General features: G+C 36.9%; 12 protein-coding genes and 2 long non-coding RNA genes across 15 annotated transcripts in view; 5 read left to right on the top strand and 9 right to left on the bottom strand.

Annotated features, from left to right (window-relative positions):
• The window catches only part of LOC106052667 (SH3 domain-binding protein 2-like), a 16,998-nt gene extending 647 nt beyond the window's left edge, over positions 1 to 16,351 (bottom strand). The window contains exons 1-13 of one of the 2 annotated variants that reach the window (XM_056031239.1): positions 16,015 to 16,351; positions 14,576 to 14,640; positions 14,363 to 14,458; positions 13,289 to 13,391; positions 12,967 to 13,084; positions 12,810 to 12,865; positions 11,413 to 11,597; positions 9,307 to 9,399; positions 5,321 to 5,364; positions 3,809 to 3,876; positions 2,522 to 2,582; positions 2,327 to 2,383; positions 1 to 2,012 (exon numbers count right to left, since the gene is read on the bottom strand). The exon at positions 1 to 2,012 is cut by the window's left edge and continues 647 nt beyond it. In XM_056031239.1, coding sequence (XP_055887214.1) covers positions 1,860 to 2,012; positions 2,327 to 2,383; positions 2,522 to 2,582; positions 3,809 to 3,876; positions 5,321 to 5,364; positions 9,307 to 9,399; positions 11,413 to 11,597; positions 12,810 to 12,865; positions 12,967 to 13,084; positions 13,289 to 13,391; positions 14,363 to 14,458; positions 14,576 to 14,633 — 1,092 coding nt within the window. In that variant the 5' untranslated portion in view covers positions 14,634 to 14,640; positions 16,015 to 16,351 and the 3' untranslated portion in view covers positions 1 to 1,859. Of the gene's footprint in view, positions 2,013 to 2,326; positions 2,384 to 2,521; positions 2,583 to 3,808; positions 3,877 to 5,320; positions 5,365 to 9,306; positions 9,400 to 11,412; positions 11,598 to 12,809; positions 12,866 to 12,966; positions 13,085 to 13,288; positions 13,392 to 14,362; positions 14,459 to 14,575; positions 14,641 to 15,451; positions 15,703 to 16,014 lie in introns of those variants that run through there. The other variant, XM_013208093.2, reaches the window with a different exon arrangement.
• A 41,883-nt stretch (positions 16,352 to 58,234) lies between these two features.
• LOC106066121 (DNA-directed RNA polymerase II subunit RPB2) lies at positions 58,235 to 81,681 on the top strand. The gene is made up of 24 exons (XM_013225085.2): positions 58,235 to 58,393; positions 65,772 to 65,998; positions 68,719 to 68,831; positions 68,922 to 69,178; positions 71,188 to 71,309; positions 71,415 to 71,579; positions 71,805 to 72,001; positions 72,263 to 72,382; positions 72,509 to 72,695; positions 72,784 to 72,927; positions 73,231 to 73,370; positions 73,749 to 73,860; positions 74,050 to 74,204; positions 74,720 to 74,924; positions 76,093 to 76,261; positions 76,399 to 76,495; positions 76,628 to 76,722; positions 76,859 to 76,980; positions 77,100 to 77,180; positions 77,312 to 77,449; positions 77,570 to 77,791; positions 79,077 to 79,237; positions 79,547 to 79,742; positions 80,490 to 81,681. The coding sequence occupies exons 1-24, from the start codon at positions 58,375 to 58,377 to the stop codon at positions 80,580 to 80,582; spliced, it is 3,537 nt and encodes a 1,178-aa protein (XP_013080539.1). The 5' UTR covers positions 58,235 to 58,374; the 3' UTR covers positions 80,583 to 81,681.
• Positions 59,090 to 61,345, top strand: LOC129926525 (uncharacterized). The gene is made up of 2 exons (XR_008778228.1): positions 59,090 to 59,407; positions 60,213 to 61,345. It is a non-coding gene; the product is annotated as an uncharacterized LOC129926525 (long non-coding RNA).
• A 2,565-nt stretch (positions 81,682 to 84,246) lies between the features above and the next one.
• LOC106066120 (SCO-spondin-like) lies at positions 84,247 to 103,642 on the bottom strand. Its single transcript, XM_013225084.2, has 16 exons — positions 103,272 to 103,642; positions 101,477 to 101,724; positions 99,874 to 100,021; positions 95,144 to 95,303; positions 93,098 to 93,276; positions 92,256 to 92,408; positions 91,535 to 91,700; positions 90,580 to 90,693; positions 90,210 to 90,253; positions 89,927 to 90,002; positions 89,083 to 89,220; positions 88,824 to 88,870; positions 87,976 to 88,100; positions 86,636 to 86,788; positions 85,505 to 85,715; positions 84,247 to 84,342 (listed from the first exon to the last, which is right to left on the bottom strand). Coding segments are annotated over exons 1-16 (2,079 nt in total). The 5' UTR covers positions 103,387 to 103,642; the 3' UTR covers positions 84,247 to 84,340.
• Positions 103,643 to 115,588: 11,946 nt separating this feature from the next.
• On the bottom strand, positions 115,589 to 173,756 carry LOC106059342 (serine-rich adhesin for platelets-like). Its single transcript, XM_056010991.1, has 53 exons — positions 173,562 to 173,756; positions 169,291 to 169,461; positions 168,773 to 168,834; positions 166,331 to 166,456; positions 165,640 to 165,798; positions 165,341 to 165,534; positions 163,806 to 163,950; positions 161,634 to 161,810; positions 161,455 to 161,525; positions 160,206 to 160,307; positions 159,453 to 159,624; positions 158,152 to 158,407; positions 157,649 to 157,799; positions 157,332 to 157,504; positions 157,055 to 157,169; positions 156,728 to 156,877; positions 156,429 to 156,612; positions 155,712 to 155,943; positions 155,149 to 155,365; positions 154,878 to 154,966; positions 154,135 to 154,190; positions 153,876 to 154,031; positions 153,301 to 153,501; positions 152,959 to 153,164; positions 152,538 to 152,668; positions 152,042 to 152,151; positions 151,625 to 151,774; positions 151,215 to 151,329; positions 150,343 to 150,503; positions 147,939 to 148,043; positions 147,630 to 147,749; positions 146,898 to 147,005; positions 146,525 to 146,551; positions 145,671 to 145,924; positions 140,574 to 140,706; positions 138,278 to 138,331; positions 137,755 to 137,975; positions 137,510 to 137,654; positions 136,844 to 136,933; positions 136,414 to 136,640; positions 136,249 to 136,294; positions 130,048 to 130,086; positions 129,771 to 129,889; positions 128,822 to 128,912; positions 122,890 to 128,409; positions 122,237 to 122,424; positions 121,462 to 121,510; positions 121,310 to 121,351; positions 120,976 to 121,103; positions 118,380 to 118,473; positions 117,320 to 117,977; positions 115,814 to 116,047; positions 115,589 to 115,700 (listed from the first exon to the last, which is right to left on the bottom strand). Exons 1-53 carry the CDS (start codon positions 173,639 to 173,641, stop codon positions 115,589 to 115,591), a joined length of 13,116 nt encoding a protein of 4,371 aa, XP_055866966.1. The 5' UTR covers positions 173,642 to 173,756.
• LOC129926521 (uncharacterized) lies at positions 144,017 to 145,282 on the top strand. Its single transcript, XM_056031179.1, has 2 exons — positions 144,017 to 144,582; positions 144,643 to 145,282. Exons 1-2 carry the CDS (start codon positions 144,017 to 144,019, stop codon positions 145,265 to 145,267), a joined length of 1,191 nt encoding a protein of 396 aa, XP_055887154.1. The 3' UTR covers positions 145,268 to 145,282.
• A 14,708-nt stretch (positions 173,757 to 188,464) lies between the features above and the next one.
• On the bottom strand, positions 188,465 to 234,203 carry LOC106059343 (uncharacterized). Its single transcript, XM_056031170.1, has 21 exons — positions 233,244 to 234,203; positions 230,640 to 230,854; positions 229,983 to 230,028; positions 229,821 to 229,859; positions 229,388 to 229,509; positions 228,824 to 228,920; positions 208,031 to 208,302; positions 207,039 to 207,201; positions 196,969 to 197,119; positions 195,894 to 196,072; positions 195,336 to 195,488; positions 194,831 to 195,002; positions 193,707 to 193,820; positions 193,150 to 193,193; positions 192,946 to 193,021; positions 192,654 to 192,791; positions 191,031 to 191,077; positions 190,780 to 190,904; positions 190,332 to 190,487; positions 188,712 to 188,919; positions 188,465 to 188,560 (listed from the first exon to the last, which is right to left on the bottom strand). Coding segments are annotated over exons 1-21 (2,829 nt in total). The 5' UTR covers positions 233,554 to 234,203; the 3' UTR covers positions 188,465 to 188,558.
• Positions 234,204 to 240,275: 6,072 nt separating this feature from the next.
• On the bottom strand, positions 240,276 to 241,365 carry LOC129922687 (endoglucanase A-like; the record flags this gene model as incomplete). Its single annotated transcript, XM_056009840.1, has 2 exons — positions 240,276 to 240,374; positions 240,769 to 241,365. Coding segments are annotated over 2 exons (696 nt in total), but the record flags the coding sequence as incomplete, so codon positions are not given.
• A 404-nt stretch (positions 241,366 to 241,769) lies between these two features.
• LOC129922440 (cell surface glycoprotein 1-like) lies at positions 241,770 to 247,335 on the bottom strand (the record flags this gene model as incomplete). Its single annotated transcript, XM_056008840.1, has 7 exons — positions 241,770 to 241,859; positions 242,653 to 242,819; positions 243,429 to 243,827; positions 244,633 to 244,649; positions 244,739 to 244,979; positions 245,087 to 245,111; positions 246,790 to 247,335. Coding segments are annotated over 7 exons (1,485 nt in total), but the record flags the coding sequence as incomplete, so codon positions are not given.
• A 2,408-nt stretch (positions 247,336 to 249,743) lies between these two features.
• Positions 249,744 to 251,202, top strand: LOC129926522 (uncharacterized). Its single transcript, XR_008778226.1, has 4 exons — positions 249,744 to 249,860; positions 250,125 to 250,250; positions 250,755 to 250,862; positions 251,127 to 251,202. It is a non-coding gene; the product is annotated as an uncharacterized LOC129926522 (long non-coding RNA).
• A 76-nt stretch (positions 251,203 to 251,278) lies between these two features.
• Positions 251,279 to 252,135, bottom strand: LOC129922266 (anti-sigma-I factor RsgI2-like; the record flags this gene model as incomplete). The annotated part of the gene is made up of 2 exons (XM_056007802.1): positions 251,279 to 251,363; positions 251,627 to 252,135. Coding segments are annotated over 2 exons (594 nt in total), but the record flags the coding sequence as incomplete, so codon positions are not given.
• A 323-nt stretch (positions 252,136 to 252,458) lies between these two features.
• Positions 252,459 to 254,064, top strand: LOC129922077 (uncharacterized). The gene is made up of 3 exons (XM_056006811.1): positions 252,459 to 252,496; positions 252,946 to 253,174; positions 253,993 to 254,064. The coding sequence occupies exons 1-3, from the start codon at positions 252,459 to 252,461 to the stop codon at positions 254,062 to 254,064; spliced, it is 339 nt and encodes a 112-aa protein (XP_055862786.1).
• Positions 254,065 to 269,490: 15,426 nt separating this feature from the next.
• LOC129921976 (anti-sigma-I factor RsgI2-like) lies at positions 269,491 to 273,272 on the bottom strand (the record flags this gene model as incomplete). Its single annotated transcript, XM_056005823.1, has 3 exons — positions 269,491 to 269,600; positions 272,066 to 272,099; positions 272,766 to 273,272. Coding segments are annotated over 3 exons (651 nt in total), but the record flags the coding sequence as incomplete, so codon positions are not given.
• Positions 273,273 to 273,753: 481 nt separating this feature from the next.
• LOC129921760 (mucin-2-like) overlaps positions 273,754 to 288,358 on the bottom strand; it is a 26,784-nt gene continuing 12,179 nt past the window's right edge. Inside the window, exons 8-16 of the mRNA XM_056004805.1 lie at positions 287,500 to 287,544; positions 285,165 to 285,394; positions 284,615 to 284,768; positions 282,764 to 282,853; positions 281,784 to 282,652; positions 280,966 to 280,978; positions 278,266 to 280,624; positions 273,946 to 274,389; positions 273,754 to 273,838 (exon numbers count right to left, since the gene is read on the bottom strand). Coding sequence (XP_055860780.1) covers positions 273,754 to 273,838; positions 273,946 to 274,389; positions 278,266 to 280,624; positions 280,966 to 280,978; positions 281,784 to 282,652; positions 282,764 to 282,853; positions 284,615 to 284,768; positions 285,165 to 285,394; positions 287,500 to 287,544 — 4,289 coding nt within the window. The remainder of the gene's footprint in view (positions 273,839 to 273,945; positions 274,390 to 278,265; positions 280,625 to 280,965; positions 280,979 to 281,783; positions 282,653 to 282,763; positions 282,854 to 284,614; positions 284,769 to 285,164; positions 285,395 to 287,499; positions 287,545 to 288,358) is intronic.

Genomic DNA, 288,358 nt, shown 5'->3' with positions numbered 1-288,358 from the left:
TTTTGTGTGGAAACACCCGTACAAAAGTTGAAAATAATTGTTTTATAAAATTTTTTTCTTTATAACTGTAATTTAATGCTTATCATTTAGCTTAGTAAGGCAGGAGTTATAAAATGTATATATAAGCTAAATAAATATTATTTTTAAATTTCTGCACAATTGTATATTCACATAAAATCTGCCAATTAAAAAAAATGTTATGTCAGATGTAAGTTATATCAGTAAAGTAATTTTAAAAAACACATACGGTGGAATGTATGATGTATATTTATGTATAAATGAATACATATATTTGAAAAGCTTTCATGGATCAATGTAGTGTAATACAACTGCTCAGTTTACTATTTCATAAAATGGAAATCCACAAACAATTGCTAAAACAACAAAGTGAACTTTATTTCAATGTGATCAAACATTTTAATACTTGTCTTTGTTTCAGCTACATGATGATAAGGACAACAACAACAAATAACAACATTATTTCACAGCTCTGCTGCAATCACCAGCACAAAAGTGCAACTACGTGTTCACAAAGAGATATCAGTAGGAATGGCTTAGCTCTCTTAAAAAAGAGAAAATATTTGACATGGAATAAAATTTGGAATCTTAATGAACTTTAATAAAAAGTCGTTAAAAAATAATACACAAAAAAAAAAAAAAACAGTGATCTTAGGTGTCATAAAATAAACAATTTTGGTAGAAAATAGATTTCTAAAAAAAAAAAAATCAAAACATTAAATTACATAAAACACTCAGGGTGGAGGTATAGCATTACTGTAGTAAGCAATCTGAATCTTTCAAAGTGCTTATACAAGGTTTTAGAATTTCATGGCATCAAAACAAATACAGCATAAGTGTAAATTGTTTAACATGACTTACCCCAACTCAATGGATAGATAGATATGTTCAACATGACTTACCCCAACTCAATGGATTGATAGATATGTTCAACATGACTTACCCCAACTCAATGGATTGATAGATATGTTCAACATGACTTACCACAACTCAATGGATTGATAGATATGTTCAACATGACTTACCACAACTCAATGGATTGATAGATATGTTCAACATGACTTACCACAACTCAATGGATAGATAGATATGTTCAACAATAAATTACATAAAAAAAGGAATTTTTAGACTTTTTTTTTTTTAAACTTAATAAATGAAACTTCTATTTCTAGTAGAAAAAAAAATTATTGAGTGAAGTATAATGTTAGAATGATCTCAAAACAAGATAGCATGTAATTAGTCAGAGCGTGAATAAGAGCATGTTCTATACTGATACAAAGCAAAAAAAATAAAAAAATGAATATAAGAACTATTTTGGCAATACACTTACCAGCATAGACATTTACAACATTAACACTTGAAGATGGAACATAATGCCTAAAGTTATATAAATAATGTATACAAAATATGTGGAATGGCTTTTTGAGGGCAGATGACTCAAATAATTGTTTCCTGTGCGATTTTCTTACATTCAAGTGGATAATAATTCAATGAACCACCAGTCAATTAAATATCATGTTATGGCCTTTAAGTAAATTGTTGCAAAAATAGTTACAAATGTTTTCCCTTTTTTTTTTCTTATAACAAAAGCATTTTGACAAAACCAACTGATTAGTGCAAAGCACATGTTTCAAAAAGAAATACTTTGAACTGTAATAAAAACTAAATTTAAACTGAAAACAAAAGATTGACAATCAAAAGCATAATAATATTTAATTCTACATTTCACAATATAAAAAAGTTAATTCGAAGAGTATAACAATTAGTAAATGGCTTTCAACAAAAAAAAAATGGTCAAAAGAAATTTGTAAACATAATTAGTAGAAATAAAACTAAGTGTTTTATTTCTCCTTATAAAGTGGATGAAGCTTGTAAGGTGTTGTGAGTGTTTCTTCAAGCCCAGGTAATTTGTTATAATAATAGTGATATAAAAGATCTTCTACATTTTGAAAAGACGGTCCACTACTTGAGGATAATGTTAGCTGTCCATTGTCCTGAAAAATTAAATATCAACAACTTTTAAGTAATTCTTTTTTTTTTTTTTAATTCTCATGATTATTTTTCTAAAATGCTCTGCATGTTTACTTCTGTAAATAGCAGATAACATAAGAGACCAAAATTATAATGATAATATAAAGGAACTACAACAATTCACATAATTCATGTGTTGTCATTGACAATGAATAATTGTGCAGTTTCAACTGATCTGAGAATGGGAAGTGTACAAGATTCCACCCACACAAAGTTGATATAAACTTTGTATAAACAAACTATTCGTATCAACAATGTATTTTTATATGATACAAACCTTTTCAATGATTTTGAATTTCCTAGGAGCAGTTTTTGAGTAGAACACTAACACATTCTGGAATGATTGAATGCAAACAAAAATGAAATACAATAAATCCTTATATAATATTACCCTTAAAAATATCAAGAAGACAAAATAAATGTGTAAAAATTAATGTTATCTTGTGTAGTTGTTTTTTTTTTAGCCACTTACAGAGTCATCTTCACTTTTCCGAACAAGGTAAACACCATTTTCACCAATGGAATTAATAATTCTGTAGAAAAAAACTTTTGATTTTAAAACTATAAATTAAACATTGATAAAATGTTAGTCAGCAATCACAAAGAGGAGTGGCTCAACCAATGGGCATCAGGAAACACAGGCAGAGCCATGTACAGAGAAATGACTACGCCTAACAAGCTGGACAGTATTAACTTCCTCCCCCGCAAAGAACAATCTACAATCTTCCAACTAAGAACAGGACACACACCACTATTAAATTACCACCTGAACAAAATAAACTCCACACAACTACCCCTTTGCAGACACTGCGCCCACCCCTTTGAAACCGTAAACCATATCCTCTTTGAATGCCCCTCCCTAATCCACCTTAGGCAGACCCTACTTCCACTGCAGCCCAACATAACCAACACCCTGTACGGCAGAACTGAACCACTGAAGAAAACAGCACACTTATTTTCCTTGGCACAGTCTGCAAAAGAGCTCTCAGCTCAGCAGCAATAAAGCTGGCTAGAAGAAGAAGAAGAAGAAACATTGATAACTATAAAGTAAAGTGTATAAATTAGAAATATTGCCTAGGTTTTTGTATGTGTCAACAAAATAAAAATATCTATGAAATTTATCTCTCTAGCAGTAATCCACATAATAAAGTCTTTAACGTCATAAAAAAAACAAAACTGAATGCATTAAAACTGTTTATCTCAGTAAAATGTCTAAGAACATTTTTTAAAAATTATTAAATACCTATATGAAATTTAAAAAAAAAAATTAATAGGAAACTCTAACAAACAATTAAGTTTACCATTTACTAAAATGTTTTCAGATATTATTAACAATGCTATAGTAATGATTTAGAAAAAAAAAATTCAAACATTTTTTCTCATTATTTACTTTTTTATAGCTACAAATCAGTTTCCCAATTTGTAGATATAATAATAATTAGGTCTGTCTTCGAGTCTGAAGATTTGCAAATGTTACAATTTTGTTTTTGTCTCAACATTAAACTAGGAATGGAATGTCTTGAATAGAAATTAAGTGCATCACACTTTTGTTTATTTTATATGATTTATTTTCCACTTTTAAGTGCATTCAAATAATAGTGTATTTTTTTTTTTAGAAATATATTTTTTATACATTTTTTTTATATTAATCAATAATGGAGAATAACTAAGTTTAATCCCATAACAGCTTTTTAATATTATCATTTCTAAATAAATTTAATCTTTCTAAATGAATGAATTAAATTTTAAATAAACTTACTGTGCTGCTTTGATTTTGTCTCCTTGAAAATAAACATTTGGCCAGTAACTATCAGTTTTCTGTTTTGTCTGCCAAAATTACAATAACATTTAAGTATCAGTGTTCAGTTTTAGTCAGAAAAGTTTTTAAGAAAAAATATTGCAATAGTTCAGTAATGGTGCAACAGTTGCTTGGGACAAATAACTACTTTTGTAAATGTATGGTTTATCTTTACTGAATTGAATGAATAGAGAGACGTCAAGGAATAAGAACTAAGAATCATTCAGAACTAATGTTTTTATAAATCTAACAAAAACATAAAACTGAACAGTTTAAAATCATATTAATACAAAACAAAATTTTGAAAACAAGAAAAATATTTATAAAATACTTAAAAAAACAACAACAACAAAGCTTATATTAAGTGTAGTTGTATCAGTTTGGATCAGTTATGTGATTACATTTGTAATAGATCTAGACTAGCAATAATAAATCTGTGCCATTACAAATATTTTTACCAATTGTTTTTGTTTAGCACTATTTCTCAATACTCTATGATCCAACACTTGTGTCCCAGGCCAAAGCAAAGAAAAGGTACAAGCACTTAATTATGCATTCACCATTGGAAAATGGCTTCATATCTCTTTGTGAGCAACTCTGTAGCAAGCCTTACAGCTGACCCATTTACTTATCTTTTTTTGGTAAACATTCTCATCCAGCCTCCATTCTAGGTGTAATTTAACAATTGCGTCTAAATCCAAGAATACAGCCTTATTTGTTTATGTTTTTGATAACATAAAGCTTTTTAATGTTATGTTCTTTATAAAATAAATATTTTTTTTTGTTTATCGGAAGCAAAGCAAAGCAAAAAAAAAAAAAAAAAGTGAGAGCCTTAACATAGGGAAAGATTTTTTTTGTTCAAGCTTCTTATTTTTCTTTTTGTGTGGAGAGGGGATTTTCTACACTTTTTTGTGCTGACTTTTCAGCGGGCAGGATAGAACCAAATCACAGGTCATATTTTTGGGCATCACTGTTATAGAAGGGTTTTGCCTGTGCTTGATGTTGCAAAATAGGTAGGTTGCAGGTGGGACTAGTAGCCATGTGAAATACTGGACTCTTCCTTATTTTTTGGACTTGAGGACAATGCGTATTATAATAAAAAGCAATACCATTTAAGTCTCTGAGACCCTCCCTAACCTATATTTTATCTCTCTCTTTTGATTTTTCATAGTTCTCACTGGTTATAGATAATCAATTTATGATATTCTGATGTAATGTTTTTATTTGTTTGTTAAAAAACATTAAGCAACTATTGAAATATTAATTGAATTAAAGAACACTAGGTAACAAAAAGTAATTTCATCCATTTCAATTCAGGAGATAAAAAATAAGATTTAAAAAAACTTTTTCCTTTTCTGGGGAAACAAAAGGAATTTGTTTCCTTTTTAAGGTTAGTTATTTTTCTTTTTGATGTTAATTATATTTTAGCAGACATCAGAAGTCACTAAAATGTAAAGTACTCTCTACACTTACACTAACTATTGGTGTCTTTTGAAGACTGTACACTGGTGCTGAAGCTGAAGACAAAATGTAAGCATGACAATAAAGTAAAGAACTAAAATACTTCTGTTAACCCACTAGTTCCAATTTCTGGTATGAAAAATCCTCAACATACTTTAAGCAAAGAGGAGTAGCTCTGAATAAAAGATCCTAAAAACAATTATACAATTTTAAAAGGGAAACTCTGATGGTTTTGACAATTTTTGATATAATATGTGTTTTGATTTACAGATAATGAATATATTCTTCTTTTTTTTTATTTGCAATAATAACTTAGTAATTGATGTTTTTCCGACGTAATTTTCCTGCGCATCCAAAACAGTCAGACTTTCACCGGGTTTCTATGTGACGTCACAAAGGTGTTTTAATCTATTGACTTATTGTATAACAAGAGACCATACAGCAAAGTTTACATTCTCGTAAAAGAAATATATCTTTGTCTATGCAGTTAGATCTAGGATCTTGTAAGCAAAGAAAAAATGTGTATTAAAAGTAGATTTACATGCTTGACTAATCATGGCAGTGTGTATTTTCTCGCCAGACCACTCAACACACCACAAACACTATCGCTTGGTTTTCTTGTCATGACCGACTACACATAGTCTCGACTAGCCTTACACTGACCAGCTTGTTCGAATCATTCAGACACACAATCTATTTACTTCTTGGGATAGGGAGAGGCTTAGATGAAAATGTTACTTTTTTTTCTCGAGTTGGTTATCCTAATGCTTTTGGACCTATCTATACCGGTACATGTTTATATATATAACTGTATCATAGCTCTGGACTAGGCTGTCACTAAGCCTAACAGCTACTGTAAGAATGAAGCGATACGATTGGTTAAATCAAGTTTCTCTTTCGGTATTGTTTAGGGAAGTGACGCATGAAATAACTTAAAACAAAATCTCAAGGAATTCCGTTTTTTTGAGATGTCAAGAATTTACTGACTAATTTATTAAATATAAAATTTTCTAAGCATTTAAATAAAAAATGAAATAATGTTTACTATTACAACTTTTTACGCAGAATTTAAATATGTCAATAACTCAAATTTGAAAAACTATAGGAGTTTCCCATTAAGATCTAATACTAATAAATAAATAAAAAAACTTAGAAAAATAGAACAATAGGTTTAGTTTTAAGAAAATAATACTTTTAAAACCTTTAGAATATAAAATAGCTTTAAAAAATGCTCAATTTCCCAGATGAGGTGCTTATACACCTGGGGTAGGGGCCACTAGCAGATGCAGAACTTTGGAGTTGGGGGGGGGGGGGGGCGCGATTTTTTTCCCAACCCTAACCCTAACGCCAAGTAAACCCTAACCCTTTGCATAAACGTGCGTACAGCACACACACACACATATATATATATATTAATGAGAATAAAAAAAGCAGCATTTCTCAACCTTCGGCGAAACACAAAACAACTGGGGCAGCGCTATAAGGTTCCCTATTGGGGTTCGGGGCAAAGCCCCGACGACAAAAAGCATTTTATTGCTTTTTTTCACTGCTGCATCGCATTCTCCAGACAAGTACAGGTCATTATTCATCAGTGGAGTTCGGGGCGAAGCCAAAAGCATTTTCTTGCATTCTTCATTGCAGAAACGCATTCTCCTGACATCTACAGCTCATTATACACCAATGGAGTTCGGGGCGAAGCCCCGACGACAAAAGCGTTTTCTTGCATTCTTCACTGCAGAAACGCATTCTCCTGACATGTACAGCTCATTATTTATCAGTGGATTCGCCCCGAAGCTAAAAGCGTTTCCTTGCATTTTTCACTACAGAACCGCATTTTCCTGAGAAGTACAGCTAATTATTTATCATGGAGTTCGGGGCGAAGCCCCGACGCCACATTCTTCATTGGAGAAACGCATTCTCCTGACATCTACAGCTCAATATACACCAATGGAGTTCAGGGCGAAGCCCCGACGACAAAAGCGTTTTCTTGCATTCTTCAATGCAGAAGGGCCTTGTCCTGACTTCTACAGCTCATTATTCATACTATTAAAAAAGGACCTTTTGAATAATGTTGTACTTGAAAAATATTCTAATATGAATTTATAGGCCCTAAATACATTGCAAATAAAACCGATTTGTTCCTTGAAAAGATATAAGATACCCCACATAGTTAGATTTTGGCTTTGAGGATCGCCGCCGAAAAAAAAATTATTCGATTAATAGTATAAATTGTGAGTTATAGTCCCAAATTTATTTAACTAGAAAAATATCAGATTGAGTAAAGTTTGGGAAAAGGCGATTCTGAAAATATTATTTGAGTTTAGAACTCATCTCAATCATGACTCTTATACTGAAAAATTTCGTTTGAATTCTAACTTTTCCAATGCAAAGTCTTTCTTAAAATAATTATGATAAATTCATGTGAAATTACATAAACTCTGTCTGGAAATGGGAGGGGCGGTAGAGTGAAAATGATTAATCCTCGCTCCTTTAATAATTTCTGCTATAGATTGCATTTAGCATTAAAGAATAGGGGTGGGGCAACTCGATATAAGAATTTAATTTATAGTATATATAAATTATATTAGTGACAGATTTTTTTCAATTTTGTAATTTCTTAACTATAATACAAAAACAAAAAGTATTGATTTGTTCAATGGGGGAAATGCGATTGCATGTATCGCCCCTCCCACCTGGTACAACCCTTTTTTATTTAAATTTACTAATGATACAATTTGAGATTAGAGTGTGGTACGTCATAATATACAATGGGTCACATATCAATACGTAGTTTATATTATATATATATTTATATTTAACTAATTTTGTTCACAAACTATGATTCTCCACAAAAATAGGACCCCCCCTTCCCCCAGCACTCAGAGAGCTAGAGTGGGGAGAGAGTACATGCAATCGCCCTCCCCCCAACCCCACCGAATCGGCCAAAATACCAGAAAGGGAGCGACATAATATAAAATTTATATATTAATTCAACTAATTTTGTTCACAAATTATGATTTCTCCATAAAAAACGGACCCCCCCCCCCCCCCACGCAAAGGGTTTAGGAACTTTAGGTGGGAAGGGCAGTAGAGGTATTCGCCCCCCCCCCCCCAACGCAAAGGGTTTTGTGAACTTTAGGTGGGAAGGGCAGTAGAGGTATTCACCCCCCCCCCCAGCAATCGGCAAACAGGGAACGGCATAATATAAAGAGCGATTAAAATATCAATAACAAGTTTTAGTCATATGGATATTTAATTGATTCTGTTAGCAAGCTGTGATTTCTACAAATAAATTGGACCGCCCCCCCCCCCCACTCGAAAGTGTATGTGGGGGCGGCAATGATACAATCGCCCCCTCCCGACCCCACCAAATCAGCCAACATACTAGAGGGGGTGGCGAAATAATCTAAAAATATGTTGAAATATAAATAATTTGTATATATTTTTAACATAAGTAATAAATTCGTATACAAATTGTGTGAATTCTATAATAAAATTTGTCCGTCCCCCCCTTCCGCCAGTGGTAGGGGCATAGTCTAAAATTGTAAGAATAAAATAAAAAAGCAATACACATATGATTCTCTCTAATAAAGAGTCACCACGCTCTCATTCTCACTCTAAACAGACATGATGAGCTCTCCTTATAGGAAAAGTTTAAAAATAGATGCTAGCGCCCCTACGCAACCTAAGCACTAGGGCTTACCTGTCGACACTGCATCCTACAAATTAAGGAGCTAATGGGTAAAAGTATTTCTATGACATATTACTGCTTACACTGTTATGTCATCATTACATTAAATTTTGATGATACTATCTGAACAAGCAAAATTTTTTTAAATATCATGTAAAAAATTTGAAAAATTAGAAACACTAAAAAAAAAAAAAAAATAAAAAAAAAATAGATGAAAATGGTAAAGCTTAAAAAACATTAATAATAATAAACAAATGGTGCTGTCAGAATTATATATTAAAGAAAAAAACAACAACAACACTAGTACCTTTGCTGAAAGCCGGTCTCTTTGGTAATGCCGGAGCTATATCTTTGTCCCGCTGGCTAGATGGAGACTGTTCACCATCATCAATATACTCATCTAATGGTATTCAATAAATAAGCATTCTAAATATTGTTTGCAAGGTAAAAATAAAATAGATCAGAGAAAACAAAATTATGTTTCACAGTGCCATTGAATACAGTAGTTTCAGTGCAGAGGTCTTTAAATAATTTATTTCATTGAGTAGACTTGTATAAAAAAAATAATACAGTCACAGTTGGAAAGCATTACATTCAAAAGGGTGCAGACAAAGAAGTTGGGGAACCATTGGGCTACTATTTTTGGCACATGACATACGAAATTAATCTGAAGCAAACAAAATTATATCTCAAGGTTTTAGAAGTCTCACATGTTTAACTCTTTGGCTCCGGAACAACGTACAGGACGTTGATTTTAAAAAAGGGGAGAAAAGTCAGACCAACGCATCGGCTATTTAAAATTTACTTTTTCGTTTCTATTTCTCCAATTTATGTTTTTTATTGCTTAATTTTTTATCTAGAATAGTTTCCTTTTGCTAAACATCCAGAATTTCCTTCATTTAACGTGTTTTTATTTTGTACGAAGTTTGTAAAGGGATTACATTTATTTTTTTCTGTGTGCATGTTTTTTAACTTGGAGCTTCAACCAGGGTCATATAATCTTTGTAGATCTAAATATTTCTTTGAGGAGGAAGTATAATAATTCAGATGACAGTGATTTTGTTTCATCTGATGGTGATATTGATAAATCTAATTATATAGATCTAGTTAATTAATTTATAGATCTAGACCTAGGGCTAAGTCTAGTAATAATGAAGTTTATCAGCTGATGAAGCAGCTCCACCCCCAGCTAATGTTCAATGTAGATCTAGAACTTGATTAGCTGTCTTTACATCATCTAGATCTAAATCTAATCAGATAAAGGTAGATCTCTAGATCTATCATCTAGGCACTGAAACAGAACAATTTCAGATTTGTTACACCAAGAAATTTGGGTGTCAACCTAGACTTAGTCAGCACTGCATCTAATGAGCTGGAATGTTTTTGTTTTTTTTCATTGACAATGACATTGTTGATAGTCTTGTTAGCAAAATAAATACCTATGCTGACCATATGATTAAATTGAACACCCCTGCTAGAATAAGATCCATGTTCAGAGAATGGAGACCTATAAGTATAAAGAAAGACAGAGTATGTAAACACTGTAGGTCAGGGAGAACGGTTTATGTTTGCGCTGGATGGGAGTCCAACCCACACATTCATATTGACTGCTTTCATGATAATCGCAACTAGAAGGAATATTTATATACTAAGTACATGATGAACATACTATAAATATATATATGCTGTATAGTTGGACTAGTTTTAGGGTAAAAGTTTTTTGTTCCAAGAGTGTTGCTTTTTTTATGGGCTTATTCGTTAAAGTAGTGACATTGGATTATTAGTTCCAGTTTATTATTTTTTGTGTCTATTGCTGTTTCTTCTATGGTGTTCTGTAAACAAATGGATAAAAATTAGAAAAAAAGATCTTTGGATTAAATTTGAACAGTAAATTTCTTATAACATGCACTTGGATATTTTCAATGTCAGTTGGTGAGTTTTTCATTTTTAATTTTTATATTCAAAACCCAAAATTACAACAACAACATGATTTGCAAACTAGAAAACATAAGAAATGGAAAGAGCATCCATTTCTCTTTAATTCTATATCAAATTTATTATTTTCCAATAATAAATAAAAAAAAGTTATATAAGTTATATCGAAGCAGAGTAGCGCACTCTAAAATGGCATAAAATTTAATTCCGTCCAAAGGTGGAAAATGATTCGGAGTCAAAGAATTAAATTGTCCATACTGTCTCTATTTATTTAAAAAAAATAAATCTTAAATTCGGAAAAGGTGCTCAAAGGAATGATGAAATATAATCTTTGCACTACTATTTGTAATTAAAATCAAATATAAATCTTTTCTTTGTTACTTTAAACAATAGATAATAATAGTAATGAAACAATCTGGCAACCATTAACAATAAATTTAGGTAGCATTTTTAGACCTATGAAAAAAAATCAACAAACCTTCAAATTGGTGTATGGGTACAGCATCGGAATAGAATGATTGCCGATTTTGACATCCTGCAGCATCTTTGTATATACCTTCCTCTAAATCATTGTAATCTGAAGAACTCCAAGAAAAATCTGAAGCCATGGAAACTGTATCTGATAAGGATTTGGAGACTTGTTGCATGTTAAAGTTGCTCATACTGTAACATTTATTTCATACGCTTTAAAGCATGATTTTTTTTTCTATATAAGAGGTGAGCAAACATTTTAAAATAGACAACTTAACATGCTATCAGGTAAACATGCAGATACATAAATTTTTAATAATAAAATAACAATTTGCTACATATACAAATTACATTTCACAATAGAACAAATCCTACTATGAACCCAAAATCATAGTAAAAAATTTTTAATTTTAATAATTTATTTTGACAACTTTTTAAAAATCCTATTCTCACATAAACTTGTACTGCATGACATAATATTTTACAAAATTTCTGGGCGATCAGTTCATTAATAATGATAATTAATTAAAACAATTTTATTTACTGTTAAAGTCCAGTGTTCCATCAATGGGACTCAGTGGAACTATCAGTTATATTGTATTTTTCTTATTGTATTTATAGTATCCCTATGACAGCCTCCATTAAACGGTAAGACACAATCTTTCTTTTATTGAGTGTCTAAAGTATGTGGTTAATGAATAGGTATATGATTTTGTTATCTATTTAGTGCTAATTACACTTGAAAGTAATTGAGTCATGGGTGACCAAACTTTTATTTTCCAATGCATACATTTTTTTTCCATCTTCTAATTTACACATATTCCTTGTCATAGAATTGTTAGAAAATAAAAAAAAAAAAATAAAATGAATGTTTAGTTTACTATATTATTTCTACATAGATTTTAAATTAATAAAAAAAAAACCTTACAGACCTTCCTAACTAAAAAAAAGTCCAAATGTTTAGCATCGATAGTCATTATGTGTATTTTGGCACCAGAAGGTTGAACACTTGTGCCATCAGCTAATTTGTCAAATGTAATATATATCTAGACTAAATCTTCTATCAAGGACCAATCAAGGTAAAGATCTGGGCATAATGTTTTCATCCCCATCTTTTGTTTATTTTCCCCCATAGAACTGCTTAGCATGACTTCTGTGACCATTTATAAGCTAGAGAGGGAAAAAAAAAAGGACACAAAATGTGCAATGCGACAGGCTAAATTTGTATTTGCATACTGGTCTATGGCAGGTCCATGCATTTACTTGTTTAAGTTTAGTTACGGTTTTTAATTTTGAATTGCATGAACTAGAGAGTATTGTCTACTATGATAATAGTTTTTTTCTTTTTCCCTTTTTTGTGTTCAAAACATATATGAGAGTATTTCAAACTGCAACACTACAAACCCAGAACTTATATTGTTGGCCTTCAGCATTTCACTTTTGATCATCTTCATCCATGACTAAAAGATTAAAAAAAAAAAACAAAAAAAAAAATTACAAAAACAATTATGCTTAATATGAACAAATACAAATAAATAAAAAATATTTTCCTGTTACTTACCACCATCTCTGCTTCTGATGATGCAGCAAAGTAAAGTGATCTTACATCAGGTTGAATATGTTCTATTTTAAAAGCCCATGGCACTTCTTTTATTTTTATTTCACTTGCTCGTATTATTCTGAAACAAAAATCAAATTTTTTAATTAATGAAATAAATTAGGAACAGATATACACATTTTCTTCAATTCTAAAGATAAATATTTTAAAAACACATCTGAATCTCATGTTCTGGCTAAAAGATCTTTTTTTTTTAGAAAAAATAAAATGTGTTCAAAAAGGGGGGTTCAATACATGATGAATTAAATACTGCTAACTAACTAACCTGTTGTATCCATATAATGAAATTGATCCAGCAGGTTTTTTAGACAGTTCATTTTTAAAATAATAAAGACAGCATTCAACTAAAACCACATAAAGCTGTGGCCCTGTAGATTATATAAAAAATTTAGTCAACCATAAAGTCATGAAAGGATAAGTTATTTTTTAAATTTAGAAAATAGCATTAAATTCTTGAAAATATTTAACTTTTTAAATAAATGTTATGTTTAAGATGTAAAATTGTATAAAATATATTATAAAATTCTGCTATGCAATACTAGACCCCCTACACACACATTTAAAACTGCATATAAATCTAATGACAAAAAAAAAAAAAAAAAGAAATTTTGTAAAAATATGTTTTTTAAAAAAGTTTATCATAAAAATTAAAGCTAAACTGATTCTCTACTGAAATTCATTATTAATTGAATTTATTCTAAGAAGTAAGTAAATACTAATATAAGTAACAATGATATAATCACATCCTTGCACTTCATATGTGAATTGAAGCTACTAGCATATCGGTAGTTTAAAAATTCTGACTATTACAGTAGGTCTTGCTAAAGTTTTACCATTAAAGTCTTGAGTTTGAATCTCTGTGAAGACTGGGATTTTGAGGATACCCCTGTGTCCACCCAAGTCTTACTGGCCCTTGTTAGATGTTGACCAAAGAAACAGAGGAACTCTATATCTTTTGCTCTATAAATCATAAGGTCTGAAAGGGGTATTTTCTCACTCATTGGCCTCCTTCAGTCGTGAAATGACTATGGTTCATCTCAAACAATTTTTCATATGGCTGTGGAGCCCTATTTTGGAGAGACACTTTCGTCCACATGTATTGCATATCAAGGTGGCTTTCGCTTTGGTGGTAGAGGAGCTTTACTTACTACTTAAATATATAAAGGGTGCACACAAAAAGAGAGAGCAATATATTTGGATATAAGTAGGGCACCATGACATTCTAAAGAAAGTGTTACTTCTAGGATATAATGTCCCAAATTTCAGTTTGTACTGTTTATGGAATACTGATAACAAATGAAATGTGGAGATTTTTAATATTGATGAATTTAAGACTTACAATTAAAGAAATTTATTTGAAGCTTGTTTCTTAAACATCGTTTCCGAAGCCAACCATAATGAACCAAATTTTGTTTAGCCAACAGCTCTTGACAACCTGCAAAATTCAAGCATTTTAACAACGAAATGCAGTGACTATGTAATGATACTATGTTGTTTTTAACAAAATATAATTCAGTTCAAAGACAGCTGTATTAGTTATAGTAAGGCTTACCACAATTTTCAGGTTTCCTGACACCAAGTACTCCTGGATCATAGACAGCAGATGCCATTATCAGGCTGAAAGAAAAATAAAAGATATTTAATTTATCATAATTTTCAAGTTTTAGTTTTAATAGTATACACTAATAGATCTAGATTTACTTGATCTATACTGTAGATCTATAATCTATCATCTAGATAAGTTAATAACTTTGGTCTTAGAATTTAATAAAGTGTTAATAATTTAGACTGTCCCTGACACTGTCATTTAGCCTTTAGGCTTTACTTTACACTTTACCTCTACTACATTCTACAACTAGACTAGATCGTCACTAGCTAGATTCTTTCTAGAATTAGATCTATTATTAATATTATATATCATAATATATAAAATATTATAATGATTATAATAAAATATAATAATATTAAATATATATTTTTTTATAGACTCTAGACCTATATAATATATTAATATTAATTATAAAATATTATATTTAGATCTAGGTTATATTTAATATATTATATATATTTATATCTATAACTATAACTATATAATTATAGGAAGTATATTGACTATATAACAGACTATAATACTATATTTAACTATATTATTATTATCAATTATTTTATAAAATTAAAAATATCAATTAATATTTTATTATTTAATCTTAGAGAGTCTTAGTAATTAGATCTATAATAATCTATATTATTACTAATTTACTATACTATGTAAACTATGTTACACTATGTAAACTATGTAACTATATTACTAAGTCGTCTAAGTATATTAAATTAATATTAGAGTCTAGCTAGTAATTAGAATTACAATTAGAGTTCAAGATCTAGATCTAGTCTACATCTAATGGCAAATCTAATCTAGAATCCTTACCGAATCTAGACCTAATCCTATTAAAGGCTATTAGTTCTTTGACTTTTAGTTTTTAGGTAGAAAGGTTCCCAAGGCCGGATAAGCCTGATTAGCTGGAAAATTAAACTAGACTATCCAAGACTAGAGCTCTTCCGGTTGTGTTGAAAATAAAATCAACATGACCTAGATCTAGATAATTTGACCTATTTATTAATCGGACGGTGATGTGATGTTTATAGATTATAGATCTATATAATATATGTATAATTCAATATAGATCTAGATCTATATATTTTGTTGTATACAATGTCAAGTCACTTTGCTTGGACGTTTCGGGCGCATTCTATAGAATGCCGTATTTCGCACATTGCCGGTAACATATAAAATGATAAGCCTAGACTCTAGACCTAGACTGCCCTAGCTGGGCCTAGCTAGACTATGGCCTGCTACGACCATTGAATATTTGATGAATAAAAAAATAGTATAGATCCAGATCTAGAGTCTAAGTGTTGGATATTTAATTAAATTAAACACTGTTGATCTCATTAAATTTAAATATTCACATCTGAAATATTTTTTATTACCATAAAGTAAGGTTACCAGACGTTACGCATGTCCTCCTTTTTGGATCGTGTCCTGCATCACATTGGCCGACTGACTAGTACTAGTAGCCTACATGATTTACTGATATGCTTCATCAATATTAAAAGCCTAGTTTCTCAAGCTTACTTAGTCATGTACTTTTTGTAGTCCTCTTTTTCAAAATGTTTTACATATTTCGGATGCTCCTTCAGAGTTGAAGATAGTTTACTTTCTAGTCCAAACCTCCCGCAGGACGACGGGTGATGGGAAGGGTGTCGACTGGGTGTGTCCTCCTTTTTGTAAATTTTGTTCTCCGGCTGCGTAAGTGTCAAGTAACCAAGGGCGGAGGGGCTATATGGGCATCCCGGCTAATGCCCGGTGGGCCGGTATCCAATTGGGCCGGTAGGGCCATCAAAAGGGCTGCATGAATGCCAGTAAATTGTTTTAAGATTTTATAATATTCTCTGTAAAAGTAACATTTTGAGCGTCGCGATTAAAAAAGGAATCACTTTTACACTTTAAAGTCTAATACTAATTTAAAACATTGTCTTAAATACCATACTTCTAGTAGACGGCAGTTCCTTATATACAATAAACAAGAGACTTAAAGCCAGTGGCGTCACTAGGGTCGGTGTCACCTGGTGGCGCCTAGTGCGGTAAACTCTGGGTGTCACCCCCCCCCCCCCAAGAAAAAATAACTATTAATAATTGTTTATTATGTTTCTTTATGTTGAACAACATAACCGAAAGTTAATTCTCTGATGGTTAGACCCGAAAATGGTTTTCGATTCTATATTATATTTTATAATGTTGTTTTTCTTTTAAAATACTTTTTATCAATAGTCATAACTTGGATAAAAAATGTAACATTAGTGAATTTAGAAACATTAAGTTGAACATATTTTCATTATAGATTATTGAAGAGCTCCTTACGGAAACAGTTTTATATTGTACTTGTGTTTCTCAACTACTTCACAAAATTCAGCAAAAACTGGAAAAACAACAAAGGATGTCTATCAGTTTTTTAAATAGCGTTTGATAGCGTCCATCAGAATCACGCTGGAAAATAGCAAGAAATCTTGGAACAATTTGTCCAGATAAAGTGACATCTCTAAAGCAAATCAAGCTGTTGTGTCACAACAGACGGTGGAATAACGGAATTCTTCAGAATCGAGACGTGTGAGATCATATCCTCATTTATCTTTCTTCTAGCCATAGATGATGTCATAAAAAAAAAACCAACATAAAGTAGGCTGCAATCGGATCGTAAAAAAAACAACAACAACAACATTAAGTAGGCTGCAATTGGATCGTAAACCAAACTGATTTGAATTTGGCAGAAATATAGCATTACTTTGAAATACAATTAAATGTAGGCCTCTACACGACATGACGGATAAAGACACACACATATTGGGTGCAGGTCAACGAGTAGCCCCCCCCCCCGTCCCCGTCCCCGTCAACATTAGTGGTACAGTTTTTGTACAAATAGAAAAGTTATCCTATTTTGGCAGCGATGGAGATGCATATCACGATGTTCCATGTCGGAGCCGTCTTTCAAAAAGTACGGTCTTTCTGAACAAACAAATCCATTAGCCCGGAGATTAAAATCCATCTCCTCGATATAGTCATTTTCACAACGGCCACCTGCGCTTCGAGACGTGCAAGGTTGAAATGATGCTAAACGTGGCAGAGCAGTGATGACTGAGAAGGATCCCATGAATAACAGACCGATATAATGTTACCAACAGAGACATCTTTTCACCCCACAGATATTCGTCATCGAAGAAAAGTGGCAACTGAACTTAGATTGAGATTTGTGAGACATATCAACAAAACGAAACACATTAACCAAAGTCAACCTTAACACGAAAGCCGAAAAGATGAAATTAAAAACAAAGCCGTCCACGTCTATCATGGCGTCGCACCTTTTTAGAAGTCCTGAATTTCGTGGGCACCAGCCATGGGCGCCCGCAGGGGAATCCAAGGGGTTCACTTGCACCCTCCTGGATTCTGAGTAGCCAAATTCTAGCCATTTTTTTTTTTCGCACCATCAAATCTTCTAAGTAGCAACTTTCTGTCCGATAAGTCTAGTTTTGTGACGTTACGCATGTAGGCCTACTGCCCTCCCTACTCTAGCCCTCTGAGTGCTGGGGGGCGGTCCTATTTTTGTGGAGAATCATAGTTTGTGAACAAAATTAGTTGAATATCTATATAATATAAACTACGTATTGATATGTGATCCATTGTATATTATGTCGTACCATACTCTAATCTCTTATCTTATCTTATATAATACAGACGTTACTTCAAAAAAGAAGATGATTACGTCCTAAGCGTCATGCATTTAGTCATGCATATTAACCAATGACTTAAATTCTGCCAAGTCACTGGTTTTCCTGGCTAGCTCAGGCAACCCATTCCATGCTCTAATAGCACTAGGGAAGAAGGAGTATTTGTACAAATTTGTCCTAGCATATGGGACGAGGAATGTGCCTTTATCTTTGTGTCTTTCAGTCATCCTTCTCAGTCATCACTGCTCTGCCACGTTTAGCATCATTTCAACCTTGCACGTCTCAAAGTGTATCATTAGTAAATTTAAATGAAAAAGGGTTGTACCAGGTGGGAGGGGCGATACATGCAATCGCATTTCCCACATTGGACAAATCAATACTTTTTGTTTTTGTATTATAGTTAAGAAATTACAAAATAAAAAAAAAATTTACACTAATATAATTTATATACACTATAAATTAAATTCTTATATCGAGTCGCCCCACCCCTATTCTTTAATGCCAAATGCAATCTTTAGGAGCGAAGATTAATCGTTTTCACTCTACCGCCCCTCCCATTTCCAGACAGAGTTTATGTAATTTCACATGAATTTATCATAATTATTTTAAGAAAGACTTTGCATCGGTAAAGCTAGAATTCAAACGAAATCAGTTTTATTTGCAATGTATTATGGGCCTATAAATTTATATTAGAATATTTTTCAAGTACAACATTATTCGAAAGGTCCTTTTTTAATAGTATGAATAATCAGCTTTAATTCAGGAGAATGGGTTTCTGCAGTGAAGAATGCAAGAAAACGCTTTTGGCGTTGGGGCTACGCCCGAACTCCATTGATGAATAATGAGCTGTACTTGTCAGGAGAATGCGTTTCTGCAGTGAAGAATGCAAGAAAACGCTTTTGGCGTCGGGCTACGCCCGAACTCCATTGATGAATAATGAGCTGTACTTGTCAGGAGAATGCGTTTCTGAAGTGAAGAATGCAAGAAAACGCTTTTGGCGTCGGCCGAACTCCATATATATATATATATATCATGGGCGTAGCCAGGATTTTTTTTCGGGGGATTTGATTTTTTTCTCCCCCCCCCCGACCCCCCCCCCCTCCCGCGAAAAAAAATTATATGTATTTATGTGTGTGTGTACATAATCTTTATTACATTCTGACCCTTCATTCTTTCGGAAGACGTTTATTGTGCCCTACAATAGGTTCTTCCATGAGTTAGTGGAAAAATTCCCCGCCATTACTAGCAAGGGGGTCTGGGGGAGCGCTAGGAGCTCCCCCAGCGCGCGCCGCCAAGCGCTATTTCTGGTATTGAAAGCCAACAAAATGCATATTCTGAGGTATCTACACTGTATTTTCCTGCTATTAAAAAGTTTTATTTCAAAAACCTAATGTGCTGTTCTTACTGACTTAGATCCTCCCGCGCCGTTCGGAGCATTTGACGTCAAGCTGTTTCCATAAAAATCTGTCACTGGTAATGTCTGAAGCCTCTTCCCACCTGCCATGAGGACCTCCATGAATGAGTGGCGTCAAGTTGTACTAGGATATCATTGCAACTCTTCTTATGCGTAATTCATTTTGTCGGAGAACATGTCCGCAAACCTCATGCGTCGCTCTCTCACAATCTTACTAAGGGGTCAACTCCCAATTCGGCATAGGATTTCCTTGATTTAGACTCGATCTCTATAACTGACTCCTAAAATCTGTCTTTGCCATCTTTGTTGAGCCATATTTAGTGTTTTTCAATTTCGGCAGATGACTATTCACTGCAGTTTATTAATAGAGCCCTGCCACTGGTAAAAATGTGCAACCTCTCTTGAATACGCTCTTGGAATTAAGTGAATGTAGTTTGCTTTAGATTTTATATCGAAAAGAGAAGTTTTATCGTCAAAATCATCTGTTGGGGGTTTTCCACCTCAAAACGCTCTGTAGGGGGATCTCAAACTCGAAACCATCTGGAGGGGTTTTAAACTTTAAAAAAAGGCCATCTGTAGAAGAGGGGTTTAAACTCAAAATCCCCGATTGGATTGGCTACGCTCAAATAATTTTAGTGTGTAATTTGCTTTTTTTTTATATTGAAGAGGTATTTTTAGCATCTAACCCATCTGAACGGTGGCTTACACTCAAAACCCCTTTTGGCAATGCTCAAAACATTTTGAGTGCGTAATTTGTTTTTTTTCTTACACTGAAGATGTATTTTTTATATTGTATATTTATATTTTTTTGGAATTAAGTGAATGTAGTTTGCTTTAGATTTTATATCGAAAAGAGAAGTTTTATCGTCAAAATCATCTGTTGGGGGTTTTCCACCTCAAAACGCTCTGTAGGGGGATCTCAAACTCGAAACCATCTGGAGGGGTTTTAAACTTTAAAAAAAGGTCATCTGTAGAAGAGGGATTTAAACTCAAAATCCCCGATTGGATTGGCTACGCTCAAATAATTTTAGTGTGTAATTTGCTTTTTTAGCGGCCCCCGTAAGGGGAAAAAGCCGCTATTAGGTTTGTGCAAAATGTCCGTCTGTCCGTCTGTCACACTCAGATCTCGAAAACTAGAAGAGATATGAAAAATATTATTTCATCATTAAATCCGGCTTGAAAAGTTTAGGTGCAACGGCTACTTTTGGTTTCTAAAAGCAAACCGTTTAATCTATAAAATTAATTATGCAAGCGATTTTTTCATAAAAATACACCAATTCTAAAACAATTACGTAAATGTAAGGGAGGCAATGTTACAATATGCTAACAAAGATGGACAATTTTTGTGTATTTTCAGTATCACTAAGTCAAATATATTTTAAAAATGTACAGGAAATGTTTACAACAAATATAAATAATAGTTAAAGACGTTTTTTCTGGTCAACTAGCTGCTAAAATTAAAAGAAAACATTTCTGTTTGTTTATAAAGGCTAATAATGCACTTTGTATGTAAATATCACGCACATTTTTTTAAATGGACTTTTTATGCAGCGATTTTCGTGCAGTAGCGTAACGTCGCAACATGATCAGGTGCTAAACCAATTCCTTAAACTTTTTTTAAAAATCAGATTTTATTTATTTTTTGTTTAGTGCCCCCATCCGAATAAAAGAAGCTTATTTTTGTGCGTTTTGTCTGTTGGTCGGTCTGTCCGTCACGATTAGATTTAAAAAACTAGAACTCTAAAAGCTATTGAAAATCTGATTTACCCTTTAATGTTCCTCCCATAACATCTCAATAGTTTTAAGTATCTAAAATTGATTGTTCCGGATTTTTTTTTTTGCAAAACTAATCAACGCCAACAAATGTTTGTTTGCTCTTCTAACTTATATTACATTCAATTTCCATGCTTAAACGTTGCAAAAACACATTATCAATAATATGTTGTTCCGTTTTTTATGTAAATAGCATATTAATGCTAAATCAAAATCTCTATACTGACTTATATTTCATTAAGTGTAAAAATGTTCCGGATATTGTTTTATAAAACATGAATTATGCCTAATGATTGTTTGAAATCGCATAAGGCTTTAAAAAAAAGTAATTTACTAGAATTGATTACTGAAAATTACTTTTTAGACATTTAATTTTCTTGTAAAACATAACATAGAAGTTTTGTAATCGATAAAGAAAGTTCAGTATTTTGTTTCTTACAAATCGTCGCCAGAAATTTCCGAATTATTTAAAAATCTACTAACGCCAAATAATTGTTTGAACTCCCTCTTCTAATTAATAAACAAATAATCTTCTCATTTACGAAATAATGTTTTTACGGATTTTTATGAAAAATATTTTAACTCACTACTCTCTTACAGTACATTTAACTTTCTACCTAAAACATTAAAAAATCTAATTATCGTTAATATTATGTTCCGATTTTTAAGGAAAACAGAATCCAAACACCAAAGTAAGGTATGAAAATCTCTCCACGTGGCTGTACATCTAATTTTTATACGAGACCATCCAAAAAATTTAATTAACGGTATTACATTTATCTGAAATTCTCTTTTTCTTTTACTATTTATACAAACATCCGGGACAATCTATTATATAAACTTTTCAATTGTGTTCATACCTAAAATTATTGCGATGTTTTGAAACGTAAAATAAAGGTTAATCAATTTTTAATAACTTTTAGTTGTTTTTTTTATATCAAGATGACGGACAGACCGACTGACAGACAAAACGCAAAAACAATGCGGCTTTGATCCTTTTTAAATAAATTCTATTAGAACTCAGTGCACCAATGATTAGAAACCCTCGTTAAATATCTCGTGTAAATAAAGACATTTTTTTTTTATGGTACCGGTACTAGCCTATTGTGAGGTAATGGAATTTTTTTTCTTTGACGTCATATGAATGGACTCTTTAAATGTAATGTTAAAAGAACGCACTCGGTGCACCAATGTCTATTAACCCTCGAAAAAATTGCTTGTATTAATGAAAACATATTTTAGTCTAACTAAGCCGTGTGACGTAGTGTTTTTTTTTTCCTTTGACGTCACATGGAATGAATTCTTTAAATGAAATGCTAAAAGAACGCACTCGGTGCACCAGTGTCTATGAACACTCGAGAAATGGCTCGTTGTTACAAATGAAATGAGGTTGCTTGTAAGAGTACCCCATGTTGCATATTAATGGGGATTGATTCAAAAGAGCACCCCACTCAATATAACAAAATTTTGATCAATTAATTTACCTATTAGCGGGTATAGCTAAAAATATTCAATTAGAATTATAGCTAGATTTAGGTATTTAGATCAACAGATCAGTGTTAAGTGTGCTGGCACGTTCGTCCAGAGGTGTACTGGTCCCTTCTTGTACTGCCTAGGTTATTAAGTATAACCTCCAGGTATACAATTCAACTAATGTATGCAACAAAAGACTTTACAAAGTCGCAGGTAAACATATTTACATGGTTTATGTACATGAATAAAATAAAGGTGTAAATACATGGCCATTAACTCACAGGCCGACACAACAAAAAGTAAACAAAAGATACTCAAAAATAATATGGCACACAGCCCTAGTCATATGTTACATTATCGTCACATTCTGGTTATCAAAAATAAAGATCACAGGCCTCAGGTCAACACATGACCACTTTTGACCATTGGGTAACAAACTTCCGGCTTACACAGCCAACTGAAGGTCACAGGCCTCAGGTCGAAACACGACCACTTTTGGCTACACTATGGTTACAGGCTTCAGGCTTACACTAGCCACTTTTAGCCAAAAAAAAACAAAATGGTCATGATGAACTATAGGCTTCAGGGAAACCTATGAGCCTACAAGCTTCATAGAATCCCACCTATAGCCATCCGTTTGGTAAAGCCCATCTGATGATTCAATACAGGTTGAATCCCTCAGAGACAAGGCTATAAAAATATGTAAAGTCCATCTGATGATTCAATACAGGTTGAATCCCTCAGAAAAAGGTTACAAAAATATGTCACGTTTGGGAGTACCCCAGGATGCAGAACATCAGGGTAAAAAAAATATACTGCCTGGAAATCATTTGGGGCTATATCTATTAATAAATACATTATATAAAATACAATAATACTAAAGACATACTTAGCCCAAAGATCTCCAGAGCAGGGCACACTTCTCCGAGTACCCCATGACACACGACCACTAACAGAAAAAATACTATACACAACACAGGTCAAGTGGTCAAGCTGGTAACTCAGGAGCAAGTGGCAACTAAACACAGTTTGCAAGGCCTTTTATAAACTACATAAGGGGAATCACTCCTAACTATACAAGTAATCAAAAATAGTTATTTCCCCATTATGTCACACCCCCACCTTAAAAATGCCCTTGTGAGGAAAACATGACGCACAAGGCATTAAACTTAAACCAATGGGGAAAATGACAGTATCAAACAAAATAATTACAAGTTAACATCTCTATTTAGTTAACATTTCAACATTTCCCCATTAAATCCTGTTTACAAAATCATCAAAATTCTCTACAACATTAGTCCACTATTATAGGTGAAAAAAAATCGCAAAATTTACATCATCAGCTTAAACTAATCAAAATCTGGTCAAGTTTTCATGTACAATACAAATATGAGGAGACTTGCTTTACTACTTTGTGAATTTATACAAAAAGAAAATACAATTTCAACTCTAAATACACTTAATATCCTAAACTTCATCAGAAGTCAACAAGCTTGTCAACAGGACTGGTGACTGGTTGGTTTAGTGCTCTTTGCTGTCATCCGGTCTCTCTTGACATCACAGCCGTGACACGGTCAACAAGATTCTTCTAAGTACTGTCATTCAGACAAATACGACAGGTACGAGCAAACGAGCCAGATGTAGGAACTTCTGGTAGTCTCTCGCGGCCTCTGGTAGTCTCCTGCGGCCTCGGATAGTTTCTTGTGCCTCTGGTAGTCTCTAGTACCTTCTGGTTACCTGAAAAGTTTAGTTGTCTACAACAAAGCTAACAAAATGTAGACACAACTATATATTACATCTTAAATATAAATCTCGTCACAACTGGCAAAACTTGAAAACTTACAGTAAATAAACAATATCAATAGTACAATCATGTTTACTGCAATACATAACATCAGTAGGGTTCTAGGGTTTAACACTGATAAAATTATTTTTACGAGCCTCCATGTGACCTAAAGAGGATTCATGAACCAATATGAGTTCACATTACCTAGTAGCGGGTATAGCTAAAAATATTCAATTAGAATTATAGCTAGATTTAGGTATTTAGATCAACAGATCAGTGTTAAGTGTGCTGGCACGTTCGTCCAGAGGTGTACTGGTCCCTTCTTGTACTGCCTAGGTTATTAAGTATAACCTCCAGGTATACAATTCAACTAATGTATGCAACAAAAGACTTTACAAAGTCGCAGGTAAACATATTTACATGGTTTATGTACATGAATAAAATAAAGGTGTAAATACATGGCCATTAACTCACAGGCCGACACAACAAAAAGTAAACAAAAGATACTCAAAAATAATATGGCACACAGCCCTAGTCATATGTTACATTATCGTCACATTCTGGTTATCAAAAATAAAGATCACAGGCCTCAGGTCAACACATGACCACTTTTGACCATTGGGTTACAAACTTCCGGCTTACACAGCCAACTGAAGGTCACAGGCCTCAGGTCGAAACACGACCACTTTTGGCTACACTATGGTTACAGGCTTCAGGCTTACACTAGCCACTTTTAGCCAAAAAAAAAACAAAATGGTCATGATGAACTATAGGCTTCAGGGAAACCTATGAGCCTACAAGCTTCATAGAATCCCACATATAGCCATCCGTTTGGTAAAGCCCATCTGATGATTCAATACAGGTTGAATCCCTCAGAGACAAGTCTATAAAAATATGTAAAGTCCATCTGATGATTCAATACAGGTTGAATCCCTCAGAAAAAGGTTACAAAAATATGTCACGTTTGGGAGTACCCCAGGATGCAGAACATCAGGGTAAAAAAAATATACTGCCTGGAAATCATTTGGGGCTATATCTATTAATAAATACATTATATAAAATACAATAATACTAAAGACATACTTAGCCCAAAGATCTCCAGAGCAGGGCACACTTCTCCGAGTACCCCATGACACACGACCACTAACAGAAAAAATACTGTTACGTATTTCTGATTTTCTGGCTAAATGTACTAGGCACACAAATAAAAGAAACACTGCAAAGAACTTGACGACTCAACTTTCAACTTTAAATAACTTTATTGAATTATAACTATAACAATTCGTCACTGTAACATGTAGCGTATACGTCTTACATCGACTGTGTCGACTGTAACGGCTCAAGTCCACTCTCTTCTACTGTCTCGCACAGTAGAGAACAGTATCGACGACTGTACTGACTCTTTTCACATGAACATCTCTGGTTTATAAAGAGTCCCTAATCGCTTGTCTATTGTTGCAAAAACACTGCTAGTACCCTCTGGAACAACATGGGAGGAAACATCACATCCTGTTGTTGTTTATACATGTCGATTCCAGAGGATGCCTGCTGCAGTGTCATCTCGCCGAGGTCACACGTAGTGACCTCTAACTGTCACTGTTCATTTGTCACAATGCCCCCCCTTCGTAAATCTGTTCGTCCTCTGGAACAACACGTGAGGCACGTCCCATCCTGTCTTTGTTTACATGCATAGATTCCAGATAACACTCGGTGCTGTGTCATCTCGCCGGGGTCACACATAGTGACCTCTACCTGTCACTGTTCATTCGTAACACTGCCCCCTTCTTAGATCTGTTCGTCCCGAACAGATTCTATTTCACCACGGTACTGATGGAGTCGGTCAACGTGGACAACCTTCAGCTTGGACCGTGGACTTTTCTGTATCCGGTAGACCACGTCGTTTATTCTTTTTACGACACGGTATGGACCTTCCCAGTCTCTTTGGAGTTTCGGGGATCTGCCTTTTCGTCTCTGTGGGTTATAGAGCCACACTAGATCATTCTCATGGAACCCCGACGTATTGGCCCGTTTGTCATACCTCGTTTTCATCAGGTCACTGTTGGTCTTGATGTTTCTGCGGGCCAATACATGAGCATTCTCCAATCGTCTTCGGAGATTGGTGACATATTCAGTTGAAGACACTGGCGTATCTCTCGGAATCCCAAATAACAGGTCACATGGTAGACGAAGCTCACGACCAAATAACATCTTCGCTGGGGTATATCCTGTGGTGCTATGAACGGATCCTCTGTATGACATGAGGAACATGGGGATATGGCTGTCCCAGTCGTCTTGTCGGTCATCAGTAACCTTAGACAGATGTTGTTCTAGGGTTCTGTTGAATCGCTCCACCATCCCATCAGATTGCGGATGGAGAGCTGTCGTGTGAGTCTTTTCGATGCCAAGTGTCTTGCACATCTCCTGGAAAACTTTGGACTCGAAGTTCCTGCCCTGGTCAGAGTGCAACTCATTAGGTACACCAAAGCGACTGATCCAGTTATCCACGAGTGTTTCGGCCACTGTGATAGCTTCTTGATTTGGTATGGCATAAGCTTCTGGCCATTTGCTGAAATAGTCCATGACTACCAAGATGTATTTGTTTCCTTTCTTGGTTTCAGGAAATGGGTCTGCTACATCTATTGCGATCCTCTCGAATGGAACACCAACATTATACTGTTGCAAAAGACCCCTAGTTTTGCGTCGAGGGCCTTTTGCTGCCGCACATATGTCGCACCTTCGACACCATTCCTCTACATCCTCTCTATATCTGAACCAGTAGAACCGCTGACGAACCTTTTCCAGAGTCTTATCGACACCAAGATGAGATCCGCTAGCGCCATTATGCATCTCTTTCAGTACTTCAGCAACTCTCACCTTCGGTAACATCAGCTGAAGGCGATTGGATGTTCCATCAGCAGATTCCCAAACTCTTTTGATGACACCATTGACTAACGTCAGCGAGTCCCACTGAGCCCAGTACGCCTTGGTGGCTACCCCCTTCTCAGAGATGTCTTTCCAATCTGGCCGTTGTCCATCTTCTTTCCATAGAAGAATGGGAGCCAGATCTTCATCTTGCATTTGGTCCTCTCGAATCCTTTTATCACACCAGGGTCCGGAAACATCTACTCCGAGCCGAAGACAATTGACAGCTACCTCCTTTTCTTCAGCCCTCTTGCAGTGCTTACATTCTGCTTTGCAGGGTCGTCGAGACAGTGCATCAGCATTTTGGTGAATTTGCCCTTTTCGGTGCTTAGTTTCAAATTCATAGGTTTGAAGACGTTCGATCCACCTTGCCACCTGACCTTCAGGGCTCCTAAACGAAAGCAACCATTGCAGAGCTGCGTGATCTGACCTTAAGATAAATTTCTGCCCGTATAGGTACTTGTGGAAATGTTTTATTGCATCCACAGCAGCCAGCAATTCACGTCTCGTCACACAGTAGTTCCTTTCAGCTCTCGATAGGCTTCGACTGAAGTATGCGATGACTCGTTCAGTTTCATCCACCTTTTGGGACAAGACTGCGCCTATTCCAGTGTTGCTTGCATCTGTGTCGAGTATGAATGTCTTCCCTGGAATGGGGTAGGCCAATACTGGTGATGAGGATAGTGTGTTTTTCAGCCTCTCAAAAGCTTCTTGACATTCAGATGTCCAAATAAATGGCCTCTTTTGCTCTGTCAGTTGATGAAGGACCTTACAGATGTTTGAGAAATTTGGCACGAAACGTCGGTAGTATGTACAGAGTCCCAAGAAACTTCTCAGCTCATGGATATTACTTGGCGTAGGCCATCGTTTCACTGCCTCAACTTTGTCAGGGTCAGTGCTGACTCCGTCATTTGACACAATGTGACCAAGATACTTAACGTTTTTCCTGAATAAGGAACACTTCTTTGGGCTGAGTCTCATTCCCGCACTTCTTATCCGTTGAAATACTTCCTTCAGATTTGCAAGGTGCTCTTCAAACGTTTTGCCAATGACAATAATGTCATCAAGGTAAACAAGGCATGTAGTCCAATGAAGTCCTCGTAAAACCCTCTCCATCAATCGTTCAAAGGTGGCTGGTGCGTTGCAGAGACCGAATGGCATCACAGTAAATTGCCAGAGGCCATTGCCAGCAGAGAAGGCGGTTTTCTCTCTATCATTGGGATGCATTTCAACTTGCCAATACCCACTCTTTAGGTCGAGAGTAGAAAATACCTGGGACCCTGCAAGCGTGTCCAAAGTATCGTCGATTCTAGGAAGTGGATAACTATCTTTATGTGTGACTTCATTCAGAGCTCTGTAATCTACACAAAATCGCATAGATCCATCCTTCTTCTTTACTAAGACAATAGGCGAACACCAAGGACTATTTGAGGGCTCAATGATTCCTTGCTGCGTCATGCCCTCTATCATGTCCATAGCTTCTTGTTGCTTTGCTAGCGGCAAGCGACGTGGTGGCTGTCGAATCGGTCTGGTGTTTCCAGTGTCTATTCGATGTTGTACCATGTTTGTCCGTCCGCAGTCTGTTTCATCAGATGGCAGAATATCTTCAAACTCAATGATCAACTGTTCCGCTTTGCTGAACTGCTCATCTGATAAATTCACTTTCATTTCTGTCAGGAGCTTGGTAATTTGTGGATTGAAAGGTTTGGTGGAATTAACGATCGTGATATCATTATTACAGTTTCTTATCAGGTCAAGAGTATTACATATTGCGATGGGGCTGTCTTTCTCTAGATGTCTCTCCTGTAGGCCGAGGTTCATGATTCTGACGGGCACCTTTTGATCTTTTCCGACAAGGACCAATGTTTTTCCTACTGCCATTCCGCTGTTGTCATTTTCAATGCCTTCCACTATCGCCGTCATCGTTGCAGTTTGACCATGCTCTAACTTTCCCCAGATAATTGCTTCAGACTGAGCTGGCAAATTTGTATCTTCTGTTAAAAGGATTCTTCTTATTTGACCATTCTCTTCATCTTCATCCCCGAGCAAGGGAATCTCAACATCACCACATTTCAAAGTACCACCTCCGATGTTCAGAGAGAATTCACATTTCTGCATAAAATCGAGCCCAATAATACAGTCATCCGTAATGTTAGCGATCAGAAATTCATGTATAAATGACTGATGCCCGAGCTCAAAGTTTATATTTGTCAGTCCATGTATAGGCATCATCTCTCCACTGGCCGTCTTCAAGGAGTAAGAGTTCACTCTCTTGATTTCGTTCTTTTTGACAATGTCTGGACGAATGACTGAACGTGAGGCACCAGTATCTAGAAGAAAACGGTAATTTCGAGATCCAATTCTACCATTGATGTACAGACTTTTATTCTTCCCTAACACAGCGACTGGAATTATAGTTGCAGGGGCTGTCATGTTCTTGATCGCCGATTTTTGCCCCATAAAACCGGCGAAAGTTAGTTTCCCTGGTAGACATGAGCACCTGACCTTGCATCTGTCTCCGGTCAGTGCTGATACTCTGTTTGTCGGGGAAATCTTCTCGTGCAGTTCCTTTGTAGATGGCCAGGTTCTCCACAATTCCAACAACGTACACTGGTTCTATTCTGTCCTTCTTGCTTCTTATTTGGTCTGCGTTCTTCTAGCACTTCAGTTACCCTTCTGAGAAGTTGTGTAAGATCTTCTTCTTGGACTTCCAGCATACGCCCATGATGGATATTCTTAGAGGCGTCTTTGGCGGCTTCATAGGAGAGGGCGTAGACCAGAGCTTCGCTGGATTTGCGCTTACCACTGATTCTTATTGCCTTCTTCAGTTCTGGATCTCGAATAGCATCAATGAATGCATCAGTGATAATGACGTCCAGAAAGTCTTGTGCTGCTGTTGGATATGCCAAATGAGCAAGACGTTCTATGTCTGCCTCTAGCTCTTGCAAGGTTTCACCGGAGCGTTGTTGTCGGGTTTTCAACTGAACTCTATAAACTTCTTGTAAATGTTCGTCTCCGTAACGGAGCTCCATAGCCTTAACAATGGCAGCGTAATCTTGTTGATTTGTTATTGACTGAAGCAGTTCTGCTGCCTTCCCTCTTAAAGCTAACACCAGAGCAGTCGCTTTCTCTTCTTCAGTGTTCCAGTTATTAACCTTGGCCGCTGCCTCAAACTGTCTTTTGTAAACAGTCCATGAGATGGATCCATCAAACACAGGCGGCTTTATCTTCCCAGAGATTTCGGGCACTAATGTTTTTGTTCTAGTACCCCGTTCCTTACTCAGTTGTTCTTGGACATGAGTCCTTATCTCTTCCATTTCTTTTTCCACAGTGTTGACTCTCTGGTCAATCTTCTCGTTCATAGAGCTCATCTGTTCATTTACTTTTTCATTCATGTCGTTTATTTTCTTGAGGCTCTCCTTCATTAAGTCCATCTGGCCCTGCATGTTACTCAGGATCTCTGTCATATCTGGGTTTAATTCAAATATGTATTCATCTGGATCTTGATCTTCCTCAATAAGGGCCTGTCTTAGGCGTTCTGTTAGTGTTTCTTTGTTACCATTGAGCTGCAGACCTCTCTCACGAAGTTCTTGCCTTAATTCTTTGACCAACAGCTGGTTAAGTAGTTTCCTCGAAGACATTTCAGCCAGAAAACATCCCACTTCTGACACCAATTGTTACGTATTTCTGATTTTCTGGCTAAATGTACTAGGCACACAAATAAAAGAAACACTGCAAAGAACTTGACGACTCAACTTTCAACTTTAAATAACTTTATTGAATTATAACTATAACAATTCGTCACTGTAACATGTAGCGTATACGTCTTACATCGACTGTATCGACTGTAACGGCTCAAGTCCACTCTCTTCTACTGTCTCGCACAGTAGAGAACAGTATCGACGACTGTACTGACTCTTTTCACATGAACATCTCTGGTTTATAAAGAGTCCCTAATCGCTTGTCTATTGTTGCAAAAACACTGCTAGTACCCTCTGGAACAACATGGGAGGAAACATCACATCCTGTTGTTGTTTATACATGTCGATTCCAGAGGATGCCTGCTGCAGTGTCATCTCGCCGAGGTCACACGTAGTGACCTCTAACTGTCACTGTTCATTTGTCACAATGCCCCCCCTTCGTAAATCTGTTCGTCCTCTGGAACAACACGTGAGGCACGTCCCATCCTGTCTTTGTTTACATGCATAGATTCCAGATAACACTCGGTGCTGTGTCATCTCGCCGGGGTCACACATAGTGACCTCTACCTGTCACTGTTCATTCGTAACAATACTATACACAACACAGGTCAAGTGGTCAAGCTGGTAACTCAGGAGCAAGTGGCAACTAAACACAGTTTGCAAGGCCTTTTATAAACTACATAAGGGGAATCACTCCTAACTATACAAGTAATCAAAAATAGTTATTTCCCCATTATGTCACACTCGTGTTGATGAAGGTGATTTTTAATCTAGCTAGGCCTTGTGACGTAGTGTTTTTTTTTTCCTTTGACGTCATATGGAATGAATTCTTTAAAAGAAATGCTAAAAGAACGCACTCGGTGCACCAATGTCTATGAACACTCGATAAAAGGCTCGCAATGATGAAGGCGATTTTTATTCTAGCTAGGCCGTGTGACGTAGTGTTTTTTTTCCTTTGACGTCATATGGAATGAATTCTTTAAATGAAATGCTTAAAGAACGCACTCGGTGCACCAAAGTCTATGAACACTCGATAAATGGCTCTTATAGATGAAGGCGATTTTTAGTCTAGCTAGGCCGTGTGACGTAGTGTTTTTTTTTCCCTCTTACGTTATATGGAATAAATTCTTCAAACGAAATGAAAAAAGAACTCGGCATAGTAATGTTTATTAGCCTCGTTATGTGACTCGCGTTTAAAAAAGGAATGATATCTTGATTTAGATCTAATCTAGATTTTTTAAACTAGATCTAGATTTTTATTACAGTATATCTAGATCTGGATTTATATTCTAATTAAAATTATTTTAGAGTCTAGATCTAGTTTAGACTAAAATAGACTAGATTAAGATGTAGAATTTCAATTTCTAAACTTAAAGTGTAAAAAAAAGTGTAGATTTTTATTTCCAAACGTTTTGATCAATATTGTAATGTTTTAATATACAAAAACTAATCTACTATTTTTTATTAAATTTAAATTTACGGCAAATGAATCTTTGAAACATTATTACTTTTGACCATCGGATGGCTGCCTGGTCGTGCGGTTTGCGCGCTGGACTTTCGTTCAGATTTATGGATGGCCCAGGGTTCAAACCCTGCCCGCTCCCATCCCCCGTCGTCCTGCGGGAGGTTTGGACTAGGAAGTAATTATCTTCAACTCTGAAGGAACATCCGAAACGTGTAAAACATTTTACATCAAAATTAAATCACCTCTTGAATATTATTTGCGAATATGCAGATCCGACAGGGATCCGACTTCGACGGGGGCCGCCTCTGAGTTTGTGTAACACAAACTCTCTTTGTAATCTTGTTTTTTATATTGAAGAGGTATTTTTAGCATCTAACCCCTCTGAACGGTGGCTTACACTCAAAACCCCTTTGGCTACGCTCATAGATTTTAGAGTGAGTAATTTGCTTTTATTTATATTGAAGAGGTACTTTTTAGATTCAAACTCCACTGGAGGGGAGTTAAAACTCAAAACCCCTTTGACTAAACTCATAACATTTTGAGTGTATAATTTGCTTTGTTTTTATTATTAAAGAGGTATTTTTTTACCTTCAAACCCCGCTGAAGTGGTTTATCGTAAATTTTAGAGGGGGTTTTAAAATCAAACTCTTCCTTAACAGTGCTCTTGGAATTAGGGTATTTTCGTTTGCATTTTTTTTTTGTTTTGTTTTATAGTAGAGGGGGAGTTAACTGCAAAAACCCGAGGTAGAGGGTTTAAAACTCAAAACCCCTGGTAGGGGTTTTTAAACTCGAACCCCTCTGGTAGGGGTTTTAAACTCGAACCCCCCTGGTAGGGGTTTTTAAACTCGAACCCCCCTGGTAGGGGGTTTTAAACTCAAAACCCCTTTGGTTGTGCTGTGGCAAGAGATGGTTTAGTATTAAAATCTCAACTAAAATAAACACAATCAAAGCAAAAAATCAGTCACTAAATTCGTGGGGGGGGGGGGGGTATTTCATTTCGGGGGGGGGGTTGAACCCCAAAACCCCCTTTGGCTACGCCCATGATATATATATATATATATATATATATATATATATATATATATATATATATATATATATATATATATATATATATATATATATATATATATATATATATATATATACATATTGTAGTTACTACAGTGGCGGACCGAAAGGGTTAATGCGTGTGCGGCCTACTGATACACACGACTAAGGCCAATCACACAGGTCAACGGGTCAACGGCTGTCGATAGACAATGGACATTACTGCTAATAACCGCAAGTATGACCTGTGTTGTGGTCATGTGATCAAGAGCCTTCACGGTCGAGAGACACGGTGTGTAACGAGGGACAGTTGAGTCGGCGCCTTCGACATAGGGTCACGGAGGTCACGGTTGAGTCCAGAACAGCAAGGCATAAGGACTGTGGTACCTTTGGTACCTTCGAAAATATAGCTGTACGAGCTAGAGAGACTTGTTAAGTTAGGCAGATCTATTGTGTTAAAGCATTTGAATTTGATGTAGCCAATTGTGTTGAATTGGCTATTGATGTAATTGTCATTAAACCGCCACTTGAAGCTCTTGTTGTCAAGTTCTTGTGTTAGATGTGCAGTTGTGTTGTTGTTAAGCAGTGTTTGCAGAAGGCCTGATTAAGAAGATCGTAACAATATATATATATATATATATATATATATATATATATATATATATATATATATATATATATATATCATGGGCGTAGCCAGGATTTTTTTTCGGGGAGGGTTTTGGGCCCCCCCTCCGGGAAAAAAATTATATATTTATATATGTGTGTGTCTGTGTGTGTGTGTACATAATTAATCTTTATTACATTTTGGCCCTTTCGGAAGACGTTTATTGTTTATTGTAGACTCCCCGCCCTTGCTAGCAAGGGGGTCTGGGGGAGTTCGCAGCGCTTCCCCAGCGCGGGGCGAAGCCCCCCCGCCGAGCACTATTTCTGGTATTGAAAGCCAACAAAATGCATATTCTGAGGTATCTACAGTGCATTATCTTGCTATTAAAAAGTTTTATTTCAAAAACCTAATGTGCTATTCTTACTGACTTAGACCCTCTCGCGCCGTTCGGCGCATTTTCCGGCAAGCTGTTTCCGAAACTCTTATTTAGCATAATTAATTTTGTGTGAGAACATGTCCCGCAAAACCTCATGCGACGCTCTGTCACAACCTTACTAAGGATTCGACTCCCAGTTCGGCATATGATTTCTTTGATTTAGACCCGATCTCTATGACTGACTCCTAAAATCTGTCTTAGCCATCTTTGTTGAGACACAATTAATGATTTTCAATTTCGGCAGAAGACTATTCACACTTTATTAATGGAGCCCAAGCCACTGGTAGAAATTTGTAACCTTTCTTGACTACGCTCTTGGAATTACATGCCTGTATTTCGCTTTAGATTTTATATCGAAAAGGAAAGTTTTTTCGTCAAATCATCTGTTGGGGGTTTTAAACTAAGAAATCTCTGGAGTTTTTTTGTTTTGTTTTTAATTCAAAACCCCATTTAGCTACGATCTTAGAATTTGGTGACTGTAGTTTGCTTTAAAATAATATTGAAGAGAGAGGTTTTCAACTCTAAACGCTCTGTATGGGAATTTTAAACTCAAAACCATCTGGAGGGGTTTTAAACTTTAAAGAAAAAGCCATCTGGAGGAGGGAGATTTAAACTCAAAACCCCTTTGGCTACGCTCATAGATTTTATAGTGTGTAATTTGCTTTTTTTTTTATATATTGAAGAGGTACTTTTTAGCTTCAAACCCCAACTGGAGGGGGTGGGGGGTTTAAACTGAAAACCCCTTTGGCTACGCTCATAGAATTTTGAGTGTGTAATTGCTTTTTGGCGGGGGGGGGGGGTTAAAATCAAAATCTTCCTTAACTGTGCTGTTGGATTTTGGGGATTGTTGTTTGCATTTTTTTTTGTTTTGTTTTATAGAAGAGGGGGATTTAATTAACTGCAAAAACCTCTGGTAGGGGGTTTAAAATTCAAAACCCTCTGTAGGGATTTTTTAAACTCAAAGCCCCCTGGTAGAGGGATTTGTATCTCAAAACCCCCTGATAGGGTTTTTTAAAATCTCAAAACCCCCTGGTAGGGGGATTTAAACTCAAAACCCCCTGGTAGAGGGTTTTTAACTCAAAACTGCCTCGGCTGTGCTGTGGTAAGTGATGATTTAGTATTAAAATCTCACCTAAAATAAACAAAATGAAAGCAAAAATCAGTCACTTAATTCCGTCCCCCCCCCAGGGTGGATTTCATTTCGGGGGGGGGGTTGAACCCCATGAACCCCCCCCCTGGGCTGCGCCCATGATATATATATATATATGTGTGTGTGTGTGCGCTCGCGCGCCCGCTGTACGCACGTTTATGCATAGGGTTACGGTTTACTGGGCGTTAGGGTTAGGGTTTGGAAAAAAATCGCCCCCCCCCACTCCAAAGTTCTGAATCCGCTAGTGCCGCCAAGTCCAGACTTCACATGTTAGGTTTGACAGAACCTCATGCAGTATACTGAGTGCAATGGACACGTCAGATACCCTCTACCTGGTTTAGCCTGCCAGTCAAAGCCGTTTCCGGGGTGTGGCCGCTGCGCATGCTACAGCTTCTGGGAGCAACAGATGAGAGTTGGGTACCGAGTGGGGACCAAGAATGAGCCAAGCTACCCTCAAAAAGAGGGTACGACTGCCTGTGTCCACTAGAGGTGCTACCTAGATACCCCATACACCGGAACAACTGAACAAGTAGTGCTTCCACTGGTTAGTGTAGTAGTAGATTAGACTAGGCGTATCAGGAATTGATGACCAACCATGTAGGCCTATGTGCACGCCTCTGAATTCGAAGTAGCCACATTTTAGCCATTTTTTTATATTTTATAATGAAGTAAATCTTCCAGATCTGTTTTGTTTTTATTACGTAGATGTAGATTTAGTCAGAATCCAGGGGGGGGGGGTGCAAGTGCATCCCCATGTAGGCCCCTACCCCCTTACGGGTGCCCATGCATTATTGATTCAAGAGTTTAATAAATTAATGTTCAAATTAATGTCAATATCTATATGTGACAACAGAACATGGTGTCAGATTTGGTTTCAGATCTGGTGTCAGATCTAATGTCAGATTGCTTTAAAGTGCTGGTAACAGGTAGATCTAGTGGTTTCTAAATTGCTTAAAGTACGTGTTTAGTTGTATCAAGTGGTGTCGTTAGTTCATTTTGTTTTAGATCTAGATCTAGATATAGAATCTAGAATCTATATGAATAATGGAATTATTCGATTATCCTAAACCGGCCGTTAATTGTCATTAGACGGTAATCTATCTGAAAGATGGAAAAAATGGAGACAAAGTTTTGAACTGTTTATGGTCGCCACTGAAAAGAATACGAAGCCCGAGCCAATGAAGAAAGCTTTAGTTACTCCTGATCGGTGAACCCGCTCGAGACATCGACAATACTTTTCAAGTATGTGAAGATGAGACTGTAGACAAAGCAATGGAAAGGTTTGAGAAATATTTTTTTTTGAAAAATTACACCATGTTTTTCCATAATTGTCATTATGTAATAAATTTTAAGAAATAAATAAGTTAATCTTTTTAGAGTGAGACACTAACTTGAAAATCTTTTTAAAAAATTAAATAAAAAATTATATAACCTCCCCCCAATGTTCTGTTGTCACAGATAAATATTAACATTAACATACTGTAGACATTAATAACAGATACTGTGACTCACTGGCGGATCCAGGGGGCGGGGGCGGTAGGGGCGATCGCCCCCCCCCATTCGGCCGACCCCCCTCCCGGAGGGGGGCGGGCGAATTTTATTATAGAATTCACACAATTTGTATACGAATTTATTACTTATGTTAAAAATATATACTAATTATTTATATTTCAACCTATTTTTAGATTATTTCGCCCCCTCCCTCTAGTATGTTGGCCGATTGGGAGGGGGCGATGGTATCAATCCCGCCCGTCCATACACTTTCGAGTGGGGGGGGGCGGTCCAATTTTTTTTATAGAAATCACAGCTTGCTAATAGAATCAATTTAATATCTGTATAATCCAATCTTGTTATTGATTTTTTAACCGATCTTTATATTATGTCGTTCCCTGTTTGCCAATTGGTTGGGGGGGGGGGCGAATACCTCTACTGCCCTTCCCACCTAAACCCTTTGAGTGGGGGGGGGGGGCGGTCCGTTTTTATGGAGAAATCATAGTTTGTGAACAAAATTGAATTTTATATTATTCGCTCCCTTTCTGGTATTTTGGCCCATTCGGTGGGGTGAGTGGGGGGCGATTGCATGTACTGCCCTCCCCACTCTAGCCCTTTGAGTGCTGGGGGGGCGGTCCTATTTTTTTGGAGAATCATAGTTTGTGAACAAAATTAATTGAATATCTATATAATATAAACTATGTATTGATATGTGACCCTTTGTATATTATGTCGTACCACAATCTAATCTCCAATTGTATCATTCGTAAATTTAAATGTAAAAGGGTTGTACCAGGTGGGAGGGGCGATACATGCAATCGCATTTCCCTCATCGGACAAATCAATACTTTTTCTTTTTGTATTATAGTTAAGAAATTACAAAATTTAAAAAATCGGTCACTAATATAATTTATATATACTATAAATTAAATTCTTATATTGAGGCGCCCCACCCCTATTCTTTAATGCCAAATGCAATCTTTAGAAGAAATTATTAAAGGAGCGAGGATTAATCGTTTTCACTCTACCGCCCCTCACATTTCCAGACAGAGTTTATTTCACATGAATTTATCATAATTATTTTAAGAAAGACTTTGCATTGGAAAAGTTAGAATTCAAACACAATTTTTCAGTATAAGAGCCAGGATTGAGATGAGTTATAAACTCAAATAATGTTATCATAGTCGCCTTTTACCAACCTTTACTCAATCTGATAAATTTTCTAGTTAAATAAATTTGGGACTATAACTCACAGTTTATACTTCAATTTTATTGAATACTATTTATTGAATTTTTTTTTTCGACGGCGATCCCCAAAGCCAAAATCTAAATATGTGGGGTATCTTATCTTTTCAAGGAACAAATCGGTTTTTATTTGTAATGTATTAAAGGCCTATAAATTCATATTAAAATTATTTTCAAGTACATTATTCAAAAGGTCCTTTTTAATAGTATGAATAATGAGCTTCGAACTCCATTGATGAATAATGAGCTGTAGAAGTCAGGACAAGGCCCTTCTGAAATGAAGAATGCAAGAAAACGCTTTTGGCGTCGGGACTTCGCCCCGAACTCCATTGATGAATAAAGAGCTGTACTTATTAGGAGAATGCGTTTCTACAGTGAAGAATGCATGAAAACGCTTTTGGCTTCGGGGCTTCGCCCCGAACTCCATTGATGAACAAAGAGCTGTACATGTCAGGAGAATGCGTTTCTGCAGTGAAGAATGCATGAAAATGCTTTTGGCGTCGGGGCTTCGCCCCGAACTCCATTGATGAACAAAGAGCTGTACTTATCAGGAGAATGCGTTTCTGCAGTGAAGAATGCAAGAAAAAGCTTTTGGTTTCGGGGCTAGGCCCCGAACTCCATTGATGAATAAAGAGCTGTACTTGTCAGGAGAATGCGTTTCTGCTGTGAAAAAAAGCAAGAAAACCCCAAAAAAGAACCTGCCCAGTTGTTTTGTTTTTCCCCGAAGGTTGAGAAATGCTGCTTTTTTAAATTCTCATATATATATATGTGTGTGTGTGTGTGTGTGTGTACTGTACGCACGTTTATGCATAGGGTTAAGGTTTACTGGGCGTTAGGGTTAGGGTTTGGAAAAAAATCGCCCCCCCCCACTTCAAAGTTCTGGATCCGCTAGTGCTGTGACTATCAAAGTAGACATAAAGAATGGGCGTGGCCAGGATTTTTTCGGGGGGGGGGTTTAGGGGGATATTTTCTCTCCCCCTGACCCCCCCCCCGCGCGGAAAAAATATTTATATGTATGTGTGTGTGTGTACATAATCTTTATAACATTCTGACCTTTCATTCTTTTGGAAGACGTTTATTGTGCCCTAGAATAGGTTCTTCCTGGAGTTAGTGGAAAAATTTTTGACTCTCTCCCATAGCTAGGAAGGAGGTCTGGGGGAGCGTTAGCCCCGCCGCCAAACACTATTTCTGGTATTAAAAGCCAACAAAATGCATATTCTGAGGTATCTACAGTGCATTTTCCTGCTATTAGAAACTTTTATTGCAAAAACTTAATGTGCTATTCTTACTGACTTAGACCCTCCCGCGCCGTTCGGCGCATTTGCCGTCAAGCTTTCTCCATAAAAATCTGTCACTGGTAATGTCTGAAGCCTCTTCCCACCTGCTCTGAGGACCTCCATGAATGTGTGGAGCCAAGTTGTACTAGGCTGTCATCGCAACTCTTCTTATGCGTAATTCATTTTGTCGGAGAACAAGTCCCGCAAACCTCATGCGACGCTCTGTCACAATCTTACCATGGGGGTCGACTACCAGTTCGCCAACATTTAGTGTTTTTCAATTTCGGCAGATGACTATTAACTGCAGTTTATTAATGGAGCCCCGCCACTGATAGAAATGTGTAACCTCTCTTGAATACACTCTTGGAATTAGGTGACTGTATTTTTTTTTAGATTTTATATCGAAAAGAGATGTTTTATCGTCAAAATCATCTGTTGGGGGTTTTCCGACTCAAAACGTCCTGTAAGGGGATTTTAAACTCAAAACCGTCTGGAGGGGTTTTAAACTTAAAAAAAAACACATCTATTGGATAGGGGTTTAAACTTAAAACCCCCAGTTGGCTTGGCTGCGCTCAAATAATTTTAGTGTGTAATTATCTTTTTTTTTTATATTGAAGAGGTATTTTTTAGCATCAAACCCCTCTGAAGGGGGTTTAAACTCAAAACCCCTTTTGGGAACGCTCATAGCATTTTGAGTGCGTAGTTTGCTTTTTTTTTTACACTGAAGGTGTATTTTTTAGCTTCAAACCCGCTGGCGGGTGGTTTAAACTCAAAACCCCTTTGGCTACGCTCATAGATTTTAGAGTGTGTAATTGGCTTTTCTTTATATTGAAAAGGTATTTTTTAGCTTCAAACTCCGCTGGAGAGGAGTTTAAACTCAAAACACCCATATTAAAGAGGTATTTTTTTACCTTCTAACCCCGCTGAAAGGGGGTTTAAACTCAAAACTGAGTCAAAACCCATTTAGCTACGCTCATAACATTTTGAGTGCGTAATTTGCGTTTTGATATCAAAGAAGGGGTTTATCGTAATTTTTGGAAGGGGGTTTAAAATCAAAATCTTCCTTAACTGTTCTCTTGGAATTTGGGGATTGTCGTTTGCATTTTTTTGGTTTTGTTTTATAGAAGAGGGGGATTTAACTGCAAAAACCCCTGGTAGGGGGTTTCAAACTCAAAACCCCCTGGTAGGGGGTTTTAAACTCAAAAACCATTGGCTGTGCTGGGGCAAGTGATGGTTTAATATTAAAATCTCACCTAAAATAAACAAAATCAAAGGAAAAAATCAGTCACTTAATTCCGATCACCCCACCTTCCTGCGGGGGGGGGGGGGGGTATTTCATTTCGTGGGGGGGGGGGAGGTTGAACCCCACCCCCCCTGGCTACGCCCATGAAAGAAGACTATCTTTTTTATTTCCGTCCAATCCTGTTGCTTTCACACAAAACATAAACAACAAACAATGACGTAATATCAACTATTAAATATCGAGTGAGAGAAAGAGAGAGACTTCTGAGAGATGTAGACTTAAGGCCTAGCAGCAAGCATAATTCGTGCTGACGAGCATACCCAGAACCAAAGGATAAATATGAAAGGACTACATATAGATGCTGCTAATAAATTAAAGAAGACAGAAGATAGAAAGCCAGTCAAAAGCTCACAGGAAGCATTCGGACAGACATGCCGAAAATGTAAAAGAGAAATCATTTCGCTGCAAAATGGCGTTCGAAACATTTCAAGGCTGTTGATTACTGGAAGATATAAGTCAAGCAAGCCAAGTAAATGAGCTGTGGTTTGAGGCAATTGGTACTGACATCAATGTCAGAGTTTGGATGATTGATGTCGATATTATGGGAAAAATAGTCAAAATGAAAATTGACACAGGAGCACAAGCTAATGTGATATCAGAGTCAACTTGGAACACTTTAGAAACTGATAGTCAGTTAAAACATTCAACCACTACCCTAAGAGCATTAGGGGATGAAGCATTAGAACTGAAGGGAGTTGCATCGGTCACATTTAAAGTCGGCGACGTAGAAGTTAAAGATGATCTGTACGTGATCAAGAAAAGTATAAATCCTATAGGCCTACTAGGTATGAAGACATCTATTGCTTTAAACTAATTGAAGCGAAGAAAAATGTCGAAGTACACGACGTCAAGCAACAGAATGAAGTTTCACAAGTGTTGATGAAAAAATATAGGCAAGTATTCGAAGGGCTAGGAACATACATAATGAAGTATCACATTAAACTGACGTCGGATGCAAAACCAGTTATTCAATGTGCGCGCAGAGTTGCACCATCACTCTATGAAGAATTGAAAAGAAAACTCACACACATGCAACAAGATGGAGTGATCACAGAAGTTGATGAACCAACAGAATGGGTTCATAACTTTGTTTTTAGCAAAGAAAAAAGATAATTCTTTGAGGTTGTGTTTAGAACCCCGAGAACTGAACAAATATATAAATAGAGAACATTTCACTATACCAACAATTGATTAAATCAATAGTTCATTGGGAGCAGCAAAAGTGTTTAGTATTCTTGATCAAAAGGATGCATATTGGCAGGTTGAGTTGGATGAACCAAGCTCTTATTTATGTACATTCAATACTCCGTTTGGAAGATACAGATTCTTGAGAATGCTTTTTGGTATATCCTCAGCTAGTGAAGTACTACAGAAACGTGCTTATCAAGTATTCGGAGACATCCCAGGTGTACATATCATGTTAGATGGCTTGTTGATTGCAGCAAAAGATGAAAAAGGACATTATCAAATTTTTGAAAATGTTCTGGAGAGAGCTAGAAAGAACAATATAAAGTTTAACAAGAACAAGATACAATATAAACTTTCTGGTGTTAATTATCTCGGAAGACAAATTGGAGCAGATGGTATTCGTAGAGATCCAGCTAAAATCAAAGCAATAATGGAGATTCCAGCACCAACAGATCGCACAGGAATTCAAACCGTGACTGTACAATCAGATCACAAAACTTTGCAAACTATTGTGAGAAGCCTTTACACAAGATTTCACCAAGACTTCAGTTGATCATGTTAAGACTGTTGAGATATCAATTAACAGTAACTTACACTCCAGGTTCAAAAACGCAAGTAGCTGATACGTTATCGCATGCGTACATCAGCGGTCAAGAACAATCAAATTCAAATGATGACATGGTTATGAGAATTCATAGCGCAACATCACAGTTTCCAGGAAGTGATCAGAAGATTATTGAAATTAGACAGAAACTGAATCTGATGCTAAATTGAAACTAGTAATTAATTATGTCAGAGAAGGTTGGCCAAAGTAAAAAAACTCAAGTTCATGAAATAGTAAAAGTGTATTGGTCATTTAATACAGTATTCACGAAGAGAATGGAATATTGTTTAATGAGAACAGAATTATAATTCCTTCAAGTATGAGAAATGAAATTCTCGACAAGTTGCACATAGGTCATTTTGGTCTTGAGAAAGCCAGATCGAAGGCAAGACAGAGTGTGTTTTGGCCAGGATTGTCCAGAGATATTTTCGACACTAACGAAATGCTCAGCATGTGCAACATTCAAAAGAAATGTGAAGGAAAAATTGCTACCTCATGTACCAGACAGATCATGTAATAAAAGTTGCGACAGATTTGTTTGAATGTCGAAACAACGACTATTTGCTAGTTGTGGACTATTTCTCCTAATACCCTGAAATAAAACGACTGGAGAACAAAACAGCAGAATGTGTTATCAGGGCACTAAAAGGTATTTTTGCTAGACATAGCATACCAGAAGAAATAGTGAGCGACAATATTGTTATCGAGATTTGGGGTGGGGGCGCTGGGAGCCAAAGGGGACGGTAAGGGGGCGCTGGGAGCCAAAGGGGACGGTAAGGGGGCGCTGGGAGCCAAAGGGGACGGTAAGGGGGCGCTGGGAGCCAAAGGGGACGGTAAGGGGGCGCTGGGCATAAAGGGGGAAAGAAGAAACTTAAGGTGCACTGAAACAAAAGAAATTCTTTAAACAATTCTTCAAAATTAAAGCTGGCAAACTGCATATAGGCAATTAAAGTTATAGTTAGCTTGCTTCTAATTTAAGAACAGAAACAACGTTAGAAATTAAGTTCGGATATCCCATTTTCTATTTTTAGATTCTTACTCTTTTGCTGTAATTGTGGGGCATCTAGTGTTCTTAGATCTTGCGAGCATAAACGTTTATGATTTAATAAACAAACTAGGTAATACGCGTTTTAGTTTACAGTTTATTTTTTCCCTACATGTGTTATTATATTGATATATAAATGTTAATTTAAAAAAAAAACGTTAAAGCTAAACATTTATGTGTATGTATGTTGTGTGTAGATCTACGGGGCTTGCAAAGACCTTCCTTCAGGGAACAGTGCCTGGGGAAAGAAGAAGAGGCAGACAGAAAAAGCGATGGGAGGACAACATTAAAGAATGGACGGGCCTGCCATTGAGAGAGGTTCTAAACAAGGCAAAAAAAAAAAAAAAGGAGGAATGGAGAAAGACGGTCGACAAGTCTTGCCTGGTGCCCCAACGGTCCAACAGACTAAGGGATAGGTAAAGGGATAGGTAAAGGTAAAATGTTGTGTGTGTGTGTGTTTGTTTGTTTACTTGTTGTCTCCCTTGTCCTACTGTTCAGTATGTTCATGTGCTCCCATGTTTTTCTCAAGTATGTTATTTGTGTGGAATGTGACATTGTAAAGAATTTTGGTGAATTGCCACTAGATAAAAAGTATTCCAATGTTCTACTTTGACTAACGGCATTTTCAGATGAGGTTATGAAACCAAGTAGGCTTCACGAACATAGCAATTTCCAAAAATAATTTAAGAATATTCATGAACAATTATAAAAATCTACAATTAAAACAATATAAAAAAAAAACAAGGTTACAAAAGACAGTTTGTGTGGAAACACAAACTCAAAATCGGCCCCCGAAGAGGCTTCAATATTTTCAGAAAGAACATCCAAATAAAATTATATCAAAGACAAATGAGAGATAAGAATGGAGAAAGAAGGTTAACAGATCTTGTGTAGTGCCCCAACGGTCCCGCAGATTAAAGGATAGGTGTAAGTGAATGTAAAGTTAGATGTGAACCTGGCCTAACTAGTTCCCCTCTTAGACCTTATGGTCTATAGGGCAGATGATCTGTTTTTGTGGCCTACGGTTAGCGAGGGTGTCATGTAGCCAGCACAACTACCAGCTGCCTATACTTTTCCCCAACTAATGTCAGGTACCCATTAGAGCTGAGTGGACTCAGAGGCGCCCAAAGATTCCAAAGTTGAAAATTCCAGTCTTCACCAGGATTCGAACCCGGGACCCCCGGTTCGGAAGCCAAGCGCTTTACCGCTCAGCCACAGCGCCTCCCCTGGACTAACTGATGTCTTATAATTGATCTAATTGTTTTGCAAAGGCTCAATCTCTTATTCGAATCCTCAAAAAAAAAAAAAAAATAATAATGTCCGCAATAAAAAAAAATGTTCAGTAAAATGGAGTTTATAAGATTACTATTCAATTTAAATTAGGTCTAACTTATAATGCATACTAATTAGCTTTTTCTCTTTTAAAAAACTGCTTGCATAACTGATTTTAAAAATTAGATTTTTCGCTTTAAGAAAAAAAAAAGTAGCCGTTGCTTCAGAACTTTGAATGGTCTAAAATATTGTGATGTCGGATTTTCAATATCTTTTCTAGTTTACGAGATCTAAACGGGACAGACGGACAGACATTTCGCACAAAACTAATAGCGTCTTTTCCCCTTTCGGGGGCCGCTAAAAAGGACAAAGCAGGATATGTTTTAGTGGCTTCATATAAAAATGCATAGCTTTTTTTAAAGTCTTGTGATATTGTCTGAAAATTGATTGAAACAAATAATGAAAAAGATGTTGTAAACTGAAGTTTGCTGAATTTCGAAAGAGGTTTGTTATTGCTCGTTTTGTTCAACGGTTGGCTGTGAGTTAAAGCAGGCTAAAAAATGGTTTTACATGGTAGGCACATAACGCAAATGAATGAAACCAACCTCCGACTGGAAGGAAAGAAATGTACTTTCATTGATTATATCATTTTCTTTTTTATCGAGATATTACATCTATTTTAAAGAGTTTTACTATCATGAATGTGAGCGTCAAAAATTATTTTTCGCGACATTCCTTGTTGTCTCTTCCTGGCCAAAAACAAATCCAGATTTGTTTATCAAAATAGTTTTGGCATCATTAAGTGCTGCCAACTAGAAATGAGAAACACCCATTATGTACAGATGTATTAATGTTAGACAAAATAATTTAGACCACAATAAAATAGTTTGTTTTTTTTAAAGATTTATTGCAATCAATTTGTGTGTGTGTGCTAAATAGATGTTACTTTTCATTGTCACTGAATTATGAATTATTACATTCTCTGAGTAAATACTTTTTTTTTGTGAAGTACCGGTACCTACGTCTGTATGTTATAAGACAAGATCTGGATTGAGATTTTTAAAAAATATATAGCTTTTATGAATTGCTAGACCAGATTCCATATTATTTTAAATAGTTTTTATTTTCATAAAGAGCTTTTTTGTGCTTATAGCATGCTCAGAGCACTATGGTCCAATCTGTTTTCAGGATCACTGGGGGGGGGGGTATCCAGGGAAAATGTTTTCAGTAATGCTTTTAGTTGCTCAGTAAGACCAACTCTGATTGAGTCCGATGTTGAGAACATCGAGCCTCTTTATATGTAGCTATCACAAGCCCAAGCGTTTTATGTCTCTCACGCTTGTCATATAGCGATTTCTATTTATTTATTTCTCTTCCTGTATTTTGAAAGTACGGTAAACGATGTTAAAAAGGGTAATTAATTTATGTAAAAAAAAAAAGCTTATTATTATACAGTGAGTAGCATACGCCGATATTTTTCAGAGCCTGCCTTAGGTCACTGCAACCTATGCGACCGCAGTGAGCCACGCACTGTCATAGAACCCACTCTAATCCTAAGTGTAAATTATTAAAATGAAACCATTTATAACTTATAACAGATTTTCCGTGGTCTTCTGGTTTACAAGAAGCTCCTGGAAGGTGACTTCTCACAATTTATGGAAAAAAAGATATGTGCGTGTGTAGGCCTACTGTAATAGTCCTGCCTTGTATTTGTTGATGGATGTCGGACTTCGACACTCTGGAGGCCTCAGACAGGACAGGGGTGAAGAGCCCCATGTCCAGGCCTGGTGGTTGGATAAAAGCCTTTCTAACCATCAACGGGATAATGGCGCCTACGCCCTACTGGACTTCACTGAAGGAGGCATGGGCAGAGGCGGCCTTAGCAGTGCGCGGGGCCCTAAGCCGTAAGTGTAGGCTATATATCCATACCACATCACATCACGCTAATGTCTCGTCCGCCTCTAATGCTTTAGGTCTTATTTTTGCTACAAAAAATAGTACCTTACGTATGTACTGTACTATTGGCAGTAAGAATACATTACATAATGTACTTTATGAAAGATTTTGCCTTAAAGTTTAATCAACGTAACTAATGATTAAGACATTTGTTCATGAACAATCAACAAACTACATAATAATATTTCTGCTAAACACTCTGAAGGTTAAGATTATGGCCGCCGCAAGAAGAGCGCAAAAGGTCGATTGTTGATGCGATTAATGTGTGCTTGGACTCCTTGGTGCTTTCCCTTCAAGTTTACACCATTGTATTTGTATCCCTGGACACGACAATCGGCGATGTCCTGACCAACGTTTACCAGCGCAGCAAGAAGTGTCATGACAAACCCTTTCCTGTTAAGTTGTCAACATTAGGATACGTCCAAAAAACTCAAATATAATGGACATCAGCTCTTTGTGGCTAACATCAGGTGTGTAGTCAAGAATGACGGGAAAATATTTTGCAAGTTTGATTTTATCAATAATGTTCCCTTTTACTTCTGATGCCATAATGTTCATATGCTCGTTTTGAATCCTATGCCCGATGTAATGGCCGTGAGCCTCGGCGTTCTTAATTCTTCGAAGATGTACTTGCATGGTTGGGTCGACTTCGGCTATCACCGTTGTTCGTTTGTTTCTCTGTTCTCCCATAATATGCGATGTTGTTTTCTTAAAGGTGCTGTACAATCGCTAGAATTTTTGTTAAGACTGCGCGCTACTGCAGTTTTACTTTTCTAATTTTTCTTGCATCACGTTATTCGTTGTGCTACCATTTGACATTCTCAGAGCTAAATCCAACCACAAAATCACACACTTAACGGGATGTACAGAAACCTCGTGCTGCTGAAGTTTATGTCATGTTAAGAGCTAACATAGAAATAGTATCTGGTATTATAAAGATGCCTGGAAAGATTTCCAAAGATATTGAGTATATATGAGAACTGTTCTGGTTTTCGAAGCTGACAGTGTCAAGGGAATCTCCAAACGCGGGGCCTGGGGAGGTTGTCCCACTTGCCACCCTCTAAGGCCGCTACCGGGCATAGGCGTAGCCAGGGGGGGTTGGGGTTCAATAATGTTCCCTTTTTCTTCTGATTACATCAGGTCTATAAGCTGTTTCGAAATTGTCATATCTTTGACATATGCTGATAACGCGAATGTTTATTTGTATAGCATTAGGGCCTCTTCTGGCGTTATAATTTTATAATGTTCTTTGTGCAAACATTAAATAACTTTATCCTGATCAATTTTGTTGTTGCGTAGTGCCACTATGTTCACTGAGTAATTTGACCACAACACATATATTTAGAAGCAAGAATCGTCTCAACGAACAAAACGTTTAATAATCATAATAAAATAGTGCATAATAACTTGGCAACTCCAGCCATGGAAATACATCACTTAGAACCCATTTATATTACATCTCGTATCTCTTATACAATACATACATACATCTCCTTACTCTCAGAAGTCCAAAAGGTAACTGAGGTTTTCACCCCGTGGTCAAATACAGACCAATTATTTCTTCGTAAACAAGGCACGAGATAGTCAAATGACTATTAACTCACCCCATGTCACATTGAATCTCAAACGAGTATGTGACAGAAACCTATGCCAGATGTTATGTTCTGGTGTCTGGGCTGTAAATTGTTTGATAGTTAATATCGAGCCTTTCCTGTTTCGTGCAATCTTTAAGCGCGCGAGAGAGTTGTCATGTTTTTTACACCTTCAAATCAATTAACTTCTAATACGAAGCAACTTAGCATATATATCTAGTGATTTCACTGAAATAAAGTTTATGAGGATAAGCTATATAATTGTAATAAACTGGAATAAGCTAATCTGTAATTCATGTCTGACCATGTACGCTTTATTAAGGGCTTGCAATTCAAAATTCTGTAGCACGTAGTCGTGACGATTTTTTTTTTCATTTGCACATAATTATAGCTATCATTATATTTAGTAAAGGCCTAGAATATGATAAAATGTTATTTTCTTTTTGTCTTGGAGGAAAAATTCTAGTCAGCTGCTAATTTGAGAAGATCTGGATGGCTGCCTGGTCGTGCGGTTCGCGCGCTGGATTGTCGTTCAGATTTATCGATGGTCAAGGGTTCAAACCCTGCACACTCCCATCCCCCGTCGTCCTGCGGGAGGTTTGGACTAGGAAGTAATTATCTTCAACTTTAAAGGAACATCCGAAACATGTAAAACATTTTACGAACAAACAAAACAACATGTTTGGTGCATTTTAAAATAGTTAGGCCTACTATAAGTGAAACCAGACCTACTGCGTTGTGTGTAATCAGTACCTGCTTCTCGTGTGTGTTTTAATTGTAATCAATTATTCATCTGTTCTTGAACCAGTTTCCGTGTTGTACGTTGCAGTCTGTCCATCTTAGCATAAGTGGCCGCTCAAAAGCACACCAGCAGTCACATTAATTACATAATCAAAAACCAAACTGACCATGGTTAGGAACACTTCAGGGATGGCATCTTGAGGAAGGCGAGACTATTGGCAGAAAAACTAGATAATGAATTAGTGCTGCCGATAATTTGTAGTCGACAGACACACCAAGCAAAAAACATTTGTTTGGATTTTGGAATTATTAAAGAACACTGCTTTACAGTCTGTATCTGGATTCGTTATTTTCTTCGTTAATGTATCTCTTTTCAAGCAATACTAATGCTCAGTTCAACCTGTTTTGTTAACATCCTAAAACGATGCAAGAGCATGAAACAAGTAGGCCTATTTATCTATTTATCTTATATCATACAGACGTTACTTCAAAAAAGAAGATGATTACGTCCTACGCGTCATGCATTTACAGTAAAATTAATATCGTATAGGTGAGGGGGGAGGGCGAGGGGGCACCAGTTCTTTCCTTTAATATGCTCGGGGAAAAAAATTGAAGCTACGACTTTGAGCCATAGGTGGCAACTTGCATCCCCCTGCAAAAAATCCTGCGGGCGCCCATGAACACCCGAAATATCATGTCTATGAAATATGTCTTGATGTGAAATGAAATCAACATGTTCTTAGCAGCTTGTTGCCCAGATACTTAACTACCGGTACTATTAAAGACGAGCACATTAATTTCAACACATAAAACTAGTCAATTACTTCATACAGACTTTTATAATTGCTTAAATTCTCACTTGACTTCTACTGTGACCTAATCACTTCTCTTTACAACGCTACTTTTCTAAAATCTTCTAACTCTCAGGTCGACCGACTACTAGCCTACTTAGTTACTAGACTTGGATTTCCTTCTACGTTTGTTTTTTTACATGGCTACTACAGCTTGACTTTCTTCTTAAATGGCTTATAGCCTTGCCGATTCTTTTATCCGTGGTTCAATAGAAGCGGGTCACAATGTCATCCTTTCACGCTCTATATTAGCCAAAATCACCTAAATATTAGAAACTGCCACATGATTACTATTTTACCAATGACTCAAATACAACAGAACAAAACATATTATATAATATTCATCTTATATTTAGATCTAAGTATATAGACTTAACAAAAAAAAAGCAAATCAACACAAAAAAAAAGCAAGTTCAGCATATATTTGTGTTATTGCAACTTTATTAATATAATTGTTAGAAAAAGGAAAGAGTTTATATAGTTAATTATATAATTTATGCCTACAAACAAGCGTGCAGCACCGGTTTAAGCATGTGTAACAAAAGAAAATCTCAGAATACAAAGTTGGCAACACCTCTGTGACATCATTGTAAACAAAATGGCAGCGTGCTGAGCAACCTTGACGTCGCTAATGCTTTTTGTTGATGTCATATAAATATAAAAGTTCTCTTTTTTACAAGCAAATCTTTTAAAAACACTATTTATATTTATTAATTGTATTTAAAAAAATTTTTTTGAATTTTCGGTGAATCAATAATTTTTGACGCTCATCTTCATGATTACCACTTGTTTGTTGACAAATGAATTACTGCCTAAGGACATCGATATCAATGCAATTCACATAACATGATGCTCTATGAAGAAATGATGATTCGCTTCTAGGATGTAAATAAATAAAAACATTAAATATAAATGACATATATTTAAACATCTATTACCGATGTTCAAATAGAGTTGCAAGAAAAAATAGATTTACAGAATTATGTCTTCAGTAAAAAAGAATGTAAACATAGGAGACACAACAGAGATGTGGCTGTATTTAAATGTTTCAGTAAAATTCTAAAACTTTGGTCGAAAATTGAATTATGTTTTAGCTTTTCCTTCAACATACATGGTAAACCCAGATTTGGTGCGTAACAAACTTAATGAATAAGCAAAGAAATAGACTGGATGTAGCCACCAGAAGAGACCTTCGACGCCTTGCTTTGGCTAATTTAAAGCTTAAAATTTCTTATATTGTCAGACTGTAGGAGGCACAAGGTTCCCATTAGCTTAATTTCATTTTGTAGTGAATTCTGCAATAATAATGTTTATATTAAAAATAAAACTAAATTTACAAATAAACCTAAAAACAGTAGGCCCTAATATTTCCAAAATTTAAAAGGGGACTATTCTTAAAATTGAAAGAAAGTCATGAAATCAGAATAATTTTTGTGTGTAACCACAGCAAATTATTTGACAAAATCTTTGCTATTAGAGCATGGAATGGGTTGCCTTGAGCTAGCCTGGAGAACCAGTGACTTGGCAGAATTTAAGTCATTGGTTAACATGCATAACTCGTAGGACGTAATCATATTCTTTTTTGAAGTAACGTATGTATTATATAAGAATTATAAGATAAGATAAGAAGATAATGATAATACTGGTAATGACTTCGATTCCGAAGAATACGACTGAGTGCAGTGGTTCACAAAACTACGCAAACCCAGTTGCGACCTGCATATTTTCCCTAATTTTGTGTAGACAAAGCCGTTGTCTGCTGGCGGTCTTTTAAAATTTTCTTTCCGTCTTTTGCGCCTGTCTGCAATAATGGCTTTTCTTTGAGTCTCAAATGTTTGTCCCACAGCTTTTGTGAGAGATTTCCAACTGTCTCTCTCAGCGGCCATCTGCTGCCAGAGAATGCTGACAGTTACTTTCCTCTATGCCAGTGAGGGCATCTTTATAGTGCTTAAAAATTAATAAATAAATGACATTTTGTTCAAATTTGCATTCTCACGCTTCTTTATAAGTGTTTTTCTTAGAGGGGGCGCTGGTGAATTTTTTTTTCAAGAAAAAATACGAAAAGGGGGCGGTAGGCCAAAAAAGGTTGAAGACCACTGGTTTAGGACAAACATGGCAGAAAGTAGTTGTCGTCAAAAACATTCATCACCCAGATCTTACGTCATAAAGACAAATGAGGTAAAAATCTACAGAAGAAGTCAACGTTTTTTTGAACAAGAGTTTCAATGAAGATATCTCTGGGTACCATGACACCGATGAAGACAGTGAACAGCAAACTGTTGGAACAAACGAAACAGACAGTTATAGACCAATGTCTAGAGAACTTATTGTGCCGGTCAAGACAACCAGAAGTGGTTGAGTGGTTAAAATTCCTTCTAGAAATCAGTATTAAGAACTTTAAAAGGAAGGATGTGTTAATATTAGGCCCTATATGATATTACGTCATTGTTTGTTGTTTATGTTTTGTGCGAAAGCAAAAGGATTGGACGGAAATAAAAAAGATGGTTATATATGTCTACTTTGATAATCACAGTCTCCGTTATTATATCATTATTATTTATTAATGTCTACAGTATGTTATGTTAATATCTATCTGTGACAACAGAACACAAAGACTAAATATAAAGGCCTACCATTTGAATATTATAAAGTGTAGTTACTTAACAAGAAGTGCTTTCACTGAAGTACAGTTGTAAAGATATGCTATTATTGTAACTAGAATGGGCAAATCTATAGTTCATGTCAAATATTCTATATCAGGATATTCGTGACGATTTGTTTTCATTTGCACATAGATTTAGTTATTATGATTTAACAGAAGACAGGAGATCAACTGCTAAGGCATACTGATGTATGCAAACGCGACATAAAGCTCTTCAAAATCGACACTAACAGCTGGGTAGAAAGTGGCACTGAATTGTTCCATATGAAGAGCGAGCATTAAAGGATAGGTCCTGCATTGCAGCTGCCATACACAACCGTTGTAGAAAGAAGGGTGAAAATGCAAAGGATTATGGCCTCTTTAGTCACACAAGAAGTTGCAAAGGAAGAAAATCGACTCATTTAATGCCACAATTACTTTTTACAATATTTAGTTAAGGTCTAGAATATTTTTTTTTTTTGGCCTCGGAGGAGAAATTCTTGCCAATTATCTTTCGATGTGATAAATGCTCTAGTTTCTTTGAACAAAAGTAAAGGGTGTAAATGTATTAACGTCTTGCGGTCGGTGTCAGCGCTCGAAAAAAAAAATAGCAGGTGAAACACGTCCATCAGTTTACAAAAGAAAAGATACAAGAAAATGCCAACGTCCAAGTCAAAACGTTCATTTGGATCAACGGAGCACAGAAAGCAGCAAGAAACCAAAAGATGCATCATGAATTAACTACATTTGCTGGGCATTTTAGTGAAGAAATTGTAGATATCTCAGGCACTGAGCAGATGTCTTTAAGTGTTCGTTTTGTTGATTGTGACTGTATTCGACTTTATTGGTATAGGTCAGAGGCGGACTGGTTGTCAAAATCGGACCTGGCATTTTCCATATAACCCGGCCCACAAATGGCATATCATACTATATGTGTATAATGTATGTAGATAAAGTTTGATAATGCATCGGACTCTGGTTGTATGTTGACGTACTACGTAGGATTATTTACTGTATCTTATCTATACATGTATGTAGTCTGAAAACTACTAACAGTACGATAGCAGCCTTAATGAGTTTGAAATGAATATATTGTATATGGGCGTAGCCAGGGGGTGGGTGGGGTTTAACCCCCCTCCCCCCGAAATGAAATCGGGGGGGGGGGGATCGGAATTCAGGGACTGATTTTTTTTAATTTCAGGTAAGATTTTAATACTAAACCATCCATTTCCCCAGCACAGCCAAGGGGGTTTTGTGTTTAAAACCCCCTACCAGGGGTTTTAGCAGTTAAATCCCCCTGTTCTATAAATCAAAACACACACACACAAAATGCAAAAGACAATCCACAAATTCCAAAAGCACAGTTAAGGAAGCTTTTATTTTAAAATCCCCTCCAAAATTTACGATAAACCCCCTCATCAACATTAAAAAAGCAAATTACACACTCAAAATTCTATGAGCGTAGCCAAGGGGTTTTGAGTTTACCCTCCCCCCTCTTCAGTAGGGTTTGAAGCTAAAAAATACCTCTTCAATATAAAAAAAAAGCAACTTACGCACTCAAAATGTTATGAGCGTAGCTAAATGGATTTTGACTCAGTTTGGAGTTTAACCCCCCCCCCTTCAGCGGGGGTATGAAGGTAAAAAAACAACCTCTTTAATATTAAAAACAAAGCAAACTATACACTCAAAATTCTATGAGTGTAGTCAAAGGGTTTTTTAGTTTAAAGCTAAAAAATACCTCTTCAATATAAAAAAAAGCAAATTACACACTCTAAAATCTATGAGCGTAGTCAATGGGGTTTTAACTCTTCAATATAAAAAAAGCAACTACACGCTAAAATTATCGTAGCCATGCCAATTGGGGGTTTTGAGTTTAAACCCCTCTCCTACAGAAGGCTTTTTTTTTAAGTTTAAAACCCCCATACAGAGCGTTTTAAGTTGGAACACCTCTATCTTCAATATTGTTATAAACTTGGTGGTGGCACAGAGAGGGGTAGTGGTGTGTGTGTAGTCAGCCGACGCAAATCGCCCCAGGCCAGCGCTAGACGAGCGGTCAACCGTGACGAGTTACGACGGTCAGCCGAGACGAGTGTCAACACGGCGGTTCGGGAAGGATCGACGGCGGTCCGGGAAGGATCGACGTCGTGAGCAGAGCTCAGGAGCGTCACGAGAGTTGTAGTCATCTGACCACCTTGAAACGTCGAGCGGCGTTCTGTCCGGTTCGAGAAGGCCTGTAGGGACCCTATATAAGAGCGGAGGTGTCGCAGTCAAGACGGTTCACGGCAGGGGTTCAGAGCCCGGTTCACTACAGTCCGGTCGACTACAGCACAGTTCAGCGGTGTGGTTCTGTACGGAGCATTACGACGGTTCAGTGCGGAGTACTGTCAAGTACAGTTGAGACGACTGGCTTCTTGATCTTGGTCTGCGATCGAGTCCGACGCAACGAGCCTAGTGTGTGAAGTCAGTCCTGAAATGTTGAACCCAGTGCAAGCCCGGAACGAGACGGAGAGGCCAGTGCAAGAGTTGATACGGCGGAACGGTGTTAGCGGAGAGATATTTGTACAGTGTACATGTTGCCAATTGTACAGTATTGGCTATTATTTATTCAACTATTAAAGTGTTACGTTACCTTGGAGCCCTGAGTTGTCAAGTTCTTTAAGTTGGTGGTGTAAGGTGCAGTTTGCAGAGAGCCTTGATAGTGAGATTCGTAACAACTGGTGTCAGAAGTGGGATCGGATCGGAATCGGATTGGGTCGGATCTACTATGGCTCGTCTGAAACTGCTGTACGAACTTGAATTTAGAGAACTGAAGCAAGAACTCCGTGGACGAAGGCTGAAAGCATGTGGAAACAAGGAAACTTTACAAGCACGCCTCCGAGAAGACATGTTGGAAGAAAAAGAAGATCCGGACACATATCTTTTTGAAGTCGAACCGGACTTGCTGGAACAGCTCACCAGTATCATGCAGGAACAGATGGCAGCTATGCAGGGACAGATCGCCAGTAGCAAACAGGAGCAGATGGCAGCTATGAACTCGGGGCTGGAAAACACCAATTCCAAGATAGATGCCATGAACACCAAGATAGCCGCCATGAACCAACGCATACCTGCTGTGGACGAGAGAATCATCAACTCAGACGTTCGTTCAGATGCTAAAGCCAGAGAGAGGAGCCTTGGTGGTGATCATGAGGACCCATTGAAACCTGACGAAGCCGTTGAGAGGCTTCAGACATTACCAGTGACAGATTTTTGTGGAGAAAGCTTGACGGCAAATGCACCGAACGGCACTTGGGGGGGGGATGTCTAAGTCAGTAAGAATAGCACATTAGGTTTTTAAAAACTTTTTAATAGCAGGAAAATGCACTGTAGATAACTCAGAATATGCATTTTGTTGGCTTTCAATACCAGAAATAGTGCTTGGCGGCGGGGCTGTGCCCCGCGCTGAGGGAGCTCTTAGCGCTCCCCCGAATCAGAAACCCCATTAGTAACAACCATGCTGAGATTACTCCCTTAGAGCACGGAAGAGGAAGCGGGCAGTGATTTGTAAGGTCGTTTTATCCCCGTACAAGGACAGACCTTTTGCCGCACTTGGACCAGTACTCTCTCTCTCTCAATTCCTTTTCCCGATCGTCCCTCATGCAGAGCTCGGTATTCATAAAGAATGTACTCTATTATCTCGTCGTCCTCGACGCAGTGGCGGCACCGTGTGTCGTAGTTGTCCTTCAACCGTCCAAAGTACGTGCCTATTGGACAGTGTCCGACTCGGAACTGGGCTAGGACTGCCTGTTCCGCTTCCTCAGACCCCCTTGCTGGCAATGGCGGGAGTCTACAATTTTTCCACTAACTCCAGAAATAACCCATTCTATGACACAATATTCCGAAATAATGAAGGGTCAGAATGTAATAAAGATTATGTTCACACACACACACACACACAGGCCTACATATAATTTATTTTTTTGCGCGCGGGGAGGGGGGCGGAAAAAAATCCCCCCCCCCCGAAAAAAAAATCCTGGCTACGCCCATGATATTGTTATATCTCCGCTCCTATATTGAAGCATACGGTGCGCACCAGGGCACTGTCAAAGACGAGTGAGTGGGTAGAAACAAGTTGGTGGACTGTTGATTCCGGATTCGTAGATAGAGAAACAGAACTAAAGATAGGTTAGAAGTTTAGAGCAGCCTGAGATGTAGAGGGGATCATAGCCAGTGCGGGTGAGAAGCAATGTAGGTTGGCTGGTCAGGAAGAAGTCTTGTGAGGAAACTGGAAAGGGTCGTTCCTGTTAGTGGAAGACATTCCTTTTAGTGTATTTAGGCATATACTATCGTTCCTAGGACACGTAATGTGACCTGTGTTAGTGGCAAGATAGAGAACCCTGTTGGAACGTTAAGAAATAGGCGGCAACAGTGAACGGTGTATGTTAGTGGAAGGCAGTAGTGGAGACATAGTCATGCAGCTAAATTAATACATAGACAACATAACAAATTTATGTTAATGGACCTCATTCACCAATCGTAAACAAACACCATTTAGCCACGCGATTCTCTATCGCTTCTATACAAATTACGTAATACACTAAGGCTGTTACGTGATACGTTTTTTTTTCCGTTGTTTTATCAATATTATCACGTGGCTAAATGCTGTTTGTTTACGATTGGTGAATGAGGTCCATTCTGATCGTCTATCTTGTAAAAAAATATCTTGCAGATAAACATATCTCATTTCTTCACCTTTATTCTTCGTTGAGTGTTTACCCTTGATTCGTTACAATAGTATTAAATGTTTTGGAAACTTTTTGGTTTTACCATAGACTATATCTAGACCTCTATATTACATTTTGCTTCCATGAATGAAAATCTCCTATTTTAACTATAGCTACGTATTTCTGATCTAGTACCAGGGACTCATATTTGAGTTGACAGCATTGCACTAAACCATATAATTAGATCATGAAAGGAAGTTTGATTATTTTTTTTGTTGACACTAATAATAAATAGGTCTAGAATAAATATAGATCTAGAGATCTATGTTGATATTACCCTTAATTTTACCAATACTGCTGTAATATCACTTTATAAGTCATCATGTATGGCCAAGACGAAGGTAGATCTAAATTTTCAATATTATAATTAGACTGCACTTAGATCTAGATCTAATAAAATAATTTACTGTCAGTTAACAACAATTACCATTTTTCGATAATCATAATAATTACAAAATTACATTACTTATTCATTGGAATTAATATCTAGATTCTAAGATTGGATTCATAAAAAATGAATATAATATTACATTTGACTAGTATAACACCTTTAGTAAAATCACTAAATTTAGAAAGCCTTCAGGACAGAATACTTTTATAATAAGTAAAGTAAAAGTTATTAAAAGTAGCAATTTTTATGTAGAATTTTTTGTAGATCTAGAATCTAGATCATAGATCTACATAAAAAAACTAAAACACTTTTTTTTAGTAGTGTTTGACTGAACCATAATTGATTGGCATAATCTTCAAATACAAAAACAAAATTTAATACAATACTCAGAAAGACACAAAGATAAAGTTAAAGACACATTCCTCATCCCATGAGGTCCCATGTAACATATGCTAGGACTAGGACAAATTAGATCTAGTACAAATACTACAATACTACACTAGCTAGTGCTAGTACTAGTCACTTACTAGTGCTATTAGTAATTAGTTATTACTATATTAGTATTAGAGCATGCAATGGGTTGCCTGAGGCTGAGCTCGTCAGGAAAACCATGCCCATGGACTTGGCAGAATTCAAGTCAATTAGAGATCTAGAATCTAGATAGATTTTATCTGTTCCTATTCTAGAAATAGGTATGGGCATGGGAAAATATATATTAGATACTTCGATTTTCCGGTCGCGCGAGATTTTTTTTGGTTACCGGAACCGGTAGTATTCGTGCGGCAGTATTTAAGCCGATAACAATAGAGATTTCGTTCCAGTCTGGTTTTGTCTTCAAAATCAGACACAAAAGGATAGTCAGAGCCCTTTGTTTGTTCAAGGATCGGATATCAGTTAATTCTTTGGATTTATATCAGTGCTTTTCTATCGTCTTCATTGGAGTTCCAGCGTGTTGAGCATAGGGGTAAGTTGACCATCCATAATTTTTTTATTATTCTGAAAAGCATATTTTTTAAAGTCAATCCGTGTACCTTAATATCTAATCTAACTATTTTTGTTCATATTATCGCAATAAGTGTTCCACTTTATTAGTAAAAACGGACCCAGTGCATCAGGTATCTTGGCTAGAAAACGAAACCAGCCGCCATTACTAACCGGAAATGATAGATTCAATGGTTATCAATGGCTGCATAGCTTTTTTGTTAGATCGATTTTTTTTTAATCCATCATCAAGAACAGTTTTATTTAGTCATCCGTGATTTTGAATGCAATTTTTAAAATTTTTAGAATGATTTTAAACTAGTTCAATTATTATTTTTCGTTTTTAGTTAAATTTCTTGCAATGGCTGGTAATATAATTGGGATAATTATAAAATAATTTATAAATACAAAATTTTAAGTGATAGTTACCATAATAATCACTACTAAATATAAGTTATAAACAAAATATAACACAAATCAATTGAAATATCATTTTATTTCAATGAAAATACTTTTTCAGATATTAATCTATAGATCTACTTAAATCTACTATATATTCTCTATATGATTTAGGATAATTGTAGAAATTTATTTTAAAGTAAAGGCTTGGCTGGACTTGGACTTATGAAGTTGAGCCTTCTATTTTACATTAAATGTCTTATATCCTTTTATAAATAAAATCTTTAAACTGCATTTTATTAAAATTGTACATATGTGTAATTTTGTTTGAAACATTTTTTTTTTCACAATTAAATAAAACTAACTTTTTTTTGTTACATTTTCCCCAGATAATGTGGGCGTGGCAGGCCTTGATGTCGATGTTGTTGACAATAAGTTTCGAAGGCATATGACTGATGTGAAGAACTTTTGCAGGAAGATTACCCGCAGCTGGCACCTAGTTGCACCCTACTTGGATAAAAAAATTTCTATTGATGCTGCTGGCAAAAAGACACCTATCCAAGTCCCAAGACAGCACTGAACGACCTAGTATGGTGAAGAAGTTGCGACCTGAAGGTGATGTTGAGGCTACTGAAAGGCCAGGTAACACAGAACAACACTGTGCTTGTTGCAGAAAAGCGGTTAGTCTTTTAAGGTAATAACTTTTACATTTTCTTTTGTAAATTCATTTTTATAGTTTCAAAACAATTCCTTTTTAGGTGTCTCAACCCTTTTGACATTATTATATTTATTAACAGGGCTTTTTGGCAAGATGTTAACTGGACCGTGGATGACACTGATCTACAAAATGAAAGATGAAACATTTTAAAGATACCATTTATGCAGCTATTATATTTATTCTCTTGTTTTCTAGATCTCTCATGTGAAGGTCTGCATTGACAAACTAAAGCCACTAAAGGCCCTTGTGGATTCTCCAGAGAATCTCCTTTCAATACTAAGTGATTGCTTTGGCCAGACTCTGGATACTGAAGATCTCGTTCTGAAAACCCTGAGAAATGTGACTGTTGATGAAGTATTTATCGAGATCACTAAAAAACTTGCTGAAGGTTTTTGTAAGGTGCTACAGAGACAGTACTTCAATTGATAATTTCCAACAACAAACAAATCCATTATGTGCTTACCCATCAAATAGTTAGATATATTTTATTTTAAGGGAACATGTTGCATATCTGGGATATTTATTTAATGTGAAAAATATAATTTCACAATACAGCTGATAATTGTGCTATGAACCATTTATATTAAGTCTTGATAATTTTACCTTTTCAGCAAGCCTATATTGGTATGCATTAAAAGTATTTATTCTATTTCAGCAAAACAGATAGGGTACACCCAAACAATGTTCATCTTCAAACAATCATGCATGATCCTCGCAAGCTTTGGATACTGACGTACATTTGCAAACGCACTCAGACTGATGACATCAAGAAATCTATATTTGTTATTTACATTATATGTAAATTTAAATACTCTTTTTTTTTTAAATTTTTTTTTAATTTTGTAAGTCTTGTATAATTATCTCTAAAGTCTAGATTAAAATGTTACAGCTCTCAAAGTATGAAATAAAAATTTTTGGTTTTTATTTTTGTGTTGTTTTTCCAACATGTTATTCATCCAAAGTTTATTATAAGTATCAGCAAAAAGTTGTTCATTTCAGTTAAAAGCCTAAAAAGTAATTTACGGCTAAAAAAGTTGCAACATTTTAAGTGTCAACATAATGAAAACTTCTATCTCAGATTATAATAAAATAAACAAATAACACATAATCATGCATGCATTCCTGTAGAAAACTTCATTTAAATTTCTCAATTAGTTAAAAATTTATAACCAACATAAATTTTGGTTGTTATAACCATAAGTGTCAACATAATATTTTGTCGAAAAAAACTCAAACTTGTCATTCCACATTTATCAAAAATCAAATTTTCAAAAAAATTCTTATCTCAGTGTTAAAATAGAATAAACAAATAACACATAATCATGCATTTCTGTTCAAAATTTCATTTAAATATCTCAATTGGTTAAAGAGTTATGACCAACATAAATTTTGGTCGTTCCACGTTAACAAAGAAAAATTTTTTTTCTTAAAGTCTTTCTCAGCGTTATAATAGAATAAATAAATAACACATATTCATGCATTTCTGTTGAAAATTTCATTTGCATATCTCTATTGGTTAAAAAGTTATAACCATTTAAGTGTCAACATTTTTTTTTTTTTTTTGTCGTTTTCGAAATGTCGACCCACATTTAAGAAATTAAAAAAAAAAGTTTCAACTTCTATCTCAGAATTATAAAAAAGAAATAAATAACACATAAACATGCATTTCTGTTGAAAATTTCATTCAATTATCTCTAATGGTTTAAAAGTTATGACCATTTATGTGTGACTATGTATTCTGTTTCTGTCGTTTTTCAACACCTACCCCTACATCAAGGGCTTAACACAAAAAAGTGTTAATAGATATCCCAGATTTAAAATTGTCATAATTATCAGAACATAATTGCGCATTTCTATGGAAAATTTCATTACATTATCTTTAAGCGTTAAAAAGTTATAGCAGTTTAAATGTATAAGCTCCTCCTTTCGGTCACAATTTTTTGGGTATTTTAATAGGCTAATTCTCCGACACTAAAATGGTCATAACTTATGTTCTAATTAACCTAGAAGCATAAATGAGGTATCAATGAACTCCATTCAAAAAGATCTATCTAACTATACTAGTTTCATTTAGATTCTTTAAAGTAGAATTTTTTATCAAAGTACCTAATATATATGTACCTTTATGCAACACCCATGAGTTAATTAACACACAAGTTATATTATGACCTTTTTAATAGAGAAAATATTATATAGCTTTATTTAAGTGTCCTTTTTAAAAAAAAATTTTGACTGGAAAGAAAAGAGCTTTTAACATTCAATAATTTCATGAATTTTCCAATAATTATTACAATTTTAAACTAACAACATGCATACATACACTCAGGGCAGGATTTAAATAAGTGGAAGCCACCTATACTTTTTAAAAAATCTTTTATAAAATATCCACTTACAGAAGATATTAATTATATCTAAAAGCATGCCATATTTTAAAAGAAAGAAATAGAGTGATTGTAAATTTAATCTCATATTCCTATAATATCTTCGAGTCTGAAGATTATTGAAGAATGCAGTATTTCCTGTGGCTATGCAGCCTCAGCTGTGACCTACATATTTTGACACACCCAGAGCTAGCATAACCGTTGTCTGCCAGTAGTCATTAAGATTTTAAAGATTTTTTTTTGCACTTGTCCTCGGCAGCAGATTCTCTTTTGGTCTCAAATGTATTTAAGATAAAAACTGCCTTTTCTGAAAAGGGTTTCACTCCCTTTCTAACATATAAGACTTAATTAATTAAGTAGTAGTTATTTACTAACTAATTGGTTAATTTTTGGATTGATTTGTGCATTGTCATCAACTATGAACAATCATGCAAAATTTCAACTTGATCCGAAAATAGGAAGTGGGAGAAAAAATATATCAAAACGGAATGAGAGAATTAAATCCATATAACATCTCAAACAAAATAATTAATCAACAATAATTAATTAACTAATTGGTTAATTTTTTTTATTCATTCATGTTGTGTCAGGTTCAATGAATAATTGTGCAAAGTTTCATCTTGATCTGGGAGAAAAAATATTTTCAAACTTTTTTCCAGAGAGACATACAGAGTGAGTTGATACAAGCTTTGTAAAAATAGAGTGTATTATAAATATATATTTACAAAAAAATTTTTACTTAAAAAAAATTGAAACGCTGAGTTACATCTGTAAAACTTAAATCTAGATTCCTAAAAAAAAATAATTTTAAAAGTGAAAACACGTCAAAAAAATATATTTTCTTCTAATTATTGGACCTCTTAAAATAATTTTATATCATTGAGAAAAGGAGAACTAATTCTTTGCTGATTTACTATCAAAAATTTGTTTTCAACAAAATAAAATAAACTTTTATTACAAAAATTAAAGGTAATAATGTCATGTTAAGTAAAGTAAAAAAAAAAAAAATTATGTAAAGAAATTGTATTAAACAATAGCATTCTCTTATTAAGCACATCCTAAGCTTTCATTCGATATATTATTTTTAACTGTATGATAAAAATTAGCGAAATGGTACGCATTTAAAATAAATTAAAATTTTCAGAAAATTCAACCTCATGTTGTCCTATGACTTCAATGTTAAGCGAAGACGCGTTAAAAAAAATGTATTTTTTTCATGGATAGTCCTATAACAATAATTTATATATCATTGGAAAGCTCAGATAGAGTGCTTTTAATAGTTTGGTATCAACAATTTTTTTTTATAAAGAAAAAAAATTGTCACATATGCTACTAGAAAATAGAAATTAATAGATCTAGGCCTAGTCCTAAGTCCTAAGTATTAGACCTTGATCTACACTCTAGTCTATGATTAAAACAATTTAATTTAATTTTTCTACATTATCTCTTGCATCTCTAGATTTAATATCTACTAAATCTAGATCTACAATTAATACAAGTTTTTTGCTTCATTATTTATATTAATAAACAAAGAAACTTCGTCTTAACAATATTTTATAACTATATTATTACTACTTCTGGTATAATTGATAACAAAATAGCTACTTTCGATTTGGTGGTCATTTTGGCATTCATATACCAAGAGCGCCGTCCAAAGTAGCCTACTAATCACACGTGATTCTTATGTAGATATGGGTACTACAAATTACTAACCAATATAAATAATTACGGAACAAAAATTTAAAAGTTGTCACAGCTGGAACACACCCTAATTTTGGAAATAAAAAAAAAAAATCCTAGTTAACCAATCCCATCAAATTTGGTATTTAAAAAAATGCCATTTTCTTCCCAACAAAATGATACTCTAACATAGAAGATTGGATGAAAAATAATGACGTTTTACGCACTTTTCCCGACGGTAACCGGGGACGCGCCCGAAATCATGAGGACCAGTTTTTATGCACACATCTGGTAGCGGTGTTGGAGTACCTAGCAGAATTTAAGTCATTGGTTAATATGCATGACTGAATGCATGACCTGTAGGACATAATCATCTTCTTTTTTGAAGTAACGTCTGTATTATATTTAATAAGTAAGAAGAAAGATTCTATCTGGATCTAGATCTATATATAATCATCTGCTTAACTCTTAATTTCCGAGTCTCTGGGAAATAGATTAGATTTAATATGAAAGATGTAGAGTCTATGAGTATTTGGCTTTAAAAAAAAATTTAATTCCCTATTTTTAAATTTAAAGCAATTTATTTCTTTTACTCTGAAAAAGTAAATCTAGATCTATTGTCATTTCACTACATTCAAATGGGGTCAGATAAAGATTACAATTAATAAAACTAAATTGATTTTTCTTTTTATTTAGAGAACAAAATACCTCTAGAGAAAAATGTAGATATGGGAACAAGAATGTGTACGAAGGACTTACTAAACTTTTTGTTGAAGGGGGTAGGGGGGTGGATAAGCAAAAGTGCTACTAAAATTAAGGGCCCAAAATATGAGAGCATGAATGTGTCAGGGAAGCATTATGAAACAGGTCTTTGCAAATCAAGTCAAAAATCTAAGTGGGAGAAATTACGATGTGCAGGTAAAAAAAAAAAGGGGGGGGGGTCCACGGAGCGAAAGAGGCCGAGAAGGAAATAGAAATTTTATTGTAACAGAGAAACAGTTACACTAATTCACAGTCTAAAAAAGTTTGTTAGGTTAATCCTTAAAATGTGGCCCCTTTCTTAAAATTCAACAAACAAAATAAAAGAAGGGGTGTTCCAGCCATAATAAACTTTATAAAGCTTTTAGGAATAAATCAACGGGTGTTGACAATTACAATGACAATTACAGATATGTATGACCAAGATGATGAAAGTGATGAAATTACCATGGACCTGTGGCAAGAAGCCTGCTGGATTGTCATTAATTCATACTTTGATGAAAAAGGTCTTGTTAGACAACAGCTTGATTCATTTGATGAATTCATTCAAATGTCTGTTCAAAGAATAGTGGAAGATGCTCCTCCTATTGATCTTCAAGCAGAGGCTCAGCACACATCTGGTACTATTGAAACACCAGTAAGTGAGATTTTATCTTTGACTTTCTAGCTTTCTTTTGAGTCTTAAAGGTTGCAAACAGCATTTTTTATAGTGAGTCTTGGTTGAAAAGTATCTTACAAGTACAGTAACTTTTAAAGCACTACATAAAGGCCAAACTGGCAAACAACTGGTATGAGCTATTTTCTGATTTTTCTCTCTCCAACTATCAAGCTTAAAAAACGAATCAATTATATACATCTTAATTACTATATATTCAATATGATTTATATAATGCAAGAGAAAAGTTTTAATTAGAAAATTAGATACTGGATATACTGAACCCATTTTGAAATTACCAAAATATTCTGTTACATTTTGTGTAGAGTACAGTGTTTACTAAGCAAAAACAAGACCAAAAAAAAATAGCAGTGAAACATATAAACTTTATAATAGCAGTGAAAATTCTAAACTTTTTACTAGCTTTAAAGCATTCAAACTTTTAAAATAGCAGTAAAACACTCAATCTTTATAATAGCACTGAAACCTTCTTACCAATTAACAGTAGGGAAATATTCAATCTATACAGTCGCAGTGAAACATTCAAGCCAGTTAACAGGAATAAAACATTGACACTTTTTAATAGAAGTGAAACATTTAAACTTTATAAAAGTAATGAAACATTGAAACTTCAATCATTGAAACATGAAAACTTTATAACAATTGTGAAACGTTCAACTTTTATAACAGAGATGAAACATTGAACTTTTATGATAGCAGTGAAACATTCAAATTGATTAACAGCAGTGAAACATTCAAGCTTTATTATAGCAGTAAAACATAAAAACTTTTTATAATAGTTTTAAAACATTCAAACTGATTAACAGTTGTAAAATATTCAAATTTTATAATTGTGGTAAAACATTGAAACTTTATGACATTGAAACTTTATAATAGAAGTGAAACATTCAAATTGATTAACAGCAGTAAAACATTCAAAATTCTCACTGATTATTGGACAAAGTATTACAAAGATCTGTAGTGAAATCCCAACTACAGTCTAATCAACAAAACTTGGCACAACTGAAAACTTTGTGAAGCTCCAATTATAGAGTAAGAAGTAGAAAAAGTGAGAAAAGCTGAGGAGATCCTTTCCAAAGAACAGACTGCGAATAGCTCAGTGCTTTTGAACAACGAAACTGGAGAAAGTTTTAGAATTTCCATAGCATGGTAGGAGTGCGGCAAGGATGCATTCTCTCTCCAGCTCTTTTTTAACATATTTATGGAGCATATTATGATGGAAACCCAAGAAGGATTTACAAGTAGCACGACCATAAATTTCCCATCTCAGGTTTGCAGATAACTAAGGCCTCTGGAGAAAATGTAGACCAGGTACAAGATATATTTCAAAACTGCATGCTGCAGCAAGAGCAGTTGGCATGGAAATCAGTGCTGAAAAAGAGCAAAATACTAGTTTATGGTGGTGATAGTATGAGATGTTGCATACTGTTGAATGGGCAAACATAAGAAGAAGTTGACTCTTAAATACCAAAGGTCAAACATAACAAGAGATGGAGACTCAATGAAAGAGATAAAAACATGTGTAAACTTGGCATCTGCTGCCATGAACAAACTGTGGAAAATTCAGAACAGTAACATCATCTTCCCAGCAAAATTAAAATATTTTTCTTCACAAATGGTCTCTTTACTCCTACATGGTCATGAAAGTTGGACACTGAATGCTGAGAATGAAAGAAGAATTCAAGCCTTTGAGAGTAAATGCTACAGAAAAATGCTGGGTTTCAGATACCAGGAAGACAAATTAGTTTGTACTTATACAAGTCAACACTCTGACTGGCAAAAAGGAAGAACTCAATACTGTGAAAAGACAAAAGCTGAGTTGGTTTGGTCATATTGTAAGACATGATTCACTATCATTCTTCAAGGTACAGTGGAGGGAGCATGAAGAAAGGGTTGTCCAAAGAAAATTTGGCTGGACAACGTTAAACAATGGACCAGTCTCTCTATTGATATCCTGCTAAGAACAGCTGCTGACTGGGAAAAGTGGAGGGATTTGGTTATTAAATGCGAACTGTCAGCACTACGGCGAAAGTCAAAGGACAGGTGAGATGATCATGATGCTAGATAGAGTTATTCTATTTCTAATTTATCATTATGCTAGAGTCTTTTTAGAATTAGATCTATAATAACATAATAATCTACTTGTCCAGGCTCAAGACCCAAGACTAGACCATCACTAGACTAATAAATAATCTAATTAAGTAGTATAACTCAATTAAAAAAACAACACATCTAGACTAGATTTAGTAAATACAATCTAAGCTACTATTAGTTAGAAGATACTTCAGCTTTCTCCTAGTTAACTAGATCTAGTTAATTTATTAAAAACAGAGCTAACTTTTAACATAGTTACAACAAAATTTGATTTATAATTGAAACTCTAAATAAATGTAACAGCAATATACATAATAATGAATACTGTAGATAGGAAATTTTTAGGCTTCATGTTTGCTAATTAATTTAGGAATAGGCTTGCATGGTGATTAGAATAGACCTAAAGAAATCATTTTATCCTTTCTTGTAGAAGTCTATTATTTCTTTTCTTCTTGTCACATCTCTCAAAATTTCATGTGAAATAACTGAATAGCTAAAATAAATAATTTCAAATAAATCATTGCACTTCAAAAACATGCTAAGATAATAGACATTGTAATTGTGAATGAAAACATTTTTGTTTCTAGCCTCGCTATCTGCTGAAGTTTGAACAGATTTATTTATCTAAGCCAACACATTGGGAAAAGGATGGTGCCCCTAGTCCTATGATGCCAAATGAAGCAAGATTGAGAAATCTTACGTGAGTTTAAGAAGAAAACAATTATATTCATATGTATGTATGTTTTGCCTATTGCAAAATCAACATTATTTTAATTATTTTTACCTGTAGTTATTCTGCACCACTATACGTGGACATTACAAAAACAGTTATCAAAGAAGGAGAAGATCCAGTGGAGACTACTCATCAAAAGACCTACATTGGTAAAATACCAATCATGTTACGCTCTACTTATTGTCTTCTGAGTGGTCTAGCTGATCGTGATTTGACAGAGTTAAATGAATGTCCATTAGATCCTGGTGGATACTTTATTATCAATGGGTCAGAAAAAGTGCTGATTGCTCAAGAAAAGATGGCAACTAATACAGGTAAAGAAAAAAAAAAGTTTGTTTGATTTATTTACACAGAGTAACACATTAACAATCTTACAACAAGAAACATAATTTGTATTTATCTTGAAGAAAATTAAGAACACCTCTTTTAACTTTTTCTCTGTGAAATAATTTTCCATGTTCTGATAGAATTATTCATTTTGACAATTGTAGTACACTACAATGATGATGACCACTTTGTCATCCAGGGGGCTGAGGGCTTTGCACTGGGGTTTTATGCCTCCTCATGTGGTTGGTGAGACCTATGTGAGCCCGGAATGTTCGGCTGCACACTGGGCAGGTTATTCCAGCTGGAGCTAGTGTCGTGGGCCTTGCTTTTCTTCTCTGGCGTTTTTCTTCTGCCAGCGTGGTTCTCTTTTCCTCAGCAACCTGTGCACCAGTTTTCACAACACGATGTCATGATGCTCTGTCATGTGCCTCTGTCTCCCAGGTGGCTGGGTCTATGCTAAATGCCTTCAGAGAAGCTTTGAGGGTGTCCCTGAAGTGCTTTCTTTGACCACCTTGCGAGTACTTTCCATCGTTTAGTTGGCCATACAAGAGTCATTTAGGGATGCGGGTCGTCTTCCATTCTGCAGCGTGTCCTGCCCATCTCAGCTGAGACTGCATCAGGGTTGTATGGATGCTTTGCTGACCCCCTCTTCGAAGGACTTCAGTATCTGGTATTTTGTCTTGCCATTTGACATTCAGTATTTTTCTTAGACATGTCATGTGGAAGTGATTCAGTTTCTTTGCATGTTTTCTGTACACTGTCCACATTTCTGAGGCATAGAGCAATGTAGGAAGGATGACAGCACGATAGATCCCTAGCTTTGTATTTGTAGTGATACCACGTTTGTTCCAGACATTTTTAGTCAGCCTGCCATAGGATGCACTGGCCTAGGCGATACGCAGGTCGATTTCATTATCAATCTTTCCGTTTCTGGAGAGTGTGCTGCCAAGATATGTGAGTCTGTCCACTGTGTTTATATCATGTCCATTTATCTTGATGCATGGATCCGAGTAGGCTTTCCCAGGAGCAGGTAAATATAAGACTTCAGTCTTATTTGTGTTAATGGTAAGGCCAAAGTCTGAGCATGCTCCTGAGAAGTCACTGACCATGCTCTGCAGATCATTTTCAGAACAGGCATTTAGGGCACAGTCATCAGCAAATAACAAGTCCCTGATTACTGCCGAATTTGTTTTGATTTTGCTTTGAGCTGCCTTGGGTTGAATAGGCCACCATCAAATCTGTATGTTGTATTTATCCTGATGTTTTCTCTATCAGAATGCATCTGTCAGCATACCATTCATAACTTTTTTTGTGTTTGTATTTAGAAATTGTTTCAATTGGTATAGAATTATTGGTTAATGCATGACCTTTTTATTAGAGATGTTTATCTTTGCTTGAAAAACTGTGGATTTAAAAAAAAATATTTTTTTATAACTTTTTTAATTAAAATTTTTTTTAGCACTGCATAATCAAATTTTCTAAGCTCTTTCCTTTTGTAGCTAAATTTAAAAAAAATTTGTTGGCAATATATTGAATCTCAATTTTGCCTCCTTGACATTGTTAAGTTTATTGTGAAAATTCCCAATTTTTATAGAACAAAAAAATGTTTTAATTTTAGATTATGCAAATTAAAAATCAAATCTGACTGGGCAAGTCATCTAGATCTAGGAAATATTTTATAATCCAAATGAATAAAAATAATGTTTAAAATATATATCCATATTTTTTACAAAACTTTACAGCACATTTAAAAATACCTTTGGAGAAATGAGCAGGAAGAAAGAAAAGGACACATGAGTTTTAAAACATTAACTATGGAAGTGTCTATCCAACAGGGGGGGGGGGGATCACATTGAAGATGCGAATGTCCTTTTGAGGAAAGAAAATTAAAATCATAGAGATTCAAACTACTTTGTTGTTTTTTTTATTTCTCTTGAAACCATTCAGTGGAACTTCATTTGTGTAATAAAGTAAATCTTTTTTTTTTATATTTCAGTATATGTTTTTCAACAAAAAGACTCCAAGTATGCCTTTAAAACTGAGATACGTTCATGTCTTGAGCATTCCTCTCGTCCGACAAGTACACTTTGGGTTAACATGATGGCCAGAGGAGGGCAGGTAGTCTACTCTTATGTACTATCAAACGGATGTAATAAACATTTCAGATTTCTTGCTGGTTCAGTAGACAATAGTTAAGACAGTGTGGTATCATTTATTTTTCAGGGCTCTAAAAAAAGTGCCATTGGTCAAAGAATAATCTCTATTTTGCCTTACATCAAGCAAGAAATTCCTATCATCATAGTTTTCAGAGCTCTTGGATTTGTAGCTGATCGTGACATTTTGGAGCACATCATTTATGATTTTGATGATCCTGAGTTGATGGAAATGGTAATTATATCAATGCTATTTATTATGCACAACATTTACTTATAAATACTTAAAGATATGGCACATGGTGGCTATGACGTAAACCTAGATATCTCAGTGAAGACTGTTGACATTTATTGAGAGACATAAAAGTAATTGATTTTTGTTTTTCAAGAAAAACATAATTCTTCAATTATTTCTGTTTCAGTTGTATGGATGTTTAAAAAAATTATTATTTTTATCCAGGTGAAGCCCTCTTTGGATGAAGCTTTTGTTATACAAGAACAAAATGTTGCACTTAATTTTATTGGTTCTAGAGGTGCAAGACCAGGTGTTACAAAAGAAAAAAGAATCAAATATGCCAGAGAAATCTTACAGAAGGAAATGTTACCTCATGTTGGTGTTAGTGAGTTTTGTGAAACCAAGAAAGCATATTTCCTTGGGTAACGTATTAAAAAAATTTGTTAATGTTTAGTGACAATTCTTTCTAGGGACTAAGAATTTCTGAATCCATCTCTAGTGGATAAAAGACATATGCTTAGGAAAGTCTAGTGGTTGGTCATTGAACTAGCATTGTAATTCTTTGGAATTTTTTCATCTACTCTATAAAGGTGATAAGAATTTCTTTAATGTTTGGTTGTTTTTATTTATTCTTTGCTGATAACATTGCCTAAGATGGAATTTTTTTTTTCTCTTGCATTCAGTTATATGGTTCATAGGCTGCTGTTGGCTGCACTTGGTAGAAGAGAAGTGGATGACAGGGATCATTATGGAAATAAACGACTTGACTTGGCTGGACCACTCTTAGCCTTTTTATTTAGAGGGTAATGCAACTGAAATTATAAACTTTTGTTACTATGGGCATCAATTGTTGATGACAAAAAATTCTAATTGAACATAGTATTTTTATAAGAGTTTCTAAAAATGTGTTTTTATATCTTTTTTTATAGACTGTTTCGAAATTTAATGAAAGAAGTTCGCATGTATGCTCAAAAGTTTATTGATCGCGGTAAAGAGTTCAACATGGAATTGGCAATAAAAACCAGAATTATTACTGATGGTCTTAAATATTCCTTAGCTACTGGAAACTGGGGTGATCAAAAGAAGGCTCATCAAGCTAGAGCAGGTGTATCTCAGGTAAATCTTTTTTTTTCAAACTTAGTAAAAGGAAGACTGTAGTTGAATATAGTCTGGATGGTAACTAGAATCTCTTTTTTTTCGACAGGTGTTGAATAGACTTACCTTTGCTTCAACCTTATCTCATTTGCGCCGGCTCAATTCACCTATTGGTAGAGATGGCAAGCTTGCAAGACCTAGGCAGTTACATAACACACATTGGGGAATGATATGTCCTGCTGAGACACCAGAGGTAAGCTGTTAAAGATTCAACTCAGAAGATTTTTTAATGCTAGTTATTGACTATAGAACTTTCATGTTTGCTATATAAGCATTTGGCTACAATGATAAATGTTTTGACATTAAAATGTTTTAGGATGTCCACTTAGCTTTGATGTGTAATTATTGAAAAATTGGTTGTTGTGTTGGCTATTTATGTAAACAAACGGAGATAGAAATAGAGGAACTCTATTTTACCTGCACATTAGCTTTAATGCCTTGTAGATAGATTTGTGATATGATGATTAAAAGTAAATACTTTCTTTTTCTTGAAAAGGGTGCAGCTGTTGGTCTTGTGAAAAACTTGGCTCTGATGGCATACATCTCTGTAGGCTCTCAGCCATCTCCTATCTTAGAGTTTTTGGAAGAGTGGAGCATGGAAAATTTAGAAGAAATTGCACCTTCAGCCATTCAAGAGTATGATTTTTTTTTACAAGTGATATGATCTATAATAACTGTATAAATCTTTGCGATTAGACATATTTTTACCAATTGTTTTTGTTTAGCACAATATCATGCTTTTAGCTTTCCCAGTGGGCCATGATCCTATCACTTGTCTGAATCAGTTTGATAAAATAGCATTATAAGAATGAACAATTTCTTGGCTTTATTCAACAAGATCCATCTAACAGTAAACACATACGTCATCAATGACGGATTGTACTATGAACACACAATGGACATGACCTTCTGACTCTCTGGACATACAGAAAATATACAACTCTGTTACAGTACAGGAAGTAATTTTGAATTTGATTTAAAACTGTTGCATTAATTTATATTAATTTTTGTCAGAGCTACCAAGATCTTTGTCAATGGCTGTTGGGTTGGTATTCATAGAGATCCTGAGCATTTGATGACAACATTAAGAAAACTTAGACGAGAAATGGATGTTATTGTCTCAGAGGTAAACATTATTTGTTTCAAAAATATATGTATTATCTTAGACAATCAATTAAGCTTAGTATTCAATAGAAACTCACTTGAAATAGTTCTGTAAATACTGAGTTATGCTATAACTCATTTTATTTTACACATTTTGAATAGCTACAATGGTAAAAGAATTTGTTATTAGCTATAAGAATTCCTTTTCCAGGTTTCTATGATCCGTGATTTTGCTGACAGAGAAATTAGGATATATACTGATGCTGGTAGAATCTGTCGGCCCTTGCTTATTGTAGAAAATCAGAAAATGCTTTTGAAACAGTCTCACATTAAGCAGTTAAAACAAAGAGAATTTAACAATTACAGGTAAATTATCGTGCAATATGACTAAAGAGGACAATCCTTGATACACACCTATGTTCACAGGTTAGGCATTCGTAATCATTAGATAATGCATTTTTTTCCCTACTTCTGGTGTGCTCATCTGTGATCCAGGACCCCTCCATGTGGGCCTGTCCTGTGCTTTATTTTTCTCCCAACTTTCTATGGATCTTGAAGAGACGTGTATCTTAGAAGTAGATATCCTGCAGCTCTCCTGCTCTCTATTAGATCAGCATACAATGCATCTTTTTCTGTTTTGATATGAGCCTATCTTCTTTGAGAAAATGAAAATCTTTGTAGTATAAGTGAGTGTTAGCTGTTATCAAAACAATGATTGTATATATTTTTTATAATCAACACCATATTTGCAAATCTCTTTATATTACAAGCTACTAATAGTAATAGTAATGTATGATTTTGAAAAAACAATTAAATATCTAAAAGTTTAAAAAAAAGAAGTAGTACTTTAATCACACAGTTTAATTCAATTATTTCTGTAGTTGGCAAGATCTGGTTGCCAGTGGTGTGGTGGAGTACATTGACCCACTAGAAGAAGAAACTGTAATGCTGGCAATGACCCCTGCTGACTTCATGCAAGAAGGAAAAGATGTCTCTTACTGTTCTACATATACACATTGTGAGATTCACCCAGCCATGATTCTTGGTGTTTGTGCTTCTATCATACCTTTCCCTGATCATAACCAGGTAAATAAATTCCTTGCCTTGCAAAGTGTGTATGCAGTATCTGTGCAGCAATAGATTTCTAGTCTAGAGTGTGCACATTTTCTTCTTAATTTTATTTGAACAGGCTCTATATACATTGTAACTTAACAATATGATTATTGGATTCTTGTTAACTGTGTACATCTGCTTTTGCAAGAACGAAACATATACCTTTTCAAAATATTGAAGTTTAAGTTCATCTATGGAACAACCAGATAGACCTGTTAACTACCTCACCCTAAGGTCAATGTTAGTCAACAATCACAAAGAGGAGTGGCTCAACCAATGGGCATCAGGAAACACAGGCAGAGCCATGTACAGAGAAATGACTACGCCTAACAAACTGGACAGTATTAACTTCCTCCCCCGCAAAGAACAATCTACAATCTTCCAACTAAGAACAGGACACACACCACTATTAAATTACCACCTGAACAAAATAAACTCCACACAACTACCCCTTTGCAGACATTGCGCCCACCCCTTTGAAACCGTAAACCATATCCTCTTTGAATGCCCCTCCCTAATCCACCTTAGGCAGACCCTACTTCCACTACAGCCCAACATAACCAACACCCTGTATGGCAGTGCTGAACAACTGAAGAAAACAGCACACTTTTTTTCCTTGGCTCAGTCTGCAAAAGAGCTCACAGCTCAGCAGCAATAAAGCTGGCTAGAAGAAGAAGAAGAAGTTTAAGTTATATAAAATTGATTGAAATAGAAAAATGAGCTGAAATATTTTTACAAACTAGAGAGTGAGACTATTTAACAAGACTTTTTTTGAGAAGCAATACAGTACAGATGATTTTGTGCCATTTTTAGTTGGAAGGTTAAATTTAAACTTTAAAGAGAACAATACAATCTTTTTATTACTATTATTGTTACTTGTAAATAGAGCATATTCATTGCTCCTTTAGCTTGCCCAGTCTTCATCGGGATTTGAACTCAATTTCCCTAAGTTAGGTCGCAAAACCTTTTATGCCAGACATCTTACAATTTTCATTAACTTTTCTCTCATGAAATGACTCTTCTTTACTAACACATGCTATTGATATCCATGAAATAGTTGCTAAAAGATTTTGAACCTAGATTTGTAATTCAGTGTTAATGATTGTGAATGTTTCATCAGTTGTATTTATATTTATTTCAGTCACCCCGTAATACATACCAATCTGCTATGGGTAAACAAGCTATGGGTGTTTACATTACAAATTACCATGTTCGAATGGATACCCTGGCCCATGGATTGTTTTATCCTCAGAAACCTTTAGTGGCAACTCGATCCATGGAATACTTGCGCTTCAGAGAACTACCAGCAGGTTAGTAGGTTTTGAAGAACTGGGACGGTGACCATTTTTCAGATTAAAAAAATATATTTTTATTTAGGAGCGTGTGGGTGTGGGTGATTTGTGTGTTTGCCATAGATACATTTTACAATCCTATTTTTATATTGAAGGTATAAATTCTGTTGTGGCCATTGCTTCATACACTGGATACAATCAAGAAGATTCTGTCATTCTCAATGCATCAGCCATTGAAAGAGGCTACTTTAGGTGGGGACTTTACCATATATTAGTACTATAACAATTTCTTTTATCTTTTTGAGTTCAACTTGTAATTTATAACAAACCTTTTGGATAACAAAACTTTAAACTCTAACCATAGTGTAACATTTTTTTGTCCAGATCATTCTTCTTCCGATCGTACAAGGATGCTGAGTCTAAAAAAGGTCTTGATCAGGAAGAAGTATTTGAAAAACCAAACAGAGAAACCTGTCAAGGTAATTATTTTTAAATTTAGAGATGCTTGGATGTTTGTTTAATATTTTTTGTGGTAGAAATTGATGAGAATTTATATTTATAATGCAAACATTAGTCAGTTAAAACATGCCTGTAAATAGATCTGCTTTGTTGTAGGCATGAGAATAGCTATTTATGACAAGTTGGATGATGATGGTATCATAGCACCAGGTACTCGTGTCTCAGGTGATGATGTTCTTATTGGTAAAACCTTGACATTACCGGCTAATGATGATGAGGTAATTGATCATTGTATGGTTATGAAATCTAACACTTTATTAGAATAATAATTGAACGAAAAATTATCTAAATTATCATGATTTAGGCATTTTTATTTGAATCATTCATTTTCCTTTAGTTGGATAGTACAGCTCGTCGTTTCAGCAAAAGAGATGCAAGTGTGTTCATGAGACGCAGTGAGACTGGCATTGTTGACCAGGTCAGAACGTAAACATAGCAGCATATTAATTTAGGATAGGCATAACTAGTATCCATTTTCAATGTTAGAAACTGCTGATTGCTGAAGCGTACCATTTATTTTCTTCTGAACTGAGTGTTGTGTAATTGCAGGTGATGGTTACTATTAATAATGAAGGATATAAGTTTTGTAAGATTCGTGTCCGTACTGTCAAAACTCCCCAAATTGGTGATAAGTTTGCCAGTCGTCACGGTCAGAAAGGAACTTGTGGAATTACTTATAGACAAGAGGTTAGTTCTTGTAAATTACTACCCATGTAATTATAATTCTGCTTGCTGTCATAAATAGTTTCATCTATGTAGTAAACAATTTCTTTATAATTAATTGAATTGTGAAAATCTTTTTTTCAGGACATGCCATTTACATGTGAAGGAATCACACCTGACATCATTATCAATCCTCATGCTATTCCATCTCGAATGACCATTGGTCACTTGATTGAGTGTTTGCAAGGGAAAGTAGCTGCCAATAAAGGAGAGATAGGTGATGCTACTCCTTTCAATGATACTGTCAATGTACAGAAAATTTCAAAACTGTTACAAAAATACAACTACAATCTGAGAGGCAATGAGGTAAGAATTTTTAGACTATTGTTTTCTTCAGTCTATATGGAAGGTTTGTGTGAAGCTTACAGCACAATAGAAAGGAGTATGAACAAATATGTAATTTCAAGGATTCTCAACAAAAAAAATAAATCCCTTTCTATCTAGACTATTACTGCCACTGGATGATTGAGATTCATTCCATTGAAACTGAATTCATTGTAGTTCTTTCAATTGTCCACTCAAGAATTTTCAGAGTTTTGTAGAACTTCCTGTGATTGGTTACATGAATCTTCTTAAGAGATCCATAGATCTTGTTTGTTTTTTATACTGAACAGTATATTGTTAATTTATACTAAGTTATAAAATCCCTTTATCTCAAGTTGTAAGCTTTCAGTTATTTTTAATGGTTAACAAATTTTCTTCTTTTTTTTTTGTTAAAAACTAGACCTTGTACAATTAAATCTGTGCCATTAAAAAAAGGTAATTGTTAGACTTGGTCCATTGAAATCTATCCCATTAGAGGAGGTAGTTGCTACACTTAATACATCCTGTTGCAAGTATTATTTGTACAAAGGGGGTGAATTTTTCTTTATGCTGATGGATAAGTTGCACAACTAGTTATACACCGATCCTAAAAAGCTGGACATCCTGCCATAACGTGTTTTAGTTATACACCGATCCTAAAAAGCTGGACATCCTGCCATAACGTGTTTAATGGACACATCTATATTTCTACACTTTCTAAATTTTTTAATAATATCAAGCTTAAGAATATGCATTTCATAATTTTTTAGCCCTGATAAATGTATACTATGGGTGACAAATATTTGCGTTGCAGGATATTGGTGTTGCAGGATATTGGTGGCTCCCATTTCTCCATGTTAAAAATGAAGCTTTGTTGTTCCTGTCACCATATAACAATGCTAAAATATTTCCTTGCAATACCTTTTCTTATTATTGGCAAATCTTAGGGTTCATGTCATATGAACCAATATTAATATCCTTATTTTATAGATTCAATGGTAAGCAATGCATTATGCAATAGAAACAAAGATTTTAAAAATTATTATTACTATTATAATTACAAAGAATTATAAGCTTTCTAAATTTTCCCAAGCAATAGTAGAAGGTCGGCTATTGAGCAAGCAGATTTAGATTAAGGATGTACATTTATCCAGAGTCAATTCTAGTTTCATGCATATTGTAGAGGTCTACTGTTGTCTCTTTTAATAGTGCTTTGAATAGTGCTGCTATAATAAAGTTGAGATGTTTCAAGGAAACAATTAAACTTTAAACATTTCACTTTCCACAGGTTTTATATAATGGATTTACTGGACGTAAACTGAATGCCCAGGTATTTTTGGGACCTACATATTACCAGCGTTTGAAACACATGGTGGATGACAAAATTCATTCCAGAGCAAGAGGTCCAGTTCAAATTCTGAACAGGCAGCCTATGGAAGGAAGATCTCGGTAGGACAGATTCTCTGATTCCATGTCATTCTTTCAAACCAAGAGATTTTTGTCAAGCAAGATAGCTTTGTTTTTTTGTTGTTGTTATTTTTTTACAAAATATAAGCTTGATTGACTAAAGATTTATATTGGACTTTTACATTTCAAAATTTGAACTAAATTTCTGTTCCTAGACTGACAATTTACTTTATATATCCACAAATATGAAAATTATAATTTCCAGTTAGTTGAAATAATAATAATGAGCTAATAATAATAATTAAAAAATTAACTACAAACAATTTTACTACATTTACTCTTCACCATCAGCGATGGTGGCCTCAGATTTGGTGAAATGGAGCGTGACTGTCAGATTGCACATGGTGCTGCACAGTTTTTACGTGAGAGACTATTTGAAGCCTCAGATCCATATCGAGTTCATGTGTGCAATCTCTGTGGCATCATTGCCATTGCAAACCTTCGCAACCAAACCTTTGAGTGTAGATCATGCAAGAATAAAACTCAGGTGAGTGGTTTATTTTAGTTTGAATCATCTTTTATAAAAAGTGGCGAAACTGTATCAGCTAGTTTAGTCTGAAATAACTGAAATATTGAAAATCACTTCTAAGTAGATTGTTAGCTGCTTATTGTATATTTGATAGTCTGGTAAAATAATTGATTTGCTATTGTAAGTTTTTAAAAATTAATTGACTAATTGGTTGATGAAAATTTTGGAAAAGTATTTCTCTAAGCTTATAAATGAAACAGAAGGAAAAACGTTTTTTTTTTAACAATGACCTTATTTCAAAGAGGGATATTCAAACTAATTTCATTGCTTTTTATAATGCAAAATAAAGTATGTGTAGTAGAGCATGAGAAAAGTGTTTTAAGAAAATGAAAATATGGTAACATTAACTTAAAAAATCAAATTAATATTCTCTCTTAGTTAACTCCTGGAAATATATATATATATACATCTTATAGATCTTTATCTGTGTGTTTGAGATAAACACTTAAAAAAGAAACAAATTCTTTTATGTTTTAACTTGAAAAGTATTTAAGATGTATTAACATAAATATATAGATAATCCTATTATATCATCAAATCTAAAAGTATCAGTTTGGATAAAAAAGCAACATGACTTTTTATAAGTTGCTTTCAAATATTTTTTTGTTTTATAAATTAAACTAGAACTGTATGCATCTATTTGCAGATTTCAAAACATTTTTTTGTTTTATAAATTAAACTAGAACTGAATGTAACTTTTTACAGATTTCTCAAATTCGCATACCCTATGCCTGCAAACTTTTGTTCCAAGAACTGATGGCTATGAGTATTGTGCCACGCATGATGGTGACAGCTTAAGACAAACCTTGGACAAAAAAAGAGAGAGAAAAACTTCTTAAGGGACAGTACATTTGTTGTGTAAATATTACATCCCTTTTTCTAATTTAATAGGATTGTGAATGTAAGAAATAATTTAAAAAAATAATTTTTTTTTTTCAAAAGAAGGATTTTAATGACCTAGAAACTAGTCTTTAAAATTGAACAAAAACATTACTTAGAATGACTTTAAATATGTCACCCAAAATTCAGGGAATTTTTTTGATTTAAAAAATACCATCTTTTTCAAGTCATGGAATAGCTGGTGGTGAAGAAAAACTATTGCAATGATTAATATACACATATACACATGATTTTTTTCTCTGATTTTATATTTGGGAATTAGTACCAAATCTTGAACTTTAACATTTTTTGACTTACTGGAGATTATAGAGTTACATTTACACTTTAAACATTAATTTTCATTTAGTATTCTAAATCAAGATCTCAACTTTGCTATGATTGCAAAATTTATATATATATATATATATATATATTTATATATATATATATATATATATATATATATATATATATATATATATATATATATATATATATATATATATATATATATATATATATATATATATATATATATATATATTAGTAGAAGAAGGCTCAATAGATAAATCATTCTAAATTTCTGATGCAGTTTGTTTTATGATTGGGAAAGATATTGCAAAATAAAATGAATGGGATAGTCATAGATTTGTAAGATAAGGCATTTTAACTAATTAGAATCTGTAACAATAAAAATATGTATTAGTCATTGCTGTCACTGAATGGTAATGGATCAATTGTTAAACTAGATTCAAGAGCTCTCTTACACTGACATACCTATAGATACTTATTGATATTTGTCATTTTGTTATTGTAAATTTTTTTTTTAAACGATTGATTGTTCAAGGCTGTTGTATATTGCAAGTTATCTTCGTTGCTTTTGCTAAAAACACAGAAGTAATGTTCCCATATTTTTCTTACAAAAATGAAAACATGTATTTTGCAGTTTACAAATAAATGTAATAATACATTCTCATTTGTGTTCAAAATGTGAAATAAAAAATTTGTTGCAACTGGATCAGTGGTTTTATCATTTACTTCCAATTAGTTTAATGTGAAATGAAGCCACTCAGGAGATAAGGGCTTCATGGGAAGACCATATTGAAAAGAAAGTCAAACAGAAACATTTTTTAATGTATAAACTTATTAGTTCTAAATTATAAAAGAACATCTTGACTATTTATTTTGTCAGCTTACATATCCAAGGTAACATATCATCCAAACTGTTGCACTACTTTGACAGTCTTATAAAAAGGTTGTCAAATACCCCATGCACAACCCTACATTATCTAGATTATTGAAAAATATTTTTTTCAACAATAATGTCTATGTCAATTTTGTTAAATTTTAGCAGACAACTGCCATCCTTTGTTGATACAGTATGCAGCTTTGAAGGACATGGTCAACATTCTATGATATGAGACCAAGAAATCAACATGCATTTTGCATTAGGATCACTAAAGCAGACTTAGCTTTAGTCAATTAGGGAAGAGCTAGTGTCTAAATGGGTTTCCCCTAAAAGTCTTGCAAAGTATATAATTTGCAATTTTACCAAGCTTGTCGTTCTGTTCAATAGTTTTTGTGCCCTATGTTGAATTAAGTGGTTAGCCTGTTTTAAAATGTATGAGTACATCATTCATCTTCTATGTAATGAAGCTTGAACAAGGAAAAAAAAATCATGTAATTAAAACTTATCTGCCAATTTATTTTCTTTAGCTCTTCCAATTGGAGGGTCATTTCCCTTTTGATTGGCCAACCCAGTTCTAAATCATTTTTTATTTCTCCTTAAAGCCATTAGATAATTGAATAAATAGAAGATCAAACAACAGCATTTGTGTTAATAGCATGATGCTCTAACCAACTGAACTAACCTTCCATACAGTCAATCATAAATATATAGATCTAGATCTATAAATAACATCTAATAAATAACAAATTTTCACAACTTCTTTCCACTTAATGTAAAAAAAAAATAATTCAATAATTAATGAAGTGATCTTTGAAATTTTAATATTATGGATGAAATTTCAGCTCAATAGGATAATCAAAAGTAGTCGAAATAAAAGATTCACATTTTTTACTATAACCAGAAAAAATTATGAGCTAATTGTAGCAATTGAAAAAAATACCCATTAATTAGAAAATAGAAGGCCCAATTATGTACAGAAACAATCAAAAACAACTCTTCCCTTCATATCGAAATAAAAAACTAATTTCTGTATATTTCACTTTGGTTTGACAATGATTAGTCAATCAATGTAGGACCACATTGTATTTAAAAAATTTGTATAGTTAACAACATAGATTTTTTTGAGGATTCCAGAATTGTTTGTGATACCAGAATTGTGTTAACTGCCCAACTTTATAATAAAAAACAAGCAAAATAAAAAAAAAATACTTCAAAAAAAAACAACAACCCCAAAGCTTATATTAAGTGTAGTATAGATGCATCATTAGTTTGCATCAGTCATGTAATTAAATTTGTAATAGAGCTCGACTAACAATAATAAATCTGCAATTAGAAATATTTTTACCAATTGTTTTTGTTTAGAGCAATTTCATGCTTTTAGCTTTCTCAATACGCTATGATCCTATCACTGGTCTGGACCATTTGGAAGGGTTAGGGGGAGAAACAAGGGGGTATCTTGGGGATCGCTTTTTAAATGCATTTGTGAAAGATGGTGCCAGAAGCTTTGGCTGTTTTAATCGCAGTCTTTCTTTCATTTTACTTAAACGCTTAAGCGCCCACTTCATGGCACGTCATTGTAATTGACAATATCGACAAATCGTAAGATCTATCTAGTTGCTATTATTTTACACAAATTGTCTTTAACTAGATGCTATTCACATATATTGGCGCCATATTTTATTTAGAGTCTCGACCTAGATCTAGCTATAATAGGCTCTAATTTGGCGATGCATCCGAACTAAATCAACAATTCGGCCATTCGGCCAATGGGCTCTATAGCTTTGGTCGGCAGCCAGTCTAGAAGACGGAAACTCCGATATAAAACCTAAGGCTATCTGTTGTTCACAGCCATCTTAGACTTCTGTGCTACTGTGGACTGCATTTAGTTTAAAGAGTGGTATTGGTCAGCGCGAGCCTATTATCACTTTAAAAATACTGGAGGCAATGCAGTAATTTACATAATTAGCCCACAAATTATTAGTATTATTTAAAAAAAGTGAGCAACCTGAATTTAGACTCGAGGGTTAAGGTCTTCTTAAGCCAACATGGTAACCACTGGGCCAGGGAGCTGCTTATGAAAATAGGTTTTATAGTTATTTACAAACTTTTCTTCCTACCAACAATAAAGGGACTATTTCAACTTATACCACCTTATCAGTGGAGTAAATTATTTCTCTTGTTAAGTAACTAATTGGTTAATTTTTTATTATTTATTCTTGTCTTGGCATGAAAAAGAAATAATTGTGCAAAATGTCAGCTTGATCCAACATTGGGTGTGGGAGAAATAATGTACTAACTTTCTACCAGACAGAGTTGATATAAGCTTTGTAAAAACATCAACTAGTGTATTATTACTATTCATAAAGTCTTTGAAGAAATTACTCAAGATTGCAATATTATTGTTATAATTATTTATTTATTTTTCTCAAAATAGATTGTACATTGTTTTATACTTTCTTTCCAAAAGTGAGATCATCAGTTTTGAAAGCTCTGAAAAGAAACAAAGGTGACAGAATAGAACATGCATTATACTTTCAAAGAAAATCATTTGAAAGAACTATTTATCTAGCCATTATCAATTTTTCTAGCTTTACACTTGAATTCCCCTGCTGAAAACATAAGTATCAATAGTAGACTCTAAAGGCTTTTTTTTAAAAATTGCTTTTCTATAGGGCATCTTTAATACTTATAGCACGACCAGTGCACTTTGGTCCAATCGCTTTGGTGGACATGTAGGGAATGGGGTATGAAGGAGAAGGTTTCCATGTTTCTTTTAGGCTCTTAACAAACACAACTCTAGCTGAGTCAAAAATCAGGTAGAAAGTTGGCATAGTTTAAAAAAAAAGGGCACATTTTTTCAAATGTGCTTGTTATGTTTAACTACACATTTGATCCAGAAGGCAGATTAAAGTAGGTCACAAAGAAAAAAAAGTTTTTGAAGACAAGCAAATGCGATGACCTTTGTTTTGTAAACAAATACACTAGCTGGCAAGAAATAAAATTCATAGAATGGGTCAAGAGTTAATGTGGTTTCTAGAAAGGTCTTTTTAAGTTCTAAAAAAGATTGGGTTCAGTTGAGCTACATTATTGTCAGTAAATGGTAGGAATATCCATAAAGTTATGCTGTATTTACCACTGATTTCAAATTCTTTTCAATCTAGGATTTATTTTCTTTTGCTGTAGATTGAGTTTGAAAGACTAGACTTCAATCAAAGTAACACTGATATGTGTCATCACAGTATATTATTAGGTGAAAATATTAAAGCAATCAATTTTTAAGATTAAAACTAAGAAAGAATAAAGCTAATTAAATAAATGATTCAGCCACTCTTCCATTATCCATTTGGGTTGTAATGAAAATGTATATCATCAATCAATGTCAATCAACTATTAATAGATTTAAAATCTAAGCCAAATTCTAACATTTGAGTGTCCCTATCCATGACAATCATTTGCAGTTACTGCAAATAGATTCAAATTTTAAATATGGGCTCAGGCATTAAGTTTTAGTGTGAATGCTAGTATTACAACATAAAATGCAGACGGTCACCAAAAATTATTTTGGTTGAGGCAAGATCAATTTATAAATATTTAGGTGTCAATAAAAAAAATCACTTAATGTTTGAAAAAGATAAAGTGATGTATAACTTACACTGGCAGCGATCACAGCTGCAGCCAGAGATGTAGCTAACTTTGTAGTTAACTATGAATTTATCTTTCTCGCACAGGAAAGGAACAACTTTCTTGTCAATGCTGGCTTTACAACAAGAGCAGTTTTGTTCTGTGAAGAGCTCAAATGTGTCATTGACAAGTTGTGTATTGACAATGTTGTCCGAGCTAAAATCACATGATCCAAAACATGACTGGAGAGGAAGACAAACAAAAATTAGACACAAAATTAATTGGTGATGACATTTATGAGCAATTTCAACTTGCATGTTGAAGTTTAAATATGATAATGGATTGACAAACAAAATAGAAAAATACCTTTTTAAAAACAAAGCTTATGTTGAGTGATGGGAGAACACTGTCCCTTTGCTGCAATATATCTCAATATTGCAAGCTTACATACCCTTTTTCAATATACAATAAAATTACCACTAATTGATTAACTGATTAATTTTTTATTGATTTATGTGTTGTCATGGACAATGAATAAAAGTTCCCCTTTCAGGCCATGTGGTCTATAAAGGTAATCTCTGTGGCCCATGGTTAATGAGGGTGTTATGTGGCAAGCACAACAACCAACCACCTTAACTTTTCCCCAACTAATTAGAGCTGGGTTGATTCAGAGGTGCCCTAAGGATCCCGAAATATAAAATATCAGTCTTCACCAGAATTGGAACACAGGCACGTTGGTTCAGAAGCCAAGTGCTTTACCACTCAGCCGCCGCACCTTCCTCTACAATGAATAATTGGGCCAAATTTCAACTAGATCCAAGAATGGAATGTGGGACCAAAAAAAAATGTGTAAAAGACAGACAGAATGAGTTAACATAACTTTTTGTTAAAAAAAAAGACTTTTGTCACAAAAGTGTCAATTTTTATTGTTCAGCTAATTTTGTCCAAGAAATAAAATTCCTATCTGGAGAGAATACAGACTGAGTATAGCCTGTGTGGTATGATCATCAATCTAGTCACAGTGGTATCCAGTTCATCTCATGCTCTGCAGTCATGACAGAGGTTTTGTAAGACAAAAGTATTTACATCTGAAACTTAAAAGAAATAATAAAAAATAAATACTAGCTCAGTTTAGAACAATATTATCCTTCATAGTACTTACACCAACTTCTAGTTCTGGAGATACACAGAGCCCATGACCTTCCACTGTAACATTTAATATAGTCGTAGTTTCAACTTTGTAGGAGCATGGGATCATCTTAGGCACACACTTCTTGCAGCATGAATCCTCAGTATCTTCAAGAACATGTGTAGTCTGTATAACAAGAAAGAAAACTATACATAATTTTGAACAGGTTAAGCATAGTATGAAGCAAGGTAATTTCAAAGAAGGCTTCAAAGTTGTTGTTATATAACAACTAAATTAATAAATAATTACTTGAAACAAAATTTCTCACAAGGCTATTTCTTGTAAGACATTGTCTTTATTTTGGAGTTTAATGGATGAGAGTAGTATTTCAAGTGACTACAAAAACCTAGTTTGTCACCTACATATTTTGCCACATTTGATGTAGACAAAGCCTTTGTCTGTCAGGGGTCTTATTAAGTTTTCTTTTTGTCATCTAAGCCTATTTTTTCGGCAAGTGTTTTTCTTGGAGTCTCCATTGTGTGTCCTATAATCATTGTGGGAACTCTCCAGCTGCCTCTTTCAGTGGTCAACTGCTTTCCTCTAAGCTAGTGAGGGAAAAACAGTGCCAGAGTTTGGCACTTCTGGGGGTACATCTGTGAATCTCTTTTAAGCTTACCCAAAAAGTATCTAGAAAAGGTGTCTGACCAAAGCCCATCTGTAAAATGGTAAGTAGTACCACTACACTGTCCACACCAGCTTCCAGCAGAACGTGGTTATTTCTAAGGCAGTCATGCAAGTGTATGCCCATTGTGAAGTTTTTGATGGTAGCTTTTGAGGTGCCTTAGGTCACAGAACCATACTTGTTGATAACAATTTTATTGTAGAATAAATGTAAATGTCAGTTAAGTAGAAATCACCAGCACTTATAGGCCCTACTTTCCTGAAATGGATCTAGCCAGTGCTTTTTTTTTTGTAAAAAAAAAATAGGGGCTGATACTCAGTGATGGTTTGCCTAACTTTTAACTACTAATAAATTAATAATAAACATTAAAATACAAGAAAAGCAATAATTTTTTCCCACATTGAAAAAGGTGCTAGTAATCCGTAATGATGCATACCGTCACAAAAAAGCACTGGATCTAGATATAGGTGTAATATTAAAAACTAAATGTCTTCTAAATATATTTAGACAACAATTCTTGAAAATAGTCATTTATAGACAATTTATTGACAAAAAAACAAACCAAAAAACAAATAAAAATAAAAAGGCTATAATTTCTTTTTAAAAAAGGAAGAATGTGTTATAATTGTATAAAATATATTATCTTAAAAATTCAGTTTTGAATAATGAAATGAGTGCAACGAATATCTACCTGGTTACATTGTTTTATAACTTCTTGACATTTTTGAAGCTTATCACTGTGTTTACATTCTTCAGTGTTGTTCTCATTACAGAAACATATTTGATCACATTCAGGATTAGACCAGGTCTGATTACCTAAGTTGAAAGAAAACAGACAATCATATGAGAGAATTTCCTCTTCCACAACAAAATGTGGGGAGAAAAAAAACATGAAACAAAACAAGTAAAATATTTTTAAAAATACATTGAGTGAAATTGCATCAATTATTTTGAATCAATTATGTAATTAACATTTAGTAGATCTATACTAACAAAAATAATATTGTGCAATTGGAAGTATTTTTATTGTTTTTGTTTTATGCAATTTCATGCTTACAGCATGCTCAATGCACTATGGTCCAATCACTTTTGCCTGACCAGTGTTGTGGGGGTTGGGGAAAATATGTATCTGGAAGAAGGTTTCCATGCTGCCTTTTAAAAAACAGTTTAAAAAAAAGATGCTTGTGCCTCCATGATGGAAAGCTGACTTGTTAATAACTAAGCTATCCAAGTAGGCTACCTATAAAAGTCGAAGGTTTTATGGTCTATTCTAAGTTAAATACTTAATTCTATACACAAAGCTTATCTCCCCTTAGCTTAGTAGTCCCTACTGTCTCTATATAAATTAATTAATTATGACTAATTGATTAAATAATTGGTTGATTTTTCCATTGACTCATGTGTTGTCCTTGATAATGATTAATTGTGCAAAGTTTCAACTTGATCAGAAATTGGGAAGGGAAAGAAATAAGATATACAATATTCAACCTAGACAAACAGACAATTTGAACTGATATAAGCTTTGCAAAAATTACATACCAATATTGTCAAATTTATTACATGTGACAACCCCATCATGGCACGAACTGTAAAAAGAAAAAAAGGTGATTAAAATAATTATTGTAGAAAAGTTGTATATGAAAGTGTATTATGATTTTTAAAAAAAATTAACATACAGCATAAGAGTTTTCTTAATTCAGTATTTTCTCTTGCTTTATTAAGACCACATAGCAACAATAAGAGGTTCTCCTCAGAGTGCATTTGTACTGAACACACAGACACAAAATGAGGGATTTACCATTCTTCACATCTGTTTCTAACAACTTTTCCTGGTTCCCACACCTCTCCATTGTAAATACAAGGACACTCTGAGAGTTGGCATTCTTGTGTTTCAGTCTTTGCTTCAACATCTGGGCAGCCATTGCCATAAATTTGTCTAAATGATTTCAATGAAATAAGTAATGAAATGTGAAATTATTTAGTAAAGTAAACATTTCTAATAGACTTCTGCTAGACCAATAGTAAAAAAAAGTAAAGTTCCCCTTTCAGACCTTGTGATATAAAGGTCATCCATTTCTGTGGCCTACAGTTAATAAGGGTGTCCTGTGGCCAGTACAACACCCAACTGCCTTTACTTTACCCCAACTAGTGTCAGGTACCCATTAGAGCTGAGAGGACTCAGAGGCACCCTAAAAATCCTGAAAGTAAAACTCTTAGTCTTTACCAGGATTCAAACCTGGGACCTTCAGTTCAGAAGCAAAGCACTTTACCACTCAGCTACCGTGCCTCCTCTGCTAGACCAATGATTTTACATTACCATTTTAAAAATAGGCATAAAGCGATCGGCACAAAATTGTACTAAAAATACTAGCATTTAATCTTTGGATTCTTTATCATTTTTTTTTCCTTCTTGTTGAAACCAATAAAAAGAAATTAAGCACAATGAATATTGAGAGTTTCTAATGGCAAAGAATAAACACAAGCCTAGCTCTATCTCTTATTTCTAATCAGATGAAAAATGATACAACATTAATTAAAGAAAATATTTAAAACCAATCTGATAATTAACAGTCTGTTGAGCACTTAGTGTCAAAAGGTTATTATCATTATGATTATAATAATAATTACTAATTAAAAGATACCTCTGTCTTGTTCTTTTCCCTTCACCACATGTAGTAGAGCACTCAGACCAATCAGACCATTCTTTTAACTCACAACCTATTAGAAATATATACTGTGTTATATAAAGAAATTTGCTTTTGATTGGCTTTCAGAGTCAGAAAGTGATATACAATCTAGTGAACTAGGCCTATATACATAAATGTTACAAAAATGTAAATTCTTTTATAAGCAGCAAAATAAAAAAAAAAAAAAAAACTGGTACAAAAAAAAAGATACAATAAATATTATTTTGTGTTAACTTACAATCATCCACTTCTGTACATGTGTATCCGTCAGAGAAACATTCACTAAAGAAAGAAATAATTTATTTATTTCTATCAGGTGGTTCAGTTTAAAGATGTATTTCCCTAATTAGATTTTCAAAGCAATGGATATGAAACAGAGATTACATTTAGTAAATTATACTCTGGAGTTAATTTTTTAAAACTCACAGCCACCAAAGCTCAATGTCAAGAGAAACACCTCAGTGTTATTAGGATACTTTTTGGAAGATGGAGATTGAGTACCTTAGTGTTAAGATAACTAACCAATATGCAATAGATAAAGCATGAAGATAGAGCTTCAATTTTTTTTGTAGCAAGTACAAACAAGCACCATGCTATGAAGAACTCACCACTTCACACATTTAGAAATGTTGATGTTGACAGAGGGTGGTATTGGTGTGGAACTCTGTGAGCTTTCATAGCACTCGCATTCTGCTTGGAGCACACATTCACCAAAAGCATTTCTGTACAGCCATAAATAAAACCATTTATGAAGAATAAAATTGATATTAACAATCATACAAAATAGCATAAATATAATTTATTTCTACAAAAATCACAGTAAACTGAATGGAATATAGTTTTAAAAGTACATATTCATACCATGTTAGTGTTTGTAGCAGCATATAGATTAAGAGGGTTTTGGTTAGTTGTTGGGTTCAGTAGTAGTGGTTAGTGTTCATATATTATTATATTTTATTAATGATTTATTTTTGCTATATGTAAATAAAGTTTCATTTTAGTATTTATTTTCAATTAAAGTTTGTCTCTTGCCTTCTTTTAGTTGGGTTAGTTAGTTTAGTTTAGTTTAGTTGTCTGGTTGCTTAGGAGACTCTAGCCCCTTGGTCACAGACTGAGGTGTCACAGATGAAACCCACCCAGTAGCGTTACCATCTAGCTACTGTTATAAATTCTGTTTAGCTCGAGGCCTAGACCTGACCTAGAGCCCCCACCTGCTAACATTTAGTAATTGTACTAGTGATGTAACTCTAGTTAAATGTCAATAATCCTTTTTGTATAAATCTAACAGCTCTATTTTGTATCTTTTCTAGTTTTTAAAAAAATATTTTCATGAGTTCACTGAGAAATACCCATTATAAATAAGATATGCATAAGCTTATGAAAAAATATTTTAGTTTTTAAGTGACATACTTTATGCCAAACATATATTAATTTAATCTGCATATGTATGTATAAATATTAGTATCAATTTCAACATTTTATATTTCAATAAATGTTTGTAATCTTTATTTTTAAACATACAATGTTAGTCTAGTAATATTTTATCAACATCCCTATCATCACCTGAAGTAACCATCTTTGCATTCACATTTATCAACACAACTTTCATCATCCTTAAGGGCATCACAAGTGGAATTTTTCCTGTACACAGCACAAGATTTGATGCATTCATCATAATTTGTGACACATTTGAGCTCCTCTGTTTCCTCACAAATTGGAGAAGTAGTAACTGTAACACAAAAATAAAGCTGGCAACACTTATATATCTTTAGAAATTATCTCATAGATTCTATAAAGTATAATGTCAACAAGAGTTGTGAATTTTACTTTGTTTATATGTGACATAATGCATGGGTTTCACCCTCTAGATTGAACTAATTGATTTAACATTTCCATTGGTTAAGTTGTGCAGAGTGGTGCATTCATAAACATGGTGGAAGTAAAAGGCCAGTCACCATTGTTTTTTTTATGTGTATTTTAGTTTTATAGAAGTGGTTTATAAATGCTTTATAATTTCTAAGAATAATTGAATGTGTGTGGCTCATGGGATATTATAATAATATAGATCATCACAATAAAAAAAAGTCACAAAAACCTATACATTAATGCAAAAAATCCTTTGAAAAGTTATGTAAAGAAAACCATAATGTAATTTTGCAAAATACAAAGAATAATTTTATGATAGAAAAAAAAAACACCCCAGCAGGCAAGTGCTAAAACACTAAGCCATATCAGTTCTATTTTTATTAAGATTGATTAAAAGAACAAAACATATTAAATGAACCTTGTACACATTGATCACATGTCTGGGTCTCAGTTAAATTGAAATTGTTGCATTCGTCCTGACACTCAGGTCCACATGTACGTGTTCGGAACTGTTGGCAGTTAGTTGTGCATGGTGACCATGGGCTCCAAGGATCAGGACAGATATGTGTAGCTGTAAGAGCAAATAAAATATTATACAACAGGTTCCATACTAGTATGGTAAAATTCTGAAATGCTAAGGGTGTCAAAAATTCTAGGTTAAAAAGTTTTTACTACATATTTATTAAATATGAAAATCTACATGATGTTTATAAATGTTGTAAAATATTATCTAGCAATGTTTTTTCATTATTATTCCCTTGTGTTGTATGCAGTAAGACTTTGTTTATTGTAAATTTTAGCTGTATTTATCATTTGACTAAATTCTTTTTTTTTTTTTGCTTAGTGCATCAATTCACTCTAGTTATGTTTCTGTCATTCTTATACTTTAATCTTTATGTAATTCTATGAATTAATTTCATATATAGAGAATAAAATTAACCTTTCTGGCTGTGTGACATGACCAGTAGAAAGGAAATTTATTTTGAATTTTTATGAAAGACACAGCTTAAAAAAAAATGCAGCAAATTTTTTATTATTCAGTTTACAATAATGAAGAATAGTTACTGTTATATTTAAAAAAAATAGTTACACTCTACACTCATCTGGCGTTCTATGTCAATAATGATCTACACACATTTATTCTGTTATTGTATGTGTATGTACATTTATGGCTAAGTGTATTGTCTTTATTTAAGAACAGATTGAAGAGACACATTTGTTTTTGTATTAAAGTCAGTCACCAAAAAATTTTCAACTTACTGGAACATTCATCAGGAACACAAGGTTTAGAACTATTTAGGCAATGATCAGGAACACCAACTTCAGAAAATATCTTCACTTCAAAAGCACTGTAGCAATCTCCTTGGCATTCTGTTATGGCATTAGGACACTCAGTGCAGTTTTCTACAGTACATACCAATTTTCGGTTTGAACAAATGCTACAAACAAAAGACAAAAAATGTTAAAGCACATAGAGAAAGGAAATAAGTTCAACAATGGGTGAAAATGTCACTTAGTAAGAGGAAATTAGTACAAAAAAAAAAGGATTAAAATCAACAACAAAATGAAGAAGGTGAAGGTGAATGTAAGTTGTCAAAATATTTTTCAACAGACAATAAATTGATTTCCTATCTTTGTTAACAATAACTATATAGATTGTATTGATTAAATAACTGAAATACAAAAATAAAACATAAATAAAGTTTATGCTGACTACTGATCTATTGCCATCTTGCCTTTTTTTTTAGTGTCTTCAGATTCTTCAACACTTTTTGTATTATGTAGGTCATATTTGTATAAATAAATAAAATTATATATATATATATATATATATATATATATATATATATATATATATTAGTCGACCCGCGGGCATAATGGCCATGATCCAAAGGATGGCTAAATAGCAGGGATATGGAGAGACGTTTACCCAGATTGTAAACTTGAGGAGGGTCATGCGGATGTTCTTGGAAGTGAATAGTGATAGTAGCGGGAAGTATTTGAGACATCACCACAATTTCAGCCTCACCACCATTAACGCCGGAAGTATTCATGTAGGCAGCATATTGTCGAGCAGAGTGTATGACTGTGCTTCTGTGAGTAAGAACAACAGACAGGGCATCACCATGTCAGAGGGAGGTATGGCGAGTGAATATGTTACTTTGTTGATATTTTGGTATGATAGTTATATCCTTTTGACCTTTGTTTATGTACTCTCAGGCCCAGGTTATGAATGTGAACAGTCTGCATGTGTTATGAACTGAATGTTTAGTCTTCCTTGAATGTTCGAAAGAGCGTGTTAGTCAGTGAGGTCTTGTTCTCTGTCCAGAAAGGTTATATGTATAAAATACTTCCTCTTTTATGAATCTGCCAAAGGTATGCCAATATTCTAATTCTGATGAGACTAACTTTACTAAGGAAACCAACAAGGAAAAATGTTGAGACGCTGTAAGAATATGGGTTGCCTTTTAGGTTCTTCTTCTTCTTCTAGCCAGCTTTATTGCTGCTGAGCTGTGAGCTCTTTTGAAGACTGTGCCAAGGAAAAAAAGTGCTGTTTTCTTCAGTTGTTCAGCACTGCCGTACAGGGTGTTGGTTATGTTGGGCTGTAGTGGAAGTAGGGTCTGCCTAAGGTGGATTAGGGAGGGGCATTCAAAGAGGATATGGTTTACAGTTTCAAAGGGGTGGGCGCAGTGTCTGCAAAGGGGGAGTTGTGTGGAGTTTATTTTGTTCAGGTGGTAATTTAATAGTGGTGTGTGTCCTGTTCTTAGTTGAAAAATTGTAGATTGTTCTTTGCGGGGGAGGAAGTTAATACTGTCCAGTTTGTTAGGCGTAGTCATTTCTTTGTACATGGCTCTGCCTGTGTTTCCTGATGCCCATTGGTTGAGCCACTCCTCTTTGTGATTGTTGACTAACATTGACCTTAGGGTGAGGCAGTTAACAGGTCTATCTGGTTGTTCCATAGGCCTTTTAGGTTACTTTCTATACATTTCTGGCATGATCTAAAGGAATTCTTGACATTTGGTACCAACTCAGTTGCAGGAACAGCCTAAAAGAAATCCTAAAGTACCCCTCATCTAGTTGAAATGGCCAATGGAGTTACTATAATTTTCTGGTTTTAAAGGCCCCATATATTCGTGTTCACCTTTAACTATAAGAATCATTTTGCCTGACTTAATTCACAAGTTGCTACATTGCTTAAAATTGAAAAAAAAAAAACAACAACAACCTTGTTTAAAAAATTAGCAGTTATAATATAAACCATAAGTTTTGCTGAAAAAAACTAGACAGATTAAAATTGGTCCTAACCAAGAATAACAGGTTCCTGTTACAACAACACCTTGTTCAATATAATCTCCATTATAGCCATAATAAATGGTGACATTTTGATCTGTTAAACCAAGGGTGTAATTCAATGGTAAAAATGATAGTGCATCCAAAATTTCTTCAGTTCCCAAATAGCAGAAATCTGAAAAAAAAAAGGTTTTAAATCATGATTCGTGTCAAGTTAGAACATATGCTACAGTAATTCATATATAAATGGTTATTATCCAATGTAAGTTAATAAGTAGTCTAAAAAGATTTCAACAATCTTATAAATAATAATTACAAACAACCTTAGATAACTTTAAAAATACAGATTTTTCTATAACGAAGATAATTATGTCCACAGAAAAAATCAGTGATGGTCTAGGGCAGGGGTGGGCAAACATTTTTGTATCGAGGGCCGCATAAAAAGAAATTTGGGAATGGCGGGCCGCATATATATATATATAAGCTTGCTGTGTAGGATGTCTTTTAATTCATATTTACACTGTATTACTTTTTTTTTAATTGCTGTTGTCTTTTTATATCACAACAATATCCCCACAAATATACAGTTATATTTAAGGTGCAGTATTTTACTTTTTACACTAGTGCATAATGTTTCTTAACTGTGAAACTATCTTACTAGTTGTTACCCCTGTGTGTGACTACTGTCAAATTACAGTCAGTCAACATTGACAAGTGATTATACTTATTTAGTTTCCACAAAAAAATACTTGCTCACTGAATGAGACAATTTATGTTCGGAAGTTAAATGTCGGGACGAGCGAAGCCTGCCCTTGTGGAGCATCACCAGAGAATGCTGACCATGTCCTTCAATGGTGCATACTAAATCAAGGGACCCGAACAAGACTCTCCAAAGACTATTCGGAGAACTGCCTGATCTGGGAGCCACTACGCGGTTCATCTCAGATATAGGACTGCTGATCAGAACCCTTCAACATGTAAAATGAGAACGAAGAAAAAGAACTGATGTATGTGTACCCAAATAGTGTGAACAGCAGCAAATTTTTTTTAAGTGTGTCAGTTTCTGGCACCCATAAATCTCCCGTGGTGGTGCTGACTGGAACTTCTCTTTGCTTTCAGTTATGTCCTCTGGAGCTGAATCGGCTTCTCTTAATAAGTGTTGTACTTTTAATAATTTCACTTAAGATAGTTTCCCCTTTCAGCAAAGGAAAATGACAAAAACTTTTTTTTGTTTGCTTGCCTGAAGAAATGGTAAAGCCTTGTTTGAAAAGATTTAACATGCATTTACATTTCATATGTAAGCAATCAATTGTAATAGATATTATAATATATACATGAAATTTTGTCTTCCACTCTTCATTAGAAATATTGGTTACAAAGTCACAGTCAATGTCCTTCAAGTTACATAACAATTTCATCCTTGAGATTTTATATTCTTCTCTTTTGCCTTAGTGGATACATTGGATTATTTATTCATAAATCAGAACTACCCGTGGTTAACTCCCCTAGTTCTAGTATGTTTTATTACTTATAAATTCTCAATTATAATATATTAATTAATGCAGTATTGTGCAAACTTTCATGTTTCAAGTTTATGGTTCTCAGTCAAAGATCATTTTTATATCTATATACTGTGGTCACACCTGATTTCTGTAGGTGTCGGCGGGCCGCATAAAACTCTTCGGCGGGCCGCATGTGGCCCGCGGGCCGTAATTTGCCCACCCCTGGTCTAGGGTAATTGATATATATAATTAAATGCCAGTGTGACAGGTTGGGGAGAGTGACGTGAGTTTGGCGCGTTTAATGTCTAGGGGATGATTATTTTTAAAGCTATCACACAACAACCCGTCAGCATATAAATCGGGAGCAGGCACGCAACGAGACAATCACTGAAAGAAAGATACAAAGTTAAAAATGAAGAATATTTATTTACATAAATATTTACATATAAGAATAAAAAGGGGGAGGGTTTGCATCTATCTCTAATTGATACTAAGTTTGATCATCACTCTTGCACTTAATAGGAGAGTATGTCACTTTGTCCTCTGACTTAGCTGGTTTTCCTGTTGATGTTGCAGCTGGCTGTGTCCTGGCTTGAGGTTCTGCAGCTGGAGGTGGCGCTCTAGCGGATAGAGGGACGCCGGTGATTCAGTTCTTGTGGAGTCTCAATCCAAAGTTCTGATATCTGTAGTGGGCACAGTAGGGCGGGTGGCCGGCTACTGTGGGCACAAGGTTACTGCGGGCAGAGCTGATCTGCCGTGGGCAGCGTAGTTAACAGGATAAGTCTAGTGAGTTGCAGAGGGTTTGGCGTAGCTATGACGTCTCGCACAGATCTGAGTCTATAGGGACGTCGCACCTAATAAGTTGACAGGTGGGCTGTTGAATAGGCGGGCAAGGCCGATAGCGCCAAGTAGTAGAGTTGAGAAAATCCACATAGGCGGGAGGTGATACTCATCAGCAGATAGGCAGTTGACTAGGCAGACAATGCCAAATAAATAGGCAGGTGAGTGATCCGATAAATAGGCAAGTGTAGTGTTGAGTAGCACTGAGCACAAAGGCAATAGGTGATTCTCGATAGCAAATACAGTGCAGAATAGCACTAAGCACATAGGCAGACACCTGAGGGAGGCTGCGGATAAATAAAGACAAGTTACGACATGTCTCTCATGCATCTTATTGATGCCCTCGACTGAGGTGCATTCGTCAGATTGGTAAAATTGCTTTAGAGCACAATAGGGAGATGATGACAAATAGGATTTGGAAAATAGATGGCTGATAGTAGCAATATAAAAATGTACGTAAAAGGGAAAGTAATAATATAAAAACGTACATATAAGGGGAAATAATAACCTCAAATAAACAACACAAGTTGGAAGAGAGAAAAGGGGGGGGGGATGGGCGATGGTCAGCGACCATGACGGTTTGTTTACATATAACCGTCGGCTGAGAACAATGGAGCGCGCTTGAATGGAGAGGGTGTCCATTCAAGGGGCGCAACTCTCAGTAGAGTAAAATGACTACAGGGGAGATAATTCATATCTCTTCTCTAAGCGCAGTATTAGTGCGATAGTAAAATTATCAAGGCGGCCAACCGAGATAAAGGAAATAAAATAAGATGTACAAATATATACATGGTTGCATCAACGATCAATTGAGAAACGTAGCATTAATAGATTAATGCAATACTTAAATACATACATAAGACATGTTTATTCTTTCTACTTACGACAGTGAGAAATACACAATGCACTAATTAATGTAAATAAAATAATAGAATACACATGATAATCTCCAGTGAGAAATATGCACAAAGTAACTAAGATGGAGCTTGTGATTAAGTTCGGCTTACCACCAGGTATTCCTCTAGGAGTGAGAATAAATGAAGTAGTCCAGACTCGATTGCTCAGCGACAATGAGAAATAAGAGGGTCTGATTTGATTTGGATCTACTTTAAATAGGCCTGGAAAATGCAGGTGGAAACAGGAAATGTCCTAGGCTTAGAATTATCTTACACGTGGGTGAATTAGACTTGAGATGGGAGTCGCACCTTGGAGCGTCGAGAGGCGTTTTGAATAGAGTAATCTCCTAGATCAAAGAGAGACGTGGAAGAAAGGGGGGAGGAGTGAATTGCATTCCACACCCAACATGGTGTCAACAGCGATTGTAACAGACATCCGGCCGGTCAGATCAAAGAGATTGTGTGTTTACCTTTATACGATCAAGGGCAGATAAATCGAAAGACGCGGTCTAGCTATCTCCAATGTGGTCAACTAAGTCTAGCCTGGAGAGGAAAAGGTGGTGCGGGTGAAGGAATTGGGGGTAGGATGGGGAAATAATTAAAATAAAATAAATAAATAATGAATAATAATAATTAATGCCGTGATAAATTTGAGTGACTCTGACAGCGAGTTTTTGACTTGTCACAGCCAGCAGGAACAAATTAAAAGTTACCATATAAATTTAAGACAGTTAAATATGTATATATATATATATATATCATTGGCCTCCTTCAGTCGTGAAACGACTTTTTATATGGCCCTATTTTGGAGAGACACTCCCGTCCACATATATTGCAAGTCAAGGTGGCTTTCGCTTTGGTGGTAGAGGAGCTGGCCATTTTCCGAGTGGCACGCTTTTCTTCAAGAATCGAGGCCCATGTTTTCTCACTGTTTATAGCTTTCTTGGTCAACGTCTCTCTCCGACTAGTGCGGTCTAAGGCTATGTCTTCCCAATGGTCAGTATCAATCACATCATTGTAACGGAGGTGGGGGCGACCAGTTTTTCTTGAGCCAGATGCAAATTGCCTGTACAGAATGATTTTCGGGATGCGATTGTCCTCCATCCGTCGAACATGTCTGTGTCAGTGCAGGCAGCATTGCCTGAGGACCGTACAGATGCTGGGAAGGCCTGTTCTTGCGACGATCTCAGTATTACACACTCTTTCTTTCCATGTTATTTTTAAGATCCTTCGAAGGCAGCGCAAGTGGAATGAGTTTAGTTTTCTCTCTTGTTTTGTGTAGGTTGTCCACGTTTCGCTGCCATATAGTAGTGTGCTAAGGACGAACAGGTGAAGAAGATGTAAAGAAAACTTAAATAGACCCCAGCTGACAACAGCTTTGTCTGCATCAGATGTAGAAAAAATGTGCAGGCTGCATCTGGCTTTGTATAGTCATCCTTAATCTTTGAAATCCAAGACATTGTTATTATTATTATTATTTATAACAAAGTAAAAGTAAAATACTTACCAATATCTGGGGGACAGATATTAAATTCAGTTATATTGACACTAAATCCTTCATTTGGTCCGGCAATGGTAATCATTAAATAGTTTTGGTTTCCTACATAAGCATTAAAATGATTTTGTCCATTGAATACATCTTTGCCTATAGTGTTCTAGACACAAAAAGTAGAAAAAAAGTGTTGTTGAAACAAATAAGGTGCACATTACAGTTCCTCAGTACAAAGTTAATTTGATCTTAGAGAAAATCTTTCTAGTTTTTACTTTATATTTTTACATTTAAAAAAAATGCAAAGATGCCATTTTGAATCAAATCCTTAAAATGAAATTTCGGAAATTTAGCAATTATGTAACCCCAACATGTCTAAAATGTTTTGACTGGTTCTATTGGATTGCATTATGGGGTCTAGATCTCAATTTATCTAATGCACTAAACATTGTAAAAATATTTTAGGGAATTTAAGGCATCAAGTGTGAGATTCAAAAATATTTTTTAGACTTTGCCTATTGAGAGAAATGTTATTCTTATATCTATATTGATCAAATGATGTTGAATAACACCTTAGACAACTTGTTTTTTTGAATCTATAATAAGTAGATAAATATAATAAAAATAAATCTAAACACCTTTAAGCAAAGTTTTATTGATATTAATCAAACAGGTTAAACTTTATGAATCCTCCACTTTTTCAAAAACTTTGTTTCATACAACAGCCTTTATATTGTAGGATAAATTTAAACACTTTAAAAAAATATTTTTCAAATGTTTGTAAATATTTTTGGCAGCAAGTCTATAATTTTAATTAACTTAATTAAGATAGGCTGACATTGATTAAATCAACAAATTTTAATTTGAAATATACATATACAATAAAATTGACTGAAAATAAAATGTAATAATTTCCATTTAATATTAATCTATTTAATTCAATCTATAATTAGAATATCTAATATAGAACTAAGAAAAAATAAATATTTCAAATTATTTATAGGACTTAATTAATGAATAGACAAACTATGATTAATAGACTCAAAATCTAAAAGAATTATTTTTAATGTAAATTTAAGTAATACAAAAATCCAATACAGAATTTAAATTCTGTATAATAATTTCTTTTTTTTTTTTCCTTCTGTTTTTTTTCCAAAATTCATAGTTTTTAGCAACCCTAGTGGAAATTAATAGAAAAAGTAAACACACAGCAACACTACCAGATGGACTACAACTATAACTCAGTTGCAGAGATATACTGTGTCAGCTTAATGAATAGCATAGATCACTTTCCAAAGAAAATGACAGGAATCCATCCGAAACTTATTAAAATTTTACATTTGACACTTTTTGAATGTTTAAAAAACTTTTAAGAAAGAAAAAAACGTATCTCCTTTTAGTTAGATACATAGTTATAATTATGCAAATGAATGTTAGCTAATAAAAATAAATCAAATTAAAAAAAAAAAAAAGTTTAATTGTGAGGGCCATTTTCAATGACAAATAATGTTAATTTGAACAGAACTTCAAAACTAAAATACTAATACACATTGCCTTACTTCCAGAACTCCATTTCTGTTGGGAGTGTTGGTCACAATCAACTATTAAAAAATATACTTACCAAGACAGGTGTAGACTGAACTCCGTCTTTGTCAACTGTAAAGACTTGGTAAGATATGTAAGTACCTATCAGGTTCAGTGACATCAAGGTACCCCCTAAAGGAAGTTGTACTTGGATACTGACAACACCAATACCACTTGGTACAGAGAAATCAAAATTTCCCCCAGTAACTTCAGGGTGAATGTTGTAGGTGCCAATGAATGGTTTGATCAACCCACTTGTGGTTAATTCCACCAACTCTTTACAGACTGATGACAAGAGAATGTTAAAATACTAAACAACCAACTAAACTTAACTATTCTTTTTTTTAAATAACAAACAAGATAGCAAAGATATCTGTGTTAGTTGTAGGTCAGTCATAGTCACAAATTATGTTAGAAACAAAATAGCTCTTGATTACATTCAGAAAAGTGACTTTAATTTAGCAATTCAAGGGTATAATTATCATTAGCATAACTTTGTAGTAAGAAAAATAAAGATCTATGTTCACTTGTAATGTAATTTTTTTAAAATAGCAGATTATCAATATTGATCTTTGACAACTTCAAAACTATTGCTTTTAAAATCTTTTTTCTGAAAAAATAGTTTATAATTTTAAAAATGTTTAGTAAATAAGCATATAAAACGTGTATACTTTATTTAAAAAACAAAAGTCTATGTTTTATGGTGTTTTAGAGCACCATAAATAGTCTTTGCATTTTTTTCAAAAAAGCTAAGATAATAAAGAAAATTTTTTATAGCACACTTAGGTTTTTTTTCTTAAGAAGTATCAAAAGAGTATTAAAAACAGAAGTGGCATTTCATTAGCTATAATTTTTTAATATTCAATCCAATAAAAACTAACATTTCCCTATAATAATTTACTGTCATGTCATATGTTGATATGATGAGTATATATAAGTGTAGTATCTTCTGATGTGCATTGATTATTTAAAAGAACCTTATTATTCTTAGAATGAAATAGAAATAAATCCAAATACGAAATAAATTCAAACTGAGTGTATAATAAATCCAGAAAAAAACATGGAAAATAACATACAAAAAGAGTAAAAAGAGGTATTTAAAAAAAATTTATTAAAAAAAATAAGCTTTTATTAATGAGTATCAATTAGTTTGAATCAGTCATGTAATTACATTTGTAATAGATTTAGACAAACAATAATAAATAATAATGCGATTAGAAATATTTTTTGTACCAATTTTTTTTTTAAACGCAATTTCATGCTTTAAGCGTTCTTATACGCTATGATCCTATCACTTGTCTAGACCAGTTGGAAAGGGACAGAAAAAATGGGTGATCAAATTTTAAATGTATTTTTCTTTTAATTTATGGGATAAAGCCTTCTCATACTTCTCAAGCCAACCGGTAACCACTCTGTAATTAAAGAGTCTATGAACATGGAAGATAGTATAGTTATCTATTGTTTCTATTTCATGTTTGTGTTCACTAAGCCTTAGATGGAAGCCTAATATAAAGGGGACTAATTCAGCGTATACCACCCATTCAGTCAATTACCAAACAAAGAAATTTATTACTAAAATAATTTGTTAATTTTTTAAATTGATTCTTATATTATCAGGTAAAAGAAATAATTGTGCAAATTTCAGCTTGAACCTAGATTGGTAGTCAGAGAAATAACATGTACAAACTTTAGGCCAGACAGAAAGACAAACAGAGTTGATATAAGCCAACAATAAAATGTAAAATAAAGCAATAAAAAAGCATGAAAGGTATAATATTTAAAATTTTTAAAAAATTAAGTTGTAAATAAAATAAGAGACAAACTTCTCTCACCTGAGATTGGAGTAGTGAGAATAGAAGTTGTGAAATCCGGTACTGAAGAGCTAATACTTGCAGATGATGTGACAATAATAGATTCTGGGATGCTTACTGATTCAGAATAACCCATAGAAGGTGTTAACCAGGTGGTTACTGCTGTGAAAGATGATACTGGTGGAGTTGATCCTGATCCAGAACTAGATGGTGGTTGTGAAGAGGATGCTGAGACTGGTGCTGAAGAACCAAAAGATTCTGGAGTGCTAGGTGTTGTAGTTGTTGTTACACTTTCAGGTGTGGTGGTGGTAGCAGTAGACTCTGTAATAGAAGGTACTGTTGTGAATGATGACACTGGTGGAGGTGATCGTGATGGTGGCTGTGGAGAGGATGCTGAGACTGGTGCTGAAGAACCAAAGGATTCTGGAGTGCTAGGTGTTGTAGTTGTTGTTACACTTTCAGGTGTGGTGGTGGTAGCAGTAGACTCTGTAATAGAAGGTACTGTTGTGAATGATGACACTGGTGGAGGTGATCGTGATGGTGGCTGTGGAGAGGATGCTGAGACTGGTGCTGAAGAACCAAAGGATTCTGGAGTGCTAGGTGTTGTAGTTGTTATTACACTTTCAGGTGTGGTGGTGGTAGCAGTAGACTCTGTAATAGAAGGTACTGTTGTGAATGATGACACTGGTGGAGGTGATCGTGATGGTGGCTGTGGAGAGGATGCTGAGACTGGTGCTGAAGAACCAAAGGATTCTGGAGTGCTAGGTGTTGTAGTTGTTGTTACACTTTCAGGTGTGGTGGTGGTAGCAGTAGACTCTGTAATAGAAGGTACTGTTGTGAATGATGACACTGGTGGAGGTGATCGTGATGGTGGCTGTGGAGAGGATGCTGAGACTGGTGCTGAAGAACCAAAGGATTCTGGAGTGCTAGGTGTTGTAGTTGTTGTTACACTTTCAGGTGTGGTGGTGGTAGCAGTAGACTCTGTAATAGAAGGTACTGTTGTGAATGATGACACTGGTGGAGGTGATCGTGATGGTGGCTGTGGAGAGGATGCTGAGACTGGTGCTGAAGAACCAAAGGATTCTGGAGTGCTAGGTGTTGTAGTTGTTGTTACACTTTCAGGTGTGGTGGTGGTAGCAGTAGACTCTGTAATAGAAGGTACTGTTGTGAATGATGACACTGGTGGAGGTGATCGTGATGGTGGCTGTGGAGAGGATGCTGAGACTGGTGCTGAAGAACCAAAGGATTCTGGAGTGCTAGGTGTTGTAGTTGTTGTTACACTTTCAGGTGTGGTGGTGGTAGCAGTAGACTCTGTAATAGAAGGTACTGTTGTGAATGATGACACTGGTGGAGGTGATCGTGATGGTGGCTGTGGAGAGGATGCTGAGACTGGTGCTGAAGAACCAAAGGATTCTGGAGTGCTAGGTGTTGTAGTTGTTGTTACACTTTCAGGTGTGGTGGTGGTAGCAGTAGACTCTGTAATAGAAGGTACTGTTGTGAATGATGACACTGGTGGAGGTGATCGTGATGGTGGCTGTGGAGAGGATGCTGAGACTGGTGCTGAAGAACCAAAGGATTCTGGAGTGCTAGGTGTTGTAGTTGTTGTTACACTTTCAGGTGTGGTGGTGGTAGCAGTAGACTCTGTAATAGAAGGTACTGTTGTGAATGATGACACTGGTGGAGGTGATCGTGATGGTGGCTGTGGAGAGGATGCTGAGACTGGTGCTGAAGAACCAAAGGATTCTGGAGTGCTAGGTGTTGTAGTTGTTGTTACACTTTCAGGTGTGGTGGTGGTAGCAGTAGACTCTGTAATAGAAGGTACTGTTGTGAATGATGACACTGGTGGAGGTGATCGTGATGGTGGCTGTGGAGAGGATGCTGAGACTGGTGCTGAAGAACCAAAGGATTCTGGAGTGCTAGGTGTTGTAGTTGTTGTTACACTTTCAGGTGTGGTGGTGGTAGCAGTAGACTCTGTAATAGAAGGTACTGTTGTGAATGATGACACTGGTGGAGGTGATCGTGATGGTGGCTGTGGAGAGGATGCTGAGACTGGTGCTGAAGAACCAAAGGATTCTGGAGTGCTAGGTGTTGTAGTTGTTGTTACACTTTCAGGTGTGGTGGTGGTAGCAGTAGACTCTGTAATAGAAGGTACTGTTGTGAATGATGACACTGGTGGAGGTGATCGTGATGGTGGCTGTGGAGAGGATGCTGAGACTGGTGCTGAAGAACCAAAGGATTCTGGAGTGCTAGGTGTTGTAGTTGTTGTTACACTTTCAGGTGTGGTGGTGGTAGCAGTAGACTCTGTAATAGAAGGTACTGTTGTGAATGATGACACTGGTGGAGGTGATCGTGATGGTGGCTGTGGAGAGGATGCTGAGACTGGTGCTGAAGAACCAAAGGATTCTGGAGTGCTAGGTGTTGTAGTTGTTGTTACACTTTCAGGTGTGGTGGTGGTAGCAGTAGACTCTGTAATAGAAGGTACTGTTGTGAATGATGACACTGGTGGAGGTGATCGTGATGGTGGCTGTGGAGAGGATGCTGAGACTGGTGCTGAAGAACCAAAGGATTCTGGAGTGCTAGGTGTTGTAGTTGTTGTTACACTTTCAGGTGTGGTGGTGGTAGCAGTAGACTCTGTAATAGAAGGTACTGTTGTGAATGATGACACTGGTGGAGGTGATCGTGATGGTGGCTGTGGAGAGGATGCTGAGACTGGTGCTGAAGAACCAAAGGATTCTGGAGTGCTAGGTGTTGTAGTTGTTGTTACACTTTCAGGTGTGGTGGTGGTAGCAGTAGACTCTGTAATAGAAGGTACTGTTGTGAATGATGACACTGGTGGAGGTGATCGTGATGGTGGCTGTGGAGAGGATGCTGAGACTGGTGCTGAAGAACCAAAGGATTCTGGAGTGCTAGGTGTTGTAGTTGTTGTTACACTTTCAGGTGTGGTGGTGGTAGCAGTAGACTCTGTAATAGAAGGTACTGTTGTGAATGATGACACTGGTGGAGGTGATCGTGATGGTGGCTGTGGAGAGGATGCTGAGACTGGTGCTGAAGAACCAAAGGATTCTGGAGTGCTAGGTGTTGTAGTTGTTGTTACACTTTCAGGTGTGGTGGTGGTAGCAGTAGACTCTGTAATAGAAGGTACTGTTGTGAATGATGACACTGGTGGAGGTGATCGTGATGGTGGCTGTGGAGAGGATGCTGAGACTGGTGCTGAAGAACCAAAGGATTCTGGAGTGCTAGGTGTTGTAGTTGTTGTTACACTTTCAGGTGTGGTGGTGGTAGCAGTAGACTCTGTAATAGAAGGTACTGTTGTGAATGATGACACTGGTGGAGGTGATCGTGATGGTGGCTGTGGAGAGGATGCTGAGACTGGTGCTGAAGAACCAAAGGATTCTGGAGTGCTAGGTGTTGTAGTTGTTGTTACACTTTCAGGTGTGGTGGTGGTAGCAGTAGACTCTGTAATAGAAGGTACTGTTGTGAATGATGACACTGGTGGAGGTGATCGTGATGGTGGCTGTGGAGAGGATGCTGAGACTGGTGCTGAAGAACCAAAGGATTCTGGAGTGCTAGGTGTTGTAGTTGTTGTTACACTTTCAGGTGTGGTGGTGGTAGCAGTAGACTCTGTAATAGAAGGTACTGTTGTGAATGATGACACTGGTGGAGGTGATCGTGATGGTGGCTGTGGAGAGGATGCTGAGACTGGTGCTGAAGAACCAAAGGATTCTGGAGTGCTAGGTGTTGTAGTTGTTGTTACACTTTCAGGTGTGGTGGTGGTAGCAGTAGACTCTGTAATAGAAGGTACTGTTGTGAATGACGACACTGGTGGAGGTGATCGTGATGGTGGCTGTGGAGAGGATGCTGAGACTGGTGCTGAAGAACCAAAGGATTCTGGAGTGCTAGGTGTTGTAGTTGTTGTTACACTTTCAGGTGTGGTGGTGGTAGCAGTAGACTCTGTAATAGAAGGTACTGTTGTGAATGATGACACTGGTGGAGGTGATCGTGATGGTGGCTGTGGAGAGGATGCTGAGACTGGTGCTGAAGAACCAAAGGATTCTGGAGTGCTAGGTGTTGTAGTTTTTGTTACACTTTTAGGTGTGGTGGTGGTAGCAGTAGACTCTGTAATAGAAGGTACTGTTGTGAATGACGACACTGGTGGAGGTGATCGTGATGGTGGCTGTGGAGAGGATGCTGAGACTGGTGCTGAAGAACCAAAGGATTCTGGAGTGCTAGGTGTTGTAGTTGTTGTTACACTTTCAGGTGTGGTGGTGGTAGCAGTAGACTCTGTAATAGAAGGTACTGTTGTGAATGATGACACTGGTGGAGGTGATCGTGATGGTGGCTGTGGAGAGGATGCTGAGACTGGTGCTGAAGAACCAAAGGATTCTGGAGTGCTAGGTGTTGTAGTTGTTGTTACACTTTCAGGTGTGGTGGTGGTAGCAGTAGACTCTGTAATAGAAGGTACTGTTGTGAATGATGACACTGGTGGAGGTGATCGTGATGGTGGCTGTGGAGAGGATGCTGAGACTGGTGCTGAAGAACCAAAGGATTCTGGAGTGCTAGGTGTTGTAGTTGTTGTTACACTTTCAGGTGTGGTGGTGGTAGCAGTAGACTCTGTAATAGAAGGTACTGTTGTGAATGATGACACTGGTGGAGGTGATCGTGATGGTGGCTGTGGAGAGGATGCTGAGACTGGTGCTGAAGAACCAAAGGATTCTGGAGTGCTAGGTGTTGTAGTTGTTGTTACACTTTCAGGTGTGGTGGTGGTAGCAGTAGACTCTGTAATAGAAGGTACTGTTGTGAATGATGACACTGGTGGAGGTGATCGTGATGGTGGCTGTGGAGAGGATGCTGAGACTGGTGCTGAAGAACCAAAGGATTCTGGAGTGCTAGGTGTTGTAGTTGTTGTTACACTTTCAGGTGTGGTGGTGGTAGCAGTAGACTCTGTAATAGAAGGTACTGTTGTGAATGATGACACTGGTGGAGGTGATCGTGATGGTGGCTGTGGAGAGGATGCTGAGACTGGTGCTGAAGAACCAAAGGATTCTGGAGTGCTAGGTGTTGTAGTTGTTGTTACACTTTCAGGTGTGGTGGTGGTAGCAGTAGACTCTGTAATAGAAGGTACTGTTGTGAATGATGACACTGGTGGAGGTGATCGTGATGGTGGCTGTGGAGAGGATGCTGAGACTGGTGCTGAAGAACCAAAGGATTCTGGAGTGCTAGGTGTTGTAGTTGTTGTTACACTTTCAGGTGTGGTGGTGGTAGCAGTAGACTCTGTAATAGAAGGTACTGTTGTGAATGATGACACTGGTGGAGGTGATCGTGATGGTGGCTGTGGAGAGGATGCTGAGACTGGTGCTGAAGAACCAAAGGATTCTGGAGTGCTAGGTGTTGTAGTTGTTGTTACACTTTCAGGTGTGGTGGTGGTAGCAGTAGACTCTGTAATAGAAGGTACTGTTGTGAATGATGACACTGGTGGAGGTGATCGTGATGGTGGCTGTGGAGAGGATGCTGAGACTGGTGCTGAAGAACCAAAGGATTCTGGAGTGCTAGGTGTTGTAGTTGTTGTTACACTTTCAGGTGTGGTGGTGGTAGCAGTAGACTCTGTAATAGAAGGTACTGTTGTGAATGATGACACTGGTGGAGGTGATCGTGATGGTGGCTGTGGAGAGGATGCTGAGACTGGTGCTGAAGAACCAAAGGATTCTGGAGTGCTAGGTGTTGTAGTTGTTGTTACACTTTCAGGTGTGGTGGTGGTAGCAGTAGACTCTGTAATAGAAGGTACTGTTGTGAATGATGACACTGGTGGAGGTGATCGTGATGGTGGCTGTGGAGAGGATGCTGAGACTGGTGCTGAAGAACCAAAGGATTCTGGAGTGCTAGGTGTTGTAGTTGTTGTTACACTTTCAGGTGTGGTGGTGGTAGCAGTAGACTCTGTAATAGAAGGTACTGTTGTGAATGATGACACTGGTGGAGGTGATCGTGATGGTGGCTGTGGAGAGGATGCTGAGACTGGTGCTGAAGAACCAAAGGATTCTGGAGTGCTAGGTGTTGTAGTTGTTGTTACACTTTCAGGTGTGGTGGTGGTAGCAGTAGACTCTGTAATAGAAGGTACTGTTGTGAATGATGACACTGGTGGAGGTGATCGTGATGGTGGCTGTGGAGAGGATGCTGAGACTGGTGCTGAAGAACCAAAGGATTCTGGAGTGCTAGGTGTTGTAGTTGTTGTTACACTTTCAGGTGTGGTGGTGGTAGCAGTAGACTCTGTAATAGAAGGTACTGTTGTGAATGATGACACTGGTGGAGGTGATCGTGATGGTGGCTGTGGAGAGGATGCTGAGACTGGTGCTGAAGAACCAAAGGATTCTGGAGTGCTAGGTGTTGTAGTTGTTGTTACACTTTCAGGTGTGGTGGTGGTAGCAGTAGACTCTGTAATAGAAGGTACTGTTGTGAATGATGACACTGGTGGAGGTGATCGTGATGGTGGCTGTGGAGAGGATGCTGAGACTGGTGCTGAAGAACCAAAGGATTCTGGAGTGCTAGGTGTTGTAGTTGTTGTTACACTTTCAGGTGTGGTGGTGGTAGCAGTAGACTCTGTAATAGAAGGTACTGTTGTGAATGATGACACTGGTGGAGGTGATCGTGATGGTGGCTGTGGAGAGGATGCTGAGACTGGTGCTGAAGAACCAAAGGATTCTGGAGTGCTAGGTGTTGTAGTTGTTGTTACACTTTCAGGTGTGGTGGTGGTAGCAGTAGACTCTGTAATAGAAGGTACTGTTGTGAATGATGACACTGGTGGAGGTGATCGTGATGGTGGCTGTGGAGAGGATGCTGAGACTGGTGCTGAAGAACCAAAGGATTCTGGAGTGCTAGGTGTTGTAGTTGTTGTTACACTTTCAGGTGTGGTGGTGGTAGCAGTAGACTCTGTAATAGAAGGTACTGTTGTGAATGATGACACTGGTGGAGGTGATCGTGATGGTGGCTGTGGAGAGGATGCTGAGACTGGTGCTGAAGAACCAAAGGATTCTGGAGTGCTAGGTGTTGTAGTTGTTGTTACACTTTCAGGTGTGGTGGTGGTAGCAGTAGACTCTGTAATAGAAGGTACTGTTGTGAATGATGACACTGGTGGAGGTGATCGTGATGGTGGCTGTGGAGAGGATGCTGAGACTGGTGCTGAAGAACCAAAGGATTCTGGAGTGCTAGGTGTTGTAGTTGTTGTTACACTTTCAGGTGTGGTGGTGGTAGCAGTAGACTCTGTAATAGAAGGTACTGTTGTGAATGATGACACTGGTGGAGGTGATCGTGATGGTGGCTGTGGAGAGGATGCTGAGACTGGTGCTGAAGAACCAAAGGATTCTGGAGTGCTAGGTGTTGTAGTTGTTGTTACACTTTCAGGTGTGGTGGTGGTAGCAGTAGACTCTGTAATAGAAGGTACTGTTGTGAATGATGACACTGGTGGAGGTGATCGTGATGGTGGCTGTGGAGAGGATGCTGAGACTGGTGCTGAAGAACCAAAGGATTCTGGAGTGCTAGGTGTTGTAGTTGTTGTTACACTTTCAGGTGTGGTGGTGGTAGCAGTAGACTCTGTAATAGAAGGTACTGTTGTGAATGATGACACTGGTGGAGGTGATCGTGATGGTGGCTGTGGAGAGGATGCTGAGACTGGTGCTGAAGAACCAAAGGATTCTGGAGTGCTAGGTGTTGTAGTTGTTGTTACACTTTCAGGTGTGGTGGTGGTAGCAGTAGACTCTGTAATAGAAGGTACTGTTGTGAATGATGACACTGGTGGAGGTGATCGTGATGGTGGCTGTGGAGAGGATGCTGAGACTGGTGCTGAAGAACCAAAGGATTCTGGAGTGCTAGGTGTTGTAGTTGTTGTTACACTTTCAGGTGTGGTGGTGGTAGCAGTAGACTCTGTAATAGAAGGTACTGTTGTGAATGATGACACTGGTGGAGGTGATCGTGATGGTGGCTGTGGAGAGGATGCTGAGACTGGTGCTGAAGAACCAAAGGATTCTGGAGTGCTAGGTGTTGTAGTTGTTGTTACACTTTCAGGTGTGGTGGTGGTAGCAGTAGACTCTGTAATAGAAGGTACTGTTGTGAATGATGACACTGGTGGAGGTGATCGTGATGGTGGCTGTGGAGAGGATGCTGAGACTGGTGCTGAAGAACCAAAGGATTCTGGAGTGCTAGGTGTTGTAGTTGTTGTTACACTTTCAGGTGTGGTGGTGGTAGCAGTAGACTCTGTAATAGAAGGTACTGTTGTGAATGATGACACTGGTGGAGGTGATCGTGATGGTGGCTGTGGAGAGGATGCTGAGACTGGTGCTGAAGAACCAAAGGATTCTGGAGTGCTAGGTGTTGTAGTTGTTGTTACACTTTCAGGTGTGGTGGTGGTAGCAGTAGACTCTGTAATAGAAGGTACTGTTGTGAATGATGACACTGGTGGAGGTGATCGTGATGGTGGCTGTGGAGAGGATGCTGAGACTGGTGCTGAAGAACCAAAGGATTCTGGAGTGCTAGGTGTTGTAGTTGTTGTTACACTTTCAGGTGTGGTGGTGGTAGCAGTAGACTCTGTAATAGAAGGTACTGTTGTGAATGATGACACTGGTGGAGGTGATCGTGATGGTGGCTGTGGAGAGGATGCTGAGACTGGTGCTGAAGAACCAAAGGATTCTGGAGTGCTAGGTGTTGTAGTTGTTGTTACACTTTCAGGTGTGGTGGTGGTAGCAGTAGACTCTGTAATAGAAGGTACTGTTGTGAATGATGACACTGGTGGAGGTGATCGTGATGGTGGCTGTGGAGAGGATGCTGAGACTGGTGCTGAAGAACCAAAGGATTCTGGAGTGCTAGGTGTTGTAGTTGTTGTTACACTTTCAGGTGTGGTGGTGGTAGCAGTAGACTCTGTAATAGAAGGTACTGTTGTGAATGATGACACTGGTGGAGGTGATCGTGATGGTGGCTGTGGAGAGGATGCTGAGACTGGTGCTGAAGAACCAAAGGATTCTGGAGTGCTAGGTGTTGTAGTTGTTGTTACACTTTCAGGTGTGGTGGTGGTAGCAGTAGACTCTGTAATAGAAGGTACTGTTGTGAATGATGACACTGGTGGAGGTGATCGTGATGGTGGCTGTGGAGAGGATGCTGAGACTGGTGCTGAAGAACCAAAGGATTCTGGAGTGCTAGGTGTTGTAGTTGTTGTTACACTTTCAGGTGTGGTGGTGGTAGCAGTAGACTCTGTAATAGAAGGTACTGTTGTGAATGATGACACTGGTGGAGGTGATCGTGATGGTGGCTGTGGAGAGGATGCTGAGACTGGTGCTGAAGAACCAAAGGATTCTGGAGTGCTAGGTGTTGTAGTTGTTGTTACACTTTCAGGTGTGGTGGTGGTAGCAGTAGACTCTGTAATAGAAGGTACTGTTGTGAATGATGACACTGGTGGAGGTGATCGTGATGGTGGCTGTGGAGAGGATGCTGAGACTGGTGCTGAAGAACCAAAGGATTCTGGAGTGCTAGGTGTTGTAGTTGTTGTTACACTTTCAGGTGTGGTGGTGGTAGCAGTAGACTCTGTAATAGAAGGTACTGTTGTGAATGATGACACTGGTGGAGGTGATCGTGATGGTGGCTGTGGAGAGGATGCTGAGACTGGTGCTGAAGAACCAAAGGATTCTGGAGTGCTAGGTGTTGTAGTTGTTGTTACACTTTCAGGTGTGGTGGTGGTAGCAGTAGACTCTGTAATAGAAGGTACTGTTGTGAATGATGACACTGGTGGAGGTGATCGTGATGGTGGCTGTGGAGAGGATGCTGAGACTGGTGCTGAAGAACCAAAGGATTCTGGAGTGCTAGGTGTTGTAGTTGTTGTTACACTTTCAGGTGTGGTGGTGGTAGCAGTAGACTCTGTAATAGAAGGTACTGTTGTGAATGATGACACTGGTGGAGGTGATCGTGATGGTGGCTGTGGAGAGGATGCTGAGACTGGTGCTGAAGAACCAAAGGATTCTGGAGTGCTAGGTGTTGTAGTTGTTGTTACACTTTCAGGTGTGGTGGTGGTAGCAGTAGACTCTGTAATAGAAGGTACTGTTGTGAATGATGACACTGGTGGAGGTGATCGTGATGGTGGCTGTGGAGAGGATGCTGAGACTGGTGCTGAAGAACCAAAGGATTCTGGAGTGCTAGGTGTTGTAGTTGTTGTTACACTTTCAGGTGTGGTGGTGGTAGCAGTAGACTCTGTAATAGAAGGTACTGTTGTGAATGATGACACTGGTGGAGGTGATCGTGATGGTGGCTGTGGAGAGGATGCTGAGACTGGTGCTGAAGAACCAAAGGATTCTGGAGTGCTAGGTGTTGTAGTTGTTGTTACACTTTCAGGTGTGGTGGTGGTAGCAGTAGACTCTGTAATAGAAGGTACTGTTGTGAATGATGACACTGGTGGAGGTGATCGTGATGGTGGCTGTGGAGAGGATGCTGAGACTGGTGCTGAAGAACCAAAGGATTCTGGAGTGCTAGGTGTTGTAGTTGTTGTTACACTTTCAGGTGTGGTGGTGGTAGCAGTAGACTCTGTAATAGAAGGTACTGTTGTGAATGATGACACTGGTGGAGGTGATCGTGATGGTGGCTGTGGAGAGGATGCTGAGACTGGTGCTGAAGAACCAAAGGATTCTGGAGTGCTAGGTGTTGTAGTTGTTGTTACACTTTCAGGTGTGGTGGTGGTAGCAGTAGACTCTGTAATAGAAGGTACTGTTGTGAATGATGACACTGGTGGAGGTGATCGTGATGGTGGCTGTGGAGAGGATGCTGAGACTGGTGCTGAAGAACCAAAGGATTCTGGAGTGCTAGGTGTTGTAGTTGTTGTTACACTTTCAGGTGTGGTGGTGGTAGCAGTAGACTCTGTAATAGAAGGTACTGTTGTGAATGATGACACTGGTGGAGGTGATCGTGATGGTGGCTGTGGAGAGGATGCTGAGACTGGTGCTGAAGAACCAAAGGATTCTGGAGTGCTAGGTGTTGTAGTTGTTGTTACACTTTCAGGTGTGGTGGTGGTAGCAGTAGACTCTGTAATAGAAGGTACTGTTGTGAATGATGACACTGGTGGAGGTGATCGTGATGGTGGCTGTGGAGAGGATGCTGAGACTGGTGCTGAAGAACCAAAGGATTCTGGAGTGCTAGGTGTTGTAGTTGTTGTTACACTTTCAGGTGTGGTGGTGGTAGCAGTAGACTCTGTAATAGAAGGTACTGTTGTGAATGATGACACTGGTGGAGGTGATCGTGATGGTGGCTGTGGAGAGGATGCTGAGACTGGTGCTGAAGAACCAAAGGATTCTGGAGTGCTAGGTGTTGTAGTTGTTGTTACACTTTCAGGTGTGGTGGTGGTAGCAGTAGACTCTGTAATAGAAGGTACTGTTGTGAATGATGACACTGGTGGAGGTGATCGTGATGGTGGCTGTGGAGAGGATGCTGAGACTGGTGCTGAAGAACCAAAGGATTCTGGAGTGCTAGGTGTTGTAGTTGTTGTTACACTTTCAGGTGTGGTGGTGGTAGCAGTAGACTCTGTAATAGAAGGTACTGTTGTGAATGATGACACTGGTGGAGGTGATCGTGATGGTGGCTGTGGAGAGGATGCTGAGACTGGTGCTGAAGAACCAAAGGATTCTGGAGTGCTAGGTGTTGTAGTTGTTGTTACACTTTCAGGTGTGGTGGTGGTAGCAGTAGACTCTGTAATAGAAGGTACTGTTGTGAATGATGACACTGGTGGAGGTGATCGTGATGGTGGCTGTGGAGAGGATGCTGAGACTGGTGCTGAAGAACCAAAGGATTCTGGAGTGCTAGGTGTTGTAGTTGTTGTTACACTTTCAGGTGTGGTGGTGGTAGCAGTAGACTCTGTAATAGAAGGTACTGTTGTGAATGATGACACTGGTGGAGGTGATCGTGATGGTGGCTGTGGAGAGGATGCTGAGACTGGTGCTGAAGAACCAAAGGATTCTGGAGTGCTAGGTGTTGTAGTTGTTGTTACACTTTCAGGTGTGGTGGTGGTAGCAGTAGACTCTGTAATAGAAGGTACTGTTGTGAATGATGACACTGGTGGAGGTGATCGTGATGGTGGCTGTGGAGAGGATGCTGAGACTGGTGCTGAAGAACCAAAGGATTCTGGAGTGCTAGGTGTTGTAGTTGTTGTTACACTTTCAGGTGTGGTGGTGGTAGCAGTAGACTCTGTAATAGAAGGTACTGTTGTGAATGATGACACTGGTGGAGGTGATCGTGATGGTGGCTGTGGAGAGGATGCTGAGACTGGTGCTGAAGAACCAAAGGATTCTGGAGTGCTAGGTGTTGTAGTTGTTGTTACACTTTCAGGTGTGGTGGTTGTAGCAGTAGACTCTGTAATAGAAGGTACTGTTGTGAATGATGACACTGGTGGAGGTGATCGTGATGGTGGCTGTGGAGAGGATGCTGAGACTGGTGCTGAAGAACCAAAGGATTCTGGAGTGCTAGGTGTTGTAGTTGTTGTTACACTTTCAGGTGTGGTGGTGGTAGCTGTAGACTCTGTAATAGAAGGTACTGTTGTGAATAATGACACTGGTGGAGGTGATCGTGATGGTGGCTGTGGAGAGGATGCTGAGACTGGTGCAGAAGAACCAAAGGATTCTGGAGTGCTAGGTGTTGTTACACTTTCAGGTGTGGTGGTGGTAGCAGTAGACTCTGTAATAGAAGGTACTGTTGTGAATGATGACACTGGTGGAGGTGATCGTGATGGTGGCTGTGGAGAGGATGCTGCGACTGGTGCTGAAGAACCAAAGGATTCTGGAGTGCTAGGTGTTGTAGTTGTTGTTACACTTTCAGGTGTGGTGGTGGTAGCAGTAGACTCTGTAATAGAAGGTACTGTTGTGAATGATGACACTGGTGGAGGTGATCGTGATGGTGGCTGTGGAGAGGATGCTGAGACTGGTGCTGAAGAACCAAAGGATTCTGGAGTGCTAGGTGTTGTAGTTGTTGTTACACTTTCAGGTGTGGTGGTGGTAGCAGTAGACTCTGTAATAGAAGGTACTGTTGTGAATGATGACACTGGTGGAGGTGATCGTGATGGTGGCTGTGGAGAGGATGCTGAGACTGGTGCTGAAGAACCAAAGGATTCTGGAGTGCTAGGTGTTGTAGTTGTTGTTACACTTTCAGGTGTGGTGGTGGTAGCAGTAGACTCTGTAATAGAAGGTACTGTTGTGAATGATGACACTGGTGGAGGTGATCGTGATGGTGGCTGTGGAGAGGATGCTGAGACTGGTGCTGAAGAACCAAAGGATTCTGGAGTGCTAGGTGTTGTAGTTGTTGTTACACTTTCAGGTGTGGTGGTGGTAGCAGTAGACTCTGTAATAGAAGGTACTGTTGTGAATGATGACACTGGTGGAGGTGATCGTGATGGTGGCTGTGGAGAGGATGCTGAGACTGGTGCTGAAGAACCAAAGGATTCTGGAGTGCTAGGTGTTGTAGTTGTTGTTACACTTTCAGGTGTGGTGGTGGTAGCAGTAGACTCTGTAATAGAAGGTACTGTTGTGAATGATGACACTGGTGGAGGTGATCGTGATGGTGGCTGTGGAGAGGATGCTGAGACTGGTGCTGAAGAACCAAAGGATTCTGGAGTGCTAGGTGTTGTAGTTGTTGTTACACTTTCAGGTGTGGTGGTGGTAGCAGTAGACTCTGTAATAGAAGGTACTGTTGTGAATGATGACACTGGTGGAGGTGATCGTGATGGTGGCTGTGGAGAGGATGCTGAGACTGGTGCTGAAGAACCAAAGGATTCTGGAGTGCTAGGTGTTGTAGTTGTTGTTACACTTTCAGGTGTGGTGGTGGTAGCAGTAGACTCTGTAATAGAAGGTACTGTTGTGAATGATGACACTGGTGGAGGTGATCGTGATGGTGGCTGTGGAGAGGATGCTGAGACTGGTGCTGAAGAACCAAAGGATTCTGGAGTGCTAGGTGTTGTAGTTGTTGTTACACTTTCAGGTGTGGTGGTGGTAGCAGTAGACTCTGTAATAGAAGGTACTGTTGTGAATGATGACACTGGTGGAGGTGATCGTGATGGTGGCTGTGGAGAGGATGCTGAGACTGGTGCTGAAGAACCAAAGGATTCTGGAGTGCTAGGTGTTGTAGTTGTTGTTACACTTTCAGGTGTGGTGGTGGTAGCAGTAGACTCTGTAATAGAAGGTACTGTTGTGAATGATGACACTGGTGGAGGTGATCGTGATGGTGGCTGTGGAGAGGATGCTGAGACTGGTGCTGAAGAACCAAAGGATTTTGGAGTGCTAGGTGTTGTAGTTGTTGTTACACTTTCAAGTGTGGTGGTGGTAGCAGTAGACTCTGTAATAGAAGGTACTGTTGTGAATGATGACACTGGTGGAGGTGATCGTGATGGTGGCTGTGGAGAGGATGCTGAGACTGGTGCAGAAGAACCAAAGGATTCTGGAGTGCTAGGTGTTGTTACACTTTCAGGTGTGGTGGTGGTAGCAGTAGACTCTGTAATAGAAGGTACTGTTGTGAATGATGACACTGGTGGAGTTGATCCAGTAATAGTTGACTCTGTTGTAGAAAGTGAAGCACTTAATGATTCTGTGATTGTTGAGCTTGTTAGTGGTGTAGTAATTGTAGTAAATTCTGTTGTTGATTGTACTGTCGAATATGATTGCACTAATGATGATGAAATTGATTCTGTGCTAACTGGAATAGTAGTTGCTTTCGAAGTTGTATATTCTGGTGTAGAATTAAAATTATATGTATTATATATATCATTCACATTGAAAAGCATTTTAAAAAATCATATGAAAATGTACTTAGCGAATTATACACATAAACACATAATAGATATATATTTATGACATGATTTTTTAAATTTTTTAAAATTAATGTATGAATAAAGATTATATAAATAAGTCAAATAAATTCCTTTATTCTTTAAAGTAACCTTTCCATTTATAAAAACTATAAATATTAATAGGTTTAAAAAATGCAGTATTTTTAAATGGAACAAGAGCAAAGACTATGTATATATTTGACATAGACATGTGACATTTTTATGATACATAGATTTTCAAGTAACTATGCAGCAAAATAAAAAAATTGAATTATCGAACAATAAAAAAAAAAGTGTAGTACCTTCACATTTTTCAATGTTGACTATTGAGCCTGGTGGTGCCCAAACATACACAGGGCTTACATACTCTCTATATAATTTATCTTCTGTAATATCCTGCAAAGTGATTTTAAATAGTAAGTATCTGATTTTAACTAAAAATTATTACTATTAATTAATTTACTAATTGATTAATTTTTTAAACTGATTTATGTTTTGTTAGGTACAATAAATAATTGTTTAAAAGTTTCAATTTGATCTAAGAATGGGTGTGAGAGAAATAACATGTTCAATTATCTAGTTAGCCATATCTGTGAATACTGAAGGATTACCTTCCCTTGTTGGTATCAAATAAAATAATTAATTACTAGTAATTAATTGACAAAAAAGTTAATTTTTTTTATTGATTCAAGTCTTGTTATTGCCAATGAAAATTGTGCAAAGTTTCAACTTGATCCAAGAATATGTGTGAGAGAAATAACATGTACAAACTTTTTACCAGTATTATCTTTGTAAAAAAAAATAATCTTTCAGCATTTTGAGGAACATTTTGTTTAGCTCATTTATTTCTGTAGCCAATGATAACCTACAGTGTTATTTGAGCAGCATTATGGCCAAAGAGGTTGAAATTATGTAATGTATGTAGAGTTCTGTTCAACAAGCATAGTAATTTGTGTATACAAGAAACATTATTGTGTCTTTTTGTTAGCAAACATTTTTTCTCTTTTTTTTTCATTTACAAATAATTTAAGTGTACCACATGGCCTAAATTGTGCCCATGTGCAAAAAAATCATAAATGACATTTGACTATGGCAATATATTTTCATGAATTTTAAGGTCCTTATATACAAGTTACTCTCATGTAAACATGTGAAAGTTAGCCAGATTGTTCTTTATAAATAACTATGCCTTCACTGATTAAGTTATCTTCAATTAAAGAAATGTGTGGAATATCTCTATATATAATTCTCTTCATGGCTCAAGAGTTTGGACATGCAAGCAAGAAGTAAAAGAAAGATCACTCTTTTATTTCTGCAAGTCGGATGAACAAGAGTTACACCAGGAAAAAAAAAGAGGGGGTAGGGGAGAACAAGTAGTATTCACCCATCACTAACTAGGGCCTGACTGTTGTGACTAAGAAAAATCACTCTTTTTTTTATTTCTACCTCACGTAGCAGTGGAAAAAGAAGGGGGGGGGGGAGAACAAGTAATTTTCTCTGTATTCACCCATCACTAAAAAGCAGGACAAGACTCAACTGTTGTGGGGCCCAATGCGAAATGGATTTCGCGGGGCCAAGTTTGGGTAGGAATACGGATAATAAGTGAAATTTAAGAGCTTTTATTAGAAAATAAATTTGTCTTTGCATTTTATTCATTCTTTACTATGTACAGAACTACTTTACGAGCCTTGCGTGTAGCGAAGTCATACAATATATCATAAAAATTTTATTTCCTAGGATTGGCATTTTCCATATTGAAAGACGCCCCAAAATGAAAATTTTAGTCTATATATTTCATGAGATTTGTATGAGTTTTCAAAAGATTTTAATAATTTCCAGAGATTTCTATGACTTTTTCATATATTTTGCAATTTCAGGAAATTTCCAGGAGCTCCTCATAAGTCAGGCAGCCATGGGAAATGTTATAAGTTATAAAATGGTTTAATTTTATAATTTATACCTAGAAATAGCTCGGGACCTATGAAGTGTGGGGCCCGTTGCAGTGGCCTATGGGGGCCATTCAAAGTAGCAGCGTATCTTATGCCGTGGGTTGACTATATATATATATAACAAGTAATCTACTCTGTATTCACCAATCACTAAATAGCAGGGCCGGACTTAAACATTGTGGGGCCCTATGCAAAGCGGAATTCGCGGGGCCCAGTTTGGGTAGGGATACGGATTATAAGTGAAAATTAAGAGCTTATATTAGAAAATACATTCGTCTTTGCATTTTATTCATCCTTTACTACGTACAGAATTACTTTATGAGCCTTGCGTGTGGCGAAGTCATACAGTATATCATAAAAATTCTATTTCCTACATAGATCACGCTAAATAGCAAGAATTACCAAATGTTTCAATATATCTATGAGAATTGTTGAACTAAAGTAATTCTTCATTAGTTTGAGGCACAAGAAGCTTCTTTCACCAGATTCCAAAATTACAGGATAATGCTGTTTTTTATTATCAAGCATAGGATTGGCATTTTCCATAATGAATGACACTTTAAAATGACAATTTTTTCTATATATTTCAGGAGATTTGTATGGGTTTTCTAAAGATTTTAATAATTTCCGGATATTTCCAGGACTTTTTCGTATATTTTGCGATTTCAGTAGATTTCCAGGAGCTCCTGGTAAATCGACATGAGGCAGCGGGAAATCTGTTATAAGTTATACAATGGTTTAATTTAATAATTTATAGGCCTACACCTAGAATTAGCACGGGTCCTATGAAAGTGTGGGCCCACTGCGGTCACCTAAGGCCGGCCCTGCAAAATAGTGGTGTATGCTACGCGACCGGTCGACTAGTTTGAAAAAAGCTTCTAACTATAAATCTTAAAAAAAGAAATTTCATATTTGTCATTTTAAACTTTTTTCAAAAAGTAAGCTTTACCATTAGCTCCAGAATTGAGGGCCTTGATGATGTAGACAGTTCAGGGTAATAAGTTCCTGACACTGCCCAAAACAAAATAATGGCAGTATTTGGAGCAATCAAGTAGAAAACTTCAGCCTTAAGTTTCTCTGTAAAAAAAATAATTCAGCTACAAAAATACAATTTAAAAACAAAGTTACTATGAATATGCACTTAACAAAAGTCATTGTTACATAACTAAACAAATAGTACCACATTGGATTAAATAATTATTATGCACAAAAGAAACAGAAGACTATCGCTAAGTAATAGGTTTACTATAAGTAATTAAAGTAATTATATACTAGTATCTTACCAGCAAAATTTTGAACTTCTGTTTCAAAGTTTTCTGTGATACCTAAACAGGAGGTTAATGTGCAAAAGAAAGCATCAATTTCAAAACAATTCACAAGATAAAATAGATATACTAAGCTAAAAGTCAAGAAAAACTATTATGAAAAAACTTACTTGAAGTAAAATAAACAGCTTTAAATGAATCGTCTCCAATGAAGTTCACCTAGAACAGTAAATAATGTGAATTTAGCCTTACTGCTAAACATGAGTTCACAAAAGTGGGCTTGTGCTACACAAACTTCTGTAGAGGGCCCCGTTACTCAGTCATATTCAAACAATACAACACACACACACACTGTCACACCTTAATTACATTCACAACAATGACTAAGAAATAACCAATAAGAAACAATTATTGTTATTATTGCAATGGAAGCAATAGAAATGGAGAAGACTGATTTAGAAATTAAAGAAAAGAAAACTGAATTAATAAGAATAAATAATACCCAAAAAAACACCACTACAGCATGAGGAAAAAACCTAGTAGAAACTAACAACTTTGTCTATTTTAAAGTATTTTAACTATTCCATACTAATCACACTGGTCTATTTTAAAGTATTGATGCTTTTCATACTAGAAATTGTCTTTTCAAATAAATTACATTTTCGTTGAAAAACCCACCAAAAATTTAATATCTTTAATCAGAAATATTTTCATTAAAAAAATCTCCAAGACAAATCTATTTAATGCACATCTTTGATAAGTAGATCTATATTTAAAATATTTTAACTATTTAGATACAACAGAAAAACTCACATTTTCTTACTATTAATAACAATAGTAATAATAATTTGATTTATAAAACACTGTTCACAAACAAAATGTAGGCTCAAGGTGCTATAATAACATAACACACATAAACACAATGAATGCAAAAAAAATACTTGCCGAGTAAAAAGCTATTGGTACCAGAAGATAACCTTTACCAGGGGTGATGCTTATATTTCCAATATATTCTTTACTACTTGTTATGCTATAAAGATAATTGTCCAGTGAAGTGCTCCCATTTAAGGAAATTGGAGAGAAAATGTTTTCAGGAGATACACTATTCAAGTGAAGAGGACATGGTTTGGAAGCTGAAAAATTAAAATACAAATGTTAAGAACTACCATTTATTCAATAATTTGTTTAAGAGAGTTGTATGGGCTATGATCTTATCATGTTTTTTTGTAGTGAATTAAATTTCTAAAATATTTATCAAATTGTATTTATCTTATAGTTTAAACTGAGCTAATATGTAATGAAGAAACTCTCCAACAATGAAGCAGCTTGAAAAAAAAACCCACATTAACTGTGCTTTTTGTCTTGGGGGAGGTTATATAATTTTTTACATTATTTTTTTTAAAGACTTTCAAGTTAGGGCTCACTCTAATTTATTTATTACATAATGACAATTTTGGAAAAACATGGTGTAATTTAAAAAAAAAAAAGTAAAAAGATGGTTTAATATTTGGAAGCACTAAAAAATTACTTCTGAAAAAAACCCACAATATTCATTAAAGCAAAAAAAATAAAAAATAAATAGTAAAAGTATAGCCTACTTGTGATGCTTCCAGTTGGAACACTGACAAGAGGTCCAGGTGTTGTTGATAAAGGAGTGGCGGAAGATTCAGTTTCAGCTGATGGTGGCACTGATGGTGGTGAACCAGAAGATCCTGATATACTTGGGACACTTATTGGAGTGGTGCTAGTTTCAGGTTCAGAAGGTGATGAACCAGAAGATCCTGATACAATTGGTCCACTTATTGGAGTGGTGCTACTTTGAGACTCAGACTGTGGTGAGACTGATGGTGGTGAACTAGAAGATCCTGTTATGCTTGGGCCACTTACTGGAGTGGTGCTACTTTCAGACACAGATTGTGGTGGCACTGATGGTGGTGAGCCAGAAGATTCTGATATACTTGGGCCACTTACTGGGGTGGTGCTGCTTTCAGACTCAGAAGGTGGTGAACCAGAAGATCCTGTTATGCTTGGGCCACTTACTGGGGTGGTGATACTTTCAGACTCAGATTGTGATGGTACTGATGGTGGTGAGCCAGAAGATTCTGATATACTTGGGCCACTTACTGGGGTGGTGCTGCTTTCAGGCTTAGATGTGGGTGGCACGGATGGTGGTGAACTAGAAGATCCTGATACACTTGGGCCACTTATTGGAGTGGTGCTACTTTGAGACTCAGATTGTGATGGCACTGATGGTGGTGAGCCAGAAGATTCTGATATACTTGGGCCACTTACTGGGGTGGTGCTGCTTTCAGGCTTAGATGTTGGTGGCACTGATGGTGGTGAGCCAGAAGATTCTGATATACTTGGGCCACTTACTGGGGTGGTGCTGCTTTCAGACTCAGATTGTGATGGCACTGATGGTGGTGAGCCAGAAGATTCTGATATACTTGGGCCACTTACTGGGGTGGTGCTGCTTTCAGGCTTAGATGTTGGTGGCACTGATGGTGGTGAGCCAGAAGATTCTGATATACTTGGGCCACTTACTGGGGTGGTGCTGCTTTCAGGCTTAGATGTTGGTGACACTGATGGTGGTGAGCCAGAAGATTCTGATATACTTGGGCCACTTACTGGGGTGGTGCTGCTTTCAGGCTTAGATGTTGGTGGCACTGATGGTGGTGAGCCAGAAGATTCTGATATACTTGGGCCACTTACTGGGGTGGTGCTGCTTTCAGACTCAGATTGTGATGGCACTGATGGTGGTGAGCCAGAAGATTCTGATATACTTGGGCCACTTACTGGGGTGGTGCTGCTTTCAGGCTTAGATGTTGGTGGCACTGATGGTGGTGAGCCAGAAGATTCTGATATACTTGGGCCACTTACTGGGGTGGTGCTGCTTTCAGGCTTAGATGTTGGTGGCACTGATGGTGGTGAGCCAGAAGATTCTGATATACTTGGGCCACTTACTGGGGTGGTGCTGCTTTCAGGCTTAGATGTGGGTGGCACTGATGGTGGTGAACCAGAAGATCCTGATACACTTGGGCTACTTACTGGAGAGGTGCTACTTTCAGACTCAGATTGTGATGGCACTGATGGTGGTGAGCCAGAAGATTCTGATATACTTGGGCCACTTACTGGGGTGGTGCTACTTTCAGACACAGATTGTGGTGGAACTGATGGTGGTGAACTAGAAGATTCTGATATACTTGGTCCACTTACTGGGGTGGTGCTGCTTTCAGGCTTAGATGTGGGTGGCACGGATGGTGGTGAACTAGAAGATCCTGATACACTTGGGCCACTTATTGGAGTGGTGCTACTTTCAGACTCAGATTGTGATGGCACTGATGTTGGTGGCACTGATGGTGGTGAACCAGAAGATCCTGTTATGCTTGGGCTACTTACTGGAGAAGTGCTACTTTCAGACTCAGATTGTGATGGCACTGATGGTGGTAAGCCTGAAGATTCTGATATACTTGGGACACTTACTGGGGTGGTGCTACTTTCAGGCTTAGATGTGGGTGGCACGGATGGTGGTGAGCTAGAAGATCCTGATACACTTGGGCCACTTATTGGAGTGGTGCTACTTTCAGACTCAGATTGTGATGGCACTGATGTTGGTGGCACTGATGGTGGTGAACCAGAAGATCCTGTTATGCTTGGGCTACTTACTGGAGAGGTGCTACTTTCAGACTCAGATTGTGATGGCACTGATGGTGGTAAGCCTGAAGATTCTGATATACTTGGGCCACTTACTGGGGTGGTGCTACTTTCAGACACAGATTGTGGTGAACCAGAAGATTCTGATATACTTGGGCCACTTACTGGAATGGTGCTGCTTTCAGACTTAGATGTGGATGGCATGGATGGTGGTGAACTAGAAGATCCTGATACACTAGGGCCACTTACTGGAGTGGTGCTACTTTGAGACTCAGATTGAGATGGCACTGATGGTGGTGAGCCAGAAGATTCTGATATACTTGGGCCACTTACTGGGGTGGTGCTACTTTCAGACTCAGATTGTGATGGCACTGATGTTGGTGGCACTGATGGTGGTGAACCAGAAGATCCTGATACACTTGGGCCACTTATTGGAGTGGTGCTACTTTCAGACTCAGATTGTGATGGCACTGATGGTGGTGAGCCAGAAGATCCTGATACACTTGGGCCACTTATTGGAGTGGTGCTACTTTGATACTCAGATTGTGATGGCACTGATGGTGGTGAGCCAGAAGATTCTGATATACTTGGGCCACTTACTGGGGTGGTGCTACTTTCAGGCTTAGATGTGGGTGGCACGGATGGTGTTGAACCAGAAGATCCTGATACACTTGGGCCACTTATTAGAGTGGTGCTACTTTGAGACTCAGATTGTGATGACACTGATGTTGGTGGCACTGATGGTGGTGAACCAGAAGATCCCGTTATGCTTGGGCTACTTACTGGAGAGGTGCTACTTTCAGACTCAGATTGTGATGGTACTGATGGTGGTGAGCCAGAAGATTCTGATATACTTGGGCCACTTACTGGGGTGGTGCTGCTTTCAGGCTTAGATGTGGGTGGCACGGATGGTGGTGAACTAGAAGATCCTGATACACTTGGGCCACTTATTGGAGTGGTGCTACTTTGAGACTCAGATTGTGATGGCACTGATGGTGGTGAGCCAGAAGATCCTGATATACTTGGGCCACTTACTGGGGTGGTGCTACTTTCAGGCTTAGATGTGGGTGGCACGGATGGTGGTGAACTAGAAGATTCTGATATACTTGGGCCACTTACTGGGGTGGTGCTGCTTTCAGAATCAGATTGTGGTGGCACTGAAGGTATTGAACTAGAAGATCCTGTTATGCTTGGGCTACTTACAGGAGTGGTGCTACTTTCAGGCTTAGATGTTGGTGGCACTGATGGTGGTGAACCAGAAGATCCTGTTATGCTTGGGCTACTTACTGGAGAGGTGCTACTTTCAGACTCAGATTGTGATGGAACTGATGGTGGTGAGCCAGAAGATTCTGATATACTTGGGCCACTTACTGGGGTGGTGCTGCTTTCAGACTCAGAAGGTGGTGAACCAGAAGATCCTGTTATGCTTGGGCCACTTACTAGGGTGGTGCTACTTTCAGACTCAGATTGTGATGGCACTGATGTTGGTGGCACTGATGGTGGTGAACCAGAAGATCCCGTTATGCTTGGGCTACTTACTGGAGAGGTGCTACTTTCAGACTCAGATTGTGATGGCACTGATGGTGGTGAGCCAGAAGATTCTGATATACTTGGGCCACTTACTGGGGTGGTGCTGCTTTCAGGCTTAGATGTGGGTGGCACGGATGGTGGTGAACTAGAAGATCCTGATACACTTGGGCCACTTATTGGAGTGGTGCTACTTTGAGACTCAGATTGTGATGGCACTGATGGTGGTGAGCCAGAAGATCCTGATATACTTGGGCCACTTACTGGGGTGGTGCTACTTTCAGGCTTAGATGTGGGTGGCACGGATGGTGGTGAACTAGAAGATTCTGATATACTTGGGCCACTTACTGGGGTGGTGCTGCTTTCAGAATCAGATTGTGGTGGCACTGAAGGTATTGAACTAGAAGATCCTGTTATGCTTGGGCTACTTACAGGAGTGGTGCTACTTTCAGGCTTAGATGTTGGTGGCACTGATGGTGGTGAACCAGAAGATCCTGTTATGCTTGGGCTACTTACTGGAGAGGTGCTACTTTCAGACTCAGATTGTGATGGAACTGATGGTGGTGAGCCAGAAGATTCTGATATACTTGGGCCACTTACTGGGGTGGTGCTGCTTTCAGACTCAGAAGGTGGTGAACCAGAAGATCCTGTTATGCTTGGGCCACTTACTGGGGTGGTGCTACTTTCAGACTCAGAAGGTGGTGAACCAGAAGATCCTGTTATGCTTGGGCCACTTATTGGGGTTGTGCTACTTTCAGGCTTAGATGGTGGTGAACCAGAAGATCCTGTTATGCTTGGGCCACTTACTGAAGTGGTGATACTTTCAGACTCAGAAGGTGGTGAACCAGAAGATCCTGTTATGCTTGGGCCACTTATTGGGGTGGTGCTACTTTCAGACTCAGAAGGTGGTGAACCAGAAGATCCAGTTATGCTTGGGCCACTTATTGGGGTGATGCTACTTTCAGACTCAGAATTTGGTGAACCAGAAGATCCTGTTATGCTTGGGGCACTTCCTGGGGTGGTGCTACTTTCAGACTCAGAAGGTGGTGAACCAGAAGATCCTGATATACTTGTGCCACTTATTGGGGTGGTGCTACTTTTAGACTCAGAAGGTGGTGAACCAGAAGGTCCTGTTATGCTTGGGGCACTTACTGGGGTGGTGCTACTTTCAGACTCAGAAGGTGGTGAACCATAAGTTTCTGTCATGCTTGGGCCACTTATTGGGGTGGTGCTACTTTCAGACTCAGAAGGTGGTGAGCCAGAAGATCCTGATATACTTGGGCCACTTATTGGGGTGGTGCTACTTTGAGACTCAGAAGGTGGTGAACCAGAAGATCCTGATATACTTGGGCCACTTATTGGGGTGGTGCTACTTTCAGACTCAGAAGGTGGTGAACCAGAAGATCCTGATATAATTGGGCCACTTATTGGGGTGGTGCTACTTTCAGACTCAGAAGGTGGTGAGCCAGAAGATCCTGATATACTTGGGCCACTTATTGGGGTGGTGCTACTTTGAGACTCAGAAGGTGGTGAACCAGAAGATCCTGATATAATTGGGCCACTTATTGGGGTGGTGCTACTTTCAGACTCAGAAGGTGGTGAACCAGAAGATCCTGATATACTTGGGCCACTCATTGGAGTGGTGCTACTTTGAGACTCAGACTGTGGTGACACTGATGGTGTTGAGCCAGAAGATCCTGATACACTTACTGGTGTGATGCTACTTTCAGACTCAGATCCTGTTATGCTTGGGCCACTTATTGGAGTGCTGGTACTTGCTGATTCAGAAAATGGTGATACAGAAGAAAAAGATGGGACTGAAGATCCGACTGATTGAGAGACACTAGCTGATTCTATATTTGTTATCCCAGTTTCAGGGATGCTTGGAAATTCTGCTGAGCTAGGGGTTTCTGGTAAGCTTGTTGTGGTATCATGTACTGAAATAGAAAGAATATTTTAACCCCCCCAAAAAAACTATTATTAGGAAGCTCCTGCTTACTGGCAGACATGTTATCTTATCTTATATAATACAGATGTTACTTCAAAAAAAGAAGATGATTACATCCTATGTGTCATGTATTTAGTCATGCATATTAACCAAATAACCTAAATTCTGTTAGTCACTGGCTTTCCTGGCAAGCTCAGGCAACCCATTCCATGCTCTAATAGCACTAGGGAAGAAGAAGCATTTGTACAAATTTGTCCTAGCTTATGGAATGAGGAATGAGCCTTTATTCTTGTGTCTTTCTGAGTCTTTTATTAGATTTTGTCTTTGTATTTGAAGATAATGGTTAAGTGTTTTTTGTTAATGCACTAGAATAAGAGACATTTCAATTTTTGTAAAAATACCTTTGCAGATACTGATATACACTTGATAGTCAGGTTTTGTCAAAACAAAAACAATATCACTTGTTAAAGTTATCGAAACTGTATGAGCATCCTAAAGAAAATATAGAAGAAATAGAACATTAGAAAAATTATTTTATAGAAAATTTTTGAACAAGAAAATGTATGTATGTTCATAAATACAAGATTGTATTGCAGAGCTTTTCGAGACTTAAAGAATATTAGAAATTATAACTGAGCAATTCTCCATTCAACACCTAGTGATCTTTTACACACATTTTGTATTTGAACATTTATCAAGGGTGTTGACAATAAAGAATGTCTGGTAGCCCTTGTCCACTAGGGTAATGTAATAGCACGTCCTCTACTGTCCAAGCAAATCAAGCTTATTGACAGCTAAGGAGACCATTTCCATCACTGCAAAAAGGCAAACACATTTGGTAGTGGTGGCGAGTTTTTCACAGCAATGGACAAGGCTTCTAGTAGGAAAAAGGTTATTGAGAGCAAAAGCAATTTTTGTATGGAGACAAAGAGACCCTCACTGTCCATCTAAACTTGTGAAACATGATGCAAGAGACTAGATCTTAGTTGTCCCTCCAATGGAGAATCAACACCTATAGCAATACTCTTCACTGATAATAAAATTTGTGACCTTTTAATTTGCTGTTGGCAACAGTGTCCTTATTTTTGTAATGATGACTTTCAGTGTTTATGATCATGGAGATCAAAATGAGACATTTTTTTTCCTCATAAGACCTCACTGTTAGAACATTAATAGATAAATATATAAACTCTTAAAATAACTATCTTAAAGCTGAAATAAATAATTGTAAACTTTTTTTTTTAAATTTTGAAAAAAAAAAATGCATGATTATCAATCCTCTTAGAAACCATTTTTTTAACACCTTAATGTAATGTTTATGTTTTTCTGTAAATGAAATGCTTTTCTAACCTTCACAATGAAAGCTTGTGCACCATTAGGTACTGATAAATGGATTCCAGTAGGTATTGTGAACACAAAGATGATTATTGTATTACCATGTTGCATGGTCTGATACACTGTTGCCTGTTCTGTAATAGAGTTTTAGAAAAGGAAATTTTGTTCTGTTAAAAAGTTTTAAATATTTTCAAAGAGTAAGAGATTGTTTTCATTTTCTTTTCTTCTACTGATTGTGATACTGAGATACTGACTAAATATAGAAGTAAAACTTTTACAGCACTATACACACCTTTCCAATAATAGTTTCCTTCAGGAATGGGAGAATTTGCTGAAAAAAAAATTTAAGTGTTCAATAATGAGTAAAGTGATGACATTTTGGTTTTAGCACAAAAGGTTCTGAAGAAGTGTAGTGGCTGAATGGTAAAGTGCTTTGCTTCCAAACTGAGGGGTCATGGGTTTGAATCCTGGTGAAGACTGGGCGCGGCGTGGTCGCCGCGTGAACACTCCGCTCTTTGGGAGTGGCCAAGGGTACTGGTTGCTTGCCGCTGATGAATGAGCAGCCGGCAAGTGTAAAAGGAACTCAAAGGGGTTATGTCCAGCCCCCCCCCCCCCCCCGTGGGGCCCCGGGGCAACGGTTAGTAAGAGACTCACGGGTTCTCCGAAAAGCGGATAGCGCTGGACACCAACTCGAGGGTTGGTCGGGTTCTCCTGGGACTCGGCTGATTCGCGGGTCTCTATTGGGCAAAGACTGGACTGACTGGCGCGGCCTTAGCGGGCTGCGTCGGGCGGACCGGTTGGCGTCCACGAGCTAGGCTCTATCTAGCCCGTTCCCTGGCGCGCTAGTGGAGGAATCCGCCGCGACCAATGGCAACTCTGACACTGGGAATGTCGAGAAACGCGCGCCGCCCCACTCCTGCCTTGCAGGAAAATTATAAGCCAAACTGTGGCGGTGATTGCTTGGGCAGGTTTCTGCCTTGCCCTTAGTGGCGACACAAGTATAGGCCATGCACGCTGCTGCATTAGAGCAGTAACTAAGGCCGCCAACGGCCTTAACCATACAACCATGATTGGCACAGACTCAGTAAAACGCGGGCACGAGCAGACCCGAACAGGCTCCGTGCGCCGGGTAGTGGGCGTCAGGCCTGGACACGAAAAGTCAGCTACTAGTCGCCCCGCGACCTCGATGAGGGGGAATTTGTCAGGTCGTCAAAAGTTAGCTAAAATTCCTCCACCTAAGTCCTCTTCTCAACGAACACTGCATTCGTACCTCCTTCGGAGGTCCGATTCGAACAAGGTTGATGGAAGTCTGCCACAACCTCCTGCCGACCTAGATACACGGCAGCCAAATATGACTGGAAGCGAAATAGTGACGGGAGCCTCCGGCCCCCAAACTGACACTAGTGGGACCCAACCCACTCCAGGGACTAAACCCATAAACACTAGGTCCCTCCTGATCTTACAAATTAACATCTGTGGGGTAATCCCAAAGGTTTTAGAGCTCTCAAAACTCCTCCACGAGAGGGCAATAGACGTGGCTTTATTACAAGAGACACTAACTGGCAAACGCAATGCCAGTATTACCGGTTATACTGCATTTAAGTGCAAATGCACAGACTGCCGGGGGCTTATTAGCCTACTTATGTACGCAACAATCTGGTTGCTACACAAGTCCCCGATCCACGAGTGCATGGGCGTACCGACGCCATCACCCTCGAAGTACATAAACTCGGGCGTAAACTCACGGTAACTAATCTGTACAACCCCCCCAAGCACGAAATTAGTCTCGAATATGACCGTACTAATATCAATACTCACAACGTCATCGCAGGAGACTTTAACGCTAAGTCTCAGCAGTGGGGCTATGATTCAACCGACTCGTCGGGACATAAAATTCATGAACTTCTAAATAATTCAAATTTGTTCTGTCTGCAAAATAAACATACTCCCCCAACTCTATACCATACCGGAAATGGCAGCCAATCTAGACCAGACCTTACTCTAATCACAGCTAATTTAGAATCCCATACTCAGTTTCAAGTCTTAGACGACATTGGAAGAGACCATAGACCCATACTAGTCACAATTGCCCTCTCAGAGGCCAGTGATGTAACCCCAAAACCCCCGCGTAGGTGGAGTTACACCAAGGCGAACCTACGAGGCAGCAGTCAACACTGCCTTTATGAATATTGCAGTGGAGGATAGGGACGTTGACATCATATACGGCGAAATAACAGCAGCTATGTTGGGTGCGGCTAAGAGGTTTGTCCCGCGGACTTATCCTGGCGTAAGGCAGAAATGCGTATGGTCTCAGGAATTGAATAAGCTGGTCCTGAGACGTAAGCGAGCCCGGAGACTTGCTGAACGGAAGGGTACCCCTGAAATCCGGCGGGAGTACAATCGGCTCTGCAGAGCCACGAGTGAACTGGCCCGACGCGTCCGGTCGGACCATTGGAACGCTGCCTGCGCCGGGATGGATCTTCGGGACTCCTCGAAAGCCTGGCGTCTTCTGCGAAACCTAGAGGCCAAAGACACAGCGCGAACGGCTGCCCCTCTATTGTCACCCAGAGGGCCGGTCTCGACGGTAACCAAAATGGCTGGCTTGTTGAATCGACATTTTGCTAAAATCAGCAAGCCCGAAAAGAAGTCTGCCATGTCCAAGGCCCTCAACAAAGAACGTAAGAGGCTCGAGAGGGAGCCAGATGAGCCGGAAAGCCAAGCAACGTGCAACGCGCCCTTCTGTCGTGCTGAGCTGGACAGAGCGATAGCTAAGTGCAAAAACCGAAAAGCTCCGGGGCCAGATAAGGTTACCCCTGAGATGGTAAAACACCTTGGGGGCATTGCGAGAGATAAACTCCTGGAGTTTATGAATCGAACCTGGGCAGAGTCCAGACTGCCCGGGGCCTGGAAGAGTGCTGTCATTGTGCCAGTCCTTAAGAAGCGAAAAGACGCGACTAACGAGGAGTCCTACAGACCCATTTCACTAACCTCAACTCTTGGCAAAGTTGCTGAGCGAATGGTTAACGAGCGGCTAGTTTGGTCCTTTGAGAGTGCCGGTATCCTGGCGCCAGAACAGGCCGGCTTTAGGGCAGGCTTGAGCCCGATCGACCAGGTCACAACATTCGCACAGGAGGTGGCCGACGGGTTCCAGAGGTCCGAGAGCACATACGCAGTGTTCATAGACCTTAAACAGGCTTACGACCGTGTGTGGAAGCAAGGCCTCTATCTTAAGCTAAGAGCTATGGGTGTGCGGGGCAAGATATACAATTGGATACAATCCTTTCTGTCTGGGAGGAGCACACGTACAAAATACCAGCACTCCCTTAGCAAGCCAAAACAACAACTCAATGGCCTGCCTCAGGGCTCCGCCCTGTCCTGTACACTTTTCATAGCCTTTCTTAATGATTTGCCCAGCTCACTACGGTCCAAAAAACTGCTATATGCTGATGATATTGTCCTCTGGTCAACCGGGAAGAAAGCCGACCAAATTCAGGCGGCACTTCAAGCAGACCTCCATACCATCTCCTCGTATTGCGACTAATGGCAAATTCAGATAAACATTGCCAAAACAACCTGGTCCCTGTTCAGCCTAGGGATCGACATTCTTAAGGCTCCATTCGAGCTCCAACTCGGTAGGCTGCGACTCCAGCGTGAAAATACGCCAAAATATCTAGGGGTGACCCTGGATAGAAAAATGTCAATGCTCCAGCACGTCCAGGATGTTGAACGAAAAGCCTCGGAGAAGTTAGCGTTACTAAGAAAGCTGGCCAGCACAAAGTGGGGTGCCAAAGCTGACATGCTACGCACATTGTACTTAGGGGCAGTCAGATCACAAATTGAATACAGCTATACAGTTCAAGTATACGCTAGTAAAACTGCCCTCGAATCACTCGACCGGGTACAAGCACAGGCTCTACGGTTCATTTGTGGCACCTTTAGGACAAGCCCAACAAACGCTGCTGAAATCTTAACTAACGTGGCACCCTTACATCTTAGGAGGGAGAGGGCAGTACTTACGGCCTACGAGCGCTACAAAAGGGGCGACTCTAGGCTACCCACCTCAATCTTAGTGCGACAGTGGAGAGAGAGGAACCGCATCAAAATGTGATCGTTCCTCCATATTGCGGCCAATTTGTTTAATTCAGCTGGGCTCTCCACTGATAGAATCCCTATTAGGAGAATTAGTACGTGCCCTCCGTGGAGGAGATTTCCGGCCCCACAAATAAACCTGTCCCTGTTAGGGCAAGAGGGAGCCACCAACAGGCGATTAACACCTGCCATTCTTCAAAATTTGGCATCCATAACCATAAAATCCTACCATAGGCTCTCTGGTCCATGCGGCTACGCCGCATGTTCCATGGATGCCGAACTCACAGGGATAACTAGGGCGTTCGAGGCCATTATGGCCCGAATGCTCCAACGCGAGACTAGCGCCACTACGGTGGTGTTGGTCACTGACTCTCGCTCCAGTCTCCAAATTATGGGTGGCGGCGGGGGAGGGTCGCCCGTAATAGAAGAGGCAATCGGCGCGCAGATAACATCCGCCGAGCTATTGGAGCTGTCGTTTTTATGCAGTGGGCGCCTTCACATTGCGGCGTGGGGGGCAATGAAACGGCAGACGCCCTCGCAAGGGAGGGTGCAATGGCAGCCACACACCTCGAAGCACCAAGCACGTACTTACAAGCAACGGCACAAATCCGAGCACTCATTCGTGAGAAGTGGTTAAAGTCCTGGGAGGAATCCAACAGAGCACGTGGTGTCTGGCAGCGCATGCGTCACCCAGATCGCGACGATCCATGGTGGCGACTGAGGAGGTCAGAGCAGTCAATAGTTGCGCAGTGCAGGACGGAACATTGTCCTATTGGGGCATACTTTGCTCGGTTCCGCACTAACTTTGACTCCCGATGCCGTCACTGTGGAGAGAGCGTCGAAACAGTGTCGCATGTCTTGTACGAGTGTCCCCAGCTCCGCGAGCTAAGGGGGGACTTGCCTGTGCAGTCACTCGACTTGTATGGAAGCTATGAGGCCGGTCGGCTAAGTTTCTTGCCAGAGCACTACGGAGGACTAGTCCTTCCTGCTCTGATTTTTCAATAGGAGTTCATCTCAGGTGAAGACTGGGATTTTTAATTTTAGATTTTTAGGGCGCCTCTGAGTCCAGCTCTAATGGGTACCTGATAGTTAGGGAAAAGTAAAGGCAGTTAGTCATTGTGTTGGCCACATGACACCCTCGTTAATGATGGGCCGTAGAAACAGATGTCCTTTACATCATCTGCCCCATAGATTGCAAGATCTGAATGGGGAACTTTACTTTTACTGAGGTTCTGAATATAATTTATAAAATGCATTTGAGGATTCTATAGTATATTATACAACATATAGTATATCATACTACATATAGCATGCATACTCCCTCCCCCCCCCCTTTAAAAAAAAGTTTTAATAATTTTGACTATTTCATTTTATAAATGCATATTGCAAACTATCGATGGCTGCCAGGTCATGTGCTATGTGGTATATCCTCTTGATGGCCCCAGGTTTGAACCCTGCCCCCCCCCCCCCCCCACAATCCCCCGCTTTCCTGTAGGTTTGGGCTAGGATGTAATAATCTTCAATTCTGAGGTAGCCTCTGAAACACGTAAAACATACAAACTATGAAAGGTCAGATGTTAACCTGAAAGTATGGTACTAACATGCTTCCCACACCACCATAAATAATTGGCCAGGTGTGCGAAACACATAAGATGACATTCATCAGATTTCTCTACTTAAACTTGCATCAATTTTTTTAAATCATTGTTTCATTTTGTTTTTGGACAATATTAAAACCCAGCCGCATATTATAATGCTAGTGATGTAACAATAATTACACAATAAACTTAAATCTATTGGACAAAAATAACTCAATAACTCTTGTTCTTTACTTCTGAAATATGTTTGGACACAAACACACAAAACAGACATATGTATCATTTCTTTAAAGACATAATAAAGTGAACATTATAAATTATCTAAAGCTTTTCATGCCAAAACAACCAAATCGGCTGTGCCAAAACATCTTGCTTCAGAAGTGATAGATTTCTTGTAAAAGGAAAGTATTATCATTATTATTACATCTTCCATGCTCTTTTATCGTGCTTAGCTTGAGTTAAATCATGAATTTAAATTTCCTAGTCTACATCAACATTCAAATTTGAGTCCTCTCAGTTAGGTAATCAAGATGTAAATACCACTCAACCATTCATTACTGAAAATCTATTTCTTTATTCTAATGGTATTTTAAGATATAAAAAAAAACTTGGTGTGTAAGCATATCATGAAAATGAGAAAACGTCAACAAATTGACAACTTAAATAAAATTATATACAAGAAAAAAAAATCTCACTAACATTCTTCATATGTAATCAATTATTGCCTAAAAGACAAAATGAATTGAAGACAACATACAATTGTGTTCTAAAACTTTACTTTAAGCAATGAATGAGTGATCACTTACTGAAAATAAAGGCAAATTGTGTTCCTGACACACCTTGAATACCATTCTAAAAAAGAAATTAAAGCCATAGTAGATTATGCACTATTAACGCTTAATGATGATTATACTTTCTTAGTTTTAACTATAAACAATGCCTTTAGTGAATGTAAATGTAAGCAGACTCACTGTCATTAAAAGCTCCAAAACTTTCCCATCAGGTCCAGCATCTATACTCTGGAGAGTATAATCAGAGTTGTCAATGACAACTAAAACTTGAGGATTCCCATTGTAAGCCGAGTTAGTTGAGAAAGGAGGCTCTTTATTAAGGACTGGCACAGGCACCATGTCAAATGGACATGGAGTTGAAGGTGTTGGGGTGATGATTGTGACGGTTGTTGTAGAAGGTGTTGTGACTGTCAAACAATGACAACTTGGATTTTAAAGACATTCAAGTATACATATATATCAAAACATGAATACTTATAAATAATATAAAATCTTTCTCAGTAATAATCTTTAAACTATTTTTTTTCTTTGTCAACAAAATATAAAATATTTTTAGTAAAATTAGTCATAAAGATTCTTGAAAAATAAAATGCACTTAAAAATAACTTACAGCAATTACTTGGTGGACAATCTGAGGTACAAATGTTGTCAAATTCATCTAAGCATTGTGAATTGCAGTAACCCAGTGAACAGTTCTTTACTGCAAAGAAATCCAAATCATTTTGTCTAAATATTTGTACATATCATGTAATGGGTTTCAGTTAAATTGTAAATATTGGATTGATATAAATCACAGTTTGGAAATTTAGATAAAAACTGTTGTAATAATGTCCATCACAGAACAAAGAATTTTTATAATCTTATATTATGGTACATAAAAGACATCATCAGAAATCTAGACCTAAAAATCTTTCTCCCCAATAAACCTTTTGTTTTAAACATTTATCATTCAGAGACTATAAAAATTTCTACTGCTACTGTTTACAATCAAGAAATAGGATAACTCTTATATATGGTTGTTATAATGTATGGCTAGCATGTTAAACTATGGCGTATAAAAATATTTTTTTTTATGTAAAAGGCCCATCTCCCAGAATGCTTTTCTCTAAAATAAAAACAACAACTCACATGCACATCAAACAGGAAATTAATTAAGAAACAAAAATGAAATAAGCATATCTATTTTATATTGATTTATTGGCTAAACAATTTTTCTGATATAAGCTATGAAATGATCTGTATTTTGATCTCTGATATAATCTATGAAGTTATCTACCTTTGATGCAGCCTTCAGCACCAATGTAAACAGCTTGTGCAGTATTGAATTTATACTCATTGAATTCCAGGTACATTTCAACATACTGCACATCTTTTCCATCTTTTATAAAGTAGGTCAATTTATCTGAATCTTTAGCATACACCTAATCAAGGAATAATAAGAAACTGTATATTTCCACTTGTTCAACATGATCATCTGCAAATCACATTTGAAGACTTAATGATACTGTAATTTAAACCAACCTGATCATTGTATTTGCTTCCATCACTTTTGTAAACAATTATTTGTATTTGCTCAATATCAATAAGCTGCAGTGATACTGAAATTAAATCCAATACTTCAACCATGTTCTGTGGTTTCAATGTTATGACAATGTGAGTTTCTCCTTGTGTAGGTCTGAAGACATTGCTTGATGTTGGTCCAAAGTATTGTGGTGTTAAACTGACTAAGCTCTCCTGACACTCTGTACAGTGTGATTATAAGACAAAATATTATGTTTGTTTCTATTAAATATCAATAGAAATGTTATGTAGCCTCACAGAATTTTATAATGAAAGGTAACAAATATACTTAAGTTAAAAAATATACAATCTATGACATATGATTTTAAGTTAACCTTGTTCTGAGGCAAACATTTGAAAGAAGCCTGTGAAGGAGCACTACCTTATTTCCAAAATTCTCAACAAAAGTCAGATACCCTAAGAGATCCCTGATAACCATTTAACCACCAACATCACCATATTTATATTCTTTAAAATAAAATACCTGCAATAGTTGTCAGAGTTGTAAACTCAGGAGTAGTTTCAGGACTTGTATTTTCTAGAAAGATATTACAAGGTCTTAGTGAAAGGAATCATTGTTTGTACTTATAACTTGCCCATCTCTAAGTTTAAAACAAAGATGCAAGAAAGTTTAACAAATTTTTATGGCTGAATGTTTACAAAAATTTTGTTCTGTATATCTGTATTTTATCTATTAAATAAATCTCAATTTCTTTTAAAATTTAGATACAAATGTTATTTATATTAAATTGTTTGATACTGGTGATCTTTTTTTTTATAACCAATCAGTGCCACTGTCTTAGTAATCAATCAATTACTCACCTACCACATACTATTACTCACTCTATTCCTACACTCAATTGCTAAAGTACTAAAGGATTAACTTCTTGAGTTCTATCATTCAATGCCACAACCCAGTGTGCTACAGTTCTATGACCATATATTAGAGCTCAATCATACAACTATCAGAACCTTATAATATTCTAGTTAGTTTATCTCATCCTGTCACAAGTAGGCTGTCTGGTCATGTGGATTGCACTCTGATGGTCTCAAGTTTGAACCAGCCCATCACCATTCCCTGCTCTCCTTCAGGTCTGGGCCAGGACATAGTCCTTGTAATCTTCATTATGAAGGAAAGTCCAAACCAACCACTCAATCTTCAACACCTAGTCTTCTTACTTACTTACTTAATCCTGTGTACTCCCAGGGGAGCATAGCGCCGCAGCCACACCTCTCCACCGAACTCAGTTCTGAGCAGCTTTCTTCATCTGCTCCCATGTCATTCCAGTACCCTCAGCTTCACTGATGACTGACTTCTTCCAGGTTTGCTTGGGTCTGCCCACTTTCCTCTTTCCTTGTGGGTTCCAGTCAAGTGCCTGCCTTGCAACATTGGTAGCTGGTTTTCGAAGGGTGTGTCCTATCCAGCTGCATTTTCGTTTTGTGATGTCTTGAGCTATGGGCTTTTGTCTAGTTCTCTCCCACAAATCGATAGTAGTTATCTTTTCTGGCCACCTAATTCCCAATATACAGCGTAGGCATTTGTTAACAAAGTCTGGAGATTTTCCATATTTGTTTTAGTGACTCTCCAAGTTTCTGAACCATATAGAAAGATAGACTTAACGTTTGTATTATAGATTCGTATTTTGTTATGTAGAGATAGTGCCTTAGAGCGCCAGATTGTTTGAAGAGTTGATAAGGCAGACCTAGCTTTATTGATCTGAATTAGTACATCATCATCAGCTTTGCCACCTTTACTAACTCTACTTCCCAGATAAGTGAAGTGGTCCGTATCAAGGATGTTCTCTCCCTGTAGCATGATTGTGTTATCTTGTCTGTTGTTGATCCTCATAACTTCTGTTTTCTTTTTGTTGATTAAAAGTCCAGTCTTTTTCGCTATTTCTGAGAGTCTGTTGAGTTTGGTCTGAGCATTTTTTTGTGTATGGGAGAGGAGGCAGATGTCATCAGCGAAATCCAGGTCCTCTAAATGCTTTGTTAGTGTCCATTGTATGCCGCTTTTATTATCTAAGACTTTCTGCCACAAGACCCAATCAATCATCAGCAAAAATATCAAGGGCGAAAGCATACATCCCTGTCTTACAGCTGTTTTTACTTGAAAAGGGTTGGTCAGCTTACCATTGTGTATTACTTGGCATGATGAGTCATCGTTTAACTGTTTAATGATATTGGTGAATTTTGTTGGAATTCCGTAGTAGTTCATCAGTCTCCAGATTATGTCTGTCAATACTGTCGAAGGCTTTCTAGTCTTCTACCACTAAGTTATCTATCATGTCCATGTATTCTGACTCTCTCTAAACATTACCAAAAACTCTCAAAGTTAGCAAATGTTCATGTGCTACTACTCAGCCACCAAATTCTAGTAAAAGTAAAAGTAAAGTTTCCCCTTTCAGACCTTGCGATCTATGGGGCGAATGATGTTAAGGTCATCTGTTTCTTTGGTTACAGAGCAGGGTATCATGTGACCAGCACAATAACAAACCACCTTTACTTTCCTTAACTAAAGTCAGGTACACATTAGAGTTGGATGGACTCAGGGTGCCCTAAAAATCCCGAAATTCAAAATCTCAGTCTTCACTGAGATTCGAACTCCAGGATCGGAAGCCAATGCTTAACCACTCAGGCACCGCACCCCCCCCCCACCCCATCACCAAATTCTAGTAATCTATTAATTATTGCTTTGCCATCTCAAGACTACATTTAAAGATTATAAGTTTGTTTGTTTTTGACTGAAAGGTATTTCAAACGCACTGACAAATTATTACCTGTTGTAACTGGTGTGTAGCAAACTTCAAATAACAAATCAGAGATGGTTCCAAAGGTGACAATAGTGATAGCCAGGAATTCAATGTTGTACACTTTATCAAATGTTACTTTGTCTTTGGTTATTTGTGTCATCTAAGTGAAATGAATAGTAGATGTTATAATCCACAGGATAATTAAAAAAAATACATAGACACAGACACACACAAACAAACATATACATACATAAACATATCAAACATATACAAATATATAGATTCATACATACATATATATATATATATTAGGAGTGCACCGGATAGTTGCTCCGGCTCTGGCTTCTGCTGAATATTCGGCATTTTTTTCACTATTCAGCGATATTCGCCTCCTGTCAAATATCACTGCCGAATAGTAAACCGGATAAAAAAAACTACAGCGTAGTACCTATATTTCTTATTTCTTTTAATATTATTAGGTGCCTCTGCGCTAAGTCTTTTCCAGATACGCCAAACGGAGGGAACACTTAAATATCGAAACAACACAGGCGAAAGGTAGTCGACGCTGATAAACGATGTCCAACAAGAAGTTTAATACTCAATGAAGGAAGTCATCGAATGTCGTCTCCACGTCAATAAAAATATACCAATATTCATAAAGTGGACATGATTCAGTAATGTCAGTTATGAAATACATTAACGTTTATGTTTCAAATAAAAGAATTTACTATGACTATGCAACAAATATCTTTTAGTACAGAGACAAGGTGTGTTATTCTAAATAGAAATAAAACTTTACATTATAAATTCGCATTACATACGTATCAGCGATGTCTGGCACATTTTAAAAGCTTGTCTTGACCTTTGAGTGGTCTAGGAAACATGTAATATTCCTTAACTACGTCACGCTGATAATCTGTCTAAATGTGCGGGTATATCTCCAGAGGTAGAGATGAGCACCCTCACTCCTTTTGTTTTTTTAGTCCATAACATTGAGTTCACAGATAGACAGCTGACCACATTAAGCCAAATGTCAACATGTTCACACTGTCTAGAGGTCACATCTTATGAGGGAACAGAATTTGTTTACTTGGAGAAGAATTTTTATTAGGGGGCTGGACTACAAGTCATACCTCTACAAGGTTAACCTGGTATGAGTTTGTTTATTTGAAAATAAGTTGTCAATCAAGGGTCTGGACCAAAAGCCACACATTTTACACTGTTGACCGGGTAATAAGTTTGTTTACTTTGAGTTAAGTCTCAATTAGGGTGGTGGACTACAAGCCAAACCTCTACACTGTTACCAAGATTGCTAACTTGGAGTTGGAGGTAAATGTCAATTATTAGGTTGGACATAAAACACACCTAAAGAGTGATTTTTTGCAACCCTAAAACCAGGAGTATATTATTAATAATTATTATATTTAATAGCTTAGTAAGCTAGGAACTAATTTTAATGTAGATACAAATAGAAAGGATCTGTGTTTATTAGCATAGAAGACATTGACAAGGGGTATCTTTAAAGGGAGGGCTCAACAGATTCAACACCCCCAACTTCTTATTTGTTTAATCCATGACACTTAATGTATTGATAGACATTGTCCATTCTTAAGCCAGAATGAATTAACGCAAATTGTTAAGACATATTGACACTGTCTAGAGGTCACTAGATGACACTAAGGTTGTTTACTTGGAGAGAAATGTCAATTAAGTCATTGAACACACGTTCGTTGCACAATAAAATAAAACAAAGATGTGCATGTGTGCTTGTGTGTATTTTTTGGCCTTGTATTAAAACCTTTAGAAAAAAAGCTAATTTCATTGTTTAATTCTATTGACTTAATATATAAAAGAAAACCGTACAGTTAAGTTTAAAATCGCAGAAAATAAATTGATCACCACAAATAGATCTAGCAAACAAAGAAAATATTTGCTGGAATGTTAAGAAACCCTTGACCTCTGTAACTAGTGTACGGATATAATTTATCTATATGCTTGACTGACCATGCCAATGTGTTATCTTTTTTGTCTGACCACTCAATACTATTGCGTATGCCCAAGGAAAAAAAACGTGTGATGGTCAACACTAGCAACAATACACACTACACTAGGACTACAAGTGTAGGCTCACTACCTCTATCTGACCAGGTTGTTGTACTCATTCGAACACAAAATCTATTTATGTTTTTTTTTGATAGGGAGGCTTTGGATGAGTTTTTTTCTTCTAAAGTTGGTTTTCCTAATGCTCTTAGATTTACAAAACAGTAGAGCTAAACAGAGATATCAATAATAGGCCTACAGACTACAATTAAATCTATGCTTCGCAACATCTAAGGTTCAAGCTATAAATAGGCATAATTGATGTTCCCGCTGTTAATAAAATATCATTTGCCGCAAATGGATTTATAAATATACAGCTACTATGCTTCAGATTCCAACTATTAACTAACAGCTACTATCAGTATTAAGCCCTTGAAGCCAGAGCCAGAAGCCATCTTTGGACTTTAAATTACAAGTCTGATGACCAGTTGTTGGTCTGAAATTCTTGAACACATACATCCAACCATTATACAAGCCAGATTGCACTTTACTTATGAGAGATTTACATTAGTAACTAGTTAAATATTTCCTAGCATATTTTACATTGACCCTCCATCACACAGCCTTTATAGTTGGTGGCCTCAAACATACACACAGACACGCTCTTGTGATAGGCCTATCTGTTTATAAATACTGTTAAGCTTTAATAAATCAATCAGTAACAGAGTTTAAAACAATAAGGTATATAAAAGAAAAAAAAAATACCACAAGCTATTTACAAGAAACTTAGGTATTCGGCTCCGGCCAAATATCATTTTTTACTATTTGGCAATATTTAGCTCTGGCCGAATATCAAAAAGTACTATCCAGTGCATCCCTAATAAATAAATAAATAAATATATATATATATATATATATATATGTATATATGTATGTATGTATGTATGTATGTATGTGTGTATATGTGTATGTATGTATATATATATGTGTATATATATATGTGTATATATATATGTGTATATATGTATATATATATGTATATATATATATGTGTGTGTGTGTGTGTGTGTGCGTGCGTGCGTGTGTGTGTGTGTGTATGTATGTATGTATGTATGTATGTATGTATGTATATATATATATATATATTGTTATGACTTTGCCATGCGCACCGCCATCCAAGATAGTGCAGAAAGAAGGTGCGCACTATCAGTGACCAGACAAGTCGGATGTTGACATAAGAGACTAACGATTTCCGCCCAAGAGAGAGCCAATATGGAGATGCTGTGCTCAAGGCAGATGTCCTTTGTGTTTGTCATGTCTCCGTGTAAATAAACGTCAATGTCCTCGTTGAGTTGCCTCACTTCAGTTATTACAATTGGTTGTCAGAAGTGGGATTATAGGCAACTCAACGAGAGGAGATAGGATTTACAATGGCAGCTTTGAAACGATTAGACCAACTCTCAGTTAGAGAGCTTAGGAAGGAACTTCGTAACCGATATGAGATAATTGGTGGTACCAAGGAGGTGCTTACAGCTCGTCTCCGGCAAGCCTTGATAGATGAAGACGAAGATCCAGATACCTACTTATTTGAAATTGAACCGGAGATTTATGAGCTTATTGGCAAGATAAATGAAGCAATGTGTGAACAAATTAACAGTATGGGGAACAAGGTAGATAAAATGGTGTCTCGAATGAAAGAAGGGGTAGACTCGTTGGTAAAGGAGCAGTTGCCTGTAGACTCGTTGGTCAAGAAGTTGCGTGGTCAAGACTGTGGTTGCACAAACAGTGGTGACGGAGACGCTGGGGATTTGAGCGCCGTCTGTGTCTGTGTTATGGGCAAGTCTTGTGGTTGTGACTTTCAAGACGAGAAACGTGACAACGATTGCTGTGATGATCTCAACGAGATGTACCGAATCGAACGGAAAGTGACAAATGAAGAAACTGAAGACTGTTACGTGCCTGAAGCGTTTGTTCCTGTTGTACCTGTTACCAGTACCTTAACTGAAGTCTGTTACGTGCCTGAAGCGTTTGTTCCTGTTGTACCTGTTACCAGTACCTCAATGAGCCGGACGGAGCAAGACAACGTTGGGTCTGCGTTCAAGCCTGTTGCTATGGACCTTAAAGACCTCTGCCTATCTGTCGGTGCTCACGAGGGAAATTCGAAGCTTGACAACAGCATCCAGAAGTTTAGCATGAACTGTACGTGCGGCGCTTCACACATAGAATTTAGATGCCAAGAAAACCACCAACAGCGCATATGTACTTCTACCATCATCATCGACATTGGCATAGATGAATGTCAATCAAATCACTCTAAATCTGAGCTGTCAAGAGAAAGACATTTTCCACTTGAACCTGAAGAGACCTATCTTCTGGACGTAAGACTGTTGTCTGAGGATGACTTCGGTGCATTGGACTTTGCTTGCAACGTGGCTGCAAGCGAACCTGAAGCTCCCTTGAGGGGCGTCTGTCGGGAAGGTCTGCTGAGACAGCGTGTCCGATCAACGGCTGTGCTGAAGAAAACAGTGCTCGACCCTATCTCTTTGTGTGGCAAACGGCCACGTCATCGTCGCAACAACAGCCTGGTCAACTGGAGAAAGAGAAAGCGGAACTGGAAGAAAACAATGCGGATGGCCTCGTGGGGAACACGCTCCCTGCCGCCTGTGGCTCCCACTGATTGACCTCCACCTGAACTGTCAAACCTCAGCTGCAGTGTTTCTTTTCGGGACGAAAAGTGCTAAGACGGGGGCAATGTTATGACTTTGCCATGCGCACCGCCATCCAAGATAGTGCAGAAAGAAGGTGCGCACTATCAGTGACCAGACAAGTCGGATGTTGACATAAGAGACTAACGATTTCCGCCCAAGAGAGAGCCAATATGGAGATGCTGTGCTCAAGGCAGATGTCCTTTGTGTTTGTCATGTCTCCGTGTAAATAAACGTCAATGTCCTCGCTGAGTTGCCTCACTTAAGTTATTACAATATATATATATATATATATATTCACAGAAGATGAGAGATAGCTAACCGAATCATTCTAAAGCACAAATTAAAATAACACAGCATAGCATTAAAATGTTGTTACCTCCAATATTTTAGTTCCTTGTTCAGTTTCAATTTCTATTTTAAGTGCAGTCCCTTGTCCATTATACAGGTTAAAAGCTATTTCCATCAGAGTTGCAGGAGTTGAGCTATGAATAGTTATTGTAAAATAACCGAGTTTACCAACTTCAGGTGACCAACCATGAGTGGTAAATGCACTATTCCCAATGCCATTACTGGACTGGACACTAAAATCTACTCCGGGACTATCAAATGTCACAGTATTATAGGGACAACCTGTCAGAGAAAATTTAAACAACTTAGTCAAGGATCAAACTGCTGTTTTTTTCCTACATCATAAGAATATCTATAAAGATATAACAAAACACAAGAAAAGCTTATCTAAGGGGAAAGAACTTTGCCCTTAAAAAAATATCTATCAATAATGTACAAGTTTTTTCCCTTATTTAATATCACAGAAAATAATTAATTACCAACAATTGACTAATTAGTTATTTTTAAAATTGATTCATGTTTTGTTAGGTACAATAAATTATTGTTTAAAGTATCAACTTGATTGGAGAATGCTAGGGAGAGAAATAGCGTTAATAACTAAATAAGGGGGCTAACCCCAACACATTTAGTTATATCTGTGAATACTGAAGGATTAGTTTTCCTTGTTGGTATCAAACAAAATAATTAATTACCAGTAATTAATTGACTAAATTGGTTACTTTTTTTTAATGAATCATGTCTTGTCTAAGCCAATGAATAATTGTGCAAAGTATCAACTTGATCTGAGCATGGGTGCGGGAGAAATAATGCATACACACTGTTTACCAGACAGACACAGTGAGTTGATATAAGCTTTGTAAAAAAAAGGGGAAATAATCATACCTGGAATTTTTGTAGTGGTTGGATAAGCTGAAAAAACAAAACCATAATGTAGTTATAAAAACAAAACTAATCTATTAAATAATAAACAAAAAACATTATTTTTTGAAAAGTAAAGTGCTCCTTTGAAACCCATGTCTATGAGGCTTTTTATATGTGTCAAGCTATTTTCACTCTTCCTAAAATATATGAACTTCCATAGAAATAGGGTCTTTTCTCATGGCACCTACTAGATTCACAATATAAATTAAATCTGTGAACTAAATTATAGTCTGAAACCTATTTTTTGGAAGTCAACAGTGCTATTCAGCCACAATTTCCAATTCATGTGTAGAAAAAAATCTATTTTAAAAATTATATAAGTGAAAGCACTTACTGCAACCAATCTCATCTGTTCCATCACCACAGTCATCATGACCATCACAATGGTAGTCTTTAGGTATACAGTATGTCTGGTTACAGTGGGTCTCATTGTGTGGACAAACTAAATCAAACATTAGAATAAGTGAATAAGCAGATATCTTTCAAGACATCTGTAAGAATAAAGAATATAATCTTGTTTTTTAACCAGTCTACATATACAAATGAGAACTCATTTGATAGATAGATAGATGTAAATAAAAAAATGAGAATCTATTTTAATAAGTGATATATCAGTAGAATAAAATGCTGTAAAACCACTCCCAAAGAACAGGATAAAGTACACTGTCAGTTTTTCTTTATTGTGGATGTCAAATGGAACATCATCCATCAATAATGCACAAATTGTAAGACAAATTTCCATACGGATAATAAAGATTATTATTAAATTAAATTAAATGATTACCATCCCTGACTACATCTTGCAGCAGAGGTTGTAAATTGTCTCATAATTGCAGGGAGCCTGACTGAATACCATTTTATGTCCTTCACGTTTCAAGGATATTAAGCTTAATATATAAAAGCCTAAAGCTGTTTATTATCAAAGATACAGAATCTTAAGGCAACACTAGAAATAGCCTATAAATAGCACACACAAAAAATCTAGATGAAACTTAATTTCCAGGTACCAAGACTTCAATAACAAAATTTGACAAAAAATGGACAAGCAGATTAAAAAGTTGTGTACCAGTACAATTGTCTTCATCTTCACCATACCAACAGTCCTTCTCACCATCACAAAGATAGTCTTGGTTAATACAGAATTGACTCTCAGGGCATTTGTATTCATTTTCATCACATTTCTGATCTGGAGAAGTAAATGTAATATTACATCAGATATATTTAAACATGTATGCCAAAAGTTCATAAATTTCATAGTTTATAATGTTCCTACATTCTTTTGAAATAAAAAAGTATCATAAAGTCAAAAATGCATTTTTGAAAATAAAAACTTAAATAAGACTGACAATGTTGGTTAAGAGGAAAACAAAATTACCACAAAGGGCTTCATCAGAGTTGTCTAAACAGTCAATCTTGTTGTCACAAACAGATGTATTTGAAATACATTGTCCATTTTTGCAAAGGTAGCCTTCACAGACATCTGATGATAATTAATCAAAATAAAAAAAAATTTACTTATGCTGCAATTATGTTTAAAAAAAAAATCTTGTGTCAGACATTAAAGAAGAGCAAAAAAGAATTATATCTACCTGGATAAGAGCTCGAAATGGCTCATAATTTTTTGCTGTTTTTCTTTGGTTTACAAAAAGGTTAAATTTCTTTGCTTTGAGATTTTCATCTCTAAAAGCCACAATAGTACTAATATACAATACTAATACTCTTAACCAGGGCAGAGTACCAAGGGACTGGAAAGAAGCTAATGTACCCCCCCCCCCAATTTAAAAAAGGAGAAAAATCTGAACCAAGAAACTACAGACCAGTATCACTTACCAGCATCACACGTAAATCCTAGAACACATAATATGTAGCAACATTATAAACCACTTAGACAAACATAATGTCCTTACTCCATACCAACATGGCTTTAGAAAATATAGATCATGTGAAACACAACTAGTAGGACTAATTGATGATTTTTCAAAAGGTTTAGATAATAGTGAGCAAATAGATGCTATCTTGATAGATTTTTCCAAGGCTTTGATAAAGTTCACCACCATAGTTTGCACTGATGGTGCGCATCAGAACACCATTCAACACAAGTAGTAGCAAACATGTTTAGACAGGAAGAAGGACTGTTATGGATCGGGCTAAAGTTAATGGAAGTCTAAGCTGTCTTGACTCGAGAAAACGTCCTTTGTACTATCTATGAACTGTGTTGAGGACCTGGGGCGGCACTGAAAAGTGTGTAGGTGGTGTGTATTGGTATTTAGGTAGGAAAGGACTGGTGTCACTTGAGATAGGACATTCTGGGACTTGATGGCTGAAGTCCTGTTTGTACTGTAAATAAATATCTCGTTTATTGTTACCTCCCGACGTTCGTTGAGTGCCTACCCTAGAGTTACAACAATATTTTGGTATTGAGGTTCCATTGCATCAGTGGATTAAAGATTTTCTGATAGGGAGAGAACAAACTGTAATAATAAATGGCTCTAAATCAACACCAATAACAGTAAACTCAGGAGTACCTCAAAGAACAGTCTTATGCCCACTACTATTTTTAATTTACATAAATGATTTACCAAATTGCATTAGTTCAGGAACAAAAGTCAGATTATTTGCAGACAATTGCATAATATATAGAACAATAAAAACAACACAAGGTACAGAAATTTTACAAAAAGAATTAGATGAATTACAGAAATGGAAATCAAATTGAAGCATGTCTTTGCACCCAGAAAAATGCCAGTTATTAAGAGTAACAAAAAAACTAAAACAAATTAATTCCACTTATCTTATTCATGGTAAACCAGTGACACAGACTAAAAACGCAAAATACCTAGGTGTTATAATAAATAAAAAACTGTCATGGAATCCCTATATTGATGAAACCATAAAAAATCAAACAAAGCATTAGGGTTTATTAAAAAAAAATTCTATAAATCAAATAAGAACATAAAACTAAACTGTTATTTAACCTTGGTTAGGCCAATAATAGAATATGCATCCTCTGTTTGGGACCCTAAACTGAAGAAAAATTAAGAAACTGGAACAGACACAAAATAGAGCAGTGAGATTCATAACAAAAGAATATTCACATTTGACTAGAGTAACACCTTTAGTAAAATCACTAAATTTAGAAAGCTTTCAGGATAGAAGACTTAAAAGTAAAGTAGCAATTATACATAAAACACTGAACCATAATCTTCAAATACAAAATTTAATAAAATACTCAGAAAGACACAAAGATAAAGGCACATTTCTCATTCCATATGCTAGGACAAAGTTGTACAAATGCATGACGAGTAGGACGTAATCATCTTCTTTTTTTGAAGTAATGTCTGTATCATATAGGATAATACTTCTAACACTTAATAATATTTATATATTAATATTTTTTAAAAGTGCTGTTTGACTTGCCAAACTAGTTTCTTTCTGGTACATTGACATGTTGGATAATGTCTAGCTAGAATATGTTGAATGGATACGAGTGAAAGAGGAGGAAATAAAATAACAAGAAGTTTCAAATAAGTACAAAAAATACCATTAAGAAAAAATTACAATTACATTATTCTAACCTAATAGTTTGATGTTTGAATTTAGCTCAGCACTAGAAGTATAAGGTTTTAATTAGTTTAAAATTGACTCCAAGCTCATATTTTCTTTCTGTCTAGCTACTGTATGCTTTAAATTTATTTTGTTATTTTCTAGGATTTGACAAGTGGCACTTTCACACATTATTATTTTTTTGTGAGATGTTATGCAAAATACTTTTGACCAACCTATGCATTCAAATTCATCACTGCCATCTATACATTCTGGGACTCCATTGCACTTGAAACTGTTGGAAATACAGTGTCCATCTCCACATTTATATTCATCTTCTTTACAAGTAACATTACAAACTTGGCCTGTGCATTTCAATTCTCCATCTTTGCACTCACTGTAAATGTATTAGTCATGTATTAGTCAAAGTACAATTTAATTCTCTCATTAAAAAACATTTTTTAATGTAGGTGTTGATAAATATCAAAATAAATAAATTTGGTTTTACAAAATAAAATCAAAGACAGAGACTGAATTAGGTAGTTGAATATTAAGGAACTCTATGTTTAGCAAAGGGAAGAAGAATGTGAGCACAGAGATTGACAGAACCTTCCTTTCAATGCATAGAAAAATAACATAAATTACACTTAAAAGCAAATCTTTGTATCATGCTTTTTTTTTCACATAGCTAGTTATTGATTCAATCCACAATAATTTCTTTAATCAAATCAAAAATATAAAACTGCTATGTTTTCTACAGAGAAAATAAAATGACCTTATCACAAGCACTATTTATGGAATTTTATTTTAAAAGTAGAAATATTTTTTCTTTTAACTGTTCTGTTACTTCATCTTCAGGTTTAGATAGAAGACACTATGTGTAATATTGAAAGGCTGCCAGGTAATTTGGTAAGCACTATGGACTGTTATCAAAAGGTCCTGACTTTGAATCCCAACCACATACATTTCCTTCTGTCTTGAAAGAGGTCTGGACTAGATGAATCTTAATTTCTTAAGGAATGTCCAAAACTTATAAAACAAAAATAATAATGTTATTTCAGTACTCAGTTATCCATTTGATAAAATTTATTTAAAGATTGCTTCTTACCACTCTTGACAATCAATAGTAACAGTTTGTCCTTGAAATATTTCCCTTCCATTTTCATCAACGCAAGGACACTCAGGTTTAGGAATACAGATAGTTTCTTTCAAGCTATCTAAATCTATTATAAACACATTCAACAGTATAAAAGTAGTATTTTGTTTAAGCATAATAAGGCAAAATAAATTAAATAAAAACAAATGAATTCATAATGTCTGTAACTTTACATTTTTTAACACAACTGTTTAGCTCTATTATGCACAATTTAAATGAGAATACATAACTTTTATTGACTTTGCAAAGTTTTTAAATCATAAAGGAAGATATAATGATGCATCCATTAACTTAATATGTTTAAATACATACACCTTTAGTACCTTAAGTTTATAAATTAAAATTGGTTCAAAATATGGTACCTTTTCTTACATAACCAGGTGGGCAGAAACAACCTTCTACACAGGTCAGTGAGGAGCAGATGGAGCTAGAGGTGTTCAAAGGTTTTCCACAGGTTTCAGGGCAAGCATCTCCACAAGGATCATAAACACTACCATAATCACACTGCATGGCTGTGGAGAAAAACACAGGAATATGTAAGAGAAAAAATTTAAAAAGAAATATTGAATCAAGCTTTCTTTTAAGTCATTGTATAGATCTATTGCTTTTCTTTTGGCGACATTTATGCACTATGCAAGACAGCAGGGTTTCTGTCCAGGGATTTTGCAAGAGAGGATTTGAGCCTCTCAAGCCCTCACTCTAATGCAGTTTGATGATGATGATGATGATTGCTTTTCCAATTTAGAAAATTCTTTATTGCTATATGAAAGACAACATACGACACAATCTTTGATGCCTCCATCTGCCTGGTGCTCCAAGCTCATTACAATGTGCAGCAAATGCAGCAATGGCATCACAGAGACATTCACAGTCACCACCAGTGTCACAACTTTAAAAATGAAAAGAAAATTACTATTAGTCATTCAAAATATTTCAGTAAGATGTACTATAAAAATGCAAATTTAAAAAATTAATATCAAGAAATAAAATGAAACTTTGAAATTATATTCTCATTGAAGCTTAATAAATCTTTATTGGATTTAAAAAAAAAAAGACGATTAAAATCACTTTAAATAAGAAAATAAAGTTAATTAAAAATTATGAAATCATTAAAAAAAATATTTCTTTCATGCATACATATTTTTTTTTAGTAGAAAGACATTAATAGAACTAGATATTGCTGAAGTCAATAAACAACAATAGTTTACTATAATTTAATTAGTGTATTTTTAAATCCTCATGTTAGTGTGTGAGCAAAATTGAGTTAAATCTTACTTGCAGGCTTGCACCACACAATTATCATAGAAGCTTCGAACATCTGCATTTAGTTTGCGACAATCACTGAAAGCATCTCCTTCTAAAATAATTTTACATGTTGTTTCAGCCCAAGTTTCTCTATTAGATCCCTGAGAAGAAAAAAAGATAAAAATCATTTAAAATGCTTTTAATTTATGGAAATCAATTATTACTAAAGTTAACAGAATATTAAATTATAGCCTCATTTGACATTATTTTAAATTGTCAAAAATGTGTGGATTTGAAGAACCAACACTTAAAAATTAATTACTACAGAATTAACAAGAAATGAAATATACTGATTAATGCATCATCACATGATCAAATATAATGATTTTAAAAGTAAAAGTAGCTGTGTTTCTAAAATTATTTTCTTTAAGCCATAAGGATTTTCATTTACCTCACAAGATGCACCAACTGTTTGCTCTTCAGTGGAGGTGCACTCATCTTGGTTGACAATCCAGCTCTTGGCCAATTTGCTCAGAGTTTCTTTCTGAAGATTGTCACTTCCTTTTCTGTCATCCGAAGCATCCAAATTAAAATTACCACACAGACCTGATGTCTGGTTTAGAAGCTTGCTAGAGATTTCTATTCTTAGGGTTAGTCCTAAATAGAATGACAAATTTTCTCAAGATAAAATTTTTATATTTCACATATATTTATTATTATTATTGAGTTTTTCAAAATTTATTTCACTAATAAAAAAAATGGTGTTTAGAAAATAATTTCTGCATAATTTTACCTTCATTCCAAAAAATAGTGAACAAATCACCAAATATGACAGCCAAGTAGTAATTTGTATTGATGACCTTGATATTTGGTCCAACATTGTTGCTATACTCTCTGTTGCCAACTAAAACAACTCCAGGATTAACAGATTTAAGGATGATAGGAGACTTAAGGTAAGATGTTTCAATAGTTATCATGTTCATGCAGGCAGTTTCTGCAAAAAAAAAAAAAAAGTATGCAGTTAAAATAAAGATAAACAGTAGAAGTAAAGTTCACCAAATTTTTTTAACAATGATATAAAAAGGCAATATGTGGCTAGCACAGAGTCCAACTAATTTTACTTCTGTAAAAGATATATATGGAATTCCTAACAAAAATGTGGACTATGACACTATTTCAAATCTCAACTAAGTTTCCACCTACAATCTTATCTTAAAACAACTACTCTACCTTTTATGCCACAACATTTCAGTTAACTATTGAAGGCAAAGCTAAAAAAAATAATTTAGCAATTCTAAAAAAATATGCTGACAAAAATGTATTGAACAAATTGATCTTGTTTATAGGTAATAAGTTAAAGATTCTTACTTTTACTCCCACAAAGTACTGGTTTAATTTTTACTGCATGGTCAGATCCAATTTTCATAACATAATATTCACACATGCCAGTAATTGAATAGTCAGTCAAGGTTGTGGTATCAAAAGGCTTTAGTTTCATTGAGGACCCAGTCAGAACACAAATACCTTTAAAAAATTGTTAGAAAAAAATTGAGCAAACAAAGTTTAATGACAGAAACATACCTAAGATTACCAAGGTAAATCAATGTTTTTTTGGTTTCAAACCTACCAGTACAATCATTTGTATGTTCGCTGTCAAATTCGAAAACACCATCACGACAAACTCTGAAATGGAAAGGGTTATTATTAATTTTCTTTTGTGTCTTTTAATCAGTAGTGGAGTAACAAAAATATAATATCAAGGATTCTCTGTACAGCAACCAAGAAAAAAGTTAAAAAAAAAAAGTTTAGCTCTGCTTTAATACCTACAGGTCAATAACATTGCTAATGTAAATAAAAAATGCAACAAATATGGAAAACTAAGGTTAACCACAATTAATTTTCACAACTTAACCCATTAGTGACTAGTGTAATTCAAGGGCTTTAGCCCAGGACTCCAACCCTGAATAATTATCCTGGAATCTTCAAAAGAAATTGCACCATAGATTTTGGATTAGCAACGTATAGCTTAAATTACTGAACCACCTAGTTCCTTAATCCAAAATCAGTAATAGGTCTTTTTTTTTAAAATGAACTTAAAAAAAAATGACATTCTATTCATAGCTCTATCTGTATTAACTTAATGATTAATTGATAATCAATAGCCTAACTTAAAAAAAACAGCTAAAATTTGTAATATCAGACACACTATTATATTTCAATTTTTATCCTTTAAAATAATTTTGATTGCTTTTATCTATTGTAAGTTATTCATCTCATTAAAAAGCTTATCTACAAATTTATATACCCTTCAATATTTTTAGTGTATATTAAAAAAAAAAAAGAAATATCAAATAAACACAATAAACTTACTTTGTCTGGCAATTTTGTTCATATCTTTCACCATCATTGTACCATTTCCCCCCCTCATAACAAGGGCATTTGGGCACACAGGAACCAGACTGTGTGTAATAAAACCAGATTTTCAAATCCATCTCCATAAACAAAATATGTGCATAATAATAATTTTAAAGACTAAAATGTAGTTAGGATGTGCATTAATGATTTTTTTTTTAGATGAAGCAAATGATGAAAAGCAATGTGGTTACAGAAGTTTCCAATTAACAGATACTCAGTTCAGTACCTGTGTCTGCTTCAATCCATCAGCACAGAAACACAGCTGTGAACTGGCTTCAACATTGATACACTCTTCTGTGGCATAAAATGGTTTGGGACACATCTTCCTAAGACAGGTGGAGTTTGTAGATTTTGACAGTAGAGCATTTCTTGAGACTTGACTATTGGCACAGATCACCTCTTCACAGCTGTTGCTGCATTGCAGTTCATAGCCTTTGCATACACTAAAAGAAAAACATTAGATAAAGAAAGAAAAACTGAAAAAAAAAATTAATTAAAAAGCACTTTCTGTTTTTTAAGTTCATAATTTAATGGATTGTATAACATCATATTATCTCTATGGTAAAATATTAAAAACAGCTTTTGCTGCATACTGGTAAGACTTGCAAAGACCTTTCTATTTTGTACAGAATAAAGTAAGGCAGGAAAAATGATATGCACCATAGCAAGGGTTTGACTAACATCACTGCAAACTGAGTGAAAGGACACTTGTGATAAACATTTACTGAATTAATGAACTGATGAATACATATGAAGAATAAGTGTTAAAAAATGAAGAATAATTATTACCATTCCCTGCACCCATGCATAAACTCAGCATGTGGTCCAATAACTTCATTTGGCCTGGTAAAGTCAAAGCATCCACACTGATTTTTGGATACACATGTTCCATCATCCTTGAAATATTCACCCTCTGCACAACCACAGCTGTATACAAACTCTTTTTCACAATTGGTGAATAAATGATCTTTACAGTGGGCATCACATATGTTGATTTGTTTTCTAAGGCATGTTGAGCCAGCTGGTTAAATAGATATTATATGAAAAGGTTTTAAAAAAGTATTTTTTTAAGTTTTCAAATAAAAAAATAGTTATAACCTCCCATTGAGACATAAGACTAGTGAGTAAAAATCATATGTTTCTGTGGCAAATATTAAAATGAGAGCATCACCTCATACCAAATTTATATTCCTCAATAAAGTTTGAGTACTCATTAAATGTTGGTGGACTTAGGGATGGGAGCTTAAATTCCAAAAATAAAAATCCCAGATGCCAGCTCCAGTTTTGTAATTAAATATTGACACCTCTCAGCCATCAAAGCTTCCATGTATTTTTTCTTAATGCAATATAAATATTAATTATTGCATTAAAAAAAAGGACTCAATAGAGCTTGCAAAGCATTTCTGTTGCATTTGTATATCTTGAGTGGCATGTTAAGTGGAAAGACTTTAATTGTATGAGAATAGCAGAAAACAAAACCTTTAATTCAGGAGAAGTAATACTTACAACAGGCTGAAATATCATTGAATATAGCAACAAAATCTACATTTGCTGTCAGAGAAAAAGATTTGAGTACATTGCAACGAAGTGCCTCTGTAGGGACATTGTTACAAAGTTTGACAAAGCTATCTATGTCCACTCTTGAATTAGGAGGCAGTGGAGCAGTATTGATTTTACCACAAACTGGATTCTGGGCAAACAATAAAAAAAAACATTCAGCATCAAAACTGATTATGAAGTTCAAAATGTATTTATTTCTATGTCATTAAAAAATTAAAAGAAAGCTGAAAAACAAAATGTCATACCATAACTGATTGAGTTAACTCTTTAAATTTTGTATCACTACTACATTTTGAATAAAAGCCAAGAAACTGGGCACTGTCCATAAGTGAATTGGATGGAGACAGGAAATCATTGTCTTTGTTACGATCCATGTTACCGCAGATACCAAGCACCTTAAATTCAAATAAATTATTATTGAAATCTAAAAATACATACAAACTTAATATATACCAAATAAAAATAAACATTATAATTATCAGTATGATATTTTGAAAGTTATTTTATGTTAATTTAGTTTTGATACAAATAAAACAAGAAATTCTTAAAACTTATTTTAATAATATGCTTACCTTTCCTTTGTAAATTGTGGTTTTCATTTTTAAGAGAATAGTTCCATCTTTAAATATTTCTAAGCGTATTTGTCCTCCTTTTATATCCACCACATAAAAATCTCTTCCTACTTGCCTGTTAATGTTTGTGATATATTTTACAGTAAACTTTTTTTTCAAAAAAAATTTAAAACCAAAACTAAACAGTTTTGTCTACACTTTTTTAAATAGGCTTCAAAAAATGTCTAACAATATTGTAATTCAAAACATTTATTAGGAGTGCTGAAAAAAAATGTACCTGATGTAAATGAGTGGAGAAAAGCCATTTTCAATTGTTGCACCTGTCTTTTGTACTTTAATACTGGATGTAACTCCTTGATAATCAATTGTTATTGTAGAAGGACTGATTGTGTCTCCATTTTCATCCAAATAACTTGTTGATGATTCCAGTTTAATGGTTACATTTGCAGTCTATAGACATTCATTGTTTGGAAACATTAGTCCATAGTATAATTCAAGAACATGGTTGTATATACTTATACTTTGTCTAAAAAAAATGTTGCCCATTTAATTATGGGAGAAAGATTAGTTTTCCAGAGGTTAATTATTCCTTACCTGCACCAGAGTCAATTCTGGACAAATATTATCAATACCAAACATTCTTCCATCAAAAGTACTAATATAGCTGCCTCCTAATATAGAACAAGTTGCTGAACATCTTTCTGGACTTTCATTACATTCCCAAAGTCCAAACTTACCACAAGTACTGAGAAAGTAATTATAAATACATTATTACTCTAGCAAAATTAATTGGAGGTAGTGCATGAAGTGGTGGAAGAAATATTCACAAAACTGTTTTTATCACGAATGTGGATCAATCAAATTAAAAAGAGCTAACTTTCAGAGTCAAAGTAAGGAGGTGTGCATGTAGATTGTAGAGCTACAATCTTCAAGGTGTCTAAAAATAAAATAAGTTTGCACATAGATAGAGTATAGCCATTAAATACAAAATCAGCTTTTTACAGTGTTCCACTAGTGGTGGGAGAGATCATTTGATTCTCTATCATTACAAATTAAAATATGGTTTAATAAGATTTTAAAAAAAGTTTTACACACACCATTCTAAACAGTAGTCACCAGATATGATTTGGTCACCATTGTTATAAAAATGACCATCTTCTCCTTGACACTGGCAGGCTTCTGGTGCCACACAAGTGTTGTTGATTCTGGCCAAGCCTGTGGGGCATTCACAACCACCATAAGGCTGGGTGAGGCAACTGCTTCTTGTATAAGAGTATAGAGGTGCACCACAAGTCAGTGGGCATTTGTTAGTGATCAGACCATTGAACTGGAAAGGCTGGTGACATGTCTTGGCTGAAATAATTTTTAGATTCAAAAACAAAACAGAAAAGATAAAACTCCCCATGTTATTAGATCTAGATTTTAAAAAATCTTAATTTAGGATTTTTAATAAGGACAATAGGCCCTTATATTATTGATACACTAAAAATACTGATGATACATGTTAAAAGCAAGTGGTGCTGAATTTACCTAAACGTTATACACAAACCCAAAAATGTCTGATCGATTTATTTTTTTTAAATCATGATATGCCCATAATTCGGTAATTGAATAGCAAGATATGGTGATTTTTTAAATGTGTGACATTTTACCCCTTGCCCTGTGTCAACTTACCCCGGTGTGGGGCAAATTGTCGCAACCTCAACCCAGCCCCTTTTTTGTTGTATAACTTTGATAAATAAAGAGATAAAGTTTATTTCATTTACTCTAATTGTTGTCTGAATGTTTAAATTACAGCATGTTAAGTTTGGTGAGAATCAATGAATTCTAAATATGTTTAAAACATCAAAATCTGAAAACTGTGACAACTAGCCCCACCTTCCCCTATTTGTCACAATTTGTGTCTGTCTGATGACCTAGTATAGATAAAATTAATGTTACCAAAATCATTGAAAATGATGTCACTCGCTAAATTTGTGTAATAGACTAAAACAACATGAGCTTCAATAAACACAATGATTTTATTGGTCTCTATTTATGTTCTTTACTCCAGCCACTTGTTCTCTAGACTGACTTCCTTTTACACACAGTCCTGACACACTGCTGTTCTCTCAAGCATGTACACTCAAGGTCCACTGGTCATTTCATACACAGGCACACACACTGCACTACCAGCCACGCAAAACACATACACTTACTATCACATGCCAGTCGATTACTCTTTACTGTTTAATATAATCATTAAAATAAACTATTTGTAAAAAATGTATCTCATATTTTTCATGTTTATTAAACAAGGGCGCCATCAACAAAGTTCCATTTTTTTTATTTGAAGAAATCGATTAGCTTCAGCGTGAAAGGATTTGGTGAAATTTTTACCACACCGAAGGATACTTACGGCACAATGTCCTTGACCTCCACGTGATGGCTTCACCCGTTACTAAGGTGCACACCTTTTGGTAAGTAGACATGACATTGCAAGCAGCTTTCTTGGCAGCTTCAAGTCCACCGGCAGAAAGAGACGTGCAGAAATATGCGCGACATCGATCAATGTAATCATCAGGATCCACCTTTAATTTTAACAGGGAACAAGGTAGTCTACAATTCAAGTCGGAATGTCGAAAAACTTTCTTTATAACAGTATCCTACTTACTACCAGTCCGAGCACAATAAATTGATCGTAAATTTAAATGTTTGTTTTACTAGAACTGTTTGAATAGAAATGGTGTACAGCATTTTAACTTAACGAAGGAAAAAAAAAGAGCCCATTAATAAAATGTGGTTGAATTGAAAATTTAATAACTTTATAAAGGAGAAATAGAAAATGCTGAATGTCTGTAACATTTTGGTCTTTAAAAAAACAAACAAACAAACAAAAACATCTGCATTAAATCTTCAGTGCCAACATTTAAATTTCTTGTTTGAAGCAACCGACATTATTATTTTTTTATTTTCTAACGAGAAAAAGAAAACACTTTTATTTGTTCTGTTTATAGTAGTTTAGATCTAGGTACGAATTTTTAATCTATTGAATTTACCAAAAAAAAATGAACTTGGACAGCCTATGGGCAAATATGCGTAAAACTAGCAAATCTATTACATCGCGAAAGATATAAACAACACTAAATTATTTATTAAAATTACAGTTTACCTCATTATGACACCTATAGAAAACAGTATTAATGGCTTGACAAGCTTCAGTTGCTTTTGTAATATCTTCAGATGTTGAACATTTTGAGACTCCTTTACCGCACTGCGGTAAAAAAAATGTATTAGAATATATTTCAATGTGAACAGATTCTGTTATCCATCCTATTGTGGACTATCGACTCATTGTGACTCTGTATCTAATATAAAATGTATATATTGCTAGATAAAGAAATCACCTAATTTATGCGAGTCGAAGTCGCACTCACATATTTTATTTATTATGATTTATTCATTTATTATTATTATAAGGCCTGTTTGCATTTTGGTATCCTAACATATTTAGCCTACCAAACGTTGCAGATTAATATGAAAAATGTTTACATTTTAAAAAATAAGAATATATGCATATCTGCAAAAATCGAGAAAAGACTAAATGTAGCTCAATAAAAATGGCTAAGACGAATTTTAGAGTGAGTTACAGAGATCAGGTCTCAAAGAAATCCAATGCCGAACTGGGACTACTTTCTCCGACAAAATGAATTGCGCACACCAATAGGTGCAATGTCATGAAGTCCAATACAAGGAAGCGCAAACAGGGACTAACGTAGCCGACCATTTCGAAGGGTCAAATTTCTCTCAAGTTTATAACAACGTAAAGATGACCAGTAATGGAGTTCTGAGCGAGCGTCGCATGAGGTTTTCGGGACATTTACTCCGACAGAATGAATTACGCATACCAAGAGTTGCAAATGACATGGAGGCCAATACGAGGAAAACGCAAACAGGGACGTCCTCATATAACTTGGCGCCACACTTTCATGAAGGACCCCATAGCAGAGGACACCAGGTGGGAAGAGGCTTCAGACATTGCCAGAGACAGATCTTTATGGAGACAGATTGACGCCCATTGTGCCAAAAGGCGCGGGAGGGTCTAAGACTAAGTAAGTAGGCCTAATATGCACACAGTATGAATACCCTACTTTTTTTCTTTATGATATATATTAGTAAAATTTTAAAAGTAATAACTAAATATAGTAAAAACAGAAAAAAAGTCTCCTAAATAGATGTAAGAAATGTTATTATAATGTTGTTGTTTTTTTGTGTGCCTAGATTGGCTGCGGGAGAGGGTTGTGGAGTTGACATGTTTGCATAAGGAACACATGCTAAGGCACCAACCCTAGTAACAGAAAACACAATTCCTTTTAATCAACATCTTACGATCTCTAATAGTTAATGTTTCCATTACTTACTGGTAAATTGGTGTTTTTGTATTTTTCAAAAACTCTTTCAGCTCCAACTTGTGTCTGCAGTCCAATTTCATCTTTAAAACAAAGTGTAGTCCAAATTAACGTTTATGAAAAGAAACCAATCCTTTCGTTTATTACACAGCATACTAATCTTTAAAGAGAAAGTTGATGCTACAACTTACCATCTGTGTAACCGTCCATATCTCCACACACTCCCGCCAGACTATTTCTGAGGACGGAATTCTTTTTGATAGTAATCATAAATGTTCCGTCCACCTCTAGCCTCGTCTCAAGACTGAACGCCGGCAATGTGATATAGACTGTTTTCTGGTCAACATGATATCGCCAGATGACACTACCTAAATATGGAAAAGTACTCTCATAAAATAAGCATAATGATATACGGGAGTTTTAATAGTCTAATTTAGCAAGCCTTCATTTTTTTCATTCCATTTCTACTGTTAACTCACACTTTCGTCATAGTAAAAAATATCAATCATAAATTTGACAACTTTCTATTAACCTATAGAGCTGAAATTTCACACATAGCCTACAGTCGTGCTGCCCGATAACACATTTATTAAAATTTCAAAAGATAAGTTATGAATTATTGAATTAATTACCCAGTGTTCCATTTATGAGACTCAAGGAAACTAAAATTATTGTGTATTTTCTTATTAGGCCTATACGAGGCGCGGTGGCTGAGCGGTAAAGCGCTTGGTTTCCGAACCAGGGTCCGAGTTCGAATCCTGGTGAAGACTGGGATTTTTAATTTCGGGATCTTTTGACGCCTCTATATTGGTACCTGACATTAGTTGGGGAAATGTAAAGGCGGTTAGTCGTTGTGCTGGCCACATGACACCCTCGTTAACCGTAGGCCATAGAAACAGTCAAACAGATGACCTTTATATCATCTGCCCTATAGACCATAAGGTCTTAATGGGGAACTACTGGCTATCCGTAATAAACCTTTTACATATGGCCACTCCCATGCAAAGGTAAGACACAAACTTTCTATTTATTAAAATTGTTAAAAATCATGAAAAGGAAATAATAATACATAATTTACTATAATATTTAATTATAGATTAGGAAAAATATTATTTAATTAGTTCATTACATGTTTTGTGTATATGTCTCATTGTTATTATGCGATTCATTTTAGGCCTTTCACCTGCACGCTATATGTGTATTACTTTCTTTTAGGAGATTCTTTTATAAATGCTCATTACTACATGTAATTAAATAATACTTAGTACACTTAGTACTTTTGCATCACCCATCCGCTTTCGTGTACTATTTTATCTCGCCTGCTTTAGTCGCTCAGATATGCTGCACTTATCTTTCCTTGTCAATGTTCCGCTTGACTAACTAGCCGCCCCTTTATCAATATCCGTCACAAGACCGTCCAAAGACTCTTCGACTCCTCGATCGTCTAGAACAATAAAGTTGATGTTTATCTGATCTCTTTCCCAATCTTTGTATCCATGAATGCCTTTATAAATGACAATAAATGTATTTACTTTGCTTTGTTGACACTGTGTGTCAAGAATGGCCCAAGATAATCTGACGATCGTGCTCGCCCACACGAGGTCAGCTAGCCTCAGTCTAATGCGAGGGCGTTAAAGTTATTTTTCAAGGGATAAATATTTTTTGTGTGCATTGTAGCTATACACTCTTACTTGAAAAATAAATAAGTAAAATTTGCGTCAACACCTATGTTTCAAAATTTAAAAATAAAAATATTCTTTTAATTTATATACCTATTTTTTTGCGAGAGGCATCTGCCACAAGATATTCTTCTCTAATGCAACTCTATTAGACTTTTATATTTCAGAATGGTCGAATTTCTCCTAAATATAATGCATATTGCGACGATCTTGTACTTTCAATACGGTTGACTTTACCTCGAAAGTATTTTTCAATTTAGTATGGGTCAGTTCAGACTCTTTCTTTGACTTAATTTGATATACCTCTAGAAAAAAAAAGCTTGGACAAATAGTGCACTCTAGACGCCAGGATAATGCATTTTTTCTTCTCGCAATGAAGGAAAACTCTTAATGTATCGACTAAGCACCGCACCACGTTGGAGGAGCTCACCGCACTCCCCCAGACACCCTAGCTGACTCATGGAACGGCGCGAGATTAGTTTTTACGTCAGGGGAGTAAAAGGTAAAAGTTTGAGAAATATTTTTGGCAAAGACAATTCGCTTAACAGAGTACCTTTGTATGGGCTCATTAGAACTATACATTTACGCACAAAATATTGGTATGGATCTCACCGCACCAAAACTACACTTCAGATTGCCACACTTGATATCAAAAGAGATTGATATACTTGATCAATTCATTACCGAGCTTGTCAACTGCCGACGGAACGTTATCAGTAAGTTTGGAGGCATCGAAAGTTTCATGGGATGTTCCATTGGACTTGGTTAAGAACACTCCTTCAAGCGTGTATGTGATTGTAGGATCGCCTCTGACTATGATTGTAACCACCTGGGGGAAAAATGTCAAGTGAATGCAAACAATATGAAACAATATGAAAAGATTTTATTAACCAACATTGAGTCAGCTTTGAGATTGTAGTTTACATTGTTAATCCTGGTTGTAAAGGCAGCACGGAAAACCCCTCCCCCCCCCCCCACTGGTCCACAAATGAGATTGGACCAAAAGCGCTCTGAGCATGCTGTAAGCATGAAAGTAGCGCTATATAAAAGCTATAATAAGAATAACATGATATATCGTCCGTTGTTACAAAAACTAATAGCATGCTAGTGTCTCGACTTACACTCCATATTCAAATTCGTATATTGCAAAATCTGTAATGTAGCTTTTTAAAATTCTGATTTGGTAAATCTGGCATAAAACAAGAATCACCCTAAAGCTGAATGACAAAATGGAAACTATACACAGATATATGTCCTGATCCGTTAATATGGTAAGTGTCGTCGATGGTCTTGTTTGAGCACATATACCACAGCAATTGACGCATCCAGTAACGGAGAAGGTTCATTTATTCATTATTCGTTCATTCATTATTATCTTTTTAAAAAATGAATGACTACGTGACACCTAACAATTGCCCTCTATTACGAGCCTGATTAAAGGAAGTATGTTATGGGCAGTAATGCATCTGACAAGACTCGACCGCCGTAATAGGCGTATAACATTACGAATCATGGTAAAAACTGAGATTTTGAACTTTGGGATTTTTAGGATTCATCTGGATCCACTCAACTCTAATAAATACCTTACATACGGTGCGGAAGTAAAGGCGGTTGTTCTTTTTGCTGGATTTAAGACACCCCTGTAAACTGTTGGCAATACAAACTGATCCCCTCCCCCACTCCCCCAATAGATTGCAAGGTTTGACATGGGTATCTTTACTTTTTTACAAAGCTTAACTTCATCTGTCTGTCTGTTTGTCTTTCAATCTGGATTCTTTAACGCTTTTTTTCTCCCACTTCCGATTCTCGGGTCAAGTTGAAATTTCGCACAATTATTCTTGTCGATGAAAACGCATGAATAAAAAAAATCAATTAATTATTTAGTTAATGGTAATTAATTATTTTAATTTATAGATAAAAAATGCGAGAGAAATCTTGCAGCGAATGATCGTTGCTCTCCCACCCCCTTTTTTTCTAATGTCGTGAACTTGTAGAATACCGTGAGCTGTATATTATATACCAGAAAAACCTGACATGAAGCGGGTCATTAATTTGTCATTGCTATTCTCATAATCACTGGGGGAGACTACCTTGCTATTAGCCTGCCATTTGTTCTTTGGTTACTTGCATTAAAAAACAACACTTTTTAATTTCGTCTTTATCAATGGCTTTAATCAATTCTAGCAGATGGGTCAATAGTAGTTGAAAACATTCATTACCTTGGAGCAAGTACACTTGTCCAGCGGGTCACATTCGGTGACTGTGTAAATTTCCAGCTGTGGTGTTACAACGAGACCAACAGCACACAAAGTCAAATAGTTGAAGAGGACGCCATCAAAAGTGCGGTAGACATCATCTCCCGATGTCATACAAGTGGCGACATCTAGTGTGTTGTTCACCTTTACTGAAGCAGCTGCATTGAAGAAAAGAGAGATAGTTGAAACGACAACTCTCCAATTAAGTTAACTTCTCAACTTTAAAATACGTCTATTAACAATATCAGAGTGCTATCATTTACTTGGGTTACAAGATGCGCAGCCATAATTTGCCAGCTGACTTCCCCACGATCCTGTAAAACCTTCTGTGCAACAATTTGAAATCTCCATGGCTTCGGCTCGAACTAGCTTGCCTTGACAGTTGGAGTTGACATAGCAGTACTTCAAGTTTGATTTGAGAGCTGCGAAACAAAACAATTACAACAGAACGTAGACTTTGTACTAACGTAACAATTGTGTTGAAATAATTAGTGTCATTGTCCTCTATGAGACAGAGAAGAGAAACACTCCCACATTAAAAAAAAAAAAAGAAACTAAAAAAAGCTGTCGATAGGTATCATATAACACTAGCAAATAACGTTCTTGTTGATCCACTCTATTATTACGGGCTAATGCCTTTTATTCTGTGACTAAATTCCCCATAATTGATAATGCAACCTCATCCCCTTTAGTAAAAATAAACATCTCTGCTCTTATTTAAAAAAAAAAAAAATCTAACGCTAAGCCCTCAGTTGGAAGCTCAAACGTTTGTAATGAACAAAAATTATAAGAATAGCAAAAACATTAAAAAAATACATTAGTGGGCCGAGAGCAATAAACAATTCCCCTCGATAACTTCAAACCTAAATAAACCAGTAATATAATATATCACCCTTTTCCGACTAATATAAGTGTTGCAAGTGACTTATGCGCCTGACTTCTTTTTCTACTTACAATTAATATTTTCCTCGCAAGCACGTCCAGTGTAAGGGTCAGGGCAGCTGCACTTTGGTAGGGCTGCAGCCCAGGTTTCAGTTTCCACACACTGTCCTCCGTTAGAGCAAGGCGGGTCACATACGGCTGTCAAATGAATGTTTTATTAAAAATCTGTTTTCATTCCTAGACAATCTAAGTTTTACAAAGCAATGTCTAAACGCATGTTTTCTTGACACACTGTATTGCAATTCGCTACTCGTGGCAAATGTCGTTCTTTCATGATACGAGGCAAGGAGATCCGCAAGAACGCTGATAATAAAAGTTGTGGCCGGCTTTTCAAAGCGAATATTGGTCTCCATAGCCATTTTCAAGTTCATAGAAAATGGGCACGAAAGAGGAGCAATTATTATAAATGTAGATTTATTAAGAGTAATTTAAACCCACTAGAGTTGTTTTTGTTTCTTAAGATATCTATTCACGGCGGTACATGCTCGTCATAAAAAAAAAATGATGCAATAAACATGCACCTACAAATACAAAAAGTGAGACACAGAGAGAGAGAGAGAGAGAAGTATTAACAACACTATTTGAGATGTAGGTCTCTGCATGAAATGTATCCATGAAATTTAAAAGTTAAGTGCAGAGATTCTCAACCTGTGAATGGGGGAAGGGGCGATGTCAAGGTTTCATATTTGTGTATTAATGAAATAAAATATTACTATTACAATTATTAGGCTTACCAATGTTTTAAAATTATTAAGCTTTATAATTTATAACCATTTCGCTAAAGAATATGGAAAACAATTGACTAGAACTTTTTCTTGCAGAAATTTCATTATGTCTTTGCCAACGCGATTATATCCGTCTTTCATACGCCATAACGCTCCAATTTATCTCAAGCGCCGTACCATCGTTGCGAACGAAAATCAGGAACGCTACAAGATGACTTTACGACGAGTATTCGATGTATGGGCGCTACATGTGCCTCGTACGTCTCTCACACTTCCATCCCTCTTTTCCAAAGGCTATTTATTTCACCAGAAGTACATATTTTATTTACCTCATTCAAGTAATTAAAACAACAGAGGCGCGATAGCGTGTGCACTGTAGACACCAGTAGACCAGCAGAAGGCATTTCTGCATTTGAGGGTGTAGAAAATAACTTAGTATCGGGCTTCAGACTTTGTGGAGTTTCCTGCGCCCCCCTCCCTCACCGAGATCTTCTTGACATTTTAGTTAGTACATTGGTAGCAGGCCCGTGATTGAAAGAGGTTCTAACCTTTAGTATTGAACATTAGTACATTGGTAGCAGGCCAGTGATTGAAAGTTTCTAACTAAGGCAACAGACAGAGAGGAATGGAGAAAGACGGTCGACGAATCTTGCATGGTGCCCGAACGGTCCAACAGACCAAGGGACAGGTAAAGGTAAAAAAAAATTCATAACAAGACCGCAAAGGGATGGGCAGAGGGCCTGGTTTGAACCAGGGACCATCGAGATGACAATCCGGAGCGCATTTTAAAGACCAGGCAGCCTTACTAGCTGGCTAAAGGAATGAGCGAAAACCTACCTTATTTTTTTTCTTTTGGTGGAGAGGGTGCGCCATAAGTAAAAGTAAAAGAAATTCTAGGTAACTGGGCTAGTTTCTAATTTACAATAAAAAGAAAGGCCTTTCAAGAAATCTTGAACCCTTCAACGATAAAAAGATATTCGTTTAGTCACGCTTAAACCTACAAGGAATACTTTAACTTTGTCCAAGGGAAATAGTTTGATAAGGGAATTATTACTGAATTCTTGTTTTAAGAATCAATTCTCATCAAATCTCATCCTGCGGACTCTTTCCATCTCCGACTGACTCAGACATGCCATCATTTGTATTTCTAGCTTTAGACTCATGTAATATACCGCACTATCTAACTATTATTATTAATTCAACCCCAGTGTTCAGATTGAAACTTCAAATGCTGATTTGGTAGTCTGTGTGTCCTGTGAACAGGTTATTCATTGCAGATGATTGAACTAGGTCAGCTACAAACAAAATCAATCAACATATACTATAATAATAGTTCCCTATATAAAAAAGAAAATATGTGTGACTTTTTTGTGTGAAACGCAAAATCGGAACAATACAAAAATAATATCATATTAAATTTAACACAACCAGACCGTGGACCCAGACGGTGGACCGCTTTTTCTGTAATTTTCAAAATAGCCGGTGGACCCCTTTTTCGATACTTGGTCTATGTCATTAAAGAGAATTAATTAAAATGTGACAGAATCTAAAAATAAATCTTATAAAATTAGGCCCAACCGCCCAACCTATTTATTGTTTTATTAGTTATTTTGATACACTTTTTCTAGAAGATGTTTAGGTCTCTTCCTTGTAATCATAAAATTTCGATCAATGACTTATTTTTTTTTATATTTAAAATTGGTGAAGAAAGAAAAAAAAAACAACTCACGGACATCGCAGTCATTTCCTGCCCATCCATTGCAGCAGGACGTATTGGTGACGTGCTCTACCCTGAAAAACAATCCTTGAGTTGAACATCTAAACAACAATCATAAGCTAACGTTGCTATCCAAGTCATTTATTTATTGACATAAGTAGCGTTTATGTTTTGTTTAAAATGACATCCTCAAATGCCAGAATTCGATTTAGGTACGTAAGAAAACTTAAAAAGAGTTTCAAATGCTTAGAATTACATGACAATAATTCTTTTTCAATCATCGGTCTTTATCGATTTAATTTGCTGGCATGGCTTCTAGGAAAAAGTATGCCTACTTTAATTCATTAATTAAAACTGACCAAGTTGGGAAGAAGCCTTTTACATCGCTGGAGAAGCCTTTTGCATCGCTGGAGACAGATCTTTGTAGCAACAGCCTGCCATTCTATGCGCAAAAACAGCGCGGTATGATCTAAGTCTAAGTAATTTGATTTAGATAGCCTAAAATGAAATTGTTAGTAAACATAATCCACCTTGTGTAATTACACATCGGAACGCAGTCGTTCGGGTCAATTGTCTTTTCGCCAGTTTTCGGCCACACTAAGGTCAGTTGGTAGCCATTCATGCCAGTGATCCATCCAAAGAACTCACAGCAGGGGTGTTGTTCCACCACTGTCTTTTCCCATTGCCGTTCACAAAAATGACTAAAAAAAAAGCATATTTAAATATGAAGTGTTTTAAATCTCTTAAGAACAAATTCATATTGAATATTTCATTTGAACTACACGTATTCAAATGTAGAAATATTATTCATATATATTAACAGATATTAAAAATTAACCAACAAAAGATCACTCGTGTAGCTGTGTGTTTAATAATCCATCCTTTTAATTGAAATTTATCTCACAAGTAAGCAAACACGGTAGCCGTGTAGAGGTGTGGCTTGTAGTCAAGCACCAAAAAGGAGATTTACCTCCAAGTAATCAAACTCTTTATCCGGTTACCCGTGTAGATATATGGCCAAAGTACAGCTCCCCTAATTGAGATTTATCTCCATGTAAACAAAATCAGTACCCGTGCTGAGGTGTGGCCTGTAGCCCAGCTCCCTAATTAGGATTTATCTCCAGTAAATAAAATCGGTTCCCTCACAAAGTATGACCACTGGAGAGTGTCAACATATTGACTTAGCAAATTATGTCCATCTATGAACTAAATGTAATGGACTAAACAAATAAAAGGGGGTGGTAGTTTTTCATCTCTACCTCTGGAGATATACTCGCACAGTTTGACAGACCTCTGGTCAGCGTGACATAGTTAAGGAATATAATAATAAGGTTTGTCATCAGGAGTCCGAAGATTAATGAGGACTGCAGTATTTCCCGTGGATACGCAGCCCCAGCTGTGACCTACATATTTTCTTTTCGTCTCAAATGTGATTCCTGCGGCGTTTGTAAGTGACCTCCAGCTGTCTCGTTCTGAAGCCGCAAGCAACCATGTGCTCGCTCCTATGTCAGTGACAACTAGTTGGCTCCTAAGCTGGTCTTTAAGGAATATAACATGTTAACTAACCCACTTAAAGGTCAAGACAAACAAAGTAAAAATAAAATGTGCCAGCCATCGTTGCTTTGAATGTAATGCGCATTTATAATGTAAGTTTGAGTTTGAGTTTTTGGCACAGGGTAAAGTATAGTGTAAAGTTTCATTTCGATTTATATTATCATCCCTTATCTTTGCATTAAACAATGTTTGGTGCATATTCATATATTTTTAAGCACATTTTTTTATTTTAAATATAAACGTTAATTACGGTTAATACATTCAATAACAAACATGAACATAACCACGACCACTTTTACATAGAAATGTAGATACTACTGTCTACTTTTACTATCCAGCCAACTATTTTGCAGTGATATTCTGCCGGAGACGAATATGGCCGGATAGTGAAAAATGGCCGCATATTCGGCCTGAGCCGGAACTACTATCCGGTGCAACCCTAGTCGACACATCATGTGCCACAAAGGTCCAATATACTAAGGGGCAGATGAAAGTGAAGAATCAATTAATTTGTTAGTGTAAACTTTTGTTTCTTGTTATTTGCAATTTTACTTAAGCCTACGCGGGAAGCGTGGTTGAGAGGCTAAGTACGCTTGAACCTGGCTTGTCTTGGCTACATATGAAGGGGGCTCGAGGCAGAGTTGTGTTTACTGAGCGTCTACAGGCAGCACGGAAAACCATCTCCCAGATACCCCCTCCCACTGGTCCACAAATGAGATGGACCATAGCGCTCTGAGCATGCTATAAGCATGAAAGTAGCGCTATAAAAAAAGCTATAATAAAATTTAATTTTACACAATATATTCCTACAAGATTTGTTTTAATATTAGTTTTCTCTGGCCACTGGTGAATTAGTTTCGAATGTTGAAAGTCCTATACTCCTATTTGTATAATTTGTTTGAAAACTGTGATTTGTGGAGTAGGAATTATGGAGTGATAGAGGGGGAGGGATCTGATCTCTTATGCCGAGCACTCCAATATCTATACACTTTATTTATTGACCTAGGCCTACTAAAGGTTTATAAGGTAAAAATGTAATTAGTAGGCCTATAAAGTAAGTAGTTCTTCAATAGGAAATCAATAATTAAAATAATTCTTTTTACGAAGAAAATGATTTACCTACATTACATATATTATGAGTCATGGAAAATTTCAACTTATACATCAAAACCGTTGAAGTTATTACTTTTAGAGGCATCTATAGGAAGAAAAAAAAAGCCTTTGAATTTTTTTTTAAAGTGCTGTGCGTATTTCACATTCCGATCATAAAATAATAATTAAAAAAATTAAGTGTTGGCCTAATAGTGATAATAATTTTCTGTACGTTACTAAGTTAGTAAACTTCATCAAAGTTATACTTTCGCTCTTATGAAAGTATAGGTACGCATTAGCATTTAAAATCGCTTATGCATATTTAATGTACATTCATTTCAGTACAGTAGTAGACGTCTCAATTGGCTTGGACATGTTCTCGGAATGATGCCCGGTCAACTCCCATAAGATATTTTGTATGGTGATCTAATAGATGAGGATACAAATTCTGCGGTCTCTGGGCATGTTTGTTTCTCAATTTAGTATATGTGTTTTTTTTTATTTTTCTTATGGCAAGTATTAATGCTTCCTTCTTCCTATCTTTTGACGTTTCAGATTCGAATGAATTGACATCTTGGACTAGTTTTATTTTCTAATAAAATATGTAAATAGAAAACTGCTCTTTCAGTTTACCACAACCACAATAACTACATTTGTCTTGTCCTCAAAAGGAGTATACCCTTGACATAATTTGACGAATGTTAGTTAACTTAGAACAGTCTGCATGAAAATAGTGTTGATATAACATAACAATCTACATTTTTAGTCTGAAGTGTACACTTTAATTCATATCATTGATATAATGGAGCCAGCTCATATTTTTCTCTCCACTTCAAACAGAATGAAAATTACAAACCTATATTCTCTTCATCTGAAATAAGGTTACAAAGACAGTTTTTGTGGAAACACAAAGTCAAAATTGGCGCCCGAATAGCTTAACTCAGGCAGGTAAAAAGACAGGTTTCAATAATTTCAGCATGAATATCAGAAACTATGAACTACAGACTATCATTAACCACAACCTTACCAATACAAAAGAAGAGACCTAAGTTTCGTAAGTGTCGCCGTTACTGTTGTATTGTTAGTCCGATTGATGACATGACACCCCAGGATACTGAGATTTATTAATTTTATTATTATTAGGATAAGTTGTTCGTAAATGTATTCACTTGATAGTTATGAAGACATCTGTACCTGGCCTAACTGATGTTATTGAATTGATTTGTTTTGTAAATGGCCAATATCCTATTCTAGGAGGAAGACACTTTTCCCTTTGGTGAAATATGTATATGTATTTCATGTATAATAAACACAATTTACTTGTGTAATATGAAAGATTTCTTATTGATTGTTGTTTAAATTATATTGTCTTATATACATTAAAGTGACCAGATGCCCCGACTTAGGCATGACTGTCCCGCTTTGAGCAGTCTGACACGTTTTTCATAAAATGTCCGGGCGGGACTGCCAATGTCCCTTTTTCATTTTTTAAAAAGTCGATCTATGTCACGCGTTTGTGTTTAAATCTTTTTTCATATTATAAGCCTCTTTTAGTTTACTTCTTCAACATTTAAATACTTAATAGTTAGATTCAATTCGCAGCCGGTAAAGTTACTTTTTTATAGTTCTCCATAATAACAGTTTTCAATCAAATGTGAAATAATCTTACTAAAGATTTGGTCCTAATATGGAAAATTATTGAATCTATTATTTGGACACTTCTCTGATTAAGGAGTGTTCACATGAGCATTCTTATATCCAATGGGATATTACCCTGTTTAAAAAGCCTTCAAAGGTAGGCTACCATAGTAAAGTAAATAAGTTAGTGTTCTTAGTATCCAGCTCTGTTATATGCTTTAAGGGACTGAAAGAATATTAGGATAGGCCTAAAACATTTGTCTTTGAATTCCGTGTACTATATTCTTAGCGAGATTAGTTGATCTTTCTAATTCCATTTTTGCCTCATTGAACTAAAAAGTCATGAATAGTCCTTTTTTTATTCTCCGATAATCTAAGAACCAAATCCTCATTTTCTTTGAATCATAACAGTCGATGTGAATGTTGTCTTTCAACTCTCTCACCGTTTAGATCTGCCAGTTTATATTGAGTGCATTCAGTGAACTTGAGTTACCACAAGAATGAACAACAATCTTACCTGGTGGCACTGGTGGACCATATTCGAAGCCACAATGTGAGCCCAAGTAATACAAGGGTTGATCTACGAAACAGTGCCATAAACTCGGCGATGGCGAGAAGCCGTAAGAATGCAGTGCTTATTGCTGGAGCCTATGAGTAGAATTGTGTTCAGTAGTTCACTTAAAAATACTCTTATTGTTCTCTTTACTCCGAGCTCTAAGCTCCTTGCTTTGAAACAGCTGGGGTCCGTTCTTTTATAGCCGGTGATAACGAAAAGCTGCCTTCGATGTTTGTTTATCTAAAGGCATCTTATTGATATGTTTGCTGTATCAGAAAGTCTGACAGAATGTTTCACTCTGGGGAGGGGCGATTAAAAGCTCATAAGACGCCTGTTGGGTGTATTTTGTTGTATTACAAAGTCTGACAAACCATGTTTCACTATGGGGAGGGGAACAATTAGTTTATAGAACGTTCTGTTGGGTGAATTTGTTATTACAACGTCTGACAAAATATGTTTCACTCACTATGGGGAAGGCGACAATCAGGACGTCTGTTAATGTAGATGTTGTATAACAGTCTGAAAGTATAATTTCACTGGGGGCGGGGGAGGCAATTATTTTATAAGATGTCTATAGGATGAATATGTTGTAAAACATCATCGGACAGAACAAGTTTTATAAAAAGAACTTTAAAAACACACACACAATACATAAGGAGAAATGTATTTTAAGGCGTCTGTTACATGAATCGGTTGTACACACATTGATTGGCTTACAAAGAAGTTTTGCTGACGCATCATCTTCCTTTTTTTTATTCACAAGTTAAACACAAGTTTTTGGCTTATTTTTTTTTTTACAACGCTTATATTTAAATGTCTAAACAATAACAGAGAGGCGTAACTAAAGACAGTATAATTCACTAGGGTACAGTTATTCATAAAATATTACGTCACTTTTTTTAAAGGATAAAGATGACTGATTCTCTATTATATGAAATTCATTCAGACTGTATAAAAAGGTGACCCGACAAAATAGCGCGGACAAAATAGCACGGACAAAATAGCACCGGCATAATAGCGTCGACATAATAGCGTCGACAAAATTGCGCGAAATTTCCAGACAAAATAGCGCATACCTGTATATGATGTGTATAAAAGTACCGGATTTTAGTAAGTGAAGATCTTGGGCAGCATTATTTTTGAAATGTGGTGACCCCGTTCAAGGGTTAAGTATAAGATGATGTGTGCGTTACACATGTGTGTTTTAGTATAATAAGAAATCTTGATTATCTGCGGCATCTCTTTTTGATCAACATTGGCAAACTTTGGTGAGTCAGGATAAGTTAAGATGGCGATCACATTTCTTATACCGTCAATTTTTTGTTTTGTGACTGACCAATTCAATCATTCATTTTATTATTACCTGTCCGTCTTTGTCTAACACCATCACATAGATATCAAAGTTCAGGAGTGTCAATTTGGATTGTAGGCCTGAATCAACTTCCCTTCTCTCCCAAGCACACCTTTCATGAGAAAGAAAACAAAGCCCGTCTTCCTCTCGTTATGTTACATTCTTTTCCATGACAAAAAATCAGAAGTTTTTTTTAATGGCCCCCGAAAAGGGAAAAGACGCTATTAGTTTTGTGTGAAATGTTTGTCCGTCTGTCCCGTTTAGATCTCGTAAACTAGAAAAGATAGTGAAAATCCGATATCATAATATTTTAGTCCATTCAAAGTTCTGATGCAACGGCTACTTTTTTCTTTTCTAAAAGCGAAAAATCTAATTTTTTAAATCACTTATGCAAGCAGTTTTTCATAAAAATAAACCACTTTTACAACTATTCACTATTTATAGTAACAACCACTGCAGGCTCTTTATCAGGGGAGATACCAATTAGCCATATTTTTAACACATTTATTCAGTTTTTTGTCAAAAACATTTTTTTTTTACATTTGTATTGCTAACTTAAGTAACTTCTGTCATATTAACTACTACATTTACACAAAAAATGTTTACTTTTTTTCAAAGACAAAAAAATATATTTAGTATGCATATAAGTTGGACATAATTTAAACCAACAATTAATAAGTAATTTTTCATATTATCACTTAACAAAAGGGATTTTCATTCCCCCAAATGCAATTAGAGATTGACCATTTACAAAGCAACTAGATAATTAGATATTCATTATAAGTCATCAGTTAGGCCAGGTTCACATTAAATTCACACTCACTTTCCCCTATCCTTTGGTCTGCTGGACCGCTGGGGCACAACACAAGATCTGTCAACCTTCTTTCTCCAGTCTTCTTTGTCATTTGTCTTTGATCAAATTTAATTCTGATGTTCTTTCTGAAAATACCTGCCTTTTTACCTGCCTGGGTGGACCATTTCGGGGGCCGATTTTGATTTTGTGTTTCCACACAAACTGTCTTTGTAACCTTTTTTTTTCTTAAAACGGTGAGTATATCTGACTAGTATGGAAGTATCTTTGCGTGTTTATGAAGTGCACTTTTGGAATTTAAATAAATGACATATTTGAAATTATTATAATTCTTGCATAATGTCTGCATATTTATATTTCAAGATATTCATATTCTATTCATATTTTAGAATATACAAAGTATTTCTTGCAAAATGACTGAAAAATATTTTTCCGCGCTATTTCGTCTTCGCTATTTTGTTCGCGCTATTTTGTTGGGGAACCGTATGAAAATGCCTAAACAAAACATCTTTTTAAAATCCCTTGATCAGAATGCATAAAAAACTATCCCAATTAACCCTAGAAGACTATTTTTTAAAAAAGTGTAACTTTTTTTAAAGAGTTCATTTTCCTTGGTCTGCTCTGATTGATGGGGTCAAATTCAGACCGAGCTTATAGGTAACTACGCAGTTGGATATAAACCAAGACAACGTCTTTTCCCTTATGGTTAGGTTTTAAAAAAATATAAATACAATACATAGTAGTAGATTAAATTTAAAAAGGCATAGAAAAAGTAGACTAAAAATATAGTTAATCAATAATGCTCTAAATCTTGACTGAAGTGTCCATAAAAAATTACAGAGCTCTGGTTTCCTTAGTTCTTTCACAACTGACGTCTAATAAGCGAATTGTGGTCGTTTCTTATCGCACTGTATAAGAATTTGTATAAAGGATTATGATAACTGTGGTCACAGCTGCTTAGCCGGAACTAACTTAATGCCACAATCCTATAGTTATTTCTGGTGGGCAGATCACGTGCTGATATTGTGACTTTATATACAGGGTCACTTTTGTCAGAGTAGTTGTAATCAATTTATGTATGTGTCTGAGTGGATTTAAAAGTAAATGTGAACAAGTTTTCTGCTCAGCCCGTCGACAATGGCAATCGTTCATCAGGGGTAGGGTAGGTAGGTGAGGGGGATAGATCAACTAGTCGACCACACCTCTGGTTTAAATCTACTTAGATAAACGAGTAGTATAAAAAGTTAGTTTAAAAAAAAAAGACTATTCCTTCTTTATACAGCTGACCCACCTTTGTAAGAGCGATTTTTTTCGCTCTTAATAATAAAAGATTGTCTAAACCAAATTTCATTTTAGATGATAATATTTCGAAAAATTATAACGGTCAAACTAAAGTTAAATTTTATCTAATGTTTTAGTGAGAGTTTGTTTCGTGGATATGGTTTGTTTTTTAAGAACTCTAAAAAGAAGTCACTGCAAAGATATTTTTTTATAATTCCTCAATTCATCGGCAATATCACGAACCTGGACACGGTTCTCGAAAACGGCTTTAACGATTTTCTTAGAAATTTGACAGTTGATGTATATCTTTTGGAAAATAATTACTAGCTAATAGGCCACACTAAGAAAACTCTAATTTGAACGTTAAAATTTTTCAAAGTATTATACAAAAAAAGGAATTTAAATTTGGCAAAGCGTCAAGACAATCTTTATTTTCAAAAGAAATAGGCCTTCGCAAGAGGGTTTTCCCGCTTGTACACCTAAATTATCGAATCACCGAGTGACACCCAACTAGGGGTGATACATACATGGACGAATATACAATTTTTCAATAAAAGACAAAAAGTAATTTTCACTGGTTAGATAACTGAACATGTCTATGCACAATTAATATATAGAACTAAATAGACAATTTCTACCGCATTGAAATGTCCAAAACGTTTCACCAAACTTTTATATCCCCAGTCAAACATTTAAATTTTAGGTACCATTAGCGTGAATATTGGGTAACAAAAAAACACCTTTTCGTAGAAGCTATTGAAATGATAGCCATCACATTTCAAGTGATAGTCAGAGTTTATTGAACGCCGACAGTCTTTCCATTAGAATTTCACATGCCCTTAATGTACATTCTGTTAAATTGTAAAGTAATTAAGAAGCAATTTAGATTTTTTTAGGGATAATTGTGTAATTTCAAACGTTGGCTTCAGCTTTATCCAAGACGAAAGAAATGAAATGAGTCAGGCTTAAATAATTGAAGTAATATTTCATTTAGGCACATACTGAAATGGAAATCATTTTATCTTCATATGACCAAGCAATCATGGAACATCTATAAACCGATGCCAAAAATCAACAACAACAACAACAACAACTCAGGATGAGTTGATAAGTGTTTTAGTAAACCAAGTAAAGGATATTCCTATAGACTTTGTGTCTACATGGTGCTTTGATCTTGTTTGACATACACAGGGATCAAATGTCCAAATTTATAAGACTTTAAAAGGGAAACAAGCTGATGCATGGAAAGGGATGAGTTTGATTTTATGATGTGTCAAGCTCAAGGATATGGCAATGTAGCTACAATGTCTGGAAAACATTGATGAGTACAGGCCAATTTAAGAACCAACAGAAAATGTATTGAGTGGATTGATCGTTTTTACGCTGAGCTTCAACTCAAGACTGGAAGCGATCATCGAGATAGCATGTATATTTAATGTAGAACAACCACAAACAATTCAGTAACTGATGAAGTATAGTGTATAATCAACTGATGAAGTATAGTGTATAATCAACTGATGAAGTATAGTGTATAATCAACTGATGAAGTATAGTGTATAATCAACTGATGAAGTATAGTGTATAATCAACTGATGAAGTATAGTGTATAATCAACTGATGAAGTATAGTGTATAATCAACTGATGAAGTAAAGTGTATAATCAACTGATGAAGTATAGTGTATAATCAACTGATGAAGTATAGTGTATAATCAACTGATGAAGTATAGTGTATAATCAACTGATGAAGTATAGTGTATAATCAACTGATGAAGTATAGTGTATAATCAACTGATGAAGTATAGTGTATAATCAACTGATGAAGTATAGTGTATAATCAACAGATGAAGTATAGTGTATAATCAACTGATGAAGTATAGTGTATAATCAACTGATGAAGTATAGTGTATAATCAACTGATGAAGTAAAGTGTATAATCAACTGATGAAGTATAGTGTATAATCAACTGATGAAGTATAGTGTATAATCAACTGATGAAGTATAGTGTATAATCAACTGATGAAGTATAGTGTATAATCAACTGATGAAGTATAGTGTATAATCAACTGATGAAGTATAGTGTATAATCAGCTGATGAAGTATAGTGTATAATCAACTGATGAAGTAAAGTGTATAATCAACTGATGAAGTAAAGTGTATAATCAACTGATGAAGTATAGTGTATAATCAACTGATGAAGTATAGTGTATAATCAACTGATGAAGTATAGTGTATAATCAACTGATGAAGTATAGTGTATAATCAACTGATGAAGTATAGTGTATAATCACCTGAAGAAGTATAGTGTATAATCAACTGATGAAGTATAGTGTATAATCAACTGATGAAGTATAGTGTATAATCAACTGATGAAGTATAGTGTATAATCAACTGATGAAGTATAGTGTATAATCAACTGATGAAGTATAGTGTATAATCAACTGATGAAGTATAGTGTATAATCAACTGATGAAGTATTTGTGTATAATCGTTAAAAAAATATATATTTTTTGTTACTGAATACCAAGACTAAGAAGACATGTATAGGCAGCAAAATTTAATATTTCAGAAGATAAAAAAACAACAACAACTGTGCATTGCTCAATCAAGTCATCTTCCATTGATAGTTCAAAGAATGTCTGCAGCCGTTTTACTGAACCATCATTTGTTTCTTACCATCAGCATATTTTTAGTGTCATAGGAAAGATGCTTTTGAAAATTAAAGTTTTGATATAAATGGCCTATACTTAAGATTGACAATAGGGCAAACACGATTTTCATATCCGGCATTTGTCTATTGAAAACATAATTGAAGAAGATGTTGACTTTGATGAATATATTGATATAGAAAAGGAAACGTTGAATTTGTAAGAGTGTTTTATTATTTGTTGTTCTCTTTGAAATGTTACTATTATGTACATATTTTTTGTAACGATTTTTTTTCAAAATAAATTTAATATATTTTTGCCAAAGGTTGCAGTGTTTCATTCGTCATTGCATAGTTAATAGTATAAGGTAGAATGGTTTACATACGAAGCTTTTTTAGGTCTGATAAGGAAAACTTGTTAATATTAAGACTGTTTCTTAATTTTAATTATCTTAACTTTTTAATACATTTAGTAGCTATTTATAAATTGTCATAAACTGCGAAAGTTTAACATTTTAACTATCAATGAATGTAGGCAATTAGCTCAATGTAGTAGGATTCAATAAAAGAACAAAGCAGCGCGATTTCTTTTGGCCGGTGGGGGAGGGGTAACACCCTGAGCTGACCGCACCAGGTGACACCCACCCTAGTGACTCCACTGACTAGATTTATACGGGATTACACGGTTTTAAAAGGGACATCATATATTGAAGGTCAGAAGTTTTGAAAACCTCGGAAATATCGTCTTAGATGAAGAAACTAAACCTGAGCTGCACAGTCCACTCAAAACAACATGGAAAGACAAAGGATCGCCCTCGACACAAAAATCAGACTGATGCGCTCCCTGGACATGGTCACTTTCTTATATTCTTGTGAAGCTTGGACGCTGACTGCAGAACTAGAGAGTAGAATCCTTGCAATGGAATTGAGAGGCTACAGAAAGATCCTAGGTATCACATACAAAGACCGCATCACAAACAAACTAAATACTGTCTGTCAAAAAAAAAACTGTCCTCAAGGCTCACAGAGACCTTCCTTCGGGGAATAGTACCAGGAAAAGGAAGAAGAGGCAGACAGAGAAAGCGATAGGAAGACAACGTAAGGGAATGGACGGGCCTGCCAGTGAGGGAGATTCTGTCAAAGACAGAAGAACGGTCAACCAAATCTTGTGTGGTGCCCAAACGGTTGAACAGACTAAGCGATATGTGAGGTGAATTAATTATTACTAGTCGACCAACGGCGTACGTGCGTAGCTTTGCACAGGGCCGACCTTAGGCCACTGCAACATATGCGACCACAGTGGGCCCCACACTTTCATAGGACACTAATTCTAGATGTAAATTATTAAATTAAACCATTTTATAACTTTAAAAAAAAAACTTAAAACAGATTTCCCGCGGCCTCTTGATTTACCAGGAGCTCCTGGATATCTCCTGAAATTGCAAAACATACAAAAAGTCCTGGAAATCTCCTGAAATTGCAAAACATACGAAAAAGTCCTGGAAATCTCCTGAAATTTTCGATTTGGGGTGTCATTCAATATAGAAAACGCCAATGATGCGCGCGATAAAAAAACGGCATTATGCAATACCCTTAATTGTGTAATCTGGTGAAAGAAGCTTCTCGCACCTCAAACTAATGAAGAATTACTTGAGGTTAACAATAATAACGATAGATTGAAACATTTAGTAATTCTTGCTACTGAGCGTGATCTGTGTAACAAACATAAGTTTTATGATATACTGTATGACTTCGCTACACGCAAGGCTCGTAAAGTAATTCTGCAAATAGTACAAAATGAATAAAATGCAAAGACGAATTCATTTTCCTATACAAACTCTTAATTTTCACTTATTATCCGTATCCCTTGGCCCCACGAAATTCGTTTCGCATAGGGCCCCATATTGGTTAAATCCGGTTCTGCTATTTAGTGACGGGTGAATACAGCGTAGATTACTTGTTCTCCCCCCTCCTCTTTTTTTTCGCCGCTAAAGTTAATTGGGATAACTCTAGTCCGCATAGCAGAAATAAAGAGTGATCTTTCCATGACTTCCAAGTCACAATGGTTAAATTTGGTCCTGTTATAGATTGACGGGCGAATAATACTTGTTCTCCCCCCCCCCCCCCTTACCTTTTTTTTTTTCGCCGCTAAAGTAACGTGGGGTAACTATAGTTCGACTTGCAGAAATAAAAGAAAGATCTTTCCTTTACTTCTTGGTGTCAGAAATGGTTGAACCATGAAGAGAATTTTATATATATATATATATATATATATATATATATATATATATATATATATATATATATATATATATATATATATATATATATATATATATGTGATCTTTCCTTTACTTCTTGGTGTCACGAATGGCTGAGCCATGAAGAGAATTGTATACATAGATTTTTTATATCAAATAAGGGGAATAACGTCTACAATATAATGAGATTAGTACGATTAGTTGGAAGTGCGGAGTTCTTCACCTTCATAAGCTTTTTATTTTTACCATCGTTATATAACTGTACAGCTATTTCATAGCATTGATTCTTTGAAGAAAACAGAACCTTTTTATCTCAGTTTCAGATAACCAAAGTAGTTATTGATTGAGCCTACAGTCGAGATAACCTTTTTTTTTTTTTTTAATAGTGTGCACACAATAAAAGATACACAGATGCTGATAACTGAAAAAAATAAAAAGGTTTCGGCAGGGAAAGATCCACACTATTACTACGCAAAAGCAAAACATCTCTAAGAATGTCTATATAGTCTACGTCAGAAAAAGCTGCAATGCAATTGTTTATTCTATTAAGGTCATGTACTGGTTTGATCTTCTATTTTTGAAGCATCTTTATTACGCGTACGTAAGTGAAAGTGACAGTGGCATCACGCTGTGGGTGTGGTCCACACCGGGTGATTCTTATTTGGTGGGACATCCAAGTGGGGAAAAAATATGTCTTGGCAAAAGCAGACACATAAAAAAAAATCTCTAGATATATAGCCAAACATGTGTAGGCACATCTACTGTAGTAATGTAGAGTATATATTTTTTTAGGCCTTATTATATTTTATGCTGTTGGTTCAGATGACCAAAACGTTATGTGCTTACAAGGGGCATGCAAAGGTGGTCTTTGTTTTTAAACAAAAAGTCGCTTGTATTTGCATTATAGTTAACATTAATGTTTTAGTATTAATCAGGCAAAAACAAAATTATTACCAAAATTTAGGAAACTAAATTATTAATTTAAGGGACGGGCGTCGTTTCATCTTCTAATTAGAACCGTCTTACCTTAGCAACAAGATGGATTCAACAGATTCTTTTTAAGAAAACATTTTAATGTCTCTTCACCAAATGCGATTCTATAAACTACCTCTTTTTTTCCGAAAGGACCCATTTCTCCCGACTAACGTAGCATCTCGAAAGGTCAGAATGGTCAAAATTCTCTTAAGTTTTTTAACATTGTAAAGTTGGCCCCTTAATGTGGTTGTGACCCAGCGTCGCATGATGTTTGCACGGCTCCGACAGAATAAATTACGCATATCAAGAGTTGTGATGACATGGAGACTTACGAGGAGAGCGCAAACAGGGACGAATCCCTACACTTTCATGAGGACACCAGGTGGGAAGATGCTCCAGACGTTGCCAGAGGCAACGGAGTTTGTCGACCAGTGCGCCTAATGTCGCGGGAGGATCTAAGTCTAAATAAGTAAAGCTGACGACCTTTGTAAGACAAAAGCTAAGAAGTTCGCGGCAAGGCCTTCTTCTTAAGTAACGCGAAGATTATTTTCACTTGTCCCACTCCGTTAGACTTTAACGTTTGTCATAAACAATGGGATTTATAATAGAATCGACACTCATTTTACAATCGTGTAACAAGCAATGAAATTAGGTAATCAGCTTACTGTATTGGTTCAACAAAAAGATCACACCGACAATAGTGTTTATTGGACATTGTTTGGAGAAAAGTGAATGGGGGGGGGGACACCCTGAGCTTACTTCAACGGGTGACACCGAGTGAAACCATTTTAATTTCAAAATTGACTATTTCATAATTTTAGCTTTCTTAATACACTATGATCCTATCATTTGTCTGGACCGGTTGGGAAAATGGGAGGGGGGATGGTAGGGGGGAGAAAGAAAGGGTGGGGGATGGTGGGGGGGGGGAGAAAGAAAGGGTGGATTTTACCGTAATTGGTTTTAAAAAAATAAAAAAGGAGTAACATGAATTTGAACTCGTAGCTCATGCCTCCTCGATCCGACTTGACCACTCTGCTAGTGACTGATTCAGCTTATGTCACCACCTCAGTCAAGTACAATTTCATTGTTCAATATAGGCCTACTTAACAAAATAATTAATTACCAATAGGTAATTAACTAACTGGTTATTTTTTTAAATTAATTCTTGTGTTGTCAGGTAAAAAAAAACAACAATTGTGCAAAATTTCAACTCGATTCGAGATTAGGTGTCGGAGAAATAATGTGTACAAACTTTTTACCAGACAGTTGATATAAGTTTTGTAAAAATTATCTATGTACTCTGTGATTCGTTTAATAAATAAATTAAATTTAAAATTTATAAAACATTTATAGAGCATCTATTTATAGTCTTCCAAAAACGTATTAACGTTTATTTCTAAAACTAAGTAGCCCTATAGATTGTACACACTCACATGTAAATAGTTATTAAAATAAAGGGAATTCCTCAACCTGTAGGCCTATATGATGTATGTGTAATGCTATGTCTGATTAGGATTGAGTTGGAAGTTCAAGCTCCTAATATTTTTTTTGAGAATTTAGAGATGTCACAGAATCATTTTTCTAAAGATGTCAAATTGTTTCTAAAATGAAGTTGTTGCTTTATACTGGCTGTTTAGCCTATTGTTTATGATTAAATCTTCTTTTCAAGCTTTTTTTTTCAAAAGAAGCTAAATAATGATACAGTGAAGAGGATACGTCTAGTACGAAATGTCAAATGTGATGATGACTAGATGAATTGTTGAAATATACTGATATTCATTTAGCTTACTCTATAGAGTTGTAGTTGAAAGCTAATGAGTTGTGCATGTCTAATGTCAACAGACCAAATATTTTTTAAAGTAAATTTTCACTTGAATTGTGGTAGCTGTATTTTGATCAGATGTATATATATATATATAATGGAGATGTCGCAGCAGAGAAGACGTGAGTCACTTCTTGAATTTTCTCACCGACTATTTAAGGAGTTCACAACGGCTATCAGACAAGAACAAAGAGAAGGCATAGAATGTTTCAAGGAGGAAAGATTGAGGGACCAATTTGCCTATGGAATCAGTGATCCTGACCTACGTAGAGAGCTGTTTAAGTTCATAGCGCAACATCCCCAGACAAGCTTTCGAACGCTACGAAACTATGCGTTCAAGTTGGAGAACAAGAACAAAGATGCAGCTCGAGCCCAAGAGCAGTGGTCTGAGGTTCTCTTAGCGAAATTGGACTAGTCAGAGAAGCAACTTGAAGAGATAAAGGGGTCAGGCTATAACAGTCTGCCAAGTTCAACTAACCCACTCTCTAGTCAACCACATAGTCAACGCAGACCCACACAAAGACACACGAAACATAGCAACCAAAACAGAATTCGACCAACAGCACCGCCGGGTCTTGTATGGTCAAGGACGAAGAGAGGATTCTTCCCATACACTGATGATGGATCATCAGTCTGCACCCAGTGCTGGGAAGTTGGACATGTAAGGTGTCACTGTCAGCAATCACCACAACTCACAGCTGAGGTTCAATCTGTGAGCAATAGTGAACCCATTGTTTCACAGCCAACCCACCAAGTGCAACAACGAACAAGTGAGCAACAAGCTGATGCAATGTACAATACAGATGCAAGTCACTCAATTCAAACATCGAGAAATAGAAACTTTAACTCTGTGCAGCCAAACAAGAACAGGCATAACAGAGTCCGGAGGCCACATAGACAAAAAAGAAACTACAAGCATTTTAACCAGCCACAAAGACGATTTCGCTCACTGCTCCCTATCACACTTTCTACAGTTTCCCAGACATTATGTTTAGAGAAAGACAGACCACTCTGTATGACCGATGGAACCAGCACGTTACAAACTGGAAAGATGTTTGTCGTTCCAGAAAACACTGACAAGAAACAGTTGTTTCGGTTTTCAGAAACCTACTAGGCTGAACGCCCCTGGACGGGTCGTTTCAAGCTAGGGGCTCTGTAGTGGAGTGGTTACCTTTTCAGGAAACACCGGCCACCCCGATATCCACGTGACCCTTCCCCCTAGATGGCACCTTGTGTCCGCGCATAAAAAGGCAGACCAACGTGGACACTGTCCATTCGACCGGCATCTCTTGTCGCTGTAGTGTCCGTATGTTACTGTTACTGTTACTACGTCGTCTCCACTCCCCGTTTGTGTCTGGTTCTAAACCATGTGTTTATGTATGGCTGCAGGTAATTGCATTTTACTTGTTTATGTTATATTGTAATTTTATTTTATTATATAGAATGTTCACTGTCCATCTTGTAAATGTATTTTTACATCAAGTGTTTAGATACTGGCTTTTAAGAAACAGTATATTGTGAGTGTATAGATTTGTTATATTTAATTATAGTTTTTGTAAGGAAAGGAAAGAGCGAAACTCTTCAAACAATGTAGATATATGTTAGTTTTATGTAGGACAACTAGTTGATTTATTTTTAGAGAACTATGTTGTCATTTATTTTTATAATGTTTTTGGTGTTCCATATCTCTCTTGTGTTTGTAAAAGAGATGATTGGTCACACCATAAGATTTTCTTTTTGTTTTTCGTTAGATCTAGTATTTGAGCCTATTAATTATGTTTAGTTTATGTTCATTTATAATTATGTTTTATGTTTGCCTTTGGCAGGTCTTTAGTGTATAGCAAAGTTTGGAATCGTCGTACGAGTTGCCTTTCATCATTTAGAATTTAGTTGTCTTCTGTGACAAACCCACCACACACACACACACACACATATATATATATATATATATATATATATATATATATATATATATATATATATATATATTTATATATACACAACTGAGAAAGATACGCTAGCTTTCTGTGTATAATGTCTTTTAATTCATATTTACACTGTATTTTATTCACGTTTCTTTTTTTTTCACACACCACCTTGAGGAATTACAACAACAGCTAACAACTTTTGAAATCAATTTTACAAAATACGATCAAAACCTGCCCTTGTGGAGCATCATCAGAGAATGCTGACCATGTCCTTCAATGGTGCATACTAAATCAAGAGACCCGAACAAGACTCTGGCCCCAAAACCGTCCTATATAACAGAGTCTATTTGAAGAACTGTCATCTCAGATATAGGATTACTCTTCTGAATTCTCGAACATTTAAAATGAGGACGAAGAAGAAGAACAGATGTATGTATACCCAAATAGTGTAAACAGCATCAGTCTTTTTTTAGGTGTGGAAATACAGCTTCAGGCACCCACAAGACTCCTGTGGAGGTACTGACTGAAACTTCTCTTTGCTTGGAGTTATGTCCTCTGGAGCTGAATCAGCTTCTAGTGAGCTGATGGTATTGCAAAATGGTTGTTGACGTTTTAAAATTTGCTTTTATAAATTGCACAATTAAGGAATCAAAATAAGTGTTGTACTTTTCATCATTTCACTATAAATAGTTTCACCTTTCAGCAAAGGAAAATGACAAAACCTATTTTCTTTTTCTTGATTGTAGAAATGGGAAAGCCTTGTTTGAAAAGATTTAATATGCATTTACATTTCATATGCAAACAACCAATTGCAATAGCAAAATATAACAAAATCACGAAATCTGTCTTCCACTTTCATTAGAATTAATGGTAACAAGGTCACAAGGTACACGCTAAGCGCTAGCGAATGCATTGGGTTGTTGTGTTACTTAATCGGTGCTACCTATGGTTAACAGCCCTAGCTCTAAATAGTTCGACTATTGTGAATTTTTGTTTATAGTATATTGAAACTTTATGCAGCTTTGTGCAAACTGTCCTGTTTATAGTTTATGGTTGGGATATTACAAAAAATAAATTCTTAGTCAAAGATTGAGCTTTATCAGATGTTGCACTTGCTATCTTGTTCCAAGCCCACCCAACACAGTTCTTTATAGCATTGAATAAATACTGATCAGAGATTGTGTCTTGAATTGAGTGTATTGAAGTATAGCCAATAAGCATTATCTTCGTTTACTTGAAACTTTTTATAATGAGACAGTTTCAATAATTTATAAGGATATATTTTTTAATATATTTGCATTTTTATTTGTATATACTGTGGGGACACTTGATTTCTGTAGGTGTCGGCGGGCCGCAATTTGCCCACCCCTGATTAAGATGATTGATTTGACCTATAAATATGGTCAAGCATTCATTAGACAAATTAAGCTTGTGAAATATTGATTGTTCAAATTAAGAAAGAAATATTTGTAAGACAAATTGGGATCATCTAATGTAAAATGTGAATGAAAACTTTAAATAAAAAATTTATATTTTAAAAACATGTCAACATTTTGAACATATGTAATGTAAAATTGAATTTGATTGTATAGATGTTGTTTCAATGTTACTCCATATAATGATAAAAATAAATTTAAATGAATAATTTAAACATTATTTTTTATAGAAACTAGCTGCAAAGAGTTGGTAACTATTTATAAAATAGTAGTTTGAAATTAAAGTACTTTACAAATGATTTTAGCACAAATTGTAATTAATTAGCATATGGAATTAGAGAACTGACAAATAAGTACAATTTATGTAACATTTTTATTATATTTTATTACATTTTCAATTAGGATCATAAAGCAGTCTTAGTCTTAGTGTGGAGACTACTGTTCAAGTTCCTGAAAAAAAAAAGATATTTTTTGTAACTTTGATATATTCATTTTCAATGATGCAGAGACTTAAAATAATTCACTGACAAAACTTAAGAAATCAAAATTCCATTTTTTAGGAAATACAAGACCTAAACTAAGTGCTATGTAATGTACTCACAGCTGCAAAGTTGACAAGTACATCCAGAGATATAATTTAATTTTTGCTCAACTACAGAGTAATCATCACAAATGAACTGTACAAGTTTTTTGGTAAAAAGAGCTTTACAGCAGGAGCAGTCCTCAGCAGTGTCCATTTGAAATTCACCATCTCGGAAAACTGTCTGGACAACATCTACTTTGCTAGGACCACAAGTACCAGCACATGACTGAAATATAAATAAGTTAGTTTGAACAGAAATAGTTGTGGTCAGTTGACATTAATTAATTTATCTTTAAAATGAAAATGTTTGATAGTCAATGAAATGCTGGCACATTATTGAGAACAAAAAGATGTGTTATAAGAAAATGAAAATGTTGAAGTTTACTTTAAGTTGGTTGTAACCTTTTATTTCCTAAAGCACAATAACTATATTTCATTCATTTTAAATATCTATCGAGATAAAAATGTCAATGATGGGATGCTACTGGAGGGAAAAGAATTTGACAGTCAAATCTACCTGACAGTTCCTCATTCTACCTTCAATAACATGGATAAGTGATGTGACTGTCAATAACATTATAAGTTTCAAGCATTGGAGATATCAAAGGGCAAGCTTTCTTATTTTTAGGTTGTCTAACCATCATCTAAAATCTAAACAGATAATATTCCCTGAGGGCTTTGTTGCATCTTTAGAGTGAGGAGAAATTAGGTAATAAATTGTTATCATTCAGGTATTTGTGTAAAAAGGAGTTTTTCCTGTTTGTCGACTAGACTATTCATAGTTAGCCTGAAATACTTCTTTAATTATCTAAAACAGTATAACATAGCCAGCAATCTATAGAAGCTTTTTTACCTTAAAATAGAAACATATATTCAAAGGTCTGCCAAGGTTTAAAAAATATTGTGCTACTCCAATGCAACTCTATAAGTGGCATTATTTAATAAAATTTATTTAGTTAAGTGAAATCTTTAGGGTTGTAAAAAAAATCTAGACTTAACAAATGTGTCTCTGAGTATAATTTATTAGGTATTGATAATATGCCAATTTTAATTCCTTGTACAATAGTCAAGTGATGGAGGAGCTTCCAAACAAAGGATCTCAAGTTTAGTTTAAATCCTAGTATATAGTGATATTTTAAATAGTTTGTGCTACTTGTGGCGATGCCCCTGAGCCTTCTATTATCAGCAGTTGTGATGGTGAATAAGGCAGTCCACTTATCTGAGTATTTCTATACTCCAGCATAGCGAAATATGGATCTTTCCCACTTTTGTATGCTTTTCATTTGCTAACATGTTCCCATATAAAACATGCATTTTTGATTTTCAAAAATTTGATGAGAGATCATTAGAGATGTGCTTTTAAGTGGAATCATGAAGAATATCTAACTTAATATTATTATGTGTTTAATGTAGGTGCCTACACAAGTCTCAAAAATGCATTACTAAATCCTTAACTACAATGTTACATTTTAAATGCCTTGGATGTAAAGATATCTGCATTTATAATTTCAACAACATTGGCAGCTTAGTTTTCTTCTTTATTAATCTAGAAATCAGACTACCTTTCTGTCTTTAACACTTAAAGAAAATTATTTTTGGATATAAATTAATCTTTTCCTGTATAAGAAAAAGGCTTACACCAACTTCCTGAGGCTCATTAGACACACAGAGCCCTCGAGTCTCATCTGTAAAGTTTAGCAATATGGTACTCTTTGCTTTGTATGTACATGGGATCATCTTAGGTACACATTTTTTGCAGCATCTGTCAGGAGTATCTTCAAGGACATGGGTAGACTGTGCAAGAAAGGAAAAGTAAATTCATTAAGTAAAAAACATTTAATATTCTATCATGTTTGTTTAAAATATAATTTTTCAGATGTTCCTTCCAACTTGAAGAAGATAATCTACTTCCTAAACCAAACCTCTCTCAGGACAATGGGAGTTGGCTGGGTATGAACTTGGGAACATTGAGACAACAGAATAACTATCCAGAGGGCATTCTGCATGATCAGGCAGTCTTCCTGACACAGGATATCATAAAAGTAAAGTTATAGAAATACAATCTGAACTAAAAATTGATGCTTACTAAATCACAGTTTCTAATGACCTCTTGACAAGCATCTAGTTCTTTGTCGGAGGTACATTGCTGAACTCCATCATTATCACAGTAACACTTTGCAGTGCAATTTTCATTTGACCAAATATCCTTTCCTGTTTGACAAATAAATCTCTTGATCAACCCAATAAATATTATAGGCATTGTATAGAACTATTTGGTTCGGTCTAAAAGACAAATAATTTAATGAAGGGAAAAATGCTGTGCACTTGTGAACGTACCAATGTTGTCGTGAGCAGTGCAATTAGCAACTCCATTGAAACAAACACTGCAGATATGAAAGACATTGATATGTTAGATGAATACTAAAAAAAACAACAACTATTGTATAAATATGAACAATTAATTAGTCTAATACTAACGTAATAGATGGACTCTAACAGAATTTACTTAATTAAATAAGGAACACTGATAATCCTGGTTAATAAAACTTTACTTAGAGAACCCTTACAAAGATAAACAAAATTAAACTCAAGCAGACAACAGATTTGTCTATTATGCATTTTAATTTAAAAGATTTTTGAACTTTAGAAACTGATGATGCCATAATATTTTAAACTTAGAAAAATTAGGAACAGCAAGTGATTACTATTAAAACAAAATGCATAGTATTTGTGATTGTATGACTGTGAGAGAGACCTTGATAGGAGAGGAGTCAGCAAGTCTTTGAAATAGGCGCAGGCACTCAACATAGGCTATTAGTGTCTATATCCCATGTAAAGAACCATATTTTACACACACACACACAATGCCATTATAGAAATTGATGGCAGTATGCTGAAGAGTTGTTGAACATTACAAACTGCTGGTTTGCATTGGCTTTTGAAAAAGGCATATCGAGCACTTAGAATTTGTATGGGAAAATTATTTGGAAGCAGACATTTAAAAAAAAATAAGGACAAAGATATTTAAAAGGTCCATTCATGTGAGTTTGAATTATCTGTTTTAAGTTCATTATTAAACTTAATGCTATGCAACAAGATTACAAGAATAACATAAAAATACTTTTAAAAATGAATAAAGCTTATACAAAGTGTAATTGTATCAATTAGTTTGTATTAGTCATGTAATTCAATTAGTAATAGATCTAGACCAACAACAAAAAATCTGTGTGATTAATACCAATTGTTTTTGTTTAGTGCTATTTCATGCTTTCAGCTTTCTCAATACGCTATGATCCTATCACTTATCAGGACCAGTTGGGAAAACGGGAAAAAAAAAGGGGGGGGGGGGAGAAGAAAGAAAGGGATATCTGGGTGAATTTTTACTGTAATTGGTTTTTAAAAGCATTTACAAAAAAAAAGAAAAAAAAGAAAGACCTGAATCTGAACTCATGGCTCATGCCTGCTCAAGCTGACATACTAACCACTCTTCTAGTGAGGTACTTATGACTAGAGATGATAGTAGTTATGTGTTGTTGTTTCAATTTAGAGCGGCGATCAATAAAGGGGTCTAATTCAGCTTATATTATCACCTAAGTCAAGTACAATTTCATTCCCTTGTTCAAGATACTTAACAAAATAATTAATTACCAATAGTAAATTAACTAATTGGTTAATTTTTTTTTATCCTTGTGTTGTCAGGTAAAGGAAATAATTGTGCAAAATTTCAACTTGATCTGAGATTGGGTGTCAGAGAAATAACATGTACAAACTTTTTACCAGACAAACAGAGCTGATATAAGCTTTGTAAAAAAAAAAATACATTCCAATGTTGAACCTTTCTGAGTGTAAAAACAAATTAATAATTAATAAAGAATAGGAAGAATCTCAAAAAAAAAAAAAAAAATTAAGAAAATAAAAATAAAAATAGAATAACTAGAACTGAAAGAATACTAAAATTACCATTCCTGGCATTTATCAGACATAATAGTTTGACCAGAATCATAAACTTTTCCTTGGACTATACATGGACATTTAGTATCTTCACATTCTCTTTGTTCTTTCACTAACTCATTAGATGGACAACTTCCAAAGATTTTTCTGTAGATTTAGGAGTTCAAAGGTCAATGAACAATATAGAAATACAATTCAATTTGTTTTTAAAGATACCAGAGTTAATATACGTATAGAAAACAAAAACTCTAATTTTGATAGTTAACAAAAAAAATTATACAACTAACTTACGGTGACTTACCTGGTTCTTGTACTAATACCATTACCACAAGTCACTGAACATGGTGACCATTCAGACCATGGGAGTATATCACAGCCTAAACAGAAGATTTATAAAAAGTTTATTTCTAAACACAAAATAAAAATATGATGCAGGCAAAAATATTTTCTCTATTTACTATCAAAAAGATTTTCTTTCAATAAAAACAAAACAAAGGTAACTTACAATCATCATCTTCCTTGCAGATGTAGTCACCTTCATTACAAGTACTAGAAGAAATAGCATATGGATATTGAATTTTTTTATAATCACATTAGCCTAATAATGATAACTTTTGTAAATTTTAAAATATAGAAAACAGAGGGTAAAAGCAAATATATATCTTAATTAAAAAAAAAATAACAAGAAAACAATGACAGTATGTAGAGGGCAATAGCTTCCTTGATTGATGACTAACAATATTTTTTTGATATACAGTTTCACAATAAAACTTTATAGAAAAACAATACTTTCATGACAATACATTATTCTGACTTAAAGTTAAATCTGAGGAAAACTCAACCCTTAGGCAATTTGTAGCATACAGTGCACCCTGGCAGAGCCTACAATGCCAGACCCCAAACTTGCACTTGTCATTTCTTTGGATAAATCAGCTGTTTGGAGTGGAGGAAACTGCTGTGTGGGCAAGATCATTCATGTCACTTCGTGACTGAAGGAGTCCACAGGTAGATAGTCATTAAGCCTTGAACAGAGCTAGCTTTTGTTTTTGTCAAGATACTTACCAAGAAACACATTTACTAGGCTTGGTAATATAATCATGTGGTATTGAAACTGTGCTGTTATTATCAGGATAACATTCACATGATCTATTTGGCACACAGTTGTCATTACCATCTCTGCAAAAAGACATAAACAGGCTGGTGATATTCTATAATGTGAATTTTTAGGCAGTCATTACTAAGCCAGGAGCAGGGTTTAGAATTTGAGGCAGAAGTAAAACTACTGTTGTGTTCTCTCAATAGCTTCACGATATTGTGACTTGTCCAAAACACTATCAACTTTTTTCCATTTCAGCTGTTTAAGACAAAGATAATATAATTCAAAGTTTGTCAGTCATTTTGATGCTGGTCAAATGCACCCCTATTTCTGCCTAAAAAAATTCTCAATACAATGCTATCTATATTACCATCTTATGAGCAAAGTATACAGCTAACCAATCTGTCTCTAGAGAATTGTGTATTTTTATGTTCTTGTTGACAGACTTACAATGTAAATCAAATCAGTTGTTAGGCACTTAGTTTATATTTTAATTAGATAGAGACGCACCACAGTAGACGTATATTGAACGGGTTAGTGACGCATTGACTTAGTGGGTTTGAGGCTTCTTAGAGACAGAAAATCAGTTAGCGATAGGATTCTATAGGGTAAAGACATGTTTTATTGACAGAGACTTAGACTGTGGCCTTTTCACTGATTAAATATTCTATTCATTGTTCAACAGTGTTTTGGACTCATCTCTCTACTTGTTAAATCGGTGGTACTTATTTGTGTTGTTAGTTAATTACACTGGAATACACCCAAACAAGAAACACATACATTTGCTGAGTAATTTGTCATAATCTGACAAGCATCAACAGTTAACTGCAATACAGACAGGCATCCATCACACAGTGCAACCAAAATGCCAGAAGGTGCCCTATTTAAAAGCCCTAAGAAAAAAACATTGTCATGCAAGAACTATGACAAATACAGCCTTCCCATAATCAGAATTGTTTAGTAACAATACAAAGTGACTGACATCAGTGAGCCATCTTTAATTAGTTATAGTTTCAAGAAAGTAGGATATGGATGGATATATATAACCTTTAAAATTATAAACCTAAATAGATTTACTAAAAAGATTTACCTCAGAAAACCCTCTTTACACTTGCATGTATCAATGCAGTGTATATCATCCTTCAGGGAGTCACAGCTGGAGTTTCTTCTGTATCGCACACAAGATTCCAAACATTGGTCATAATGACTTACACAAGCAGGTATTTCATTCTCTTCACATGTTGGCGCAGTGGTGCTTGATACTGGAAAAGTTTTTGTTGTAAACATTCTATTTATCAACAGTTACAAAATGTATTCACAATTTTAGTCATGACATTGAACATAAGAAAGTTAACATATTACTTTTAGTGAAATACTGCCTACTACCATTATAGTATGCATTGTATTCTTAGTCCACATTTATGAGAAGAAAGGCTATAAACTTAAAAGACAAAGTTATAGTACAAGCTGCCAATAATTTCCAAAATTATGTGGAGAATTTGCGGTTTAATTTTTAATTTGTGTAAATGATCATCTTTAACAAATATATTTCTATAAAGAGATATATTGAAAAGGATTGTTTAAAATATATAAACCTGTTATACATCCAGGACAAATCCTGTTTTCACTTAAACTAAATTCATCACAGTCTTTGCCACACCTAACATCACAGATACGTTTACGTGTTTGTTGACAGTTTGCATAGCATTCAGACCAAGAACTCCAAGGGCCAGGACAGACCATAGGAGCTGTTGATTGGAAAAGTTTTTTTTAAAAGATATTGTGTGTACTAAAAGTAATAATTTATAAGTTTTTTATTAAGGGTGTTGTAGAGAAATATTTTATAAAAAAAAATTGTTAATATGTAATAAACTAATTTTATAACACATGAGTAGCTGTTGACAGCGGCAGTAATATTTTATATAGCGATTGAAGTTGTTATAAAGTAATAAACCATCTAAATCTTATAAGACACTGTTTTCATATTTTGTTAAATTACATAATTTTTATTAAGTAACTTTTGATAAGATTGAAATATTGTGTGTTTTGCAAGATAAAGTGAGATATTCATTAATCATGTAATATCATTATTACAATCATTCAAGTTAAATTGACAATTTTATTTAGCTTTTATCAGGGAAAAATAAACCTACTTGTGCACCCTTCTTTTATACAAGGCTGAGACTCATTGGCACAGGTGATAGGAACACCAGTTGCATTAAATGTAATTACAGTGTGAGCTGCATGACAGTCTCCAGTGCACTCAATAGTGGAATCAGGGCAAGTACAATTATCAGTTTTATCACAGATGAGAGTGAAACCATGGCATTCACTGAAAATAAAATCAAAATTTAGATTTGCCACCTATGACACACATTATTGAAAACTGAATAAACAAGTTTTTTTGATGTAATGAGATGCTACAGAAAGTTGTTGAGTAAAATGAAGAAGTTTCTTAAGCTCAGCAATAATCTTCTAGCTATTGCCAGACAAAAGAAATCAAATCAAAATATAGTAACAAAAGATTTCTTATGTACTTGCAATTTGATTTTAGATGACACAGAATACAGGAAAAAATTAAAGCAAGCAAGAAAAGAATTCAATGAAAAAAAAATATTAAGAAAAGGGAGATCTTCTTTTAGAGAGAAAAAGGCAACTAGTAAAGAAGTGTTTCTCAAAATTGTACCACTGTAAAAATGTTTACACCCTTTCCCCCAACCAGTTAGATTATGGGGGTCAGGGACAGAGCCTCAGAATCAAGTGGTTTCCTGTATTTTGATTGGTGTCTAGGGCCCATTATAATTCCCAGTTGAAATAAAGCACAAATCAAAGAAAGGAGACAGTACTCTCACATATTAATTACACACAGATTCTAATATGTCTTAAATTTGTATATTCTCACAAATTTATTGCACAAAGCTGTCTGGTATGTCAAAGCATGCATATATATATATATATATATATATATATATATATATATATATATATATATATATATATATGCACAAAGTAATAAAGGACTAATGGCTACTGGTAAATTATAGCATATTTGAACATACACAAAATAACAGAGCCTGCAGGCCTCTACTATTGCTTGTATTTATGTATGTGTATATTTATAAAAATAAATAAATTTAAAAACAAAAAAATTTAAAACAAAAAAAAATATTGATGTATGAATTTTTAGAATTAAAAAAATATTTAATGTAAAATTTAAATAAAATGTACCATGCATAGCAAGAACCATAGACCATAACGCCATCTTCTATCAGGTCACCATATCGAACTATTATGTTGTCATCTGTTTTACCAAGAATATCATCTATTGTCAAAAAGCCCAATGCTTCTAAGACCACCATATTTTCCAGTCTACAGAAATCTGAAGAGTAAGATAATAAGGTTTAATTAATTAATTTCCAGATAATTTTTGTGACAGAAAACAGGTGTATTCATGCAAACATGTTTGCTACAAGTTATAATGTAGTATAGTTCATATTGATTTAACAGTGGAGGTGCTAAATTTGATAGGGGATATATATACTGTTACTATTTGAAGAGCAATAACTAACAAAGAGGTGTACCCAAAAGTAAAAGGTACTTTTTCAGTAATTAGTTGGGACTAGTGAAATTTGTCCTTGAGTGCAGACCAAATAAGACAATGACCCCAAAACACCCCTATAGAAGAAAAACTATATGCAAAGCTGCCTGATCTGGAAATCACTGCAAAGTTTATCTAAGATATAGGATGAGTTATCCGAACTCTCCAATACAAAAATGAGACTGCAGAAGAATTAGTTGGTTCATGTGTTGGTCACAAAATATTCCTAACATGGACAATGATTCTAGGTTAATCTTCATTGAACATGTAATGAGTCATTACACTTTAAAGTGCCCTATAACTGTCGCACCTATTGAATTGGTTGCTTAGCGACGCGTTCATCACTAGTTAGTTTATGTGCAGTGGAATGATCTCCCCTTAATGCTTGTCATTATTTCTTGTGACGTAGAGTGAGTGCAGGTATGACTCGTCATAAATCGTCTGTTTCATTCTCTCCATCTTGTACTGTAGAGACAAGTTGTGTTTTTGTTTTCTCCTTGTGCTTATGTTACTGGACAGCCCTAGCATTTGCCTTGGATATATTCTTATTGGATTATCTTGACCCCTGTTTAGGGTGAGTTTTATTTTCACATTATAAAGTTGTTTGTAATTGGATTCGATCGTATTTGTATTTTTTATAATTAGACTGGAAGATTAGAAGAATTTGTTCTTTTATCTTTCTATAGGGTCTCAGTGTCAAGACTCAGTGTCGGTCTCAGTGTCAGTCTCAGTGTTAGAATCAGTGTCAGTTTCCAGTCTCAGTTTTCAATATTGAGATTTCAGCTTTAGTCTACAGGACTGAGGTATTCATCTCAGTCTGTCTGATGTTCAAGTTTGTTTTCATGAGTCTGAGGTTCCAGATTCCAGACTGCGGGTTGATGTGTCCAGACCAGGGGCGGACTGGCTATATGGGCAAACGGGCAAATGCCCGGTGGGCCGGTCTGGTCGCGACCAAAGAAAAAAAAAATCAATGAGGACAACTTAAAAAATTAATTTTGTTTGAAATTCAACAAGAATATAATTTTAAGAATTACACTATACACTGTACGTATTATCATTTGTAAAACGTTAGACCGTACTTTCTGCTATACACTAGCGGCATGGCCTTCAACACTACTTTGATGTCTTCGAGACTGTGTTTGGCCTGATCATTTTGCTGGTCGGCATGGGCCTTTGATGGCACTCCTATTTTTGTTTTGCTCCTTCCCTCCCCCATTTTTTAATGGTTCCATGAAAGTTATCGAAAAAGAGGGATGGGAGAGGTTAAGTTAGAAAACATTGATATAACGCGGCAAAAGGGGAGACAATTAGCTCTTTAACAAAACTTAATAGAAGTTAACAAACACATACACACAGCCGCGAAATTGCAAACCACCCAACTTATTCACAGCTCAATATGGGTCTAAAGTTCTACTTTCTGCGATTTGAAAAGAAAAAGTAAATTTCTTGTTGTTTATTCGTAATAACATAGATCTAAAAATACTACACATATAAGGCTTACAAAAAAAAAAATTATTTAATTAAAACATAAATCTAAATCTTAATCAATCAAATACCATTATATCCAATGGCAAACTTATGCTTAGTATGAAGTCATTAATAATGAAAATTATTACAGTAATTAAAATAATTTATATAGCGCTGTCACATCCAATATTTAATGAAAGGAGATTTAGAATCATTTATATTTTAAATAATATATTCATATACAAATCGTGAGTCAGCCAGAAAAACCAATGATTTAGCATATTTTAAGTCACAGATCAACATGCATGACTAGATTGGCACGTGAAATGCGTAGGACCTAATTATTATTATTTTTATTTTTTGAAGAAACGTCTGTAATCTATAAGTAATACCAAAAAGTTTGAAACTCATTAAGGCTGCTATTGTAGTGTTTATAGTTTTGAGACTACATACATGTATAAATAGAATACATTATATAAGCCTACGAAAGCATACATCCAGTTTTCGATGCGTTATCAAACTTTATATATTTTGAATAGAATTAGGCTTACACCAGGGGCGGACTGAGTATCAAAATCGGCCCGGGCATTACCATATAAAACCCGGCCCACAAATGGCATGTCATATATTTTCGGTGTGTGTGTGTGGGGGGGGGGGGGGTTAAACCCCCTCCGCAATTATATATATATATATATATATATATATATATATATATATATATATATATATATATATATATATATATATATATATATATATATAATATTAGTGTGTGTATATGTAATTAATCTTCATTACATTCTTATCTTTCATTCTTTTAAACGTTTTTTCTACTCTAGAATACTCTTTTCCTATAATTAGTGAAAGGTAGTACACACCGCCAAGGGACAGCTACAATTAGGAAGTCTTGGTGAGCGCCGAAAGCTCCCCCAGTGGGATCCCGGGCGAAGCCCCGGATTTGAGCATTATTTCCATTATTTTAAGCTTTAAAAAATGCATATTCTGAGGTATCTACAGTGCAATTAGCCTGCTACTCTTCGGATAAAAAAAAATAAATCTTCTATTCACTGGAGTCCAGCGACTGGTAGAAAATGGTAAAATGCTTTAGTTTTGTATTGGAAAAGGGGGGGGGGACCACTTTTGGCTACACTCATGAAATTAGGTGACTCTTGTTTGCTTAAGTTGGCTGCACTGGGGCAGTAAGTAAAGTTTCCCTTTCAGACAATGAGATCTGAGGCCAGTGATGGTTTGAATTCCTCCCCTCTCGGCTACGCCCATGTGATTTATCATAGGTGTGAGCCTAATTCTATTCAAAATATATAAAGTTTGATAACGCATCGAAAACGTGATGTATGCTTTCGTAGGCTTACATAATGTATTCTATTTATATATCTACATGTATGTAGTCTGAAAACTATAAACACTACAATAGCAGCCTTAATTAATTTCAAACTTTTTGGTATTACTTATAGATTAAAGACTTTTCTACAAAAAAAAATAAATAAAATAATTAGGTCCTACGCATTTCATGTCAATCTAGTCATGCATGATGATCTGTGACTTAAAATATGCTAAATCATTGGTTTTCCTGCCTGACAACCCATTCCTTTAAAGCGGTATCTCCACAAATACAAAACTAGGGGTCTATCGAGCCGTCATCCTTCTCTACATTGCTCTATGCCTCAGAAACATGGATAGTGTACAGTTAACATGCAAAGAAACTAAATCACTTCCACATGACATGTCTGTGAAAAATACTGAATGTCAAATGGCAAGATAAAATGCCAGATACTGAAGACACTAGCTCCAGCTGGAATAACCTGCCTAGTGTGCGGCCGAACATTCCGGCTCACATAGGTCTCACCAGCCACACGAGGAGACATAAAACCCCAGTGCAAAGCCCTCAGCCCCCTGGATGACAAAGTGGTCATAATCGAACTACGATAGACGAATTATATATATTCCTTTAAAAGATAAGAGAAAGCAGAACGGTTAAAGAGGTACTTCTAAATGTGAAAAGCTCTTGCTTCGTCCTAGTAAGGCTAGTACATTCTCAAAATCGAGATTTGAATATACTATTTAAAATATAAATTATTCTAAATCTCCTTTCATTAAATATCGGATGTGACAGCGCTATATAATAGTATATAAATTATTGTAATTAGTGTAATAATTTTCATCATCAATGACTTCATACTAAGCATAAGTTTGCCGTAGATCACAACAGTATAAAATTGATTTAGATCTAGATTTATGTTTTAATTAAATAATATATTTTTTTTGTAAGCCTTAAGTGTAGTATTTTTGATCTATGTTATTACAAAAAAAAAAACAACAACAACAAGAAACTTACTTTTTCTTTTCAAATCGCAGAAAGTAGAACTTAATACCCATATTGAGCTATAAATAAGTTGGGTGGTTTGCAATTTCGCGGCTGTGTGTATGCGTTTTGTTAAAGACCTAATTGTCCCCTTTTGCCGCATTATATCAATGTTTTCTAACTTATCCTTTCCCATCCCTCTTTTCCTCTTTTTCGTTAACTTTCATGGAACCATCAAAAAACGGGTGAGGGAAGGAGCAAAACAAAAATAGTAGAGCCATCAAAGGCCCATGCCGACCAGCAAAATGATCAGGCCAAACACAATCTCGAAGACATCAAAGTATTGTTGAAGGCCATGCCGCTCGTGCATAGCAGAAAGAACGGTCTAACGTTTTACAAATGATAATACGTACAGTGTATAGTGCAATTCTTAAAATTATATTCTTGTTGAATTTCAAACAAAAGTAATTGTAATAAGAATTTAAAAAAAAAAACAAGAAAAAAACAACAAGAAAATGTGTTCGGGCCTTTGTGTTGCTGTCACTTTTTTGTTAAAAGTTGTCTGCATTGATTTTTTTTCTTTGGTGGCTACCAGACCGGCCCATTTGGTACCGGCCCACCGGGCATTTGCCCGTTTGCCCATATAGCCAGTCCGCCCATGGCTTACACCTATGATAAAATACATGGGCGTAGACGAGAGGGGAGGAGTTCAAACCATCACTGGCCTCAGATCTCATTGTCTGAAAGGGAAACTTTACTTACTTCCTCAGTGCAGCCAACTTAAGCAAACTACAGTCACCAAATTTCATGAGCGTAGCCAAAAGAGGTTTTGTGGTTCCCCCCCCCCTCCAATACAAAACTAAAGGATTTTACCATTTTCTACCAGTCGCTGGACTCAAGTGAATAGAAGATTTAGTTTTTGATTTTTTTTAGCGCGGAAGAGTAGCTGGCTAATTGCACTGTAGATACCTCAGAATATGCATTTTTTAAAGCTTAAAATAACGGAAATAATGCTTGGATCCGGGGCTTAGAGCGCTCCCCCAGACTCCCTAGCTGTCCCTTGGCGGTGTGTGGAGTGATCGTTAAATGAACTTGTGTGTTACCCGTGCTTGTAATCGTGCTAGTATTTGTAATCGTGTTCGCATTATCGTAGTCTGTGAATCGTGATCAGTCTGTACTGTGTTATTGTGTGTATCAGTCGTGTTTTATTGAAATAAAGCCTTGTTTCTAAGGTTATGAATTGACTTAGTATATTACAATTTATTTCAATATTACCATTCTTAAATGGACAAGTTTTTGCGTCCCAATAGACTGGATGCTGATCCTAGTTCAACTAATGCTTCAGTTACATGGAAACATTGGATTTCTTGTTTTGACAGATTCGCAATGAAGGTAGGGGCTAGTGAAAGCGAACAGTTTGACCTGCTATGCAACTTTGTGTCTCCATTCTTATATCAGTATATTTCTACCTGTTCTAAATACTCAGAAGCAAAATCTATTCTTGAGAATTTATTTGTGAAGGCCCCTAATGAAACATTGGCCAGACATTTGCTTGCAACTTGCAAACAAGAAGTCGATCAAAGTCTTGATCAATTTGTACACAAGCTGAGAGTGATGGCCAGAGATTGTCAGTTCCGAGCTGTCAGTGCTGACAAAAATGAAGAGGACGCCATCCGTGATGCCTTTGTTAGCGGCATGCGTTCGAGTGTAATTAGACAGAGGCTACTTGAGAAAAGATCCCTTGACTTGAAAATGGTTTTAGATATTGCCAAGACACTCGACATGGCCCAAAAAGAATCCAGTTCGTTTAGTATTCCTTCTCAATTGGTAGAGTCATCTCTTTCGTCATCGGCAATCTCAACCGAAGAAATGGTGGACTCAGAAACAATCGCAACAGTGAATACTAAATGTTTCTTTTGCGGAGGTAGTCGGCATCTCAGAGCGAAATGCCCTGCCAAAGACTGCATGTGTCATTCGTGCGGGAAAAATGGACATTTTTCGAAGGTTTGCAGGTCTCGCAACACTCCTATAACCAAAACAAAAGTCAAGACATCTAGCCACGAGATTAAAAGACAATCTTGTAAAGATTGTAGCTGCATTAAGGACTCTACACATCTAACATCACTAATTGCTACTTCGTCGGTACCTGGTTTAACTAAATCAACAGTACACATCTCTGTAAATGGCGTGAACCTAAAAGCCCTAATTGATACAGGTAGCGGGGAAAGCTACATTTCTTCAAACATACCAAGAGAGTACGATTGGTCAGTGACACGTTCAAAGCACAAAATTTCTATGGCGTCATCTCAACTGTCAAGCGTCACAAGAGGCCACATGCTTGCATCGCTAAAATACAAAGGGGAAGTTTACAATCAATTCAAACTTTCGTTACTAGATGAACTTTGCACTGATGTAGTGCTTGGGTTAGATTTCCTCGCATTACACAAAGAACTGATAATTCCATTCAACGGTGGTCGACCTGCATTTCATGTTTGCTCGCTCAATGCTGTGAAGGTAGAGGCACCACAATTGTTTGCAAATTTATCCCCTGATTGCAGACCTATTGCTACTAAATCTCGTCGTTACTCCTTCCAAGACACACAATTTATTAAAGCTGAAGTTGAAAAATTGATACGAAACGGTATTATTGAACCTTCCAAATCACCTTGGAGAGCTCAAGTCCTTGTCACGACCAATGAGAGGCACAAAAAGCGAATGGTCGTTGATTATAGCCAAACTATAAATAGATTTACTTACCTGGACGCTTACCCCATGCCTAGAGTGGATGAAATGGTGGAGAAAATTTCCAGGTATGAAATCTTTAGCACATTGGATCTGGAGAGTGCTTATCACCAAATACCTATCCAACAGAGCGAAAAGAAATACACAGCCTTCGAAGCTTGTGGTAAACTCTACCAGTTTTGCAGAATACCCTTTGGGGTCACTAACGGTGTAGCTTGCTTCCAGAAAACCATAGACACTATTATAGAAAAAGAAAAGTTGTCTGACACGTTTGCCTATGTCGACAATGTAACAATATGTGGTACAGATGTAGACTCCCATCACAAAAATCTGTTGCATTTTCAGAAGGTAGCTCTGGAATACGGAATAACTTTCAACGAAAGTAAAAGTGTATTTGCTACTAAGAAGGTAAAGCTGCTTGGATATGAAATATCCAAAGGGTATTTGAAGCCGGACCCTGATAGATTTCAAGCTCTGCGAGATTTGCCACCTCCAAAAGATCTGAAGTCTCAGAAAAGGATTGTAGGACTTTTGGCATATTATGCTCACTGGATACCAAATTTCTCCGACAAAATGTATCCTATAATGAAAAATCTAATTTTTCCTGTACCTACAGAAGTAAAAACAGCGTTGGAAGACTTGAAAGAAGAATTGCAGAAAGCAGCAATTTTCACCATAAAGTATGACCATCCTCTAATTGTGGAAACTGACGCTTCTGACATCGCAGTAGCTGCCACTTTAAATCAGGATGGAAGACCTATTGCATTCTTCTCTAGAACTCTTTCACCTAGTGAAAGGCATCAATCTGCCATAGAGAAAGAAGCAACTGCAATAATTGAAGCTATACGCAAATGGAAGCATTATTTGTGTGGCAATTATTTTACCCTTATTACGGACCAGCGGTCTATTTCATACATATTTAAAGACACTCATGACAAGAAAATTAAAAACGATAAGATACAAAGGTGGAAATTGGAACTGGCAAGCTTCAAGTTTGATATACAGTATAGACCTGGGAACGCCAACACAGCAGCAGACACCTTGTCTAGAGGGCACTGTGCAACCATGACGAAACAAAGTAGCCTGAAGACGTACCATGACTACCTGTGTCATCCAGGTGTCACTAGACTTCTACATTATGTCAGGTCAAAGAACTTACCCTTCTCGGTTGAAGAGGTCAGGCAGACCATTCAACAATGCAGAACCTGCAATAGAATTAAACCGCAATTCTATAAGGAATTTGCAGGTACGCTCATCAAGGCCACACAGCCGTTTGAAAGAATAAGTGTTGACTTTAAAGGTCCTTTGCCATCAGCTACTCGCAACAAGTACTTGTTAACAATGATTGACGAATATTCGCGGTTTCCATTCGCTTTTCCCTGTCCTGATATGACATCTAAGACAGTAATAAAGTGCTTCGACCAGTTATTTTTCCTCTTTGGAACACCCAGTTACATCCACTCTGATCGTGGCTCATCATTTATGTCCACAGAAACTACAGAATATCTACATTCTAAGGGCATAGCCACTAGCAGGACAACGCCCTATAACGCAAAAGGAAATGGTCAAATAGAGAAGCTGAATAAAACATTGTGGCAGGCTATTTTATTAGCATTGGACTCAGGGAAGTTGGAACTATCACAGTGGGAATCTGTGTTGCCCCAGGCACTTCACTCCATTCGATCATTACTGTGTACTTCTACTAATGAAACTCCACACGAACGGATCTTCAAATTCAACAGAAGATCGCCAACGGGAACATCCTTGCCTACTTGGCTACAGAACCCAGGCAAAGTATTACTAAAATCACCTGTAAGATCTTCAAAATTTGACCCATTGGTACAAGAGGTTGAACTTATAAGCTGCAACCCACAGTACGCCCATATACGATTTCCAAATGGCCGGGAGGAGACAGTGTCGCTTAGGCAGCTGGCGCCGAAGGAAAGTTCCACGAACGACTATTTCGAACCAGAGAACGGTATTCTGCCTCAAGAGGTCGGTGACTCTTTGGATCTCTCACCAGGGAGTCGCTACGTGCCTGAAACTATCAGTAATTCACAGAGTCCCACCCCAATGATGTACAACCAGCCAGAAGTCATCAGTGACTCACAGGGGAGCCACCCAATGCCAGAGGCCAATATTGACTCGAGTCCCGTACAGGACAGTTACGACTTGCAAGGAGAAAAGTCTACGCCAGAGATACCTCCGGATCCTTCCCTTCATACGCATGGCTATAACCTAAGACCCAGAAAGAAATGAAGGAGGGGTGAATGGAGTGATCGTTAAATGAACTTGTGTGTTACCCGTGCTTGTAATCGTGCTAGTATTTGTAATCGTGTTCGCATTATCGTAGTCTGTGAATCGTGATCAGTCTGTACTGTGTTATTGTGTGTATCAGTCGTGTTTTATTGAAATAAAGCCTTGTTTCTAAGGTTATGAATTGACTTAGTATATTACAGTGTGTACTGCCTTTCACTTTTTATAGGAAGAGAGTATTCTAGGGTAGAAAAAACGTTTAAAAGAATGAAAGAAAAGAATGTAATGAAGATTAATTACATACACACACACACTAATATATATATATATATATATAAATTGCGGAGGGGGGTTAAAATCCCCCCCCCCCCGCCACACCGAAAATATATGACATGCCATTTATGGGCCGGTTTATATGGTAATGCCCGGGCCGATTTTGATACCCAGTCCGCCCCTGGTCCAGACCTGGTGTTACAGTGTGAACTATGAACTTTTGACTAATAGTCCTCGGTGAACAGTATCTGAGCCAGAAGCTAGATCTACGGGGATTACCAGTTGTTGTCTTGAAAGTTTATGTGGACAAATGTACTGAACCCTATAATTAAGGTGATTTTTCATATCATATTATATGCACTTATATTTGCTTCTCATTTCATAGATCAGATGTCATTATCATTTGTAAATATATCATTAGATTAAATTAATTTTTTTTTTAAATCATCATACACCCCGTTTATTCATTTATGTATAACAGAGTGTGTATGGTGTGACTGTCGGGCTGAACTTAGGCCTAAAATATTACAATTTTTAACATAAAAACACATTTATAAGTAAAAATTACTGTTATACATAAACACATTAATATTTAATACAAATTCAGTAATTTCATTCCACAAAGACCTGACAATAACTTACCTTCAACAGCAGGCTTGCAAATTTTGAATTCAGTTATTTTTACGTCAACAGAATAGTTAGGGACAGCAATTTTAATAACGATTCTAGAATTGGCAGGGAGATTCATATCAAAAGTGTATTTTGAGTCTTTAGATGCATTGAAAATATGTTTTCCATCGACATCCTTAAAAAATATAAACAAAATTAAATTTATTATTAGTAGAAGAAAAAAAAAGAAACTGGCAAGGATACTAGCAGACACATTATAAGGGCCTTTCATCGACAAACTATAGCTAGTAAAGTTTACAACACAATCACTTTTGAACTAATTAGCATGAATTATTTATTATCTATTATTTTATCAGAGTTCTAAAAAACTCATGTATGAATAATGATCCATAACTTGTAATAATCCAATATGTATAGTTCTAAAACAATTGATTCCACCTAATAATTAAATCCTCTAACTGGGTCCGAAAATTTCTATGAATATTTCAATGACATTTCCCTAAATACCGGGTATTGAATATTTTTTACATTATGTCCCATTCTTAATTTATTACAGCATCAAGATACATATTCTTATGCATCATGAATAATTCACAATTTGGAAACAAATCAATAAACTCAACATGCCAGAAAAATTGTATAGCCAAAGGTAATAAAGGTATTATTTAATGTCGTTATATATGCTAAATTCAGCTTCTTTAAAGTAAGGGCTACATATTGTGCACTTATCACAAACATAAAATTATTCACCCATTTGTAAATGTTAAGGAATTAATAAGAAACGTTCTGTTGTTTTTGTGTGTGTGTGTGCTACACTGAAAAGATTTTTGAATTATTTACATGACAAACTAGAATTAAAGAGTTTTAACCTACTAAAATATTTCTTAAAAGAAAAAGCTATTAAGTGTAATATTTCTGAGAAAATCCTTAGGTAGATAAGGATAAAATAGGTTATAAAAAATATATAAAACTTAAATATCAGAAAATTTAGTTTAAAAATGTACCTCCAAAAGCTCAGATGTAGAATTAACATTATTTTCCAAGAGAATTTGGAAAGTGGAATTCAGGTCTGGTACTTCTATTCCTACAGTAATAAGATGACCACCAATGGGAAAGTCAATGCTCCAACTGGCTTCAGTTATGCCAAATGGTACATAAAAGTTAAAAATATCTCCTGTTTTGTTCTTTGGAAATACTTCAATACCAGTGATTGGAAGTTTCTTTATTTGTGATGAAGTCAGTTGGACTAGATCAATGACAGTACCGTTACAATAATCTGGAAAACATACAAATTATTTGTTGCATTAGCTACATTTTAGGAAGATAAATGAAATCACAAATATATGAAGATGCAAACATTGCATACATACACTGAGCTTACATTAATTATTAGAATGGAATTTTAATTAACTCAAGCTGTAATTCTAGTTTTACTATTTCACAGTCCACACTAAAAGGCTACCTGAATATATCAAATTCTTTTCAATTCCAATGAAATCTTGAAATCCTCTTTTGAATTAGCCATAAAGATTCCTCAAGTTTTCTATACGATGCCCTAATTTGTGCTACTTCAAAACAGCCAGTGAAATCAACCTCTAGAAATGAGGCAGGTAATTTCAAGCTAGTTTACTGGTGAGTTTAACAAGTTGTTAAAAATCATGGCCAGTCATTTCATCCTTGGTCACTTCATCCCAAATTAATAAATATTTTTTATTTTTTTCTTAGTCATTGTGTAATTGTGTTGTTAAGAATTTGTCTTTAAGCCCTCATTTCATCTAATATATAAATGTGTTTATTTAGAATGTTTTTGATAGTTTTGACAAATTATAGTGTTCCCCTCCTCTCTTCATTCTTGTTGAGAAATGAAATAATAGATGTAAAAAAATTTTATAATAGGGGTTGTATTTAGTTATATTGCTTCTATTTGATGTAAGGGATGCCAATTTTATCCTGCGCATATTGCATGATGTAATGATCAAAGGCTAAGGTGTGGTGGAAAAAGGGAAAATCTTTTGAGAGACAATTAGAATAATTATGCTCATGTCAGTCTGCACTCATAACTTATCAAAACAGACCAAGGTGTGGTGTAAGTAGTGGATATCTTTTGAAAGGTAAAACGATTAGACCTATGATCAAGCCCCTAATAACTTATCTCCTGACGGTCATCTTTCACTTTAACTTATTTGTCAATCGTTTTTTCTTGAATACGAGCGAGTCATTTCAAACCCTCATATAACATTTTATTTATTCTAATAAACGCTGAATTCAAGAAATATACAACACTGGCCAAGAAATAAAAGCAATGTATAGCAATACAAATCAACAGATCGTCTTCTGGTACTATCTATTGCCTATGTTACTGATTTCAATTAACAGGCAAAAAACTATTTTTACATTATCTCTTTTATTCTATTCTTATCTAATGTGTCTTTCTTTTTGTCATGTAAATGAAAATAAATATATGAAATCTTAATTTCGTACTTTTTACAATTATTATTTGATGGATTAGAGGATGAAATGACCAAAAATAAAATGACAGGAAACCGTTTAATAGCATGGTCAAGAGGCTAAACATCCTTGAACTTGGCTTGGCTACCTATGAAGAGGGCTCGAGGTTCGACACCCGACTCGAGCAGAGTTGTGTTTACTGAGTGCCTAAAGGCAACACTAAGAAATTTCTCCCAGATAACCCCATCACCACACTGGTCCACAAATGAGATTGGACCATAGCGCTCTGAGCATGCTATAAGTATTAAAGTAGCGCTATATAAAAGCTATAATAATATTAATTTACAGTGACCCCCGGATGTTATTAATAAATTAATTTATTCTCTATATCTTAATGTTCAAATGACAGTGAAAAAACTGAAGATGAATTTGTACTAAAAACTAGCATTTTTTGCATTCTAAATATAATTATTATTTTTATTTTTTTTATAGCTATTACTACTGTAATAGGTCACTAATGGTATATTCATCCATCAACGATTAAAACGCTTTTGTATTTTGAGATTTCCCCTTTTCCTGTCTGGGTGGAATCTTGTTAATTCTCCCACTTCAAATTCTCAAATCAATTTGAAACTTGGCACAATTATTCATTGTCAATGACAACACATTCATATGAATCTATTGAAAAATTTACCAAAAAATCATTAATTTTTTAATTTAAAAAAAAGGCAGCGCAGAAAGCTTTTCCCATATAACCCTTCCTGAACTGGACCATAACACATTGAGCATGCTATTAGCATGAAATTTGTGCTTAACAAAAATAATTAATGCAAAAATGTTCAATCGCACAAGTTTATTATTGTTTGTCTCTAATTACATGATTAATTCAAAATAATTGAAGCATTTCGGATACTTTACTTGTTTACTGCTCAATCTGATGAATGGCTACACCTCTATGATAACATTAGACCTATGAGTTAGATACAACTTTGTTCTATAGATTAAAGCCCTGCCTTTTTGCGTAGTGCATACATGTTGCCATAGAAGTCAAGAATTAGTGGTTTCTCAGACTGTTGAGATAAAGATCAGCATGCCTGGCAGTCAAAAAGAATAAATAATAAATGAGAAACGGTTTCCTCTTTTTCCCACAGCGGGAGCATCGTGAGTCAAAGTTTGGCCATAGCCCTAAGAAATATGAACCAACAGGACAGGCCACTGTGCAGAGTTAGCAATGAAAGCTTTGTCATCTTCTACAATCACTAATAACAAACATTTTAAAGATTTTTTTTTTCAGACAGATAATCCTAATTAGTCTTTGAACTGTTGCTAATATAAAAGCTGGCCTACTGAGTCTGCTGAAAAGCTGTGGTAAGATTTAATAAAGCTATTTATTCTGGTTTCTGATGCTTGTATTCCAAAAAGAAATAAGCACAAGTGTTGAAGGAGGGCGCAAGGAATTAAGAATTTAATATTTCTTGTCAGAATAATAAAAACTTTTCTGGTGCAAACACACTATAAATATAAGCATTGAATGCCCCTGATTTCATTCTTTGAATTTAGGCCCTCATTTAACGATAGAACCTAGCTAGTCGCTTGCGACTATAACGGTAGCTTTCAAAATGCCACAGGAAATAGAGAGGGAGATTAAGCTCAACCAATATATTTCTTCTATTAAAACCTTTTTCCCCTCTCGAGATCACTATCATCTCTAAAGAACTCTCTCCTGAATTTGGGGGCTTACAAAAAATCAAATCTAGATCTATAATTTGAAGGTCGTTAAATGAATAATTGAATGCCTTAGCTTAGAATAGATCTATGATTATGTAGGCCTAGACAGCTTCATCAATTATAGTTGATTGGTTTTTAATGTGCATAGGAGGGCTATTTAAAGGTATTTTAACAATCCAACAGAATTGAAGGCTTTATCATGAATGTGAATACAAATCTAGACCCATACAAATTTAGAATGGAGGCAATTTTGCTCCTTTTTTATACCATAAAGAATAAAGGGGATCAATAAATCTCTTTATTTTTTATCAAGATTTCTTGATATATAGTAGATTCTTATATTAGGAACACCGTATTCGGGAACTAGGTCAAATTTTTATTTTATTTTTTTATTTGGTGACGGTTTAAGTTACAAAAAAACTGAAAGCAGATTCTTATTCTGCAACTAAAGGACTATAAAAATAGCTCAGTTTCTTTGAATTACCACTCATAATCAAGATTTTTAAAATAAATCAGGTCACTTCATGCTCCTATAATAAACGCAGTTTTTGTGCTTTCTCCTTTAGCGCACATCGAGCACCGTTAAGAAACCCCACTATATTATTGCTAATAAATTATATCTGTGTTAATTAAAAATTATTTAGATTGTATTAAAAGAAGTAGATTCACTTCTCCAATATGTATTTATAGTATATTGCCTCTTTCTCTCTCTCTCTATATATATTGTTATGACTTTGCCATGCGCACCGCCATCCAAGATAGTGCAGAAAGAAGGTGCGCACTATCTGTGACTAAGCAAGTCGGATGTTGACATTAGAGACTAATGATTTCCGCCCAAGTAGAGAGCCAATATGGAGATGCTGTACTCAAGGCAGATGCCCTTTGTGTTTGTCATGTCTCTATGTAAATAAACGTCTATGTTCTCGTTGAGTTGCCTCACTTAAGTTATTACAATTGGTTGTCAGAAGTGGGATTTATAGGCAACTCAACGAGAGGAGGTAGGATTAGATCTCCATGGCATCGCTGAAGCTATTACATCAGCTCTTAATTAAAGAGCTAAGACAAGAGCTTCGAGACCGAGGTTTAAAACCTGTCGGTAGCAGGGAAACGCTCACGGCTCGTCTGCGGCAAGCTCTGATCGATGAAGAGGAAGATCCGGAGATCTATCAATTTGAAATTGAGTCTGGGATTGTTGATGTAATGGGCAAGATCCAAGACTGTGGGGATGCATTTAAGGAACAATTGAACATGATTGGGAATAAGATGAGGAGCATGATGTGGAACAAAGTAGATGAAAGTGTGTTGCCAGTAGTAGGCCAAATAGACCAAAGTGATAACATTGTGTCGCAAGCGAAAGGAGGAATAAACTCGTTAGGGAAGGAGCAGTTGCCTGGTCAGGACTGTGGCTGCACAAACAGTGGTGATGGAGGCGCTGGGGATTGGAGCGCTGTCTGTGACCTTGTTGTGGGCAAGTCTGGCGGGGACGACTTTCAAGGCGAGAAACGTGACGACGATTGCTGCGACGATCTGAACGGTATGTTTCAAATCGAAAGGAAAGAAACAAATGAAGAAACAAGAGAAGTCTGTTATGTGCCTGAAGTATTTGTTCCTGTTGTACCTGTTACCAGTACCTCAATGAGCCGGACAGATCAAGACAACGTTGGGTCTGCGTCCAAGCTTTCTGCTGTGGACCTTAAAGACCTCTGTTTATCTGTCAGTACCTTTCATAAGAACTCAAGCCATGAAAGCCTCAAGACCGTTTCTGATTCCTTGCCTTTGATAGCGTCGAGGGAAATTGCGAATACGAGCCCCAACAATGGCCGAGACAGAAACAACGAATTTGACTTTGGCAGCGGCATAAGAGAAAACTCGATGCTTGGCAACTGCATCCAGGCGATTGATATGAACTGTGAATGCGGCGTCCTGCGGGGACAGTGCCCATGCCAAGAAACCCAGCAACAAGATCTGAACTTAACAGACATTTGTACTTCTGCCTACATCAGTGAGAGTGACTTGAATGATGGTGAATCAATTCCAGCAGAACCTGATGCAGTGGTGGATGAACATTCGCTTATCGAACATTACAAGAGTGCTCCATGGACATACATTACAGATGAAGCTGAGAAAGACTATGTGTTTGAAAACATGGCTACCTGTGGGCCTACAACTGTGTCACGAGACGTCCATGGAAAAGGTCCGCTGACTTGGCGTCTTAAAACAGCGGCCCTGGAAACTACAGTGATCGCCACAACCTCCATTTGTGTTAAGTGGCTGGCATCAGAGACTATCGTCATGAGGTCAAAGCGTAGACTGGCCAACTGGAAGAAGAGGAAGCGACGGCCTCGGAAAACTGTGCAGATGGCTTCGTGGACAACAGGCTCCCTGCCGCCTGTGGCTCCCACTGATCGACCTCCACCTGAACTGTCAAACCTCAGCTGCAGTGTTTCTTTTCGGGACGAAAAGTGCTAAGACGGGGGCAATGTTATGACTTTGCCATGCGCACCGCCATCCAAGATAGTGCAGAAAGAAGGTGCGCACTATCTGTGACTAAGCAAGTCGGATGTTGACATTAGAGACTAATGATTTCCGCCCAAGTAGAGAGCCAATATGGAGATGCTGTACTCAAGGCAGATGCCCTTTGTGTTTGTCATGTCTCTATGTAAATAAACGTCTATGTCCTCGTTGAGTTGCCTCACTTAAGTTATTACAATATAATATATATATATATATATATATATATATATATATATATATATATATATATATATAGGCCTATATATATATATATATATATATATATATATGTATCATTTATATGTGAGCTTGCGCTCCCAGAGCTATATTTTTATATATTTTATTTTTATAGGCTAGTGCCAAACTTATTATTTCTACTTCCGCTTTTTGTGTATAAAAAGTGATGCCACGCTGTTTTAAAACAGTTCAGTGTACAGTTGACCAGTGGTCAGTACCATATCTGTCTGTGTGACAGCTGAATATCTTTGTGGTCTGTCGTCTAATTATATTTTTATTCCTGTACCTGGGACGGCCTGCTATTATTACTGCTGTGTTACTGCTTTTAACTGCTGTTGAATATTGCTGCTTATAATTGCTGTTGTAGATCTATTCTAATTCTAGGGAATCTAGTTTTATTTTGTTTCTGTAGTGTTGCCTTATTATTAGTGGCTTAGTTATATTTATAGTCTGTTTCTCAGTTCTGTTCTTAGTGAATAGTAATGTCCTTAGCCTAAGGCTAAGATGTTCTTGTTTTAGATATGGGTTGGTTGTAGTAGTATGATATTGTAGATCTAGACTAGTTTATTGTAGTTTGTTTGTCGATCTAAGTCTAGGGTAGTAGCTGTAGTGATTTAGTGAGATAGTTGGTTTGGTTAGTAGTGTTAGTGTTTGTAGTGGTGTAGATTTAGAGGGTTTTAGTTAGTTGATGGGTTCAGTAGTAGTGATTAGTCAAGCTAGTGTATATATTATTTTTTTATTATTGATTTATTTTTGTATGTAAATAAAGTTTCTTTTTGTTTTATTTATCGTAAACTAAAGTTTATCTTGTTTTCATTTAGTTGAGTAGTATAGTAAGTTGTCTGGTTACTTAGGCTACTCTAGCCCCTTGGTCACCATACCGAGGTGCACAGATTGAGCCCACCCAGTAGCGCTAACATCTGCCTACTGTTAGGTAAAATTTTAATGTTGAGCAGCAGAGAATAGGCCCTCCCACTCGCGCCTGCCTGACCTGCTCACATTTTTGGTGTCAGAAGTGGGATCTGTGCTTGAGTGACCAGACTTGTATTTTTTATTGGGATAGATTAGGTTTGCGTAGGAGTTTAGGCATTGATAGGCGGTATAGATAGTGTTAGTTTAGTAGTTTTTTTGGTATTGTTATTGAGAGGTTAGTAGGCTTTAGTTTTGTTGAGTAGTTACGTAGATGAACAGCGAGGCAGCAGCAGCAGCAAGAATGCAGTCGTCTCAGACAGTGATTGTGGTACCAAGGACAGAGATGAGTATCCGGCGCTTCCATGGTGATGGTCCTGCCAGGGAAATTGAAGAGTTCCTTCAAAATGTTGAGAGAACTTGGAAGTCTCAACACATGGTGCATCCAGAGGAAAAATGTGACTTCCTCTTTGCACATCTAGGTGAGGCAGTGAAGGCCGAACTTAGGTGCCACCCTCAGACGACAAGGGCATGTCCAGATGCCCTGATACAAATTCTACGCTCCACTTATGGAGAAAGGCGGAGCATTAACTACCTGATTGGGCAGCTGTTCAGAATAAGCCAGCACCAGTACGAGTCTGTCCGCACCTACTCACACCGTCTCCTTCAGGCATTTGAAGCACTCACAGACAGGCAGAGAGCTCTATCTGAAACTCCCTTCAGCGAGTCTATCCTGAGGGACCAGTTCGTAGAAAACCTCAGTGACAGGACCTTAAGGAGAGACCTGCGAGAGAGACTACTCGACAGGCCAGAAACTGAATTCCTGGCGTTAAGAGACATGGCCATCAGGTGGGCCCAGGATGAGAATGTCGCACCGCAAGTCAACGTCACATGCAGTGAGATAAAGATTGAAGGCCAGCTAGCTGCGCTCTCCAAGCAAGTGGAGGAGCTTGCAGCCCAGATTGTGCTCCTACAACTTTCGGGACCACAGAATTCTAACTGTCCCCACTGCAACAACCATCAGCCTGATCACATTAGCAGCAATGTGAGACAGATATCCTCACAACCGGGTAGGCAACCAAATCGCACTTTTCACCATAAGAGGCCAGCGACGAAGAACAGGAAATGCTACACATGTGGCAAACCTGGCCATCTTGCAAGAAATTGCAGGCTGCAGAACAGGTTCCAAGGTCAGCGAAAGAAGCCAGGGAACCGGGCTTACCAGCAACACCCTTCTAGAAGCAACTGCTCGAATTGTGGTAGCCGGGACCACTTCACCCGAGCTTGCCCTGATGTCACTGCAGCAGTGAATCACGTTCAGGTTGCCTCAGTGGAACAACCACAGGCAGTACAACTGCAACCTGCCCCCAAGCCAACAGAATTGTTGGTTGAGGTGCCACAGAATCCTAGGCGATCCAACACTGCTCCTGATTCAATTGTTCGCAGAAACCAACCCGCAGTGGCAGAAATGATGTCGATTCATTCAGAAGTTGCCTCATCTGACACTTCCAGTAATCATGCAGAAGGAGGTAGGGAAACAAATCCTTTCCTACAGTTTCATCCGGTCCAACCAGAATCCACCTTGCTTTCCCATGAGGTTCCTGAGTTGCAGAAGAAAAGGAACGACCTTCTGAACATTGGGTGCAGAGTTCTTGTGGAACAGAGAGTCAGAGGCCAGGGAAGAATGTTCATGCAGTATGAACCCTCTTGTTTCGTAATTACTGCAGTACCCAAGTATGCTTCTGGCTGGTACATGGTGGAAGCAGAAGATGGGAGTACATACAGATATGTAAGAGAGGAGGAAATGAAGTTCGTTTCCTCACCATACTAGCATAATTCTTCATTTGTATATTTGTAATTTTTATTTAATATGTTGGTTGCATTCCTATGTAACAATATTTATTAGTTGTAGTAACTCTATGAGTACATGTTATCTACATGTGTATTTAAAAGCTTTTTTTAAAGCTTAGTAGTTGCTGTACCTATTTGAGAATGTACAGAATCAAGAGTATTTTCTTGTGTTTTTAGCTGATGAAGTGTATATTTTTTTTTGCTTTTGTTCTTGTAAAGCAATGTAATCTAAGTCATGTCATGGAGATGTATATTTTTGTGTGAAATAGATTTTAGTGTGTATTTTCTTTGATTGTAGAATATGTCAGCAGTATGTATGTAATGCATTTTAAGTAGTTTGTTAGTATTTTGTTTTGCGAGGACGCAAAAATTTAAGGCGGGATGAATGTGAGCTTGCGCTCCCAGAGCTATATTTTTATATATTTTATTTTTATAGGCTAGTGCCAAACTTATTATTTCTACTTCCGCTTTTTGTGTATAAAAAGTGATGCCACGCTGTTTTAAAACAGTTCAGTGTACAGTTGACCAGTGGTCAGTACCATATCTGTCTGTGTGACAGCTGAATATCTTTGTGGTCTGTCGTCTAATTATATTTTTATTCCTGTACCTGGGACGGCCTGCTATTATTACTGCTGTGTTACTGCTTTTAACTGCTGTTGAATATTGCTGCTTATAATTGCTGTTGTAGATCTATTCTAATTCTAGGGAATCTAGTTTTATTTTGTTTCTGTAGTGTTGCCTTATTATTAGTGGCTTAGTTATATTTATAGTCTGTTTCTCAGTTCTGTTCTTAGTGAATAGTAATGTCCTTAGCCTAAGGCTAAGATGTTCTTGTTTTAGATATGGGTTGGTTGTAGTAGTATGATATTGTAGATCTAGACTAGTTTATTGTAGTTTGTTTGTCGATCTAAGTCTAGGGTAGTAGCTGTAGTGATTTAGTGAGATAGTTGGTTTGGTTAGTAGTGTTAGTGTTTGTAGTGGTGTAGATTTAGAGGGTTTTAGTTAGTTGATGGGTTCAGTAGTAGTGATTAGTCAAGCTAGTGTATATATTATTTTTTTATTATTGATTTATTTTTGTATGTAAATAAAGTTTCTTTTTGTTTTATTTATCGTAAACTAAAGTTTATCTTGTTTTCATTTAGTTGAGTAGTATAGTTAGTTGTCTGGTTACTTAGGCTACTCTAGCCCCTTGGTCACCATACCGAGGTGCACAGATTGAGCCCACCCAGTAGCGCTAACATCTGCCTACTGTTAGGTAAAATTTTAATGTTGAGCAGCAGAGAATAGGCCCTCCCACTCGCGCCTGCCTGACCTGCTCACATATAGTTTATTTATTTATATATGCCTACCTATATAATCTATGTGTAAAAACAGACAGAAATAAATCTCTATAAATTATAGATCTAAAAATTAATTATCATAATTTAATAAACATGATATTTTCAACTAGGCTACATATGTATTAAATTCTCTCTTTCTTTTTATTTCCCATTCAAGGACCCTCTTCTTTTCATAATTTGGATGTTCGTTTTGTTACACCTTAACATCCCCTCCCTCCCATAGATGCTTATAATTCTTTTCATGACTCTCTCCCCCTTCCCTCCACTGCCTGTATGATAGGTTGTGACACTACACGCTTAGTGTACACCTCTCCTCACCGCCAGCACTCGCCAGGCGTGATCACCTGCAGTGGGCATGGTCTCTGGCTTCAAATTAGCAGCCCACACTTTTTCTTTCATTCATAAATTATATATTATATATATCTCGATCTAGGTCACGTTTATGCATTGAAAAAATCATAGATTTATTAATCCCAGTAATATTTCTTATTACGATTTTGCCTTGTGCACTATAGGCAGGAGAATGTGTTAAATTCATTATTAATGTTGAAACACCTCCTTTTTTAATTTTATTACGGAATAAATGTGATTGAAATGTCTTTCAAAGATGTTTGGAACCTTTTTATGATATATCCATCAGCCTACGATCAAACAGGCTAATAATAATAAGACACCGATAGCAAAGACAAACAGACACAAACACTCTTTTGTTCCCCTGGCAATCAAATCATTAAATAAGAACAATCTGGTATAAACTTTGTCACATGTAAATTATGAGTCTGGTGTGAATGTACACTTTGGTTTCTTATATTTATAATGTTTTTTGTTTGGTGTAATGCACAAATTGTAAGACAAATTTCCTTACAGATAATAAAGATTATTATTATTATTAATATAGCCTTAATCCCTTATATGGGTATGAATTGCCGGGGGAGAATAGCTTTACATACTTGGTTACCGAGAATCTAAAAAACTGCCATCTGCTTTGGAAAAGCGGAACAAAAATACAGGAACTTATCTAAAATTGGACATGCACTGTCCCAAAACGTCGTTTTTAGCTCCAAACATAAAAACAAATTAATTATAAACAAAAAAAGCGACGTGTTTCTTAAAGGAGAATTCGATGAGCTGTGCCTAATATATAAGAAGCTACTAGATCTAATTTAAAGTACTGAGAGTATGTCGTCTATAGTCTATACTTATCTTATAGTATAACTTATACCTATACTGCCTGCCTCTACTAGACTCTAGACTATTACTATAGATCTAGATACAACATAGATCTACTCATCTAGTCTAGTTCTACATACGTCATACAATTACTAGATAGATTCAGTACTGCAGTAGGCCTATTATTAGATTTCTATTTAGATCTAGCATAAGTATTGGTGAATTAGAATTAATTAGATCTAGATCTAATTTATCTAGGCCTGTCCTACTAGTAAACATTTAAATTTCCGCGCGTTAGCTCATGCGAAAAAAAAAATGGATACTAGTCTAGATAGATCTATCGGAAAGGACCAATGGCGAACGCTTTTGTGCCAGGTTTTAGTTTAGAATTTATAACTCCGCAATGGTTAAACTTATTTAAAAAATGAAAACATCTACGGACTCCTCAGCCATTGAGCGATAAAACTAAATTTGACTCCTTTTTCCATATCAGCTATTAAATTTATAATTCAAGTCAACTTACGGTAGGGGTCGGACCTAATCAGCGAACGCAATTTTCGCGAGACTCATAATGAGCGAAAGGCCGTAAAAAATAGCGAAATAGCATGTTAAAATATAGGAAATTATGCTTCAATTACTTCTATCATCTAACTTCTTCCATAAAACATTATAACAATTGTCCTTCTTGAGGCATTAGGCCATTGCTCCACATCTCCTTTCTCTGCTTGGAACTAATGTCTATATAGCCTACGAAACTTGCGATCACATATTTTTTTTAAAGAAAGAAACTACAAAATTCTTTCTCGCCTTCTCCCTATAGGCTAGTCCACGTCGTTTTACTCTCCATTTCATAAAATCTCGTTACTGCGACTATTTTTTTTAAAGAACTTATATGTTCAGTGCACTTAATCACCATCAACTCGATATCCCCCCTCACACACACACACACGCTGATTGACCCAATGGCAGATCCCCCGTATAAGCCGTATAGGCCTAAGTGCTGTTAAGATCAACTGAAGCGTCATTTCACCCTCACTGGCACCCTCACTGGCACAGAGGAAAGTAACTGCCAGCATATGACCTCCGAGAGACTGTTGGAGAGCTGCGAGTCAAACATTTTAGACGGAAAGAAAATGCGGGAAAATATGATGGGCGTAGTCATGTGAAACACGTAATGCACTCATCCTTAATCTTCGAAATTGTAGTTAAAAATAGGCCTATTATTTTAATATTTCAGTTTACAAACAATAACAATAGATAAGACCAAAAAAAAACAACAAAAGATTAAATCAGTCACTAAATTATCATTAAATGTCTTTTTAAGCTTATTATAAGGGCTTTCGCTGAATAGGTTTTCAGTTAAAAAGGTCGTTTTGAGCGAACATCCCATAATATATTTTTTTCAACGGAATAAATATCCTTAGCTATTATAGCTAACTATTTCCACATCTATTTAGAAGTACAATATGCAAATTTTATTTTCGGCCGATGTCCATTGGTGCTTTAAAATCGCCTTAAGTTCCGACCAATTCTCGTTTATCCGGAAACGTTTTGAGAATGAAATTTCCATACATGTCAACTTTGCCTTCAGCTATGCTTTATTGTATATGGGAAAACGAAAGTAAACATGTGGGAAATGTTGAAAAATGGAGTCTTTGTAATACCATTTTATTAGTTCTGCAGTTACTTTTGAAATAAATAAGAATGGATAAAAATTACGGGGAGGTGTTCGCTTTATATGCCATTTCGCTGATGGGCCTTTTTTTTTTGGTTTAGAGGGCAAAATGCGTATTTTCGTGTCAATTTGAATACAAAATACGTAAGATGCGTACTTGTAGGCAACTCTAAGTATCGATGCTAACACATCAGTATATGCAAAAATGGCATTGATTGTCTCCACTGCTGTGTTAATATTAGAAGATATTACGTCATTGTTTGTTGTTTATGTTTTATGCGAAAGCAAAGAATCGGACGGAAATAAAAAGTTAGTTATATATGTCTACCTTGATAAAGACAGTCTCGTTATTATCATTATTAATTAGTAACGTCTACAGTAATTTATTATTAATCTGTGACAACAGAACAACTGCTAAAATGTGAAGGTCGTTAAATGAATGCCGTATATAAGTAACATGGCGTTAGGGTCTACTAGTTTCAAGCGTATGTCTGAGGTCATTAGTTACACTAGTGGCAGGGCCGGTCCTATAGATTGCGGGGCACTATGCGAAACGGATTGCGCGGGGCCTAAATTGGGTTGTGATAAGGATAATAAGAGAAAATTATAAGATTTTGTATTAGAAAAAAAATTCGTCTTTGCATTTTATTCATAGTTTACTAAGTACAAAATCATTGTCAAATTAACTTTACGAGCCATCTACAGTAGATAGTAGTTTTCCAACAAAAAAGCTGATAAACATTCAGATATGCCTTTTAGATTTACTATCGATCAGCAAAATATCGCTTTTTTGTTTTGTCTAAGAGGTCGAGATAGATTTAGATGTATATCTGCATGCCAGTGACTACTAAAGTAAATTAAGTATTTGAAATTCTTGTTTTGGTTAAAATTCGGCTTATTATTACATTTTTATTAAATGAAACCTGACAAAGCTGTTTCGTTTGTTTGTTTTTAATCGCGAGTAGGATTGGCGTTTTCCATATTGAATGACACTTCGTAATACCCATTTTGTCTGTTTTAAGGAAATTTACATCAGTTTTCAGAAGATTTTAATAATTTCAGGAGATTTTCATGACTTTTTCTTATATTTTATAATTTCAGGAGAATCCTTTAATAATAAGTTAAAATGGTTTAATTTAATTATTCACGCATAGAATTCACATAGCGCGGAGCCTATGAAATCGCGGGGCCCACTGCGACCGCATAGGCTGTAGTGGCCTAAAACCGGCCCTGACTAGTGGCGTCAAAAAGGGGGGGGGGATGCGGTCCGCACCGTGTGACACCCATTAGGGGGTGACACCCGAATGAAAAAAAATGAATAGTGGTAAAAACTATCATGTGATGGGCATCATAGGTGTACCTGTCCTCAAAATCATTGTTAAGTTTGATAATGTATCGATATGCATGCATACTGTTATAACCTTGCCATGCACACCGCCATCCAAGATAGTGCAGAAAGAAGGTGCGCACTATCAGTGACCAGACAAGTCGGATGTTGACAGAGGTGACAAACGATTTCCGCCCAAGTAGAGAGCCAATATGGAGAGATTGTGCCTAAGATAGATGTTGTTTGTGTACCTGTGATGTCTTGTCAATAAATATCGATGTGCCTCGTTAAGTTTTCTCACTTAAGCTATTACAATTGGTGTAAGATGTGGGATCATAGGCAACTCAAAGAGAGGAGGTAGGATTTACAATGGCAGCTTTGAAACAATTAGACCAACTCTCAGTTAAAGAGCTTAGGAAGGAACTTCGTTACCGATATGTGATAATTGGTGGTACCAAAGAGGTGCTTACAGCTCGTCTCCTGCAAGTCTTGATAGATGAAGACGAAGATCCAGATACCTACTTATTTGAAATTAAACCGGAGATTTATGAGCTTATTGGCAAGATACAGGAAGGTATTGAAGCAATGTGTGAACAAATTAACAGTATGGGGAACAAGGCAGATAAAATGGTGTCTCAAGCGAAAGAAGGAGTAGACTCGTTGGTAAAGGAGTAGTTGCCTGTAGACTCGTTGGTAAAGAAGTTGCGTGGTCAAGACTGTGGCTGCACAAACAGTGGTGACGGAGACGCTGGGGATTTGAGCGCCGTCTGTGTCTGTGTTGTGAGCAAGTCTTGTGGTTGTGACTTCCAAGACGAGAAACGTGACAACGATTGCTGTGATGATCTCAACGAGATGTACCGAATCGAACGGAAAGAGACAAATGAAGAAACTGAACACTGTTACGTGCCTGAAGCGTTTGTTGCTGTTGTACCTGTTACCAGTACCTCAATGAGCCGGACGGAGCAAGACAACGTTGGGTCTGTGTTCAAGCCTGTTGCTATGGACCTTAATGACCTCTGCCTATCTGCCGGTGCTCACGAGGGAAATTCGAAGCTTGACAACTGCATCCAGAATTTTAGCATGAACTGTACGTGCGGCGCATCACACATAGAATTTAGATGCCTAGAAAACCACCAACAGGGCATATGTACTTCTACCATCATCATCGACATTGGCAAAGATGAATGTCAATCAAACCACTCTAAATCTGAGCTGTCAAGAGGAAGACATTTTCCACTTGAACCTGAAGAGACCTATCTTCTGGACGAGAGACTGTTGTCTGAGGATGACTGCGGTGCATTGGACTTATTTTGCAACGTGGCTGCATGTGAACCTGCAGCTCCCTTGAGAGGCGTCTGTCGGGAAGGTCTGCTGAGACAGCGTGTCCGATCAACGGCTGTGCTGAAGAAAACAGTGCTCGACACTATCTCTTTGTGTGGCAAACGGCCACGTCATCGTCGCAACAACAGCCTGGTCAACTGGAGAAAGAGAAAACGGCACTGGAGGAAAACAAAGCTTCGTGGGGAACACGCTCCCTGCCGCCTGTGGCTCCCACTGATCGACCTCCACCTGAACTGTCAAACCTCAGCTGCAGTGTTTCTTTTCGGGACGAAAAGTGCTAAGACGGGGGCAATGTTATAACCTTGCCATGCACACCGCCATCCAAGATAGTGCAGAAAGAAGGTGCGCACTATCAATGACCAGACAAGTCGGATGTTGACAGAGGTGACAAACGATTTCCGCCCAAGTAGAGAGCCAATATGGAGATAGATGTTGTTTGTGTACCTGTGATGTCTTGTCAATAAATATCGATGTGCCTCGTTAAGTTTTCTCACTTAAGCTATTTCAATACAGTGAACTCTATATCTTTATAAGCAATATAGGTCTTTTTAAATCAGCATATAAAAATAATAATAATAATATATTTAGAATATTATAAAACCTTTAACTATTTGATATGTGCCATGGTGGCTTCGATCAGGCCATTTCGGTGGCCCAACCGGCCCATTTGGGTACCGGCCCACCGGGCATTTGCCCAGATGCCCATATAGCCAGTCCGCCCCTGTTAGGCTCTAATGTAGGCCTATATATTTTTATTTTGTTTGGTACAAATGACCAAATAGTAACGTGATAACACGTGGAATGCATAGACAGTTTTTTTTTTTAGAACAAAAATTGATTGTATTTGCATTGCAGTTATTTTATAAAAATTAGCGAAAACAACATTATTATCAAATTTTAATAAATTAAATTATTAATTATGTGACGTGATTTTATCGTCAAAGTAGAACTTTTCTAGGTTAGCAGAAACATTGATTTAAAAAAGCTCTTTAAAATAAAACATTTTAATGCCTCTTCAACTACGCGATTCTACGCGATTTTTACGGCAGTACGAACCAATTTCTCCCTACTAACGTACCATGATACTATTGACGTTTTTTTTGCGTGAACAGAACAGGCCCGCTACAAGATGCCTTTCTTAACATGAGGATAAACTTAGGACAACAAGCTCTAGCCCATTACAAACTCGCATGAACTATTGCAGGAAATTTCCAGGGGGGGGGGGGGGGGAAGGCCGACGTTCTCTCATGAGGGTGCGACGTCCTGACCAATGGGGAGGGGTGAAGCAATTCAAACTATTTTGCACGGGTAAAATTAAAACGTGTCTTTTCATTGTGTTTATCAATTAAATTTTGAATATTAACCTAGTAAAATCACAATATCAATGTTTAAAAAGTTAAAATATTGTTACGAATCTCACTATCCAGGCTCTCTGCAAACTGCACCATACACCACCAACTTAAAGAACTTGACAAGTCAGGGCTCCAAAATAACGTAAAGGTTTAATGTCCATAAATAACAGCCAATACTGTACAATTGGCAGCACGTACACTGTACAAATATCTCTCCGATAACACCGTTCCGCCGTATCAACTCTTGCACTGGCCTCTCCGTCTCGTTCCGGGCTTGCACTGGGTTCAACAGTTCAGGGCTGACTTCACACACTAGGCTCGTTGTGTCGGACTCGATCGCAGACCAAGATCAAGACGCCAGTCGTCTCAACTGTACTTGACAGTACTCCGCACTGAACCGTCGTAATGCTCCGTACAGAACCACACCGTTGAACTGTGCTGTAGTCGACCGTGTTCTGAACTCCTGTCGTGAACCCGCTTTCTGAACCCTCTCTCGTGAACCGTCTTGACTGCGACACCTCCGCTCTTTATATAGGGTCCCTACTGGCCTTCTAGAACCGGACAGAACGCCGCTCGACCTTTCTAGGTGGTCAGATGACTATAATTCTCGTGACGCTAATGAGCTCTGTTCACGACGGCGATTCTTCCCGAACCCTCTTGTTGACGCTCGTCTCGGCCGATCGTCGTACTCGTCACGGTTGACCGCTCGTCTAGCGCTGGCCTGGGGCGATTTGCGTTGACTGACTACACTCACACCACTACCCCCATCTGTGCCACCACCAGGTTTATAACACTGCCCCCTCCTTAGATCTGTCCGTCCCGGGCAGATTCAACCTCATGACATTGGCTGTGAAATTTCATCGCTGTAGGTGGGGGTCGATCGGTGGCAGTTGGCTTGCGTCTTGAGCTTAATGGGGCCATCCATGTTGCAGTCAGCAATGGTCGCTTCCTTCTTCTCCTCCAGTTTGCCTTGACCTGGTTGCCTCGCCGTCGTGCTTTCATCGCCATCCACGTGGAACTCAGAAAACGTTTTCTTCTCCTCCAGTTAGCCTTCATCTGGTTGTATCGACCTCGTGATCGCATGGTCATCCATATTGCACTCAGCAAAAGTCGCCTTCTTCTTCTTCTCCGCCAGTTGGTCTTCATGTGGCTGCAGTTATTTCTTGGTAGAATCACAATGCACGTTGGACTACGCAAACGCCGCCGCCTTCTTTTCCTCCAGTTGATCGCCCTCTTGTTGCAGTGACGTTGTGTTTGCATCGCTCTCTTGTCGGTCGGTACCGAGGACATCCACTTGACACATGGAGAGGTATTGGATGTAAGGGCTGGGGATACCAAGATCGTTGGCAAAAGAGGTGGTTTCATAGGGCTTTGTGAAGAAGGACTGGGATGGGCTTCAAATCCACAGGGCGGGGAATTGTGGTACAGGTCATCATCTTCAGCCTTGTCTGGAGGGCATGCTCGTAGGGCAGGTTGGTAACACTCCTCGTGCAAAGGTTCCTCGTCTTCGGCGTCAGGCTCCATTCGGCTTTCTTCTCCACCATCAGGAACTCTCTCTCTTGTCTCAGTATCGGGCCAATCGTCTGTTGGTTTCAGACCTTGTCGATGACATTCGTCGTGCAAATGTCCATCAACTTCAACGTCAGGCTTCCTTGGATTCTCTTGACCACCATCAGGACTTCCCTCTTCAGTCTTGGCAGCTGGACCAACGTCTGTTGGGTGCAGATCTGGCCGGTATATCTCGACTTGCATATGCCTCTCAACGGCTTCGTCAGGTTTCAATGGGTTCTCATGATCACCACCAACGCTCCTCTCACTGGTTTTAGCATCTGAACGAACGTCTGTATTTATGATTCTCTCCTCCACATCAGGTATGCGTTGGTTCATGGCGGCTATCTTGGTGTTCATGGCATCTATCTTGGAATTGATGTTTCCTAGCATTGAGCTCAAGAGCTCCTCCATATCTGGTTCTACGTCAAAAAGATACGTGTCTGGATCTTCCTCTTCTTCCACTATGTCTTCCCGGAGGCGTGCCTGTAATGTTTCTTTAATTCCACTTGTCTTCAGCCCTCGATCGCGTAGCTCTCGCTTCAGTTCTTTCACTTCGAGTTCGTACAGCAGTTTCAGACGAGCCATAGTAGATCCGCTCCTATCCGATACGATCCGATCCCACTTCTGACACCAGTGTTACGAGTCTCGCTATCCAGGCTCTCTGCAAACTGCACCATACACCACCAACTTAAAGAACTTGACAAGTCAGGGCTCCAAAATAACGTAAAGGTTTAATGTCCATAAATAACAGCCAATACTGTACAATTGGCAGCACGTACACTGTACAAATATCTCTCCGATAACACCGTTCCGCCGTATCAACTCTTGCACTGGCCTCTCCGTCTCGTTCCGGGCTTGCACTGGGTTCAACAGTTCAGGGCTGACTTCACACACTAGGCTCGTTGTGTCGGACTCGATCGCAGACCAAGATCAAGACGCCAGTCGTCTCAACTGTACTTGACAGTACTCCGCACTGAACCGTCGTAATGCTCCGTACAGAACCACACCGTTGAACTGTGCTGTAGTCGACCGTGTTCTGAACTCCTGTCGTGAACCCGCTTTCTGAACCCTCTCTCGTGAACCGTCTTGACTGCGACACCTCCGCTCTTTATATAGGGTCCCTACTGGCCTTCTAGAACCGGACAGAACGCCGCTCGACCTTTCTAGGTGGTCAGATGACTATAATTCTCGTGACGCTAATGAGCTCTGTTCACGACGGCGATTCTTCCCGAACCCTCTTGTTGACGCTCGTCTCGGCCGATCGTCGTACTCGTCACGGTTGACCGCTCGTCTAGCGCTGGCCTGGGGCGATTTGCGTTGACTGACTACACTCACACCACTACCCCCATCTGTGCCACCACCAGGTTTATAACAATATTGTAAAAAAAGTACTTCGTATCATCTACTAATAAGGATCTTTTAAAATATATACCGTTTTTTGTGTGAGGCGTCTGCAACAATATCGATTAAAAACAGTAAGGCTTCTTACTGAACACGAAGATGAGCTTAAGACATACGTGCGTGCGTAATAGGCCTATGTACCTCGAACATTCCTCGTATTATAGTATTTGGTTGCTGCCATCTCCTTCTTTTTTTTTTTTTACTAATATAAATATTGCGCTCAGATTCCAATAAAATACTTTATTATCGGAACATCTCACTCGTTATAATTTAACATTGACATGGGCTCTTCTTTCTACGGGAAGAAAAATGCGTTGAAGACGATACAAGCAGAGATAACGAAGGAAGACGCTTGGAGGAGTTAAAGGCGCGTCAACAGACCACCTTACAGGATGGATAGGGATTAATAAGGAACCTGATGTCTCTCTAATACTATCTCCAGAAAGAACTTTTTTTCGGTTATACTAAACAGTTTAAATTATCTACATAACACTATTTTTGAAAAAAAAAAGACTTAGCGTTTAGTGGGTGGGGGCGCCAACGAGTCTGAGAAACACTGCTCATTTGCCTCGAAGGTCTCTCACACTTCAGATACAGCCCGTACACCTCTTCTTGAACTTTATTTGACATGGCTAAATATAAAAGCATATGACAACATATGATAGTCTTTGGTGTTATTGGCTTTTGTATATCTGAGTGATAGTATAAATTGTAAGTGTTAGGTTCATTTAGTGACTGCCTGCAATGTCTTCAGATTCGAAGATTATTACAAACTAGCCCTAATTTCCTGCAGAATGGGGATGGCAACATACATGGTTCAAACCCAGGACCATTTAATGACATTCCTGAGCTGGCAGCCAACTCATTTAATTTGAAGTCACTGCCTGTTCCAGTCCAATGTGAATTAAGTGATTCCACTAAATGTGTGATAAATGTAACAATAAATGCTTTACCTCCACATAAATCATAAGTGATGTTGATGCCAGGATTAGAAACTATGTAAACAATATCCTGTTCTTTTACTTTTTGAGTAGATTCAATTGTAATTTCCTGTTTAAAAAAATACATTTAATTAATATATTTTCTATAGCAATGCCTGCGATGCTGTTGCAAAAGACTAATTCAAAATGTTGTAAAAATTTGTTCATATTTAATTTGTAACTTTCGAAATTAGTTTTTTTTTCAATGCAAAACTTAGTTGTAGCTTTAACAGAGATATGTATATATATATATATATATATATATCAATTATATTATTGCTTTAACAGCCATTACTTAAATTTTGCTAATGTATTATCAATTTATAATACAAAAAATCTAAACTTTACAAATATATGAATTCATATTAGATGCAATATTTTCTTTAACATCAAAATTTTACAAAATTCAATTCCAAAGATACCACTCACATTACTTTTTCTTTTAGATTTTTAAAATTCATTAAAGTAAAAAAACAGAAAATGATTAAAATAAAAAATACAATATTAACACTGTCAAAAATGTATGAATCATATCACCTTTGCTATAAACAATATTCCATTTGAAGGAACTTCTAGAGGAGAATTGTCCGATTTCCAATAAATAAGAATCAAAAGATTTTGTGAATTCTTCAAACTAACTATAGAAGTTGTATAATTTTCTGTGAAAAAAAAAATAGAAATCAGATATGAAGTTCAATTAAAAGTATTTACTTTGTTTAACACAGTGGACATTCAATGTATTTTTAAAGTGAGATCACAAACATCTTAAGGCTGCATTGCCATGGAAAAACCTAAAAATGGAAAACAGGAACAACCCATTGTAACCCATACAGCCATGTGCAAAAAAGATTTACAGTAAATTAACATTAAATGAGGCAATACTTTAAAGATACATCAAAAACATTTAGGATAATGTGACTGGAAAATCCTACTAACTTAACAAAAGCATCAACAAAAATAAAATACTTACTTAGAGTTGTTTTATATTCTAATGAAAAGTCTTCAATATCTGCAAATACAGATTAAAAAGTTTTAAAATAAAATCCTTCTAATAAAACAACAGTGATTTAAAATATTGTAAGATACTATAAAACTGTTAGCACAAACTACAAAGACATGTATTTCAACATACTTATTTCAATAGCAATCAAATCATTAGGTGGTTTGAAAATCACTGTCTGGAAAAGAAAACAAGTTTGATGAAACAAAAATAAATAATTGTTAGAAAAATAAAAATATAAACAAAAATAGTGCAGTTTTCACATTCATAAACTTATGACAGTTTAGAATAGATCTGAATAAGTTGATTAAGAAAGCTTCTGATATTGTGAATAAATAACATTCTGCTATGTTGAGTATTAAATGGCTTCTTAAGTCCCTGTTGCACCAGTTGCCAAATGCATTTTCTACATTGCTCTTTCAAAGAAAATATTTTTATTTTCAAAGATATGTGAAGTCAATATCCAGTAGTAAACTATAAGCTATTCCAAGCCCCTGACTTCTACACAAAAAAAACAACAACTTCCATATGTTGCATTTTCAAGAACACTGAATCTATGAGGCCTGCCAAGAGAAAAGTGTATATTTTAATCTGAATCTGTCCAAGACAATACAAAAGTGACCTATGTGCTCCTTAGTTGGATTTTGAAGTGAAAATCTCTGGCTCAAAGTGTGTGATCATCATTAATACTGAATCAATATCTCACATTTATACCTTATTAGTATACTGTTGAACAAAAGATATTTAAAAAAAAAAATTGAGTAGTAATAATAAAAAATGAAAACTTACCTTATTTGATGGAAGTAAAATCATGGCATTGTCATGTTCATTTATACTATAAAGTTTGTGGACTTCATTGCCAATGATAAATAATTCTTTAGTAATGTTTTCAAAATTTATAAGAGATTTATCTCCAGGTACAAGAGTAGTCATTTTTTCTTCACATATAGGAGGTGTTGGTGTTGGTGTAGGAGGTTTTGGAGTAACAGTAGTTGTCAGAGTTTCTAGAATGAAGTGAATATGTTAATATTAAAATACAAGAATTTCTTTCTTTTAAATGCTAAATGAGTAAAAACCATTTGCTAGAAAAAAATAGGAAAACCCTTAACAGTGGTACATTTTCAAAAACCTTAGTATAATGAAAACATAAATTAAATGGAAATCCATGAAAATCTTTTAAGAAACACTTGGAAATTATAATATTGTATGAGAGGTAGAAAATTTCAACTTGAAAAATATAATTATAAAATTCCTGGTTTTTGTGTGTACCTGGTGGAACAATTAACACGGACAGGAGAATGGCAAAGGCAAGCATCTGGCATTTAAACCAGAAAATTTCTGGCAGGAAGGGCTCATTAGCAATGGTAGGCCACCCACCTAGGAGAAGGAAATGTCTTCAATCCAATCCTCCGCTGCCTTATGGCTAAACTCAAAGACAGGAAAGGCTTCAGGAGTAAATCCTAAAAAAAGCAGGTGACCTTTAGGTAGATTGCAGTATAACTGCAACACTGTGCCAGACCTTGCAATGCTACTGATTTCAAATAGTATCAGCTATTCACCATTCCTTTGGACCAAACAGCTGCATAAAGAGGAAAGCACTTAACAGATAGACACAGTTATTTTATGAAATATATTCAACACCATTAGAAATTCTACCATGTTTAGCAGAATCCTAATTGAGAGAATTCAATACTGATGAGAGTAATCTAAATCTTATGATACGACATATAGATCATTGTATACCGGTACTTCCATCAATGACAAAGCTAACAGAATTGAACGGCTATTAAATAAGTATCATGAAAACAAAAACTTAGATGATTTTATAATGACATACAAGACTTTAACAAATATTGAGGAAAAATACATTGTTTCTGTGATAAGTGGTTAATGAGAATGTCAGTGCCATTACTTTCTCCAACAAATATCACATTCCATTTAGAAATGAGTAGTCAATGATGTCAGGAAAATGCAAAGAAAACTTCTGCCTTACATTAAGAGAAACTCAAAATCTTTGATATGATCTCCAAAAACAAAAAAGCTAAATCTCCATCTACAAGCTCAACTTCAGTTAAACATAACATAGAATGAAAGATGTGTACCACAATTAACAATAAGAAATTCAATAAAGTAAAAAAAACAGTATGTCAACTCTTGTCTTAAATTTTAAATGAATGTCTATTGCTTACAGAAAAAGGATATTTTTTTTTAGTCATAAAACGTGCTTGTCACATAAGATCAACAGAAAGGCTTTATTTTACATGCAAAATCTTAAGCAGACATAAGTAACATCAAATTTAATAATTACAACAAGCAGCAAAATATAAAAAAATGCTTTTATAGAATACAAAGCTTATAGCTATAGCTCTAAATAATGAAGTGGTAATTTACCGTATTCAATATCAAACAAAATAATTAATTATCAATATTTTAATTGACAAATTAGTTGATTTTTTAATTAAATACCATAAATATTTTCTAAAGTTTCAACTTGATCTCAGAAGAGGTGTGGAAAAAAAAGTGTACAATGATCTAAGAGAATGAAACTCTACAAAACTCTACATACTTAACCATATCTGTGAATACTGAAGAATTAATTTCCCTTGTTGATATCAAACAAAATAATTCAGTACAATTATTAAATTGACTAATTGGTTATTTTTTTTTATTGATTCCTGTCTTGTATATAAAGTAAAGCAAAGTTCCCCTTTCAGACCTTGTTGACTATAGAGCAGAGGATGTAAAGGTCATCTGTTTATTTGGCCTACGGTTAAGGAGGGTGTCATGTGGCCAGCAAAACAACCACCTGCCTTTACTTTTCACCAACTACTGTCAGATACCCATTAGAGCTGGGTGAACTCAGAGGCGCCCAAAGATCCCGAAATTAAATATCCCAGGATTTGAATCAGGGAATCCCGGTTCAGAAGCCAAGCGCTTTACCACTCAGCCACTGAGCCTCACATGTCTAGTAAATGCCAATGTTTATTATTGTATAAAGTTTTAAATAAAGTGTACAATGAACTAAGGGGACAAAGCCCAACATATTTTAGCAGTATCTGTGAATATTGAAGAATTAATTTCCCTTGTTGATATTGATTAAAAAAAATACTAGTAATAAATTGACTAATTGATTAATTTTTTTAATGTCTCAAACTTTGTCTATGTGAAAAAAATAATTGTACAAAGTTTCAACTGTCTTAGAGAATATGTGTAAAAGAAGTCAAGTGTATAAAATTTTTAATAGACAAAAAGACAGAATTTATAAAAGATTTGCACAGAGTCACACAGAAAATAACTACTTTAGAGCTAAAAAGGCACATAAGTAAACAGCAACTACAAGGAAAATAAACACTAAATATACAATATAGAAAAAAAATCAGTTTTTTTAATTACCTGATGTTGAAGTAATCGTGGGTGCAGAGGATGATGTTGGTACAGATGTTGGTGTTGGCAGAGATGTTGGTAATGAGGTTGGAGTTGGGACAGATATTATTGGCACAGATGTTGGTGTTTGTGCTGATGTTGGTGTCAATTCAGATGTAAGGGTTGGGAAAGATGTTGGTGTTGGCACTGATGTTAGAGCTGATGTTGGTGTTGGTACTGATGTTGCTGTTAGTTCAGAGGTTGGTGTTGGTACTGATGTTGGGGTTGGAGCTGATGTTGGTGTTGGTACTAATGTTGGTGTCAGTTCAGTAGTTGACATTGGGTGAGATGTTGGTGTTGTCACTGATATTAGAGTTGGCGTTGGGACAGATGTTGGTGTCAGTTCAGATGTTGGTGTTGGAGCTGATGTTGGAGCTGATGTTGGTGTAAGTTCAGATGTTGGGGTTGGAACTGATGTAGGTGTTGGTACTGATAATTGTGTTGGCACTGACGTTGGAGCTGATGTTGGTGTTGGAGCTGATGTTGGTGTTGGAGCTGATGTTGGTGTCAGTTCAGATGTTGGTGTTGGAACTGATGTTGGAGTTTGGAAAGATGTTGGTGTTGGCACTGATGTTGGAGCTGATGTTGGTGTCAGTTCAGATGTAGAAGTTGGTACTGATGTAGGTGTAAGTTCAGAGGTTGGTGTTGGGACTGATGTTGGTGTTGGAGCTGATGTTGGTGTCAGTTCAGATGTAGGTGTTGGTACTGATGTTGGAGTTGGAATAGAGGTTGGTGTAGGTAAAGATGTTGGTGGAGGTTCAGGAGTTGTGGTTGTTGTTGTGGTATATGTTCCAGGAGGAATTGATGTTGGAGCTGATGTTGGTGTAAGTTCAGAGGTTGGTGTTGGTGCTGATGTTGGTGTCAGTTCAGATGTTGGGGTTGGAACAGATGTAGGTGTTGGTACTGATGTTTGTGTTGGCACAGAAAATGGAGCTGATGTTGGTGTTGGAGCTGATGTTGGTGTCAGTTCAGATGTTGGTGTTGGCACTGATGTTGGTGTAAGTTCAGAGGTTGGTGTTGGAGCTGATGTTGGTGTCAGTTCAGATGTTGGGGTTGGAACTGATGTAGGTGTTCTTGCTGATGTTGGTGTCAGTTCAGAGGTTGGTGTTGGTACTAATGTTGGTGTTGGAGCTGATGTTGGTGTTGGAGCTGATGTTGGTGTCAGTTCAGATGTTGGAGTTGGAGCTGATGTTGGTGTAAGTTCAGAGGTTGGTGTTGGTGCTGATGTTGGTGTCAGTTCAGATGTTGGGGTTGGAACAGATGTAGGTGTTGGTACTGATGTTTGTGTTGGCACAGAAGTTGGAGCTGATGTTGGTGTTGGCACTGATGTTGGTGTAAGTTCAGAGGTTGGTGTAGGAGCTGATGTTGGTGTCAGTTCAGATGTTGGGGTTGGAACTGATGTAGGTGTTGGTGCTGATGTTAGTGTATGTTCAGAGGTTGGTGTTGGTACTGATGTTGGTGTTGGAGTTGATGTTGGAATCAGTTCAGATATTGGAGTTGGAGCTGATGTTGGTGTCAGTTCAGAGGTTGGTGTTGGTGCTGATGTTGGTGTCAGTTCAGATGTTGGGGTTTGAACTGATGTAGGTGTTGGTACTGATGTTTGTGTTGGCACAGAAGATGGAGCTGATGTTGGTGTTGGAGCTGATGTTGGTGTCAGTTCAGATGTTGGTGTTGGAACTGATGTTGGTGTAAGTTCAGAGGTTGGTGTTGGAGCTGATGTTGGTGTCAGTTCAGATGTTGGTGTTGGCACTGATGTTGGTGTAAGTTCAGATGTTGGAGTTTGGAAAGATGTTGGTGTTGGCACTGATGTTGGTGCTGATGTTGGAGTCAGTTCAGATGTTGGTGTTATAACTGATGTTGGTGTTGGAGCTGATGTTGGTGTCAGTTCAGATGTTGGTGTTGGCACTGATGTTGGTGTAAGTTCAGAGGTTGGTGTTGGAGCTGATGTTGGTGTCAGTTCAGATGTTGGGGTTGGAACTGATGTAGGTGTTGGTACTGATGTTTGTGTTGGCACTGACGTTGGAGCTGATGTTGGTGTTAAAGCTAATGTTGGTGTTGGAGTTGATGTTGGTGTCAGTTCAGATGTTGGTGTTGGAACTGATGTTGGTGTAAGTTTAGATGTTGGAGTTGGTACTGATGTAGGTGTAAGTTCAGAGGTTGGTGTTGGGACTGATGTTGGTGTTGGAGCTGATGTTGGTGTCAGTTCAGATGTAGGTGTTGGTACTGATGTTGGTGTAAGTTCAGAGGTTGGTGTTGGCACTGATGTTGGAGCTGATGTTGGTGTCAGTTCAGATGTAGGAGTTGGTACTGATGTAGGTGTAAGTTCAGAGGTTGGTGTTGGGACTGATGTTGGTGTTGGAGCTGATGTTGGTGTCAGTTCAGATGTAGGTGTTGGTACTGATGTTGGTGTAAGTTCAGAGGTTGGTGTTGGAGCTGATGTTGGAGTTGGAATAGAGGTTGGTGTAGGTAAAGATGTTGGTGGAGGTTCAGGAGTTGTGGTTGTTGTGGTATATGTTCCAGGAGGAATAGATGTTGGTGTTGGATTTGATGTTGGAGCTGATGTTGGTGTAAGTTCAGAGGTTGGTGTTGGTGCTGATGTTGGTGTCAGTTCAAATGTTGGGGTTCGAACTGATGTAGGTGTTGGTACTGATGTTTGTGTTGGCACAGAAGTTGGAGCTGATGTTGGTGTTGGAGCTGATGTTGGTGTTGATACTGATGTTGGTGTTAGTGCTGATGTTGGTGTCAGTTCAAAGGTTGGTGTTGGAGCTGATGTTGGTGTTGGAGCTGATGTTGGTGTCAGTTCAGATGTTGGTGTTGGAGCTGATGTTGGTGTCAGTTCAGATGTTGGGGTTGGAACTGATGTAGGTGTTGGTACTGATGTTGGTGTCAGTTCAGAGGTTGGTGTTGGTACTGATGTTGGTGTTGGAGCTGGTGTTGGAGCTGATGTTGGTGTCAGTTCAGATGTTGGAGTTGGAGCTGATGTTGGTGTTAGTTTAGAAGTTGGTGTTGGTGCTGATGTTGGTGTCAGTTCAGATGTTGGGGTTGGAACAGATGTAGGTGTTGGTACTGATGTTTGTGTTGGCACAGAAGTTGGAGCTGATGTTGGTGTTGGAGCTGATGTTGGTGTCAGTTCAGATGTTGGTGTTGGCACTGATTTTGGTGTAAGTTCAGATGTTGGAGTTTGGAAAGATGTTGGTGTTGGCACTGATGTTGGAGCTGATGTTGGTGTCAGTTCAGATGTTGGTGTTAGTACTGATGTTGGTGTTGGAACTGATGTTGGTGATGGCACTGATGTTGGTGTAAGTTCAGAGGTTGGTGTAGGAGCTGATGTTGGTGTCAGTTCAGATGTTGGTGTTGGCACTGATGTTAATGTAAGTTCAGAGGTTGGTGTTGGAGCTGATGTTGGTGTCAGTTCAGATGTTGGTGTTGGCACTGATGTTGGTGTAAGTTCAGATGTTGGAGTTTGGAAAGATGTTTGTGTTGGCACAGAAGTTGGAGCTGATGTTGGTGTTGGAGCTGATGTTGGTGTCAGTTCAGAGGTTGGTGTTGGTACTGATGTTGGTGTAAGTTCAGATGTTGGAGTTTGGAAAGATGTTGGTGTTGGCACTGATGTTGGAGCTGATGTTGGTGTCAGTTCAGATGTAGGAGTTGGTACTGATGTAGGTGTAAGTTCAGAGGTTGGTGTTGGAGCTGATGTTGGAGTTGGAATAGAGGTTGGTGTAGGTAAAGATGTTGGTGGAGGTTCAGGAGTTGTGGTTGTTAATGTGGTATATGTTCCAGGTGGAATAGATGTTGGTGTTGGAATTGATGTTGGAGCTGATGTTGGTGTAAGTTCAGAGGTTGGTGTTGGTGCTGATGTTGGTGTCAGTTCAGATGTTAAGATTGGAACTGATGTAGGTGTTGGTACTGATGTTGGTGTTGGTGCTGATGTTGGTGTCAGTTCAGAGGTTGGTGTTGGTACTGATGTTGGTTTTGGAGCTGATGTTGGTGTCAGTTCAGAGGTTGGTGTTGGAGCTGATGTTGGTGTCAGTTCAGATGTTGGGGTTGGAACTGATGTAGGTGTTGGTACTGATGTTTGTGTTGGCACAGAAGTTGGAGCTGATGTTGGTGTTGGAGCTGATGTTGGTGTCAGTTCAGAAGTTGGTGTTGGAGCTGATGTTGGTGTCAGTTCAGATGTTGGGGTTGGAACTGATGTAGGTGTTGGTGCTGATGTTGGTGTCAGTTCAGAGGTTGGTGTTGGTACTGATGTTTGTGTTGGAGCTGGTGTTGGAGCTGATGTTAGTGTCAGTTCAGATGTTGGAGTTGGAGCTGATGTTGGTGTAAGTTCAGAGGTTGGTGTTGGTGCTGATGTTGGAGTTGGAATAGAGGTTGGTGTAGGTAAAGATGTTGGTGGAGGTTCAGGAGTTGTGGTTGTTGTTGTGGTATATGTTCCAGGAGAAATAGATGTTGGTGTTGGAATTGATGTTGGAGCTGATGTTGGTGTAAGTTCAGAGGTTGGTGTTGGTGCTGATGTTGGTGTCAGTTCAGATGTTGGGGTTGGAACTGATGTAGGTGTTGGTACTGATGTTGGTGTTGGTGCTGATGTTGGTGTCAGTTCAGAGGTTGGTGTTGGTACTGATGTTGGTGATGGAGCTGATGTTGGTGTCAGTTCAGAGGTTGGTGTTGGAGTTGATGTTGGTGTCAGTTCAGATGTTGGGGTTGGAACTGATGTAGGTGTTGGTACTGATGTTTGTGTTGGCACAGAAGTTGGAGCTGATGTTGGTGTTGGAGCTGATGTTGGTGTCAGTTCAGATGTTGGGGTTGGAACTGATGTAGGTGTTGGTGCTGATGTTGGTGTCAGTTCAGAGGTTGGTGTTGGTACTGATGTTGGTGTTGGAGCTGATGTTGGTGTTGGAGCTGATGTTGGTGTAAGTTCAGAGGTTGGTGTTGGTGCTGATGTTGGTGTCAGTTCAGATGTTAGGGTTGGAACAGATGTAGGTGTTGGTACTGATGTTTGTGTTGGCACAGAAGTTGGAGCTGATGTTGGTGTTGGAGCTGATGTTGGTGTCAGTTCAGATGTTGGTGTTGGCACTGATGTTGGTGTAAGTTCAGAGGTTGGTGTAGGAGCTGATGTTGGTGTCAGTTCAGATGTTGGGGTTGGAACTGATGTAGGTGTTGGTGCTGATGTTGGTGTTGGAGCTGATGTTGGTGTCAGTTCAGATGTTGGAGTTGGAGCTGATGTTGGTGTTGGTACTGATGTTTGTGTTGGCACAGAAGATGGAGCTGATGTTGGTGTTGGAGCTGATGTTGGTGTCAGTTCAGATGTTGGTGTTGGAAATGATGTTGGTGTTGGAGCTGGTGTTGGAGCTGATGTTGGTGTCAGTTCAGATGTTGGAGTTGGAGCTGATGTTGGTGTAAGTTCAGAGGTTGGTGTTGGTGCTGATGTTGGTGTCAGTTCAGATGTTGGGGTTGGAACAGATGTAGGTGTTGGTACTGATGTTTGTGTTGGCACAGAAGTTGGAGCTGATGTTGGTGTTGGAGCTGATGTTGGTGTCAGTTCAGATGTTGGTGTTGGAGCTGATGTTGGTGTAAGTTCAGATGTTGGAGTTTGGAAAGATGTTGGTGTTGGCACTGATGTTGGAGCTGATGTTGGTGTCAGTTCAGATGTTGGTGTTAGTACTGATGTTGGTGTTGGAGCTGATGTTGGTGTTGGCACTGATGTTGGTGTAAGTTCAGAGGTTGGTGTAGGAGCTGATGTTGGTGTCAGTTCAGATGTTGGTGTTGGCACTGATGTTGGTGAAAGTTCAGAGGTTGGTGTTGGAGCTGATGTTGGTGTCAGTTCAGATGTTGGTGTTGGCACTGATGTTGGTGTAAGTTCAGATGTTGAAGTTTGGAAAGATGTTGGTGTTGGCACAGAAGTTGGAGCTGATGTTGGTGTTGGAGCTGATGTTGATGTCAGTTCAGATGTTGGAGTTGGAGCTGATGTTGGTGTAAGTTCAGAGGTTGGTGTTGGTGCTGATGTTGGTGTCAGTTCAGATGTTGGGGTTAGAACAGATGTAGGTGTTGGTACTGATGTTTGTGTTGGCACAGAAGTTGGAGCTGATGTTGGTGTTGGAGCTGATGTTGGTGTCTGTTCAGATGTTGGTGTTTGAGCTGATGTTGGTGTTATTTCAGATGTTGGAGTTTGGAAAGATGTTGGTGTTGGCACTGATGTTGGAGCTGATGTTGGTGTAAGTTCAGAGGTTGGTGTTGGTGCTGATGTTGGTGTCAGTTCAGATGTTGGGGTTAGAACAGATGTAGGTGTTGGTACTGATGTTTGTGTTGGCACAGAAGTTGGAGCTGATGTTGGTGTTGGAGCTGATGTTGGTGTCAGTTCAGATGTTGGTGTTGGAGCTGATGTTGGTGTAAGTTCAGATGTTGGAGTTTGGAAAGATGTTGGTGTTGGCACTGATGTTGGAGCTGATGTTGGTGTCAGTTCAGATGTTGGTGTCAGTTCAGATGTTGGTGTTTGAGCTGATGTTGGTGTCAGTTCAGATGTTGGTGTTGGCACTGATGTTGGTGTAAGTTCAGATGTAGGAGTTTGGAAAGATGTTGGTGTTGGCACTGATGTTGGAGCTGATGTTGGTGTCAGTTCAGATGTAGGAGTTGGTACTGATGTAGGTGTAAGTTCAGAGGTTGGTGTTGGAGCTGATGTTTGAGTTGGAATAGAGGTTGGTGTAGGTAAAGATGTTGGTGGAGGTTCAGGAGTTGTGGTTGTTGTTGTGGTATATGTTCCAGGAGGAATAGATGTTGGTGTTGGAATTGATGTTGGAGCTGATGTTGGTGTAAGTTCAGAGGTTGGTGTTGGTGCTGATGTTGGTGTCAGTTCAGATGTTGGGGTTGGAACTGATGTAGGTGTTGGTACTGATGTTGGTGTTGGTGCTGATGTTGGTGTCAGTTCAGAGGTTGGTGTTGGTACTGATGTTGGTGTTGGAGCTGATGTTGGTGTCAGTTCAGAGGTTGGTGTTGGAGTTGATGTTGGTGTCAGTTCAGATGTTGGGGTTGGAACTGATGTAGGTGTTGGTACTGATGTTTGTGTTGGCACAGAAGTTGGAGCTGTTGTTGGTGTTGGAGCTGATGTTGCTGTCAGTTCAGATGTTGGGGTTGGAACTGATGTAGGTGTTGGTGCTGATGTTGGTGTCAGTTCAGATGTAGGTGTTGGTACTGATGTTGGTGTTGGCACAGAAGATGGAGCTGATGTTGGTGTTGGAGCTGATGTTGGTGTCAGTTCAGATGTTGGTGTTGGAACTGATGTTGGTGTAAGTTCAGAGGTTGGTGTTGGAGCTGATGTTGGTGTCAGTTCAGATGTTGGTGTTGGCACTGATGTTGGTGTAAGTTCAGATGCTGGAGTTTGGAAAGATGTTGGTGTTGGCACTGATGTTGGAGCTGATGTTGGTGTCAGTTCAGATGTTGGTGTTAGTACTGATGTTGGTGTTGGAGCTGATGTTGGTGTCAGTTCAGAGGTTGGTGTTGGAGCTGATGTTGGTGTTGGAGCTGATGTTGGTGTCAGTTCAGATGTTGGAGTTGGAGCTGATGTTGGTGTAAGTTCAGAGGTTGGTGTTGGGACTGATGTTGGTGTTGGAGCTGATGTTGGTGTCAGTTCAGATGTGGGTGTTGGTACTGATGTTGGAGTTGTAATAGAGATTGGTGTAGGTAAAGATGTTGGTGGAGGTTCAGGAGTTGTGGTTGTTGTTGTGGTATATGTTCCAGGAGGAATAGATGTTGGTGTTGGAATTGATGTTGATGTCAGTTCAGATGTTGGGGTTGGAACAGATGTAGGTGTTGGTACTGATGTTTGTGTTGGCACAGAAGTTGGAGCTGATGTTGGTGTTGGAGCTGATGTTGGTGTCAGTTCAGATGTTGGTGTTGGCACTGATGTTGGTGTAAGTTCAGAGGTTGGTGTAGGAGCTGATGTTGGTGTAAGTTCAGATGTTGGGGTTGGAACAGATGTAGGTGTTGGTACTGATGTTTGTGTTGGCACAGAAGATGGTGCTGATGTTGGTGTCAGTTCAGAGGTTGGTGTTGGTACTGATGTTGGTGTTGGAGCTGATGTTGGTGTCAGTTCAGATGTTGGAGTTGGAGCTGATGTTGGTGTAGATTCAGAGGTTGGTGTTGGTGTTGATGTTGGTGTCAGTTCAGATGTTGGGGTTGGAACAGATGTAGGTGTTGGTACTGATGTTTGTGTTGGCACAGAAGATGGAGCTGATGTTGGTGTTGGAGCTGATGTTGGTGTCATTTCAGATGTTGGTGTTGGCACTGATGTTGGTGTAAGTTCAGAGGTTGGTGTTGGAGCTGATGTTGGTGTCAGTTCAGATGTTGGTGTTGGCACTGATGTTGGTGTAAGTTCAGATGTTGGAGTTTGGAAAGATGTTGGTGTTGGCACTGATGTTGGAGCTGATGTTGGTGTCAGTTCAGATGTTGGTGTTGGTACTGATGTAGGTGTAAGTTCAGAGGTTGGTGTTGGAGTTGATGTTGGTGTCAGTTCAGATGTTGGGGTTGGAACTGATGTAGGTGTTGGTACTGATGTTTGTGTTGGCACAGAAGTTGGAGCTGTTGTTGGTGTTGGAGCTGATGTTGGTGTCAGTTCAGATGTTGGGGTTGGAACTGATGTAGGTGTTGGAGCTGATGTTGGTGTCAGTTCAGATGTTGGTGTTGGAACTGATGTTGGTGTTGGAGCTGGTGTTGGAGCTGATGTTGGTGTCAGTTCAGATGTTGGAGTTGGAGCTGATGTTGGTGTAAGTTCAAAGGTTGGTGTTGGTGCTGATGTTGGTGTCAGTTCAGATGTTGGGGTTGGAACAGTTGTAGGTGTTGGTACTGATGTTTGTGTTGGCACTGATGTTGGAGCTGATGTTGGTGTCAGTTCAGATGTTGGTGTTAGTACTGATGTTGGTGTTGGAACTGATGTTGGTGTTGGCACTGATGTTGGTGTAAGTTCAGAGGTTGGTGTAGGAGCTGATGTTGGTGTCAGTTCAGATGTTGGTGTTGGAACTGATGTTGGTGTAAGTTCAGAGGTTGGTGTTGGAGCTGATGTTGGTGTCAGTTCAGATGTTGGTGTTGGCACTGATGTTGGTGTAAGTTCAGATGCTGGAGTTTGGAAAGATGTTGGTGTTGGCACTGATGTTGGAGCTGATGTTGGTGTCAGTTCAGATGTTGGTGTTAGTACTGATGTTGGTGTTGGAGCTGATGTTGGTGTCAGTTCAGAGGTTGGTGTTGGAGCTGATGTTGGTGTTGGAGCTGATGTTGGTGTCAGTTCAGATGTTGTAGTTGGAGCTGATGTTGGTGTAAGTTCAGAGGTTGGTGTTGGGACTGATGTTGGTGTTGGAGCTGATGTTGGTGTCAGTTCAGATGTGGGTGTTGGTACTGATGTTGGAGTTGTAATAGAGATTGGTGTAGGTAAAGATGTTGGTGGAGGTTCAGGAGTTGTGGTTGTTGTTGTGGTATATGTTCCAGGAGGAATAGATGTTGGTGTTGGAATTGATGTTGGTGTCAGTTCAGATGTTGGGGTTGGAACAGATGTAGGTGTTGGTACTGATGTTTGTGTTGGCACAGAAGTTGGAGCTGATGTTGTTGTTGGAGCTGATGTTGGTGTCAGTTCAGATGTTGGTGTTGGCTTTGATGTTGGTGTAAGTTCAGAGGTTGGTGTAGGAGCTGATGTTGGTGTAAGTTCAGAGGTTGGTGTAGGAGCTGATGTTGGTGTCAGTTCAGATGTTGGGGTTGGAACTGATGTAGGTGTTGGTGCTGATGTTGGTGTCAGTTCAGAGGTTGGTGTTGGAAATGATGTTGGTGTTGGAGCTGGTGTTGGAGCTGATGTTGGTGTCAGTTCAGATGTTGGAGTTGGAGCTGATGTTGGTGTAAGTTCAGAGGTTGGTGTTGGTGCTGATGTTGGTGTCAGTTCAGATGTTGGGGTTGGAACAGATGTAGGTGTTGGTACTGATGTTTGTGTTGGCACAGAAGTTGGAGCTGATGTTGGTGTTGGAGCTGATGTTGGTGTCAGTTCAGATGTTGGTGTTGGAGCTGATGTTGGTGTAAGTTCAGATGTTGGAGTTTGGAAAGATGTTGGTGTTGGCACTGATGTTGGAGCTGATGTTGGTGTCAGTTCAGATGTTGGTGTTAGTACTGATGTTGGTGTTGGAGCTGATGTTGGTGTTGGCACTGATGTTGGTGTAAGTTCAGAGGTTGGTGTAGGAGCTGATGTTGGTGTCAGTTCAGATGTTGGTGTTGGCACTGATGTTGGTGAAAGTTCAGAGGTTGGTGTTGGAGCTGATGTTGGTGTCAGTTCAGATGTTGGTGTTGGCACTGATGTTGGTGTAAGTTCAGATGTTGAAGTTTGGAAAGATGTTGGTGTTGGCACAGAAGTTGGAGCTGATGTTGGTGTTGGAGCTGATGTTGATGTCAGTTCAGATGTTGGAGTTGGAGCTGATGTTGGTGTAAGTTCAGAGGTTGGTGTTGGTGCTGATGTTGGTGTCAGTTCAGATGTTGGGGTTAGAACAGATGTAGGTGTTGGTACTGATGTTTGTGTTGGCACAGAAGTTGGAGCTGATGTTGGTGTTGGAGCTGATGTTGGTGTCTGTTCAGATGTTGGTGTTTGAGCTGATGTTGGTGTTATTTCAGATGTTGGAGTTTGGAAAGATGTTGGTGTTGGCACTGATGTTGGAGCTGATGTTGGTGTAAGTTCAGAGGTTGGTGTTGGTGCTGATGTTGGTGTCAGTTCAGATGTTGGGGTTAGAACAGATGTAGGTGTTGGTACTGATGTTTGTGTTGGCACAGAAGTTGGAGCTGATGTTGGTGTTGGAGCTGATGTTGGTGTCAGTTCAGATGTTGGTGTTGGAGCTGATGTTGGTGTAAGTTCAGATGTTGGAGTTTGGAAAGATGTTGGTGTTGGCACTGATGTTGGAGCTGATGTTGGTGTCAGTTCAGATGTTGGTGTCAGTTCAGATGTTGGTGTTTGAGCTGATGTTGGTGTCAGTTCAGATGTTGGTGTTGGCACTGATGTTGGTGTAAGTTCAGATGTAGGAGTTTGGAAAGATGTTGGTGTTGGCACTGATGTTGGAGCTGATGTTGGTGTCAGTTCAGATGTAGGAGTTGGTACTGATGTAGGTGTAAGTTCAGAGGTTGGTGTTGGAGCTGATGTTTGAGTTGGAATAGAGGTTGGTGTAGGTAAAGATGTTGGTGGAGGTTCAGGAGTTGTGGTTGTTGTTGTGGTATATGTTCCAGGAGGAATAGATGTTGGTGTTGGAATTGATGTTGGAGCTGATGTTGGTGTAAGTTCAGAGGTTGGTGTTGGTGCTGATGTTGGTGTCAGTTCAGATGTTGGGGTTGGAACTGATGTAGGTGTTGGTACTGATGTTGGTGTTGGTGCTGATGTTGGTGTCAGTTCAGAGGTTGGTGTTGGTACTGATGTTGGTGTTGGAGCTGATGTTGGTGTCAGTTCAGAGGTTGGTGTTGGAGTTGATGTTGGTGTCAGTTCAGATGTTGGGGTTGGAACTGATGTAGGTGTTGGTACTGATGTTTGTGTTGGCACAGAAGTTGGAGCTGTTGTTGGTGTTGGAGCTGATGTTGCTGTCAGTTCAGATGTTGGGGTTGGAACTGATGTAGGTGTTGGTGCTGATGTTGGTGTCAGTTCAGATGTAGGTGTTGGTACTGATGTTGGTGTTGGCACAGAAGATGGAGCTGATGTTGGTGTTGGAGCTGATGTTGGTGTCAGTTCAGATGTTGGTGTTGGAACTGATGTTGGTGTAAGTTCAGAGGTTGGTGTTGGAGCTGATGTTGGTGTCAGTTCAGATGTTGGTGTTGGCACTGATGTTGGTGTAAGTTCAGATGCTGGAGTTTGGAAAGATGTTGGTGTTGGCACTGATGTTGGAGCTGATGTTGGTGTCAGTTCAGATGTTGGTGTTAGTACTGATGTTGGTGTTGGAGCTGATGTTGGTGTCAGTTCAGAGGTTGGTGTTGGAGCTGATGTTGGTGTTGGAGCTGATGTTGGTGTCAGTTCAGATGTTGGAGTTGGAGCTGATGTTGGTGTAAGTTCAGAGGTTGGTGTTGGGACTGATGTTGGTGTTGGAGCTGATGTTGGTGTCAGTTCAGATGTGGGTGTTGGTACTGATGTTGGAGTTGTAATAGAGATTGGTGTAGGTAAAGATGTTGGTGGAGGTTCAGGAGTTGTGGTTGTTGTTGTGGTATATGTTCCAGGAGGAATAGATGTTGGTGTTGGAATTGATGTTGATGTCAGTTCAGATGTTGGGGTTGGAACAGATGTAGGTGTTGGTACTGATGTTTGTGTTGGCACAGAAGTTGGAGCTGATGTTGGTGTTGGAGCTGATGTTGGTGTCAGTTCAGATGTTGGTGTTGGCACTGATGTTGGTGTAAGTTCAGAGGTTGGTGTAGGAGCTGATGTTGGTGTAAGTTCAGATGTTGGGGTTGGAACAGATGTAGGTGTTGGTACTGATGTTTGTGTTGGCACAGAAGATGGTGCTGATGTTGGTGTCAGTTCAGAGGTTGGTGTTGGTACTGATGTTGGTGTTGGAGCTGATGTTGGTGTCAGTTCAGATGTTGGAGTTGGAGCTGATGTTGGTGTAGATTCAGAGGTTGGTGTTGGTGTTGATGTTGGTGTCAGTTCAGATGTTGGGGTTGGAACAGATGTAGGTGTTGGTACTGATGTTTGTGTTGGCACAGAAGATGGAGCTGATGTTGGTGTTGGAGCTGATGTTGGTGTCATTTCAGATGTTGGTGTTGGCACTGATGTTGGTGTAAGTTCAGAGGTTGGTGTTGGAGCTGATGTTGGTGTCAGTTCAGATGTTGGTGTTGGCACTGATGTTGGTGTAAGTTCAGATGTTGGAGTTTGGAAAGATGTTGGTGTTGGCACTGATGTTGGAGCTGATGTTGGTGTCAGTTCAGATGTTGGTGTTGGTACTGATGTAGGTGTAAGTTCAGAGGTTGGTGTTGGAGTTGATGTTGGTGTCAGTTCAGATGTTGGGGTTGGAACTGATGTAGGTGTTGGTACTGATGTTTGTGTTGGCACAGAAGTTGGAGCTGTTGTTGGTGTTGGAGCTGATGTTGGTGTCAGTTCAGATGTTGGGGTTGGAACTGATGTAGGTGTTGGAGCTGATGTTGGTGTCAGTTCAGATGTTGGTGTTGGAACTGATGTTGGTGTTGGAGCTGGTGTTGGAGCTGATGTTGGTGTCAGTTCAGATGTTGGAGTTGGAGCTGATGTTGGTGTAAGTTCAAAGGTTGGTGTTGGTGCTGATGTTGGTGTCAGTTCAGATGTTGGGGTTGGAACAGTTGTAGGTGTTGGTACTGATGTTTGTGTTGGCACTGATGTTGGAGCTGATGTTGGTGTCAGTTCAGATGTTGGTGTTAGTACTGATGTTGGTGTTGGAACTGATGTTGGTGTTGGCACTGATGTTGGTGTAAGTTCAGAGGTTGGTGTAGGAGCTGATGTTGGTGTCAGTTCAGATGTTGGTGTTGGAACTGATGTTGGTGTAAGTTCAGAGGTTGGTGTTGGAGCTGATGTTGGTGTCAGTTCAGATGTTGGTGTTGGCACTGATGTTGGTGTAAGTTCAGATGCTGGAGTTTGGAAAGATGTTGGTGTTGGCACTGATGTTGGAGCTGATGTTGGTGTCAGTTCAGATGTTGGTGTTAGTACTGATGTTGGTGTTGGAGCTGATGTTGGTGTCAGTTCAGAGGTTGGTGTTGGAGCTGATGTTGGTGTTGGAGCTGATGTTGGTGTCAGTTCAGATGTTGTAGTTGGAGCTGATGTTGGTGTAAGTTCAGAGGTTGGTGTTGGGACTGATGTTGGTGTTGGAGCTGATGTTGGTGTCAGTTCAGATGTGGGTGTTGGTACTGATGTTGGAGTTGTAATAGAGATTGGTGTAGGTAAAGATGTTGGTGGAGGTTCAGGAGTTGTGGTTGTTGTTGTGGTATATGTTCCAGGAGGAATAGATGTTGGTGTTGGAATTGATGTTGGTGTCAGTTCAGATGTTGGGGTTGGAACAGATGTAGGTGTTGGTACTGATGTTTGTGTTGGCACAGAAGTTGGAGCTGATGTTGTTGTTGGAGCTGATGTTGGTGTCAGTTCAGATGTTGGTGTTGGCTTTGATGTTGGTGTAAGTTCAGAGGTTGGTGTAGGAGCTGATGTTGGTGTAAGTTCAGAGGTTGGTGTAGGAGCTGATGTTGGTGTCAGTTCAGATGTTGGGGTTGGAACTGATGTAGGTGTTGGTGCTGATGTTGGTGTCAGTTCAGAGGTTGGTGTTGGTACTGATGTTGGTGTTGGAGCTGATGTTGGTGTCAGTTCAGATGTTGGAGTTGGAGCTGATGTTGGTGTAGATTCAGAGGTTGGTGTTGGTGTTGATGTTGGTGTCAGTTCAGATGTTGGGGTTGGAACAGATGTAGGTGTTGGTACTGATGTTTGTGTTGGCACAGAAGATGGAGCTGATGTTGGTGTTGGAGCTGATGTTGGTGTCAGTTCAGATGTTGGTGTTGGCACTGATGTTGGTGTAAGTTCAGAGGTTGGTGTTGGAGCTGATGTTGGTGTCAGTTCAGATGTTGGTGTTGGCACTGATGTTGGTGTAAGTTCAGATGTTGGAGTTTGGAAAGATGTTGGTGTTGGCACTGATGTTGGAGCTGATGTTGGTGTCAGTTCAGATGTTGGTGTTGGTACTGATGTAGGTGTAAGTTCAGAGGTTGGTGTTGGAGTTGATGTTGGTGTAAGTTCAGATGTTGGGGTTGGAACTGATGTAGGTGTTGGTACTGATGTTTGTGTTGGCACAGAAGTTGGAGCTGTTGTTGGTGTTGGAGCTGATGTTGGTGTCAGTTCAGATGTTAGGGTTGGAACTGATGTAGGTGTTGGAGCTGATGTTGGTGTCAGTTCAGATGTTGGTGTTGGAACTGATGTTGGTGTTGGAGCTGGTGTTGGAGCTGATGTTGGTGTCAGTTCAGATGTTGGAGTTGGAGCTGATGTTGGTGTAAGTTCAGAGGTTGGTGTTGGTGCTGATGTTGGTGTCAGTTCAGATGTTGGGGTTGGAACAGATGTAGGTGTTGGTACTGATGTTTGTGTTGGCACAGAAGTTGGAGCTGATGTTGGTGTTGGAGCTGATGTTGGTGTCAGTTCAGATGTTGGTGTTGGAGCTGATGTTGGTGTAAGTTCAGATGTTGGAGTTTGGAAAGATGTTGGTGTTGGCACTGATGTTGGAGCTGATGTTGGTGTCAGTTCAGATGTTGGTGTTAGTACTGATGTTGGTGTTGGAACTGATGTTGGTGTTGGCACTGATGTTGGTGTAAGTTCAGAGGTTGGTGTAGGAGCTGATGTTGGTTTCAGTTCAGATGTTGGTGTTGGCACTGATGTTGGTGTAAGTTCAGAGGTTGGTGTTGGAGCTGATGTTGGTGTCAGTTCAGATGTTGGTGTTGGCACTGATGTTGGTGTAAGTTCAGATGTTGGAGTTTGGAAAGATGTTGGTGTTGGCACAGAAGTTGGAGCTGAAGTTGGTGTTGGAGCTGATGTTGATGTCAGTTCAGATGTTGGAGTTGGAGCTGATGTTGGTGTAAGTTCAGAGGTTGGTGTTGGTGCTGATGTTGGTGTCAGTTCAGATGTTGGGGTTAGAACAGATGTAGGTGTTGGTACTGATGTTTGTGTTGGCACAGAAGTTGGAGCTGATGTTGGTGTTGGAGCTGATGTTGGTGTCAGTTCAGATGTTGGTGTTGGAGCTGATGTTGGTGTAAGTTCAGATGTTGGAGTTTGGAAAGATGTTGGTGTTGGCACTGATGTTGGAGCTGATGTTGGTGTCAGTTCAGATGTTGGTGTCAGTTCAGATGTTGGTGTTTGAGCTGATGTTGGTGTCAGTTCAGATGTTGGTGTTGGCACTGATGTTGGTGTAAGTTCAGATGTAGGAGTTTGGAAAGATGTTGGTGTTGGCACTGATGTTGGAGCTGATGTTGGTGTCAGTTCAGATGTAGGAGTTGGTACTGATGTAGGTGTAAGTTCAGAGGTTGGTGTTGGAGCTGATGTTTGAGTTGGAATAGAGGTTGGTGTAGGTAAAGATGTTGGTGGAGGTTCAGGAGTTGTGGTTGTTGTTGTGGTATATGTTCCAGGAGGAATAGATGTTGGTGTTGGAATTGATGTTGGAGCTGATGTTGGTGTAAGTTCAGAGGTTGGTGTTGGTGCTGATGTTGGTGTCAGTTCAGATGTTGGGGTTGGAACTGATGTAGGTGTTGGTACTGATGTTGGTGTTGGTGCTGATGTTGGTGTCAGTTCAGAGGTTGGTGTTGGTACTGATGTTGGTGTTGGAGCTGATGTTGGTGTCAGTTCAGAGGTTGGTGTTGGAGTTGATGTTGGTGTCAGTTCAGATGTTGGGGTTGGAACTGATGTAGGTGTTGGTACTGATGTTTGTGTTGGCACAGAAGTTGGAGCTGTTGTTGGTGTTGGAGCTGATGTTGGTGTCAGTTCAGATGTTGGGGTTGGAACTGATGTAGGTGTTGGTGCTGATGTTGGTGTCAGTTCAGAGGTTGGTGTTGGTACTGATGTTGGTGTTGGAGCTGATGTTGGTGTTGGAGCTGATGTTGGTGTAAGTTCAGATGTTGGTGTTGGCACTGATGTTGGTGTCAGTTCAGATGTTGGGGTTGGAACAGATGTAGGTGTTGGTACTGATGTTTGTGTTGGCACAGTAGTTGGAGCTGATGTTGGTGTTGGAGCTGATGTTGGTGTCAGTTCAGATGTTGGTGTTGGCACTGATGTTGGTGTAAGTTCAGAGGTTGGTGTAGGAGCTGATGTTGGTGTAAGTTCAGAGGTTGGTGTAGGAGCTGATGTTGGTGTCAGTTCAGATGTTGGGGTTGGAACTGATGTAGGTGTTGGTGCTGATGTTGGTGTCAGTTCAGAGGTTGGTGTTGGTACTGATGTTGGTGTTGGAGCTGATGTTGGTGTCAGTTCAGATGTTGGAGTTGGAGCTGATGTTGGTGTAAGTTCAGAGGTTGGTGTTGGTGCTGATGTTTGTGTCAGTTCAGATGTTGGGGTTGGAACAGATGTAGGTGTTGGTACTGATGTTTGTGTTGGCACAGAAGATGGAGCTGATGTTGGTGTTGGAGCTGATGTTGGTGTCAGTTCAGATGTTGGTGTTGGCACTGATGTTGGTGTAAGTTCAGAGGTTGGTGTTGGAGCTGATGTTGGTGTCAGTTCAGATGTTGGTGTTGGCACTGATGTTGGTGTAAGTTCAGATGTTGGAGTTTGGAAAGATGTTGGTGTTGGCACTGATGTTGGAGCTGATGTTGGTGTCAGTTCAGATGTTGGTGTTGGTACTGATGTAGGTGTAAGTTCAGAGGTTGGTGTTGGAGTTGATGTTGGTGTCAGTTCAGATGTTGGGGTTGGAACTGATGTAGGTGTTGGTACTGATGTTTGTGTTGGTACAAAAGTTGGAGCTATTGTTGGTGTTGGAGCTGATGTTGGTGTCAGTTCAGATGTTGGGGTTGGAACTGATGTAGGTGTTGGTGCTGATGTTGGTGTCTGTTCAGAGGTTGGTGTTGGTACTGATGTTGGTGTTGGAGCTGATGTTGGTGTTGGAGCTGATGTTGGTGTAAGTTCAGATGTTGGTGTTGGCACTGATGTTGGTGTCAGTTCAGATGTTGGGGTTGGAACAGATGTAGGTGTTGATACTGATGTTTGTGTTGGCACAGAAGTTGGAGCTGATGTTGGTGTTGAAGCTGATGTTGGTGTCAGTTCAGATGTTGGTGTTGGCACTGATGTTGGTGTAAGTTTAGAGGTTGGTGTAGGAGCTGATGTTGGTGTAAGTTCAGAGGTTGGTGTAGGAGCTGTTGTTGGTGTCAGTTCAGATGTTGGGGTTGGAACTGATGTAGGTGTTGGTGCTGATGTTGGTGTCAGTTCAGAGGTTGGTGTTGGTACTGATGTTGGTGTTGGAGCTGATGTTGGTGTCAGTTCAGATGTTGGAGTTGGAGCTGATGTTGGTGTAAGTTCAGAGGTTGGTGTTGGTGCTGATGTTGGTGTCAGTTCAGATGTTTGGGTTGGAACAGATGTAGGTGTTGGTACTGATGTTTGTGTTGGCACAGAAGATGGAGCTGATGTTGGTGTTGGAGCTGATGTTGGTGTCAGTTCAGATGTTGGTGTTGGCACTGATGTTGGTGTAAGTTTAGAGGTTGGTGTTGGAGCTGATGTTGGTGTCAGTTCAGATGTTGGTGTTGGCACTGATGTTGGTGTAAGTTCAGATGTTGGAGTTTGGAAAGATGTTGGTGTTGGCACTGATGTTGGAGCTGATGTTGGTGTTGGCACTGATGTTGGTGTAAGTTCAGAGGTTGGTGTTGGAGCTGATGTTGGTGTCAGTTCAGATGTTGGTGTTGGCACTGATGTTGGTGTAAATTCAGATGTTGGAGTTTGGAAAGATGTTAGTGTTGGCACTGATGTTGGAGCTGATGTTGGTGTCAGTTCAGATGTAGGAGTTGGTACTGATGTAGGTGTAAGTTCAGAGGTTGGTGTTGGGACTGATGTTGGTGTTGGAGCTGATGTTGGTGTCAGTTCAGATGTAGGTGTTGGTACTGATGTTGGAGTTGGAATAGAGGTTGGTGTAGGTAAAGATGTTGGTGGAGGTTCAGGAGTTGTGGTTGTTGTTGTGGTATATGTTCCAGGAGGAATAGATGTTGGTGTTGGAATTGATGTTGGAGCTGATGTTGGTGTAAGTTCAGAGGTTGGTGTTGGTGCTGATGTTGGTGTAAGTTCAGATGTTGGGGTTGGAACTGATGTAGGTGTTGGTACTGATGTTGGTGTTGGTGCTGATGTTGGTGTCAGTTCAGAGGTTGGTGTTGGTACTGATGTTGGTGTTGGAGCTGATGTTGGTGTCAGTTCAGAGGTTGGTGTTGGAGTTGATGTTGGTGTCAGTTCAGATGTTGGGGTTGGAACAGATGTAGGTGTTGGTACTGATGTTTGTGTTGGCACAGAAGATGGAGCTGATGTTGGTGTTGGAGCTGATGTTGGTGTCAGTTCAGATGTTGGTGTTGGAACTGATGTTGGTGTAAGTTCAGAGGTTGGTGTTGGAGCTGATGTTGGTGTCAGTTTAGATGTTGGTGTTGGCACTGATGTTGGTGTAAGTTCAGATGCTGGAGTTTGGAAAGATGTTGGTGTTGGCACTGATGTTGGAGCTGATGTTGGTGTCAGTTCAGATGTTGGTGTTAGTACTGATGTTGGTGTTGGAGCTGATGTTTGTGTCAGTTCAGAGGTTGGTGTTGGAGCTGATGTTGGTGTTGGAGCTGATGTTGGTGTCAGTTCAGATGTTGGAGTTGGAGCTGATGTTGGTGTAAGTTCAGAGGTTGGTGTTGGTGCTGATGTTGGTGTCAGTTCAGATGTTGGGGTTGTAACAGATGTAGGTGTTGGTACTGATGTTTGTGTTGGCACAGAAGATGGAGCTGATGTTGGTGTTGGAGCTGATGTTGGTGTCAGTTCAGATGTTGGTGTTGGAACTGATGTTGGTGTAAGTTCAGAGGTTGGTGTTGGAGCTGATGTTGGTGTCAGTTCAGATGTTGGTGTTGGCACTGATGTTGGTGTAAGTTCAGATGTTGGAGTTTGGAAAGATGTTGGTGTTGGCACTGATGTTGGAGCTGATGTTGGTGTCAGTTCAGATGTTGGTGTTAGTACTGATGTTGGTGTTGGAGCTGATGTTGGTGTCAGTTCAGATGTAGGAGTTGGTACTGATGTAGGTGTAAGTTCAGAGGTTGGTGTTGGGACTGATGTTGGTGTTGGAGCTGATGTTGGTGTCAGTTCAGATGTAGGTGTTGGTACTGATGTTGGAGTTGGAATAGAGGTTGGTGTAGGTAAAGATGTTGGTGGAGGTTCAGGAGTTGTGGTTGTTGTTGTGGTATATGTTCCAGGAGGAATAGATGTTGGTGTTGGAATTGATGTTGGAGCTGATGTTGGTGTAAGTTCAGAGGTTGGTGTTGGTGCTGATGTTGGTGTCAGTTCAGATGTTGGGGTTGGAACTGATGTAGGTGTTGGTACTGATGTTGGTGTTGGTGCTGATGTTGGTGTCAGTTCAGAGGTTGGTGTTGGTACTGATGTTGGTGTTGGAGCTGATGTTGGTGTCAGTTCAGATGTTGGAGTTGGAGCTGTTGTTGGTGTAAGTTCAGAGGTTGGTGTTGGAGCTGATGTTGGTGTCAGTTCAGATGTAGGTGTTGGTACTGATGTTGGTGTCTGTTCAGAGGTTGGTGTTGGTACTGATGTTGGTGTTGGAGCTGATGTTGATGTCAGTTTAGATGTTGGAGTTGGTACTGGTGTTGGTGTTGGGACTGATGTTGGTGTTGGGACTGATGTTGGTGTTGGAGCTGATGTTGGTGTCAGTTCAGATGTAGGTGTTGGTACTGATGTTGGAGTTGGAATATAGGTTGGTGTAGGTAAAGATGTTGGTGGAGGTTCAGGAGTTGTGGTTGTTGTTGTGGTATATGTTCCTGGAGGATAAAGGAAAAATATTTTTATGTGCAACAAATTTGTAAATTACATAAATATTCTAAAATTATAAATTAATAACTAGAATTATTTTATTTGGGCCACATTTAAAATTTGACATCATTGCATGTTTTGTCTACTATACTTAAAATAAGGCCATCCTTTCATTTCATCTCTGGTTGTGGCATATTTAAAACTTCATGAGATCCTTATTTTTTAAATCTTAATTACATTCACCAGCTGTTAAGAACAACCTTTTCCCATTCTTTACTACAGTATCCTATTGATACAACTCTCTTTAGGGTAGTGGTTATTTTTATCCATGGCAGATTGAAAATAGAGCCTTGATGAACTAAAATGCACCCTAGAGATCCTGAAATTAAAAACCCGTCTTCATAGGATTCAAAGGCAGGTGTTTTACTAATCAGCGATCACACCTCTAAAAAAAAGTCTACAATAGTTTATAGAGCACAACTAAAATGACATCCAGTTCAATTTCAATGTATAAAGTTTTGGCAAAATGATGTTCATAATCATGGTCACTGTGAAATAGCTAGACATAAGATTACTTATAAAGTTAAATACTGTACTTTTAAATAGTAATGCATGTCTTAGATAAGCTCTCATGCCACAATTTAGCTTAAAAGCTAGAACAAAACATGGTAAGAAAAAAAATTCAAATTCTTACCAAAACATCCTTCAACATATATGGCACTCCCAGGTGTTACGAGAATATAGATATTCTTCTCTGAGATTGAATAATTAATAAATTGATATTCAGGAACCTGTGAAATATAGAAAAAATGCATAGGTATCATAAATGTTTCAAGCTTTATTTACATGGATAATAAAATTTAAGATTTGAAATTATGCTTTCAATCAAAATACTATTTTAATATTGCAATGAATAAAAACCATCAATAGTAATCTGATGTAAAATGCTATTGAGCAATACTATGTTGTTGAAATGTTCGATCAGATAATTAGAAATTTTCAAAATCTTTCATACTCTTTTTACAATTCCTCTTATTGGCTTCCAAACTCTTCATTGATGAAACCTGAAAGCTGCCTGGATGGACACATCTCAAAAAAGGCTCTAACAATTTTTCTAGAAATTTGACAGTTTATGTATATCTTTGTGAAAAAAATTACTAACTAACTGGCTACACTGGAAAACTCTGGTTTGACAGTTTTAAGTAGCAATCACTATTCAATGTCATCAGCTTCAAACAAGAGGATTGGTCTTAAAAAAAACAACATCTTTTTTTTTACATTTTTTTGTTAAATCCTTGCAAAATGAAAATAAAAATTTTATTAATTTATTTCATACTCTTCTTCATGACAAACCTTCATAATAATAGATGTCTAAGTATTACATTTTAAAATAATGCTAATTAACAAAAGTCAATTGTGACTAAACTTAAAAATAATCTTGCTAAAAAAATATTTGCAAAATTAATTATAATTGAACTTATTCTGATGTGCAAACCAAACACTAGAAAACAATGCATTAGTTTACAGCTTGAATCTAAACAACATATTTTAGTGCAGCTGGTGCTTAAGGTCATGACATAAAATAACAATTCTTAATTCATTGACATAAAACTTCATTCACAAGAGGTATGAAAATCTTGCAAGAACAGCATTCTGCTACAGGTCATAATCTGTTTATAGGTCAAACATCTCCAGCAGATTGTCTTGTCAAAATTTTTTAAAAGGTTTATACATATGGGCATTCACTTTACATACTTCAATTTCATGAATAACTATAATGATTATTGATGTTGAAAGGGAGAATAAAAAAGACATTTACCTGGAACTCATATACTGTAGCATTATGAGGAATAATGTAATCCTTATTTTCTTGTGTTAAAATCAAAATCAAAACTTTATTCTCAGATATGGGATAGTAAATTGAGCTGTTGAACTGTTCTGTAATAATGATTAAAATAATATCAGATCTAATTGATTTTATTTTTATTTATAATCTGTTATCTATTATCTGAAAGATTTTCATTGTTTCTCTCTGCATTTTGTTCACTATCTTATTCAAAATTATACAAACATTTATTATGTTATAGATATTTACATTGATGTACATATTGAAAAACACAGAAATCTGATTTAACAAAATAAATATCCACTTTAAAATCTAAAAATTGCATCTCACCTATAAGCTTTTCAACCTCATCCTTATATGTTGATTTGTTTAGGCCTGCCAAAAAACAAACATAATTACATTAAAGTCTTGTTGCAGTAATCAGCTTCAAAACAAAAAATTTTTACTTGCTTGATAAATATATTTTTTAAAATAGTACAAATTATACCATATGAAATAAAAACAACTATGAACACCGAAATGGAAAACAATGAAACAGCTAATGTGAGTAAACAGACATAAAGTAATGAATAGTTTAGGATAGTTTCAAAGTGTTTTTTTTTTTTATTTCAATAAATAATATATTTACTTGTATTTTTTTAAATTGGAAAACATTCAAAAACAAATAAAAAAAAACACTAAGCTTTAATGGGAACCTACCATCTGGTCATTAAAGTAAAGATAGATACTTGTATCACCTACAAATACTGCACCACAAATGAGGAAATTCTAAACACCAACAGGATTACAATGGTAATTGAGCCCTATGATGACCTGCTGACCATAGTCAGAAATGGCAAACTTTAAAAGTATAACCATATCATGAGGTTCTCAGGGCTTGCAAAGACCTTCCTGATTGGAACAATGCCAGGAAAAGAAGCAGACAGAAAAGGTGATAGGAAGACAAAAGCAAAGAATGAACTGCCATATAATTGAAAGACAAGGGCAAAGACAGAATTGGAGAAGGATGATCAACAAAGCATGTGTGGTGCCCAAATACCAAAGATTAAAGGGATAGATGAAGGTTAAATACTGGAGTAAAATAATTAAAACATAAGACACTTTTATTAAAATGTATACACAACATGATGTAAGCTCTTAAAAGAAATGTACAGTTAAAACAAACTTTGAAAAAAAAAAAATTAATTTGAAACCATTTCACAAGGTTAACAAACTTATTATAGTCTTCAGTTTTGATAAGATATTTAAGCTTTTTCTAAATACATCAGAAGTTTAAAAAAAAATGTGATTCAGAATAATTGAGAGCATTTGCTTTAAGTATAAAGTAATTCCCCCATCCCTTTTCTTTCTTTACCAATTAGAAAATAATGATTTTTTAAATTGTGAAATTTAGCACATTAATATTATAGTTAATATAGTCTTTATGATTATACTTAGTATAGGCTAGTTTTATCAATTTTTATAGCAATATTGTTTTTTTAGGTGGGGGAAAAATAATTCTAACATAGTTATTTGATCCAAAGCCTGTTAATTCATTAAGTCCTGTAATTGTATTGCATACTTCAGAAATTTTTTTAGAAATGAAGATTATTACATCCCTTTCTGAACATTCTGCAGAATGTTAGGTATAATTAGATTTAGTCTGATGCACATACAACATATGGTTGTCATAATTTTCAGCATAAATTAATATTACATCAAGTGTTAATATAGTCAATGTATGGTCAGCTAAAACATTTGCTAGTAAAGTCATTCTACCAACATTTTCATTGGTTATCCATAAAAAATGGTCTGGTTATCGAATTTAGTTGAGTGAGATGTAGCCCTGAAGGTTAAACAAAAAAAAAGTTTTTAAATCCTTTTTTCTTTTATTTTTTTCTGATGGCTTTAGATCAACAATCTAATATCTATAGGTATGATTCTGCTGGCTGGCTACCCACCTAGGAGAAGGAAAACTCTGAATTCAAACCTCTGTTGCCTTGCAGCTATACCCAATCATGAGAAAGGCTTCGGGAGTCAACCCTGAGGAAAAATCAGGAGCTGGCAACCGTAAGGCAGTTTGCAGCACCCAGTGCTACAGTACACTCTGGCAGAACCTACGACGCCGCTAACCCCAAACTGTATCGGCACTGCCGTTCCTTTGGATACATCAGCTGCATGGAGAGGGGGGAACTGATGTTTGGGCGACATCGTTCCGACCACAGCTAATGCCCAGGCATTCATCTCACCGAGATGATCCATAGTCACTTCGCCATCTTTTACAGTGATGAAAGCAGACTTTATAAAAATTCCAGGAAATTTTCTTAGTCCCCATTTGTGCACCATTTTGTCATGGGGACAAAATAAGGAATTACTGAGTGCTTTGAAAAAAATATGTAAAATTAATTATATCTAATGTTTTATTGAGCACAAAAAGTATACAAGGCATTATAATAGAATATGCATCCTCTGTTTGAGACCCCTCAACACAAGGAAACATTAAGAGTTTGAGTTTAGGCACATCGGCACAATGTAGGCCATGTCATGCCCGTAATCCTTTAAGAATCACTCTCCCTTTATATAACAAGGGCTAAATTCTGTACAGTTAAATCATTGAAAACAAGGTATATTCACAGTTAAAATAGTAAAGGTAGTAAAATTTTAATAATTTGGTAAAAATCTTAGAAAACATTAATAAACTGGAACACACACACACAATAGAGCAGTGAGATTCATAACAAACTAATATTCACATTTGACTAGAGTAACACCTTTAGTTAAAATGACTAATTTTAGAAAGCCTTCAGAACAGAAGACTCAAAAAGTAAAGTAGCAATTATACATAAAACACTGAACCATAATCTTCAAATACAAAAACAAAATCTAATAAAATACTCAGAAAGACACAAAGATAAAGGCACATTCCTTGTCCCATATGCTTGGACAAATTTGTACAAATACTCCTTCTTCCCTAGTGCTATTAGAGCATGGAATGGGTTGCCTGAGCTAGCCAGGAAAACCAGTGACTTGGCAGAATTTAAGTCATTGGTTAATGACTGAACGCATGACCCATAGGATGTAGGGCGCTAATCATCTTCTTTTTTGAAGTAACGTCTTTATTATATAAGATTAAGACCATTATTGTTTGTACATTGAGATGGCAGAACTTAAAAAGCATTTTTTCTTTTTGCACTTGGCATCTAGAGCTTCTAGACCTAATTTAAATATAGATTAGATCTATTCTATTTCTATAGATCTAGATAGTACTAGAAAGCAAAAATCTTCAGGCTGGGTTCAATAGACAACCATTGTAAAAACAGTCCAAATAAGGCAATGGACATAGAACTAGATTTACTCAATTTAGTTTACATAGATTTAACTAGGTCTGATCTATATCTTTTTTATTACAGAAAAAATGGGTCCAAAATAATTTCAGGAAATTTCCATTTCTGTATTTAGTATTATGATCTCAGTTCAGAAAAAGACTTGTACTAAAAATGTAATCTCTAACTATACTTTTTTTGTGTGAAAACCCTACATAAACAGGACAAAATTATTATAAAAATTGTACTACAAAAATTATTTATATCACTAATGCTACACATATTAATATAGTAAAATTTAGAAAATGTTTACTTTTTATATTATGTAATCGTAAACTATATTCTATATTCTTTTTTTTTTTTTTACTACTCAAAAGGTTTTTTAAGGTTGTCATTACCGGATGTGACAATGGAAATGAGCACTCCATTACCTATAAAACGCTTCCAATATATATGGCATATGTCTCAAATAGCCTCTGACAACCAGTCCAACTCCTGGCATTCACATGTGGCTCAGTAATCAGAATGGCGAACTGATTATCACTAACAGAAGAAGTGGCAAAGAAGTGTAATTGGTGGCTAAACCAGAAAACTTCTGGCAGGAGGGGCTACCCACCTAAGAGAAAGAATAAAACTCTGAATTTAAACCTCTGCTCCCTTGCAGTTATACCCAAATATGGGAAAGACTTCGGGAGTCAACCATGAGGAAAAATCAGGAGCTGGTGACCCTAAGGCAGCTTGCATCACACAGTTTTACACCCTAGGTATGCATGCGATGCCACTGATCCCAAACTTTATCAGCACTTGTTGCTCCTTTGGATAGATCACCTGTGTGAAGTGGGTGACATCTTTCCAACCATAGTAAAAATGTCCAGTCATTCATCTCATTACCATAACTAATGCCCAAGCATTCATCTCATTTCCATGAGATGATCAATAGTAGTTTCTCAACTGAAGATCATAACTCAAAACACACAAATATAAAATAAAAATTTAGCTAACATTCTTTATTGCTTTAATTCTTAAATTTACCTGAAAATTCAAATCCCATATACTGTCCGTCACCAATGCGGGGCTAAAAATGAGATCAAAAGGAAAACAAAATATGTAAGAGTTCTTTTTATTACATGACATATTTTGTAGACTACTATTTTGTTCTGTTTAAAAAATGTTTCTACTAGCTTTTTTTTTCTTCTTCAAAATAAAGATAAAGTAGTATTTGTATTCCTTTATGATGGCTGCCCACTGCCATCCTAAACATGATGTAAAACAAACACTTTTTCACATGATTGGTGTGTGTCATAGAAGACCAAAAATGTAGAAATTAATTCTAAGGGACCACGGTAAGAGAAAAAAAAAGTTTTTATTGCTTTTGGTGTTAGTAGTTGATAATTGTGTTTAATTTAGTACTGGGTATCTATTCTAAGTAGTTGTTATCGACATTTTGATTGTTATAATTTTCAATTTAGTAAATTAAAGTTAACTTATAGGCCTAATAATTATGTTGTAAATTTATTTATATAAATAAATATATATATATATATATATATATATAGAATATTCATTTAAAATGTTGCCTACACATTGACAGAGATGTACTATGTAGCTTTTCATGAGTTAAACTAAAAAAAAAAATTTTTTTTACTATCATTTAAGAATGACAGTCCTTTTTTTCAACAAACAAAATTTGTAAGGTCTTTATAGAAATAATACCTCTGTTGCCAGAAAAAATATAAATAAATAAAACACAAGATTGAAGCTCTCTGCTCTGCTTGCAACAATAAAAAAAATTATTCATTTTAATAAACAACCTGATAAGGTTAACAGGTAAAGGCATGATCCATTAGTTAAATGTTTGATCTACACCTTGCACACTATACAATAAATTTTGATGTCATGGTTAACATAACAAGCTTTAGTCAAATATTCACAACATGTAACTATTCATTTTAAATTGATCTGCTCCACTGATTAAGTTGTCCTATTGCTTTCATAATTTTGTTCTTGCTATCAGTAGTAATAGTGTAAAGCTTATTTTCTGCCCCTAGACGTTTCTTTGTCATTAAGCCACAGTCTCCAACAGCAACTACAAAGATTATTTAACCTGAAAGCTTCTTAAACTGATTGTAGTATTGACAGATTTATATCACAATATTACCTCACTGTTTAATACAAGAGGATCCACATGGCTGAAAAGGAGAGTGTGGGTGGCATACTTGAAATTAAATTTAATTAGTTATGTAGCCTAGTTTGTAGCTTTAGTATTAATTTTTTTTTTTTGGGTGGGGGGGGGGTCACGTTTTTTATATGTCCCATTTTGTTTATAATAGCTCTACTCCAAAAATTTCATCTTGTCTTAAAATAATTAATAATACAATTAGCAAGTTGAAGAAAATTGATATAATTAAGTCTGAGGAAAATGTATTGAAAGAAATCAAGTTCTTACCAATAAAATTAAATAGCTTTTTAAGGACAACACTATTCTACTACACATTTTACATTTCCCTGATTTTCCATATTATAGTCTTATAAACTTTTCCTACTCCTTATTAACTTTCCCAAAGGTTTTTACAAATCCTCTAATACTCTTAATAATGTTCAAAACAAAAACTTGTGCATTATAAATTAAGATGGTAAATCAGCAAAAATTGACCCAAGGAGTTTAGAGAGACAAGTATATATGTTTTTATTGTTCTGTATAGCATAATATGCAATCAACCAAATCAACAGGTGGAATCTGTCATGGGTATGTGAAGTGCTTCTTTGCTAGGTGTGTTTCTTTTGTGTACCATAACAGTTTGTGTGCTGTTTCTAAGGATGCGCTATGTCGTCATTGCTTCTTTTTTTTTTTATTATTGCTTGTCCTTGACTATCTTCAGATTGTGTTCTTGGGCTTCAAGCCGTGGCAATGTTTTTAAATTCTTTTGACTACTTTCGGTTGACTATGCTTGACTGTGCATTTCACTTGTCATTGTTACATTGAAGACTGGTCTTGTCATTGCAAGATCCAGTTAGGTGGAGAGGGGGGATGTCATGTGCATATGAAGTGGCTTCTTTACTAGGTGTATTTCTTTTGTGCACCATTATAGTTTGTGTGCTGTTTCTAAGGACACGCTATTTTAGCGTCATTGCTTCTTTTTGTTTTGCTTGGGTATCAGATTCTTGGCTGGAGCTTTCCGTTTGTTGTTTTTTCCCCAGCATTGGGTAAGTTAGGTTATTATAATTTCTTCATTATTTTGTAGCTTTAAAAGTTGTTGGTATTATAATCATGTGAATGGCGGTCACAAGGAATGCCCATTTTTCTTGTTTAGGGACGCAGTCTTGGGACTCTGATGGAGTCAAGCCTGATCTGTAGTTGCATGGACCCTACTTGGCTATTATCCATGACATTGGGTTAGGGCAGGCATGTCAAACTCGTTAAGGTATATGGACCGCATACAAAACTTACTATGGCCTGAGGGGTCGCAGCCAAAAATCAATTGCAAAACAGCTTACTAGTTTTATGTAAATTAGAAACAATACAATAGAATACAATAATAAGGACATACCTGTCCTTTAGTAAGGTAAATTTGTAGTGCTATTTGATAATTAAAAATTACTTTGATTGCGCATTTTTTTGTTTGTTTTGATGCTTGACATCTTTCTGGGATACAATACAATACAATAATAATGACATACCTGTCCTTTAGTTAGGCAAATCTGTAGTGCTATTTGATAATTAAAAATTACTTTGATTGCGCATTTTTTGGTTTGTCCTGATGCTTGACATCTTTCTGGGATACAAGTTTATATCGGGAGGAGGTTTGTTTGCCACTGACACTATCATCACTGACGACAAATTTCGATCAGATAATCTCAAACGGTGAGGTGGTTTGTAGCTTTCATTATAGAAAAGAACTGCTCACAGAGATCAGTGCTTGCAAAAATAGCTAGAATTCTGGCTGCAAAATTTCCACAATTCAACGTACCGTTTAGGTAAATAACTAAATTTTGGCGCAGCCACTTCTTTATACTTCGCTTTCAACAAAGAATCTAACTGCTATTCTATCAGCTCTAGTTGCACACTAGCAGCATTTTCAGAAGCAAATGAAAATAGAGATAAAAACAACAAAAATTCCTGCTCGTATGAAACGAAGTCATGAAAACGGCCAGTGGAAGCATCTACTAACGATTCCAGGTGTAAGACATATTTACCAAATGTTGTAGCCGTATTTAATCTATTTATGTCCTGACACGCTGAGAAGTGAACAAGATTTTCTCTTCATATTTGGTTTATCCACAGTCGTAATTTTACTTGAAAGCACTTTACATCATCACACGCAGTTGTGACAATTTAGTCTTTACTTTAAAGTTTCAAATTCAAGTCTAGCAGGTGACCAGTGGCAGTGAGATCAGTTGCAAATGCACAAATCCTGAACCCATTTGTCAGTATGGAAATGTTCAACAGGTTCACCTTTCATGTTCAGAAACAATACAATTTCTTCACGCAGTACAACAAATTTCTTCAATTCTTTATGACAGGAGAGCCAGCAAATTTCGTGTCCAATGTCATTCAGAAATATTGAAAAATGGCGATGATTTAAGCCACGAGCATGAATAAACTTGATAGTGACTGAAACCAGTCTTATGACTAGTGATGGGAACTAAACAGGGGCGGACTGGCTATATGGGCAAACGGGCAAATGGTCGCGACCTAAGAAAAAACATTTCAATGCAAAAAAAAAAGTGACAGCAGCAAGACACAAAGGCCCGAACACTTCATTCTTACTACAATATATTTTGTTTGAAATTCAACAAGAATATCAACAACAAAACAATACAAAATACACTGTACGTATTATCATTAGCAAAACGTTGGACCGTACTTTCTGCTATGCACGAGCGGCATGGACTGCTTTGATGTCTTCGAGGTTGTGTTTGGCCTAATCATTTTGCTGGTCGGCATGGGCCTTTGATGGCACTCGCGTTTTTTTTCTCCTTCCCTCCCCCCTCTTTTAATGGTTCTCATGAAATTTAACCAAAAAGAGGGATGAGAGAGGTTAAGTTAGAAAACATTGATATAACGCAGAAAAAAAAAAGATAGGCGCGACAATTAGCTCTTTAACAATACTTAATAGAAATTAACTTTAACACACACACACACAGCTGCGAAATTGCAAACCACCCAACTTATTCACAGCTCAATATGGGTACAAAGCTCTACTTTCTGCGATTTGAAAGAAAAAGCAAGTTTCTTTTTGTTTATTTTTAATAACATAGATCTAAAAATACTACACTTTAGGCTTAAAAAAATATTATTTAATTAAAAAATAAATCTAGATCTAAATCAATTTTTATACTATTATAATAAATGGCAAACTTATGCTTAGTATGAAGTCATTAATGATGAAAATAATTACAATAATTTATATAGCGCTGTCACATCCGATATTTAATGAAAGGAGATTTATATTTTAAATAATGGTTCATGGTATATTCATATACAAATCGCGTTTTTGAGAATGTACTTGAAGGAAGCAAGATCTTTTCACATTAAGTAAGGGCCTCTCTAACCGTTCTGCTTTCACTTATCCTTTAATGGAATAGGTTGCCTGAGTCAGCCAGGAAAACCAATGATTTAGCATATTTTAAGTCACAGATCAACATGCATGACTATATTGACACATGAAATGCGTAAGACGTAACAATCTTATATTTTGAAGAAACGTCCGTTATCTATAAGTAGGCCTAATACCAAAAAGCTTCAAACTCAATAGGCTGCTATTGTATTGTTTATACTTTCAGACTACATACATGTATAAATAGAATACATTATGTAATCGTACGAATGCTTACCTCCAGTTTTCGATGCGTTATCAAACTTTATATATTTTGTAAAGAATTAGGCTTACACCTATAATATAACACATGGGCGTAGCCAAGAGGGAAGGGTCTTCAAACCATCACTTGCCTCAGACCTCATTGTCTGAAAGGGAAACTTTACTTACTGCCCCAGTGCAGCCAACGTAAGCAAAATACAGTTTTCAAACTTTATGAGCGTAGCCAAAAGGGGTTTTGTGGTTTCCCTTCCCCTTCCAATACAAAAACTAAAGCATTTTACCATTTTCTACTAGTCGCTGGACTCCATTGAATAGCAGATTTGGTTTTTGAATTTTTTAAGCGGAAGAGCAGCACTGTAAATTGCACTGTAGATATCTCAGAATATGCATTTTTAAAGCTTAAAATAACGGAAATAATGCTTGGACCCCACTGGGGGGAGCTCACAGCGCTCCCCCGGACTCCCTAGCTGCCCTTTGGCGGTGTGTACTGTCTTTCCACTAATTATAGGAAGAGAGTATTCTAGGGTAGAAAAAATGTTTGAAAGTATGAAAGATCAGAAAGTAATGAAGATTTATTACATAAACACACAAACTAATATATATATATATATATATATATATATATATATATATATATATATATATATATATATATATATATATATATATATATATATATATATATATAAATTGCGGAGTGGGGTAAAAATCCCCCACCCCACACAGAAAATATATGACATGCCATTTGTGGGCCGGTTTATATGGTAATGCCCGGGCCGATTTTGATACCCAGTCCGCCCCTGGAACTAAACTAACTTTTAAAAGTTAAACTAAAACTAGTTTTCAACTAAAATAAAGTAGTTAAACTATTAGTTTATCGTGAATTTCAAAAGATAGTTAAACTAAACTAAAGAAAGTTAATTTTTCAATTCAAGTAGCTTCCCATCTTTTATTTTCCAGCGTAATAGTTTAACAATATTTTGATAATTTTTTAGGTGGCCAAGCGGGCCGCATGCGGCCCCCGAACGCCGTGTTTGACATGCCTGGGTTAGGGGCATGGCAAGCCAGATTGGACTGTTTACACTGTGACTAAGGTGTGCTTGCCTTTTAACCTAATCTATGTTGCATAATTTCACTTAATTGAGGTGCTCTGATTTAGTATTATTTATAATCATCATTTAGGTCATATTTTATCATTGAATCATTAAACCTTTGTTATTTAAACTCTTGTTGTTAACTAGCAGTACTGCGTACCTTTTTCAATGTGGGGAAAAAAGTATTACTTTTCTTGTATTTTATTATTAATTTATTAGTAGTTAAAAGTTAGGCAATCCACTACTGAATACCGCACATAATTTTGTAAAAAAAAAAGGACTGTTAACTAGTATATGTTAAAATATTGCCATTACTTGTTCTGACTGTCAAGGGTGCCCAGGCAGACAAGCCATGACCAAAATTACAACCCCGACAGAATCTGCTCAGTAAAATCATTAAATGGGAAACAGTAGAGAGTGTTAGGGTACAGCTATCAATGAAAATAATGTCAGAGGAAAGAATAGAGAAAGTTTTGACAACAAAGACATTGTGAACATTTTTTAAAATATGATTTAAGTAATTAAAAGACAAGCAAGCAGTTGTGTGATTGATTTACAAAAATATACATAATTGTAATGAGTATCATGTCTTAACAGATTGCCCTAAACCAGTAATGCCCAACCTAATTTGACCCTCGGGCCATTTTAATTTTCATTACTCGTCTCGCGGGCCACATGACCAAAAAGTTGCAAAAACTAAATGAAATTGTTCTGAAACTATTTTGGTACAAACCTGTAGATTCAATACTTAATTAATAATTCGACAATTAAATTTTTTTTTACGATTAAAAAAATAGCTTAATTCCGCTTCTTAAAATGTGAGCAACAGTATAATAGGCAGCTTTACCAACGACTCATTTTGTGGTCTCTTTTTGGTAAATATTCCCATCAATCCTCCAATATCTAGGCGTAGTTTAACAATCTTTTATTTGCGACTCAAGCTAAGAATGCTGCCATATTTATTTTATGTCATTTTATGTTGTTGTTTTATTATATGTTGGCTTATTACCATGTTCAACAAAAAAGTCAAGATATGTTCACTTTTCCTGGTAGATTGTACATTCAGAGTCCCATTTCATAAATACACATATGTTAAAGGTTATGGTATCAATCCATCGGAGAAAAAGTGAGGGCCCAAACGTATGTAAAGATTCATTTTTTCTACTTTTTTTTTGTTTGGAAAGATTTCTACACTTTGTGCCGACGTTTCGGTGGGCCGGATGGAACCACATCGCGGGCCGGATTTGGCCCGCGGGCCAATAGGGCCGTATTTTGGGCATCACTGCCCTAAACTATTTGTTGAGAACACTTTATCTCACAGTAATGATGTTGACTAAGAGCCAGTGGTATTACAGTTTGTTCTATCTATCAGAAAATCTTGGATACATTATGTAGTGGACCAGAAATGCATACTTTTTTTCAAAAAAAATATAAACAAATCTTCTACTATTATGTTCTATTAGTTATCTTATCTTATCTTATCTAGTCAAATGTTAAAATTCGTTTGTTAGGAATCTCACTGCTCTATTTTGTGTCTGTTCCTGTTTCTTAATATTTTCTTCAGTTGAGGGTCCCAAACAGAGGATGCATATTCCATTATTGGCCTAACCAAGGTTAAATAACATTTCAATTTTAGGTTCTTGATTAATAGAAATTTCTTTTAATAAACCCTAAAGCTTTGTTTGATTTTTTGATAGTTTCAATATGGGGATTCCATGACAGTTTTTCATTTATTATAACACTACCTATTTTGCGTTTTTAGTCTGTGCTACTGGTTTACCATGAATAAGATAAGTGGAATTAATGTGTTTTAGTTTTTTTGTTACTCTTAATAATTGACATTTTTTGTGGGTGGAAAGACATGCACCAATTTGATTCCCATTTCTGTAATTCATCTAATTCTCTTTGTAAAATTTCTGTATCTTGTGTTGTTTTTATTGTTCTATATATTATGCAATCATCTGCGAATAATCTAACTTTTGTTCCTGAACTAATGCAATTTGGTTAATCATTTATGTAAATTAAAAATAGTAGTGGACCTAAGACTGTTCCATGAGGTACACCCGAGTTTACTGTTATAGGTGTTTATTTAGAGCCATTTATTATTACATTTTGTTCTCTCCCTATCAGAAAGTCCTTAATCCACTGATGCAATGCAAAAATATTTTATTTTTTTTAAAGCAAACTATGTTGGTGAACTTTGTCAAAAGCCTTGGAAAAATCTAATAAGATAACATCTATTTGCTCACTATTATTTAAACCTATTGAAAAATCATCAATTGGTCCTATTAGTTGTGTTTCACATGATCTATATTTCCAAAAACCATGTTGGTATTGAGTAAGTACATTATGTTTGTCTAGGTGGTTTATTATGTTGCTACATATTATGTGTTCTATGATTTTACATCTGATGCTGGTTAGTGATACTAGTCTGTAGTTTCCTGTGTCAGATTTTTCTACCTTTTTAAATTGGGGGGGGGGGGGGGTGACATTAGCTTCTTTCTAGTCCCTTGTTATTCTGCCCTCGTTAAGAGATGCCTGAAAAAGTATTTTTAACAATAGTGCTTAGTTCTTTGAGTTTAAACCTAGCTGGAATACCATGAGGTCCAGAAGCTTTTTTGGTTTGATGCTGGCTAATAGTTTTTGGATTCCTTTTCTTGTACTTCTATATTTCCTATGTTGTCCACTTGGTTCAAATTAAGTAATATGCCTTTGTTTCACAGGGCTGAGAAAGCTGATGCAAAGTATTTATTTAGGATGTTGGCTTTAGTTTCATTATCATTTTATAATGTTTTTAAGATACTTTTTAATGAAATTCCAGAGGTCATCAACTGGTTGGTATTCTGATAAGAATGTTTGTTGAAAGTTTAATGCAGCTTGGTGTAGTTGTGTTAAGTTGCATTTATTCCAGAGTAAGATTTCTCTTTTTGGTTTTATATTGGCTACTGCTTTTATCTGACTGTGTATTTTTATGATATCATGGTCTGATAGACCAGGGATAATATTGTAAACTACCACTAATCCAGGTCTGTTGGTTAAGAAGAGATCTAATGTGTTGTTTAATCTAGTTGGTTTTTAAATGATTTGATCTAAACTTGGGTTGTGTAAAGTTTCTATGAAAAGCTCATTTATGTCCTTAAGGTTTTGGTGTTTATCTATCAAACTTATAACAGGTAAGTTGAAGTCACCCATAAACCAAAAAACTGCATTTTAATTTTTTTCTTTAAGTGTAGTTAACTGATTGCATAGTTCTTGCATGCACTCTAAACTAGAATTTGGTGGTTTGTAGATACTGCCTATTTTAAGGGATAATGAGGTAATGTTAATTTTACAATATGTTGATTCTATATTTTTTGAGTTAGGTAAGGTAATTTCTTCTGCTATAAGATGGTTTTTTATTGCTAAAAGAACTCCTCCATGATTATCTGTCTTATCTTTTCTAAATATTTCATAAACACTATTGAAAATATCAGCATTATAATTTTCAGGATATAGTCAAGTTTCTGTTCCTGCAATTATGTCTGGTTTCTCACATTCTAATACATTTTCTAAGTCTGCTGATTTGTTCCTAATGCTATGAAAATTTATTACTAAGGTTTTAAGGTACTTTGGTATTACTGCATTAGTAGGTTTATTTAATGAAGGTGTTTTTTTAGTTTTAGAAGATTTAAGTGGAGTGGATCTGGCTAGTGGTTGGTGAGTTTGGTTTGGGATGGTGTTTAGAATGTTGTATGGGCTAGAAGTGTCTGCATCAAAGGAGTCAAACAGTCCTCATGTAAACTGAGGTAACCCACATAGTACACAGTGCCAGGTTTAGGGTCTTTGTTGCCTAATGCATAATACACAGGTTTATTTATGTGGAGACATGATGGTGGTACCATTCATTACAGGTGTCACATTGAATGGCTTTCTGTTTCAAGTGCATGCTTTTTTTTTTTTACAGATGTTGCATCTATCTTTAGATCCGGGCCCTGGGTTTGATTCTACATCTCCTGCTATTAATATTAAGAGTGATATGTATTTATTTTGTCTGTTTCTAATTGAGAACTTCCATTTGTGATGGGTAATTTTCTTTAATGTTATGGATGTGTGATGATTGGTAATGATTGTTTCCTTTTTAAGTTTAGTGTTTACTCCATCACTCTATTTCCTTTTAGTCACAGATGATCTACATTTTGACAAGTCTGCTGGTGTGTAGTGACCACTTTTGTGTCATGTAATTAATTTAGGATGCTGCAATAAAATATGTGTTCTACTGCTCTGTTATTTCTTGGATCTCCTTTGTTAAAGAGTTGAAAGATAAGGTTAAGATTGGATCCATTTGATCCAGATGCTTTACATACTTAAAACATCTTTTTAATGAATAATGATCTTCATTTACCTTAAAAAAGTAATAAAAAAAAGAATACTTTTTAAAAACAAAACTTATTTCCAAGAACCACTCATTACTGACATTTATCTGAAAATTAAAGGGTTTAGCTCCCTCTCTGCTATATAAGACAAATTAATTAATTAGTACCAAACGATTAACTAATTGGTTAATTTTCAGATTGATTCATGTATTGTTATTGGCTATGAATAATTGTGCAAAATTTCAACTTGATTTAAAAATAGGAAATGGGAGAAAAAACTGAGAAACTTTTAATAAATTAAGGAAAAGACTTACATTTAATACGTCCACTTGTTGTTTGACAATATAAGTGACTTTTCCAGAAATGACATTCCAATTAGTTACATTTTCTAAGGATAGCTTGTACAAACTGTCATCAAATGATTTATTAGTAGAAACTGGCTTGAGAAATTGATCAGCAGGTATACTAATGTTGGTTAGAGGAATGATGCATGGTGCTGTGGCTAAAAAAAATAATTGTTGTATTAGCCCTAATGATATATTTTAAAAACATGAATTATGTTATTATATTAGTGACCATAGCTCTAAAAGTAAGTAAATTTCCCCTTTCAGACCATGCATTTACAGGGCAGATGATGTAATGGTCATCTGTTTCTGAGGCCCACGGTTAATGAGAGTTCATGTGGCCAGTACAATGACCAACTGTCTTTACTTTTCCCCAACTAATGTCAGGTACCCACTAGAACTGGGTGGATTTGGAAATTAAAAATTCCAGTCTTCACCAGGAATTAAACCCTAACCCTTTCTCTAGCTACAAACATTGCAGCAACTAACAATGCAACCCAAGTTTCATTTCAAATCCTTAATCATGAGAATCAGTTCTTTATCAGCTACAAAGGTATGATAATTGAAAATATAAGCATATTCTTTTGGTAGTTAAAATCTGTTGGGCTTTTGAAAAAAAAACATAATAAAGATGCTTTTCTACCATATTGGGGCTAATTGGTAATTTTGCACCATAATCATTACTTTAATATTAATTATCTATTGAAAACTTATTTACTGCATCTTATCAACTGTTTAGATAAACATAAAAGATTTCTTCATTAATCTTAGATGCCTCAATGTACTCCAAAAATTGAACTGCAGTATGTTTTTGGTAAATATCTAAACAAAAAGCTGTTGTAAAATTTTCACCTTACCATCAGAGAGAAAATACAAGACACCAATTACAAATACAAACAGACACAAGAACTGCTCTGTTCACTTAAATACAATCCAACTTTCTGATGCTAACTTCTCAAGTAATGTTTGAATAAAACTGAGAATTTCTAGTTGTTATAATGTTGTGTTATGTGTAATTCACAAATGGAAGATAAAGTTCGTAAAAGAAATAACAAAAAAATTATTATTAATGGGACAATCATGAGCAATTTAAGGCTTTTATTTCACACATGACACCCTGTTCGTTAACTGTTGGCCAAAGAAACAGATGAACTTAACATCTTAGGCTCTATAGAGTGCAAGGTCTGAAAGGAGAAATTTTTTTAAATTGCAAAATTTAATTATCTTTACTTTACAATAAAGACATTGAAGATAGATTCACGACAGTTAAAACCACAGTTACATTATAAATTACTTTATAAATTAAAGATGAAATAGTTGATGGCCTAAAAGTAAATGCATTTGTGGCTCAAAAAGAAAAAAAAAAGCCCTAAATGCACATTCTCCAGGATACTCAGATTATGAGACAAAAGAAAAAATAAATATGCAGAGAAAGAACACTACATAAATTAGTCATCTGCCCTAACCAAAAAAAAGATTATTTTCTTTTACCAGTAAATTATAAAATGTGATTAATATAATGAAAAAAATACTTCCTACTTTTATTTCTTCAAAGTTAAAAAAGACACTATGTAAAAAAACAACAACAATATACTTACTTGTTGAATGTCCAGTGGGGCCACTTACTACAGGCTTAGGAGTTGTTAAAGGAGTAGTAATGGAGGATGTTATTATAGTCGATAAAGTGATTGTGAAAGATCCAAGAGGTGTAGATAAAGAAATAGGTGTTGCAGCAGAAGTTGGTGTCGGTACTGAAGTTGGAGTAAATTCAGATGTTGGTGTTGGGACTGATGTTGGTCTTGACACTGATGTTGGTGTCAGTTCAGAGGTTGGTGTTGGTACTGATGTTGGTGTTGGAGCTGATGTTGGTGTCAGTTCAGATGTTGGAGTTGGAGCTGATGTTGGTGTAAGTTCAGAGGTTGGTGTTGGTGCTGATGTTGGTGTCAGTTCAGATGTTTGGGTTGGAACAGATGTAGGTGTTGGTACTGATGTTTGTGTTGGCACAGAAGATGGAGCTGATGTTGGTGTTGGAGCTGATGTTGGTGTCAGTTCAGATGTTGGTGTTGGCACTGATGTTGGTGTAAGTTTAGAGGTTGGTGTTGGAGCTGATGTTGGTGTCAGTTCAGATGTTGGTGTTGGCACTGATGTTGGTGTAAGTTCAGATGTTGGAGTTTGGAAAGATGTTGGTGTTGGCACTGATGTTGGAGCTGATGTTGGTGTTGGCACTGATGTTGGTGTAAGTTCAGAGGTTGGTGTTGGAGCTGATGTTGGTGTCAGTTCAGATGTTGGTGTTGGCACTGATGTTGGTGTAAATTCAGATGTTGGAGTTTGGAAAGATGTTAGTGTTGGCACTGATGTTGGAGCTGATGTTGGTGTCAGTTCAGATGTAGGAGTTGGTACTGATGTAGGTGTAAGTTCAGAGGTTGGTGTTGGGACTGATGTTGGTGTTGGAGCTGATGTTGGTGTCAGTTCAGATGTAGGTGTTGGTACTGATGTTGGAGTTGGAATAGAGGTTGGTGTAGGTAAAGATGTTGGTGGAGGTTCAGGAGTTGTGGTTGTTGTTGTGGTATATGTTCCAGGAGGAATAGATGTTGGTGTTGGAATTGATGTTGGAGCTGATGTTGGTGTAAGTTCAGAGGTTGGTGTTGGTGCTGATGTTGGTGTAAGTTCAGATGTTGGGGTTGGAACTGATGTAGGTGTTGGTACTGATGTTGGTGTTGGTGCTGATGTTGGTGTCAGTTCAGAGGTTGGTGTTGGTACTGATGTTGGTGTTGGAGCTGATGTTGGTGTCAGTTCAGAGGTTGGTGTTGGAGTTGATGTTGGTGTCAGTTCAGATGTTGGGGTTGGAACAGATGTAGGTGTTGGTACTGATGTTTGTGTTGGCACAGAAGATGGAGCTGATGTTGGTGTTGGAGCTGATGTTGGTGTCAGTTCAGATGTTGGTGTTGGAACTGATGTTGGTGTAAGTTCAGAGGTTGGTGTTGGAGCTGATGTTGGTGTCAGTTTAGATGTTGGTGTTGGCACTGATGTTGGTGTAAGTTCAGATGCTGGAGTTTGGAAAGATGTTGGTGTTGGCACTGATGTTGGAGCTGATGTTGGTGTCAGTTCAGATGTTGGTGTTAGTACTGATGTTGGTGTTGGAGCTGATGTTTGTGTCAGTTCAGAGGTTGGTGTTGGAGCTGATGTTGGTGTTGGAGCTGATGTTGGTGTCAGTTCAGATGTTGGAGTTGGAGCTGATGTTGGTGTAAGTTCAGAGGTTGGTGTTGGTGCTGATGTTGGTGTCAGTTCAGATGTTGGGGTTGTAACAGATGTAGGTGTTGGTACTGATGTTTGTGTTGGCACAGAAGATGGAGCTGATGTTGGTGTTGGAGCTGATGTTGGTGTCAGTTCAGATGTTGGTGTTGGAACTGATGTTGGTGTAAGTTCAGAGGTTGGTGTTGGAGCTGATGTTGGTGTCAGTTCAGATGTTGGTGTTGGCACTGATGTTGGTGTAAGTTCAGATATTGGAGTTTGGAAAGATGTTGGTGTTGGCACTGATGTTGGAGCTGATGTTGGTGTCAGTTCAGATGTTGGTGTTAGTACTGATGTTGGTGTTGGAGCTGATGTTGGTGTCAGTTCAGATGTAGGAGTTGGTACTGATGTAGGTGTAAGTTCAGAGGTTGGTGTAGGGACTGATGTTGGTGTTGGAATAGATGTTGGTGTAAGTTCAGATGTTGGTGTTGGAACTGATGTTGGCGTTGGCACTGACGTCGGTGTTGAGACTGTAGTTGGTGTCAGTTCAGATGTTGGTGTAGGTAGTAATGTTGGTGTCTGTTCAGATGTCAATGTAGGTACTGATGTTGGTGTAAGTTCAGATGTTGGTGTAGGTACTGATGTTGGTGTCAGTTCAGAAGTTGGTGTTGGCACTGATGTTGGTGTCAGTTCGGAGGTTGGTGTTGGAGCTGATGTTGGTGTCAGTTCAGATGTTGGAGTTTGGAAAGATGTTGGTGTTGGAACTGATGTAGGTGTAAGTTCAGATGTTGGAGTTTGGAAAGATGTTGGTGTTGGCACTGATGTTGGAGCTGATGTTGGTGTCAGTTCAGATGTAGGAGTTGGTACTGATGTTGGTGTAAGTTCAGAGGTTGGTGTTGGGACTGATGTTGGTGTTGGAGCTGATGTTGGTGTCAGTTCAGATGTAGGTGTTGGTACTGATGTTGGAGTTGGAATAGAGGTTGGTGTAGGTAAAGATGTTGGTGGAGGTTCAGGAGTTGTGGTTGTTGTTGTGGTATATGTTCCAGGAGGAATAGATGTTGGTGTTGGAATTGATGTTGGTGTTGGAGCTGATGTTGGTGTCAGTTCAGATGTTGGTGTTGGTACTGATGTTGGTGTTGGCACTGAAGTTGGAGCTGATGTAGGTGTTGGAGCTGATGTTGGTGTCAGTTCAGATGTTGGTGTAGGTAGTGATGTTGGTGTAAGTTCAGATGTTGGTGTTGGTACTGATGTTGGTGTAAGTTCAGATGTTGGTGTTAATGCTGATGTTGGTGTCAGTTCAGATGTTGGGGTTGGAACTGATGTAGGTGTTGGTACTGATGTTGGAGCTGATGTTGGTGTTAGAGCTGATGTTGGTGTCAGTTCAGATGTAGGAGTTGGTACTGATGTAGGTGTAAGTTCAGAGGTTGGTGTTGGAGCTGATGTTGGAGTTGGAATAGAGGTTGGTGTAGGTAAAGATGTTGGTGGAGGTTTATGAGTTGTGGTTGTTGTTGTGGTATATGTTCCAGGAGGAATAGATGTTGGTGTTGGAATTGATGTTGGTGTTGGAGCTGATGTTGGTGTCAGTTTAGATGTTGGTGTTGGTGCTGATGTTGGTGTCAGTTTAGATGTTGGGGTTGGTACTGATGTTGGTGTTGGCACTGAAGTTGGAGCTGATGTTGGTGTTGGAGCTGATGTTGGTGTCAGTTCAGATGTTGGTGTAGGTAGTGATGTTGGTGTAAGTTCAGATGTTGGTGTTGGCATTGATGTTGGTGTCAGTTTGGATGTTGGTGTTGAAGCTGATGTTGTTGTAAGTTCAGATGTTGGTGTAGGTACTGATGTTGGTGTAAGTTCAGATGTTGGTGTTAATGCTGATGTTGGTGTCAGTTCAGATGTTGGGGTTGGAACTGATGTAGGTGTTGGTACTGATGTTGGAGCTGATGTTGGTGTTAGAGCTGATGTTGGTGTCAGTTCAGATGTTGGGGTTGGAACTGATGTAGGAGTTGGTACTGATGTTGGTGTTGGCACTGAAGTTGGAGTTGGTGTTGGAGCTGATGTTGGTGTCAGTTCAGATGTTGGTGTAGGTAGTGATGTTGGTGTAAGTTCAGATGTTGGTGTTGGCACTGATGTTGGTGTCAGTTCGGATGTTGGTGTAGGTAGTGATGTTGGTGTAAGTTCAGATGTTGGTGTAGGTACTGATGTTGGTGTTGGTTTTGATGTTGGAATTGATGTTGATGTTGGGACTGATGTTGGTGTTGGGACTGATGTTTGTGTTGGGACTGACGTCGGTGTTGGGACTGATGTTGGTGTCAGTACAGATGTTGGTGTAGGTAGTGATGTCGGTGTAAGTTCAGATGTTGGTGTAGGTACTGATGTCGGTGTTGGGACTAATGTTGGTGTTGGCAATGACGTCGGTGTTGGAACTGATGTTGGTGTCAGTTCGGATGTTGGTGTAGGTAGTGATGTTGGTGTAAGTTCAGATGTTGGTGTAGGGACTGATGTTGGTGTTGGGACTGATGTTGGTGTTGGGACTGATGTTGGTGTAGGGACTGATGTTGGTGTCAGTTCGGATGTTGGTGTAGGTACTGATGTCGGTGTTGGGACTGATGTTGGTGTTGGCAATGACGTCGGTGTTGGAACTGTTGTTGGTGTCAGTTCGGATGTTGGTGTAGATAGTGATGTTGGTGTAAGTTCAGATGTTGGTGTAGGGACTGATGTTGGTGTTGGGACTGATGTTGGTGTTGGGACTGATGTTGGTGTAGGGACTGATTTTGGTGTCAGTTCGGATGTTGGTGTAAGTTCAGATGTTGGTGTAGGTACTGATGTTGGTGTAAGCTCAGATGTTGGTGTTGGAACTGATGTAGGAGTTGGTACTGATGTTTGTGTTGGCACTGAAGTTGGAGCTGATGTTGGTGTTGGAGCTGATGTTGGTGTCAGTTCAGATGTTGGAGTTTGGAAAGATGTTGGCACTGATGTTGGTGTAAGTTCAGATGTTGGAGTTTTGAAAGATGTTGGTGTTGGCACTGATGTTGGAGCTGATGTTGGTGTCAGTTCAGATGTAGGAGTTGGTACTGATGTAGGTGTAATTTGAGAGGTTGGTGTTGGGACTGATGTTGGTGTTGGAGCTGATGTTGGTGTCAGTTCAGATGTAGGTGATGGTACTGATGTTGGAGTTGGAATAGAGGTTGGTGTAGATGTTGGTGGAGGTTCAGGAGTTGTGGTTGTTGTTGTGGTATATGTTCCAGGAGGAATAGATGTTGGTGTTGGAATTGATGTTGGTGTTGGAGCTGATGTTGGTGTCAGTTCAGATGTTGGTGTTGGTACTGATGTTGGTGTTGGCACTGAAGTTGGAGCTGATGTAGGTGTTGGAGCTGATGTTGGTGTCAGTTCAGATGTTGGTGTAGGTAGTGATGTTGGTGTAAGTTCAGATGTTGGTGTTGGTACTGATGTTGGTGTAAGTTCAGATGTTGGTGTTAATGCTGATGTTAGTGTCAGTTCAGATGTTGGGGTTGGAACTGATGTAGGTGTTGGTACTGATGTTGGAGCTGATGTTGGTGTTAGAGCTGATGTTGGTGTCAGTTCAGATGTTGGGGTTGGAACTGATGTAGGAGTTGGTACTGATGTTGGAGCTGATGTTGGTGTTAGAGCTGATGTTGGTGTCAGTTCAGATGTAGGAGTTGGTACTGATGTAGGTGTAAGTTCAGAGGTTGGTGTTGGAGCTGATGTTGGAGTTGGAATAGAGGTTGGTGTAGGTAAAGATGTTGGTGGAGGTTCAGGAGTTGTGGTTGTTGTTGTGGTATATGTTCCAGGAGGAATAGATGTAGGTGTTGAAATTGATGTTGGTGTTGGAGCTGATGTTGGTGTCAGTTTAGATGTTGGTGTTGGTGCTGATGTTGGTGTCAGTTCAGATGTTGGGGTTGGTACTGATGTTGGTGTTGGCACTGAAGTTGGAGCTGATGTTGGTGTTGGAGCTGATGTTGGTGTCAGTTCAGATGTTGGTGTAGGTAGTGATGTTGGTGTAAGTTCAGATGTTGGTGTTGGCATTGATGTTGGTGTCAGTTTGGATGTTGGTGTTGGAGCTGATGTTGTTGTAAGTTCAGATGTTGGTGTAGTTACTGATGTTGGTGTAAGTTCAGATGTTGGTGTTAATGCTGATGTTGGTGTCAGTTCAGATGTTGGGGTTGGAACTGATGTAGGTGTTGGTACTGATGTTGGAGCTGATGTTGGTGTTAGAGCTGATGTTGGTGTCAATTCAGATGTTGGGGTTGGAACTGATGTAGGAGTTGGTACTGATGTTGGTGTTGGCACTGAAGTTGGAGTTGGTGTTGGTGTTGGAGCTGATGTTGGTGTCAGTTCAGATGTTGGTGTAGGTAGTGATGTTGGTGTAAGTTCAGATGTTGGTGTTGGCACTGATGTTGGTGTCAGTTCGGATGTTGGTGTAGGTAGTGATGTTGGTGTAAGTTCAGATGTTGGTGTAGGTACTGATGTTGGTGTTGGTTTTGATGTTGGAATTGATGTTGATGTTGGGACTGATGTTGGTGTTGGGACTGATGTTTGTGTTGGGACTGACGTCGGTGTTGGAACTGATGTTGGTGTCAGTACAGATGTTGGTGTAGGTAGTGATGTCGGTGTAAGTTCAGATGTTGGTGTAGGTACTGATGTCGGTGTTGGGACTGATGTTGGTGTTGGCAATGACGTCGGTGTTGGAACTGATGTTGGTGTCAGTTCGGATGTTGGTGTAGGTAGTGATGTTGGTGTAAGTTCGGATGTTGGTGTAGGTACTGATGTCGGTGTTGGGACTGATGTTGGTGTTGGCAATGACGTCGGTGTTGGAACTGTTGTTGGTGTCAGTTCGGATGTTGGTGTAGATAGTGATGTTGGTGTAAGTTCAGATGTTGGTTTTGGCACTGATGTTGATGTTGAGACTGATGTTGGTGTTTGGACTGATGTTGGTGTAAGTTCAGAAGTTGGTGTAGGAACAGATGTTGGTGTAAGTTCCGATGTTGGTGTAGGATAAGATGTTGGTGTAGGCAAAGATGTTGGTGGAGGTTCAAGAGTTGTAACTGTTGTTGTGGTATATGTTCCTGGAGGAATAGATGTTGGTGTTGGAATTGGAATTGATGTTGGTGTTGGAGCAGATGTTGGTGTAAGTTCAGAGGTTGGTGTTGGCAATGACGTCGGTGTTGGGACTGATGTTGGTGTCAGTTCAGATGTTGGTGTAGGTAGTGATGTTGGTGTCAGTTCAGATGTTGGTGTTGGCACTGATGTTGGTGTCAGTTCAGATGTTGGTGTAGGTACTGATGTTCGTGTTGGTACTGATGTTGGTGTTAGTTCGGATGTTGGTGTAGGTAGTGATGTTGGTGTTGGGACTGATGTTGGTGTTGGGACTGATGTTGGTGTCAGTTCGGATGTTGGTGTAGGTAGTGATGTTGGTGTTGGGACTGATGTTGGTGTTGGGACTGATGTTGGTGTTGGTTTTGATGTTGGATTTGATGTTGATGTTGGGACTGATATTGGTGTTAGAGCTGATGTTGGTGTCAGTTCAGATGTTGGTGTAGGTACTGATGTTGGTGTAAGTTCAGATGTTGGTGTTGGCACTGATGTTGGTGTCAGTTCGGATGTTGGTGTAGGTAGTGATGTTGGTGTGGGGACTGATGTTGGTGTTGGGACTGATGTTGAAGTCAGTTCGGATGTTGGTGTAAGTTCAGATGTTGGTGTAGGTACTGATGTTGGTGTAAGCTCAGATGTTGGTGTTGGAACTGATTTAGGAGTTGGTACTGATGTTTGTGTTGGCACTGAAGTTGGAGCTGATGTTGGTGTTGGAGCTGATGTTGGTGTCAGTTCAGATGTTGGAGTTTGGAAAGATGTTGGTGTTGGCACTGATGTTGGAGCTGATGTTGGTGTCAGTTCAGATGTAGGAGTTGGTACTGATGTAGGTGTAATTTGAGAGGTTGGTGTTGGGACTGATGTTGGTGTTGGAGCTGATGTTGGTGTCAGTTCAGATGTAGGTGTTGGTACTGATGTTGGAGTTGGAATAGAGGTTGGTGTAGGTAAAGATGTTGGTGGAGGTTCAGGAGTTGTGGTTGTTGTTGTGGTATATGTTCCAGGAGGAATAGATGTTGGTGTTGGAATTGATGTTGGTGTTGGAGCTGATGTTGGTGTCAGTTCAGATGTTGGTGTAGGTAGTGATGTTGGTGTAAGTTCAGATGTTGGTGTTGGCATTGATGTTGGTGTCAGTTTGGATGTTGGTGTTGGAGCTGATGTTGTTGTAAGTTCAGATGTTGGTGTTGGTACTGATGTTGGTGTAAGTTCAGATGTTGGTGTTAATGCTGATGTTGGTGTCAGTTCAGATGTTGGGGTTGGAACTGATGTAGGTGTTGGTACTGATGTTGGAGCTGATGTTGGTGTAAGTTTAGAGGTTGGTGTTGGAGCTGATGTTGGAGTTGGAATAGAGGTTGGTGTAGGTAAAGATGTTGGTGGAGGTTTAGGAGTTGTGGTTGTTGTTGTGGTATATGTTCCAGGAGGAATAGATGTTGGTGTTGGAATTGATGTTGGTGTTGGAGCTGATGTTGGTGTCAGTTTAGATGTTGGTGTTGGTGCTGATGTTGGTGTCAGTTTAGATGTTGGGGTTGGTACTGATGTTGGTGTTGGCACTGAAGTTGGAGCTGATGTTGGTGTTGGAGCTGATGTTGGTGTCAGTTCAGATGTTGGTGTAGGTAGTGATGTTGGTGTAAGTTCAGATGTTGGTGTTGGCATTGATGTTGGTGTCAGTTTGGATGTTGGTGTTGGAGCTGATGTTGTTGTAAGTTCAGATGTTGGTGTAGGTACTGATGTTGGTGTAAGTTCAGATGTTGGTGTTAATGCTGATGTTGGTGTCAGTTCAGATGTTGGGGTTGGAACTGATGTAGGTGTTGGTACTGATGTTGGAGCTGATGTTGGTGTTAGAGCTGATGTTGGTGTCAGTTCAGATGTTGGGGTTGGAACTGATGTAGGAGTTGGTACTGATGTTGGTGTTGGCACTGAAGTTGGAGTTGGAGCTGATGTTGGTGTCAGTTCAGATGTTGGTGTAGGTAGTGATGTTGGTGTAAGTTCAGATGTTGGTGTTGGCACTGATGTTGGTGTCAGTTCGGATGTTGGTGTAGGTAGTGATGTTGGTGTAAGTTCAGATGTTGGTGTAGGTACTGATGTTGGTGTTGGTTTTGATGTTGGAATTGATGTTGATGTTGGGACTGATGTTGGTGTTGGGACTGATGTTTGTGTTGGGACTGACGTCGGTGTTGGGACTGATGTTGGTGTCAGTACAGATGTTGGTGTAGGTAGTGATGTCGGTGTAAGTTCAGATGTTGGTGTAGGTACTGATGTCGGTGTTGGGACTGATGTTGGTGTTGGCAATGACGTCGGTGTTGGAACTGATGTTGGTGTCAGTTCGGATGTTGGTGTAGGTAGTGATGTTGGTGTAAGTTCAGATGTTGGTGTAGGGACTGATGTTGGTGTTGGGACTGATGTTGGTGTTGGGACTGATGTTGGTGTAGGGACTGATGTTGGTGTCAGTTCGGATGTTGGTGTAGGTACTGATGTCGGTGTTGGGACTGATGTTGGTGTTGGCAATGACGTCGGTGTTGGAACTGTTGTTGGTGTCAGTTCGGATGTTGGTGTAGATAGTGATGTTGGTGTAAGTTCAGATGTTGGTGTTGGCACTGATGTTGGTGTTGAGACTGATGTTGGTGTTTGGACTGATGTTGGTGTAAGTTCAGAAGTTGGGATAGGAACAGATGTTGGTGTAAGTTCCGATGTTGGTGTAGGATAAGATGTTGGTGTAGGCAAAGATGTTGGTGGAGGTTCAGGAGTAGTGACTGTTGTTGTGGTATATGTTCCTGGAGGAATAGATGTTGGTGTTGGAATTGGAATTGATGTTGGTGTTGGAGCAGATGTTGGTGTAAGTTCAGAGGTTGGTGTTGGCAATGACGTCGGTGTTGGGACTGATGTTGGTGTCAGTTCAGATGTTGGTGTAGGTAGTGATGTTGGTGTCAGTTCAGATGTTGGTGTTGGCACTGATGTTGGTGTCAGTTCAGATGTTGGTGTAGGTACTGATGTTGGTGTTGGTACTGATGTTGGTGTTAGTTCGGATGTTGGTGTAGGTAGTGATGTTGGTGTTGGGACTGATGTTGGTGTTGGGACTGATGTTGGTGTCAGTTCGGATGTTGGTGTAGGTAGTGATGTTGGTGTAGGTAGTGATGTTGGTTTTGGGACTGATGTTGGTGTTGGGACTGATGTTGGTGTTGGTTTTGATGTTAGATTTGATGTTGATGTTGGGACTGATATTGGTGTTGGAGCTGATGTTGGTGTCAGTTCAGATGTTGTTGTAGGTAGTGATGTTGGTGTAAGTTCAGATGTTGGTGTTGGCACTGATGTTGTTGTCAGTTCGGATGTTGGTGTAGGTAGTGATGTAGGTGTAAGTTCAGATGTTGGTGTAGGTACTGATGTTGGTGTTGGTTTTGATGTTGGAATTGATGTTGATGTTGGGACTGATGTTGGTGTTGGGACTGATGTTTGTGTTGGGACTGACGTCGGTGTTGGGACTGATGTTGGTGTCAGTACAGATGTTGGTGTAGGTAGTGATGTCGGTGTAAGTTCAGATGTTGGTGTAGGTACTGATGTCGGTGTTGGGACTGATGTTGGTGTTGGGACTGACGTCGGTGTTGGGACTGACGTCGGTGTTGGGACTGATGTTGGTGTAAGTTCAGATGTTGGTGTTGGAATAGATGTTGGTGTAGGCAAAGATGTTGGTGGAGGTTCAGGGGTTGTGACTGTTGTTGTTGTATATGTTCCTGGAGGAACAGATGTTGTTGTTGGTACAGAAGTTGGTGTTGGTACTGAAATTGGTGTTGAAATAGATGTTGGAGATGATGTAAGGGTTGGTGTAATAATAACTGTTGATGTGGTTTTTGGTGTGGTATCTGAAAAACAAACAAAAGTTTTTTTTCCTAAAAAAATATTTCTACAATTTAGACGTAACTATAAAAGAACTAAATTAAAATATATTAATATAGTTTGTTTTTTTTACTTACAACAGTCTAAAGAAGGACATGGTGATAGGCATAAATTGTCATACTGGTCTAAGCATGTACCATTACAATATCCTAAACTGCAGTTCGTCACTAAAAAAAAAATATGTTACTTCAATGCACATCAAATAATATATTATAAAATGAGAGTTACATTAATACATGTATGCATCTCCCACTGAAAATCAGTCCATATGACAATATTTAAATTGAAGAGCACGACAAGCTTGTTAATAATCAAATAAATGCAAGTATATTTTATGTCCCTTACATATAGATCTTCATCTTAACATTTTGCCATGTTAACTCACATTGGTATCATTTTTCACATGCTATTAATGTGTTTACACTGTAGTTGTGTATAGATCTAACTACGTCTAAATGAGCATAAGTAAAGTGGAAACAAAGAAGTGAATTGAAAATAAAGACATAAAATTAAACCAAATGTATAGTTGTAATATGCTTTTAAAAAGTAAATTGAATTATTATATTATTATGTGTGTGATATTATGACCTCTGACCTTAATTTCATTTGTATTACTACACAGTGCATGTTAAGTGCTTGCAATATTATGAAAGGAGTTATGAAGATGTATGTCAACACTGCAAAAGCTATTCAGGTTTAAAGTGAATGAATTTAATGTAAAAAAAATGTTTTTAAACACAAATTTGAGGTTGGTTTTATTAAGTAATGAAATTAAAAGACTATATTTTATATGATCATGTGTAAAAGTACAAAATTATATTTGCGAATTATGCTCATAGAATGACAACAATGTGAGATTCTCTGCTTTGCACATGCGTGACCTTTCCGTCTTGTCTTATGTTTACATAGTTATAAAACCTAGATCCATGAAATTGTTATGCTTTCATAGAGTTGGGCACCATTTTTGTTTTAGAGTCTCTTCAGTTTGTTTTAGGGCTACAAAAAGTTTTCTTGTTAGTATCCAAGGAACATTTATGCCATGTATTATCAAGATTGGTCAAAAGGCTTTGATTTTCATTTGGGACATACACACTACTTTCTTCTTTGTATATTAGATATGTCATATCACAGAAAACAAAATGATTTGATCATTTTCTGCATACACCACATGATAACTATTTTAAAAAAATACTATACAAGACTTTTAATTCTTTTTAAAAATAGTGTAGGCCTATCTGTATCTAAAAAGATTTTATCTTCAATTTACGAAACCATAACTTTGCTTTTCACATGATCAAACATAGATATTGTGATTTTTCCAGGCAGGAAGTGCTTTTAAATAATTAGTAAAGTAAAATTGCCCTTTTCAGACCTTGCGATTTATAGAGCAGATGTTGTTTTAAGGTCATCATTTTCTGTAGATTTAGAGGCACCCTAAAGATCCCGAAATTAAAAATTTCAGACATCACCAGGATTTGAACCCAGGACCACATGGTTTGAAAGCCAAATGCTTTATCATTCAGCCACCACACTTTATTTTAAAAGACATACAAAAATTTAGCAATAAAGTATAGATACAAAAAAAAAGTTCCATTTGTTAGCATTCTGTCCTCATGAGCCATATAGCTTAGAATCAATAACAAAACAATCTTAGACTATCTATCAAACTTGAGATAATTATATTATTGATAATGACAAGCATAATTTATTCCTAGAAATCTCATTATGAAAATAGTATAGCTTTTATTGGATAATTACAAAAGGTTCTTCTAAAGCTTTTATATTAATTTTATTCCAATAAATTTATGATAAGAATAATTATAAAAGAAGTAATACTTGGTGTTTTTTTGTGTTTCTAAAAATACTGCTGCAAAAGATGTTAATGTAGCCAAAAAAAATGAATCTTTAATTACAATATGGTTACATACCTGTACCACAACCTTTGGCTCCTACATAGCTGACACGTGACAGGTTTCGATTGGGTTCATCAAAGTAGAATACAATGTTAATAATATTTATATCATTTCCATCAAAAGGCTTATAAATTATTGTATCCTTGTATGTTTTGTTTTTAATATCAACCTAGGAAATATAAAAGATATTTTATAAGGAGATTTTTGTGTTTAACATATGTAAATGTTTAAAAGCAGTGCAAAACAAGAAATTACAAAAGTTTGGAAAGGTTAAAATTACTATTCTAAAATGAGTTTCAAATTAGATCAAACATTGATCCATACTACAAAAAGTTACATAAAATAAAATTTGTACTATTAAATAAAAGTTTAAAAATATGATAACAAGAAAGAACTTAATATTGTAAACAAGCATGCCATCTATTATGTTTTAATACAAATAATTTTTAATCTTTTTATTCTTTAACTACTCACCCTTTAAAAATATTTAAAATCCAGATTAAAAATTTGTGTTCAATAAAGAGCTCAAAAAATAATCATAGGAATTGAAATAAAATAAGCTTACCACTTCAGAAACAACTCTGCCATTTCGTTTGATAATTGTTACATTCATAGAGTCAATAAAGCTAAGATGAAACATCAGTTCAGACACATTTAATGTTTTAACTTGAAGTGAAGTGTGAAGTTGAAATTCAAGAAAGTCTCTTCCTTCTTTTGGTGTCTCTTCTGTTATTTTAGTCACAGGTCTCAGGTGATTGTCCACAACTAACTGAGTACCTTCCTCACATTCTTTTGCTGAAACAGAAAAGAAAAAAAAAAAGCAAGATAAATTGAAAGTATAGTTAGTGCAATAAGAAAAAAGGTTGGAATAAAAAAAAAAGGAACATTGTTTTCCTTCAGATAAAAGTATTTCCATATAATATATATATAAAGACCTGAATCTTCTGTTTCAATATCATCCTTATTTAAAATGACCATAGACTTAAGTTACATCTTTTTTGTTTGATTAAAAATAAACTCTGATACATCAAAAGCTTTTAAAGGAAACTCAGATGGTTTTCAAAACTTTGGATATAAAAGTGTTTTCATTTACAGATAATGAATATATTATTCTTTTTATTTTATTTTCAATAATGACTTAGTAATTGATGCTTTTCTAACGTTATTTTTCTGCCCATCCAAAACAGTAAAAGCAATTTATACAACAGCCTGGAAGAAACTTTTGTTTGCAACTTATGCATATTTATCTGATAGACTTAACCAGAGTTAAAGCTTTTTTTTTTCCAGATTGATCAAACTATAAAAAGAAGCTGAAATTGGTTGACGAAAAAGCTGATAGCTATCAACATGCTTTATAAAGTGCTATCCATGGAAACAGAAATGAATTCTAAATGGCCCTTTAAACCTACATGTCTTGAAGAAGGGCATAATATTTACTTTAAGCTTACACTATAAGCCTAAATTCATATCTTCAGATCTGTGGTAAGAGTGCATTGTTTCACATATACATTTAAGAAAACTAATAAAATTACTAATTAGTTATTTACTCACAGTTAAGAACCCTTCTTTTAAAAGTACTTTAAGTCAGAAAACACTAAAGTTAGCTAAAGTAAATTCTATCTGAACTAAATTTGTACAAAGCCTATATCAACTCACTCTCTCTGTCTGGTAAACCTTTGAACATATTGTTTCTTCCACACCCATTCTCAGATCAAGTTAAAAATGTGCACACTTATTCATTGGCAAAGACAATATATGAATCAATAAAAAATAATTAATCAAGTAGTGAATTAATTAATCCTTTGGTATTCACAAATCTTGCTAAAAATGTAAAGTTTTGTCTCCTTTGATAATTGCATGCATCATTTGTGCCACACCTATTCTCAGATCAAGCTAAAACTTAAAACAATTATTGTACCTAACAAAACATGAATAAACTAAAAACTTAACCAATTAGTCAATTAATTATTTGTAAGTAATTATTTGATATTGAAAAAGGGAAATATAACTTCTTCACTATTGCAAAAGATTTTTATAAGAAGGTAGGAGAGTGGCTGGTTGTCCACTTTTATGATATATGGATGTATGCAAACGCAAATTCAAACTCTTCATATTCAACACAAAAAGCTGAGAAAAAGTGGCACTGGATAGATCCACACGGAGAGCGAGCATAAAGGAAGGGTCTTCAGAGTGCAGATGCCATACATAACAGTAGTAGAAATAAGGGTGAAAATGCAGGGGCACCTGGTGATTACAGATGCCCAACCTGTAATCAGCTGTGTATCAAGGATTGGCCTCTTTCGTCACACAAGAAGTTGCAAAGGGAAAAGATTGTCTCTCAAGAAGTAAAATGCCACAGTATTTATAAGTGTTAAGTTCTTTCCCATAAATAAGATTTTTAAAAAAGAATTTTTATATTTTGCTTATTTAGAATGTTTAATTAATAGCTAGAGATGAAGACCATTATTTTTGTCTTACCCATTCAGGCATTCTAAAGTTTTATGATTTAAATCTTGTATATGATAAAATGATAAAAGGTAATGAGTGTTAATTTTAGCTAGCATATATTTAAAATGGTAATTTAAAATATACTTGTTACAGTGAATACAAAATTAGTATATTTTAGAAATAATAATTTTTAGAAAAAGTCACTTCCAAAGTTTGCTTTTGAAAATAAGCTGGAGTTTAGCAATATTAAGTCTGATGTAAGTCGAAAGGTCAATAGCTTTCTTTATCACTATGTGTTTGTACAGCACATCCAGGGCTTTTTCCTCCCAGTAGTCAACATTGATGTCGACTGTTTTAAGGTCACATTTAATTCCATTTACATAACAAAAAAAATTGGTTACCTCATCTAGTGCTATTAAAATAAAGCAGAAACTAAATTAATTTTAACTTACGTGTTGTGAACCATGATGATGGTGTTGTCAATGTTGTAGTCTCTTCTGAAATGGACAACAATGATGGATAAATTAAAAATGTATGAGTTCAAATATATATATATCATGCGCATAGCCATAATTTTTTTTCAAGGGGGGGGGATTTCTCCCTTTAGCCCCTCCCCCTCCCCCCCACGAAAAAAATATATGTATGTATGTGTGTGTACATAATTAATCTTTATTACATTCTAACCCTTTATGCTTTCGGAAGACGTTTATTGTGCCCTAGAATATGTTCTTTTTTAGTTAGTGGGAAAATTGTAGTCTCCCCGCCCTTGCTAGGAAGAGGGTCTAGGGGAGCGGTGCCAGCTCCCCCAGTGCGGGTCGGAGCCCCGCCACTAATCACTATTCTGGTATTGAAATTTTTTTCTAAAATCTAATGTAGGGGCCTACTATTCTTACTGACTTAGACCCTCCCTCGCCATTCGGCGGCAAGCTGTTTCCACAAAAGTCTGTCACTGACACTGTCTGAAGTCTCTTCCCACCTGCTCTAAGGACCTCCATGAAAGTGTGGCGCTAAGTTGTACTAGGATGTCATCGCAACTCTTATTTTGTGAAGCAATGTCTGTATCATATAGGATAAGAACTCTTATTATGTGTAATTCATTTTGTCTGAGAACATGTCCCGCAAAACTCATGCAACGCTCTTTCACAACCTTATTAAGGGGTCGACTCCTAGTTAGGCATAGGATTTTCTTGATTTAGACCCAATCTCTGTAACTGACACCTAAAATCTGTCTTAGCCATCTTTGTTGAGCCACATTTAGTGTTTTTCGATTTTGGTAGATAACTAGTCACTGCACTTTATTAACTCTTGGAA

The sequence above is a fragment of the Biomphalaria glabrata genome, chromosome 1 (assembly GCF_947242115.1).
Source record: "Biomphalaria glabrata chromosome 1, xgBioGlab47.1, whole genome shotgun sequence".
In the NCBI taxonomy this organism is placed as follows: domain Eukaryota; kingdom Metazoa; phylum Mollusca; class Gastropoda; family Planorbidae; genus Biomphalaria; species Biomphalaria glabrata.
This window is presented reverse-complemented; position numbering and strand designations above follow the sequence as displayed.

Excerpts from the sequence above, each read along its gene's own strand:
- LOC106066121 (XM_013225085.2), top strand. Across the intron at positions 76,723-76,858 it reads AAACAGAGAAACCTGTCAAG|GCATGAGAATAGCTATTTAT; the intron begins GTAATTATTTTT and ends GCTTTGTTGTAG. Across the intron at positions 79,238-79,546 it reads CCTATGGAAGGAAGATCTCG|CGATGGTGGCCTCAGATTTG; the intron begins GTAGGACAGATT and ends CTTCACCATCAG.
- LOC106066120 (XM_013225084.2), bottom strand. The coding sequence starts at position 103,386 with ATGGGTTATTCTGAATCAGTAAGCATCCCAGAATCTATTATTGTCACA. Across the intron at positions 90,254-90,579 it reads ATTTCTAAATGTGTGAAGTG|TGAATGTTTCTCTGACGGAT; the intron begins GTGAGTTCTTCA and ends TTCTTTCTTTAG. Across the intron at positions 90,003-90,209 it reads ATGTACAGAAGTGGATGATT|GTTGTGAGTTAAAAGAATGG; the intron begins GTAAGTTAACAC and ends TATTTCTAATAG.
- LOC129926521 (XM_056031179.1), top strand. The coding sequence starts at position 144,017 with ATGGCAGCTTTGAAACGATTAGACCAACTCTCAGTTAGAGAGCTTAGG. Across the intron at positions 144,583-144,642 it reads GTTGTACCTGTTACCAGTAC|CTCAATGAGCCGGACGGAGC; the intron begins CTTAACTGAAGT and ends TGTTACCAGTAC.
- LOC106059342 (XM_056010991.1), bottom strand. The coding sequence starts at position 173,641 with ATGGCACTGTTTCGTAGATCAACCCTTGTATTACTTGGGCTCACATTG. Across the intron at positions 151,775-152,041 it reads GAGGCATCAAAGATTGTGTC|CCATGCAGTGTGATTATGGT; the intron begins GTATGTTGTCTT and ends TTTTCTCCACAG. Across the intron at positions 138,332-140,573 it reads CTACACACCAGTTACAACAG|AAAATACAAGTCCTGAAACT; the intron begins GTAATAATTTGT and ends ATATCTTTCTAG.
- LOC106059343 (XM_056031170.1), bottom strand. The coding sequence starts at position 233,553 with ATGTCAACTACTGAACTGACACCAACATTAGTACCAACACCAACATCA. Across the intron at positions 197,120-207,038 it reads TTGCAAGCCTGCTGTTGAAG|ATTTCTGTAGACTGGAAAAT; the intron begins GTAAGTTATTGT and ends CTTACTCTTCAG. Across the intron at positions 191,078-192,653 it reads TCTGATAAATGCCAGGAATG|TGTTTGTTTCAATGGAGTTG; the intron begins GTAATTTTAGTA and ends TCATATCTGCAG.
- LOC129922077 (XM_056006811.1), top strand. The coding sequence starts at position 252,459 with ATGTTGGTGTTGGAGCTGATGTTTGTGTCAGTTCAGAG. Across the intron at positions 252,497-252,945 it reads ATGTTTGTGTCAGTTCAGAG|TTCAGATGTAGGAGTTGGTA; the intron begins GTTGGTGTTGGA and ends TGTTGGTGTCAG. Across the intron at positions 253,175-253,992 it reads ATGTTGGTGTTGGAATTGAT|TATCCTATTGATACAACTCT; the intron begins GTTGGAGCTGAT and ends TCTTTACTACAG.